The following is a 288,358-nucleotide window of genomic DNA, read 5'->3' on the forward strand; positions in this document are numbered from 1 at the left end:
TGTTTACTTGAAATAAAATTCTAATTAAAGTATTAAAAAGTAACGTGTATAATTTTCAAGCTTAAGATGGCAAGGTATGAATTGTAGTGTATAAATAATTATAGTTATGTATATTTGACTATTCAGATAGTATATCCTTATAGTAATATATTTAAATACTGTATTAAAAGTTGGAAGAGGGGATCCCTGGGTGGCTCAGCGGTTTAGCACCACCTTTAGCCCAGGGCATGATCCTGGAGTCCCAGGATCAAGTCCCAAATTGGGCTCCTTGCATGGAGTCTGCTTCTCCCTCTGACTGTGTCTCTGCCTGTGTGTGTGTGTGTGTATATATGTCTCATGAATAAATAAAATCTGTAAAAAAATAAAAGTTGAAAGAACTGGGAAGCCTGGGTGGCTCAGTTGGCTAAGTGTCTCCCTTTGGATCAGGTCATGATCCCAGAGTCCTGGGGTCAAGACCTGTGTCCGACTCACTGCTCAGTGGGAAGTCTGCCTTCTTCTCCCTCTGCCCCACCCCCTGCCCTGCTCGTGCTGGCTCACTCTCTCTCTCGAATAAGTAAAATCTTTAAAAAAAAAAAAAAAAAATTGAAAGACCCAAGGCTGTCCTCTCTCAAAATCAGTGGTAAAATCACGTTACTAGTTTCTTATGTTATCTTTCCCAAAATATTCTAGGAGCATATATGTGTAAGCACCTGCTGCCACATCTCACCCCCAGATGTTATCTACTATTCCTATATTTTTCTACTTAGCAATGTAACTTGAACATCATTCCAAACAGCTCATAGCTATTTCTTGTTCTTTATAATAGCTGCATAATACTCCATTTAACTCCATTCCTCTTAATAAACATTTGGATTGTTTCAACATATTAGCTATTAGAAATCATATCTTTGTACATTCACCTCTGTGTATATCCATGGGCTATTTGTTAGGATGAGGATTTTTAGAATTAAGTGGATACAGAGTTAATGTTTTTGAAGAGATTACTCTTCAAAACAAGATTGTACAAATTTATATATATTTTGAGGTGTTTTCTTTGTTGGGCTAGGTCAATGTGCTATTAGTGTTTTTATGAAATGTAATTGTGAGAAAAGACATAATTGACATAGAACTTTCATAACAATTTATTAGCAATCCAAAGAATCATCTGCCATGAATCAATCCTATTTCTCTATTAACTAAAGTAATTAAAAGAATGGGATGTGAAGACATGAGTTCAAGTCCTAGCTTTGGCACTTAAGATCTGTGTGATTTTGAGCAGGTTATTTGGTCCTTTTAAGCCTTGATATGTCTTTGCAAAAGGGGGCAATAATAGTGCCTACCTAACAGAATTAGGAAGATTAGTGTACAGAATGACTATTGAAGAGACTGACAGGAGTACATGCTTGATAACTCAGTGGATGACCTGAGTGATTAACACACAACAAGAGCATTATCTATGTCTATTTGAAAAAACAAAAAGACAAAAGACAAAAAGATATCAAATAATGAACTAATTATTTTCTCAGAGTCTTTCAATTCAGAAGAATATAGCATCTTCATCTGAACCCCTCACAGTCATGAATGTGAATTTCTGGGAAGAATTTAGTATGGAACACAATTCATTTAGAATCAGACTCAAACTCAGAAAACATGAAGTTCTAATTGAAGAACTTCAGAGGTGCCTGGTTGGCTCAGTCAGCTAACTGTCTAAGTCTTGATTTTGGCTCAGGTCATGATCTCAAGGTTATGAGATCAAGCCCTACACTGGGCTGGGTGTGAAGTCTACTTAAGCTTCTCTCTTTCTTCTCCTCTTCCCACCCAAGAAAAAAATTTGTAAAGAAAAATAAACAAGAGAACCTCAATAATAGGGAGATTTGGGTTTATGAGATTGCAATATAATCCAAATTTCTCTAATCTCAGAACAAGCAAATTTCTAAGATAGCATTATAATAATGATGGCTGGTAATTTATAAACACTCTTAACTTGAGAATGGCTATAAAGAACCAAGTGTAAAACTTCAATGTTGCAGCTGATTTCAAGCATTCCTTTTAATGGATTTTATGTACTAAAAGTATGATCACCTCAAATCTCTATAAATAGGAAATTGAAACATGTTCACTTTGATACATCAAAAAATATTAAAATAGGCACCGCAAAATGTACTTGTGGTTAAAGGTCAAATTTATTAGAAGATTAAGAGATGTATTATACCTGGACTATAAATACTGCACAGCTGACTTTATTCACAGTCAAGCACAGAGATATAGTCAGTGCCAACCTATTTTGTGGATACTCTTGTTCTTTTGTTCCAAGAAAAATTTGCACCGTAAGACTTGGACTTGGGTTTTGGAACCTTCCTCTCTTCAATGTCATAGCTCCACCCTACAAAACAAAAACAAACCCAGAGAAACACAATTAGAGATATCTCAAGAGCACAGCAAGTAGAAGCTAACTTTCATAAATTTAATGTTCATTTATTATGAAGAGTATGTGTCAGCACATCTGAAATATACTTAGTAATGTTTTCCCTTATAATCCTGTGACAAGAGAGTCCAAAATATTGCCTGAAGATGATTTATTGTATCTCAAAACTGTCACCCATCATGTGACTTCTCCTTGCTCAATATTTCTTGTTCAATTACTTATGCTTATGTATTTATGTAAAATTTTCAATTTCTCTATGTGGTATAATATGCATCCTCTTTAATAACTGCAGTGCGGAGCATTGGGCAATATAATCTGTTTCACTGTTTTCTAAAAGCTCATGTTTTCACAACAGTTTGGATCTCACTCAAAGCAATACAGGAAAGTGTACATGGTTATATACATATCTATGTACATAAATAATGGATTCGGAGCATTAAAAGATTACTTGGTCTAGCTCTTTGGACTTTGGCAGGCTACTGATTAAATTCAAGAACTTTTTCAGGATTTGTATCAAGGGCTATCTATTTAGAATCCCATGGAAATACTTGATAACGCAAATTCTTTGTCCTGATCAAAGGCTCGCTGGATCTAACACTTTTTTTAAAAAAATTTATTTATGATAGTCACACAGAGACAGAGAGAGGCAGAGACACAGGCAGAGGGAGAAGCAGGCTCCATGCACCGGGAGCCCGATGTGGGACTCGATCCCGGGTCTCTAGGATCGTGCCCTGGGCCAAAGGCAGGCGCTAAACCGCTGTGCCACCCGGGGATCCCAGGCTCGCTGGATCTAATTTCTGGTAGGGGCTTGAGAATCTGTACTTCAACTATTGATCCTAGTTTTTTATGCATAGAAGTTGAGAATTACTGGCCTAAACGATCTATTCTCTTCTGAGAGTCTTTGTATCTTCTCTCCAAAGCCCTTCTCATTGTTTTATGATTTTGAAAAGTAGATTTATTCATGTCCATGTCTTCTGCTTTAGTAGTTACTCAGTTCTTCTAAGTTATGGAGAACAACCCTTCAACATCCTCCTCTTTGAAAATCATTCTATTCCCTAGTGCGAGCAACCTCCGTAACTTTTACTTTTCTTCATAAGATTCATTTTCCATTCCTGTAGTTTATCATTCTATCTGAGGATTTTCTTCAAATAACTCATCTTGAAACACTTGATTCATTACTGAATCATGCAGTCATGTAAAAATGTCCACCAAACTCAGTATTTTATATGTCTAATTAAGTAAACTTGATCTTGTGAGTCATTCTAAGTTCTAGTGCCTCTTGGTCAGTATAGTATTTGCTGCCACAAAAACTTACATTTTAATAGCTCCCTACAATGCAATTTTGCCACCAAAGTGAAGCCTGTGAAAATCAAAGCATATTGCTACTGTTGCTTATTTTAGTGTCCAAAAAGAGAAAATAATTAATAATTCCATTGCCAAAACTCCATCTTCAAAGAAAATCCATGTGCTATAAGGAAATTGAGGCAGGAAAGCAAATGAAACAAATGGTTTAAAAATACAAACAAAACATCAGAATCCAGGAGAGAAAATATTGATTCAATTTACTTGCTTAAACACAGCCTTACTTTCATGGAGTAAAGTTTTGAGTACTTTCTAATCCATTAAAACAGAAAAAAATTAAAAAGCTGTCTCTTACTTTAGGAGGACCTGAACTTGTAAGTACATTAATAAGTGGCAAATAGCCATTTCAAAAACTTTACTAATGGGCCTAAGAAAGTACCTACTTCATAGGTTGTCATGAGGATTAAACAAGCTTGTTCATGTGAATGCTTAGAAAACACCTGGCCCTTAATCATTTATTGGGTTCTATGAAAAAGGTACTTATCTAAAACCTTTATATGAACTAATATTATTTCCTTTATATAACTAAGGAAACTGAGGCACAGAGTGGTTAGGTAACTAGCACAAGCTCACTTGGCTAGGAAGGGACAGAATCAGGACTTATAAACAAAGACAATCTGGGGCGTCCAGGTGGCTCAGTTGGTTAAGCATCTGCCTTTGGCTCAGAGTCCTGGGATCAAACCCCACATGATGCTCTCTGCTTGGTGGGGAGTCTGCTTCTCCCTCTCCTCTGTCTGCAGCTTCCCCTGCTTGGGTGTTCGTTCTCTCTCTCTCTCTCTCTCTGTCAAATAAATAAATAAATACAAATCTTATTTTAAAAAAAGACAATCTGATTCCAGAGCTTCTGCCTTAACTAATATTGTGTCTCATGTGGTTTACAGCAAGCACTTGATAAATAAGCTATTCTTTCTGTCTCAAATTTGATTTGCAACTTTCTAGCAACACATCTATATGAAGTGAAGCATTAATGTGAATAAAATTTCCATCACATTGGAACCCATTACTTTTGAATTAACTACAGAAAGGAATTTTGGTAAGCAAATTAATATTGTGAACTGAACATGATAACTTTAACATTATAAACTTCTCAAGCACCTCCTACATTAACCAGCAAATGATGCTGTTAATTATTAAAAAAAACTCAATTAAATAAAGCAGGTATAACAATATTTACTGAGCATTTGCTATTCATTTAATAAATATTATTAATTGCATACTGTATGTCAGGGACTGCTGAGACACCAGAGGTAAAGCTGTGAATAAATCCCCAAACTACTTCAAGTTAGCAGAAGAGAAACTGATAAGTAAATGCATAGTATATTAGGTGTTAATATAGTAATATCTATGATTAAAAATACATATTTTATGCTAATGAGCACTACAGAGAAAACACCTTAGAGTGGGTACACAGGGAAACCCACCCTCCTTGAGAAGGTCACATTTGTCTGAACACCTGAAGGAGGTCAAACAGCTGTGTGGATGTCTGGGAAAAGAGCTTGAGGCAGGAACATATCTAGCATTCTATGTTGTTAAGTCTTCTGCTAAGTGCTTTAAATGTATTTTTACAGAATTTTAAAAGATCATAGGTTGCCTGGTTTATAAAGTAGGCATTATATATACTCCAATTTTATATCTAATTACTAAGGAAAAATAAAGCACAGAGAAGGTAAATAAGCAGCCTAAAGCCACACAGCTAAGTGGCAAAGTCAGTGTTTTAACTGAGGTCGACTTTAAAATTATGGACCGAATCACATCATAAATAGTTTAAACTGCATTTCTTTAAATGCATCTTGTAATTGTAATTTTTATCTATTTCACCCATTTCCTTTCAATCTTTGTGATTTTTAACCCACCCCCCACCCCAGTTTTTATAAATGTGTCTCAAGAATGCCTGGAAAGTAAGTCTATGTTCATCATATGTCCTCCCACTCCCAATCCAGTTGTGGAGGAAGGAAAAGGTTTCTAGTGCATATGCTACGTTCTGTTATAATGATTGTTGGTAAGTTATCCAAGGCCTCCATGATCTCTTCTTGCCAAATGATGGGTGAGAGAATCTATGCTCCCTTCCTACCCCTGCTTCCCAATATATACTCTGCAGCCCAATAAAGACATTATAAGAGGAACTGAAGAAAAAATGAGGAAACACTTGGACATATTTAGGAATTGGTATTATACACAAATACATACCTGATACTCTCTCATTTACATGGTTAATCTTTCAACCACTGGGGAGAAAAATTTTTTTTTACTGCATCAGAATGCAGATGTAGCTCTATTATCTGTTTTGTTCATGGAGTTTCAAAATGCTGTCAGTGTCACTGCAATGTGAGATGACTGGGATTTTGTACACATAAAAGAACAACTGGTTTGGGTTTTCTCCTTTAACAAAGGAGTGACCTGGCTCTTGGGAATTGTGAGCCAGATTATAGTTGCTGTTGATGGTGCTAACAATAAATAGAAGTATCATTATAGGGACTGGAATGTGGATGGGCAAAGCACCTTGGAAAAACAAAAACACACGTGGAAGAAACTAACATTTGCTAAGAATACCCATCTCTATATTATTATTGCTCTACCACAGCCACCATGATTATTAGGATGTAGAGGGGGGAAAACCCTTTTTCTCGCATTTTTCTGATAGAAACAACTTTGTTCCCAAAGCTGCACAACCAGCTAATACACTTCTCTGATTAAGTAAAAGAAGGGTATGAGGAAATCTAATGATAACTCACAAGAGACTGAAACTCAAGTCAGAGTCTACATAAATCTCCATTTGGATTTTCTATCACCGAGAAAACTTTTCTACTATGTAGGACTGATGCTAGGATGAAAATCTGCTCTTTTGAGGGGGGGTGGGGGGGTCCTCTATTACAAATCAGACCACATTTCCAAGCATTCTTCTCCAAAGTATTTACCTTACAATGTGTAGATAAATTATTTTATTGGTCCCACTATACTTCATACTACATACAATCTTTCCCAAGTTATTTTTTCTAATATTGTGGCAATATACCAGCTACTGGAACAAGCAGTGAACTTTAGCTAAAAACACAAAATAACCATAAGAATAACAACACTTGAAAGGACTGTAAACATTTGTACTTAATGGATAAGTTACATGAATTATGCTTATTTTCTACTTCCTATTTGGAAGTTGTTCTTAAAAAGAACATAACCTGGAAGAAACATAAAAATTTAAGAATGGAATTTTATATGTAAAGTGTTAAGCTTCTATAAGCAATTTCTTTTCAACACTAAGAGTTTTTTTAAAAAACTCAAGTTTCTGTATTAGATCATGGAAGTGAAAACACTTGCATTCTCTGAAGAATGCTTATACAAAATCAAGGTGTAGTGTATGGCAGTGGTCCCAATATGTTGTTCTATTAGGACACTGAAAACCAGTCCTTACTCTTCCCAGCTGTGCAACAGAAGAAGATCAAAGCAACTGAGTCCAAAGCAGCTGCCCCAGGGATGGAGTAAGCTCCTAGGGCTGCCGTCACTTCCCACTGAGGAGAGCAGCCATATGGCACGGATTAACCACAAATCCAACCACCAGCACCTAAATGATGAGAAGCTGACTCCCTTTGCTGTTTCACACACTGGAATGCTTTCACAAAAATATTTTGATCTTTAAGCCCTAGTATCAGAGAAGTACCTCTGGCAAATACTGTAGTAAACTTAAAATGTGACCTGTAATATCTTATGCTCAATTTCATTTTTGGAAATATGCCCATTTATTTTGTTGATCTCCAGGCTGTGGTTGAGTTATTCTACTTCCTACAATATGAATGTTTGGTGAAATCTTTCAAATGCACCTCCATAAAAAAGCCCCAAACTCAAAAATCAGAGACCAAAAAACAACCACAAAAGGCCTCTGAACAAAACGAGACCATGAAAATTAACTTGTGAGTTCTATGTATGAGACAGAAAATTGATTCCATTCACTTTTATATACAGAACCATTTTATTTATGGTTCAGTAATGCAAAAATAGAGAAATATTCATTAGTGCTTTTATTGCTTGTGAAATATGTTACTTCTGGTAACCTTGGTTCAAGTCCTATAAAAGGTCTTTCTCCTGTAATAATCTAATCTCAAATCCTGATAGTTCAGAAGTGAATAGTTTAATAGTTTTTCCTACTCTCCTTCTGTGTACAAAGCAAGAAGCACTACATAATTTGGCACAAAATGACATAACTGGGAGTCACTGCTAACAGAGGCATAGGATAAGAATAGAAAATGCTTTGGGAAGCCAAAGCAAGATATATTGATACTTGAAAGGTTTTGTATCCATATTATGCCTCCGTAAAAGCACAGCATAAACTTTTAAAATATAATTTAAAGAGGGGGGAGAGGGCTGTGATAGCCTTTGAGGGATTTCACTTTACAAGTCTTGGGCCAGAGCAGCCCAGGTGGCTCAGCGGTTTAGCGCTGCCTTTGGCCCAGGGCCTGATCCTGGAGACTTGGGATCGAGTCCCAAGTCAGGCTCCCTGCATGGAGCCTGCTTCTCTCTCTGCCTCTCTCTCTGTGTGTCTCTCGTGAATAAATAAAATCTTTAAAAAAAGAAAACACTAAATTAAAAAATAAAATAAAATAAAAGTCTTGGGCAGCCTGGGTGGCTGAGTGGTTTAGCACCACCTTCAGCCCAGGGTGTGATCCTGGAGACCCCAGTCCCACGTCGGGCTCCCTGCATGGAGCCTGCTTCTCCCTCTGACTGTGTCTCTGCCTCTCTCGGTGTCTCTCATGAATAAATAAATAAAATCCTTTAAATGAGTGAGTGAATGAATGATAAGTCTGTCTACTTTGAAATTCCCAAGTACCTAATATTTGGCAAGGGAAGAGGTTCACATTAATTTGCAAGCATCTTAGATCTTCTTTTAGAAAATACTATGGAGAAATAACAGGGGTTGGGATACATTTGCAAAGTAACTCTTTCCACAAAAATTATATAAAATTATTTAAACAAGCAAATAAGGTGAAAATGTGAGGCACCTGAAATATTTATTAGATTAGTAACATTCTACACCTGCCACAGCTGCAACACCTCAAAAATAAACCCACCTTTGATGTGATAGTCAATGGCCCCCTTAAATTTTATCTTTTCAAATAATATAGTTGCTATACAGTATTATTTTTATTTTCAAAGCAGTAATTGGAACCACATTATTCAGAATTTGCCACAAAATAAACTGGTCGGTGTTCCAAAAGTACATGTGAAAATCAGTCATTAGAAATTGAAACATATTTTTTCTAGAGAAAGAAACTATACAACAGTGGTACATGTCCAAAAATCACTCTCAGAGATTTTGATGTAATTGGTTTGGGTGTAGTCTGTGCATAGGGATTTCCAAATCCCATTTAACCCATAATATACTAGGAACCTCACTAAGCCACCACGTATAACCTTATCTCCATGAGAAATATTATTTTAGACCTCCAACAGGAAATGTAAATCTAAATCTCTCTCCCCACCCCAACATTGTCTGTCTGTTTCTCAGGAAGCTTAGCAGTTCAGGAGTCAAGCTGAACATTTTCCTGGCCACAAGAGAGTACCTGGGACTGGGGATTGAGAAGAAAGAACTACGAAGGAGAAAACTGGGGCTTCAACAAAAAATTATGCAGTGTCTATAGCATGCCAGATCTTAGCCCTGATTGTGGTCCTTGAGTTATATTGAAACCTTATAAGATGTAGGTACAAATAATCCTCATAATTTGTGGATTCTGTATTTGTGAATTTGCCTGTTTACTAAAATTTACTTGTAAACTCCAAATCAATATTCATAATGCTTCCATGGTCATTAGTAACATGCACAGAGCGATGAAAATTTGAGTCACCCAACATATCACTTCCTAGTTGAGGTCAAGCAAGGTAATGCTCTGCACCTTCTTGTTTCAGATCTCATACTGTAAACGAGTGTCTTTTTCCATGGTCTATTTACAGCTACGTTTTTTGCTTTTTTGTGCTTCTTGATGATTTTGCTGTTTAAAACGGTGCCACAAGTGTAGTGCTCTGGAGCTTTTTAGTGTTCCCAAGTGTAAGAAAGGCTCAGATATATCAATATGTATGCTAGATAAACTTCATTCAGGCATAAGTTACAGTGCTGCTAGCTATGAATTCAATGTTCATGAAATCAATAATATGTATTAAATAGGTGTTTTTAAACATTTAAACATTGGAGATGCCTGGGTGGCTCAGCGGTTGAGCGTCTGTGGCTCAGGGCATGATCCCAGGATCCCGGGATCAAGTCCCACATTGGGCTTCCTGCATGGAGCCTGCTTCTCCCCTCTGCCTGTCTCTACCTCTCTGCTGACTCCCTGTTTTTTTTTCTTAACTTTGCTCTCTACTAACTTTGGGAATTGGTTTTATGGTCTAATCATTTGATAATTCCCTTAAATGAATTAATGGTTTCAGAGATCTCTTGTCTAAATAGGGTGAAAAAAAAGACAGAAAATCTGGTCTGTTGGACTTTGTAGTCTATTTGAGCTCAAACAAATGAAGAATTTGTATTCACTAAGAGAACAGCTGTTTAGTATGGATTACTGAATTTCCTAATTCTGTTACCTGTGACTGAAAGTTTAGAACTAAAGTTATAAGCTGTGTGACTGACTACTGACTGGTCTGTCTATATGTGTTAATTCAGAAGGGTCTTTACCTCTCATTATAAGTATGGGTAATGTTTTTCCACCTCTACATGTTATTAATGAATTAGATTACAAAATCTCTTAAAGGGGCTCTGTTCTGAATGGCTTATAGAAAAAAATAATTCCTAAAATTCTTAGAAAACAAGGAAATTAAACTTCTAAATAGTCTTAATGTGGTAGCTCAATAAGGCATTCAACTCTTGATTTTGGCTCAGGCCATGATCTCAGGGTCATGAGACTGAGCCCCAGTGGCCTCCACATTCAGTGGTGAGTCTGCTTGAGATTCTCTCCCTCTGTATCCTGCCAGCCCCTGCTGGGACTCCCCAACTTCCCTCCCCTTCCCCCGCCTCAAAAAAGTAATCTGAGAGACAGAGAGAAAGAGAGGGAGGCAGAGGGAGAGGAAGACTTCCCACAGAGCATAGAGCTCAACGTGGGACTTGATCCCAGGGCCCTGGAATCACGACCAGTGCTAAAGGTAGATGCTCAACCGACAAAGCCATCCAGGTGGCCCTCAAAAAAGTATTCTTAAACATCTAAGGAATTCGAGTTCAGGGCAGCCTGGGTGGCTTAGTGGTTTAGTGTCACCTTTGGCTCCCCAACGTGATCCTGGAGACCCAGGATCGAGTCCCACATGAGGCTACCTGCATGGAGCCTGCTTCTCCTTCTGCCTGTGTCTCTCATGAATAAATAAATAAAATCTTAAAAAAAAAGAAGAAATAATAATAATAATAATTATTATTATTATTCAAATTCAGATAACATAGATGAGTCTCGGGGTGCCTGGCTGGCTTAGTCAGAAGAGCAGGCAACTCTTGATCTGAGGGTTGTGAGTTTGAGACCACACTGGGTGTATAGATTACTTAAATGAATAAATAAAAACTTAAATAAAAACTTAAGTCTTTTAAAAATACATATAGCTGATCTTTGGGAAATAAGACAAATTTAACAATTTTGATTTAATAAAAGCAGCTATGTTTATTTAATAAAAGCAGCTGTTTTCTTTATTAGTGTTAAATATAACACAAGCACAGAACTTTATTCTGTTTCAATATGTTCTTTCTAAACTTATTTTAAATTTACTGATCAAATAAGCTTGCATTACTTCTGTTTAATGTTTATAATCCTAAAAAATATAAATTTGCATTTATCCAAAATCATTCATTATTCTGGTAATTTTAACAGTAATTATGTTTCATAGTATGTCACTTTGAAAAATAATTTCCAAGATCTTTGGATAACTTAAAACCTTAGATGATGTTAATGGATATTTATTAAATACCTAGATCATTTCTAAGAATACTGAACTACCGATTACTAAGCAAAAATTTAAGTTTATATACTTTTGCTTCTTGATTTTATATGGTACAGAGAGGTTGGGTTTGTTAATGGACGCGTTCATTTTTGCCATTTAGAGAAGTTCCACTATAAAGAGTGCATGTGGTTGTAGAAAGTTATGTGAATTTAAAAGTTTTGCTAGTTTACTTAAATATTAGTGTGTAACAGTTTTCAATGATCTCTGTTTCCTCTATGAAATCAGAGTAACTTTGGTTAAAAGATATAATTAACATACGAAATTTTATTAGGAGCAATAGTGGCAAAGAGGTATAACTTCATATGCAAGGTAATGAGATGTGTTTCTGTTCTTCAACAGAAAAAAAACAGTATAGAGAGGTCCCTTTCAGGCAACTGACCTGAATGATGGAAACTTGATCAAGAGAAAAGGACCCAGCGTGACCACCAGCTCATGATAAACAGGCTCACTAAGCTACCCACCTCAAAATAGCCAAAGGCCCTAACTGACCAATTACAACTAGGCACAGTTCCTAAGATTACCAAAAATTCCATACTCTTTCACTCTGCCCAATAACTGTGGTCCCTCACCACCTCCTCATCTCAGTCTTTCCTTTGCGGTCTTGTCCACAGCTTCCTTGCAGTGTATTCAATAAACCTCTATCTCTTTTGTTCTGCCTTGGGTGAATTCTTTCACCTCCTGCACTATCACAGCCACCCTTATTAGTCAGGTCACCCCATAGTTAAGTCCTAAAGCTAATGTTCAGAATGAGAAAGAGAATGGTGAAGGACAAAACCTGAAAGGATGCTGAAAGTTATGTAAGATTTGTAAAAAGAAAGTTGTGTTTGGCTTACGGTATGTCTAAAAAGTCTGAAAAGCTATGAAATGTGTTAAAATGTTAGCAAAGTTTGCTCAGTTTGGGTGCGCTTATTTCATTAGTTCACTGTTTACTGCCTCTATCTACAACACGAAGGGTTATTCTTTTGGTCTAATCTGCCTAGATTTCAAAGTTTCTGCGGCTTACCAGAATAACTTTAAATGCTTTATGCTGACTTTAGGTCCTTGATGACGTCCGTAAGAGCTCAGGATCTTTACAGTCATGTTACCTTTTATGTCTGTAAGTTTTATCATCCCTTTGAAATGAGCAGTCAAGTACTGTTTGTCCAGCACCCACGATCCTATTCCTATCCTAAGTGTGCAAATCTACTGACATTTTTAAATTTTTGCCTTCCCAAAATAACAGCCTAAATGTAAAATAAGATTCAGATTATCTTTGTACCTAAGAAACTATTTTCATGATTCCCCAGAGGGCCTCTGGAATATCACAAAGATGTATTCTTTCAACCTTGTGAAAAGAGAGATACTGGAAATAATTGGGTTTATTCGACATGATACTATTTACGAGTGGTACTATAAGAGTTATCAAGTCAGAAGATGCTTAACCCTCCTGAGGTTAAATCTATATGGGTAAAATGTTAATAGAAATATTTCAGAAATTTATGATATATGCTAAATATAGATTCTCAGTGCCCAATAGTCCATTATGTTTTATTTATCAGACACAATTTCACTTATCTTTAAAAACATTAACTTGGTTGCATCTTCCATAGTTTGGATCTCAGATCATAGAGGCCAGTATATGCAAATTGGGAATCCAGATCACTTATCAATGGAGTTTTATTAATATGCAAATATTTAGGATCTACCCCAGACTTACTGAATCTCTTTAATTGATTTTCTTGACATATTTTTGGTATATTCTTACTATATGTTTGACACATTCAGGGTATATTATATCTTAGGATTATTTCTCTGTAAATATTATGTTCATGTATTTTTATAAATTAGATGCACATTCACTGTTTTCTTTGAAAACAGGCTTTATGGTTTAGCACCGTCTTCAGCCCAGGGCCTGATCCCGGAGACCCGGGATCAAGTCCCATGTCAGGCTCCCAGCATGGAGCCTGCTTCTCCCTCTGCCTGTGTCTGTGCCTGCCTCTCTCTCTCTCTCTCTCTCTCTCTCTCTCTCTGTCTCTCTGTCTCTCATGAATAAATTTTAAAAAATTTAAAAAAAAAACAGGCTTTAATACTGATTACAGATATTTTGTCTATAACATTTTTGGTATGACTTTAAGTTGCATTATTCTTATTTTGAATGCTTATATTTCAATATTTCATTTCTGAAATTTACCAGTAATGTTAATTACAGCCATCTTAAGTTTTTTATCACTTAGGAATAGATTTTTTTGTTTTATCCTGATGCTATCCTGAAATCCATTACAGGCCAGAGTGCTTTGTCTTCAACAAAGAGCCTCAGAGTTCCATGGAAGACTTAGGTATTCTTGGGTATAGGCTTCTGATGCCGTAAATAATTGTAAGACCATACCAGTAGACTGAGTCAGGATTTCCAGAACTCTAGCTGAGGAGCAGACAAATTTATGACACAGTGAAGCCAGAGTTAATGATACAGGACTGAATGCATTGATGAAGGCTGAATATAGTTTTTGTTTGGAATATTTCTGATATTGTTTCAATGTTCTATTTTCTGGGCAGTTAAGGAAGTCCTTTCCCTTTTCTCCTGGGGTATCTATAATTTAATAGACAGTGTTTTGTAAATTAAAATTTGAGTCATGTGTAAATGATATTAGTTTCCCTGCATGATCCCTACAGAACTGGTTAACTCTTGTTGAATATTCTTATATTCATGGCAATATAGTTATTGGCACATTTTCAATATGTCCTCCTTTTTATTAGAAAATAAGTGTAATCAATGGCTATGCAATGAAGGCCTTACCTAGATTGACATATTTGACAATGCTACTCATTTAATCAGATATGATCACATACTTTTAAGGAACTAAAGTTGACAAAAATCCTTCTAGGAAAGTGGCCTGGCACCAGGCTAACAAATTAAAAATTCCTCAAGGTAGGAAGGAACCTTATTTTGAGGACTTTCATATTTCCCTGAGAAGGGAGGGAAAATTTGCCCAAAGTAATAGGTATCACAGAAGAAATCTGGTGGCAAGTTATTGGTTGTGAAAAGCCTAACCTGAGATTCCTTATGAAAAATTTCAGCAAAGCAAACTTAAGAAAGCTTATATGGTGAAGAGCAGCAGAACTGCGGCCTCCCAAAATGCCTTTCTGGCATACGGATTTGGAGCTGGTTATTTAAAAAAAAAAAAAAAAAAAGTAAACACAGGAAAATCTCTGAAAATGAAGAAATTGCCCTTTTGTGAGGGACATTTACATTTATAAGGGAAATCTCCATTTGTTAAGGTATCTCCCATTCTGTATTAGGAAGTAGAGGATGACTAAAACTCTGGAAATTCATCAATGGAGAAGCCTCGGAATTAAATCTGCCTAACAGTTATACCCTTGTTTATGGTGCATTGCCTCCCAAGACTCACTCTCCCCAGCATTCTCTCCCCAGATCTATTGTCTTTACCTGGAGATTTTATTTAGGTGGTGGTAAAGGTCATTCTGGAGTTACACAGTTTTCCCGGGTGTACAGGAGGTATACATGTAACTAAACCTGTTTTTTTTCTCTGTTAATCTTCCAATTATGAGGGCAGAGGTCTCAGCCAAGACCTATAAAGTTAAATGGAAAATTATTTTTCCTCCTCTACAATCGCAAATTATTCATTCTTGCTATACCTAAATAATCAGGCCAAATATTGGCCCAATATTTTGTGATCATAAATCTTTGGGATTTTCTTTTTAACAAAGCGGAAGGGTAGAAACAAATTCTGTTTCTATAGAAAACTGCATTATCTATAGTATGCCTTTCCCTTCCAGGTTATCAGATTTCAGTTTAATTCCTAGTCTTTCAGCTATTTTATTTCTTTTTAAGTTGTATGACTGATAGATATGCAAATTATGTCCTGTGTCCTACTGGTAGTGATTTAATTAACTGCCCTTCCCCCACAAAACGTCCATCTGTCTCCATTTGCATTCCTTTTTTCCACATACATTTGTGCTGTTTTGACTTTTACTTTGAACTAGTTATAACATCTACCTAGTTCCTTTATATCACATGAATAAAATAAATTCTTTAACATGAATTTTTATATCTGTAGGAGTCCTGATTCTTACTTTTTGAAACAAAGGTGTCTTTTTTTTTTTTTTTTTTTTTTTTTTTTTCAAAGGTGTCTTTTTAACAAATGAGTGAATGTTAGCTTGAGACCCTTGTTAGTAGGTTTTAAGTTAGGTGGAAGTCCAGACTTTGTTGATGGGTCTACTTCTGGGATAATTGTAAATCCTGGGTTGCAGCTCCAATTACCTCCATATTTTCCTCAATCCAGGGCTTGACCTGTCTGCTTCCTCCCCTGCTTCTACCTTCTATTACTTCAGAGGCGGGTTTTCTTCCCCAATAGATCCACTGTGGACAGAATGCAGTTTCACAGTTTATCCTCTATCCTCCTACTCCTGAAAGAAACCCTCCTCTATTTTGAGAATTTCAAAGAGTTTTTACAGCTAACAACAATGAGAAAAACACAGGGGGTAAAATGACCTACCAAAGGAAAGTCACAAAGTTTCAAATCAGATCAAACGGGGAAAAGGCCATTTCTGGTTTCATTAGCATGTAAATGGTAGGAGACCCTAGCCTTCTACCACTGACATTTTTCCACGACCATCTTCTCCGGCTCTCCTAGATGCAGCTTCCTTCTCCTCCCCGCCCTCACCCTCAACCCTATAAGGAAACACTAGGAAAGACAAAAGCCACAATGGGTGAGAAAGGTAGGTCTTTTCAGTATACAAAGAACTAAAGTGAGGTTCATCTACATTTCAGAGGAAACCCCAGATACTCTTTTCTCTTTTTACAAAGAAAGGTTATCTTTGAAGAGTTCCTCTGGAATATTTGCTGAGCTCAAAGAGAGACCTTCAGGAGGAGGCCCTGGGGTTAAAGCCAAAAGACACAGGGGTATTTATATTTTCTTTACTTAGTGTGTATGGGGGAGGTTGAGAAGTAAGATTTGGAGGAGTGGAAGGTAGGGAGCAGGGAGAAAAGCCACAGGGAGGGCATTCAGTCTTTTCTCCTTTCCCATACCCTAGTTTCACAGAATTAGCCCTCTGTAGAAGCGAGATATGGTGAGAAGAGAGACCTAAGCAAAACAGAAGCAGGGGGGTAGTTACAGGAGTTATTAATAGCAGGAAGAAGAGAACTTCTTTTAGTCTCAGAAATTATATATTCTTACATAAAATTCTTATATAAAAAGATGAACCTGCACAGTACCTTATATGGTTAAGAAATGAAAAACGGGTGATTAATGGGATCTTGTGGTATAATATAGGTCTCTTTTAGCTATTTTATTTCATTATTATATTACGTGTAACATAAGAGTTTCCATTTATCCTTGATTCATACTGAGTAAGAGTAAAGAATAGAACTATATTTCTCAAAATACAAAATGTGAAGTTTTCAAAGTTGGATAAGGTTTTCTTATTTATGATATTCACTATAGAATATGTATTAGTGATTCAGAATATGTATACAATGTATATTCTGTACATTGCTAATAAGTACTATAGATCAGTGCTATCCAATAAACATAATGTGAAACACAAATACTTTTAAATTTTCTTTTCTTTTCTTTTCTTTTCTTAAGTTCATTTAAGTAATCTCTATACCCAATGTGGGGCTGGAACTCCTGAGCCCAAGATCAAGAGCTGCACAGTCTTCTGACTGAACCAGCCAGGTGCCTCAATTTAATTTTAAATTTTCTTTTTTTTTTTTTCTTTTTTTTTTCCATTTTTTATTTATTTATGATAGTCACAGAGAGAGAGAGAGTGGCAGAGACACAGGCGGAGGGAGAAGCAGGCTCCATGCACCGGGAGCCTGATATGGGATTTGATCCCGGGTCTCCAGGATCGCGCCCTGGGCCAAAGGCAGGCGCCAAACCGCTGCGCCACCCAGGGATCCCTAATTTTAAATTTTCTAATAGCCACTTAAAAAAAAATGACTAAGGAAGTATGTAACATTTATTTTAATTATATTTTCTTAGCCCAATATATATCCAAAATGTTATCACTTAAATATGTAACCAATGTAAAAACTTAAGTTTTTTTTATACCAAGTCTTTTAAATCTAATGTATATTTTACACTTATTGCACATTTCAATTTGAACTAGACACATTTCAAGTGCTAAACAATCTCATGTGGCTACCGTATTGGACAGTGCTGACTTAACTGATGTAGGAAACAAAGGTAAAAGAAAAAAATTAAATTTCCTTACTGTCTACAGCCCATTGAAAGTCCTTGAAATAGGCAGAATGACCTTCCTCAGAGAGCTTAGCTGCCTTGATGGTGACACTTTGCTAAGCGCAAAAGGCAATCTTATCCCCATCCCCAGGATCCTGTAAGTCTTCTTTAATATATAAATATTTCTTTGAAAACTTCCTTTATCTCTACCCCCCCAAGATACTTAGCAAACATATGGCCCACTGACATACATCTGAAAGGTCTCAAGACTGAGTTTTTACCAAACAGTAATAAATGACCTTTTCCTAATAGCTAGCCCCCTCAGGATCCTGGAAACCTTGTTTCCAAAATACTCTGGAGGCTTGTGCTGTCCCTTACCCCTTCCCAACCTGAAAGTATATAATCAGTCACCCAGCACAACCTCAGAGCTTTGGGTCCTGTCCCTGTGGGTCCTGTTCCCGTGCTTTTAATAAAACCACCTTTTTACATCGAAGAAGCCTTGTTCCTCATTGTACTGATTCTCAAATAGTCCCTGAGTATACAAACTATCTTTTCCTTGAGGCAGTTTTACCCTAAATTCCTATTTCTTGACACTACTAAAAGGCAAACATTTAATACTCCTAAATGCATAAACTTTGCCAGGTTTTTTCATTATCAACACAGAATCATCTATATTCAACAAAAACACATTTTCCCTCTAGAGCATAAAATGGATAAGGTACTGGGCTAGAAAGTAAAGAAATAAAACTGGATGAGTTGGCCCATGAGCTTAATTTCCTTAAACCTGTAGTTTTTGAGTATTATCTAATCCAACTTTTCATTTCAAAGAGGAAGGAATAATGTTTATCAAAGGTTAAGTATAGTGAAACAAGACTTGTTCAAGATCTCCTGTATAGCAAGCAGACAGTTATGGAATGAGAATCCTAGTTACTAATCTCAATCCAGTAGTTGTTACATATTAGTGCTTCTAAATTCTTTCTAATGCTTTCATTAACCAGGACATTGGTTCATCCAACCTTCAATAGCATTACCTTATAAAAAAAAAATTATGTGGAGGGAGAGTGGATCCTTTTGTATGTCCCCACCACTATTCACCTACCCAAGAGAGGCAAATCCAAATGTGATAAGATGTGGGTAATTTGGAAAAGATCTTCAATCCCATGATTCTGTACCATTTCAATGATTTGCTTAGACTTGCTGCCTCAATAACTAGAGAAACAGGACTATCTATATAAAGTCTCTTTACATAAAATGATTTATATTGCTGACTTAAATGAGGCAGCTCACAAGTATTATAGTGAATTCAAGGGTGGAATAATCAGCTTCAAATTCCTTTTGCAGAGAAATGTATTTTACAAAGTCCGTAATTTTACCACGTATCGCATGTCCATTAAATAGGTTTTGTGCGACGTGTTGGAGACAAGGCAGTGGTTAAGATGGATATGATTGATTCCTACTACACTGTAGGTTAAAATTCCTGATCCACTGTTAGCCTGCAGTATTATATGACACTACCCACTAAGCTTTTTCAAGTTATACTGTTTATTGACTTTGATAACGTTCCTCAATTTTCTTGCCCAGGGAGCAGAAATCAGAGTGGGAAAGTACCTGATTTCAACAGCAGCAGAGACTAGTTCACACCTGCAATTCACATGGCAACTGTAGTCATGTAGTCCTGGTGACCACTTAGACATTAACCAGAGATTTAACAGTTTAATTAGATTTCCTATTATTAAACTCACATTGCAGACCTCAAATGAATAATTTTCAAGGTGTCAGACATGAAATATGGTAGGCTGCAAAGATGGAAAACATTAATAGAACTGTTTTTGATAAGCTATATTAGTTTAATTAAAAAGCAATTTAATTTAAATCAAAATAATATTTTAAAGACTATGATCACTTTGAGAATAATTATATAATCAAGAAATTTAGAAACTGCCAAGAACATGTTTTAATAAGAAGCTTTACTTACTAAATTTGTTTTCAGATTTTGAAAAGTCTACTACAAAGAATAGGATAAACTTTTAAATGATTGTAACTTAACTATGTTCTAAACACTTATTAACTGCTTCAATCCTTATAACAATGCCCATTGTACGTAGGAGAAAATGGAAGTGCAAAGGCATACAAATACTAAAAGAGCAACATGGATCTAAACTCAGGCAGTTTGGCTTCACACTCTTAATCATAAGCTATGTAACACTAAATACTAAAAGGCAAGTATTTTAGATAACAAGCTTTATATAGTACTTTCACATTTATATGTCAAATATGTTACATAACACTAATAATATTTTACATTTACATATTGCCTTAAATTAACAGCTTACTTAAATAGACATTATCTCATTCAAATAGATAACTTAGATTCAAATTCACCTGATCATTTAGAATAGAAGAATACATTAGGTAAAAATACATACTAGTGCTTGTAAATCCAACAGAAATACAGCAGAAATGTCAGATGGAGAGAGGTAAGGGTCAGAACTAATAATTGTCAAGTATCTGTCATGTATGAGATACTGGGCTAGGTACACTATGAGTTAAGCATCATGACTTCAAAGGAAAAACGTCCATTATGAAATTAACCCAAAATCATGTAGCTTCCAAATGGCATAATAAGGATCAGAATTCAGACTGGACTGACTCCAAAGCCTCTCTTCACTACCATGTTGCATGGCTTAATAGATAATGAGAAAAAAAAACTTTTGCATTTTTGTTTTAGGAACACCAATATAAACAATAGTTTTAGGTGGCTACCTCAAAAACTAATACCCTCTTAGGCTGCATTAATCTAATTGCAGAGTTGAGATTATGCTTGGTACTATACCCATCATATCTAGAAAAGCAGCCCACAGACATTTAGGCTTACATGAAGTTTTACAGAGAATAAGGGAGCAATAACTATTTTCCAAATAATCGAAGAGCCATTAGGTGGCATTACAGATTATAGATGGTGATTTTTGTCTCAGAGTAAGAATAATAAACAGGTATCAAAACTAGGATAGGCTGCCTGCCTTATGAGATGTTCAACTAGAGTTTATAAACTAAATGTTAGTGATTTTTGCAGAGGGAGTCCTAAATAAGGAGTAGAAGTAGTTTTACTCCCTGCCTCTATTTCAAATTAGATCATTTTGGCTCTTACAGGTTATGTGGGCATTCCATTTTAGACTTTTTTTTGGAGGGAGGAGATGTTCTGATGGTATTAAAAAAAAAAACTAAAAACCATTGGATTAGATATACTACAAAACTTCTCTCAACTCAAATTCTATATCCCTGACTGGTTTTGATTAAGGCCAAGAATATAAAATCATATCTTGATTTTATTTGTCAAAGCAAAACAAAAACAGACCAAACATACCATTTTTTTCTGCAAAGGCAGCTGCATCTTCTTTAGTACTGAAGGTTAAAACCATGTTGGACAAAGGGTCAGCCCTGTAAGAAACAATTTTTTTTCCAGGATTTAGCATTAAATTTGCTTTAAAAAACAAAACAAAACAAAACAAAAAAACACTATGTTTAAAATACAGTAAATGTTTAGAAAATAAATGGTACAATATCAGATAAGTATACTATTGAAGGAATATCTTATTTTAAAACTGTTAACTCCTTGAATATCTTTTCCTATGTTAAACTGAGATTTTCTTTTTCTTTTTAAAGATTTTATTTATTTATTCATGAGAGACACAGAAACGGGCAGAGACCTAGGCAGAGGGAGAAGCAGGATCCATGCAGGAAGCCTGATGTGGTATTTCGATCCTGGGACTCTGGGATCACACCCTGAATCCAAGGCAGACGCTCAACCGCTGGGCCATCCAGGCGTCCCAAACTGAGATTTTCTACACTATACGTCAAAGTTAAAAATCATTTATTCACCTCTTCAGGAAAAAATAATAGAATTGAAAATTTAAAATCCCAACAAAATTCTCAATTTGACCTTATAAATTCAATATCAAGAAATTTATTGGTGAGTGCAATTGTCAGTACTATCATTACCCTAAAAAATAGATGGCAACAACACCCACTCTTCTAAATGAACCTTCCAGCATTACAGACAATAATTAAGCATATGACCAGATGAAAAATTAAAGCTCCAAGAATTAACATCTGATTGAGTTCTTCAATACAGGATAATGATAATGTTTACAAGTCTACAAGGAAAACTTCTTGGGTGCCTGAGTGGCTCAGTTGGTTAAGTGTCTGCCTTTGGCTCAGGTAATGATCCCAGAGTCCTGGGATGGAGCTCCACCTCAGGCTCGCTCCAAGAGGAGCCTGCTTCTCCCTCTCCCTGCTGCTCCCCCTGCTTGTTCACGTATACGCACTCTTTCAGTGTCAAATAAATAAAATTATTTTTTAAGAACCCAAGTTTATATAGAAACTTCACAAAATACATAAAATATATTATTTCAGAAATACCACTTTTATCAGTACATTTATAAAAAGGTAGAACACTGTTTGCTCCAAAAGTTTATTATAAATCTCTCAAAGGCAAATACAGCATTCTGTGAAACATCATTTAGAAATGTGGAAGTAAAAAAGTAAAGATTTAGAAAGTAATGTGGATAATGGGAAGATATGAGATACACATAGGGAGAGAATTTATGGGAAGTAGCCCCTCACTGGAATTAAAATCCATAAATTATTGCTGCTGAAGTTCTAGTCCTCTACTATGGCTCCTTTGAGATCCTCATAATGATAGGTATTCTTACCATGTCCTCTCCCCCACCTTGTAAGGAAAAAATGCTTTACACATTGGTTAGCTATATTAGTATCAATAACAAGTAATTGATTGACCTCTCCTTTATGCACAAATGGTTTCTCAGTTGATATTTTGGATAAAATATACTGAGAACAAAAATGGCAACATAAATATGATTCAGTAATTTTTTAAAAAGATTTATTTATGATAGAGAGAGAGAAAGAGCAGGAGAGGCAGAGGAAGAAGGAGAATCTCCAGCAGACTCCCCACTGAGCACAGAGCCCAACACAGGGCTCAATCCCACAGCCTGGAGATCACAGCCTGAGCCAAAACCAAGAGTCAGACACTTATCTGCGCCACTTAGAAGCCTCTGATCCAGTAATTTGATAAGCACTGACATTCATGTTAGCTTCATTGAGAATAGGAAACAAAACAAAAACTGTAGAAAAAAATTAGGAGCCAAAAGCTCCATTTTCTGCAAAGGTGGTATTGCCATTATTATTCTCCTCATTTTATTCAGGAAGAATTACATACATAGGTTGAACAGTAACAATGTGCATCAATAAGCCAACATTTTTCCAGCACTCTGTTTCTATCCTTTTCATCCTCCATCGCCTACATTTTGAAGTTCTTTTCTAAGTATGTTGCCACTACCAGTGTTCACCCTTTCTTATCCTTTCCCCAAACTACCATACTTTCCTAACTAATCTTTCTTCTCCCTCCTTGACTCCAATCTACCCTTGATCATGTTGTCAGCTTAATTTTCCTAGTTTGACTCTCAAATTCACTGTCCAACTAGAAAACTTAAAATAGTTTCCTCTGTTTACCACATGAATTTCAAAATCTCCTACACTTTAGCATTCCAGCACTTTCTCCAATATGATCAGAACCCATTTTCTAGTCTTCTTTTGAATTATGCCCCTTGGAGGTAACCAACTAGTCAAACAGATTGCTAAGTGTTCCTCTAAATGTAGCCTATATGTTCCCACCAGCTCAATCTGTTCCTCCCACTAGAAATATAGAGGAAGACCAATATACAGCATAGAGAAGTCCATCCCAAACATCTCTCATGGTTTACAATGAATATCAGTCTTTTCTATGAAGTATTTTCTTTTATATCCAACTTCCTCCAACTATAAATAACCTCTTTTCCATCTTTACTAAATATAATTTGTACTTATGTTTTTAAACTTTACATGCTCAATCCCCAATTACTGAGGTTCCAATTTTGGTAATGGCAGATTTACCTACCATTAAAATAAGATTCATCTGCCTAACAATTACATAATAAGCTACGGAAAAAACAAAAAAAAATCCAACTGTCTGAAGGGAAGAGCGTGACCAAATGCAAGAATGAAAATGGAAAGGATTAGACCTTTGAAAGAAGGGAACCACAATGGATTAGATTCAAATTGACTGAGTTTTCCCCCTAAAGGTACTCTCTGGTACAGACATTAAAACCCATCTAGAACTCAAGCAGAAAGCCATAGTCTTATGAGCGCAAGGAATCTGAGGACGGGAGTTTTTAGGATTGCCAGAGCAGCTGCAAAGTTGGGGAGGAAAGAGTGAAAAGGAGGAATTTGCAGAGGAGGGAACTTCTGCAAACAAATGGGCAGGGCTCTAAAACAATAGCTGAGAAGGCTGAAAGAATTAACCAGAGATTTCAGCAGCTGTTTCCTTGCTACAGGGAAGACTGAGTTTGGAGTCCCAAAGAGTTAGAAAGACTTGGTTAAGTACTTTGTGCTTTCCACCAAGACCTGCCTTTTTATTATTATTTTTCAAATTTTAAGTAGGCTCCATGCTGGGCATGGAGCTTAACCTGGGGCTTGAACTCATACCCTGAGATCAAGACCTGAGCTGATATTAAGAATCAGACACTTAACCAACTGGGCCACCTATGCATTCCTATACCTTTTTATTTTTTAACACTATGTTTCTAGGACTATGACTACAGAGTAAAACTGAAACAGACCCACCCTACAAAGCATAAAATATACCCTCTACAAATTCAAGGTAATCTATTTGTAATTTAACTGTCTGCTGGAACAAAACTCATCACATTACCAGTGTCATTAAGTGGATAGCCATAAGGATAGAGAATTTAGAGAATTATACTTTTTTTTCTTTTCCTTTTTCAGAATGAAACTTAATAAAAATTGGCTTGATCAGGATTAATTAGCATATTAATAAAGTCATAGGTTCACCTGATGTACAAGAATCTTCACTTTAGTATTATGCATAATAACTCCAACTGAAAATTGTTGTTCAAAAGACAGCAAGCCTGGGGGCACCTGGGTGGTTCAGTAGTTGAGTGTCTGCCTTCGGGTCAGGTTGTGATCCCAGGGTCCTGGGATTGAGCCTGCTTCTCCTGCTACCTATGTCTCTGCCTCTCTCTGCCTCTCTCCTGAATAAATAAATAAAATCTTAAAAAAAAAAAAAAAAAAAAAGACAACAGGACTAAAATGGAGTCACTTGTACTTAGCCCCATATCAGCAAATAAGGACTTAACACCTATCTTAACTGCAATTTCAATTTCTCTCAGGAATGAAGTCTTAAACTAGTCAAGCTGGAATACCAATCAGAGGCAAGGTAATCTGTTCTTTCCTTGTCCTTGTCCTTTTTTGCCCATAAGTCTTTCATTTTGTAAAGCTTTCAGAAGCTTCTATTTGCTAGATGGAATGCTGCTGGATTCATGAATCACTGAATTAAGCCAATTTGATCTTTAAATTTACTCAGCTGAATTTTGTTTTTAACCAATTTAGTGGCAGCTGTGGGATCTGAAGCAAATTTCTGATGGCATTCAGATACAATAAGCAACAGGTGTGGTACCCACAAACCCTTGAATTCTTGGTCTTTTTCATCATTTCCAAGAGCCATGGGTAAGTTTCTCTTGATTCTGGGCTCCACTCTCTCTGCACAATCCCAATCTAACTGGTTTACAAGCCAGTTCCATGCTGGAATTCTGGCTTAACTGGTGGAAACCCCCAGTTCTTGATTCTGTCCCAAGACCCATGTGGGAACTGTTAGTGGCAGCTGCAGTTTCCCGCTGATGTGGAGCCTCCAGTCCCCATCTGTTGGTGTCAGCTAGTTTAATCCTTTCCCCAGTCCAAGGTTCCATGGTGGAAATCACTGGTGGTACACACAAGACTATCTCATGGCCAAGACACAGTAACATCTCTTGGTTATTGCCAATATACTACGATATACATGTTTGTTTGTCTTGTGTTGGGTAAAGGCTAATGCTAATGGGGAGTTTGGAAGCGAAGAAGCTGCAAAAATTGGTAGGAACATGTTGAGCACTTAAAAGCTGTTAGAGCATCCACCAACTAACTCAAAGATCCCCACGTTAGTATAAATTGGCTGCAGAATGGATAAGATTGACACTATATCACTGCCAACCTCAAAATATCTGTGTGATGAGGTACGCTGCAAAATATCACAAAATCCCCAGTGTAGCAGCACATCCCTTTTAGGTACACGTTTGGCTCTGAGAGATCCAAAGATTTAGCTTTAAAAAGAAAAAAAAAAAAGAAAGAAAGAAAAAGAGATCCATAAATTCTAAAAAGTTAAGCATGCCACCTTCTGGCACACCTGCATATTTAGTCTAAAAACTATGGTCTCAGAAGTTCTATAGCTTGGCGAAATATCTACAAAAATGTCAAAATTTTATTAGAGACAACCTAGAATTACAATGGCCATTATGGAAAACGTTCCAATTAGATGAGATCATTCATTTAAGAAATGCACTTGAAAACAAGGGTTCCTGAACTGAACAAACAGAATGGGATACATATTTTAATTGGTATTCAGAAGATTGCAAAATGTATCAAGATTCCAAAATTACTTCATTAAAAATATGAAGCAAAAGGCTAATGAAAAATTAAAGACACAAGAGGTACTTTAAAAAGATATAAAACCAGAATGATTCCTATTGCTCCCCTCTAATCTTCCTTTACCTTAGTATTCAACATTCTACTGATCTATCTAAACTGCCTTTCCACCCTGAAAAGACTATTCAAAGGTTACCTTTTATGATAAAATCATTCTTTCACTCCTTGATCAAAGACCAAACTAAAAACCATAAAGAACTTCCTAAACCCAAGGATGATCCACAAAAGTTTTCTGAAGAATTTATTCGAGTCATTATGAGGACTTATGACCCCAGGCTGCCAGATCTTGTGCGTATGCTGGTGGGACCTGGGGAAGCCCAAACAGGATACAAAGCAGGATGGTGTAACTCCAAGGATGATATCCCAGATCCTTAACCTTCAACCTGGTTCCCTTGTGGACAAGAAAAGGCTCACAGAACAGCCCACTGATTTTTTTTTTTAAGATTTTATTTATTTATTCATGAGAGAGAGAGAGAGAGAGAGAGAGAGAGAGAGAGAAAGAGAAAGGCAGAGACACAGGCAGAGGGAGAAGCAGGCTCCATACAGGGAGCCTGACATGGGACTCCATCCTGGGTCTCCAGGATCAGGCTGAAGGCAGCACTAAACCTCTGAGCCACCGGAGCTGCCCCCACTGATCTTTAAAAGACATTCCTAGAGTCTTCCCTGTTCACATTGGTAAATTATTCAAAAGTGCAAACAAAAGAAAGATGAATCTACCGCAGACTTTAAACTCACTTGGAAGCTCTCTTCCTGTAGCATTCTGGGCTCTATACAATAATTGAGGTCACCCAATTTGCTCTAGCTGTCCTATTTGTAAATGGATTATCTCTTGAGATTAGTGGATTGACAAAAAAGCAGAAAACAGGATGGGAGACAACTGACTGAACCTGTAATCATAGCTGAGCACTTTGAAAGGACTTGGGAACAGCACCACGAACAGAAGTCTGCCAACCTACTAGCCTTACAACCACAACAGCTCCAAGGCCAGGCACCTAAAATAATGTCCAGGTCCCCCATATCACACCCTCCTAGGGGTCCACAATCAAAACAATGGCCCAAGTGTTGATGGTTCATTTGCAATCAACCAGGACACTAGAAAAAAGTATTCTCAAAGGTTCTATGCAAATCTGTCAACATCAGCTCAAGTGAAGCAGATGTTTCCTCCAGAAACATTAGTAAAAAAATTTTTAAATATATATTTTTTAAGATTTTATTTATTTATTCATGAGAGATACAGAGAGAGAGGCAGAGACACAGGCAGAGAGAGAGAAGCAGGCTCCATGCAGGGAACCCAACATGGGACTCGATGCCAGGTCTCCAGGATCACGCCCTAGGCTGAAGGCAGGCGCCAAACTGCTAAGCCACCCAGGCGTCCCCAGAAACATTAGTAAAATCTTTAGCCAACTGAGCAGATAATCTTAATTTATTTTATCTACTAGAAAAACAACTTAGATTCAACTTCTTTTATAACTAGTGAGTTATATATTACTACTGTACCTGATTCATGGCAGTAATTTTAAAATAGAAGTTATAAGTTCTCTATTACATCTCTCTGTAGATCTGTGTTGCAGATAAGTTATTTTTTTTATCTCTAGACGGTATTGGTAAAATTAATTTGTAAAAGAGTTCTATTTAATTGGCTTAAGGAAAATTAAGCACTTATATGAATTAAGGTATTCCTAAAATTCTCAGATAGACAATAGAAACTAATCCAACTGTTACTCAGATTCATGAGATCTGGGAAAATATTCAGCATCAAAGCTAACTTAAGTTTGTTGGTTTAATTAAAATAGTTCTTTAGAATTATCAATAGTGAATTTAATGCAGACATACAACTTTTATTCTACTTGGGCTTAACAGTCAAGTATGTTCACATTATCTCTGTTATGGAACTTGTCAGGAAAAAAAATAATATGATGAATTTTCACAAGTGATCTAAACATAATTTTTGAAAATGAGTGAATTAAGATTTATTTATTTTCGAAAGAGCACACATGTGCCAGAGAGGGAGGAGGAGCAGATGGAGAAGGAGAGAAAGAGAGGGGGGGGGGGAGAAAATTTCAAGCAGACTCCTCACTAAATGTGGAGCCTGACTTGAGGCTCGATCTCATGACCCTAAGACTAAGATCATGACCAGAGCCAAACTAACAGTCAGACACTTAACTGACCAGGCTACCCAGGTACCCTAAGAACAAATGAATTAAAATAGTCTTAAGCAAGATAAAAAGTTTTAAATTAATTTTTAGAATAGTTTCCCCAGATTTTTTTTTTTAAGATTTTATTTATTTATTCATGAAAGACACAAAAGGAGAGAGGCAGAGACAGGCAGAGGAAGAGAAGTAGGCTCCTTGCAGGGAACGTGATACAGGACTTGATCCCAGAACCCCAGGATCACGACCTGAGCCAAAAGTAGACGCTCAACCACCGAGCCACCCAAGTGCCCCTCCCCAAATCATTTTTTAACCCGGGACCTTAAAGTTGTGTTAAATTAAGTGATGGAAGATCATTAAATCTCTAGATCATTTACAAATAATATAAAAACTGAAACATTACTGAATATACATTTATCTACTTTTGGCTTCCTTTTACTAAGGAATTAAAAGTATTTGGATCTATTAGTAAACATGCTTTGTGCCTGAGAAAATTATTATGAGAAAACAAGCATTTCCAGAAATAACAAAAAGTTTAAGTCTGCCAATCCACAGAATGCTAAAGACAATTCATTACTGTTTACTTCTTAATTTTCATTAAAAATTAAAATTTTTAGGGGCACTTGTTTGGCTCAATCAATAGAGCATGCAACTCTTGATCTCAGGGTCATGAATCCAAGCTCCACATGGAGTATGGAGACTACTCAGGTTTTTTTTTATTATTTTTTTTTAAGGTTCTAGGGTTAAAAATTCTAACATATATAATTAAAGCCACTAAGGTTTATGGAAAAGGAATTTTTGGACAGGAATATTAAGCATGGTCAAGACTGGCTAAGACCAGAATGACTTTAAGTGAATGTGTTTTATAGTAAGCTAGTGCAGGAGTGCCTGGGTGGCCCAGTCCATTAAGCACCTGACTCTTGATTTTGGCTCACGATCTCAGAGTTTTGAGATCTAGCCCTACATTAGGCTCCATGCTGAGTATGAAGCCTGCTTAAAATCCTCTCTCTCTCCCCCATGCTCCTCCCCAAATCACATGATGATAGATAGACAGATGATAGATAGATAGATAGATAGATAGATAGATAGATAGATAGATAAAGGGAACTAGTGCAAAACCAGAATATGGTTTTCACTCTGTTAAAAGAACAAAGTTTTCTTGGACTATTTGGTCTGCTTTTGATGAGAAACTAAAAGATTCTTTTTCCTTTACCTTTTTATATAATCTGCCTAGAAAACAAAGATTTTATCTGGTCAAAATAATTTCCTGTGTTTCATGTTTTTATCACATCTTTAATTACTTAAGAAAACTGAATCTTGGGCAGCCCAGGTGGCTTGGTGGTTTGGTGCTGCCTTCAGCCCAGGGCGTGATCCTGGAGACCCGGGATCAAGTCCCACATCAGGCTCCCTGCACAGAGCCTGCTTCTCCCTCTGCCTGTGTCTCTGCCTCTCTCTGTAACTGTGTCTCCCATGAATAAATAAATTAAATCTTAAAAAAAAAACAAAAACAAAAACAAAAAAAATGAATCTTCCCCATTGAAAGAACTAAGGTTATTATTTTGCAATGATCTAACTTTTTCTATTTGCCTTCCAAGTCTTTAACTGTCGCTACAGTTAATTGGATAACTACTGTTTCACAGTAACCTATGATCCCACCTGACCAAGTGTTTTCCAATCTGTGATTTTTTTGATCAACTTCCCAAAAATCATAGTATTTCTGACCTTAAACTAATTTTAGTATTTTTCTAGGGGGTTCCTGGAAAATTGGAAAAGGTTTGTATTCTCTCCTTATAAAAAGGGAGATGTTAAACTAATTAGGCCTACTTGAAATGTTAAATGAGGAGAAGCATTGTCAAATAGTATTAAGCCTTCTTTATGTTGTTTTTATACAGGCATGTATTATAGGTGTCCTAAAAAATTATATGAAATTCCTAGAAATCTGATGCCCTGGTATAATGTTATATCATTCATAATTCTACTTATCTTAAAATGATGTGACACACACACACACACACACAAATTTCCTTGTCTATTCCATTTTAAGGGACTCTTGTCAGACCTTTAACCACAGTTAAGTCTTTTAAGGCTTCTGTCACTCAGAGATGTTGTTTTACTCTGATGCTTAAGTGTTCCTGCAAAAGTACTACACATTCATGGAAAGGATTTTGACAAGTACAGGTTTTTTTTTTTTTTTTTAAGTTTTTTTTTTTTTTAAGTAATCACAATACCCAACATGGGGCTCAAACTTACAACTCCAAGATCAACAGGTACATGTTCTACAGACTGAGCCATGCCAGGTGCCCTGCCAATGACAGGTTTCTGATAACTAAAATCATACAACTGAACTGGAAATTCCTATTTCTAGAACTATTAGAAAAAACTGGATTCAAGAATTAATAACATGGTTGGCTCAGTTCAGTAGAACATGTGACTCTTTTAAAAAAAATTATTTATTTATTTATTCATGAGAGACACAGAAAGAGAGAGAGAGAGAGAGAGAGAGAGAGAGGCACAGACACAGACAGAGGGAGAAGCAGGCCCCATGCAGGGAGCCCGACATGGGACTCGATCCCAGGTCTGCAGGATCACACCCTGGGCTGAAGGCAGGCGCTAAACCGCTGAGCCACCTGGGCTGCCCGAACATGTGACTCTTAAAGGCCATGAACCCCATGTTGGACACAGAGCCTACTTAAAAAAAATAAAGAATAACATAGGACTGAATGAGGAAAATTATAATTTTTATCACTTCTTGTTTGAAATACTGCTGGTTCTTTAATGTTTTGCTTTTCCAGATTTGGCAATTTGGTAAAGTATACCTTTTTAAATAACAATGAAATACTAAAGTATTCTTTTTTTTTTAAGCAGGCTCCACACCCAATGGGACTTGAACAAATGACCCTGGAATCAAGAATTGGCTGCTTAACCAAATGAGCCACCCAGGCACGCCAGGAGTATTCTTTTCAAGTAATATAGTTAGTTATTTACATAACTTCAATAAAAGTCTGTTCTCCTTATAACATAACTGAAAGTACTGGTTATGGGACGCCTAGGTGGCTCAGCAGTTGGGCATCTGCCTTCAGCTCAGGGCATGTGATCCTGGAGTCCTGGGATCAAGTCCCACATCGGCTCCCTGCATGGAACCTACTTCTCCCTCTGCCTATGTCTCTTTCTCTGTGTGTGTGTGTCTCTCATGAATAAATAAATAAAAATAAAATAAATAAAAAAAGGAAATACTAGTTATGTCACCAAGGCTTTAACTGGAGGTTTTACAAGTAAAATTTGATGGCCAGTCTTTCAGAGGCTTTTGAGAGTCCAAAGATTCCTTAATAAAAATTTCAGCAAAGCAGTCTTCAGAAAGTGCTTATATGGTCAGTCACTGTTCTCACTGCACTTATATACACTTATATAAACAATCAGGCCAAGTTTACTGTAAACAAATGAGTTTTACGGTGATTATCTTTGGTTTTTTTTTTTAAAGAGTGGAGTTACTTGTAGAGAATAAGATGTTTGTACCTTTTAAATGTCAGATTCTGGCCCTATTAACTATTTTTGAGGTTTTGTTACATGCCTGCATGTATCCTGAATTTTTCTAGTTTCCTCATATATCTGGCTACAACTCTCAGAACTAGTTTTTCTTTTTCTTTTTTTTTTTAAGATTTTATTTATTCGTTCATAAGACAGACAGGAGGCAGAGGGAGAGGGATAAGCAGGACCCTGGGACCACGATTCATACACTTAACCGATTGAGGCACCCTGGTGCCCCTAAACTAATATTTTCAATTCTCTCCCACCTTTGGGATCACTAAGACTGCCCTTCAATCTCCTTGGAAAGGTCTCTACCAGTTCCCCCTCACCACCTAGATGGCAGCCAAACTCCAAGGACTAGAAGAACCCCAAGCACATATTTCACAGCTTGAAAAGCCTTCGCCTATCTAGTCCTGTGAAAATGTTGGATACCTTCAAATTAAACTGAAGAAGAGAAGTATGTAACATTGATGTATGCTACTCCCTCCCAAGACACCAGATCAAGACCATACTTTAGCCAATATCCTCTTTATCATAAAAAAACTCTGATCGATATACTAAAGACCCCTCAGTCCATTTTCCTGTCTTTTACTAACCTTAAAACTTGGGGAACTTTGCATCCAGGCTCTATATAAAGAAAAGGACACGAGGCAAGGGTAACCAGAATAAAACCACAAGTGCAGTCTACAAACCATTAAAATATACTGGCTTCCATTGCTGATGCCTTTCCAGTCCAGAGCCACAGATTAAAATGGGAATTACTGGGAGGCATTCAGGATTCACTTCCTTTGGCAGGACTCTACTTTCCCTGGTCAACACCACCTGCTATGGATTACCACTTCTGAGGAAGTTGAAACTCAGTTACATAAGATCACTGAGAAAGCCACTTGGCAAAAAAAGGTGAGTCCCTCCAGGGAGTCTTTCTTTGACTTAATTGATTTTGATTGGTTTGGGTCTTAGAGAGTCCTCAGTTCTAAAGTCCAATCCAAACACTGGGAATTATCTCACTTATTATAATCATACTAGTTTTCCCTGGCATGCTGTATTCTCTCAAAGGCTTTAAATGCATGTTTGTAGCCTCTACCCACTAAGCAAATGATCTCCCTAAGACTGAAACATCAAAAAAGAAAAGAATAACCAGCTTAAAAATATGAACCTGAAGCTGGGGTCTGTCAAAGAGATCAAGACCTGTGAAGACACACAAAGGATCAACAAAAGCTGTGAGAACTTTAAAAAGTGGTAGCTGGGAACAATGCTAATGCCTTAAATTTTAATCATATCTCTCAGTTAAGCTGAGAGTCTAATCCAAAAGGTGAGGGGTTGGTGGGGGTGGGGGGCAAGGATTGTTGAAAAAATAAAAATAGGCCCAAAAATGGGGTCACTTGTGCTAAGCCTCACATCAACAAAGAAAGATTTCATACCTAACCTAACTGTAGTTTCAACCTTTCCCAGGAATGTAATCTTAAACTAGTCAATCCTTGAATTTCCTAGTCAACAATAATGAGGTAATCCTCCCAATAGGCCTCTTCTGTCCCCAAAGAAAGATGAGGTAATCCATGCTTTCCTTATCTCTTGCCCCTTCTGCCTATAAAAGTCTTCCATTGGGATACATGGGTGGCTCAGCAGTTGAAAAGTCTGCCTTTGGCTCAGGGCGTGATCCCGGAGTTCCGGGATGGATGGAGTCCCACATTGGACTCCTGCAGGGAGCCTGCTCCTAACTCTGCCTATATGTCTCCCTCTCTGTGTCTCTCATGAATAAATAAATAAATAAATAAATCTTTAAAAATAAATAAATAAAAGTCTTCCATGTTGGAGGCACCTGGTTGGCTCAGTCAGTAGAGAATGTGACTGACTCTTGATCGTGAGACTGTGAGTCCAAGCCCCATGCCAAGCCCCATGCCAAGTGTAGAGACTACCTGAAAATAAAATTTTAAAAACAGAAAAAAACAACTTTTCCATTTTGTATAGTTCTTTAGAGCTCCTATTAACTAGATGGGATGCTGTCTGATTCATAAATTGCTAAATAAGGCCAATTTGATGGTTAAATTTATTAACAAAACTACCCAAGTACCATCAATAAATAGTGCAATGGATATGAGTCTTACATATAGAGAAAAAACATTAAAATCTCATGTAACTTAAAGAGTAATCATGACATTTCAGGGGCACCTGGGTAATCAGTCGGTTCAGCATCTGTCTTCGGCTGGGATCATGATCCCAGTAGTCCTAGAACTGAGCCCTGCATTAGGCTCCTTGCTCAAGGGAGTCTGTTTCTCCCTCTTCCTCTACTCCTACCTCTGCTTCAGCTCCTTCTCTCTCTCAAATACAATCTTGAGTAAAAAAAAAAAAAAAAGGAGTAATCATGACATTTCAAATACTGAGTATGGAAACCTAAAACACTCTTTACATATTATTTTACAAATAAGATATAATTCTATATATTTTGTTAATATATTTATTTATTTCAGAGAGAATACAAGAAGCATGAGTGGAGGGAGAGGGAGAAGCAGACTCCCTGCTGAACAGGGAGCTTTAATGTGAGGCTCAATCCCAGGACCCTAAGATCATGACCCTAAGACCATGATCATGAAGGCAGACTCTTCACTGACTCAGCCACCTAGGTACCCCTATAATTCTATTTAAATTGCAACATGGCAAATGCTTTAAAAACTCTCCAGGTACTTTGATAAAAGAAGATGTTAAATGTCATACTTTTCTAAAATTGGATATAATTTAAATGGATAACCACCTTCAGCTGGAGACTGAACACATAAAATGTTCTAGAGTCTCAATTAGACTGATAATTTTTTGGGACACCTGGGTGGCTCAGTGGTTGAGCATCTGCCTTCAGCTCAGGGCGTGATCCCAGGATCTGGGATCTGGGATCGCGTCCCACTTTGGGCTCCCTGTGGGGAGCCTGCTTCTCCCTCTGCCTATGCGTCTGCCTCTCTCTGTCTCATGAATAAATAAATCTTTAAAAAAAAAAAAAAAGACTGATAATTTTCTAGCTTATCTGGCTATTTTCTCTAGTAGCAGCAGCTTATATTGAACTAGGGGTAGTTCTGCTATTTAACACAGATATTCTATGGTGTTCTACAAAGAACACAGTTCTGCTATTTTATTCCACCACAGATATTTAGGTCACTGACTTACTTCACTGGTGCCACAGAATTTATAACCACTTTGTTCCAATGCACTGTAAATCTGTTAATCACAAGATCACAGGAACTTACAAGTTTCCCTCAAAATAGCTAATTTCTAAACTCGTCTCCTTACAAACAATGACAAAAAATAATTTAAAAATAAACAAAAGTGTTATTAAATTATTAACACTATTCACACATCGTATCTTAAACTAATATACAACATTTGAGAACATACTAACAGTGCTCACATTATCAGCCATTTCATCCAATAAATACTCCGAAAAGACTGGTTCTAGGATTTATTGTGCTGGGCCACACATACATAAATACTAAATATATGTGGCTATCATTGAACACGATATCTACATAAATGGTCTCTCAAAAAGTACTATCAAAGGATACTGTACATGAAAAAGTTTACAATTCAATATATTTACAAGGAAAATCTACACAGAAAGAGGGCAGAAAACAATATTCAAATTAAACCAAAGTACTCACGTTGATGCCCAACCCATCAAAGGATTTTCCCATCGCTCCCTGGTATCAAACTCCATCTTCCATTTCTTTGTGTTATTTACTCCAGACTGCATGTTATTGCGAGCAGGAACAAAGATCCTGACTTTTCTAGTTTTGATATGCTCTTCTGGAACACCAGTTAAAGTAGTAATATCCTACAGAAAAATAAGCAAACACATTTCTAACAGCTCATATACACTCTGATGTACTTTTGCTGCTTTGTATACCCATATAACCCTATTCAGATTTCCCAACTGGGGTTTTTAGCTTTCTGATTTCACTAACTCTAGTATTTACCCTGTATATTGCTATTTTGACATCTGAAAAAGATATATTGGGAGTAGTTAGGGTACAGTAGAAAAGGGTTCATGAAAAAAAAAAATTTAGGTGCCTTCTGTCCAACAAAACATTGGTAATTTCTGAAGTGTTTGCTGGTAGATGAACCTGTCATCAGTAGACTCTTATTTCATGAGCTAGTATAACTAGTAAGAGAGAAAAATTGTGAATGGAGTAAGGAAATATAAAAGATTGATAACTTTTAAATAGAAAAAAGTCCATTACCAGTGATTTCTGTGTCAAACTGCTTACAAGGCATTTCTTTAGAGAAAGGCCTAAGCCTTTTGGCAAACAAAATCAATTAACAACTTTAGATACTACCATTTTATCTCTCTTTGGTGAAATCTACTGAGAAGAAAATGATACATCAAATCTACTCTGCAAAAGTAACGAAAAAAAGTTACCATTGTTTTCATTTCACCTTTCTGCAAAAATTATGTAACTTTCTCTTTTTTAAAAAAAATTTTATCTAGTAACAAATGCTCAACTGATAAATGCATATAATTCTGATACCCCAAGTTTAGACCTATTTCTCAAATATGGTACAATCAGGACACAAAATAGTAAAGTAATTCAGAATTTAAGTCTCCATTCAGTAATAGTAGAAACACTATATTTGATCAAAGTAAGATCATATCAGGGTTAACCATATTCTTATAAATGAAGCATTATCATATCATGGTTCACTTACTAAGGTAAATTTTAAATAACTGGTTAAAAACAACAGAGTAAACATGAAAATGATACCAAACTTGTGAAAACCAGAAAATTTTGTGAATTTCAATTTAATTGTAATAAATCCACTAAAGACAAATGTGTATTTAATTTATAGTTCCACTCTAAACAATATTATGGACCAAATAATTGTGTTAACACTTGGTGCTGCAATAGGTACTGGGCAAATACTAAATATATTTCTGACTGCACTGGCCTTCCTACTCAGACTAAAAAAATTGTTTAGGGGCACCTGGGTAGCTCAGTCCATTGAGTGGCTGCCTTCGGCACTGGGCAAAGGTCAAGATCTCAGGATGCTGGGATTGAGCCCTATGTCAGGAATCCCTGCTCAGTGGGGAGTCTGCTTCTCTCTCACTCTCTCTCTACCCCTCCCCCTGCTATGCTCAGGCTCTCTTTCTCATAAATAAATAAATAAATAAATAAATAGATAGATAGATAGATAGATAGATAGATAGTTTACTGTTATTTTAGCTGGCAACCAATCTTCTGCTTGACACAATATCTTTCTACTTACACCAATAACTAGGTGTGGTTACTTTGTCACAGCTTGTCTGGAGAAACTACCAAAATAACCCATATAAATATTTATTATACAAATACGCACTTCTAGTACATACCTACATTTTTAAAGTTTCTTTGTATACAGGATAAAAGCAAAATATGCACAACTGGCTCATAATTTTTAAACATATAACTAAGTTTTATTTGATCATTTTTAATTGTCAAGTTCAATTTCAAAGAAATTTCAAGTATGATGACATCTGATGACTTAAAGAGCTTAAAGAAACTCCTGGGAAGTCCTCAATAATTTGTCATATTAACTTATTTAATATTATATATTGATGTTAAATATATATTTATTTTATATATTTTTTTCAGCTAGAGCTGAAGTGGGATATAAACAAACAATGCACATGTATTATAAAATTACAGGATAAAGTATCATTTCCAAATTCCACAGCAAACCCTCCAATATGAGTTGAGTCCATAAACACTGGATCGATAAGTTAGCTACTTTTTAAGACTTACAGGAAAGGAAGCTATTAAACTCTTAACACTAATTAATTAGCTCAGGAAGATGAGATGACAGGAAACATTACCTTCTCTTTATAATCTTCTATATTGTGAGGTATATACACTAAAGTAATTTTTTAAACTTTTAAAAAAGGAAATAGCATTTCTTGATTTGTACTATTAGAATAGGAAAACGATTTTTTCTTTAGGATGGAAAATCTCTCTTAAGTGGCTATAAAATGTTACTGAGCTCTTTTTATTTTGAACAACCATGAGTGCCTCCATAGCTTCTCAAAGTATAGCATTTTTTAAATTGATATTCCCCAGTTTAAAGTTGATATTCCTCAATTTAAAGTTGGCACTGGCACAAATAAGTTACTGAATTTTGAAGACCAAGTTGTCCTAACACAGAATCCGTTTTTGCCGGCAAAAGACATGTAAGGTACTGCAGCCCAGTTGAGCTGCTGCCAAAGACGAGGATGAAAAGGCTTGGCATCGCTCACATACTTGACACCTAAAGGGCACAGAAGCTCTAAAATTCCTAGTCCCTGTAGGCACACTCTTAGTCTAGACAAACTGATTTCTCACACTTTTAAAATGCATTACGACACTATTGTTATCATTTCATCCACACAGCTTCAGCAAGTGACAGAAGAACCTGTCCTTTAAGCCACATTTCAATGGGCTAAAAGCTCCCACTCCAAGATTCCATTAAAACAATGTAATACTTGAAAAGAACTATGAGGCACTATATTGAAATCTTTACTTGTGTCTTGAATTCTTTGCTCTCCCTCAAAATAAATAAATAAAAACATCTGCAAACTAAACTACCAAAGACAAAAAACCAAAAACCAAAGACATCAACTCTAGACTTCTACTCTGGTATTGCAATTTGGATCACCTGTGGTTTAAAAACAAAACAAAACGCTGCTTATAAAAGATATGTTTTGAAGATGTCAATATTGCCTTTTATAGATTTCTCATTTTACTGGTAAAATATTTATAAATAGCAATTCATGATATTCTATGACCACAGAAAAGCTAAATCACATTTGATAGGAAGTCTTAAAGATTTTACCTGAAGAAACTCAAGACTCACTAGGTAATAATTATCTATAAATTTTAATACATCAAGTTACCCTTTGGATAATACACACTAATTTACTGAATTTCAAAACTTTTAAAGAGGAGTAAGCATAAAACCTATATTCCGATTATTAAAGAATGTCATTATCTTAAGTTTCACAATCATAGGTATAATAATGTGATTTTTAAGAAGCAATAATTAGTGATTTGTAGATTGAAAGGCATTCAAATATCTGCTACTGAAAAGATGCATATCATAATTCCAAAGTTCCACTCTTTCAGTATCATCTCTTCTACAATTTTAAATTCTGGAAGAGCGTACAGCTGACCTTCTATTTCATAAGTCTAGTTCAATGGAAGAGGAATTTTAAAAATCATTAAGAAAGTATATGCCAGCATATGTAAATAAACTTTATTCTTTCAAACACCGATTTCCATTATAAAATATTAGTTTTCCATATAAAAACTGTATGATTCGGTTATCAACTGTCCCCATTTATGTTGTGTGAATTCAACTTTTTTTTTTTTTTTTAACAAAGGAAGCAGGGAACAAGCAATGGGAAGTTGGTGTCAAAATGCAGAAAAACCTCCCAGCAAGCTTCTTGCAACCACCCAGGATTTAGAGTCTTGCTGGTCGCTCTCTTTTCAATACCAGAATTTCACACATTTCAATGACTATTATGACTTCAAAGAATCAAATTTTCATCATTGTCCGTCATCTGCCGGTTGATTTGTATAAAGGAGTTCTTCTGCATGCACTCCAAACAAAAGCCTCCTTACTTTTGTGGCTATATATCAAGTTTAAAAGTTTTGTTTGTGACAGTTGTGTCTTTGGTAAATTAGGGTAACACTGAAGGAGTGCAGCTGCTCTGCAGGAACCTCCTTTTTGGCACCATTTCACTTAAATAAAAACTGAATAATTAGCTTCTGCCTTTATTAAACCACAAAAATGCCACTGGCCTTAGTAATTACTTCCAGTTGCCCCACCCACTTAACCTTAATAGTTTACACTTGTCATAAAGAGAAATAAATGAAAAAGGTTTTCACCACTTTGGGGAATTTTTGATCTCCCCGTACATCCATAAGAGCCAAAATTTTAACCAGGCTTTTTGATAATAAGTTCACTAAAACACACTGTTGAAAAGTTTTAATAAAGCACATACTGTAACATTAAGTACAAATATTGTTACAGAAACTTGTTCTACTGCAAACTTTTAGTTACCAATTATGTATTTAAATTTATTCCAGGGCTAACACTGATCTAAATTTGAAGACTGCGTTTATATTCTACTTCAACCATGAGAGATGTTAAAAAGAAAACAATTTTAGATCTGTAATAAAAACTTCCTTTCAAGTACCCCACAGATACTTAGCACGAGAAATTCATGAAATGATCTCATAAATAATGAAGGGCATTTTATAAAATAAATTTTACACTTTGAAAAATATAAAGAGTTGACAGCATAACCAACAAATGTATTTAGTTATACGGAAGAACTTGAAGCACTTCTAAAAAAAAAATCAGTGGCCATAAAAATTAAGATACAAATAAAAACTGCAAAAGTGCACTGATGTGGGAATCCAACCAGGTGATGAAACAGTGTTGGAATGTAACATTACATTTTGCATACTGGGTAAGGCTATCATGGAACCAGAAGTTTTAAATAAAATGTTAAGATAGAAATAGTAACATGGAAATGACTGCAAATCATAAAACAAGTAAAAAAACTAAGAATTAGAGACATTTCTCAATCTCAAACCATTTTCATTACTCCCAGATCCTTCTGAGCAGGAGCAATGGTTAAAGGCAAAGGGCTGAGTCCCAAATGTGGGCAAACGAATAAGCTTTTCTTAATTTGCTATCTATAAAATCAACATAATGAGGTAAAATGACAACTAACATACGTAAAATGCATACCTCAGACAACAAAAAGAATATATCTCATTTACTCAACATATTTTTCAGCACCTACTATGTATTAGTTATTGGACACAATGCTCAAAACAGTACATGCATCGTCTCTATTCTCATGAAAATTAATATGAACTTTTTAAAAAGGACAGGGTGAATAAATAGTAAGAAGCTGGTGTTAAGATGCAGAGAATCTCCCACCTTCCTTGAAAACTTTGTAATCAAAATACAACAAAGGGTTTTGTAATTAGAGTCAGTAAATTGCTACAAGTCTGGAGAAGAGAAAAATATAGCTTTTTCAAAGAGCTGAATGTCCCATTTGTTGGATACATCAAAAACACTGAGTCAAATATACATTAAATTGGTTTTACAAAGTATGAAAACACATACTAGTAAGCCTATGACACTCATGTAATTGAAAGAATAAGATATAATTTGCCTTTGTTTCAACTCAAAATCAAAGATCCTACTATGCCAAGGTAGTTATGCCAGGGGCTGCAGAGCATATAAAGACAAAACTTTGGGACACCTGGGTGACTCAGTGGTTGAGCATCTGCCTTCAGCTCAGGGCGTGTTCCCAGAGTGGTGGATAGAGTCTCTCACTAGGCTCCCCACAGGGAGACTCCTTCTCCCTCTGCCTGTCTCTGCCTCTGTGTCTCTCATGAATAAATAAAATCTTAAAAAAAAAAAAAAAAAAGACAAAATTTTATTCCTAAGTTTACAATTTGTACACCCATAGTGGGAGTAATGTGTGGGAGAAATAACTAAATAATCATATCGTGAAATACAATATTGGGTAACAGCAAGGAAGTAGAATTCAGATAAATCTGGAGGAAACGAAGCCAGCTCCACCATTTGTTACATGTGCAATACTGACAAGCTATTTCACCTTTCTGTATTTCCGTTTCCTCCTTTAAACTGTATCACAGTACCTGTGTCATAGCACTGTTTGGAAGGATTAAATAAGGTTTTAAAGGTGAAAGAGTATCAGAAAATACATGATGATGAGGGACAAAGAAGATGATTCCTTCAGGATACTTATGATTTTAATGAGACTGGTAAACACTGTAACAGTATTAAAGAGAAATTTATAAAAATATATCCATATGCCTAACACCCTAGCAACTGTTTTAAGTGTTTTTACCTACCAATAATTATCCATATACATATCCACTTTACATAGTTATACCAATAATATTTTGCACTGATTATTTTTAAGTATCATATCACTACATTTTTTGACATATAGTTACCCAGTGTTCATATTTGTTTTAATGGCCTCATTAAAAATCTATTAAGTTGATATGTCACACTGTCTTAGCAATTTTGTCAGGGAGCCCTCTTGTTTAACTATAGATGCCAATAGTTAACCAGAAATAGACAAGACTGCTTAACTCAAGTTCTAACTAAAACCCATTGTGCTTATTTCTTATTGCACTTCCTTCAGGCATTGACAAAGACATTTTGCAATGACTGGAACATTCCAACACCAGACCAGAAAAGCCCAGATAGTAATGGAATGCCTAGAAGACCATACCCCACGTATCCCCTTCTCAGCCCATATGGGATCATGGTCTAAACACATATGGACTGCCACCCATGATCATACACTCTGCTTGCTTTCTTATATGGAACCCCCACCCTCCTCAAACTCTCCCAATAAAACTCTAGGTATCCATTTTGCCAGCAGAGAAGTAGGTTGTAAAGGCTTGTGCCTGCCACTTGCAAACGCTGCTGGCACCTGAATTAAATTTCTCTTTCTCTTTTCCAAATCCTTGTCTCTCGAGTTATTGGCTTCTGTCGCAACAAGTTTGTTCAGCAATAGTGTTGGCAAACACAGCTAGAAGCTATGCTTCAGATTTGTCCAGGCCCCTCAGGAATCCCTGGGATGGAGCAGTTGGCTAACACAGTGCACGGGGATTCACTCATTTATTTCCTCAGTTAGTGGCTATGACAGACTGATCAGCAACAATTTCTCATTGTTGAAAAATCAAATTGTTTCATTATTATTGCCTTTCAAATACACTGCAATGAAAATCCCAGTAAGCTGATTCCTTTAACTGTCATGGAGGGTAGAACTGACAAAATCAAAGGTTATAAGAATTTTCAGGGTCCCTGAAATGTTATCAAATTGCTTCCCAATACTGTGGTCAAATTTTATATTGCCACCAACAAGATAGGCCAACTTCCATTTATTCTTTAAAGGCATAGAAACACAAGTATATATTAATTGGCTTGAATTTATTTAGTGTGTATTCTTCCACATGGAACTATAAAGGAGAGGATGAGTTTGGTGTTTGACTTGTAAAAACATATCAAAAAATTAACAAAATTTCTTCAAAATTGACCCAAGTGATATTATGTTACTTTATAAGAGCAGCTACCAGAAGAAACCAGCATGAGATGGTAACACTCACCTAAAATCTAACTACCTAAAATGTAATTCTGAAACACCATACAAATATGCAATCTCTTTGTAATTGTAGGGACCAAGGGCAGGACATCTCGAGACAGGACAACTTGGCATGAACATTACTTTGATTTAAAAACAATCAAAACCCAGCAGATTTAGGAAAATCTCTTTACTTCCCCCCTTAACTGCCTGCTTGTACCAGAAAAAGAGCTATTAACAGAGTCCTCTTTACTAAAAAACTTATGTATATAATAAGGCAATTTTTTTTTAACACCTCTTCTTACTTTCCCACTAATGGCCCATTGTAGCTTCAGACTCCTACCCTCTCCTTAGCTCAGATAAGCATCACATTGCTCAATTGTGTTTGGAATTCCATGTCTATGTGAATTGCCATATGTACACTATTAAATTTGGTTTTCTCCTGTTAATCTGTCTCGTGTCAACTTGATTCTTAGTTCATCCTGAAGGACCCTGAAGGGCAGAATAAATTCTTCTTCCCCAACATAATGGTGTGGGGATGGCAAAAATTTTCAGATCAGTACTGTACACAGTCTATTTTGTAGTGCATGATTTGACATACCGGGTAGCTAGATCAAGTCTGCTAAGCAGCTATTTCATGACAGAATAGTACGATTTTTTTTTTTTCAGAATGCTACAATTTAAAAAAAAATGATACAGAAATAAACTTCTCCCCCCCCCCAAATCAGGAAAATCCATTGGAACACATCAATCAGTTTTACAGGGAAACACTTGAAACAATCTTTATTTTCTATAAACTTCGAAACAAGTGAAAGTTACTACAAAAGTCATGCTTCACAAATAAATGATCAATATTGCCTCAGTGAAAACCAAGATGCTTCACTGAAGCATTCTTAAGTTATTAAGCTAACAATTTTTTAACTTAACAAGAAGAAAGTTATAATAATAATGATCAACTTTTTAAGAATTAAAAAGACTTAATTTTTGCTTTTTAATCCAATGCTTCCAAAGGTTTTGGATTTTTAAATCACTAAGTCATGTAGCTATACAAGACATGTGAGAGCTTTTTCAGAAACTGAAAAGGACAAGAGTGTAGCCACAAAGCACTTGGAAGTCACATATTACAGTTTATAAAGATCCAATTTGTATTTTTTAATCAAATAGTCCTCCACATACCCTGGTAATAAATTAAAAGGCTGCCATACATTAAAAATTATTACAAAAGTCACAGCAGTAAAGAAATAAACAGGAAATAACTGTTGATTAATATTAAGGCAAAGGAATAGAAGGTAAATAAACTTCTTAAAATCAAGAGATGGTTTAAGCAATAAATGAAATTAAATCTGGAAAGGAAGCTGGAAATAATAAAAAATAATGGATCCAAAGCTAAATGCTTCTGGTTTAATAAAGCAATATTCAAGAGGCAGTGATATGAAAGTCAAACTACATTGTGAGGAGGCACATAAACTATATAAGACAATTTCTTGTTAATTTAATGTAAGAATAAAAGTGAAAGTACCCAAGAGAAGTCTCCTTTTTGCCTTAGGAAATGACAGTTAACTGAAAATATTAGTGACAACAGGGGACCCCTAAGCAAGTAAATATATACATGTACATATGCATGCATGTGCATACATATCCATTCATACCTTAAACATTGTATTATAACTCAAAAAGCATACATGTACATCCTTTTAATAAAATAATACAGGGCCAGTACTTAACAGGTATAGGTCCAGTGAGTAAATTCCAAATGTCATTTCTTCCACTAGCCACCAAGAAAATATGTCATATAGTTTTGGCTTCTTAAACATGAAGTTAGAATATAAAAACATCTGTGAAACACGCTGGGTCCAAAATTTGTTTAGAATTTTGTGATTTCTTTACACTACAATCTTTTATAATTGTTTCACCTCCACTTAATTCGACAGAAATTGTTTATTAGAAATTCATCAGTATTGTCTTTTCAAAGTATTCAACAGAACTGTCACAAAAAGAACTTTGTCCCCTATATAGCAATCAGATCATAGTATTCAATTAAATTATGTAATTACAATTTCAAGTAAAACTGGCATAAAAATCTGTGGAAACAAACACAACTGAGTCTTAGTAAGCATATGACTCAATTACAAAGAGCTGAAGTCTGGAAGTATACTAAAATGAAACCTAAATTAAGCCATAGTATGTAGTGTGTTCGGGTGTCAGAAAGTATGTTTTAAAGAAAGAACTGAATCAGTAACTGAGCAAATTGTTAAAGGTAGGTTAAAAAAAAAAAGGTAAAAGATTCATTAACAAAGCCATTATTGTATAAGAACTGTCACAATGTAGAAAGTACATGGACTTTTACTGCCACCTATGATGGAGTAATTGTTACCAGACTTCCTCTTGCCATATAAAACTGGGAAAATTATTTTAAGCAACTATTTTCAGGTACTGGACAACTAGATAGTAGGCAGAATCATACTGTAATCCCTGGAAAAAGAATTCTTGATGTAGCCCTTAACTGTCTCAGCTTTATGCCTGGAAGTACAGTGCAGACCACTGGGAAGCCCAAGCAGAACACAGGAGTTCTCAAAGCAGAGTAGGTAGGGATCAGTTTAGGGATGGTGAGGTAACAAACATTTGTGAAGCAGAGTTCTAAAGAGGAGCAATGAGGCAAAATAAATAAAAGGCAACCGAATTAGAAATAAAGAAGTAGAATCATCTCTGTTCACAGATTTATAGGATTCCATATACACTCACAAAAACTGTTAGAACTAATGAACAAGTTCAGCAAAGTGGCAGGACAAAAAAACAACACAGAAAACATAGTTGTGTTTCTAAATGCTACCAATAAACAATATGAAAAGAAAATTAAGATAATAATTCCATTTACAATAATATCAAAAAGAATAAAATGCCTGGGAATAAACTTAACCAAAAAGGTGAAAGACATGTACGCTGAAAACTACACAACACTGCTTAAAGAAATTAAAGACGACAAAAATAAATGGAAAGACATGCTATGTTCATGGATTGAAGTCTTAATATTATCAAGATGATAGTAATACCCAAATCAATGTACAGACTCTATCAAAATCTCAGTGATATTTTCTACAGAAACAGAAAAATTCAACACAAAATTCATATGGACTTTTTGCTTCAAAACAATCTTGAAAAAAAGTTGGAAGATGCAAATGTTTTGATTTCAACTTATTACAAAGCTATAGTTCTTGAAATAATATAGTACTTGAAATAATACTGGTATAAGTATGGATAAAGGCCAATGTAATAGCCCCAAAATAAACTCTTGCATATACGGTCAACTGATTTTCTTTTCTTTTTAAATATTCTTTTTTTTTTTAAGATTTTATTTATTTATTCATGATAGAGAGACAGAGAGAGAGAGAGAGAGAGAGAGAGAGAGAGAGAGAGGGGGGCAGAGACACAGGCAGAGGGAGAAGCCGGCTCCATGCCGGGAGCCTGACGCGGGACTTGATCCCAAGACTCCAGGATCGCGCCCTGGACCAAAGGCAGGCGCCAAACCGCTGAGCCACCCAGGGATCCCCAGGTCAACTGATTTTCAACAAGAGTATCAAGACCGGTCTACTTCAAGGTTTATTAATAGTGAAGAAAGAACGCTAAAGCAGAAAGGGGACTTCAGGTACCTTCTAGAGTGTGAGACCCAGTGCCTCTCTCCCACTCTCCTGAAGACTTTTGTCTCCTTTGACAAATATTGTATGACTGTGCTCATAAGAGGAACCAATGATAGGCAAATTCATAGAGACAGAAGGTATAATAAAGTTACCAGAGATGTGGTGAAGTGGGTAATGGGGAGTAAATGGGGTAACCCATTTAATGAGTTCTGTTTGGAAACATGAAAAAGTTCTGGTAATGGATACTGAGGATGTCTGAGGATGTCTGAAAGACAAGGTCTTTCAAAAGCAGAGGCAAAATGAAGGCATTTCCAGATACACAAGTGTTGAGAGATTCTATCCCAATAGACCTGCACTACAAGAAGTGTTCAAATGAAGTTCTTCAGGCTGAAAGAAATACCAAAGATATAGAAATCTATATCTATATGGAGGAATGAAAAATACAAAAAATGGCAAATGAGCTTAAGGCCACTGAATCATACACTTAAAAATGGCTAAAATGGTGAATTTTGTGTTATGCATATTTACCACAATTAAAAAAAAAAGAAAATGGAATGGCATCTTTAAAGTGTTAAAATAAAAACCTTCAACCTATATCCAGTGAGAAAGTCCATAACATTCAATGTCTCCTTACCCCACAAATTCATGTCTTCAAAGCTTAATTCCAAACATGATGGTATTTGGAGACATGATGGGCCTTTGGGAAGTAATTTGGTTTAGATGAGTTATGATGTAGGGTCCTTATAATGAGACTAATGCCCATATAAGAAACACCTGAGCACGTGTTTGCTCATGCCTACCCACACACTCACATTCACTCTCATTCTCTCTCTTGTTCTCTCTCCCTCCCTCTCACTATGCCATGTGAGGACAAGGTAAAAAGGCAGCCATCTACAAGCCTTGGAGTTTGTCCTAACCAGAAACCAACCATGCTGGCATTTGGATCTAGACTTCTAGCCTCCAAAACTGAGAAAATAAATTTCTGTTATATATATACCCCTCAGTCTATGGTATTTTGTTATGGCAGCCTGAGCTAAGACAAGGTCTTTCAAAAGCAGAGGCAAAATGAAGGCATTTCCAGATACACAAGTGTTGAGAGATTCTATCCCAATAGACCTGCACTACAAGAAGTGTTCAAATGAAGTTCTTCAGGCTGAAAGAAATACCAAAGATATAGAAATCTATATCTATATGGAGGAATGAAAAATACAAAAAATGGCAAATTAGTGAGTAAATATAAAAGACTTTTCTCCTTGTTTTGTAGTTTCTTTAAAAATAACTGACTGTGGGATCCCTGGGTGGCTCAGTGGTTTAGCGCCTGCCTTTGGCCCCGGGCGTGATCCTGGAGTCCCCAAATCAAGTCCCACATCAAGCTCCCTGCATGGAGCCTGCTTCTGCCTCTGCCTATGTCTCTGCCTCTCTCTCTCTCTCTCTCTCTCTAAGTCTCTCATGAATAAATAAATAAAATCTTTAAAAAAGTAAATAACTGTCTAAAGCAGTATTAATAATTTACTATGAGGTTTACAACATTTTTGGAAGTAAAATATGTCAACATTAACACAAAGGACTAGTGTAACAGATGGAAGCAGTGTTTCAAGGTTATGTTACATGTAAAGTGATATATTACTAGTTTATGGCAGAATGTAAAAACTTAAGAATGCATACTATAAATCCCTAAAGGAACCACTAAAAAAAAAAAAAAAAAAAAAAAGAGGTACAGATAAACATTGACAGAGTTGACAGAGGAGATAAAGAAACGTTTCTAAAAATGTATTTAATCCAAAATTATGAAGGCAAAAGGGTAGAGGGTGAAAATCAGATGGGAATTAAAAGGCAGATTATACTTTAACAGAAATATACTATATTAACAAAAATGAAGGATAAAAAAATGAAGGATAAAAATTATATTATCAACTCAACAGATGCAAAAAAGCATTTCACAAAATTTAACATTGATTTATGATAAAAATTCTTTTTTTTAAAGATTTTATTTATTTATTCATGAGAGACAGTGATAGAGGCAGAGACACAGGCAGAGGGAGAAGCAGGCTCCATGAAGGGAGCCCGACGTGGGACTCGATCCTGGGTCTCCAGGATCACACCCTGGGCTGAAGGTGGTGCTAAACCGCTGAGCCGCCCAGGCTGCCCTATGATAAAAATTCTTAACAAAGTTAAGTGTAGAGGGAATATATCTCAACATAATAAAAGCCACATGACAAGCCCAAAGCTAACATCATACTCAATGGTGGAAAGCTGAAAGCTTTTCCTTTAAGATCAGAAACAAGACAAGTATGCCCACTCTTGCCACTTCTGTTCAACATAGTATTGGAAGTCCTAGCCAGAGCAATTAGGCAAGAAAAAGATATAAAAGACATCCAATTAAGAAAGCAAGAAGTAAAATGGTCACTATTCTCAGTTGACATACTATTACATATACAGAAAACTAAATACTCTACCAAAAAACTGTTAGGGGCACCTGGGTGGCTCAGTTAGTTAAGGATCTGCCTTCAGCTCAGGTCATGATCCTGAGGTCCTGGGATCAAGCCCCATGTTGGATTTTCTCTCTCCATCAAGTAAATAAATAAAATCTTAAAAAAAAAAAAAAAAAACCTGTTAGAATTAAAAGTGAACTTAATACAATTGCAGGGAACAAAAGTTATATAAAAAAAACCTGGTGCATTTCTACACACTAGCAATAAACCATAAGAAAGAGAAATTGAGAAAACAATCTCATTTCAAATAGCATCCAAAAAGGGTATCTGGGTGGCTCAGTCAGTTGAGCATCTGACTCTTGATTTCAGCTCAGGTCATAATCTCAGGATCATGAAATTGATCCCTGTGTTGGGCTCTAGCTCAGTGCAGAGTCTCCTTGTCCATTTCCCTCTGCTCCTCCCAGTGCCTGTGCTCTCTCTCTCTCAACTAAATAAATAAATAAATAAATAAATAAATAAACAAACAAACAAACAAACAAACAAATAAATAATAAAGTCTTAAAATAAAAAGTATGGGGACGCCTGGGTGGCTCAGGGAGTGATCCTGGAGTCCCAGGATCAAGTGCCCCATCAGGCTTCCTGCATGGTGCCTGCTTCTCCCTCTGCCTAGGTCTCTGCCTCTCTCTGTCTCTTTCATGAATAAATAAATAAAATCTTAAAAAAAAAATAGCAAGAAAAGAACATATCTAGGGGTACCTGGGTGGCTCAGCCAGTTAAGGATCTGCCTTCAGCTCAGGTAACAATCCTGAGGTCCTGAGATCAAGCCCCATGTATGCTCCCTGCTCATCAGGGAGCTGCTTCTCCTCCCTTGGTCCCTCCACACCCCCATGTTTGGGCACGCACACTCTCTCTCTCAAATAAATAAATAATCATTAAAAAAGAAAATTCCCAGGAATAAATTTAACCAATTATATAAACCTATATACTGGAAACTATATGATATTGATAGAAGAAAATGATGAAGACATAAAAAAATGGAAAGATAGTCCATGCTCATGGATTAGAAAAATATTGTTAGAATGTCCACAGAACCCAAAGCAATCCACAGATTCAACACAATTCCTATCAATATTCCAATGGGGATTTTCTTAAATGGAACACAGTCCTAAAAAGGACCCCAAATAGCCAACCATTCTTGAGAAAGAACAAAGCTGGAGGAATCATACATCCTGATTTTTAACTATATTGCAAAGCTACAGTTGGCATAAAAGTTCACATAGAGATCAACGGCACAGAGTAGAGAGCTCAGAAATAAACCCCTTATGGTCAATTAATTTACAACTAAGGAGTGAAAAATACAAATGGAGAAAGGACAGTTTCTTCAATAAAGGCATTTGGGAAAACTGAACAACCCATGAAAAAGAATGAAATTAACTACTATCTTATACCATATACAAAATTCTGAAAATGTATTAAAAAATAGAATGTAACACTTGAAACCATAAAACTTTAAGAAGAAAACACAGACAGGGGTGCCTGAGTGGCTCAATCAGTTGAGTGTCTGCTTTTGGCTTGGGTCATGACCTCAGGATTCTGGGATCAAGTCCCACATCAGGCACCCTGCTCAGTGGGGAACCTGCTTCTCCCTTTCCCTCTGCCTGCAGCTCTCCCTGCTTGCATTCTGCCAAATAAATACATTAAATCTTAAAAAGAAGGAGAAGAGGAGGAGGAGGAGGAAGAAGGGTTGGAGGAAGAGGAGGAAACACAGACAATAAACTCCCTGACATCAGTCTAAGCAATGACTTTTCAGATTTGACACTGAAATCAAAGGCAAGAAAAGCAAAAATAAATAATTGGACTAATCAAATGATAAAGCTTCTACACAGCAAAAAAACACCAACAAAATGAAAAGGCAACCTATTGAACAAGAGAAAATGTTTGCAAATCATGTATCTGATAAGGGGTCATGATATATCCAAAATATATAAAGAATGCATACAACTCAAAAGCCAAAAAAAAAACAAAACAAAACAAAACAAAAAAACCCAAACCAATCTTGATTTAAAAATTGGCAGAAAGGGGTGCCTGTGTGGCTCAGTCTGTTGGGCGACTGACTCTTGGTTTTGGCTCAGATCATGATTTCAAGGTCTTGAGATCAAGCCCTGTGACAGGCTCAGTGCTTGGTGTGAAGTCTGCTTAAGTTTCTCTCTCCCTCTCTCTCTGCCCCTCCCTCTGTCCTTGCATGCTGTCTCTTAAATAAATGTCTTTTTTAAAAAATTGGCATAAGATCTGAATAGATATTTTTCCAAAAGGTACATGAAAAGATGCTCAACATCATTAGCCAGCAGGGATTTTAAATACAAATGAAAATGACAGGACACCTGAGTGGCTCAGTGGCTGAGAGTCTGCCCTCAGTTCAGGCGTGATCCTGGGTCCAGGGATCGAGTCCTGCATCCGGCTCCCTGAAGAGAGCCTGCTTCTCCCTATGCCTATGTCACTGCCTCTTTCTCTCTGTGTCTCTCATGAATAAGTATATAAAATCTTAAAAAAAAAAATCAAAATGACAATGACATATTGCTATACACTTGTTAAAGTGGCTACTATAAAAAAGACAGGAAATAACCAGTGATGGCAGGTATGTGGAGAAAAGGGAACCCCTTTGTGCATTGTTGATGGAAATATACACTTGTGCAGTCGCTATAGAAAACAGTATGAAGGGTCCTCAAAAAGTTAAAAATAAAACTACCATATTATCCAGCAATTCTACTTCTGGATATTTATCTGCAGAAAACAACAACACTAACACAAAAAGATACATGCACTCCCATGTTCACTGTAGCATTATTTACAATAGCCAAAATATAAAAACAATGAAATGTCAATGAATAGATGAATGGATAAAGAATTCATGGTGTGTGTGTGTACATAAATGGAATATTATTCAGCCATAGAAAAGAATGAGACTTTCCCATTAATAACAATATGGATGGACCTCACAGAAACTGTGCTAAGTGAAATAAGCCAGAGAAAGACAAATACTGCATGATTTTTTTTATGTGTGGAATCTTAACAACAATAACAAAACAAAACACCAAGTCCACAGATAGAGAACAGATTGGTGGTTGCCAGACATGAGGACTAGAGTGAAAGAAATGGGTAAACTTGACCCCCACCCCCCAAAAAAAGAAAGAAAGAAAAGAGAACTCACATGGGGATTAAAGGTCAGAGATTGTCAAACCAGGTAAAATAAAAGAGCCAAACTTTATTTATTTATTTTTAAAGATTTTAATTATTTGAGAGAGAGGACACAAGCAGGGGGAGCAGCAGGCAGAGGGGGAGTGAGAATCAGGCTCCCCACTGAGCAGGGAGCCCAATATGGGACTCAATTCCAGGCCTCTGGGATCATGACCCAAGCCGAAGGCAGACGCTTAACCGACAGAGCCACCCAGGCGCCCCTACATGTGCAAGAGACAAACTTTAAATATAAGCTCACAAATAGGTTTAAAGTAAAAGGGTTAAAATATGCACCATGCAAAACTATGAAAACAGGAGCAACTATATTAATATCACCAAACAGACTTCAGAATAGGGATTAGCACCAGGAAAAGGAGGACAGTACAGAGGGATAAAAATATCAATTCATCAAGCACACATAACACTCTTCAATATTTACGTATCTAATAGTAGAGCTTCAAAGTAAGTGAAGCAAATAAGTGACCAACATAAGAAACAGACAAATTACAGTTTGAGATGTTAACACTACTCTCAGTAACTGACAGAAGATACAGACAAAATTATTAGGAAAGATGAAGAAAATCTGAACACTATTAACCCCAACTTAAAACTGAATTAAAATTTATAGAACACCAAACTCCAAAACTAGAAAATGCACATTCTTTCCAGGTATATATGGAACATTCATGAAGACAGGCCACATTCTGAGCCATTAAAAAAATAGTCTCAAAATTTTTCAGAACTGAATTCATAGTGTGTTTTTGACTACAATAAAGTTAAGTTAAATTAGAAACCAATATAAATGTAGTTCACCAAAGAGAAGTACTATAGACATTTTAAAAGATGATCACCTGCATTGTTCTGGAAAGACGTTGTAACAAGAAAGAATATAGACTGACACATAAGATAGGGAGAATGTTTCTTTCTTTTTCTTTTTTTTTAAGATTTTTATTTATTTATTCATGAGAGGCAGAGAGAGAGGCAGAGACACAGGCAGAGGGAGAGAAGCAGGCTCCATGCAGGGAGCCCGACGTGGGACTCGATTCCAGGTCTCTAGGATCATGCCCGGAGTGGAAGGCAGATGCTAAACCGCTGAGCCACCCAGGGATCCCAGGGAGAATGTTTCATAACTTCCTCAGATACATTCTTTATACCATAAACTCTGTTAAAATGTATTATAATAGTAACAGCAGTACTGTTATGCATTTTATATACATTTATGATAGAAATCTCATCCAGAAATCGATAGTACAATGACAGCTAACTTCATAATGTTGATCTTCAAGATGTACTAAACTTTGAAGCACTTTCAATGCATTTAAGTATTATGTGTTTTTGGTGTTCTCTACTTCTTAGACATATTAGGTAGAATCTGTTATACCCATATGCCAGAGTCTGAAAGGTATCCATAGATGCTAGGACCACGTATGCTAGGACTATGAATGCTAGGAAAAAAAGCACAGGCTATGAAGAGCCATATCCCTAAAATTATACAGAGTTAATAGGTAAAAACCTCAAAAGTATTCAGTATCAATTACCTTTAGGTATCAAAAATATTTGAAATATTGATGCTAACCCCTTTGATTTAATAATCCCACTCAAAGAATCAATCCTAAAATAATGATGTTATCAAAGCCTACACTTAGGTACAAAGTTGTTCATTCTAGCACTGTGTATAATGCGAAAAATTTTAAATAATGGGAAGTATAACAATAGATGTTATTATGGTATAGCCATACAATGAAAGAGTACATATCCATATATCCATTTACAATTATGCTTTTGAATAATTTTAAAGATATTCACAATATAATGTCAAATGAAATGAAAAAATAGGATATCAAACTATAAAGCATGATTTGTGTTATATATAAATATGTTGGATGTTGGTGTGTTCAAATATTCATATAAAAACGGAGTAATATCACTAAGACTGAAATTAAAGATGATTTTAATTTTCTTTGTATTTTTACATTCTAAGTTAATATTTCTACAATGTACTTATTTTACTGTTAAAATCAGTAAAGTTTTTAAAATTATATGACTGTAACAACTGAATATAACATATAATAAGATGAATAAGGACTTCAGGAACTTCTTTGGAATAATAGTTTAAAATTCCCATTAAAAACAGGTTATAAGCAGGGCACCTAGGTGGCTCAGTCAGTTGAGCGTCTGCCCTCAGCTCAGATCATGATCTAAGATGGAGCCCCATGTCAAGCTCCCTGGTCAGTGGGAAGCCTACTTTTCCCTCTGCCTCTCCCCGAGTTCATGCTCATTCTCTGATCTTTTCTTAAAAAAAAGTTTATAGGGGGATCCCTGGGTGGCTAAGTGGTTTAGCACCTGCCTCTGGCCCAGGGCATGATCCTGGAGTCTAGGGATTGAGTCCCACATCAGGATCCCGCAAGGAGCCTGTTTCTCCCTCTGCCTGTGTCTCTGCCTCTCTCTCTCTGTCTCTCATGAATAAATAAAAAGGCTCTTTAATAAAAGTTTATAAATGACTAACAAACCTTCTCACTGAGGGGTGCCTGGGTGGCTCAGTCGATTGTGCCTTTGGCTTACAGAGCCCCACTAGTCTGATGGACTCTATGCTCAGCAGGGAGCCTGCTCCTCCCTCTCCCTCTGCCTCCTGCTCCCCCTGCTTGGGCTCTCTCTGTCAAATAAATAAATGAAATCTTTAAAAAAGAAAAAAAATTCTCATTGAAACAAAACTATATATCAATACATCTATACAACTGATTGTCAGAAACTATATAATGAGATAGTTACATCAAAGATGATTTAGTAAAATGCCACAGGCTGTTAGAAGGCAAGTTACATAACAAAAATAATTAAATACACACACATACATACACAAAGAACACAATGATGTATTAACATAAGACCACTGTAACTGAGGTCAATATTTTGCTCCAAAATCCCCTAGCACTCAAGTGTCTGAGTAGAAATGTGACTCAGAATAGTAGTCTTCTCAAGACTTCAGATTCAGTTATGTATCACAATCGTAATTTCAGTTTGCTTCTCTTCATACAAACAACTCCACATAGGGGGAAAAAAGGAAGGAAAAGAGCTTTTATTGAATGATGAAATAAATAAGATATTGTATCTCCTCTTGTTTAAAGTAGATATTCTCAATTAACTTCCAAAACAAATCTGAAGGGGATCCCTGGGTGGCGCAGCGGTTTGGCACCTGCCTTTGGCCCAGGGTGGGATCCTGGAGACCCGGGATCGAGTCCCACGTCAGGCTCCCTGCATGGAGCCTGCTTCTCTCTCTGCCTGTGTCTCTGCCTCTCTCTCTCTCTCTCTCTCTCTCTCTCTCTCTGTCTATCATGAATAAATAAATAAAATCTTGAAAAAATAAAAAAATTAAAATAAAAAACAAAACAAATCTGAAAAGGTGTTTTTATTTTGTAAGATGAGGACACAAAGTTAAATAACTTGCTCAAAGTCTTACAATTAAAAGAACGGATTTGAAGATCTAGTGCAGTCCACAGTCTTTCCAGTGTCTCAAAGCCTCTTACTAGAGTGAAAATTTCAAAAATATAATGTACAAATCATGACATTCTTTTTCCAGTCAGTAAATGTCTTCAAAATCCTATACATTCTCAAAGAGAAAAATAAGGCAATGAGAAAAGAAAGAGAAAAATAGGCTCTACCTATTAGAGGGTAGGGCCGTCTCTGTCTCTTCTCTCTAGATCTCCCAGTATTTTGGGGAGAAGAAAGAAGTATGAAGAAAGACAAGAGTAAGAAATGCGGAAGAAACTAGAGAAAGGGAGAAGAATAAGAAGAGTAGAAGAGACTTAAGAGACATAATTGAGTGGAAAAAGGAAAAGAAAGATAATGTCCAAAGCCTATTTCTTTATAGCCAATTGCTGAAAGGGGAAACTGAGAGGGGCAAAGGAGAAACACAGTCAGAAAGCCAGAAAGATGGCTGTCAGCTTCAGAGACAGCAAAAATGAACAGTGTCACAAAGACAGGGAACTAGCTATATAAATACTAGAGAGAGAGACAAATCTCAAAAAGCAGAGAGAAAGAAAAAGAAAGGAATGGCAAAGAGAGAGAGAAGTAGAGTCAAAATTAAGACAAAGACAACTGTCACCACTGGCCCACACCACTAGCTGAAGCAAGGTACAGAAGCTTAAATGTATTTGGGGCTTTGTCAGCACCTACTTGGTGGACAGCAGCTCAGTTAATTTATCTTCCTCACAGTGATGACAGATCTCTACTTTTTTCCCCTTTTGATGGAGGAAGGGGGGTGTGTGTGGAAGGGCCATAGAGTGGAGAATTAGAGGAAGTAGATAAATTTATTATTTCAGGTCCCAATATGATCTTTAACAAAAAGCATTTCAAATTGAGAAGAGTTTTTTAATAGGAAGAATCACTGAATTGTTATACCATATGTAAAAATCTAAAATACAAAAGCAAAAATCAGGATCCATTTTTAAATGGCTGTTAAAAATTCAATCACTTGTAGAAAACTTTATGTAGGAAAACTTCATGAAAACTATAAAAATTATCTCATGAATGTCAAAAAAAGACATAGGAGTAAATAAAAATGGCAACAAGTAAACCACTTCTTTGAACTTATCTGAAGTGCTCTTTAACCATCAATAGCTAAGTAATTCTTAAGCTTTTTTGATCGGTAAATCAGATCAAATCACTTTCCTACTTAAAACCCTAAATTCAAACTTCTAACCATCAACCTAAAAACTGTATCTGATTCAATCCCTGACTACCTCTTTGACCTCATTTTGTTTAATCTCCCCCCCTCCTCCCATTATGTCACAGCTTTCCTTCTCCTGACTACTACCAGCTGGCTTACACTTTGGAACATTAGCTTCTTCCTCTGACTGGTATGTGCTTGGATTCTCACATTGCTGACTTCTCACTTCAGATCTTAATTCAAATATCATACCTTTTCAAAGTGGCTTGTCTTGATTGCCCTATAAATAACCTCCATTCTACCCAAACCCCGTAGCTACTCTCTATCCCATCACTTTGCTCTTTCCTATGATATTCATTAATCTATGGAAATATCTTAATTATTTATGAAGTTGGTATACGCTTACATGTGAGAATATAAACTTTAAGGGTAACAATGTTGTTCCATATTTACAGCTATATGCTCAAATAATACATACAGGTGCTCAGTTATGGTACATATGTATATATACATATGTATACACACACATATATGCTAAAAAAATGGAATACACAAATGAAAAAGTACGGTAAGATTTTACGCTATAAATAAGAGACAAGTAAAAAAAAAAAATCCCTTATAGGATCTTCAAAACTACAGGCTGTCATAGTTGAATATTCCTAGCCCTAGGGGCACCTGGGTGGTTCAGTTGGTTAAGCACCCAACTTCTGATTTCAGCTCAAGTCATGATCTCAGGTTATGAGATTGAGCCCTGTGTGGGGCTCTGTGCTGGGGGTGTAGGCTATGTAGGATTCTCTCTCTCCCTCACCTATTGCCTCTCCCCCACCTTCCTCTCTTAAAAAAAATTTTTTTAATATAAATAAAGAAATAAAAAGAAAACTCCTAGCCCTAGAGTAGCTTTAATTTCTAAACACTCTAGGCACAGGCTACATCAGCCATATATGAATGGTTAATACATTATGATGCTTACTAAACTAGGAACCTTATTTTAATAAGGTTTTAATTTCTTGGATGTCAAATCTCGAACTAATCAATTATGTCTAAAAATCTTTTTGACAGATTTTAATTAAAACAATGTATGCTTAGTGGTCATTGTAATAGATGCAAATCTGTATACTAATCAGATCCTCAGTTCTTGAAATTACATTAGTGTTCTCAGCCCAACATATGTCCTATGTGTTGCTTAAAGAAAGCCAAGATCAAAATTTTTATATCTATTTGGTGGAGGCATTAAGACTTAAAAAACTCACTCAATTACTAATACGCAAAATACTCAAAGCTGAAAGAAGTATTAAACATGAAACAGGAATGGAACAAAAAGCCTATTCATACATTCTTGAAAAGTATGCCTTATTGAAGAAGCAGAGTTTTGTGAAGACAGTACACTGCATATAGTAAGGGTTCCATATCACTATCCATTTTTTAACTTCCTCATCTTGTAAAACATGAATGATATTTGCAAGCTTGCCAGTGGTATTTTAAACAGAATCAGCATAGACTAAGTCATATAAAATTAAAAGGCCTGAATGAAGAAACAGAATCAAAGTTTGCTAGTCTCGAATTCTGAGGTCTGCATTTTCCTTTCCTTTGCTCTAATTCTATTCCCTGAGATACATGAGATAAAGAAAAAAAAGTAACTGTCACCAGAAGATGTTACTCCCATTTTCTTTACTTTCTCTGACCTCTGCATTTGTTAGGTACTTACTATAATATGATGAACATCAGGCTTTCACAAGTCTGAAGCAGATATTTGGATGTATTCTTGAGTTTTGAAATTATCTGGGTAAATTGGCCAATTAAAAAAGCAGTAACTCTAAAAACAAAATACTCTACTACCAAATAAGCAACAATTAAAAAACTCACCTGTACTCACAGTATAAAACATCATGTACCAACATATTCTGATATAAACACTGATGATTTTTTTCAATTATATTCAGTCAAATGAATAAATTAAACAAGCAATTTCCAAACAGATAACATACAGTTTCTGTACCTTGAATTCATTAAAGAAAAACAGATAATGTATTTTCACATATAAATTGTATAATCTCTAAAATATGACCCAAAAATTTTTAATCAAAATCCAAACAAGTAAAATATTATTAATTCTACTTTATTGAGAGCCAAAGCTCCTACATAATAACATGCAAGAATTTTAAATTCATGAAAGCAAGTGTCAAGTACTACACACAATTTCCATACACAGCAGGTAGTAAAGCAAGAAAAGAACTGACACAGTTACTCTCCTTAAAAGAGACATACAATGGAGAACTGTTATACAGCGCTAGCATACTACAGATCTATGCATTAAAGATGTTGTGGCTATTAACAGTTTAAACCTTTACTGTATTTTGCTAATTGGTACATAGAACTTTAAAGCTTTTGAAAGATAAAACATTCCAGTCAGTTCAATTCTCCAGCATTGTTCAAGTATTCCAAGTAGGAACAAAGAGGAAAATAAATCTGCTTTAATTGCTGAAGAATCACAGATAATAGAGATGGCTGAATACTGTAGAGGAAAGATCTTTTGTTCCTTGAACAATTTTAATATAGAAAGATCATTCTCTATTTTAAATTAAATGGTTCCTGTCTGCATATAAAAATTACTATTAACATCCATTTCCTCTGTAAGTACATAAGTACAAGTTTTATATAACTTGATAATATGTGAAAATAACTTATTTTAATTGGGAGTGTGTTTCAGGCAACAAAGTTATGTAATTAGTGTGATTTTATTAAAATAACTATATAAAAACGATCTGACTTGTTTTAATCACTATTAAATGTACAAGTTAACTGAAGTTGTTTTAAAATTGATGTTACTAATGAGTAGAAATATTTCTATTTTAAATGATCATTTTACTCTATTTAGATAAATCTTCAATAATTTAAGAGTATGTTTCATCTGTAAACATAAAAACAGGCTATTTTAATATTAGTTCATAGGCTTAGGTATATATATGAGATAGGAATATTAAATGCAATTTAATAACCTTCTAAGACATATAAGCAACCACTTATGTGATTAATATTATTGGTACAAAATACATTTACGGATTAATCTATCCCAAATGTGTAGGAAGAACATTTCTTCTGAACCATACCAAATCTTAACATTTTTTTATTACTTCAGTTTTTGATATTTTCCAAAATCAGTTATCTCTTCCCTTTCCCTCCTCTTCCCTCCTCTCCCCTCCATCTCTCCCTCTCTCCCCCTCTATTTCTTTCTCTCTCCGTTTCACACACACTCACACAAAATAGTGCTTGAAAAAAGGCCAATTAAAGAATGGCCATGTTACTATAAAATTTACATTTCCAAAATCATTAGTCATTACTTCTTAGAATTTTAAGTAATAGTATCGCTACAATTTTAATAGGCTATTCAACAATTTTCTTCAGTAGCTAATGGGTAGTGAAAACCACAGAGAGAAGTACATTGTAAAAAAAACTAGTTGTTTTTAAAACATAAAACTATATTGCAAACTAACATTTATATTTAGTAATGCTTTTTCTCTTTTTATTTTAATAGTCTCATCTAAATACAAGAATATAAATAAGCATCTGTAGGCTGAAAAACACGAAGAAACATTATTCCATATTTAGTGAAAGTCTTAAAGAAAAAAAAAACCCACATGCTAAACTGCCACCATAGAAGGTTCTCAAAGACTGCTATTCTTTGATGTAAAATGAAATACTACTTAGTGAATAAAACATAAAAAACTCCTGTCTACCCTTCAAAGAGACATATCCTTTGACCCAGTGCTCCAGACTAAAGCCTTGAAATTTTTGCACAAGAATGCTGCATGAGGAAAGTCCAGACAAAACAGACACTTGAGATGCTAGAAGGCTGTATAACCCCAACTGCAGACACTAGTCCTTCCAATAATCTAGCAGAGATAGCGCTACCATGCACCAAAAGTAATCTCACCAAAAGAAAACTGACCCCCCACCCCCACCAAAAAAGCAAGCAGTCAAAGCAAATCTAAGCCTTTAACTTAAGTTTTTATCTTTTCGTGCTGGTCACCTCTTAATGATTGATTTTTATTTCAAGTTTGCAGATTTATAAAAAGTTTTCATCTGTAAACTTCTAATATGTTAGGAAGTAAAAACAACATAAAACAAGTACTTGTGTAGTAAACATAACTGTTTTATTTCTGAAGGCTTGCAAACATTCATTTTTATAAATTTCTTAGAGCAAAATCAAGCAATGAAAAAATTTTAAACCTATTAAAGTGACAAAAAAATTCTGTTCAATAACTTGCTGCTGGCAGACATTCTAAAACAGCAACATTATCACTCAGTTGACTGAGCATGCTACCAATACCATGTACTTAATCAAATAGCAGTTACACGTAACAAATTATCAGCAAGTAACAAAGCTTTAACTGGTGCTGTTATTGCTCTTTGGAAGAAACTGTCAAGTAGTAAAATAACAAATTGGTAATATCCAAAACACTCTATTTTACATGCATACCTTATTTTTAAAGAAAATAAATACAGACTACTTAAAATGTCCAAAATATTAGGATTTTATATTAATAGTGTATATTGTAATTTCTCAAGAAAAAGCTTAGAAATGATACCAATCCTCCCAGCTCCAATGACTGGAGTTGTATTACAGACTGCTAAATGTTTCCTTTTTCCTATGCGTTATTTGTGTTGAGGATGCAGGGATAACTAACCATAATTCCTTTGTAAGATTTTAAAAAGGTAGTGCTTAACAGGTTTTAAACAAAATAACTAAGCACCTAAAATAAAACAAGCCATTCAAATTTACATGTGTCTGGCACACATAAGTGCCCAATAAATATTTACTGACTAAATAAATGAAAAATGAAGAAAAGATGGCAGCCAACATAATTTTACAGATTATCCTAAGGTACAAACTCATCTCACATGTTTTATTAATAAATTAAAACAATTCTTACATATTATGAGTATTTTTCTGCTTCTGTATTAAAATTTTAATTATAGCAGTAGATAGGTAATAAAGGTAACTGCGACAAACAGGAATTGGTATTTAAAAGAGGTAATAAAGATGATTAAAAACAAAAAACCCCCAATCAAAAACATACCTTTTAATGTTTAGTTTAAAGTTTAATGTATGCCTTAGTTGTTTTGTGGGGAAGCACCTACACAAAATCTTTAAAAGAGTATCGAAAATTTAATTTCTTTTTGTAGTCCAAGTGACTACAGAAAGACAACATGTTCATGAGACTTGCATTTTCATCAAAAGTATTGAAAGGAGATGGAGGTGAGGTGGCATAAAAGAAGGAAAGTTACTCTCTTAATAAAACACAAAGGCAAAAACATTCTTCACCTAATCTCTATGGCAAAGCAGCTCCTCCAACAAAAACTAAGGGCCAAAAAACCATTAGTAAGCTTTCCTTATCACTTTTAGGAAGCATCTCATATTTGGAAATAATAATGGTGCAACCCATGAAAAGAAATTTTTTAACACTGTGCTTGTACATGAATTGACAAGATTATTTTAAAATGCTGTCATCTCTTTTGATATTTAAAATTTTACTAGTTCATTTATTAGTAAATGAAAAAGACGGTTTATGAACAAGAGAAGACATGCTTATGATCGACCAATTAGAAATTTACTATGTGCTCTGACATAAAATTTATTATTAACTGTAATTCAGGAATTACAGTTTTATTCTCTGAAGATTTGTTCTCCAATATGTCAATTCTGTATATAGTTCTAAAATTAGAGAATAGATTCTTTACAATAGAAAATGCCAGGCAGATTTACCCCTCTAAATTCCATGTCTTAAAAAGAAACCAGAAAACATGCTGTCAATATACAATTGATGCCCAGAATAAAACATTTTATTAAATTCTGCCTATCAGATGTGATAGGAAAAAAAAAAAAAAAAAAGCTTCACTTGATTAACATGCTGTTTGAGCTAATCTAAGAATAACAGTTAAAAATAAAAACAGCATATATTTAAGAAGAAATAAAACTGACTTGATAACAATACAAATAAAAAAAGATCTGAGGTTTTAACTATTCATGAAATCCACATTAAGGATGAAGTATGAAAACCTAAATTTTAAATTGCTTTATTAGAATTGCTGAGATTAAAAGAAATAGAGGTAATAATCCCTGCCATACCCTGCACCACACACCTAGAGTAACTTAAGAAATCCTGGCAACAACATTTAAAAGGGATTCAGTCAAACTAGAAATTAATCAAGAGGATGAATTAACTGGAACTCATGTGAAATGAATCAAAGCCCTGGGGATGTTTAACCCAGAAAAGAGAAAACTTAGGATAATGATTAACAAACATTTTATTAGTCTCAGGATTTGTTTATAAGCTTAAAAATTATTAAGTCCCAATGAGGTTTTAATTATATGAGACACCTATAGATTTTTACCATAAAAGAAATTAAAATAAAGAAAAATGTAAATATATACTTAATTTAAAATAAATTGATTATATATCTACATAAATAACATTATAATGAAAAATATATTTTCAAAAACCAGTAAGAGTGCCACTGATTTGCATTTTTGAAAATCTCTAATAATCTAGCTTAGTAAAAGACAGCTGAATTCTAACATATTTCTGAATTCAAACTGTTGCACTAAATTGTCTTGGTTTCAAGAAATGAAGAAAATAAATGTAATGAGAAAAGGGAGCGATTTTTTCATAGTCTTAATTTTTTTTCAAGATTTTATTTATTTATTCATAGACAGAGAGAGAGAGAGGCAGAGACACAGGGAGAGGGAGAAGCAGGCTCCATGCAGGGAGCCCGATGTGGGACTTGATCCCGGGTCTCCAGGATCACAACCCAGGCTGCAGGCGGCGCCAAACCGCTGCGCCACCAGGGCTGCCCAGTCTTAATTATTTTTATGCTCAGTTACATTAAATTCATTGCTCTTAATAAATAAATAAATAAATAAATAAATAAATAAATAAATAAATATAAATTCATTGCTCTTTCTTGCACTTTAAATGACACTTTTACCCATGCATGATTTTATTTTATTTTTTTAACCCATGCATGATTTTAAAATATCATATATTGGTCTATGGAAAATACTATTTCATAGAGGTATGCAGATCTTACAATTATTAGCACGTTTCATGATACGTTCGTTAAAAATCATGTTTGTTAATACCACCACTGTGCTCACTTCGGTAGCACATATACTATAAAATCGTTAATACTACCACCAATCCTATTAGAACAGTCTTTAAGTATTGAAAAGATGTCAAGCTTGATCAGATCAGTGGTAAAATCAAGTTCTACAAAAATTCTAATTTTCACTTGAAAGTTTGCAGTTTATCATTGGCAACATTTCCTTGAAGTTCGTTTTTGAGAAAATGTCTGCCATGTAGTAAGAACTGAAAAACCATCATTTGTCTGTCATCTGTTACTGTTTTTTCACTTAAAAGGTGTTTCATGAAAAACGTGGCTAGGTTGTTTGCAACAACTCAACCATACAGATGCTTTGCCTTGAGACAATTGTGGTACTTTAGCAAGAGTGTTTTATGGGTGTGACTTCTGTTTCTTTACACAGAACATAAAAAGATGTTTATGCAACACTGAAATTTTTTAAACTAATAATTTTTGCTGATTTATCAAGGACATTAAGTGAAACCAGAGTTTTTTTAAATCTCAAATGCAAGAAAGTGAAATACAAAATAACTAGTAGCACAGATGTACTACAGCTGCTTTTGTACCTTAAATGTCAATGTAAACACATCCTTGTATAATTTTTAGAAGTCTGATCTGTGGACTCTTATGAGGATCTTAGGCCAATCCCCACCTCCACCCTGCTCAGATCACCCTTTGAGAACCACTGAGTTAGGATGACCAAAGAGCTGTTCTCAAATACACAGGAGGCTGTCACGTAGAAAATGGCATGTCCTATATAGTAAGGCAGACCTTGAACCAATGGATATTAGTTATAAAAAAGCAGATAATCACCAAATTAGGAAACAATCTTTACCCCTTTGAAAAAACTGATGTAATTTATAAACAAAAAAATCTATCCTTTAAAGTTTACAGTTCTTTGTTTTAAACAAATGAACACAAATAAAAGATTTTGAAGAAAGAATCAACACCATAATCCCGATATAGAACAGTTACATTACCCCCACCCAAATTTCTTAATGACCTTTTTAGTATACTCTGCTTCCACATCCAGTCTTGACAAACAGTGATCAATTTTCTGTCTCTAGAGTTTTGCCTGTTCTAAAATGTCAAATAAATGGAATCACATAGTATAGTAGCCTGTGAGTCTGGCTTCTTTTACTTAACATAATGCACTAGAGATTCATCCAGATTTGTTACTAATTGGTGAGTAAAAGTCTATTATATAGATGTACTGAAGTATAAGTTGTGGTACTTCCAGTTACTGAGATGATGAATAAAGCTATTAAAAACATTTGTAGGGATCCCTGGGTGGCGCAGCGGTTTAGCGCCTGCCTTTGGCCCAGGGCGCGATCCTGGAGACCCGGGATCGAATCCCACGTCAGGCGCCCGGTGCATGGAGCCTGCTTCTCCCTCTGCCTATGTCTCTGCCTCTCTCTGTGTGTGACTATCATACTAAATAAATAAATAAATAAAACATTTGTATGCAGGATTCTGTGTGAACATAAGATTTCATTTCACTTGAATAAATATTGAGAAGTGAGACTGCTAGGTTAAATGGTAAGCATATATTTGACTCTGTAAGAAACTACCACACTGTTTTCCAAAATTACTGTGCCATTTTGCATTCTCACCAGCACTACATGAGAGTTCCAGTAGGTCTGCATCCTTAATAGCACTTGGTCAATTTTTTTAAGCCATTCAGATAAATGGGTAGTGGTATCTCAGTGTAGTTTTATTATTCATTTCCATTATTACTAATGATGTTGAGCATCTTTTCGTATGTTCATTTGCCATCTGAATATATTCTGGGTAAAATGTTCATTTTTGAGTTAGTATCATATTATTTGGTTATAAATGTTGATTTTCTGGATACAACTCCTTTATCAGATATGTGTTTTATAACCTCCCAATCTGTGCCTTGTCTTTTCATCCTTTTAACAATCTCTTTCAAAGAGCAGAAATTTTTGACTGTAAGGAAACCCAACTTTATAATTCTTTTTAAAAGTAGGCTCCATACCTAGCATGGAGACCAATGTGGGCCTTGAACTCATGACCTTGATATCAAGACCTGAGCTGTGATCAAGGGTCGGATGCTTAACCGACTGAGCCACCCAGGTGGCCCCCAACTTTACAGGTTTTTTAAAAATGGATTATGCAGGGACGCCTGGGTGGCTCAGTGGTTGAGCATCTGACTTTGGCTCAGGATGTGATCCCGAAGTCCTGGGATTGAGTCCCACATCAGGCTCTCTGCATGGAGCCTGCTTCTCCATCTTCCTGTGTCTCTGCCTCTCTCTGTCTCTCATGAATAAATAAATAAATAAATTATTTTTAAAAAAACAAAAGAAGATTATGCTTTGTTTTGTAGCTATAAAACACATCTAACCCAAGGTTATAGTCTCTCCTACATTCTCTTCTAGAAGTTTTATAATTTTTAGTTTTACATTTAGAACTATGAGTTTACATTTAAAACTTTGAGTTAATTTTTGCATATGGTACAAAATATGGTTGGCGGTTTTTGTTTTGTTTTGCATTTGGATATACAATTGTTCCACCTTCTTTTGTTGGGAAAACTATTTTTATCTCAGAAATAGCTTTCTAATAATTATGGCTGATTAGTAATATAAAAAGTAGCCTTGGGGATCCCTGGGTGGCTCAGCAGTTCAGCACCTACCTTTAGCCCAGGGCATGGAGCCTAGCCTGCTTCTCCCTCTGCCTATGTCTTTGCCTCTCTCTCTCTGTGTGTCTATCATGAATAAATAAATAAAATCTTAAAAAAAAAAAAAAGTAGCCTCAAAGAAATGAGAACCAGTTAACTGGAAGTTTTTTAAATGGAAGTTTGAGAACGAGTTGTTCACTACAATAAAAAAGGACAGAAGATGAAAATGATCTTCCCAAAGCTCGTGCTTTGAAGTTCCCCAAGAAAACTGTCTTGGAGAAGGCTTACAGGTCTTCATGTTCCTAACCCTTACCTCCAGCAGTTCAGCTTTTATCTAATTAATTATTTACTGGATTTCCCCATAAAATTTCTCTTGAATAAAAGATTGAAAAATCTTTTAAATGAAAAATGACTGGATCCAGTAATATAACTATGTAACATCTAAAGTTATCCACTGGTTTTAAATTCCTGGGATTCATTTTCCAATAACCACAAAAATTTATCCCCAATTAAGTTTAGTCCACATGCTTAAGCCCTGGGCTATATAACAGGTATCACCTATATTAATTTTAATGCATTATGTAAGAATATCTAACAGAAATCATGATAATGGCCAATTCCCTTACCCTACAATTAAGACTCCAGTTTTTATTCAAATCCAGGTACAAATATATCTTTAAAAGGGGGAGGGGGCGTTGGGGTGGCTCAGTGGTTGAGTGTCTGTCTTTGGCTCAGGTCATAATCCCAGGATCCTGGGATCAAGTCCCACTCAGGCACTCCAAAAGGGAGCCTGCTTATCTTTCTGCCTATGTCTCTGCCTCTCTCTGTGTGTCACTCATGAATAAATAAATAATCTTTTTAAGAAATTTCAGGTACAAATATAATACTGATCTAGTGTTGAGTAGTTAATTAAAATGGTATACTTAGCTAATAAATTGGTTTCCATAAAATACTGATATTAAAATTCTGTTTCCATATCTTCTAAAATACTTATATTTACTTCACATTTTGTTGATATACAGTAGATCCCACACTCTTGTAGCACTTCATCCATGGTTTCTCTTTCTGTAGTTTCAGTTACCCACAGTCAACCACAGTAAGGAAGCTAATGATTCTCTTTCTAACATATTTGTCTGGAGGTCAGTAGTAGCCTAACATTACATCACAATGCCTACACCATTCACCTCACTTCATCTGATCACGTAGGCGTTTTATCATCTCACAACATCACAAGAAGGATTAAGCACAATCCAGTAAGGTATTTTGTTTTTTTTTTTTCTTTTTTTTTTTTTTAATTTTTATTTATTTATGATAGTCACAGAGAGAGAGAGAGAGGCAGAGACACAGGCGGAGGGAGAAGCAGGCTCCATGCACCGGGAGCCCGACGTGGGATTCGATCCCGGGTCTCCAGGATCGCGCCCTGGGCCAAAGGCAGGCGCCAAACCGCTGCGCCACCCAGGGATCCCCAGTAAGGTATTTTGAAGAGAGACCACATTCACATAAATTTTATTAGAGTATAGTTACAATTGTTCTATTTTATCAGTGTTGTTAATCTCTTACTGTGCTTAAATTGTAAATTAAACTTTATCATAGGTCTGTATGCATAGATAAAACATAGTATATATAGGGTTTGTACTATCCATGGCTTTAGGCATCCACTGGGGAGTCTTGGAACATATTCCCTGTGGACTGGGGGAAGACTACCATACATTTTTAGAATAATTTTTGTTCAAAATGCAAATATAATCAAGTCCAACTGCTCAATATTTCTAGAAGTACTCTTTGGGCACTTGCCATTATGCTATCAACTGAACCTTTCATCCAGTAGTGTATGGAAACAAGACCTGAAACTCCCTATCAACATTATGTTACCTATTTGATTATTTAATACTTGTATTTTAATATAAATCTAAATGAGGGATGCCTGGGTGGCTCAGTTGTTGAGAGTCTACCTTCAGATCAGGACGTGATCCCAGAGTCCTTGGATCGAGTCCCACATCCAGCTCCCCGGAGGGAGCCTGCTTCTCCCTCTGCCTATGTCTCTGCCTTTCTTTGTGTGTCTCTCACAAAAGAATAAATAAAATATTTTTTTTTAAATTTTAATGAAAAATCTTAAGTGAATGGCTAAAATTCATGTCTGAAAATTACCTATGGGATTCAGTTATCTGTTTAAATATTATTTCAACTACGAAAAATTTATAAGTAAGACTTGAATTGATTTCAGCTGGAATAGACATGTTAACTAATACACTTCAAAAAAAGAAATAACAAAGCTGGGAAAATTTATACAGGGCAACAAAATTTGTTGGAAGCATGTAACTGATTTACTGAGATAAAAACTCAAAGCAGACTGTATACCTCTCTGATATGATTAAAAGCATCTTGTTTAGAGGAACAGATTGCTACCTCACTTATTATTCTTCAAACTAGAAAGGAGAGAACTTAGAAGCATTACTAATAAACTCTATAAAATTTGAAAATCTTATAAAGAGTAAACCCCACAATATTAGATATGGGGTTTAAAAGATGGTCACTGAAGGGATGTCTGGGTGGTTCATCGGTTGAGCATCTGCCTTCAAGCTCAGGGCATGATCCCAGGGAGCCTGCTTCTCGCTCTGCCTATGTCTCTGCCTCTCTCTCTCTCTGTCTCTCTTATGAATAAATAAATAAAAATCTTAAAAAAAAAAAAAAGATGGTCATTGGAAAAATTAAAATAGTACCCTCATTAATTAATGAACACGTCATATGTAAATCATCCTCCTCTTACACACATACATGTCTCATTTCCTTTATACTTGACTAAGCAAGTGATGTTTGATTATTATTTGAAGAAGAAGTAGAACGCCCCTAGATAAGAGCTAAGGATTAGTGAAAAGCATCTAGGCAGAGAGAACTGGAATGTGAATACCCTGAACGAGAGAAAGGAACAGCAAGTTCCAGGACTGGTGTGGCTGGAGCAGAGTGTATAAAACACAGTGGTACAAGGTAAACTTAGAGAGGAAGGCAAGACTTAAATCATACAAGACCTCAAAAACCATATAAGGATTTTTTTTCCCATGTAAGGATTTTAATGCTTACTTTTAGGTCAGTAAGAAAACCAATGGATCTTACACAAGTGACAAAACTAGCATTTAAAGACTATTCTGTTTATCCTTTGGAAAATGAATTAAAGGAAGATTAAAGTATCTGTAGAGAACAATTTAAAAAATTCTGCAGCAATTTACAAGAAAGATGATGGTAGCCTAGACTAGGATGATGGCAAGGTCAGCAAGTAGATCTAAGAGGAGATAGCTTAAAAGATAAAACTAACCAGCCTTAAGCAGAAGATCGGAGTTTTCCAAACTACTTCTCCATTGTCTATCTGTTTACTTATCTATTTATGTATCTGTTTATATCTTTAGCGGTATAAATGATGTTTAGAGCTTTAAGTGTGATCTATTATTTAAATTATGCTTACAGAGTCGACACTGAGTGATAAAAGAAATGTACAAATGGAAGAAGAGAAGAAACACACTTACACACTTGATAATGGTAAACCAGATAAAAATGAAAAGCATGATTACACTATTACACATTTTTACAAGTCTAAGACTATAAAATTTACACTATTTTCCAATATAAGCATAAATAATAAGTTGCATCTAATACCACACATAGAAAAATTTTTTATGTGACAGTAAACATAATTCTAATTCTATCTGCTACTGATTAACAGAGTATTATTTATTTGTTGCTAGTTCTAATCTCTCATGCATAATTTAGTAATAAATGTAATGTGTGTGTGTACACATATATTTACATACAATAAAAACAACCATAAAATAATTGGTTCCAAAAAACCCAATATACTTAAGTTTACATACTACCTGGTGTTTTATAACTTAACTAAACAGGCGTGTAACGAGAAAATTAAAAACTACACATATTCACTTACATTTATATTCTTGTTCAATTCATATTCATTAATTTTAAATGTTGTGATTGCTACTTATAAACACCACAAAAATGAAGCCCTTTTTAACTTTAATATCTGCAAATGAGTTAATATCTGTGTATAATGCTTAACACAAATTATCTTTTTGTAATAAGTATTTCCTCTTAAAATTTATATACAGTATAGATATTCAAATTCACATCATTTTCCGGTAAGAACCAGAACACCATTCTGAAAAGCTATTGTACAAAAATAACCCTGAAGGCAGAATCATAGCAGTGTATAATAGAAAATTCTTACCAATTTTTCATCAACTGTTATGAGTTGCGTGTCTCGAGCTTGGTCCTGTGCCAACCTCCATGTGGAAGTGCTTAATGACCTGCAGTGCAAGACTTTAAGTTAAAAAATGATCCATGCAATGAGAAAAGAGAGGCAGACAAATCTTACACAAATGAGCTACTTTAACAATATCTGTCTTATAAAACAAAAAGAATAGAAAGAAAGAGAAGAGGGCACAAAAATCCTTTCTCTCCCCAATTAGTTCTGTCTGCTGAGTTTTTGGCAGACTCACTTAGGAGTTCACAACAGGCTGCACTTTATGTCAGTCTATAGGCTCTCTGTCACAGAAAGGCCATCAGTAACAACTACCATACTCCATGAGTGTACAGTAGCTAGTTTGTCACTATCAGGAAAAAAAATTCAAAGCTATTATCACTCCCTCTGGAAGGCTGATTCCTAAATGATCATATCAGAAAGAAAAAGAAAAAAAATCATATTCTTAATGGCTGAAAGTAAATATTGTTAGAATTTAATTATATAATGTTAACAAATGAAGTTTCTTCACTCTAATTTCAAAAAAAAATTAGTTTAAATAGAAATGATTTATATGATAATGTTAACTAATGTTATTAGTTTAGTCCTGTATCTCATTCACAGAATTAAAGAAAGTCTAAATAGTTAAAAGAAATATTAAGTCAGAAATAAAACGGGCACCAAATCTAGTTCCTTTGTATTAACATCCTCTGACCCTTGCCCCAAAGAAATTACTTAAAACTACCATCTTTTGGGATCCCTGGGTGGCGCAGCAGTTTAGCGCCTGCCTTTGGCCCAGGGCGCGATCCTGGAGACCCGGGATCGAATCCCACGTCGGGCTCCCGGTGCATGGAGCCTGCTTCTCCCTCTGCCTGTGTCTCTGCCTCTCTCTCTATCTCTCTGTGACTATCATAAATAAATACAAAAAAAAAAAAAAATTAAAAAAAAAAAACTACCATCTTTTTTTTCCCGTCATATACACACTGTACTTTATACTAATGAATGCCATGCTGTCATTGTTAAATTTAGCATTTTACATTTTCAAAAATACTAAGCCATCCTATACAGATTTCTCCTTCAAAATTTAGCTTATACAATCAAGACTCAGGTTTCAAAACTGACAGAATATACAGTATTAAGTTCTTCTTTATTTCTTTTAAATTTTTTATTTATCTGAGAAAGAGCAAAGAAGCAAGCATGAGCAGGAGGGGAAGGGCAGAGGGAGAGCAATCCCAGGACCCTGGGATCAGGACCTGAGACAAAGGCAGCTGCTTAACCAACTGAGCCACGGAGATACCCCAAGTTGTTTCTTTTTTAAATGAAGTATAACTACCATCATAATTCTGACACAACATAAACACTAATACCTAATGCAAACCATCATGCCTTCAAGAGCTAAGGTGTACACAGCTTTATAGAAAATCTACCTACTAATAGCATAATTTAAAGATAACAATCCAAAAGGCCTTTTTGCTTTATGAACATATATTTTTTAAATGCCAGTTATTTCCAAAAATTAATACTTTATTACTTTAAATACTTTGCTCAAATCTGTACATTCAATGCAATCCCTATGAAAATACCATCAACTTAATTCAGAGTTGGAACAAATAAATCCTAAAATTTGTATGGAACCAGAAAAGAACCCAAATAGCCAAAGGATAGTTTAAAAAGAAAACTAAAACTGGTGGCATCACAATTCTGGATTTTAAGCTCTATTACAAAGCTGTAATCATCAAAACAGTATGGTACTGGCACAAAAACAGATACATAGAACAATGGAACAGAACAGAGAACCCAGAAATGGGCCCTCAACTCTATGGTGACTAATCTTTGACAAAGCAGGAAAGAATACCCAATGGAAAAAAGACAGTCTCCTCAACAAATGGTATTGGGAAAACTGGACAGCTACACGCAGAAGAATGAACTGAACCATTTCCTCATACCATACACAAAAATGGACTCAAAATTGATGAAAGACCTAAATGTGAGACAGGAATCCATCAAATTCCTAAAAGAGAACAGAGGCAGCAACCCCTTTGACCTCAGCCACAGCAACTTCTTGCTAGACACATCTCCAAAGGCAAAGGAAACAAAGGTAAAAATGAATTATTGGAACGTCATCAAGATAAAAAGCTTTTTGCACAGCCAAGGAAACAGTCAATAAAACCAAAAAAGGCAACCTACAGAATAGGAAAAGATGTTTGCAAATGACACATTAGATAAGGGGCTGGTATCCAAAATCTATAAAGGACTTATCAAACCCAACACTCAAAGAATAAATAATCCAATCAAGAAATGGGCAGAAGAAAAAAAAAAAAAAAAGAAAAAAAAGAAATGGGCAGAAGACATGAACAGACATATCTCCAAAGAAGACATACAAATGACCAACAGACACATGAAAACATGCTCAATATTATCACTCAGCATCAGAGAACTACAAATCAAAACCACAATGAGATACCACCGCACACTGATCAGAATGTCTAAAATTAATAAGTTAGGAAATGGCAGATGTTGGGGAGGATGTGGAGAAAGGGGAACCCTCTTACACTGCTGGTGGGAAAGCAAGCTGGTGCAGCCACTCTGAAAAATAGTATGGAGGTTCCTCAAAAAGTTGAAAATAGAGCTATCCTATGACCCAGCAATTGCACTACTAGGTATTTACCCCAAAGATATAAATGTAGTGATCCAAAGAAGCATCTGCACCTCAATATCTATAGCAGCAATGTTCACAATAGCCCAACTATGGAAAGAGCCTAGATGTGTCTCAACAGGTGAATGGATAAAGAAGATGTGGTGCATATATATAAAATAGACTACTATTCAGCTGTCGAAAGAAAGAAAGAAAGAAAGAAAGAAAGAAAGAAAGAAAGAAAGAAAGAAAGAAAGAAAATCCTGCCATTTTCAAGGATGTGGATGGAACTAGAAGATATTATGCTAAGTGAAATAAGTCAATCAGAGAAAGACAATTATCAGATGATCTCACTCATATGTGGAATTTAAGAAACAAACAGGATCATAGGGGAAGAAGGAAAAACAAAACAAGATGAAATCAGAGACAGGCAAACCATAAGAGACTCTCAATCATAGGAAACAAACTGAGGGTCATTGGAGGGGAGGAGTTGGGAGAATGGAGCAACTGGGTGATGAACACAGACAAGGGCATATGACATAATGAGTATTGGGTATTATATAAGCCTGATGAATCACTGACCTCTACCTCTGAAACCAATAATCCATTATATCTTAATTAATTGGATTTAAATAAAATTTTGTTTTAAAATATCCTGCTCAGAAATACATATACACAGGGACACCTGGGTGGCTCAGTGGTTGAGTGTCTGCCTTAGGCTCAAGTCATGATCTTTGAGTCTCAGCATCAAGTCCTGCATTGGACTCCCCACAGGGAACCTGCTTCTGACTCTGCCTATGTCTCTGCCTCTCTGTGTCTCTCATGAATAAGTAAATTTAAAAATCTAAAAAAAACAAAAAAAAAAATTACATTTACACATCTACATGGAAATTATTTTAATTGATACAGTTAAAATACATGTTATGTAAAGTAGTATGATTAACACTCTTAAAAATCAATTTACTCTGGAAATCATTAAGATCAACAACATGACAATAAAACATTCTGAATACTCTTAACCAAATTCATATACTGTAAGGGAAAAAAATGACGCAATAATAAGGGAACTCAGGAGAACTTAAAATATTGGAAATATTATAAAATGTAGCTACATTTCAAGAAAATGAGGCTGCAAAGCTCCTCTAATGAAGAGAAGTGCTAAATCAAAATAGTGTAAATTATTCTACATAGATTAAAACTCTATGGTAATAACAAAGATTAAAATTCTATAATCCATGAACTGTGTAATTTTGGATTATACAGTGAATTTGATTTAAACAATTTTCTTGGGGATCCCTGAGCGGCTCAGTGGTTTAGCACCTGCCTTCAACCCAGGGAGCACTCCTGGAGTCCCAGGATCAAGTCCTGCATCCGGCTCCCTGCTTCTCCCTCTGCCTGTGTCTCTGCCTCTCTCTCTCTCTCTGTGTCTCTCATGAATAAATAAATAATCTTTTAAAAAATATATAATAAAAAATAAATAATTTTCTCTTAAATTGTGTAATAAAATCTTATTGTATATTAAGTCATAACCTAAAGCAAAATTTTAAAAGCATAAAGATCTATTTTTTAAATTTTAGATTAATCTCCAACTAATCATAATAATGAAGTTATATATCACTTTCTGAAAACAGATAATAACTTTTACAAACAAATACACAGATGAAAAATCATATCTTTATCAGGCTGTATATAAAAAACAATTAAAAAGTGGCTATAGGGTACCTGGATAGCTCAGTAGGTTCAGTGCCTGCCTTTCGCTCAGGTCATGGTCCCAGGATCCTAGGATTGAGGCCCACGAAGGGCTCTCTGCTTCTTCCTCTGCCCTTCCCCCTGTTCATTCTCTCTCATTCTCTTTCTCCCAAATAAATAATTAAATAAAAATCTTTTTTTTAAAAAAGTGACAAAAGACATTAAGTAATCCTACCAGAAAGAATTAAAAATGACAAAACTTTTGATAAGTTTTCTTACTTTTGATAAGAAAACACTTTTTTTTTAAATGATTTTATTTACCCATTTGAGAGAGAGAAAGAGCCAGCCAGGCAGAGGGGAGAGGCAGAGGGAGAATGAGAAGCAGACTCCTCCCTGAGCAGGGAGCTCAACGTGGGGCTCGATCCCAGGACCCAGAAATCATGACCTGAGCCAAAGGCAGATGTTTAACCAATCTGAGCCACCCTGGTGCCCCCCAAAAAACCTTAAAGATAAACCAGACTGCAAAGAAATCATAAACAGGAATTTTTATTATTTGAAACTATATTCATATCATTTATTACAGAAAATTTTGCCTAAGAACACACACGTAATATGTGCATATGTATACGTGCATGTATGTGTCATTAGGTCTTATTAGGTCATGTGCTATGTAGCTGCTCCCTAAACGTAGAAACAGTAATTATTTTTAAAAAATCAAATCTCGGATATGGAGAAGGATTTTCCTCCAATTATAAATAGTTAAGGTAGGAACAAAGATCTAGAGTCAATTATAAACACAGTATTTAATTAATTATACCTATAAAATATAAGCTACAGTTATTTTTAGTTTTTTATTTTTATTTTTTTTCAGATCTGAGCTTTTAAAAGATTTTATTTATTTATTCATGAGAGATACAGAGAGAGAGAGAGGCAGAGACACAGGTAGAGGGAGAAGCAGGCTCCATGGAGGGAGCCTGAGGTGGGACTCGATCCCAGGTCTCCAGGATCAGGCCCTGGGCTGAAGGCGGCGCTAAACCGCTGAGCCACCTGGGCTGCCCCTACAGTTATTTTTAGATTAGATGCAAAATATAGCAAATATCTATTTGTGGATTAGCCTTTAAAGAATGTTACATCAGTAAATTGCTAGGCAGGAAATAAAGTGTTTTTTAATAATATAAGAGTATAAAAACATTAAACCAGAAATAAAACCTAAAAAGTATAAAAGAAAAAAATGACAAAATATAAAAACTTCTAAACCAATGATACTATAAAAGAAGACAAAAGATAACAAAGAAGAAGAAAATATCTACAATATAAAATAGTAAAAAATCCAAAACAGGTTAAAAAGCTCCTAGAAATCAGTAAGTAGGGAGAATTCTTTTTTTTTTTTTTTAAGTAATCTCTATGCTCAGTGTAGCGTTAGAACTCGTGACCCCAAGATCAAGATTCACATTGCTCTACTGACTACATCAGCCAGGTGCCCCAGAAGGAATACATCTTAAATTTCAAGAGGGAGTCACTTGACAAAAAATCAAATAGCCTAATTAAAAATGGGAAAAGGATGGAAAAGGACTTGAATGGCATTTATCCAAAGATCTATAGTCAACAAGCACACAAAGAGATACTCAACATTACTAATCATTAGGAAAATGTAAATCAAAACCACAATGAGATACAAATTCATACCCATTTGGATGGTTATCAAAAAAATAAGTGTTGCTGGGATATAAAGAACTAGAACACGGCGCATCGCTGATGGGAATGTAAAATCGTGCAGTTGCTATGGAAAGCAGTATGGCAGTTCCTAAAAAAATTAAACCAAGAATTACCACATGATTCAGCAATTCCACTTCTGGATATATACTCAAAAGAATTAAAAGCAGGGACTCAAATAGGTATTTGTACACCAATGTTCCTAATAGCACAATTCACTAAATAGCCAAAGGCAAAAACTGCCAATATATTAATAATCTTATGTTATTGGGTAATGTATCACAAAACTAAAAAGTATACACGTAGAAATGATAAGTAATCATTAGTAAACAGGTAGTAATTTTAACTTTGCTATCACCTATTTTTGAGAAATTAGAAGTTTTATTTGCCTCATGAACTTGCCTTTCTGTGTACCTGTTTTTTAAGTGGCCATTTCACATTTTCAGGTTTCTTAAGAATCAACTTTAATTCTCAGCCCAAAGGATAAACTCTCAGGGCTGTGACTGTTATTACCAAATACTGTTATTATACTGAGCGTGTCATTTATTATATTTAGTTTTCCTGTACAAGTTTCCCATAAGAAAAGGAGATATCCTGGAAATGGAAAACAAGAGGTCTTATTTCTAACTCTGGTTTTAGTACCTACTATTTCTGTTTATGAGCAAATCACTTAACCTTTCTGCACCTCAATTTGATTCTGTGTAAATTTATAAAATAAGGACTTGCTCTGAAGTTTGTGCTAGTGGTTTCTGTGATTCTTATAAGTGGAAAGAGTATAGTTCTACTTTGTTTCAATAATCCCTTATGGAAATGCTAGGTAATAAATAACTCATAATAATCTGTTTTTCTTTAAAACTCTAAGGAGTTAAAACTTTCAAAAATATATATACCACATTTGTTTATCCATTCACCTGTTGATGGATATTAAGGTTGTTTCTGGTAATGACATTCATATGCAGATTTTTGTGGGGATGTAAGTTTGCAACTCATTTAGGTAACTACCTAGGGAGGCAACTGCTAAACTGTATGTTATAACCAAGGTTAGCTTTAAGAAACTGCCAAACTGTATTCCAAAGTGGCTATACCATTTGTGTTCCTACCAGCATGAATGAGAGTCATTGTTGTTCCACATGCTTGTCAGTATTTGGCGTTGTCGGTTTTTTGGATTTTAGCCATTCCACTAGGTGTGTAGTGGCATCTCACATTGTTTGAGTTTTCAATTCCCAATGAAATAGGATGTGGAAGACCTTTTCATATGCTTATTGCCATCTGTATATCTTTTTTGGTGAGGTGTCTGTTCAGATCTTTTGCCTATTTTTTTAAACTGGGTTGTTTTCTTATTGTTGAATATGAAGAGTGCTTTGTATATTGTAGATACAGGTTCTTCATCAGATATGTGTTTTGCAAATATATTCTATCAGTCTATGCTTGTCTTTTCATTGTCTTAAAGTATCTTCCATAGAGCAGAAGCTTTTAATTTTAGTGAAGTCCAACTCATCTATATTTTCTTTCATGGATTTTGCTTCTGGTGTTGTATCTAAAAACTCAGAAGCAAACCAAGGTAGCTAGAGTTTTATGTTATTTTCTAGAAGCTTGATAGTTTTGCTTCTTACATTTAGGTCTATGATCCATTTTGAGTTAATTTTTGTGAAAGGTGTAAAGTCAGTGTGTTAAGTTCGTTTTTCTCCATGTGGATATATTCTAGTTCCACTTGGTGAAAAAAATTATCTTTTCACCATTGGATTGCCTTTGCTCCTATCTCAAAGATCAATTGACTGTATTTGAGTAATCTATTTCTGGGCTATTGTTCATGTTCTATTGATCTACTTGTTTATTCTTCTGCCAATGCCACTCTATCTTGGTTACTGATAAGTGTAGTGAGAAGGAAATCAGTGTTTAATCCTCTAACTTTGTTATTTTTTTACAGTATTATGTTGACTATTCTGGGTCTTTTGTCTTTCCATATGAATTTAGAATTGCCTTGCCAATACCTATGAAATAACTTGCTAGAATTTTTATTTGGAAGTGCTGGATCTGCAGACCAAGTTGGGGAGAATTGACATTTTACTAATATTGAGTCTTCCTATCCACGAACATGGAATGTACCTTCATTTATTTATTTTGTGATTTATCAGTTTCCTAGTTTTTTTCATATACATCTTATATATATGTTGTTACATTTACCTTCATATATTTATTTCTTTATTGGTGCTAATGCGAATGATACTGCATTTTTCTTTAAAGATTTTATTTATTTATTTGAGAGAGAGTGTGTGAGCAAGCATGAGCAGGGAAGGGGCAGATGCAGAGGGAGAAGATTTCCCACTGAGCAAGGAGCATGATGTGGGCCTCAGTCCCAAGACCCTGAGATCATGACCTGAGCCTAAGCAAAGGCTTAACCAATTGAGCCACCCAGGTGCCTCTGGTATTGCATTTAAGATATTATTTCTTTATTCATGAGAGATAGGTAGAAAGACAGACAGAGAGAGAGAGAGAGAGAGAGAGGCAGAGACATAGGCAGAGGGAGAATCAGGCTCGATCCTGAACCTCGGGATCACCTCCGAGCCAAAGGCAGACGCTCAACTGCTGAGCCACCCAGGCGTCCCTAATATTGCATTTTTAATATCAAATTCCAATTAGTCCTTGATGGTGATACAAGAAAGCAATTGGTTTTGGATATTAACATATCTCACAAATTGCTATTATAATTACTTTTTAGCTCTAGATTGTTTTTTGTTAATTCTTTGGGATTTTTCCTTACAGTGTTGTCATCTGCAAGCTAGGACAGTGTTATATTTTCTTTCCCGATATATTTAGTTATCATTTCACCCTCTTGCCTTATTACCACTAGCAAGACTTCTAGTACAATGTTAAATAGGATTAGCAAGAGGGGATATCTGCCTTTTCCCAGTCTCAGGAGTAGTTACTCATCATTAAGTATGTTTGTTGTAGATTTCATGTATATGTTCTTTATCAGTTTTTGGAAGCTCCCCTCTATTCTTAAGTTTGCTGAGAGTTTTTAGTATGTTGGGTATTGGATTTTGTCTTTTATGTGACAATGTGATCAAGTGATTTTTTTTTTTAGATTGTTGATGTACTGGATATTAATTGATTTTCAGATATTGATCCAGCCTTGCATATCTGGAATACATCCTACTTGGTTGCATTGTATAAATATTTTTATTTTGTTGAGGATTTCTGCATCTGTGTTCATAAGAGATAATGGTCTATAGTTCCCCCCTCCCCCGCCACCCTTTTTTTCCTGGAGTTGGTAGTTAAGATAATGCTGGTTTCATCAAATGAGTTAAGACATGTTCCCTTCTGGAAGAGAGTGTAGAAAATTATTATCATTTCTTTTTAAATATTTGGCAGAAGCACTGTCTGAGCCTGGTGCTTTCTTCTTCTTCTTCTTTTTTTTTTTTTGGAAGGTCATTAATTACTGATTCAATTTCCTTAATAGCTGTAGGCCTATCCAGATTATTTCTCTTTCCATCAGTTGTGGTAGTTTGTGTTTTTCAAATAATTAGTTTATTTCTTCTTAAGTTATCATATTTGTGGGCACAGAGGTATTTATAATACTTCTTTATTATCTCTTGAATGCCTAGGTGTCAACAATGACTTGCTTTTGTTTCTGATATTGGTAATTTTTTGTCTTTTTTTTTTAAGATTTTATTTATTTATTCATGAGAGACAGAGAGAGAAAGGGGCAGAGACACAAGCAGAGGGAGAAGCAGGCTCCATGGAGAGAGCCTGATGCGGGACTTGATCCTGGGACTCTAGGATCACGCCCTGAACCAAAGGCAGGCACTAAACCGAGCAGAGACAGGCTCCAGGAGAAGGCAGGAGAAGCAGGCTCCAGGCAGGGAGCCTGATGCAGGACTTGATCCTGGGACTCTAGGATCACGCCCTGAACCAAAGGCAGGCACTAAACCGCTGAGCCACCTAGGGATCCCCTTTGTCTTTTTTTTTCTTGGTTAGCCTGACCAGAGATTTATCACTTCTCCGATCTTTTCAAAGAACAGGTTATGGTTTTGTTGATTTTTATCCATTTTAACAGTTCTATCAATTTACCAATTTCCTGTTTACAAAGTCATTAATTTCTGCAATAACTTTTATTTTTTTTCCTCTGCTTGACTTATATTGATTTATATTGCACTTTCCTATAGTCTCCATTGGCAGAATCTTGGATTATTGAATTTACACTTTGTCTTTTCTGATGTATATATTAAGTGCTAAGTTTTAAACACTGCATTTGCTGCATCAGATTTTGAAAAGCTGTATTTTCATTTTCATTTAGTTCAAAATATTTTAAAATTTCTCTGAGACTTCTTCTGACACATAATTTATTTAGAAGCATGATGTTTAATCTCCAAATAACTGGGGATTTTCCAGTTTTCTGTTACCGGTTTCCAGTTTAATTCCATTGTTGACTGAAAGTATACTCTGTGTGATTTCTATTCTTTTAAATTTGTTAGGGTGTGTTTTATGGCTGAGAATGTGACTAACTTGGTGAATGTTCAATGTGAGTTTAGAAGGATGTATATGCTGCTGTTGGGTGATGTATTCTGTAAATGTCACTTAAACCATGCGCAACTGATAAATTGAACACCACATCTGAGGCTAATAATGTACTGTATGTTGGCTAATTGAATTTAAATTTTAAAAAAAGTAAAAAATGCCAACTAAATCTACTTGACTGATGTGCTCCTCATTTCAACTGTATCCTTACTGATATTCTGCTGGATGGCTCTGTCAGTTACTATTAGTATAGATTATTTGAAAATAAAATCTTTTTCTTTTTTTTTGAAGAAGAGTGTTGAAGTCTCCTAATGATAATAAATGAATTTGTTTCTCCTTGTAGCTCTTTTGGGTTTTGCCCCACATTTATGACATTCTTTTGTTGGTCCTACATATCTTAAGTGTTGCTGATATCTTCTTGGAGAACTGACCCCTTTCTAATGATGTAATACCCCCTCTTTATTCCTGATAATTTTTTAAAAGTGATCTCTACACCCACCGTGGGGCTCAAACTCATGACTCTGAGATTAAGAAAAAAAAAAAAGAGTCAAAGAGTCAGATACCCTACCAACTAGCCAACCAGGAGCCCCATTCCTGATAATCTAGTTTATCTGAGATTAATATTGCTATGGCAGTAACATTTGATTACTGTTAGCATGGCATATCTTTCTCCATCTCTTCACTTTTAATCTGTCCATGTCTTTATATTTAATATGGTTTTCTCTTAGGTAACATATAGTTGGGTCTTGTTCTCTTTTTAAATCCACTCTGACACAGTTTCTCTTTCAATTGGTATATTATTGAGACTATTCCTAAAGTGATTATTGATATAGCTGGAATTAATGTCTAGCATGTATAGCTCCTCTGCTTTCTTTCTCTTTTTTAGGTGATTTCTGCCTTGGTTTCTAAGAGTCCTTTATATATTCTATATATTAGTGTTTAAACTGCTGTATATGTTGTACTTTTTATGATATTTCCTTCAGCTTGTAGTACACTTGTTCAGAAGTTATTTTTCTTTCACAGTTTGTGGGTATCTTGCCTTGTGTCTTGGTTAAGAAAACTTTTCCATCCGAATGCTATTTTAAAAACTCTTATATTTTATTCCAGTAATTTATACATAACACAGTGTGTGTGTGTGTGTGTGTGTGTGTGTATGAATCCATTTGGAATTCTTTAATAGATGGTAGAACTATTTTATTGCAGGATTCAAACATTTTTCTTCCATGAAAGGCTAGCCAATCATTTCATTATTATTTATTAAATAGTCCATCCTTTCGCCACTAATTTAAAATTGCACTTTTATTATATAATAGACTTACAAATCTACATGATCTGTTTTTGTATTCTGATCTGTACTGTTTATTTGATCTGTGTGCCTGTGCTAATACCATATTTTAATTATTGTAGCATATTAGTAGGCAAGGCAAATCTTGCCTTTTAGTTTTCAAAATATTCTTGGTTATTTTTGTAAATTTTTTCTTCCCAATGAGAATTATCTAATTTTATAAAAATTCTGTTAGAATTTTTTATATTTAACTTGTAGATTAGGGACGTGTGGGTGGCTCAGTCGGTTGAGCATCTGACTTTAGCTCAGATCATGATCCCAGGGGTCCTGGGATCAAGCCCCGCATCACAGGCTCTGTGCTCAGTGGGGAGTGTGCTTCCATCTGCCTCTCCCTCTCCCCCAGCTTGTGCTCTTTCTTTCAAATAAATAAATAAAGTCTTAAAAAATAAAATCTTAATAATTGACATCTTGAGGTGCCTGGGTGTCTCAGATGGTCAAGCATCTGCCATGGTCCCAGGATCCTGGGACTGAGCTGTGCATTGGGCTCTTTGCTTATCCTAGAGCCTGCTTCTCCCTCTCCCTCTGCCTGCCACTACCCCTGCTTGTGCTCTCTCTGTCAAATAAATAAATAAAATCTTAAAAGAAAATTGACATCTTACAGTAAATTTGCTTCCAATTATTTACAAGACATTGTAAAGTGCAGCAACTCACTTCCTTTAAGGCATTCCAAACCAGAAGAGTTATTTTTTATTGGCCACTATACCTCAATGATTTGACCTTCCTAAACATGTACTTTTCATATATTCATTGTATTTTGTAATATAATTACTATCATCACCATGACATCTATATTTCTTATTTCTTTTATTTTTACTCATTTAGGTTTATTTTGCTAACTTGTTGTTACAAACTTGGGTAGATTTGTTTCTCCTTTCCTTTTTCATTTTCCATCGCGCCCTCCAATTTCTTCATTATCACCCTCCAAAACCTTGATCACATTCTCCTTCTTTTACTCCTCAATTTCATTCCAAGGTCTGTTATGTAATAAGCATAATTACCCTTATCCCTCTTGCACAAATCTTTCCTTCATCTGTTGGATGACACTCAAAGGATTAGTTTAAGTTTTTGGCTTGAGTTGTGTTCAGAGGACAACTGCTATTAGTCTGTGCTGCAAGTTCCATCTGGCTCAGAAGAATGGGAAAAAGGATACCTACGCAAGAGATTGTTAATTTTTATGCACCTGACAAGGGGAACAGTTTAAGATAACATTAAGTATGTAGGTAAAGATTAGAAATTTTGTGATAAATCTGAATTAGAAACAAGGAACTTATTTGTGACTAGATTATAAGCTATTTTCACTGTTATTTCCACTGAATACCAGAGCATTTGTAATATCCTTGCCTTTCCTTTCACTACACATATTTTCACATTGAAATGGTCCTTTGAACCCCTCATCTTTATTTTTTCCATTAACAATTACTTCTTTCTTGCTTCTGCATGGTGAGTACAGTATAATGACAGTTTAAGTTTTCTCTATTGATTAAAGATCTTGAATCTTTAAAAACAAAAAAAAGGGGGGGACGCCTGGGTGACTTAGTGGTGGAACGTCTGCCTTTGGCCCAGGGTGTGATCCTGGAGACCCAGGATCGAGTCCCACATCGGGCTTCCTGCATGAAGCTTGCTTCTCTCTCTGCCTGTGTCTCTGACTCACTCTCTCTGTGTCTCTCGTGAATAAATAAATAAAATCTTAAAAAAAAAAAAATCTTGAAGACTTCAAGAGCATTAGCTTGAAGGTGATTGACCCAAATGCCAAAGTATTTTAAGTCTGAGATCATTATTGTGACATGGAGAGTATATATATGTTTTTATTGTAATTTTCAGTTAGAACTCTTAGAAATATTTTCTTGTGGTTTAACACTTCTTAATGGAACGGAATACTTTCTGGTTTAATGTGAATTTGGATTAATTCAATTTGCAATAAATTGACAACAGAGGTAGTAGGTTTAATCAAAAGGTTGAGGATTAATTAATTCCATAATAATTTCTATAGGATTAGGAATTTTACTTTTACCTAGAAGTTGATCAGTTCATTTCTGGTCTTTTAAAGTTATTGGTTCAATTTTAATGTTTACAAAACCATCTTCAGTTATTTGTACAGATGTTTTTATTATCTATAGTTGGATACAAACTACTCTAATACTCAGTTGCTTAAAACAACAAGTCATTTGTTTTGCTCACAAATCTGCATTTTAGGCAAGAGTTTGGCAGGGAAGTTTGTCTCTGCTCCATGTCGTATCTGCTGGGATGGCTCAACTTGGGCTAGAGGATCATTTACATGGCTGGCAAAGTGATGTTACTGATGTCTCCACATCTGGGTCTCTCTGTGGGGTACCTTGGACTTCTTCACAGTATGGTGGGTGGATTCCAATGGTGAATATCCCAAGAAGCAATGTTCTAAGAGACAGAAAATGGAAACTGCAGTTTTTTAAGGCCTGAGCCTGGAAATACACATAGCCTCAGTTTTGTATCATATTGATCAAGTAGTCACAGGGCTCAGATTCTAGGAATAGGGAACCTGCAGCTGTTGAATGAAGGGAGGAGTGTCAAATTTGGGGCCATGTTTTCAATTTGCTACATGGGATATGAAGGATGGGAATTTTATTCTCCTTAGTTGATAAAGTTAGTTTGCTTCAAAGGGAGAATAGTGTTAGTACTTTGAATCAGTACTGTTTATTCTTATTCAGATACTATTTTCTTTTTTTTTTAAGATTTTATTTATTTGACAGAATACAAGCAGAGAGAGTGTCAAGCAAAGAGAAAGGGAGAAGCAAGGTCCCTGCTGAGCAGTGAGCCCCACAACATGGAGCTTGATCCCAGGACTCTGGGATTATGACCTGAGCTGAAGGCAGATGCTTGACCCACTGAGCCACCCAGGTGCCCCTCACATACTATTTTCCATTGCTGATGGTTTCTTTTTATCTTTTCCCCATTAAGACTTTTTGAAGATTATATTTTGAGGTAATAAAAACAGTATTTGCAAGGTGTATATGATGAAGTTAGAAAACTCCAAAGAAATCAAAGATCCTATAAATACATAGAGATAGGAAGACAATATTGTTAATGTCAGTTCTTTCCAACTTAATAAGCAGATTCAACACAATCTCTTTCATTAAGTGGAACTAGAATATCCACATGGAGAAAAACGAACTTAACACACTGACTTTACACCTTTCACAAAAATTAACTCAAAATGGATCATAGACCTAAATGTAAGAAGCAAAACTATCAAGCTTCTAGAAAATAACATAAAACTCTAGCTACCTTGGTTTGCTTCTGAGTTTTTAGATACAACACCAGAAGCAAAATCCATGAAAGAAAATATAGATGAGTTGGACTTCACTAAAATTAAAAGCTTCTGCTCTATGGAAGATACTTTAAGACAATGAAAAGACAAGCATAGACTGATAGAATATATTTGCAAAACACATATCTGATGAAGAACCTGTATCTACAATATACAAAGCACTCTTCATATTCAACAATAAGAAAACAACCCAGTTTAAAAAAACAGGCAAAAGATCTGAACAGACACCTCACCAAAAAAGATATACAGATGGCAAATAAGCATATGAAAAGGTCTTCCACATCCTATTTCATTGGGAATTGAAAACTCAAACAATGTGAGATGCCACTACACACCTAGTGGAATGGCTAAAATCCAAAAAACCGACAACGCCAAATACTGACAAGCATGTGGAACAACAATGACTCTCATTCATGCTGGTAGGAACACAAATGGTATAGCCACTTTGGAATACAGTTTGGCAGTTTCTTACCATGGTCTTAACATACAATCCAGCAATTGTGCTACCAGGATTTACCTAACTGAACTAAAAGCAAATGTTCACACAAAGATCTGTACAAGAATATTTATCATAGCTTTATTTATAATTGCCCCAAATTGGAAGCAAACAAGATGTCCTTCTATAGGTGAATTGATAAACTATGGTAGAGCCATATAACGAAATATAATCCTGTGAGAAAAAGAAATTGGGGCAGCCCGGGTGGCTCAGCAGTTTAGTGCCACCTTCGGCCAAGGGTGTGATCCTGGAGACCCGGGATCGAGTCCCACATCAGGCTCCTTCACGGAGCCTGCCTCTCCCTCTGCCTGTGTCTCTGCCTCTCCCTCCTTTCCTCTCTCTCTCTCTCTGTGTCTCTCATGAATAAATAAATAAAATCTTTTTATAAAAGAAGAAAAAAGGAAATTTGCTAGAGAAAAGTATTTGCAAATTACAATAATCTGACAAGGGATATCCAGAATATATAGAGTATTGCTAAAATTCAACAATGAAACAACTAACCCAATTCAAAAATGAGCAGAGGACTTGAACAGACATTTCTCAAAGGCCAATAAACACTTGAACACTGTTCAACACATCACTAGTTATCAAGGAAATGCAAATAAAACTAAAAGACACAACATGATACTCATTAGAATGACTAAGGAAGGGAGGCAGGGAGAGGGAAGAGAGAAAATGCTAGCAAGGATGTGGAGAAAATGGAATCACAGGCAAGAGTGCAAAATGGTATAAATACTATGGAAAACAGTATAGCAATTCATTAAAAAATTAACAATTACCATATGATCCAGCAATTCTACTTCTGGGTACATACCCTGAAGGACTGAGAACATATAGCAGCATTATTCACAGTAGCCAAAAGGAGGAAGAAACCCACAGATGTGATGGATTAAAAATAATTAGTATATACATACAACAAAGTACTATTCAGCCTTAAGAAGGATGGAAATTCTGACACATGCTACAACACAGATGAACCTTAAAGAAATGATAGGTGATATAAGTCAGTAACAAAAAGACAAACTGTATGATTCCACTCACAGGAAGTACCTCGAGTACTGAAATTCATGAAAACAAAAAGTACAATGGTGTTTGCCAGGCATTGAGGGGAGAGAAGAATAAAGAGTTATTATTTAATAGGTAGAGAATTTCAGTTTTAGAAGATGAAAAAAACATTCTGGAGATGTATGGTGGTACTACACTTAAAAATGGTTAAAATTGTAAATTGTGTATTATGTATATTTTACACTTTTAAAGAAAGATTATGCCTTGTAAAGAAACTGTTGACCCTGTTTACAACCACTAATAGAGGAATACACACATGCAAGTTTGTCAAAGCCAAAGATTTATAACTGCCTAGAAAACGGCTTCTTTAGGCATGTAGAAGCATATCTATATACATAATCAATCATCTCTTCACAAATTTTTCAAAGATCAAATTGAAGTTGTTGAACTTTAATATAATCACTCTCTGTACTGCCTCAGGTACTATATTTTCCAAAAAAAATCTATAGTGCATGTCTGTATAACACTAAATAAGTCATACTTCACTAACATACTTAATACCAATTACCACCCTAATGATTTTTCAGACCATTCCTTTAGCACCATTATTTAGCACATTTTATATAATAGTTGATACTTTTTATGTTATCAATAGTTGTTAAAAGCAAAATCTCTTCAATATATTTATGAAGTTGTAAAAAACAAAACACAAGGAAAAGCAAGCCCAGATGAAAGAACTGACTGGTCTGTTAAGTAACTACTAGACATATTCAATTATCTACCTTGTTATAACCTTCAGCATCAAGATCCTTAATTCATCATAGTAGTATTACTTCAGAGGTACTATCTTTAAAAAAAAAAAGATTCTACTAATCAACTACACAAAATTCTCTATGTTCCTCATAAGACTATATTATGTGTTAATCACTACAGTTGTGCCGAGTAGTCTAGTTCTCATTCCAAACATATGGTAAGATTATACCTCACTGCCATCTCTAACGTTTGGTGTGGGCATGTGACTTAGTTCAGGCAATGAAAGAAAAAGAAGTGACACTATCTAGTAGCTTTAAAAATCAGTGCATAAATGCCTCTTTTCCCCTGTCAGAGAAACCAACAGTGGTTAGTCTGGGTCCCCAAGTGAGGACAAATAGTGGAGGAACAGAGCTTCTGGCTATCCCACTAGGGACATGAATCATGAACAAGAAATAAATCTTTGTTAGTTTAAGCCACAGATATTTTTGGATTTAGTATCTTGACTGATACAGCTTGATAAGCAATTCTCTATTCATGTATTTCTCTAGGGAATGCCATATGAGAACTTAAGTTATAGGATGTCTGTTTCACATTGACTGAGGTTGGGAGTATTACATATTGAGAGTTTACCATTTTCAAGTGAATCAAGATGTCACTTTTAAAAAGCCCATTTCTGGTCTTTAAAAGCAACATGATTTTTTTCTTATAGCTCCAAAGCTTAAAGGGGTCAAAAGCTGTAAGATGATTTGCTTCATGTCAGCTTTAATGCTACTGTTTCATCTTAGACAGATTACCTAATTTAAAAAAAAGTTATGAATTTTATCCTCATTTATCTTCACTTAGAAGTATTCCAACTTGTTGCTTATTTTGTTCAGCTTAGGAATCTTTTGGTTTAAAACCTCTGCTATAAAACAATTGGGATTATGTCTATATTAAAAATATTTTTAAAAGATAATAAACAATAAATTTGATCACAGATAATGTGCTGAAATTATAAGACATGAAAACCAAACAGATTAGTATTCATCATCCAGCAATATTCCATCAAAGAGAACAGCTAGTTGGTAGGTGCTGCTCACTCTTCAATTCAAAGATGAAGTATCTGTCCCTTAGCAAACCTGGTACCCTGGGTCATACAATTTCTTACAGGCTGATGATTACATGGTTAAGAATAATTACAAATACGTTCAGAAGAAAAAAATCACTAACATCAATATTTTTTAAACTTCCTGAAACAACTTAGAAAACTGTCATATAGTGACTTCAAAATCAGTCAGACCCATGTTAAAATTCCAGATCTGCAGCTTAAGAGGAATATGATCTTGAACAAACTACTTCACAACTCTGCACTTCAATTTCCTCATCTGCAAAAATAAGGATAATAATACCTCACAGAATGACCCGCAGAATTAAACAGCATGTTAAGTAACTGGCATGGAGTGCCTGCTGAGAAAGAAATGTTCGATTCTTTCCCTCTAGTAACATTACCAGCTTATTTAGGAGTAAAAGAGGAAAGGCAACCCTACAAAAGATGAACAAACACATCTTTTCAAGAATTACTCTAAAAAACATAAACTAAGTTTTCTTTTTCTGTCCAATTAACCATAAACTTCTACCAAATCCACTGATTCTGTCCTTATTCCCTCCCACCTTCACTAATAAAACACTTACTTGATCTCCCTGACTCTAGTCTTACCCTTTTTTTTTTTCTAGTCTTATCCTTAAAGGCATCTTCCACCTCACCAAGTAATTATACCCAATCATTCCACTCCTTTGCTTAAAATCCTTCATTGCCTAGTGGTAATTTATCTCAAAATATGGAAGTACTGGGGTGCCTGGGTGTCTCAGTCATTAAGCGTTTGTCTTCGGTTCAGGTCATGATTCCAGAGTCCTGGGACTGAGCCAGCATTAGGGTCCCTGCTCAGCAGGGAGTCTGCTTCTCCTGCTCCCTCTGCTATTTCTCCCCACTTGTGTACTTGTGTTCTCTGATTCTGTCAAATAAATAAATAAAAATCTTTAAAAAATATATATGGAAGTGTTTAGGGATGGAGTACCATGACTTTTATAATTTACTTTCAAGTAGCTTAGGTAGAAAAGAATATATATGTTTGTGTATTTTGCTTATAAATAAATAAATATATATATCTCCATTTTGCTTACCTATATACATATAATACATAAAAGCAAAATGAGCAAAAAACACACCAAAGTATTAACAATCATAAATCTAGGTGGTGGGTTTATGAATTCAATATAGTCTAACGTTTTGTATATGTGAAAATTGTAATAAAAAGTTGAAAAATCGAGGGATGCCTGGCTGGTTCAGTCAGTGGAGTGTGCAACTCTTGATCTCAGGGTCTTAAGTTCAAGTTCCATGTTGGGTATAGAGATTATTTAAAATAAGAACTTCTTAAAAAGTTGAAAAACTGAAAGGAAAATGGAAAAAATATTAGCCAATTATTTATATTACATTAAATAATATAAATGCTTTATTTATAGAAAAATGGAAAGGAGTAAAGTATTTGCTTAAGTAGTTGCTTGAATATGCACAAACTCCAAACATAAGAAACTAGTAACAGTTCATTTCTTGGAGGGTGAGGAGAGCCGTGGTAAATGAGCAAATGAAACAGAGAAGAAAAAGCCTCCTAAAATTTACTTTATATATACAGAATTCTCTGACTGCATTATCTCTTCAAAATATTACATTGAAAAGTAATGTTGACCATATTTTTACTCACTGCATGTGGTTACTGTGAGTATTAAATGAGACAATGTATATAAAGCTTTAGTAAGTGCTTGGCATTTGGTCAAGATTCAATAAATGTTATCTAGTCCAGCTGTTGAAGTAAGAAAAAATAAATCTTCAGTATTAATAGTCCCATCTCATACTTACAAGTTAATTTTAATCTACACCCTCAATAGTTAGTTGTGCTCTCCAGAGGTGATTGCTTATTTGATGTGGTCTGAAATGGTAGGGTTTGGAGCCAACAACCAAGAAAGAATTCTTGAGATGTCTTCTGTGCAAAAAATGTGTATAAGATTTTATTTATGAGAGAAAGAAAAAAGAAAGAGAGAGAACAAGTGGGGGGAGGGGCAAAGGAACAAGCAAGCTCCCAGTTGAGCATGGAGCAGATATGGTGCTTGACTCCAGGACCCCAATATCATGACCTGAGCTGAAGTCAGATGCTTAACTCACTGAGCCACCCAGGCACCTCAAAAGGTGTTTTATAATTTCAGTACCATGGGGACAGGATCCATGGGCAGAAAGAGCTGCACTGAGGTCATATGGAGCAGCCGATTATATACTTTTAAGTTCAGAGGGGGTCAGGGATTGCATTAAGTCTCTAAAGAATTTTGGAAGCAAGGTTTCCAGTACTTTGAATAGGCTAGCTATTGTTAGGAAAAGATCATTTATTACTGTTTAGTAAAAACTCAGTCATGAGACCCTTCAGAAGTGTATCAGTGGGCTATATGCTTGGAGGATGATTACCAACCAGTATCCTGGGGAACAGAGATAAAGGAAATTTCCAAAGGAATTATTTTATATATTAAAGAAGACTTAAGGATTCAAGGGGGTGGGGATAAGATTGCCTCTTGCCCTTAGCAAAGTATTAACACTGAGGCAGCTGAGTCCCTAGAGGAAGGTCATTCGGTCTGTTTCAAGGACTTGTCAATTGTAAGTAGTAAGGAAATTTCATTTTTCTTTTGCCTTTGTTTCTCACATAACCTATGGACCTGAATTCCAAACATCACTATCAAATTTTGTACCAAAAGATTTTTCTGACTGGTGTAAAGCAAGATTGAAATTATTTTTCCTTGATAAAATGAATGATATTTGAAATATATGATTGCTAGGAAAACGGTAAGGGCACCACAATTTAGCAAGCTCAGCAGCCTAGACTTTTAGAACACTCAAGGTCATTTGGACCTAGATCTCCCACTTCAAATAATGCACTGTTTGGATATGTGGGTGGCTTGGTCAGTTAAGCATCTGACTTCCACTCAGGTCACGATGTCAGGGTCCTAGAATCGAGCCCAGCATCCCTGCTTGTCCCTCCACCCCCTCACTGCCCCCCATCCCCCGCTCATGTTTGCGCACGTGCTCTCTCTCTTACACACACTAATAAATAAATAAAATCTTTTCAAAAAAGAACACACAGTTGTTTGACATAACCATTCTTGCTGTCAGACTATTGCTATTATATATCTTTAGTCAACCAAGTATCTCATCATAGGGCCTGTGAACCACCTCTTCATGAAGAAACATGCTACCTGACTTGACAGCAGCACACCATTCTGCTAAAACACACACAAAAAAACACAGACCCAGAATGGAGTCATTTATGCTGGGCCAAGTCACCAAACTGGGGCTTAATATCCAACTAATTGCACTTTTAACCTCCCCCAGAAATGTGGTTTTAAATAGTCAGTCTGGAATTTACTGGCCAGCACCAATGAGGTAATACAGGCCTCTCTCCATCCCCCAAAGGAAGATGAGATAATCAACCTAATAAGACGCCCCACTCCCCCTACCTAAAAGGTGACCTACTGGAGAGAATCCTTTGTTCTGTTTATAACTTCTTTGTCTTGCTTTTAGAAACGTTTCCCTTCTGTACCCTAATTCATGAATTAGGCAGCATGCATCCTTCTACTTGCTAGATGGCATGCTGCCTAATTCATGAATCAATTAATAAAGCCAAATAGATTTTTTAAATTTACTTGGTTAAATTTTTGTTTTAAAGATTTTATTTACACAGAGAGAGAGGCAGAGACACAGGCAGAGGGAGAAGCAGGCTCCCCACAGGAAGCCTGATGCAGAAGGCGATCCCACAACCCAGGGACCATGACTGGAGCCAAAGGTGGATGCTCAACCGCTGAGCCACTCAGGTATCCCTAAGTTTTTGTTCTTTAATAATTCCTATCATCAGAAGTTGTTACCATCTACCCTTAGTGAGCCAAGGTATAGCCTCACAGAGTTACTGAAAAGATTAAGTCAGGTATAAATGATAATAAGCACTTAGTGATCTATTAAGGCATCTTTTTAATGTATAGCATAGTGATCTATTCCAAGTAACATTATTAGCCATCATTACTATTACTTTAGAGAAACTAAAGCTGTTAAATTAACAATTCCTTTGAGAAGTTTTAAGTTTTGCAGGCGCCTGAACGGCTCAGTCAGTGAGCATCTGACTCTTGATTTTGGTTCAGGCTGTGACCTCTGGGTTGTGAGATCCAGCCCTACATAGGCTCTCCACTCACCGCAGAGTCTGCTTGTCCTTCACCCTCTACTCTTCCCCCTCCCCATGCCTGCACATGCATGCTCTCTCGCTCTCTCTCAAAAAAATAAAGAACTTTTAAGTTTGTATTAGATTAACCCTAAAATTCATATCAATTCTAAGACAAGGATTCTCCCTTAGGCTTGAGCATGATCCCAGTCCTGAGATTTACCCCACGTTAGGCTCCTTACTCAGTGGGGAGCCTGCTTCTCCCTCTCCCTCTGCCACTCCCCATGCTTGCACTTGCTCTCCCTGTCAAATAAATAAATAAATAAAAACTTAAAAAATTGTTTTCAGATTAAAAATAACTAAATAAGGGTGGTTGGGTGACTGAGTTGTTTGGGCATCTGCCTTCAGCTCAGGTCATGATCCCTGTGTCCCAGGATAGAGCCTCACATTAGGTTCCCTGCTCAGGAAGGAGTCTGCTTCTCCCTCTCCTTCTGCCTCCCCCTTCACGCGCACGCACACGTGCACTCTTTCTCTCTTAAATAAATAAATAAATAAATAAATAAATAAATAAATAAATAAATAAATAAATAAATAAATAATATATTTTTGAAGATAACCAAGTAACAATTCATTTCCCAAAACAGCTATAGTAGATATTTGCTACCTGTGTCCTTAGAGCAGTCCTTTTTTGAAATCAGGCAAAAATCAAATAAAGATTTAGTAATAAATTACTGTAAATAAAGATAAGTTGTTAACAAAAGAAAAACTGAAAATATTCTGTACCTGTTTAGCCAAGCAGTGCCACTCTGAAATACCGTATTAGTTTTAGAATAATGCATGTCTGGAGCACCTGGATGGCTCAGTTAAGCAGCTTTCTTTTGGCTAAGGTCCTAATCCTGGGGTCCTGGGACTGAGTCTCATGTTGGGCTCCCTGATCAGTGGGGAGGCTGCTTCTCCCTCGCCCTCTGCCCCTCTTCATTCTAGCTCTCCTCTTCTCCCTCTCCAAAAAAATAAATAAAACCTCAATAAAAATTAAAACAATACATGTTTGTATAAAGTTAACACATCTATTAATCTGTTTTAAAAATTTCAAATAGGGGTGCTAGAGTGACTCAGTAGGTTTAAGCGTTTGCCTTCTACTCAGGTCCCGACCCCAGGATCCTAAAATCAATCCCTCATGGGGCTCCCTGCTCAGTCGGGAGCTTACTTCTGCTTCTCCCCTCTGCTACTCCCCCTGCTTGTGCTCCCTCACTGTCAATAAATAAATAAAATCTTTTTTAAAAAATGAAAAAAGTCGGGATCCCTGGGTGGCGCAGCGGTTTGGCGCCTGCCTTTGGCCCAGGGCGTGATCCTGGAGACAGGGGATCAATTCCCACGTCGGGCTCCCAGTGCATGGAGCCTGCTTCTCCCTCTGCCTGTGTCTCTGCCTCTCTCTCTCTCCGTGTGTGACTATCATAAATAAAAAAAATAAAAAAAATAAAAAATTTAAAAAAAAATGAAAAAAGTCAAATAGAATCTAAAACAACCAAAAATGTAAAATATGATCTAGACTTATCTTTTCATACACAGAAGACAACAAAATATATATGCACAAAAGCACAAAAGGCCACATAAAACCAAAGCCACACACACACAAAACTTGATAGTGGTTAGCTTATTAATAAATAAAAAAGGCTGCTTATTATTCAACTAGTCATTTTATGGCCTTCATACCACTTAAAAAAAAAAAAAAAAAAAAACGGGTAGCCCGGGTGGAGCAGTGGTTTAGTGCCGCCTACAGCTCACGGTGTGATCCTGGAGACCCGAGATCAAGTCCCATATCAGGCTCCTTGCATGGAGAGACTGCTTCTCCCTCTGCCTGTGTCTCTGCCTCTGTGTGTGTGTGTGTGTGTGTGTGTGTCTCATGAATAAAATCTCTAAAAAAAAAAAAATCACTATAAAATTTATCTAAATCCAGTCAGTGAAACTGTAGACTGATAATCCTGACCAAAGTAATTAAAAATCCCACCAACTTAAAAAAATTAATAAAATAAAATAAAGTAAAAATAAAAATCCCACCAACTGGAGAAAATACTTAGCTAACACCTAAGTCTATGATGTTTAAATAAATGTTGTCATATGTACAATATTTTTTAAAGATTTTATTTATTTATTCATGTGAGACGGGGTGGGGCAGACACATAGGCAGAGGAAGAAGCAGGCTCCCCACAAGGGAGTCGGAGGTGAGACTCGATCTCCGGACTCCAGGATCATGCCCTGAGCCCAAGGGCATGCTTAACTGCTGAGCCACCCAGGCATCCCTGTACATACAATTTGATTTCCATCACAAAACTAATATAATCAATAAGAAAATGAGATTCAGGGGCCCTGGGAGGCTCAGTTGGTTGAGCATATGCCTTTAGCTCCAGTCACGATCCTGGCGTCCTGGAATCGAGCCCCACATTGGGCTTCCTGGCTCAGAGGGAAGTTTGCTTCTCCCTCTCCCTCTCTCTCCTCCTTCCTGCTCATGTTCTGTCTCTCAAATGAATAAATATTTTTTAAAAGAAAGAAAATGAAAAAAAGAAAAAGAAAATGAGACATGAAAGCAGTACTTTTTCCACTGACTTTTCATAATTACTTCAACCTTTTAAAAACACTCACCTAAAGAAAAAAAAAATTCACCTAGGTGGCTCAGTTAGTTAAGCCTCTGACTTTGACTCAAGTCATGATCTCAGGGTCCTGGGATCTAGCCCTGTATCTTAGTTTCCTGCTCAGGAGGAATCTGCTTCTCTCCCTCGGCTCTTCCCCCTCCCTCTGCTTCTGCACTTTTGTGTACTCTCTCCTCTCTCTCAAATAAATAAATAAAATCTTAAAAAAAAAAAATTCACCTAAAGAGGATTTTAAGTATAACTGACATAAGCTGTGTATTAGTTCCAAGTGTACAACACAGATTCAATATTTGCATGTATTGTGAAATGACCATAGTTAACATCATCTTACAGAGTTCCAAATTTTTTTCTTGTGATGAGAACTTTTAAGACCCACTCTTTTAGCAGCTTTCAAATATGCAATAGTGTTATTAACTGTAGTGCCTATGCTGTATCTTAAAAAGATGCCTTAACTTAAAAATAATTTAGGTTATGTTGATGAATACCCAGGCAATGAAATATTCTTTGAAGAAAATTCTAAAAGATCTGGCAACAGCTATAATACTTCAACTACAAAATAGTGTATCTATGTTCAATAAGCCTGGTTAAACTTTGTTGACTGTTTATATTTAAGAAATGTCTATCAAGATTCTAATTCCTACTCTCAATTAATCAAAAATCTATTGAGAGGCAGCAAGGTGGTGCAGTCAGGTGGAACATCAGACTCGTAGCTTCTGCTCAGGGCAAGATCTGGGGGTTGTGAGATCCAGCCCCACCCTGAGCTCATGCTCAATGAGATTTAAGATTCTCTCTTTCTCTCACTGCCTGTGCCTTCTGCTTGTGTGCATATGCACTCTCTCTCAAATAAATAAATAAATAAATAAATAAATAAATAAATAAATATTTTTTTTAAAAAAAGATCTATATGAACATCTACTATGTCAAGGTGCCTGGCTGATTCAGTCTGTAGAGCATGCAACTCTTGATCCTAGGGTTGTTAGCTCAAGTCCCATGTTGGATACAGAGGCTACTTAAAAAAATAAAATAAAATCTGTTAAAAAAAAAAAAAAAGGAAGAAAGAAACATCTACTATGTCTTATGCACAATGCTAGACTCAGTAGCTGGTTTTAAAGATTTTACAAGGGAAAGGCATAACTATAAACAACATCAATGTTACTGCTTTGAATGTTAATGGTAATTCCTATTGATAATGGTATATTTAAGGTGCTTTTCTGTTTATGGAAAAACAACTGTCTCGGGGAGTGGGAAGCATGGTAGGATATGGAAAGACTGTTAAGGAAAACTTCTTTAACAATTTTGCCTGGACTGTCCAGATACTATTGTTTTTACTGAGATTTCAATGCTGCAGGACTGAGAAGATTAAAAAAAATGTTTAACATATTATTTGATCCATTCATATTTAGTGCCTATTATATATGACACAGTCTTGGCAAACATGCTCACAATTTATTTTAAAATTACGTATAGTACTACAAAACCAGTAGTTTAAATTTTGGCGTGAATTCTTTCCCCCAAAATGTTTATTTTTCCACCACTGCTTTTTTTTTTTTTTTTTTAATTAATTTATTTATTTATTTATGATAGTCACAGAGAGAGAGAGAGGCAGAGACACAGGCAGAGGGAGAAGCGGGCTCCATGCACCGGGAGCCCGATGTGGGATTCGATCCCGGGTCTCCAGGATCGCGCCCTGGGCCAAAGGCAGGCGCCAAACCGCTGCGCCACCCAGGGATCCCCTCCACCACTACTTCTTATTTTACCTCCCCCCAACTCCCTCTCTCTCAATGAATTAAATAATAAAATTTAACAATATCTACAATATTCCAAAATGCCTTAACCTCTGATAGATTCCATTTTTTAATTCATTTTATTTCCAAAATAAATAGCACTGAACAAATTTTACTAAGTAAAATCACGTGGTTTCTTTAATGTGGCCTTAACAACAGAATGTGTAATTCTCAACCTTAAAAGTCAGGGTATTTTCTCTATATCAAGCATTCTGCCATTACAAAACCTATCGTATAATAGTTATGCGGCTACTTATTACAGAAAAAAAATTCTACTGAAATTACTTAAATTTGCAATACATGCTCATCTTTTCTATTCTTTCTTTGATGAAAAATTTTGGAGCCCTAGTAATAATCCAAATCATACAAAAATCTGTCTTTCTGACAAAATTCCACTTACACATTTTAGTAAATGTTGCCTTAAGATAAAGTCTGCAATACTATTATTTATATGAAAAAAAAGCATAATTAAATTAATAATTAGTCATTAAACTGTAAATCATTTTTCAGTAATCCATAACATAACTGCCCATGATAGTTACATTTAAAAACTTAAATGGTTGCTTTATAAGGAAAACAAAAATCTAAAATGCTATCCTGCTTTAGAAAATGCTGCTATGGGGGCAGCCTGGGTGGCTCAGCGGTTTAAGTGCCTGCCTTCCACCCAGGGTGTGATCGTGGAGTCCCGGGATTGAGTCCCACATCAGGTTCCCTGCATGGAGTCTGCTCCTCCCTCTGCCTGTGTCTCTGCCTCTCTCTCTCTCTCTCTATCATGAATGAATAAATTTAAAAATCTTAAAAAAAAAAAAAAAAAAAAAAAGAAAATGCTGCTATGATGGGAATCCCTGGGTGGCTCAGCGGTTTAGTGCCTGCTTAAGCACCTGCCTTTGGCTCAGGGCATGATCCTGGAGTCCCAGGATCGAGTCCCGCATCGGGCTCCCTGCATGGAGCCTGCTTCTCCTTCTGCCTGTGTCTCTGCCTCTCTCTCTCTCTCTCTCTCTCTCTCTCTCTGTCTCTCACGAATAAATAAAATCTTAAAAAAGAAAAAGAAAATGCTATGAAATATTTTTATATGTTCATACTATTCCATAATCAAATGAGCCCACAGATCTTAAGTGTATCTGTTCTTTGCTAAGGACTATGTTATGCTGTGAAAACAAAGGTGAGGAAGAAATAGTTCCTGCTCTCAAAGAACTTAAGTCTAGTGGAAACAGAGACAAGAAAATAAGCAATCACAATGGAGCATAACAAGAACTAGTAAAGGTAAAAGTTAACACCAGAGGATTCTAAAACCTTAAGATTAGTATTATAGTCTAAACTTGTAAATTCACATAATGCTCCTCATAGAAAGTGATGTTTAAAGTGCCACCTAAAGGTTGAATAGGACTTCAATAGGCAAAGCATGCTGAGGTAGGGTCAGTGCAAGGAGGACAGAGCAGAAAGAAGAAACAATGTAGGCAGGCAGAACCTTAATTGCAGGAGGGAAGAGAGAGAAAGATGGGGAAAGAGAGGGGTGAGGAGAGACAGGAAGAGGGGGACCAGAAGCAGGGAGGTGGGGGGGGGGGGGGAGAGCATGAGCAGTCAGGGATTACAAGTAGTTTAGAATCACTAAAATATAGTTGTGTATGACTGGGCCAGAGTGGAAATGGTGAGAGGATGAATGCCAAGGAATGAATAAAAAATGTGAACAGGGAATATGAAGGACTCTGGCATGCTGAGAAGTAGGGACTTTATCCTACAGGCAACATGGAGAAAAAATTAAGACTGATGACATGGAAACCAGTTAGGAGGCAGGATGATACTAACTATGGCTACAGTAAGGATGGAAATTGAATGAGCTAGTAAAATGAATACTAGGATTGAATGACTAATTGAGAAGAAGCCTAGGAGAGGGAAGAGACAAGAATGATAGATAGATTTCTGGCTAGATAACTGGCAAGTTATTGGTGACAGTAACTAAGGAAGTGGTGGAGGAAATGCTGATCATCAAATTGTTCCAGATATTCTGTGATTTAGAGGCCTGTGGAAAATCCAAGTGGAGACACCCTGATTAGATCTAAGGGTCCGGAAGTCTAGAAATTCAGAAAAAAGATGCAGAATCACATCTTAATGGAAAGTAGGTCCTAAAGCCAGTGTGTTAGGCAAGAACTACAAAGAGTAAAAATTATCTTCAGAAATCCTGTAGGAAGCCTCCCACTAGTAAAGATACACCATCTCTTTTTTTATTTCAAGTTTTTCTATTAAATTCTAGTTAATTAACATTTTTGGTAAAATTGTTTTCAGATACAGAGTTGAGTGATTCATCACTTATATATAACACCCAGTTATCATCACAAAGGATATACCATCTCTTCATAAGCCAGTCCTCTAGCACTAGAACAACTCTATTCCTTAGTTGAGTACTAAATAATAACTAAGTAGAATAGTGAAAGAATTACGTTGAATTTTTAAATGTTTTTAAAACATTTCCTAACCTTTAGTTGTGTACTTTTTTGAGTGAAAAGTATATATGATGCAAATGAACTACATTTAGCCTTTAGTGTAAAGAGATGGTAACTGAAGTCATAGTAGATAACAAGATACAAGGAGAGCATATTAGTTTTCTACTGCCTCTGTAACAAATTACCATAAAGTTGGTGGATTAAAACATCAATTTATTCTCTTATAGTTCTAGAGCTCAGAAGTCCAAAATAAGTCTCACAGGTTAATAATGTGTCAAGCAAGACTAGGCCAAACTCAATCCTACCTGCAAAGTCCCTTTTGCCATCTAAGGGAATATTCACAGGTTCTGAGGATTAGGACATGGATGTATCTGGGAAGAAGGGACAACTATTCAGCCTATCACAGAGTGTATGCAAAGAATAAAGGCATTAGTTATTCTCTAGTTCTTAAATTGGATGATGTGCACACATGAATTCACTTTGCCATTACACTTCCTAAAATATGTTACATATATTCAAGTGTATATAAAATATTATACAGTATAAAACATTTTTAAAAGAATAAAGAGCTATTAAATCAAATGAGAAATACTGACAGTTCAAGGAATAGGCAAAAGATTCTGGGACACTCAAAGGTAACTGAGGAGGAGGAAAGCCAAAGTATAAGTCAAAGGAAGTATCTTTCAATAATGAGAAAGTCATCTCTTTGGATTGCAAAGGTCACATAAGATAAGGATTGAGAAGAGCTTATTAATTTAGCAACAGGGTCACTGTCGACCTTGATGAAAGCTATTTACGTGGAATGGTGGATGCCAAAAATAGATTGCATTGAGCTGAAGAGTGCAGGGGAGGTCACAATCTGGAAAAAGCCAGGTGCAGATAATTCTTTTATACACTCATGAGTAAAATATGTAAATAAACAAACAAAATCCAGGTTGCTCTCATAATCCAGGAAGAACTAGAATCTATGAAAGATTTATGAAAGGAAAAAAGAAGGTAAGGAAGAAAAAAAAGAACAAAAAGGAAAAGAAAAACACCACAAAAGAAAGAATAGGGGCGCCTGGATTGTTCAGTGGGTTAAGCATCTACCTCCAGCTCAGGTAATGATCCCAGGGTCCTAGGATGGAGCCCCACATCAGGCTCCTGGCTCAGCTGGTTGTCTGCCTCTCCCTCTCCCCCTCTCCTCCCGCCACTCATGCTCTCTCTCACTCACTCAAATAAGTAAATAAATAGGGGGATCCCTGGGTGGCTCAATGGTTTAATGCCTGCCTTCAGCCCAGGGTGTGATCCTGGAGTCCTGGATGGAGTCTGCTTCTCCCTCTGCCTGTGTTTCTGCCTCTCTCTCTCTCTCTGTGTCTCTCATGAATGAATAAATAAATAAATAAACTTTTAAAAATAAATAAATAAATAAATAAATAAATAAATAAAATCTTTTTTAAAAAAGAATAATAATGATGTTGATAACATTATTGTTATAATTTATCAGGCACTTAGCATACACCAGGCACTGCTGTACGGACTTTATATACTTTATGAAAGAGAGATTATGATGTCCATTTGTAAAACAGAAAACAGGCACAAGGTAGGCAAAGAGCTAGAAAGTGGCATAGGCAGGACTCAACTATAGGTGGAACTGACTCCAAAACATGTTCCTAACTATACTAGACTGAAATGTTTGACTGGACTGATACATGAAGTGAACTACAAAAATTCAAGTATGAGGCTAAGAATATAGCCTGGCAGCACGGTTAATATTAGGAGTTAATATGTCTATCTCTGGAAAGCAGTTTTTCCTGCAGTTTAGGTCAAGAACACTAGTAAGAGTTTATTAAGGGGACTGGCCAAATTAACAGTTTGAGCTTGAAGTCGAAAGACTGAATTTGAAACCAAAGTAAAAATCTGAGCCCTAACGAGGGGTCACTTACAAGCAGTAACTAAGACATACTTAAACCATGAACTTCAATCAGCAACAGAATAATCATGTTTTAAGTCTCAAAGGAAGAGGAAACCAAAATTTGTAAAATAACCTCAGATGCATGTTATAGCCATTCTAAACCAACTATGCACTAAACTCGTATGCTGAAACACATTAATAAGATGGAAGACTAAGCTACCACCGTATGAACAGTCAGAGATGACAGTGGGACAGGAACAAGAGGCTAGGGCAGCCCAGGTGGCTCAGCGGTTTAGTGCCGCCTTCAGCCCAGGACGTAATCCTGGAGATCCGGGATCGAGTCCCACGTCAGGCTCCCTGCATGGAGCCTGCTTCTCCCTCTGCCCCCTCTCTCTCTGTGTCTCTCATGAATAAATAAATAAATAATCTTAAAAAAAAAAAAAAGGAACAAGAGCCTAAAATGCAGCTGTAGGAAAAAAAGTTTTAATTATCTTTGAATCATTCAGGCAGTACCAGTAAAGAGAAAATATATGCTCAACCCAGAGAATCAGATCATAAATTACCAGCCACCAGCCTTACCTATCAACATTCTCAAATCCAAAGGAAAATCTGTAAGTTGATCTCTAATTGTCAACCTTGGATGTCATCTACCTAGTACATAGCAGAGCAGTATTCTGCCGTCGTGAATTTCTTAAACATGAAATTTACAGAAGAAACCATCTCTTTCTTAGAGAACTTATATTATTTTTTAGTTAAGTGAGTTGTAAGACCTAAGTTTCCCAATCCTTTGTCATGTCCCTCAGAGTAATGGTGAATGAGCATATTCCAATAAATGTGAATTATTTACAAGCCTGGGAATAAACTATAATTGTCAAGAAATCATCTAAACTGATATCATTCATTTTCATGATATGGAATAACATACCTAAATCAATTACCTCAGTGCCTAAGTGCTCAATAAATAATAGCTATTAGAATTCTTATTGTTAGCACCCTCCCTCCCAAAAATCAGTTATAGAGACCCTTGAGTTATAAGGAAGCCTATAACCAACACCTTCCGTGCTCATGTCACAGCCTCTTGGCCTCTTTTTCATTTGCTACAGCTATAGAAACTCAGGATTCAGGTTATCAACCAACATTCCTTGTCGAGTGAACATTATGACTCAGATCTTCAGGAGCACAAGTATAGCTCAAAGTACATTAGAGTTAATAATACTTTCAACCACAGGTGAATGACAACTGTGGATAAATGTTCAAGCGTTCTATCTTTCAAATAGACAATACTGAGGGACATTCTGTATTTTCTCAGGAAGTTCCAGGGGAACTGAGCCTCTATCGCTTACAGAAGCAACTTCAGTATCACACTTTATTCTTCCTTCCCTGTTTCCTAAACTCCTCATTTTTAGTTCCTATGTCAACTCAAATAAATCACCTATACTCATAACTCTGCCTCAGACTCGACTTTAAGAAATGGCAATCTGGGGATCCCTGGGTAGCTCAGCGGTTTAGTGCCTGCCTTCGGCCCAGGGCATGATCCTGGAGTCTCAGATCGAGTCCTGCATCAGGCTCCCTGCAGAGAGCCTGCTTCTCCTTCTGCCTGTGTCTCTGCCTCTTTGTCTCTCTGTGTCTCTCAGGAATAAATAAATAATATCTTAAAAAAAAAAAAAAAGACAAGGCCGATCCATAAGACCCAAGAAACGACCATCTAGCCTGTGCTTGAATACTTATATCCTACACATTCATCTCCAAAGCAAATGTTCCAAAAAACATCAAGGCAGATGTTCCCAGTAAAAGCCTGTAAAAATGCAGTCCTTTGGAAGTAGAAAAAATTACAAATATTTCTGAATGAATGAGTAAACCCAGCAAGCAAAATTCCAGAGTTCCTTAAGGAAAAAGGTAAAAAGGAGAACCTGGGTTACCTCAGTCTGTGAAGTGTCTGACTTGGGCTTAGATTACGATCTCAGGATTCAGGGATCGAGCCCCACATCAAGCTCCATACTCACTGAGGAGTCTGTTTCTCCCTTTCTTCTCCTCCCCCTGCTCCTGCACTTTCTCTTTCTCATATAAATATATAAAATCATTAAAAAAAAAAAAAGGTAAGAAGCCAGCCTACACAATATATACACACATTATTTGTTCCCTAAAGATCCCTAAAGATATCTCAATATAAAATATTCCTGTTCTTAATTTTTGTTCAGGAGGCCTAGCTTTCATTACACCTAATTTCCAATGTCATATATATATATATACACACATATATATATAGGTGTATATATACATATATATATATACACACACACATACACACACACACACACACATACAAGTAGAATTACAAAGAATGACAATATCATAGTAAACCCTTAGGCTATTTACTCTCACTAATTATTTCTCCTAACATTTTTGTTTTATTTTTTAAATGATTTTTATTTTTTAATTATTTATTTATTTATTCATGAGAAACAGAGAGAGAGAGAGAGAGAGAGAGAGAGAGAGGCAGAGACACAGGCAGAGGAAGAAGCAGGCTCCATGCAGGGAGCCCAACGTGGGACTTGATCCCAGGTCTCCAGGATCATGGCCCAGGCCTAAGGCAGGTGCTAAACCACTGAGCCACCCAGGCTGCCCTTATTTCATTTCTTTTTTAAGATTTTATTATTTATTTGAGAGAGAGAACAAGCAGGAGGGGCAAAGGAAGATGGAGAAGCAGATTACGCACAGAGCAGGAGGCCAGACACAATGGCAGGCTCTGATCCCAGGACCTTGGGATCACGATCTGAGCTGAAGGCAGATGCTTAACTGACTGAGCCACCAGGTGCCTCTCCCCAACATTTTAAAAACTTGGTACCAAAGAAAAGGATGTTCTGTCCCTCCCTGCAGTATGTGCACGCTCTCCCTCTCTCTAAAATAAATCTTGGGGCATCTGGATGGCTCAGTCAGTTAAGCACCTGCCTTTGGCTCAGGTCATGATCCCAGGGTCCTGGGATTGACCCCGCATCAGACTCCTTGTTCAGCAGGGGCCCCACTGCTTCTTCTACCTCTGTCTGCAGCTCCCCCTGTTCGTGTGCTCTTTTAATCTGTCAAATAATTAAAATCTTTTAAAATAAAATAAAATATTTAATAACAACAACAAAAAAAGGAAAACAAACAGCCCAATTAAAAAATGGGTAAAAGGGATCCCTGGGTGGCGCAGCGGTTTGGCGCCTGCCTTTGGCCCAGGGTGCGATCCTGGAGACCCCGGATCGAATCCCACTTCGGGCTCCCGGTGCATGGAGCCTGCTTCTCCCTCTGCCTATGTCTCTGCCTCTCTCTCTCTGTGACTATCATAAGTAAAAAAAATAAATAAATAAATGGGTAAAAAATACGAACACTTTCCCAAAATTCGATATCATTAGCCATTAGGGAAATAAATATAAACCACAATGAGTTAGCTATCACAGAAATACAAATCAAAACCACTAGATACCACTTCACCAGATGATTATAATAAAATAGTAACAAGCGTTAGCAAGGTTGTGAAGATGCTGGAACTCTCATTCCCTGCTGGTGGGAATATAAAATGGTGCAGCCACTTTGGAAAGAGTCCAGCAGTTGTCAAAAGGCAAAACAGAAAATACAACATTATCCAACAATTCAACATTTCTGTATATTCCCAAAAGAATAGAAACATGTCTACACAAAGCTTGTATAAGCATGTTTTATAGGTCATTATTCATAATAGCCAAAAGCAGAAACAACCCCAATGTCCATCAACTAAGGGATAAATAAAATGTGGTATGTCCATACAACAGAAAATTATTTAACAATAAAAAGGAATAAAGCACTGATACATGCTACAATTTGAAAACATTACGCTAAGTAAAAGAAGCCAGTCACAAAAGATCATATGTGATTCCATTTATAGGAAATGTCCAGAGTTGGCAAATCTACAGAGACAGAAAGTAGATCAGTGATTGCCTAGGGCTGGGAGAAAGGAAGAAACAGGAAGTAATAGCTAGTGGGCATAGAATTTCTTTTTGGGATAATAAAAATGTTCTAAAATTGATAATGAATGGTTGCACAACTCTGTGAATATACTAAAAACCATCAAATTTTACTTTATGTGAATTTTATGGCCTATAAATTCTATCTCAATAAAGTGTTATTTAAAAATCACAATGAAGGGATGCTTGGGTGGCTCAAACATCTTATTTTGTAATGGGGTGAGCACTGGGTGTTATACTATATATTGTGTATACTATGTACTATATATATATATATATACATATACACACACACTAGGGTGTTATACTATATATTGTATATACTATGTACTATATATATATATACACACACATATTATATATAAATTCAAAGTGAATTTAAATTAAAATTAAAAATCAAATAAATAGGGCAGCCCGGTGGCACAGTGGTTTAGTGCCGCCTGCAGCCCGGGGTGTGATCCTGGAGACCCGGGATCGAGTCCCACGTCGGGCTCCTGCATGGAGCCTGCTTCTCCCTCTGCCTGTGTCTCTGCCTCTCTCTCTGTGTGTCTCTCATGAATAAATAAAAATCTTTTTTAAAAAAAGTCAAATAAATAAACAAACATCGACTTCGGTTCAGGTCATACCTAGGGGTCCTGGGATCAAGCTCATGGGAGACTCCACGCTCAGTGGGGAGTCTGCTTGTCTCTCTGTCAGTACCCCACCCCATTGTTTGTGCTCTCTCTCCCTCGAATAACTAAATAAAATCTTTTTAAAAACATAAAAAATAAAACCCACAATGAAGTATCATTATACATCTACTAAAATGGCTAAACTAAAAAACACTGACAATATCAATGTCAATGAGGAGGCAAAGCAACAAAACTTTCATACATTGCTGATAGAAGAGCAAAATGGTACAACCACTCTGAAAAACGTTTTAGCAATACCTTGTAAAGTTAAATATATACCAATGACCCAGGATTCTCCCTCCTGGGTAGCTACTCTAGAGAAATGAAATCATGTTCACATAAACTCCTATACACAAATGTTTATTGATTTGACAGTTTATTTATAACTGTCAAAACCCAGAAATAATCCAAAAGCCCTTCAAGGAGTGAATGGATAGATTATGGGACACATCCACACAATAAAATATGTACTACTTAGCAATAAAAAATGATAACTAATGATAAACACAACAACTTGGATAAATCTCATGCTGAGTGAAAGAAACTAATCTTCACAAGACTATATACTGAATGGCTCCATTTATATTACAGTCTCAAAATTACAAAACCATGGAGATGAAGAAAAGATAACTTACTGCCAGGGATTTTAAGAGTAGGGAGGGATAACATGAGGGAGTCTTTTGGGGTAATGAAGTCTTTTGGTACCCTGTACCCTGAATATTGTGGTGATTACACAAATCTATACATGACATGTATTAAATTCTAAAAACTGTTCCCCGAAAGGAAAAAGTGAATTTTTCTTTATAATTTTAAAGATAAAAATTTTTTAAATTCCAACTTAAGAGTCAACTTTTTTTCATTAATTCAATTTTAGCTAAGTTATCAACTCTGATAATCTCATTTAGTTAATAGTACAGTATATAGCTCAAAGAACAATACTGGCAAAATGGAACCCATCCTCAGGAGTACCAAGAGGTAGAAAAGCATTAGGAAATCTGGTGATAAATTAATAAAGGGTAAAAAAAGAAAAAAACAGATATGTTAAGCCTGGAGCACAGACTCCAGGGGAGAATGGGTAATGACAAAGGTTTTCAATTATCGATCTGCAAGGCTAACATGTGCATGGGGGTTAGAATTTTTCTATATAGTATTAAAGGGAAACATCATTTACCAATGAATTTAAAAGTACAGATGGTTTTCTAGGGCTACCAAAAATTCAGCATTTATTCCTCAATTGTTAGATAATAAAGAAACAGGAATTTCTAGAAATTTTTGCATTAAACAAAAGGTCAGGCAGGATGATGATCCTACAGTTTTATCCCAACTCAAACACTGTATGAATCTATGGACTATAACTTCTAGAGTTAACCTAGCAAAGTAGAAAGCAATGAACATCTAAAAAGGTAATCCTTCCTGTCAAAATATCACCTGTCATTGAATAAAGGTAAAAATTATAGAGCACTTTGAGTTCCAAATTTTTAAGAAGACTAAATAAATATAAAATCTTAACAAAAGCCATATTGAGAGCTATTTTATTTCCCCAAATCTGATTTGTCCTAAGAATAATAAAATTAAATTCAAATTACTAATGCCTAATTAAATATAATTTCATTAAACTTAAAAGACAAAAGTTACAAATATAAATTTCATGCAAATTTCTATAAGTGTAGTGAAGAAATCTCCTGAAAAAGAAGTGCTCTTTCCACACAAAAAGTGGTAGTCCTCAAAAGAGCCAAAACATCTGCATTCACTTTAAAGCTCATCAAGACAGACTGACATTTTTAGGAGAAGCATATGGCTTGCTGAACAGTCATCTAGAACAGGATCTTTTGTCTAGTAAACCCTATTCAAGGACCATTTACTTATGTATGGAGTGGCTGAATAAAGGAAAGAACATATTTTCGAGTCCTAGAAGACACAAAGAAATAAACTCTTCATCTAGCTTTGTTAAGGATATAGCAAAACATATCACAAAAGCAGCCACATCTTTACTCTCAGAGACTACGCTCTCAACGTCTGAAACAATTCTATGAAAACACTGAAACAAAAGAACTCTAGAAAAGTATGCAACTTTCTTAGAGAACTATATCTAGCCAAAGACCACCTCCCTAAAAAAAGGCATTTCCATTTTAAAGGATAAAACACTTTCTTCTTAAAACTTCGAAGGGCAGAGTTCAACAGCTGCGCTATATTAAACCTGAGCCCTTCCAAAAGGAAGAACAAGAGTCTCTAGAGAGCAAGTAACATGGCCTGCTTTCTCCAAAATTATCAAAATGCCTGCTCTGCCTCAAAGGAAAATTTCTCCAAGAAAAAGCCTCCATACAGTGTATCGGAGAAAAGCATAAAACTTAATTTAGATTAGGGAAATATGCAAAAATGGAATTTTTCTTTGTTTCTGGAAATCTCCACCAACCCCCCCCCACCCCCAAGGAAAAATGCGTTTTGTAAGTCTTTAAGATATAGCATGGAAACTATTTTAAAACTCACCAACAGTAGTTTCCAGCCCTAGCTTCCCATCAAAATCACCACAGAGCTAAGCCTCAACCTAAATTTACTGAACTACTATATATTGGGGCCAAGGCATTTGAATTTTTTATGCACACACAGGGGATTTTGATGCACACCAAGGGTTTAAAAACCACTAAACTGATCATAATGCCATAAAAGAAAAAATGAAGTCTAATGAATAAAGACAAAAATAAAAAGGTCATATTTGACAACTAACTAGTTCTAAAGAACCCAAAATTGTATTCACCTATCCAAATAACAGAATGAAAATTTGAAATAAAAATTCTAAAGCGCACTCATGCCACTACTTAAAAGACAAAAGACAAAATAGTTTGCTAAAATATCCAAATTTTTAGATGAAAGTCGTTGTGAAGAATTTGGCCACTCCATAATTCAGGTATCATAAGGTTCCACCAGGGTCTTTGGATACTGCAAACTAAAAAAGAAAAGTTATAATAAGAGCTCATGTATTGTATGTAATTATCTGCCAACCTTAAAGTTCAAGGTTTTAATCACAACAATATAAATTTCAACCATCATCCCAGCTTCATTAAGCCTACTTTATTTTACACAAAATCCTAACAGTTTACTGGCTTGGTATTCAAACTCATGATAAATGAAAAAGGGTAGTGAAACTGCTAAAGAGAAGCAAACCAATCAAAAAAGGACACAAAAACACTATTAAAAAGCAGACAAAAGAACTCATAAAGTATAGCAAACACTTGATAGTTTTTAAAGGCATCAGCATACAATAACTTTCTCCTAATGATCACTGGAGTAAGAAATATATGTTCTGTTTACCTTGCTTAACACATATCACACGCATTTTGTTTAACAGGGTAAGAAAGTATAATAAGCAAGTCACATATACAAAGTTTCTCACCAAAAAATAATTACAAAACCTAAAGGAAAAGAATAAAACAAAAAAAGTAGCTCTCATTGTATAAAAGGCACAGTGAAAGTGCCTTCACAGTGGAAGTGAAAGTAAAGAGCATCAGATAGTTTCTCAAATAAACACATTTGCTAAAAGAAAAACAGAGAAAACACTCAGGTTTTAATTTACTATTATCAGGGATCCCTGGGTGGCGCAGTGGTTTGGCGCCTGCCTTTGGCCCAGGGCGCGATCCTGGAGACCCGGGATCGAATCCCACATCGGGCTCCCGGTGCATGGAGCCTGCTTCTCCCTCCACCTGTGTCTCTGCCTCTCTCTCTCTGTGTGTGACTATCATAAAAAAAAAATAAAAAAAAAAAAATTTACTATTATCAGACCTATATTTCTCACTACTGAAGTCAACATGTTCCTTTAGACTGCCTAAACCAGACTATTTCCTAGTAATGCACATTTTAAAATCTGTTTCCTCATCTGCTATGTTTCCTCATCTGAAAAATAAGAACCTTGGTTCATAGGATTACTGTGAGGAATAAATAAGATAACACAGGTAAAGTACTGGCGCAGTGGCTAATATACAGTGAGACATAAATGTCAGCTATTAGTAATTTGTGCTCAGAACAAATCCCATAAAAATGATTCTCAATTTTCATCAAGGTATATATTTTTTAGAAGCTTTTCCATTTGAAATTGTTTTATTCTATATTCACCCCATCCCAGAAAACATGTATTACAAGGGAACCAAACTGTTCCTTCTTTCTCCATTAAGTCCAGTGTAACATTAACTTTTTAAAATTTCATGTGAAGTGGCTTACAGAATGCAAATTTAATAATCACATTTAGTTACTCTTATTCCTAAAAAGTACTCATGTTCCATGAATATCCTTTCCCAAATAAATTCATTTCCACTTCTTTTTAAAAATTTGAATACAGGGACTCCTGGGTGGCTCGGTGGTTGGACACCTGCCTTTTTATTTACCCATTCATGAGAGACACAGAGAGACAGGCAGAGACATAGAGAGAGAAGCAAGCTCCCTGTGGGGAGCCTGATGTGGAACTGGATCCGGGGATTCCGAGATCATGCCGAGCCAAAAGCAGATGCTCAACCACTGAGCCACCCATACGTCCCTATGTGATAAACATTTACCTGTTGTTATTTGTGAGCCATTACATGGGCACCATGAAAGATACAAAAATAGGTATAAAAAAAAAAATTTCCAGCTCTCCTAAAGCCTGTGGCCTCACTCAATACTGCTAAAAACTGCTCATTTACAAGTATGTATGTATGTATGTGTGTACGTGTAAAAAGGGGTTAGTATAGGTTGTTTATGTTGAGGCAACCAACAACCCAAACCTCTTTGTAACTTACAACAAACACTTTATATTTTATATAACCTGTAAGAATCAGCTTCTAGCTTTGCTCCATGTGATATTCATTTCAGGATCTAAGCTAAAAGAAAAAAAAATCCCACCTAAAATGTCCATCTCATAGGCAGAGGGAAAAGGGACATGGCAAAACATGGGACAGCTCTAAAGCTTCCGCTTGACATGGCATATTATTGCCAGTAATATTTCATTGGCCCAAAGAAATCGATTAGCTAATGAGGTAGAGATGTATAATCCTGTCACAGAGAACACAAGCAAATATTTTAAATAATATCATCTACCACAATATCTATCATGAAGATTAAAGAAAAAAAAATATTCAGATATTGGAACCAATAATAAAAGTAGTGTTTATTTAGGCAAGGTTTACTATGTGCCACTATTACTATTCTAATATTTATTAGTATTAAAATATTTAACTCTCCTAAGAAGAATTTAACAAAGATGTCTACTACTGAAGAAAACAGACCAACTATGGATATTTCTTAATGAGGAAAATAAGCAAAACAACGAAACCTATTAGAAGGTATTTTCGGGGTGCCTGGGTGGCTCAGTTGGTTAAGCGTCCAACTCTTGATCTCACTCAGGTCCTGATCTCAGGGTCATGAGTTCAAGCCACACCTTGGGCTCCATACAGGGTATGGAGCCTACTTTAAAAAAAAAAAAAAAAAGACATTTTAGAGATATTTCAAGCTCACTAAACTTGGCTTTGATATGTTTCAGAGACAACAAAAGTAGCTGCCCTTCAGAGAGGAATTTATCCAGCTTATCTGAAGTAGAAAGAAGCCAACACCTGGTTTTATTTTTATTTCTTTAAAGATTTTATTTATTTACTCATGAGAGACATAGAGAGAAAGAGAGAGGCAGAGACACAGGCAGAGGGAGAAGCAAGCTCCATGCAGGGAGCCCGACATGGGACTCGATCCTGGGTCTCCAGGATCACACCCTGAGCTGAAGTCAGCGCTAAACCGCTGAGCCACCCGGGCTGCCCATGGTTTTAAATATCCTAAATGTTTCTCCAAATTGAGCTGAGACAGTTTCCCAGCAAGGTGTAATATACACAGAATTCTGGTCAACCTTAGGACTGTCAACTTTACCACATCTTACTGGAGGTTCCTGGAGACTCATAATTTCATACTGGCTTATCTAATGCTGGAAAAGGAAATAGGGAGACACAACACAGCCCCAGATAGGAGCACAAAATAAGCCTCACAAAAAAGATCCATCCATACACTTAGTTCCCACAACAGTCATTAATACCCTACGCAGACCCTAAGGAACTGTGCTTGAGGTAAACACGAGACTCAGTTCAAAATGAGAAGTGATAAAACAGGGCTAGATAAGTATCTGTAAATAGGTTAAAGAAAACAAAAACTACTGTATCAAGCATGGAGTCCAAAGTATTGCTATTTGAAACAGAGCACCAGTTTATCGAGCTTTTAGATTAAAATCCTAAATTGTTAGCCTTACTGTGGACAATTCCATAGAAAAGTCAGGGAAAGTAAGAATACATGTAGGCTATTTATCCAGGTTTCCCCCCCTTCTCATTCAATCCAGAGAAATGAGAAGCATGTGGAAACTGAGACACTCTAGAGCATGAGCTCAGTAACTAGATCAAGCGAATCATCTACACTATTTTTTTTTTAAGATTTTTATTTATTCATTCATGAGAGACAGAGGCAGAGACACAGGCAGAGGGAGAAGCAGGCCCCAAGCAGGGAGCCCAACGTGGGACTCGATCCCGGGTCTCCAGGATCACGCCCTGGGCTGAAGGCGGCGCTAAACCACTGAGCCCCATCTACACTGTTTAAATAATTTTTTTTTAATTTTTATTTATCTATGATAGTCACAGAGAGAGAGAGAGAGGCAGAGACATAGGCAGAGGGAGAAGCAGGCTCCATGCACCGGGAGCCCAACATGGGATTCGATCCCGGGTCTCCAGGATCGCGCCCTGGGCCAAAGGCAGGCGCCAAACCACTGCGCCACCCAGGGATCCCTGTTTTAATAATTTTTAACCCTTATGTATGTTGGGTTTTTTGGTTTGCTCTTATTTTTTACTGATATACTATAGTTAATTTCATACAAGTTAATGTAACTGCTTCTTTCCTTCTACTGATAATTCTTTTCTTCAGTTATTTTTTTTGTTCACTACTCCCCTTCTTACCAAATGCCGGATTCTATCTTCCTCATTTTACTCAAGTGATCTGAAATGTTACATTGCTTGCAAATGTTTTATAAGCATTACAATAAAATGAATTTTAGATTTAGATTATCCCATTAATTGGTGCTTTCCTTTTAAAAAAAAAAAAAATAAAGGTTGTATTTTATTTGACAGAGAAAGCACAAGCAAGGAGAGTGGCAGGGAGAGTGAGAAGCAGTTTCTCTGCTGATCAAGGAACCAGACACACGGCTTGATGCGCAGCTGCATCCTAGCTAGGACCCTGGGATCATGACCTGAGCAGAAACCAGACGCCTAACCCACTGAGCCACCCAGGCACCCAAAATGGCTCGCATTCCACCCACAAACTTTTCAGATCATTACTTTCAAATCATAATGGAAAGAGAAAAATTAAGAATGAAAAGTCAGGGACGCCTGGGTGGCTCAGTGGTTGAGCGTCTGCCTTTGGCTGGGGCCATGATCCCAGGATCCTGCGATCGCATCCTTCATCAGGCTCCCCATGGGGAGCTTGCTTCTTCTCCCTCTGCCTATGTGTCTGCCTCTGTCTGTCTCTCATTATAAATAAACTTTAAAATTTCCAAAATGCAGTACCTTAAGTTCAACTACAACAACAGCTGACAAAATGGCTGTGACCTAAGCTTAGATATACAGTCTTGTCTTCAATTAGCCACGCACCAGTGGATCCTTCACATTTATTTTGAGTTCTAGGGCTACTGTGAATACATTATTAGTTGGGAGTGCAAAATTTATCTCCATAACGTCTAGGAGAACAAGAACTAACCTGGATCACCTCTCTTAACAGCCTGACTCAAACCAGCGGGGCATTTTACTTAGAGGAGCGCTTAGCCGTCTTCAAGTTCCCCACATGTAGAATGGTTGACTACAAACTTGTTTACCTTTCCTCAATCTTAGCATCCTTATGTTTGAACGACTACACTATGTGTATATCTACTACTGCCTTCAATGCTTCAATGCTTTTCGTAAGCCACCCACCCTACACACCCAGAACACCCTCTTCTCCCCACCTCCCCAACACCCACCATTTAAACCCCTAAAAAAAAATCCTCTCCAGTTAACTCTCCTTCTAATTCTTTGCAATCCCTTTATATTTTAATATAATTAGCATTTGACTAGATCAATTCCCAACCACTCCCAACTGTCCATACAGTCTTTCCAGGTCATTCTAAGCACTTAGGGTAGTCTCTCCAGAGCCTGCATAAGGATATTCAATATACACACCCTGGTTTCTAATAAGCAGCGAAAACAGCGATAAAACATTATTCTTTGCAGACAAAAATACTAGAGTGTGTGTGTGCGTGTGTGCGCTGCTGCTGCTGCTGCTGCTGTGTCAGTAACAAAGTCAGGAAAATTCGGAACAGGGAAACCGAGAATGAAGTGATGCAGTCGAAATAAAACCACCATCACAAAAAAAAAAAAAAACACAACGCTGCAAAGCAGAACGGTAACAGCAACAATCCCTGAATCACGGTGGAGCTTTTAATAAGATTCTGGAGAGGAAACACCCCGACATCACCACCAGCCTTTTAAAGATTACCTTCCAAAGATTACTGCCAGGGACAGGTCCACTAACCATCAATTCCGGCCAAGCGGTCTGAGGAATAAAACAATCTTTCTGCACAGAGACCCGCTAATACCACCTAAAGCCGAGGAGGGGAGAGAGGGGAGAGAGGGATGGGCCTTCCCACAAGGAGCGGAGGGATGGGCCCACAGGTGAAAAACGGAGGAGCGCGCAGAGCAGGCGGAATGAGGAGGAAGACTCCTCCCCTCCTCTGGGGGCGAGGGCTCGGCCCACAGCCCCGGAGACAACCCCACCCCGCAGACCCTCTCTCACAGCTACAGGCCGGGAGCTTCCACGAGGCCATGCGTCCTCCGCCGCCGTCCCCGCACTCACGCCCCCACTCGCCGGGCCAGCGCCCCTGAAGCGCGGCTAATCCCAAACCCGCCTGCCCTCTCCGGACCAAGGGGTCAGCGGAGAACGCCTTCCCCGAGGCCTTCTCCCGGACCCAGTCAGCAGAGACCTCCGCAAAAGTGGGAAGACCCCAGAAGCTGGAAGAAGAAGAAGCCTCACAATCCCGTTACCTGGTAGGAACCCTGGAAACGGAAACGGCGGCTGCAGCCGCGGCCCTTTTCCCCCACAGCATTCGCCTCAGCGCCGCTGACATTGAGACCGCCGCCATCTTGCTGCAGGCTAACGCCAGGACGGGTCTCCGGAAGGGACAAACTTCCTTCGATCTCAAGCCTCTGCAACTGCCGCGTCCTAGGGTGTCCTTTTTTTTTTTTTTTTTTTTTGTCTACTTACTTCATTTCTGTTGGGCGCTTCGTTAAATACTGCAGTTTAGAACTGAGGTGAAAGGTTTGATTGAAAGAAATAAGAAGGCAAAAGGATGGGAGAAAATGCAGTAGTGCATTAAGTGTAAATACCACTTCCATAGAGTGGAATCCTTGTTTGTTGTTAGGACTGGTTATTTGATGAACACACACCCCCAAAAAACTGGAAAATTTAAACACCTGCAACTCATAATTTTTTCAAAGGACTGAGCATAGAGGGCTCTCCGGGTTCTTGAGAACCTAAAGTAATACTTTTCCAAAGTGTTGCCAGATTCAGTATGTAAGCCCTCAGGAAAGGACTGTATTCAGTTTGATGTTCTCTAGTTGTAAAGATCATATTTTCCACTTTGGACATATGGCCTGGCAAAGGGTTATTTTTTTGACGTGTGGGTGTATATGAAAAACGAATGGAACACAATCTTTGATATCCTTGTCTTCCCAGTGAATTCTGAATTTGCTATCATCATCTAAACACACCAAGAATATTATTAATGCTTCATACATATAATGCAAAAATGATCTTCTGAGACCAGTGTTGGAAACATCTTTGAATTGTAGGCTACTGACCTTAAAAACAATGATTAACAGAGTTCTTTTTTAAATTTTTTTTTTTTTTTTTTTTTTTTAATGATAGTCACAGAGAGAGAGAGAGAGGCAGAGACACAGGCGGAGGGAGAAGCAGGCTCCATGCACCGGGAGCCCGACGTGGGATTCGATCCCGGGTCTCCAGGATCGCGCCCTGGGCCAAAGGCAGGCGCCAAACCGCTGCGCCACCCAGGGATCCCCAACAGAGTTCTTTTTTTTTTTAATTCTACTTTTCTTTTTTTTTTCTTTTTATTTATTTATGATAGTCACACAGAGAGAGAGAGAGAGAGAGGGGCAGAGACACAGGCAGAGGGAGAAGCAGGCTCCATGCACCGGCAGCCCAACGTGGGATTCGATCCCGGGTCTCCAGGATCACGCCCTGGGCCAAAGGCAGGCACCAAACCGCTGCGCCACCCAGGGATCCCCAGAGTTCTTTAAAATACAAAAGTTAGGGGATCCCTGGGTGGCTCAGTGGTTTAGCACGTGCCTTTGGCCCAGGGCGTGATCCTGGAGTCCCAGGGATCTGAGTCCCACATCAGGCTCCCTGCATGGGGCCTGCTTCTCCCTCTGCCTGTGTCTCTGCCTCTTTCTCTCTCTGTGTGTGAATAAATATATAAAATCTTTACCAAAAAGAAATAAATTAATAAAAATAAATAAATAAAATACAAAAGTTAGTTTTATGGAGTTTGTTTTTAAAGAGATTTTTTTAAAAAAAAGAGAATGCTTCTGCATTTATTTATTTATTTATTTATTTTAAAATTAAGCACTTGAAAACATAACCTTTATTAAAAGAATAGGATTAGCAGGAGGCTGGAGAATAACTTGGTTCTGCATTATGGCCAGTTAAAAGAAAACGCAATACATATGGAAAGGGGGGAAAGAGATTCAGCACCCTAATACCTAGCACCTAGGTCTAAAGAGAAAACCATGTCCAGGGAAAGAGGAAATGCACAAAAAGATGAAAGAAGGCAAGGGAGAGATGTCTCGGAGGGAGTTCTAAAGTTTTTATCTTGAAATAATTAGAGATTTCACAGGAAGTTACCAAAATAGTACAGAAAAGTTTTGTGTACTTGTCACCCAGTTCCTTCCATTGATTACATCTTATGTAATTATAGTACATATTAAAGCCAGGAAACTGACATTGATATAAATGTTTGGATAGTCCTATTATCATTCTATCACATGTGGCAATTCGTGAAAACACTACCACAGTCAAGGTACAGAACTATTTCATCACCACAAAGATCTCCAGGGGCTACCTTTTTGTAGTAACATACAGGGGACTAACTCTTGGCCACCATTACAGTTGACTCTTAAACAATGCAGGGATTCAGGAGACCTGCATAGTCAAAAATCCGTACAATTTTTGACTCCCCAAAACATAACTGCTAATAGCCTACTATTGACTAGAAGCTTTACCAATAACACAGTCGATTAATACGTATTTTGTGTGTTATATGTATTTTATACTGTATTTTTATAATAAAGTAAACTGGAAAAAAGAAAATGTTATTAAGAATTCCTTGTGAGGGATGCCTGAGTGGTTCAGTTGGTTAAGCATCTGACATAGGCTAGGTCAGGATCTCAGGGTCCGGGGATCCAGCCCAGCTTTGGGCTCCCTGCTCAGCAAGGAGTCCACTGCTCCCTCTTCCTCTGCCCCCACCCTAGCACTAGGACTGGAGTGCGTATGTGCGCTCTCTCTCTCTTTCAAATAAATTAAATCTTTAAAAATATTTGTGAGTTCCAGCCCTATGGTCGGTATAGAATATACTTTAAAAAAAGAAAGTTTCTGTTAAAAAAGAGAGGAAAGAAAGAAAGAAAGAAAGAAAGAAAGAAAGAAAGAAAGAAAGAAAGAAAGAAAGAAAAAGAAAAAAAGAAAAATCATAAGGAAGAGAAAATATATGTATAGTACTATACTATATTTACTGAAAAAAAAATCCGTGTATAAGTGGACCTGCATAGTTCAAACCCATGTTGTTCAAGATTCAACGATGTTGTTTCCATTCGTGTAATTTTGACATTTGAAGAATGTTATATAAACTGACTCATGCATTGTATGACTTTTTGAGATTAGCTTCTTATACTCAGCATAATGTCCTTGAAAACCATTCAAGTTAATGCATGTATCAACAGTGCATTCCTTTTTATTGCCGAGTAGCATTCCTGGTGTATTAGGATCCTCCAGAAAAGCAAAACCAATAAGATATATGTATGTACAAACTTATTTTTTTTTTAACTATTCACCTATTACAAAATATTTTGGTTGTTTCCTGGTTTCGGCTATTACAAATAAAACTGTTGGGAACATTCGTGGCTTTTTGTGTAGACATAAATTTTAATTTCTCTGGGATAAATATCCAAAAGCACAATGCTGGGTCATGTGACACATGTATGGTTTTTTGTTTTGCTTTGTTTTGTTTTGTTTTTTGTTTTTTTGGTTTGTTTTTTTTTTTTTTTCAGAAACTGCTTAGGGGAAACTGGATGGCCCAGTAGTTGAGCATCTTGCCTTCCTTTCAGTTTGTTATCCTGGGATCTGGGGATAGAGTCCTGCATCAGGCTCCCCCCCCCCCCCCCAGCATGAAGACTGTTTCTCCGTCTGCCTATGTCCCTGCCTCTCATGAATAAACAAATAAAATATTAAAAAAAAAAAAGAAACTACTTAACTATTTTTCAAAGTAGCTATACCATTTTACATTCCTATCAGCAATATATGAGATACATTTTCTCCTTTTCCTCATCAGCATTTGATATTTCACTGTTCTTTATTTTAGCTCATCAACATTAATAATAGGTGTGTCATGATATCTCATCATGACCTTAATTTACATTCCCCTAATGGCTCATATTATCAAATGTCTTTTCATGTGCTTATTTGCCATCTGTATATTCTATGCAGTTAAATATTTCATTCTTTTGCTCATTTTCTAATTGCATTATTTGTTTTTTACTGTTACAATTTGAGAGGTCTTTATATATTCCAGATATGAGTCCTTTATCAGATATGTGGTTTGCAAATATTTTCTCCTATTCCATAGTTTGTCTTTTCATCCTCTTAACAGAGTCTTTTGTTCAGTAAATATATTAAATTCCGATGAAGTCTAGATTGGTCATTTTTATTTTTTTATTTTTTAAGATGTTATTTATTCATTTGAGAGAGCATGTATATGTGCTTGGGGGGGGGGGGGCGATACAGGCAGAGAGATAGAGGGAGCAGACTCCATGCTGAGCAGGGAGCCCGATGCGGACCCCATCCTGGTACTCCAGGATCATCACCTGAGCCGAAGGCAGATGCTCAACCAACTGAGCCACCTAGACGCTCCTAGATTGGTCATTTTTAAATTCATGGTTTGTACTTTTAGTGTCATGTCTAAGTACTAGTCACCAACCCTATGTCCTAAGCATTTTCTCCTATGTTTTCTTCTAAAATTTTTTTAGTTTTACTTTTTACAGTTAAGTCTATCGTCTTTTTAAAGTTATGTCTTTAGTTAATAAAGTGTGAGGTTTAGGACAAGGTTGAATTTTTTACCTGTAGGTATCCAGTTGCTCCAGCACTCTTTTTAAAAAGACTTTCTTCCATTGAATTGCTTTTGTACCTTTATCAAAAAATCAATTTGGCCATAGTATTTCTGGGTTCTCTATTTCAGGGGGAATTTTAAGCCCTCGGATGGTATTAATGTTGGGTTAAATTTTAATAGAGGTGCCTTCTTTATTAAGGAACTTATGAGGGACACCTGGGTGGCTCAGCGGTTGAGTGTCTGCCTTTGGCTCAGGGCGTGATCCACAGTCTCAGGATCAAGTCCCACATCAGGCTCCCCGCCTGGAGCCTGTTTCTCCCTCTGCCTACATCTCTTCCTTTCTCTCTCTGGGTCTTTCATGAATAAAAAAATAAAATCTTAAAAAAAAAAAAAAAGAAGCAACTTATGATCTGTCCCTGTGTTCATCAGGGCAACTTACTGTAGCCTTGTTCCTAGCCCCATTGGCTAAACTCAACCTCTCCACCTACCACCTATTCCAGTCCCTTCCTTTTGTGAATTTGGAATTTGAGGGAAGACTTCACTGGTCTGTTTGCCTTTCTACACACCCTTTGATCCAAAATCAGCATTGCCAACAATATACTCCTGTAGGATCTCTGGTTCTCTTGACATTCTGCGGGATTCCCTCAGCTACCCATAACTGCAGTCCTTGGTGATCTCACATATAGGATATATGCCTAAGAACGAAACAGGAATAACTTGTTTTGTGCCTTTATTTATTTAATTTTTTACAATTTCATCTAACTATAGACTCTACCACAAAGCTTAATAAAATGTCTAGGTCTAAATACCAGTTTAACATTTCAATAGGAGTATTAATATTGACTTTACTTTTTGCTTATATTTTATGTATGGTGACCATAAACCTCCTTCTGAACAGCTTATCATTGCTAAACAAAACAAAATTTTTTAAAAAGACTTTATTATTTATTTGAGAGAGAGAGAGAATGCTTGCATGAGCAGAGAGATGGGCAGAGGGAGAGAGAGAAGCAGACTCTCAGCTGGGCAGGAAACTTTCCCCCCTTGATCCTAGTACCCCAGGATTATGACCTGAGTGGAAGGCAGCCACTTAACTGACTGAGCCACCCAGGTGCCCCAACAAAACAGCAATTTAAGACACTTGTTTTACTACTAATTAGTACTCACTATCTAACGTTATCTGACTCATCAGTAGTTTGGCATAGCTTTTAATTCACTGAGGATCTTTTTTTTTTTTTTTTTTAATTCACTGAGTTAATTTAAACCACTTTAACCACATTTCCAAATGACATTCTGAGGAACAATAATTGTAAGAGACATTAACAGGTACTCCTAAAAATTGCTTCCATAATACTAATGCTTCAAGGAATAATTGTTCTCATTCTGCAATAAATATTGATTGAATAAAATAATTTTAATTTAATTTACAAAACTTAGTAAACTATATAATTTTAAGCCTTATTTCTACCTGGAGATCTACACTGGGTCCTACGAGGTTACCACATTCATTCTGGCCTCCAGTTTACACTCTGTCCTGGAAACAAACACATGATCATGTCACCTGTATGAATCCCTCCAATGGCTTATCATTGCTCTCAGAATAAAAACACTTCTCCTGAACTGACAAGTTCTACATGGTTTGTCCCTCATGTGTCTCTCTAGACCATTGACTGTCTTTTGGTCCTGCTCCAGGGCCTTTTGCAAACTGTTGCCTACTAAAGTGCTCTTCCTGCCTCTTCTCTAGTCATCCTCCTTGTTCAGATCATAGCTAGAGACTCCTTTGGTAGAAACGGTAGGTATCCTATAAACATTTCCCATCTTCATCTTCCTTGCTGACAGAGCCTGACTCCTGCTATAGAGGCTAAAAAATGTAGGATAATTGCTTTCCCATGAGCTTTTGCAGCCAGAACACGGGCATGCCAAGGCCAAGGGCATCTGAAATCCCTTGTGGGTAAAAAAAAGCTTCTGAAAAAAGGAGATACACAAAGAGAAATGCCTCCTTTCCTGCCTTTGAATGCAATTGTATGAAGACATAGAGCTGTGGCATCCCCTCAGCATTAGGGAGTAAGCATATGAACCTACCCAACCAGAAAGGATGAAATAGCAGAGAGGGAAAGAGCCTAGGGTTTTAATGGCATTACTGAGCTTCTGAATAAACCTTGATCAAAATACCTCCTCCTTCTTGTTATAAGAAATAAGTGACTTGAACTGTTTAAGTCTCCATCGGCTAGATATCCTGCAGTGGAAAACATGTTTATTGATCCTCTTACACAAGGAAAATTTCTCTGACTTCCCTGACCACACCAATTCCTCTTTTGGTAGACACACCTAGCTCCATGTCTTTCTCCTTGGAGCACCCTCCATGCTATTTTAATGCAATGTAATCATCACTTTCTCCAGAATGTAAAGTAATTTCTCTGTGGACAGGGATCATATCCATTTTTGCTGATCATTTCCCATACCTAGCCTAGGCCCTGCCACATAATAGGCCCCAAAGAAGGTACAGAATAAATGAATTAGTGAATGAAGGAATGAATAAATGAAGCTAACTAGAACTGTAAAAATGTGGATAATGGGGAGGGCCTTTTCTTTTTGTTATTTTTTCTTAGATAAAGCTTGTAAAATTACTTTTCATGTGGCTGTCCTCTCACAAATCTTATTGGTTTCTAATATTTCATCTTTGATCAAATGTCATTTCCTGAAGACTGGGTTGGGATGTCGGGGGTAGAGGCCTCATGTTGCTGGCAAGAGACCTGAAACCATAAATCTACCTTTTACTAGACTTGCATTAAAAAAAAAAAAAAGTTTAATAACCCCTTTCATTTCCTTATTTCTCACATTTCAAATACAGGATATAGGCCTGAAATGAAAGAGAAATAATTTGCTGTGTGCATTTATTTTATTTTTCTACAATGTCACCTAAGCTATACATTCTACCGCTAGGATTAATAGATCCTAGGTCTAAATACCATTTTATTATTTCAAATAGGAGTATTAAAACGTGAGTCGATTTTACTTTTTGCTTGCATTTCAAGCATGGTGGCCAAAAGAAACATTTAGTTTAGACTTTCTGATGGCATGTGAAATTTACAGTGGATCTGAAGTTGTCTGGTTTTAATTTTTTCCCCTTGCACATGGGTCTTCAATAAAGCATCCAGAAGAAAATAAATTAAAACCAGACATTTGTATCAGAGTTTTCGCATGCAATCGCTACAGACATGCAAAATTCCACCATCACTTATTGGCTACAAACTAATATTTTAAATCACATCTTATTTTTCAGTGCTAATTTAATTGAAAACCTTGAATTAATACCTTATCATCTTAGAAAATTATCATGACATCTGGCAGGGCTGCTGAGGCTTTGGCAACAAATGAAATAATTTCTACCTAGAGTGAAGAACTGCCGCTTGAAATTACTTTTGAAAAAACAAAGGGTACAAACAATCAAAATTCCTAAGAACTCAAGGAATTTTTGTACATAATTTTGATCACATGTCCCATCACAAACTGGACTTCCAATCCTAAATTTTCAACTGCTTATAGCTCATTCTCGAACTTAAAATGTAGAAATCCAAACTACTTATATTCTTTCCCTTTCTCTTACCCAAAGCATATCTGTTCCTCTCATCCAGTATTGCCTATCTTGGCCAGATACCACCATCTTTCTTCCAATATATGATGTTATCAACTGTAAAATGCATCATTATTTTCTGTACTATTAACTACAGAAAAATAGAGCAAGTAAGCCATGACACACTACCAATTATACATACTGATTTCAGAAAGGTAAAGTGTGGGGAAATGCACATTTTAGATGCAAAGAAATATAGAACTATAAACGTGAAGACTCAGATTGGAAAGTCAAGATCTCTGTAATGAGCAAATAATGAGGTAGAAGGAGCCTGAATACTCCAGCCATCCTTCAATTCTGTAAGAACTGCCAACCCGTTATTCTACCATCATTTCCCTATTCTTCACTCCCTCCCTTAATGAAGACTCTCCCCTCTTCTCCAAATTAAATTCCCTGGCCAGTAATCATGATTATTTTCTTGCTTACACTCACAACTCCCTTGTCTTTCTCTCAGTTTTTTGTACTCAGCAAAACTGAGTCCAATTCTCTTTCCATCCTGCACCTACATCCATGCAGCTGATCATGACTGGGGAAAAGCATCAAACCATACCAGTTTGCTGTTTGCCTCACTTGACCACAAACCTCAAACTGACCCTTAACACTATTTGGCAATCATATTAAACTTTCCTATATTCTTATAATCATACATTTTTAACCTCATTCATCTTCACATTTTATTAAATGACTCTTTCACACCTTCACTCTCCTCAAATGTCTGTTACATCTTCTCCCATCCTCACTTTTTAAAAATATTCCTTTAATTTTTAAATTTTTTATTATTCTTTAAAGTTTTATTTATTCATTTGGAGGAGGAGGAACAAAGGAAGAAAGAGAGAGAAAATCTCAAGCAGAGTCTGCTCTGAGTGCAAAGCCCCATGTGGGGCTCAATCTCATGCTGTGAGATCATCCCCCTAGCTGAAATCTAAAGAGTTGGATGCTCAACCTACTAAGCCACCCGGGTGCCCCAATTTTTTTATTTTTTTATAAATAATCTCTATGTCCAAAGTGAGATTCAAACTCATGACAAGATCAAGAGTTGCATGCTTTACCAGCTGAACCAACCAGGCATCCTTATCCTTACTTCTTGCCGATGACTTTCCTACTTCACTGGGAAAATTTTATTATTTTTAAAAATTTATTTATTTATTTTAGTAATCTCTACTAAATCTCTACACCCAGCATGGGGGCTCTTCTGACTGTGCCAGTCAGGCACTCCTATTTCTCCCATTTTAAAAAATAAAACTGACCTTGACTCAATTTTATCCCACTAACTACTGCCCCATTTCTTTGCAGCAATAATCTTCTAAGGGTTGTCTGTATACACTATCTCCATTTTCCCATTCTCTCTTCAACCTACATAGGCATGCTTTCTCTCCCACCTCTGCAGTGACACTGCTCTTTCAAGGTCACTAATGTCCTTCACGTTGCTAAAGCCAAGGATCAAATCTCAGACTTCACCATCTTTGACTTATCATTTGATACAATTAATGACTCAGTCCTTAATACTCCTTAATACACTCCTTTCACTTGGTTTTCAGGACACCATACTGTCTTGGTTTTCCTCCTACTTCATTTGCATGCTCCTCCTCACATTCCAGTGCTGGTTCCTCCTTCTTTCCCAAACTTAATATTGGAGTATCCCAGGACTCAACCCTCAGTCTTCTTTCCATCAACCTTAACAATCTCATTCAGGGGACGCATGGGTGGCTCAGCGGTTGAGGTTTGCCTTTGGCTCAGGTCGTGATCCCGTGGTCCTGGGCTCCAGTCTCCCATCAGGCTCCCTGCTGCCTCTCTTTCTCTCTGCCTCTCTCTCTGTGTCTCTCTCTCTTTTTTTCTCTCTCTCTCCCTCTCTCTGTCTCTCATGAATAAATAAATAAAATCTTAAAAAAAAAAAAAAGTCATCTACCAACGGCTCCCAAACCTTTATCTCCAGCTCAGTGTTTTCTCATGAATTGAAGACTTGTATTTCCACTTATTTACTTAATTTCCTCACTTGGATACTCAACAGATATCACAAACTTAACATGTCCAAAACTCCTAAATTCCTGATCTCTCCCAAATTTGTTCAACCGACAGCCTTTCTGTCTTAATTTTATCATTGCAGCTATTCAAGCTAAAAATTTTAGAGTCACCCCTCCCTCTCAGGAATGCTAGTTCTGAAACATGTTGGGATGTGTCTGAAAAATGATTCCATACGATGGAGTGGCCACAAAGTCCCTATATATAAGACTCAACAACAGGCAGTTAAAGATCTAAAAACAGCTACCAGAGACTGCTTTGATGACTCTCAACCATCAGCACTGAGAGATGTCCAGGTGAGCATAGGGAAAAATTTTTATTCAGTTATTAGAAGAACTCATTCAGTTAACTCCTCACTACCATGCTTAAAAACTTCTGGCCAAAAAAAAAAAAACAAAAACAAAAAAAACACTTCCGGCTACTTTGTATATCCCTGGTTAGATATTCACAACATATTGGAGTCTTCCTTAATTCCTCTCTTTTTCTCTCACCTGAATAAGTTCCTTGAAGGCTCTACCTTCAAAGTATAACTATAGTATGACCACTTCTCATACCTCTATTGCTAGCTCACAGGTCCAAGCTACCATCACCTCTTGCCTAGGATGCTGCTAGTATCTTTTAATATATCTCTCTTCTTGATGAAAACAAGTTTCATGCAGAGGTTGCACCCAGATGAAGCTGATAGTAACATACTAACTTGGTGCCTACCAATATGAACCAAAAAGACAAGTTTTATGTCCCCCAATGCCATCAACATATATATGCAAGTTACAATGGTGGAATTGTGACAGATAACTGCATTAAACACTCCTAGTCAGGAAAGGAAAAGATTAGAGATACACGGCTATCAATACAATACACTTGGCAACTTTGAAGTTTTGTTGAGCAAACATTTTGAAGGTCCTTACCTTGATTACACTCTGATTCTTTTCTCTAGTAGAAAGTCCCTTATTCATTGTTCTCTGTGTTTTCTAGACCCTTGCCCTCTGGGAAGTACTTCATTGTCCAACATGCTCCATAGATACTCCTGCAATATGCCCTTCTTGGGAGCTGCCCACTTGTTACTGCTTGCTCCTAATGTGCAAGTTTGGGCTTGAAATTATGTCAATAGTTCAATTCCTTCAAAATTGCAGTACATTTCTGATTGATGTACTTTTTCCTCAGTTTCATGTGTGGGTAGCCACACCTAAAAGTCCTTCCTAGGCATAACTTTCAAGCCTCATTGATTTTTTGCTTCCTTGCTTCTTCTAATAAATCATCTTCCAGTTAAATGCAACTACCGAGTGACCCTCACTGATTTCTTGTGGAGCAGAGATGAGATGTCCTCATGGAGCTGTTTCCCAATTATACAATTGCTAGCAGATAAATGGTTGTGTTTTAATCTACCAAATTGGGGGTTGTTCATGATACAACGATAGATAATATATTATGTCACACCATTACGTTTTCTTTTAACTGGCCAGTTACCTTCGGGGCACCTAGACTTTGAGTAGGAACGCCATACCTGTATTCTGATTTTTGCCTCAGAAGAAGTCATAGTAACACTATTAATATTTAGGCAGAAACAACAGGTGTGAACTATCCTGAGCAAACCAGAACATAGCAGATGTTTTATAGCTCTTTGTTGCCAAAACCTTTATTTTCCTTCAGTCTTCTTTCCTTCTCTATAGGGTGTAGAAGTAGCTGACTTTTGGAATTTTTTCAGGAACTAGATTTCTGGACTCGATCCTCTTTCATTTCTGTTTGCAAACGGTGATTCTTTTCTGAGCACATTGGTTTCCTGCGATAGCTTGCTGATAGCTTTCCCATTCACTTCTACCAGCATCACAGAGGTTATAGGGTCTTCCTTCAAGCTATCGCTGGAGACAGTTTTGCCATGTGTTTTACTTCTTGATAACATGATTCTGTTTCTAGCCTCTGATTCCAGTCTCCTCATTGCTTGATGTTCGACTACTAAGCCAACGTCACACATTTTCACTTGTTATTTTTGGCAGAATCCCGCATCAATAAGGAATGTTCAATAGTTCAAAAATATTATTTCTCACTCACATAAAGCCCCAAATAAGTATTCCTGGTTGGGGGGAGGAAGAAGTTCTCCCCTAAGCTAGTTCTATCTTGTGGCTCTGCCCTTTATACGGTAAGTTTTCAGTCACCATGTTCTGAGTCAGGCTGGCAGATGGAGAAACGGCCTTAAAAGATCATATGCAGGAGACTTTTATGGGGCAGCCCTGGAAGTGAAGCACATCCTATTAGCTGAGTACATCCTATTAGCTGAAACTCAGTCACATAATTATACCTCACTGCAAGGAAGGCAGAAAGGGTTGTATGGTTGTATAGTGTAGCTGTGTGCATGGGGTGGGGGCGGGGAGGAGGAGAAGAAGAAGAAGAAGAAGAAGAAGAAGAAGAAGAAGAAGAAGAAGAAGAAGAAGAAGAAAAAGAAGAAGAAACTTTTCTGAAAAACCAGCCAATCTCTGCTACAATAGGTCACAGAAGTAACAAGATATTCTCAGTTTGCAGTAATTCACTCATTAGGAAAAAAGGCGAATTTATGGATAATATAAATGTCCGTAATCTAAAAGCATTGTGCATTGAATTTTGATTTCTTCATTTCCTCTCTACATTTGAATATGTATGTGACTGGTATTCTTGGAAGACCCCTCTCACCAAATAATATGCAAAATATAGATCTCATTCCTGTAAGGCTGATTGGTTTCATAATTTTCTCACCCCTCAGCAGCTCTTCCTTTGGTAACACTGGCAGACTAATCTAAATTGGATCACCTTTTGAATCTTCTTTGAAGCTAAATGTTCTATTCCAATAAACTTCCCTATTAGTTTGCAGGGAACATAAAATAAAAATAAGACATAATAAAAAAAGAAGTAGCTAGTCAGCGTAGAATCAGAAATCATCTAGTCTACTTCGTTTAATTTTCAAAGGATTGTTTTGTGCTTATTCTACTATATTATGGGTGCTGGCAGTTAATAAGCACAAAAAGAATATATTCAAGATATGCAAAGGAAATCAGTGCTGGGTAATAAAGAGTTCACTATACCAAAAAAAAAAAAAAAAAAATACTACAAACATTTCTATAGTTAATTCAGTTTTGAAAACTTGCTTCCAAAGTGCGATTGTCACTGTTCTATGAAGAATTTTTAAAAATGAAGAACATGACAAAGCTGTCAACAGTTTTTCCAAACAGATTAGACTTGTCTTTTTAAACTCTTAAAACATAATCATGAGAGAAGCTAGCAATTTTGTTTGCTGAGCCTTCTTTTTTCTCATTGCTCAGAGTTTCACTAAGACTGTACCTCTTTTCAGGCATTAAAGAATTGAGTAAGAGTCAATAGATTATATTACCAAAAGGAATATTAATTTCTGGAAGACATCAAGATTCCAAAGCTTGCCTTGAAATCATCAGTTAGTCACGTGGCCCAATTGCAACAATTGAGGAAAGCAGGATGGAGCTATCCCATGCCACTAAAAGGCTTAGCATACTAATGGCCCTTTGACACTACCAGCCATTCAGAAATCAGACTTTGTCATGCTGAAGAATAGACCACTCACCCCCAACAGGAAGCATTGGAGAGGCAAACGTGACAGTAATTCCCTGTCAGATGAAACTGAGGTATTGTTTTGGATTCCATCATATGTGAAAAGAATTACCCAGTCATAAATTTAAAATATTCTTTCTTTACCTGTTAGCCACTCCTTGTTAGAGTTAAGTATCTGTGATGAGTTAAGGTTAACAATTTTGAAAATCTAGGTGTTTTTGAACAGGTTGTGAAAATCAGGATTTGGCTACCTGCTATATTTTGGTAATCAAAATATTGCTAAAGATTACAACTGTCTAAGAAAAACTGATCAAGATTCAAGTGTTTTCTACCTTTCCTTAGCTAATAGGAGACAGAAGACCGTGTGAAAAAATAAGGCAAAGTGAGAAATAATCTGCTTTAGAGTTATTTTTCTCTGTATTTATGCAGCTTTAAATGACCTTGTATTAACATGCAACAAAACACTAGAAACAATTCAGTGGAAAGCCAGCATAAAAACCCAGTAATGGTCCATGGAAACTTGGGGAGGTGGGGAACTCACACATTAACACATCAAAACTAATTTGAAGAGGATTTAATTGATCCATGGGCTGTCAAAAGAAGACTTCAGCTCGTAAATTACAAGTGGTTGTCTGCTCATTACCTTTTTTCTTTTAAAAATAGAATAGATATAATCTAGTGTTTTGTCTGTTTATATTTATTTATTATTTTCCACTTCTGTATTCAGTACCTTATTTTGTCTAATTATCTTGTGTTTGAATCATTTTTCAAAGGGGGAAATATTTATTTCAGGGAGATTATCTCTTGTTCCATGAAAGAGGAAAAAACAGGTTCAAATCAGGGAGACTTCATCAAAGAGAGTTGTAATCCCTATTGTGTCTGTGTATTCTTCCCATCGGTTTAGAGAATGTGATAAATATCTCTTTGAATCAAGCACTGGCATTTACTTTTTCAGGCTCCAACAATTTAAATGTGATGCAAAACTAGGATATTCAGATACAGTAATTTACTACACTGAGTTGCTTTTCGGTTTTGAAACACTACTTGTGTTCTTTTTTAAATGTCCTTTTTCGCTGGAAGTAGATTAATTTTTTTCTGTAATTTTAATTTTGTAACTATTTTTTAGGGGAAAAGAAAAATAAAACAATATCATTCTTTGTGATCCAACACATTTCACTGAACCCAAGAAATGAATAATTGCAAAAGAAAAAGAAGCTTTTTAAAGTTTCATTTAGCTCTGAAAACCTTCCCCAGATCCTCAGCTCCAGCTCTTGCAAAAAGATACGTTATTTCAGTTTTCGAACACTGTTGAATAGCAATATAGAATTTATTTTTCTTCCCTACTCAGTCACCAAAATTTTTTTAAATATTAATTTTTAAATTGTAACTTGGTTGTCCTGATCCTCTTGCGAGGTTTCCACATGGTTTTAATTTAATGTTCCTCAGTTGGTATCTTCATTACTCCATGCTCCTCTCTTATTGAAGTATACTGAGTAATTATATATTTCTTTTCTAAACAAAAAGAGTGATAAAAGTCATGAACAGATTTGAAATTTTTAAATGTTTTATTGAAAGTTTTTCTTTTCTTAATTTCAAAGACTGTAAAGCAGTTTTCTTAAGGGAGAAAAAATGTGTATTTTAAAGGATAACATTATTATCTGAGAGAATAGATACAAGTTATAAATTTTGTTTTGTTGTCCTGGAAGAGAAGAAAAAAACCACCTTATTTTAAAACTAAATTTGAGGGGATCCCTGAGTGGCTCAGCGGTTTTTGGCCTTCGGCCCAGGGCGTGATCCTTGAGTCCAGGGATCGAGTCCCACGTTGGGCTCCCTGCATGGAGCCTGTTTCTCCCTCTGCCTGTGTCTCTGCCTCTCTCTGTGTGTGTGTGTCTTTCATGAATAAATAAATGAAATCTTTAAATAAATAAATAAATACAACTAAATTTGATATTCTGGTGATTTATGAAATCTGGGGCTTATTCATTTCCTACTAAGCAACCGTAAACATTTAAAATTTCACAAAATATTTGTAATAAAGGTATAATATGGGGCACCTGGGTGGCTCAGTTGGTTAGGTGTCTGCCTCCAGCTCAGGCCATGATCCCAGAGTCCTGAGATCAAGCCTCACATGGGCTCCCTACTCATCAGAAAGCCTACTTCTCCCTTTCCCTCTTCCTGCTGCTTCCTCTGCTTGTGATTTCTCTCTCTCTCTCCCCTCTGTCAAATAAATAAATAAAATCTTAAAAAAAATAAAGATAATATTGTCAGAATACCCATTAGATTACGACATACACAGTCTTTTGAAATAAAAAATTTATTTCAGCTTTATCCTTGATTTTTTTGATGTGCTGAAGTAAGTTCTTAGTAATTGTGTTTTGCTGACCTTACCAGTCCATAACTGACCTTTAAAAATACTACTTTCTTTTTTAGGACTTGAATATACAAAAGAACTAGTAAAATGAACAACATTTTAAAAACTAAGATCGAGGGATGCCTGGGTGGCTCAGCGGTTGGGTGCCTGCCTTTGCTCAGGTCGTGATACCGGGATCCGGGATCAAGTCCTGCATCCGGCTCCCTGCATGGAGCCTGCTTCTCCCTCAGCCTGTGTCTCTGCCTGTGTCTCTGCCTGTGTCTCAGCCTGTGTCTCTCATGAATAAATAAATAAATCTTAAAAAAAAAAAAAAAAACTATGACTGAATGCATTCTATGACATTCTATCATGTGTTTTCCTTTCCTGTGATTTCCATCAGGTGCCCAGGCACCCTGTACAAAGCTGGAGCCTCATTTCACAAGAGTAACTCCTCTCAGTGACAAGGATTCTTCTGAGTACTTCACTTTCTTTTTTTTTTTTTTTTTAACTTTATTTATTTATGATAGAGAGAGAGAGGCAGAGACACAGGCAGAGGGAGAAGCAGGCTCCATGCACTGGGAGCCCGATGTGGGATTCGATCCCGGGTCTCCAGGATCGCGCCCTGGGCCAAAGACAGGCGCTAAACCACTGCGCCACCCAGGGATCCCTGAGTACTTCACTTTCAATATGACTTTCTTCTCTGCTGGGATGGTTTTCCCCACTCCCTCAACCGATCAGGCACTAAACCCACAAGGAAAATGTGGCCAGTCTCTTCTTGGAGCGTCAATTTTACTCTAGGATAAATATAATGAAACCTCTTTGGCATTAAATTTATTGAGATATGATGGAATACAATACAAAACTCTCATAATGTTCTAGATCAAACATAAGACTCTAGAGAAACTTCAAGATTGTGAGAGAGCCTTCCAGGTTCTTCATTCTGCAGCTAGGGTGCTTAAGCAGAAAAGTGTGAGAAACACTGAATTAACACTCAGTAAGGTGCAACCTCCCCCCCCCCCCCCCCCCCCCCCCCCCCGGCTTTACAGTTCTTATATATACACCATTATCTTCAATGAGTTGTTTTTGTTTTTGTTTTTTAGATTTTATTTATTTATTCATGAGAGACACAGAGAGAGAGAGAGAAGCAGAGACACAGGCAGAGGGAGAAGCAGGCTCCACACAGGGAGCCCGGGACTCCAGGATCACGCTCTGGGCCGAAGGCAGGCACCAAACTGCTGAGTCACCCAGGGATCCCATGCAATGAGTTTTCTTTATCCAAATTCTTCTATCTCTAAAACAAACCCAGTGCTCTGAAGCTAGGATTTCTGAACAAGAGAAGACCTGGAATAGTGAGCAAATTCTACTGAAATCTAAATTGAGTGATGAATGGTATTTCAAGGATATTGCATTACTGGGTCACATGTAGGGAAGTAATATTGTTATTATTGTTATTTATTTGTTTGTTTTTTTGTTTTTAGCTTTTATTTATTTATTCATAAGAGACAGAGAGAGAGAGGCAGAGACATAGGCAGAGGGAGAAGCAGGCTCCCTGAGAGAACCCTGATGAGGGACTCGATTCCAGGACCCTGGGATCATGACTTGAGCCAAAGTCAGATACTCAACCACTGAGCCACCCAGGCACCCCTCTTGTTTTTCCTTTTAAAAAAATGAAAATGTTTTCATACTTCTAAATATATATATTTATTGGGATGCCTGGGTGGCAGTAAAGAACTAGTAAAATGAACAACATTTTAAAAACTAATATCGAGGGATGCCTGGGTGGCTCATCCGTTGGGCGCCTGCCTTTGGCCCAGGGCGTGATCCTGGAGTCCCGGGATAGAGTTCCACATCGGGCTCCCTGCATGGAACCTGCTTCTCTCTCTGTCTCTCTGCCTCTCTCTCTCTCTCTCTCTCTGTCTCTCATGAATAAATAAATAAAATCTTAAAGAAAAAAATATATATATTTATTTATTTAGAAAAAACTAAACAATATCAAGAAAGAAAAAGAAGGAACTAAAATTCACCCTGGGCCTTATCACACTGAGATTAATGTTGTTCATTGAACAAAATATTTATTCAATGCTCACTGTATGACAGAGGTGTCTTTCTATACGCACACACACACAGAATTTTACATAAATAGAGATATACCGTGCTGTTCTAGTACTTCCTTTTTATAACAAAAAATAGTCACAGACAACAAATATCTCTATATCCTCATTTTTAATAGTTGTCTAGTAATTCTTTATGCAGTGCTGGACTATTTACTTACCCATCGCTTTTATGGCTTTTCTTAATTTCTAATCCCCACACCAATCTTTTGAGACTGAAGCTTTCTCAAGTTTACTCCAAAAATAAATATTTCTGCCATTTATGAATTTTTGACTGAAGAATGCAAAAGACAGGCCTTGTATATATATATATATATATATATATATATATATATATATATGAGTTTATATATTCATATATCAATATATGTCTGCAATATGTATATATGCTTGACATATGTATGTACTTATTTTTGCCATATTTATTTTTAAGTATTTAAAATTATCCTCTCCACAGGTTATGAAAAGAAAACAAATATCTTTACCAATTCCATCCAAATAATAGGTTGCCTGCAAAGCAAACCAACATAAGTCCTCTACTTACAACACAATTATTTCCTTTGAAAGATGTCTTTCCAAACTGTAACCACTGTCTTGAGGATGAATCCACCTAACTGGATCTTAATTCTCAGAAAAAATGCACAACTTCAGCATTGTCTTCCTTGGTTTTTCTCGACCCTTTCTTTGTGCTTCATCTTCTCATGGAGTTAGTCACCCAAACTGAATTTCCTCTGGGGAAACTGTATGCACATTTTCTGCATAATCTCTTGAGGTTAAAGGCTTTGAGGATCTTGGTACATAATGGAAGAGGAGAGTCCTTTGACTACAATTGTCTTAATCCTTAAGATGTTTTGTGTGTAGTGAATGGGGAAGCCATCATTTCTTCTAAGGCTTCCTGAGACAGAATCTGCAAGATATTTGCTTCTTGGTGATTTTATTGAGTAATGAATTGAATGGATGAAGTTAATAATTACTAGATAAGCACATGCTAAACAAGTTCTCTGTAACTATATTTTAAGGTTAATTGGTGCCCTCAGGTTATATCTAATTATATGTGACAACATTTCATAATGAAAAAGACATTTGTCTTGTTGAACTAACTGATTTCTTTAGTTGAGGATGCAGGTTGAACACATTACTCCTGGCTAGATTTGGCGTATTAAAAAAAATTTCTTATTGTAGGGGAATTTTATTTTTTTCATTCTATTTTACACAGAGATAGTCTTTTGCTTAATAATTATTTTGTTTTCAATATCTTGATCTTAAATCAGAGTTCATACAAGAGTCTGTTATAAATGGAATCATAAAATAATTTCATGCTGTATGTAGCTAGATTTAACAGAATCAAAGGAACAGTCTCTCCTTTGTTTCTTTAATTGTTCCCAAAAGAAAATTCATAGACTCACATCTCTCCTCCAGTTACTTAACCTGCAGAATATTGTCAAATATAATTGATATATTTAAGAACTTGGAAGCCCAGTGGAAATATTGGATTTCTCTCTCTAGAATGCTTTTTTTTAAAAAAAGAGACTTTTATATTTTTCTAGAGTGCAACTGCTGTCTTTAGGTAATAAAATGAACAAGGTGATTCCTGAGTTTGCTTTAGCCTCATAACAGGGTGATCTAGCAGACCATACCAGCTTTGCTTATTTTCTTTTTTTTTAAGATTTTATTTATTTATTCATGAGAGAGAGAGAGAGAGAGGCAGAGATACAGGCAGAGGGAGAAGCAGGCCTCATGCAGGGAGCCCAATGTGGGACTTGATCCCAGGACTCCAGGATCAGGCCTTGGGCCAAAGGCAGGCGCTAAATGGCTGAGCCACTCAGGGATCCCCTGCTTATCTTTCTCTTATTTTTTATTTTCTCTAGAGATAGATAAACCCCAGCACATTAAACAGGGGATTACTAAAAAATCCCAGAAGTTTGATTTCCAGAGTCTATTTTTTTATTATGTCTTGCTTTGGTTGTGGAAATATAGATAAATAGGATTTGAAATATTTTGGAAAGTAATTCTCAAATCTTCTATGACTAGTCATGTATTCCTTCATTGTGACTCAAACTCCAATCTACATTTTGTAGGATTAAACTTGAAAATAAATTTAAATGACTATTAAACTAATGCATGCTTATCATAAAATATTTTAAAGGCATAGATCAGTATGAATAACTATGTCCATAATACTACCATCCAGAGATACCATGATGGGCATTTTGATGCATTTTTTCCTAGTCTCTTCTCTGTATGCATATACATTTTTATGCATATATATGTGACTCTTCTGTTTGTCCATATTTAAATGTATTTGTCTAAGATAGATTCCTAGATGTGAGGTTACTGGATAAGAGAATTATTTTTTTTTAAGATTTTATTTTTAAGTAACCTTTCAACCTAATGTAAGGCTTGAACTCACAACTCCGAGATCAAGAGTCATATGTTTTAATGACTGGGCCAGCCAGGTACCCAAAGAATGGATATTTTTGGTCTTAAGTGGTCTTAAGTCCTATCACATTGTTCTGAACAGATTTGTAACAATTTATAGCTTCACCAGCTGTGGATGTGTATGCCTCTGTTGTTTTTTTGGGGGGGGTCATTTGCCTATATTGAATATTCATTCTCACTAAAGCTAATTTGATAGGTATAGTGTGTGGCCCCTCAAAAACATAAATCTAGGGATGCCTGGGTGGCTCAGCAGATGAGAGTTTGCCTTCAGCTCAGGTCATGATCCTGGGATCCAGGATTGAGTCCCATATTGGGCTCCCTGTGGGGAGCCTGCTTCTCCCTCTGCCTGTGTCTCTTATGAGAAAATAAATAAATCACTTTTAAAAAAAGATTAAAAAGACCATAAATCTATACCTTAATATGGAGAGTCTGTGAATATTACCTTAGGAGGCAAAAGACAGGATTAAATTGAAGATTTTGAGAAGAGGATTTATCCTGGATTATCTAGGTGGGCCTTAGGTGCAATCACATGTATTTTTTTTAAAGATTGTATTTACTTGTTTATTTATTTTATTTTAAAAATATTTTATTTGAGAGAGAAACAGAAAAAGAGGGCTTGACCATAAGCACAAGTATGAGGGAGGGGCAGGGGGAAGAGGGAGAAGCAGACACCCCTCGGAGCAGAGAGCTTGACAATGTGGGCTTGATCCTAGGATCCTAACATCATGACCTGAGCCCAAGGCAGAGGCTTAACCACTGAGCTACCCAAGTGCCCCGACATATATTTTCATAAGGGAGGGGCAGAGGAAGTTTTGAGGCAGACATGCAGAGAAGACAATGCAGACAGAAGCAGAGATTGGAGTGTTGGGGACAAAAATCCAGGGATGCTATGCCAGCAGTCTCCAGATGATGGAAGATGTAAGGAACAGATTTTTCCTGAAGGTCTCAGGGGAATGTGCCTTTCCCAACACCTTGATTTTGAACTTCTGCCCTACAGAATTGTGAGAGAATAAACTTCTATTTTTTTTTTAAGATTTTATTTATTTATTCATGAGAGACACACACACAGAGAGAGAGAGAGAGAGGCAGAGACACAGGGAGAGGGAGAAGCAGGCTCGGAGCCTGACGTGGGACTTGATTCTGGGTCTCCAGGATCAGGCCCCGGGCTGAAGGTGGCGCTAAATGGCTCTTCTATTGTTTTAAGCTACCAGGCTGTGGCGATTCATTATAGCAGCCACAGGGAAGGAATAAAACAGGTAAAAATCATATTTCGGTGTTGCTTTTATCTACATTTCCCACACCAGAGACATGGTTATTTTATTTTAAAAATTTTTATGTGCTTGCTTTGGCAAAACAAATACTAAAATGTTTATTTATTTATTTATTTATTTATTTATTTATTTATTTATTCGTTCAGAGAGAGCGAAGAGAGAGGCAGAGACACAGGCAGAGAGAGAAGCAGGCTCCATGCAGGAAGCCCAATGCGGGACTCGATCCTGGATCTCCAAGATCACACCCTGGGCTGCAGGCGGCGCTAAACTGCTGCGCCACCAGGGCTACCCTATTATTTTATTTTTTAAAATCTTTTCAATTAAAAAAAGTTTTAAAGATTTTATTTATTTATTCATGAGAGACACACACAGAGAGGCAGAGACATAGGTAAACGGAAAAGTAGGCTCCCTGCAGGGTGCCTAATGTGGGACTTGATCCCAGGACCCTGGACCATGACCTGAGCAAAAGTAGATGCTCAACCACTGAGCCACCCAGGCGCCCATTTAAAAAAATTTTAAGTAATCTCTACACCCAACATGAGGCTCAAACTCATGACCCCAAGAAAGAGTCTCATGCTCTACTGGCTGAACCAGCCAGGTGCCCCAAGACATGGCTATTTCAAATTTTGTTTACTTGGGGACCCCCGGTGGCTCAGCGGTTTAGCGCTGCCTTCAGCCTGGGGTGTGATCCTGGAGACCCGGGACTGAGTCCCACGTAGGGCTCCCTGCAAGAAGCCTGCTTCTCCCTCTGCCTGCGTTTCTGCCTCTCTCTCTCTCCCTCTCTCTCTGTGTGTCTCTCATGAATAAATAAATAAAATATTTAAAAAAAAAGACTGTGAAGAAGGAGGAGATGAGGAAAATGAAAAACTGTCCATGACTGTACCATTTATTGAGATAGAAAATATAGAGGAGGAGAAGCAGGTTTGGAGAGAAAGTAATGAATTCAGTTAGAATGGCTTAAGGTGCCTGTGAGACATCCATGTTAACGTGTCTAGTGGGCTGCTGGCTGCAAAGCTAGAGTTCAGGACAGAGATCTTGGCTAAAGCCATACATTTGTAGGTCATCAGCATTTTGAAGCTATCCACAGGTATGAGACTTTTCTAGAGGGAGTGTTCAGGATACAAAACAAACAAGGCCTGGGATAGGACCCTGTAGAACTACATAAGAGAGGTGTTCAGAGAAAGAGAATCTTAAGAAGCTGAGAAAGTAATAGAGGCACATCAGAGAAGAACAGTTTTTAAGGGCAAAATGACCAACAGCATTAGGCTGACAGAGGCCAGCTTGGAGCACCTCCAGAATCTCCCTTAGCTTTCAGACTGAGACTCCGCTCAGCTGATGATGGAGCAGCATGATAAGAGCATCAAGTCAGTCCAGTTGTTTCTGCCCAGTACACAGCTTTTTTAAAGGAGCAATTTTTGCCCTAGAGCTTCCTGTTGAATTGACTGAGAATTTTTCAGGTTTGCATCACTATCTGAGTGCCTTCTATGCCCCCATCCGGCTCTCTCTCACTTTCAGAATTTGCAGACACTATTCCCAAATATACCTCTTAGACTCCTCACTCTGTCCACCTTTGACACATGATTTTGCAAACATTTCCATGGAATTAGAGGAATTAGAGGAAGCTGAAGAATAAATGCATTGTGGAGTTAAAGACCTTTGATGGTGAAGAGGAGGAGATAGCAATTGGAGGGGGGCTCAAGCCAATAGGGACTTCATATTAAGACAAGATGGGCATGCCCTATTTCAATCTGCTAATTTGTCCCAAGATCCCTGAGAAAAGTGAAAGGATGGAATCCTGAGCATAGCTGGAGGGATTCAGCTGAGAAAGGAGAAACCTTATTCCATCATGAGAGTAAGGAAGAAAGGAAAGATGGGCAGTGAAATTTGCAGCTGCTGTAGTGGGTGAGATCATCTGCTGAGGAGACGGGCCCAGGGGATAGAATATTCAAGAACATTCAAGGACAGCTTAGAGGGTTCATTGTAGCGATCTACAAGATGGTTAATGGTGAAGTGCTAGAAGCATTCCAATTTCCACAAGGTCTAACTAAACTGATGGGAGTATTCATGAACACCACTTGTATCAGCTACGGTTCCCAGCAAGAGACAGACAACCCACTCAAGTTGCAATATCAAGAGGAGAAGGTAACAAAGGGAATTTTTTTTTAAAGATTTTATTTATTTTTTTTAAGATTTATTTATTCATTCAGAGAGAGCGAGAGAGAGAGAGGCAGAGACACAGGCAGAGGGAGAAGCAGGCTCCATGCAGGAAGCCCAAAGTGGGACTTGATCCCTGGTCTCCAGGATCACATCCCGGGCGGCAGGCGACGCTAAACCACTGCGCCACCGGGGCTGCCCAACAAAGGGAATGTTTATAAAGGTTTGGGCGGCATATAAAGGAAACAAGAAGGTAAAGGTTACCCCCAAGACTGGTAACCCAGGGCACTGCCATAAGTGCCAGGACTAAAGTGGGGGAAAGAGGAAACAGCTACTGGAACTCAGAGGCTGAGAGAGCTGCACAGAGAGGCTGGATTTTAGGAGCAGGGACCTTTGATAGGACAGGAGACACAGCCCTTCGTAGGGATCCACAAGTCGGGAGTTGAGGGAATAAACACTTAGACCTCACTTTCCTTAATCCCTTCCATCTGTTTCTTGACCACTCCCAACCATAAGCCAGAGAGCTTACAGGAATCTGTATTGTGGTTTCCAACAGATCAGCCTCCTCAGGGCAGATCAGGGTGGAGAAGGGTGAATCTGGAGGATTATGATATGTCCTGTATTAAAATGTACCATAAAACTACCAATAAAAAAAAGTGTGTTACTAGCTCACAAATAGGCTTATAGAAAATGCTGGTGAGCCTAGAAATAGGACAAAGTATGTATATGTGTATTTATTATACAGTAAATATCAGTGAAACAAATCAGTGAAACAAAAGATGAATTATTCACCAAATTATATTTTAACAGTTGGCTAGTGATTTAGGAAAGATGTTAGGGGCGCCTGGGTGGCTTACTTGGTTAAGCATCCAACTCTTGATCTCAGCTCAGGTCTTGATCTCAGGGTTGTAGGTTCAAGCCCCATGTTGGACTCCATGTTGGGTGAGGAGCCTACTTTAAAAAAAAAAAAAAGATAAGTTAAATCTCTACTTTTAAATCCCTATAAACCTAAAGATAAATCAATAATTTAAATGTAAAAGAACTTGAAGAAGAAGATGAGGGGTTAAAAGAAAAAAATACTTGAAGAAAATATTAGTGTATATATTTATATTTCATTGTTCACATGTTGTCACAGAAATAGTGCATTAGATTTATGATAAAGAATAGTATAAACAAGCTAAAGGATGAATAAAAAACTAGGAAAAATTCACAACTCAGGTTAAAAGATTAATAGCCATTATGTACGAATGAAAAAATTTATATATAAAAAAAAGCTCAAAAATAGCAATGGTAGGTTTTAACAAGCCAATGATACATGAAAAAAAAAAAACACACAATTGGTGGGGCACCTGGATGGCTCAGTAGGTTGAGCACCTGACTCTTGATTTCAGCTCAGGTCATGATCCCAGGGTTACATGATACTAAGTTCCCATCAGGCTCCTGTGCTCAGTGAGGAGTCTGTTTAAGACTCTCTCTCCTTCTCACTCTGGTCCTCCCCCCAAACACCATGTGATAAGTAAATAAGTAAATAAATCTTTAAAAAAATGAAAAACCCCACAATTGGTAAATAAAAATGAAAATACACTCAATTATATTAATAATCAAAGACATGTAACTAAAAATAATTGTAAATATAATTTCCACATCTATAAAGTTTTAAAATGTTAAAACAACCCATTACTGGGAAGCAAAAGGCAACATACTCTCTAATTCACTACAAATATATAAATTGTATTGACAACTTTCTTTTAAGGCAAATTGACACTGTTTATCAAAATACAAAATGTATATCACCTTTGACACACCAGTCTCACTTCTAGAGTTTATTCCAAGGGGTAATTTAGACAAGTGCGAAATGATATAGCTCATTCTGAATGAGTTCGTTGAATGCTCATTTCTGGCTTTGTTTTTGCTTGTTACTTTGTTTTTGTTTTTAGCTTCCTCCCAATCCATTAATTTGAAACTGGATGAGAAGATTAGGGTACAATTCTACAGTGGAATACTCTGTGGCCATTAAAATTAATACATTTTTATTTAATTCATGTGAAAATATCTGTATCAGACACAGAGATACAAGACACAAGAGATATCTGTATCAGCTCTCTGTATCTGAGATCCATGAGATGCTGTCTATGAAAAAGGAACCACATATAGAATAATGCCATTTATTTAAAATTGATTATTGGGGCACTGGGTGGCTCAGTTAGTTAAGTGGCTGCCTTCAGCTCAGGTCATGATCTTAGGGTCCTGGGATCCAGCCCCACATCAGGCTTCCTGTTCATCGGGAAGCCTGTTTCTACCTCTCCCTCTGCCACTCCGCCTGCTTGTTCTCTCTTTCTGTCAAATAAATATTCTTTAAAGTAAAATTGATTACTAAGCATACAAATCTGGAATCATAATATCTGTAAAGATAGCCACAAAATTGTTAGCAGCAGTCATCATTTAGGTAGTTGGTACTTTGGGTGCTTTTTCTTATTTGGCTTTTTCTATCCTCTGAATTTTTTTAATGAATAGGTGTGATTTTACCATATATATCTATATAGATATTGCTATGGTTATTTTTAATTTTTAAAAATATTTTATTTATTTATTTGAGAGAGAGAGTGAGTGAGTGAGAGGATAAGCACCAGCAGAGGGAGTGGCAGAGAGAGAGGAAGAAGCAGACTCCTCTCTGAGCAGGGAGCCCAATTTGGGCTTGATCCTAGGATCTGGAATTATGACTTGAGAGGAAGGCAGCCACTTAACTGACCAAGCCACCCAGTTGCCCTACTATAGTTATGCTTAACATATAATAAAGGAATGAAATAGCTTATGGGAAGACTAGAAGCAATTGTTATGTAAAGAATACAAAGGGATGCCTGGGTGGCTCAGGGATCAAGCATCTGCCTTTGGCTCAAGGCGTGATCATGGGGTCCCGGAGGGCTCCCTGAGTCCCACGTTGGGCTCCCTGCGGAGAGCCTTCTTCTCCCTCTATGTCTCTGCCTCTCTGTGTTGCTCATGAATAAATAAATAAAATCTTAAAAAAAAAAGAATACAGAATTTCAGGGAAATATTGACAGTCCAGGTAAAATGGAAATCATGCATCTATGTCACCAATGTTAGTAATGATATGGTATTCTACAGTAGAGCTTAGTGTCTCTACAGTCTATCTTCTGAAAATTCTCCTTTGAGGGGTGCCTGGCTGATTCAGTCAAAAAGGCATATAATCTTGATCTTGGGGTCATGAGTTTGAGCCCCATGTTGTGTATAGAGATTACTTGAAAAAAAAAACTTAAAAAATTCTCCTTTGAATATCAGGAACTGATCTCAGGAACTCAGATTACAGAGTTTTACTATAAAGAGTGTGGAGAACATGATGGATGGAAATTAAACATTAGACAGGAAGAGGAAAGAAAACAGTTTATGTGATGGGAGAAAAGGAGACAGATTTGGAAGGAATTCAACTAGAGAGACAAGCATAATTGGATCCTTAAAGAGAGATTTGGTGAATCATTATTCTGGCCCTAAAGGAAGGTGTAGCAAGATGACAGAAACTCAGATAGCTTGAGGAAAAATCTAAGAACCTCCAGGCATGTAGTCTGACTCATTGCTTTATCTATCATAGCTTTGGAATGGTAAATCAGCAAAGTCCTGAGATATTATCCATAGCATGTGACCTTTATATGCTAATTAGCGGTAGGAGAGATGCTCAAGGATTTTAAGATTTGTACACTCAATTCCAAAGTGGGTGTGTTGGGGGAGGCTCCCCACATCACCAAACAAGCAATTCCCAGACACAGCTGCATGCCCTACAGTAATTCAACTCAATTCTCATTCTATCTACCCAGAGATTAGTGTCAGATTCCACAGGTCAAAGGTTCAGTCCTACAAGACTGTCCTATTCCAATTCTCTCTCTTACTCCCAACTTATGCCCAATTCAGATGCCACTTGAAAGTCGAAGTTGTTACCTGTGCTTCTGACCAAATGACTATGCATCAGAGATTACCATGACCCCCTCCTTGGGTATACTTAATTTGCTAGAGCGGTTCACAAAACTCAGAGAAACGTTTTACTTACTAGATTACCCTTGAGTTAGGTAAAGGATATAGTCCAGCCAGATAGAAGAGATGTATAGAGCAAGATATGAGGAAGGGCTGAGCTTTCATGCCCTCTCCAAGCATGCCACTGTCAACCTGGAAACACTTCAAATCCTGTCCCTTTGGCTTTTTATGGAGACTTCATTACATAAGCACAATTGATTAACTCATTGGTCATTGATGACTGATTCAATCTCCCACTCCTCTCACCAGAGTGATGGGGGTGGATAGAAAGTTCCAATGCTCTAATCACAGGGCTGGTACTCCCAGCAATCCATCCCTATTCTTACGTGAGGTTAAGAAGTTACCTCATTATCATAACAAGAGATATCTGTATCAGCTCTCATCACAGGAAATTCCAAGGGTTTTAGAACCTTTGTGTCAGAAATGGGGACAAAGATCAAATGTAGATGTCTTTTTTTTTTTTTAAAGATTTTATTTATTTATTCATGATAGACATAGGGGGAGAAAGAGGCAGAGACACAGGCAGAGGGAGAAGCGGTCTCCATGCAGGGAGCCTGATGTGGGACTCCATCCGGGGACTCTAGGATCATACCCTGAGCCAAAGGCAGGCGCTAAACCACTGAGCCACCCAGGCGTCCCCACACACAAGTTTTTAATATTAAACACTTCAGAAACAACAGCCCTGTAATAAGTCAGTGCTATTCAAAGCAGCGCTCAAGGAAATATGCTTCTAGCACTCAGGGGAGTCATTTTAGTCCTTCAGACACATTGTTAAGATAATAAAGATATCTAAATAAGGTTATAGCTTCAATTCTGATTTTGGATGACTTTACACAACCTTAAACTTATCATTTGTTTTTAATCATAACCCTTTAACATTGGTTAGGCACATGGCTTTTTCTCTTGTTCCCCTATCTTGAGAACTTTGATATTGATATACTGTCATTTAAATCGTCTTTATGCTGTTAGTTTTTGTGTGTGTGCTGAAAGAATAGTTCTTTGACCAGAAAGTCTCCCCCCCGTTGCCCCTCCCACCTCCCAGAATGACTTTTATACCTTTGCTGAAGAATTCAGTTTAAAGGGCATTGTACCTAGTCCAAGAATGAGATTACTTTAGTAATTATGATTCTACTTCTCAGAGGCTTCAAGGAATGACTTAAGCTCAACAATTTATTTATTTATTTATTTATTTATTTATTTATTTATTTATTTATTTTTTAAGATTCAGTTAATGTATTTATTAGAGAGAGAGAGAATGAGCATGTGAGAAGCAGAGGGAGAGGGAGAGGGAGAGGGACAAGCAGAGTCCCCACTGAGTGTGAAGCCTGACTCAGGGCTCAATCCCCTGAGATCATGACCCAAGTCAGAATCAAGAGCCTGTTGCTCGGTTGCTCAACCCACTGAGCCATGCAGACTCCCCAAGTGTGAGTAATTTCTTTATGTGGGTCCAGCTATGGGAAATGATATGGTTTAGTGGATTAGGCAGGTATATGGCAATTTTTTGGTGTGAAAAATTTTATATACAGAAATCTATGTAATGATGAATTAAGCTAAAATTACGCACAGCTATTCATTCCACAAATATTTATTGAGAGTTTACCATGTGCCAGACACTGTTTTAGGTGTTGGGTGAGCTGTGGTGAACAAGACAGACATTGTTTTTAAACTTGGAGTTTAGACTCTAATAGATACTAATATATTGAATAAAATGGTTGAGATGAACTTAATCTCACTTAAGGGTGACCAGAGATTTGCTGGCGCATGCAATATTTCTTAGACTAATGGCAAGTAAAACATTTATTTAGTTTCCATTTTCATATTCCATTTGAAAGGAAATCAAATTTTGGGTTAGGTATATTACATTCCATAATGCTACATCCCATAATATTTAGCTTCACAACAAAGGAACCATAAAATCTCAAGTTCGTGGCTGGTTTGGTGTTTAAAGTACAGGCTGATGGCTTGAAGTTTTGTTTAGATTTCTTTTCAGTCTGAATAATGTTTTATTAATAGTCACTTTTTTTTTTTAAGCTGTCAAAATTAGTCTGGGGGAAGTGCACACTCTCTTTTTATATCTCCTTCACACATTGCTCAAAACATCAGAAAAATGTTTAAGTATTGAGAAAATATGAGGGTTTTTGTTGTTTGCTTTAAGTCTTGATTCTTCGACTAATACCCTTGGAGAACTTAAGTACTTTTTTTTTTTAAGATTTTATTTATTTATTCATTAGAGACACAAAGAGAAGCAGAGATTATAGGCAGGGAGAAACAGGCTCCTTGCAGGGAGCCCGATGTGAGACTCAGTCCCAGAACTCCAGGATCATGCCCTGAGCCAAAGTCAGACGCTCAACCGCTGAGCCACCCAGGAGTCCCTGGAGAACATAAGTATTAAGACTAGGCTCAACTTTGAGATTGAGGAAAGGTGTTATGTGCATACAGCAAATAGATAACATGTATTTCATAAAAACATTGCTAGTTGTGTGATCTTTTTTTACAGTTTATAGTCCAGATAAAACTCTGTAGATATGACCTTCATTTGAATCTGAAGCATGTTGCAAATCAGCATAGAGAAGAGAAGCTCAAATAAATGTAAACATTTGTAATTTTAAAAATAAAAATACCCCTGTTTGCAAAAAAAACAGCCATTGCTTTGAAGTTGTTTTTTTTTTTTAAATAGTGTTCTGTGTAGAATCAAATCATGGAAAAATGAAGAAACCAAATGGAATGAGCATTAGTAAGTGTACAGTAAAAAAATAAACATCAACTAATTGTCTTTGTGAAAGGGGATCTGAATCTAATAAGCAATGCTCCCCAGTCATTGGAAATGAAATGGTGAAAGTTATAATCAAGTTGTGGAAAGAAAACGCAAATGATGATAAGGAGAATTTATTAAAAAGCGATTACTCTCTAATATATTTATCTTGATTCCACATTCTCTAAAGAGAACACCAGAGAAGTTCTAGAGCATGGTTGGCATTGGGAAGCAGCAATCTCTGTGCAAGGAGAACACAAGAAAGATGCAATGTTTCCTCAGATAACCATAAGTATAGCCAACAATGGTTGCACATGCATTGAAGCCAGCTCCCAGAATTTACCTCCCCTAGCCCAAGTCTAAATCACTTTCATCTTTAACTTAGATGGTTCTCTAACTGTCCTCCTCCACCTACCTATTCATGTCTCTCCACTTTCTTCCTCCTCCTCCCCAATCCTACTTCCTCAATTCTGCAGACAGTAGAATTTTTAAAAAATTTAAAAAATCTGTTGATCTCTTTGCTCTGCTCAAATTCTTTAATGACTTCCAATTGCTCTTTGGATAGAAATTTAAGTCCTATAAATTTCTGCACGATCTGGCTCTTGCTCACCTCTTCAGCTTCATTTCCTACCTGTCTTTGCCTCTCTCACTGAATTTCATTTTTTTTTAAAGTGTTTTTTTTTTTTTAATTTTTATTTATTTATGATAGTCACAGAGAGAGAGAGAGAGAGGCAGAGACATAGGCAGAGGGAGAAGCAGGCTCCATGCACCGGGAGCCCGATGTGGGATTCGATCCCGGGTCTCCAGGATCGTGCCCTGGGCCAAAGGCAGGCGCCAAACCTCTGCGCCACCCAGGGATCCCTCTCACTGAATTTCAAATTCAATGTCCTATTTGCTGTTTCTCAAATAAACCAAACTCTTTGATCCCTCAGAGTATTAGCACAAGCTGATTCTGTCCATCTGGGAAAATCTTAATCACCACTTCCATCCCAACGCAGGCCATCACTGTCTGCTAGTTCCTCCTCAAGCTCCTTGTCTCAGTGTAGGTTAGGATATATGTTATTACAGTATCCTATACTTTGCCTTTATACATATTCCTTGTATAAGTAAAATTACTCAAACCAATAGTAATTTTTTTTTTTAAAGATTTTATTTATTTATTCATGAGAGACACAGAGAGAGAGAGAGAGGCAGAGACACAGGCAGAGGGAGAAGCAGGCTCCATGCAGGGAGCCTGACGTGGGACTCGATCCCAGGTCTCCAGGATCATGCCCTAGGCTGAAGGCGGCACTAAACCGCTGAGCCACCGGGGCTGCCCAAACCAATAGTAATTTTAGTAAAAATGTGCTAGATTGTTTATTGTCTCTCTCACTAGAGTTTAAGCTCTACCTTGTTTATTACTGCATACTACATGCCTGGCATTGTGCCTCATGGCTGGTGCTTGATAATTATCTCTGGAATAAATAGGTTGTAGTGTAAGACATAACAGGGCTAGTGGAAAACCTTGTCGTTGCCTTGTCCATTTTTACCCTGAATCAAGAATCTCAGCTTTTTGTTTTATCTAAAAACATTAAATCACCAGAGAGGGCTGTCTGGCTGACTCAGTTAGAGAATGTGACTCTTGATCTTGGGGTCTTGAGTTGAAGTCCCATGCTGGGTGTAGAACTTACTTTAAAAAAAAAAAAAATCACTGAAGAAAGTGAATGATACAGATTTTGCTGAATACTTTTTTAGTGCTGAAGAAGAGAAAGATCATGTACCACACAGTAATGCTTAACTGAAAAATTCCTATTAGACAATTCCATTCTTTCTCTCAAAGTTCCTTTTTAGCTTGTTGTCTTACCTTTGACCTTCCAAGCAGCCTGTACAGCTTCCTGGACTCTTAGCCTTCACTGCTCTGATTTTACCATGTCAATGACGATCTTTCTCTGTTTCTTTTCTTTTCTTTTTTTTTTTTTCTCTGTTTCTTTTCTAAGGTGGAATATTGTAGCTTCCATCCTTGTATTAGTTTGCTAGAACTGCCATAACGAAGTACCATGAACAGGGTGCTTTAAAGAAGAGAAATGTACTGTTTTATAGTTTCTAGAGGCTAGAACTTCAAGATCAAAGTATTGGCAGGACTGGTTTCTTCTCTGGACTGTCAAAGAAAATCTGTTCCAGTCTTGTCTAACCTCTGTGGTTATGATGGCAATCTTAGGCATTCCATGGCTTGTAGAAGAATCATCCTGACTTCAACTTTCATCCTTATATGGCCTTCTCCCTATATGCATCTGCATCCTAATTTTACTTTTTATTTTTTAAGATTTTATTTATTTATTCGTGAGAGACACACACAAAGAGAGACAGAGATACAGGCAGAGGGAGAAGCAGGCTCCATACAGGGAGCCTGATGTGGGACTCGATCCTGGATCCCCAAGATCAGGCATTGGGCTGAAGGTAGCACTAAACTGCTGAGCCACCCGGGCTGCCCCAAATTTTCCTTTTTTTTTTTTTTTTAAATGATTTTATTATTTATTTATTCATGAGAGAGACAGAGAGAGAGAGGGAGGCACAGACAGAGGGAGAAGCGGGCTCCATGCAGGGAGCCTGACATGGGACTCGATCCCGGGACCCCAGGATCATGCCCTGGGCCAAAGGTGGCACTAAACCACTGAGCCACCTGTGCTTTCCAAATTTTCCTTTTTATAAGGACTCCAGTAACATTGGTTAGAGTCCACCCTAAATGGCCTCGTCTTAACTAATTACATTCACAATGGCCATATTTCCAAGTAAGTTCACATTCTAAGGTATTGGAAGAAGGACTTCAATGCATCAATTTTTAGAGGGCACAATTCAACCCATAACAATCCTCCTACTCCTCATCCCTTTCCATAAAGGAAAAGCTCTCAGGCTCCATCTTCCTTATTTAAAAGGTTGGAGGGAATTATTGGTAAGGGAAATTGTTAGTAGCAAATACATTTTATGTTCAAAATAATTTCCTCTTACAAGGGACTGAAAAACTAAAAAGTCAGTCAATCTTTTCTATAGATTTATCTTCCAAAAGTATGGACCATGTGACATCATTCTTTTGCTCAAAGATTGAGGGTAGGTGACATCTTGTCTCCCTTGGTAACCATTGCATCTCTAGTAACTGGCTTCCTGCCGGTCACATAGTCGGTGTTCATAGATATTTTTTAATGCAATTAAATAAATTTTTTTTTTAAAGATTTTATTTATCCATTCATGAGACACACACACACACAGAGAGAGAGAGAGAGGCAGAGACACAGGCAGAGGGAGAAGCAGGCTCCATGCAGGGAGCCTGTTGTGGAACTCAATCCCAGGATTCCAGGATCATATCCTGGGCTGAAGGCAGGGGCTAAACCGCTGAGCCACTCAGGGATCCCCCAATTAAAGAACTTTAATGACTGTTTTTCACTTTCAGAACAAAAACCAAATTCATCAGTCTAACCCACAGTAATCTGACTACAACTTATCTTCGTAGCTGATCTACTACTCTACTCCGTTATTATTATTTTTTCAACCATATACCTTTAGCTGTAAAAACCGTTCTGCTATGGTTCTGAGTACACTCTCCACTTTCACTCCATTCTTTTTTTTTTTTTCCACCTACATCCTTTAATTCAAACTTTTCCTTTTGCCTGGAATGTGTTTCTATCTTCTAGCTAGCCAGCCTTTAAGGCCCAGCTCAGACAGTCCCACCTCTTCTGATAAATCTTTTTTCCTCTAGGCAGAATTAATCTCTTTATCAGATAGCCTCATAGCACTTTGTATACTTCTGACAACAGATCTCATGGTAGGATTATTTAGAATTGTGTCTATCTCCCAAGTAGATTAGAATTCTTGTAGGATGAAGGACGTGTCCTATTCATGTTATTATCTTTCACAAAGCCAGAAACACTCTTTGTACTATAGGTATCAATCAATACGATTTTAATTAATGAGTTTTATTTTTTTAAGTAAGCCCTTTGCCCAACATGGGACTTGAGCTCATGACTCCAAGATCAAGAGTTGCAAGCTCTACTGACTAAGCCAGCCAGGCACCCCATAATTAGTGAGTTTTAAATTATTAGACTTGGGCAGCCCAGGTGGCTCAGTGGTTTAATGCCGCCTTCAGCCCAGGGCCTGATCCTGGAGTCCCAGGACCGAGTTCTACATGGGACTCCCTGCATGGAGTCTGCTTCTCCCTCTGCCTGTGTCTCTGTGTCTCAGTATTTCTCTCTCTGTCATAAATAAATAAAATCTTAAAATAAAAAAAAATAAATTATTAGACTTGTTCTCATGCTATTTCATTTTTTTTCCACTATAAGAACACTTTTGGAATAATATTTTTTGGACTTCCCTGACAAACTCCAGAAGGACAAAAAAAAATTACTATAAATTCAATAATATTTTAAAATAAATTTGTGTTATATTTATCACCAAAGCATCTACAGACATAGGAAAAAGTAAGTGTTCATATTTTAATGTTTGGTATGTATGTGGATTTGTGGACTCTTTCCAAACTCAGAAGCTTACAAGTTGCAAATACTTTTCTAGGAAATAAAGGCCCACTGAAGCTTTTCGGTTGGGTAATGACAAAGTTAAATCACCCCAAAATGAGATACATGTTTTTCAAAATAATCTGTTGTGCACTCATATCTTTTTTGTCATCCAATGAATATTTTCAGTATACAGGAGGTACCAGGTAGTACCACCAGAGATGAGGAGAGGTGGTTGGATTCTGGATATATTTTGAAAGTAGAAGTAGTAGAAGCAGTCCATAGGATTATGGACAGATTAGATGGAGTGTATGAAGGAAAAGAGTCGGTGATAACTCCAAGGCTTTTGACTGGAGCAATTGGAAGAACAGAGTTGCTGTTTGCTGGAATACAGAAGACTGTTGGGGGGAGGTTTGGGGATGGGGCTAATCAGGAATTTGGTTTTGAATATATTCAATTTGAAATAAATATGAGTCAAGAGAAGATGTATGTAAGTATATGCTAATGTGGGTATCTCTTCAATGAATATAAAAAAAATTTGAAGTGTGTTAGAGCTGTCTCACACCAGCTCCTAAGAGCTGATCATTACATTTTTTAGGCATTTTTGAGCCAGTTAAGAATTAATAAGCTACTGGGGCACCTGGCTGGCAGACGACTCTTGACATTGGGGCTGTAAATTCCAGCCACACATTGGGTGTAGAGATTACTTAAAAATATAATCTTTTAGGACACCTGGGTGGCTCAGTGGTTGAGCATCTGCCTTTGGCTCAGGTCATGAACCCAGAGTTCCGGGATCAAGTCCCACATTGGGCTTCCTGCATGGAGCTTGCTTCTCCCTCTGCCTGTGTCTCTGCCTCTCTCTCTCATGAATAAATAAATAAATAAATCTTAAAAAAATCTTTAAAAAAAATAACAAGCTTTTATTAAAAATTAAGCTATATGAATGTATAAAGTGTATTAAAGAAATTATAGGGCAGCCCAGGTGGCTCAGTGGTTTAGCGCTGCCTTCAGCCCAGGGTGTGATCCTGGAGACCCAGGATCAGGTCTCACATCTGGCTCCCTGCATGGAACCTGCTTCTCCCTCTGCCTGTGTCTCTGCACACCCCCCCCCACCCCGTGCCTCTCATGAATAAATAAATAAAATCTTAAAAAAAAGAAATTATACTAAGACAAATGTAATATATATATATTCCCTTTGCCTCGAATGTGTCATACACACACACATATTTGTGTGTGTATGTGTGTGTTTGTGTGTATTATAGGCTCTATGCTCAGTATGGAGCCTAATATGGGGCTTGAACTCATGACCCTGAGATCAAGCCCTGAGCTGAGATCAAGAGTCAGACACTTAACAAACTGAGCCACCTAGTAGTCACACCAAAAGTTTTAAAACTCATCACTTCTTAATTATTTAAATGTTGTCTGTGATGATGAGGTTAAATCTTTTGTATTTATTCAGTGCAGGTATTATAGAATGGTGTGCATCTCTTTTCAATTCTGGTTCAGGTGATATCACATTGGTAGCTTGAAATTAACTATGATAGGATAATTACCAAATGCCACAAACCAGGTTTTTTTTCTCTCTGGAAAGCTGATTGTTAAATCATGCCTACCAGCACAATACTGAAAAATCCTCAGTGGAAATAAATTGTCTCTTAACTCTCATATATCCTTATTACATCATCATCATCACATTCGCTTTTATTTTTCCTGCTATATACGTGAAAACAAAGCAACAAATCAGGAAGGTGGACAGAAGATAAAGGGTGGGTGAGTAGCTAGTATAGTGTATACCAAGCAAAAAGGGTCTTATAAAATAGACCAATTTTGGTACATCTATGCAGCTTACCACTTTGTCTTAAAAATAAAATAAAATAAAATAAAATAAAATAAAATAAAATAAAATAAAATGCCAGTTCCACACCGATGGGGAAAAGTCTATAAGATTTAAAAAGTAAACAAAATAAAGTACACAATGGAATTTACAGTATGATACTGTTTATGCAAAACAAAACAAAAAATACAGGTACATGCTTGTTTATGCAGTGAATATTTCTGAAAAATATACAGGAAAGTGATAATTTTAGCTGCATCAGAGGAGGGGAAATTGTTGACCAGGGTACAGGAGTGGGAAAGAAACATACTTTCCTTAAGTATCTTTTTGTTCCCTTTGAATTTCATAGCAGGGGTATACATTTCCTATTCAAATCAAACAAAAATACTTATAAAAAAGTACTTAAATGGTTTTAAGAACATGATGTATAAATAACTCAACCTAAGGTGGGAAGAGGAGTAAGTTTTTCCACGTTAAATTTGTATGAATTTTGCTTTTTCAAATTCAATTATGATTCCTTAACATGATTCTGTTAATATGATATGCATCTTCTAAATGTAAATGCTAATTTTTTGGTTAACAATTTAACCTATAAACTTAAGGCTTCATTAAGCCCAAAGCATGTTTAAGTTTGCTTACTATAAGAAACTGTATGTGTTAGAATATTTGTTACATAAAATTATAGTCACTCACTTAAAGTAATAAATATATTTATCTTAGGAATTTGAATATATTTACCTTCTTTTGATAATGAACACATTGAATATGATCTTACTGGTCTTATAATTATCCTCTCCATCATATAAATAGGATACGTTCCTTTGTTAATTATAAAATGTAGCAGATTCTGAGTCTAGACTTTTCTCTCAGTTTTGCAAAGAAATAACAGTGCTTATAGCAGACTCATTATTAAAAACACAAAAGAAAAACTTGTGCTTTCAGGCAAATCAGTACTGTAGTCCTGGAGACGAGTCTGAACGGAGGGTGGTGGAATAGATTGCTTTAGCCCCAAAACTGGAGTGTGCTAATATAACACGTGAAGAGGTTGCATGAAACCTTCGTTTTGGTTGTCAGTGGAAGCTGCCGGTCTTTGCTGCTTAGTTTCAATCGGAGAGCCTGGAACTGCTGTGTTCACTAAATTAAGTACAAAAAGATAAATGCGCACATTCAGGTATGTTGGGTAAGGAACCAAAGTTTAGAAGCAAGGTCAGCAAAAGCAGTTTTGTTTTTTCTTTTTTAAACTGTGTGATATGAGGAAGATCGAACTGAGAAGCAGTTTTACCAGGCTGTGGTAGAGAAATTGTTCTTTTCTTCAATGTTTTTTCGCTGCTTTTTCTGTATGAATTAAGGATTGATCAACCAAATATCAGGTCTGAACAGGAAGTCTTAAATGGCGCCTGTGTCAGTCAGGGTTCTGACAGGAAGAGAGTATTCACCCCAAATGGTTTGTCTGAACCTACATTCAGGACAGGACAACTACTCACTGTGGTGTGGGGAGAAGTAAGAGAGTAAGCAAGCTCTGTGAGGCACCTGGAACAGCAACAACAGAAAGCCCTTACTTTCCCCCATAGAGGAAGGGACAGGGGAAGAAGTAGAGTACTGGGCCTCAGAGAGACCTGGGAATGTGTACATACAGCTGCCCTGCTTCTCCTGGTTGGTCATGGAGGAAAAGTGGATACAGCCAGAGAGTGGTGCTGAAGCAGGGAAGGAGCAGGGAATAAATACCCTACATCTCTCTCCTCCCATCCTCTGCTCCCTTCTCGCTGGCCTGGCTAACCTGAGAGGAAAACTAGCCCCCAGAGGGTGAATGGAAGATGCAATCCACACAGTCCAACCTTCCAGGAAACAGAGCAGGAGAGAGGAGGATGAAGAGTGGACAGGGAGTGGAAGTGCAATAGAATATAAAGTAATCTCTGTGCCCAATGTGGAGCTCAAATTCTCTACTCCAGGATCAAGGGTCATAGGCTCTACTGACTGAGCCAGCCAGGCAACTCATATGGGATCTCTATGTGAATTGAGGTAGGGTTTTGAGGAAAGATTCTCTCTGGATATCTGTTCATTATATATGCATATGCATCGTTGCCATAGGATGTTGCATATCATATGTGGAGATATATAATTAATATTCTACATAAACAGCCAAGTGCTTGCATAAATTTTCAAGTTTTTTCGCCCAGAGGAATTGAATGATCAAATTAAAAGCCGGAAAAAAAAAAAAAAGCACATCCAACTTTAACTAAAGAATAAGAATCTGAGTAAGATTGGAGGATTTTGTGAAGATCATATAAAGGAGAAAAACAGTTAACTCTTCCCTTTTTCCACATTCTGGAAGGGAAAGCTGCAATTCAAAACTGTAATTTGTGAAAAATAATTTAAATGAAGGAAAATTAGCATTTAGATAAGGTCTCATTTTCTACTTAGTTTCTTTTTAAATTTTTTCTACTTAGTTTCTAATGGAGAGTTAAAGCATATTTCTTTTGGCTGTGAAAATTTGCCTTTTTTTTTTTTTAAAGATTTTATTTATTTATTCATGAGAGACACAGAGAGAAGCAGAGACATAGGCAGAGGGAGAAGCAGGCTCCCCTTGGGGGACTCCATCCCAGGACCTCAGGATCAAGTCCTGAGCCAAAGGCAGATGCTCAACCGCTGAGCCACCCATGTGCCCCTGTGAAATATTTTCTTAAGGAATAACTCGCTCTTATCAGAAAGAATGGGTATGTATAAATACATTTGCCAAAAAAACTTGCAAACTTTTTATTTCCAAGATGGAGTATAACAAGTAAAACTAAAATACTACAACAGATTGGGGCACCTGGGTGGCTCAGTTGGTTAAGCATCTGCTTATGGCTCAGGTCATCCCAGGGTCCTGGGATTTAGCCCTGCATCAAGCCCTGCATCAAACCCCACACTGAGCCTGCTTCTACCTCTCCCTTTGCCTGCTGCTTTCCTTGCTTGTGACCTCTCTGTCATATAAATAAATAAAATATTTTAAAAAAATTACAATTGATTAAATTGTTCAATACTAACAATTATTTTTTCCAGCATCACTTTCATCCAAAAGGGAGAAAAATTAACTTCTGTCCTGATAGAAATTGGCAGCACACCAATAAAAACATGTGATAACATAATTAATTGCTTTAAGGCTGCTGGACTGTGTTAGTAGCCAGGTGGAGCCAAAATTATTCTGTCTTGTTAAAGTTTTTTTTTTTTTTCCTTAAGATTTTATTTACTTGAGAAAGAGATAGATCATGAGCAGGGGGAGAGGGAGAGGCAGACTCCCGCTGAGCAGGGAGCTCATTTAGGGCTCAAATCCCAGGACTCTGGGATCATAACCTGCGCAGAAAGCAGACACTTAACCGACTAAGCCAGCCAGGTGCCCCCTTGAATAAAGTTTTAATATGAATTTGGTTGTTATTCTTTAAATTGTATGCTAAATACTTTCAGCACCAAGCAGTATGTGATAGGACTGGAATTTCTATTGTTTTCCTAGTCTGAGAATTTTCTTAGGAATGTTAAAAGAAACGTATGTTGGTAAATTAAAAATTTTTTTTTTCACAGAATTCTGACTCCTTTCCCCACCTTCTCTGTGTTAATGTGGCTACTATAGTCATAAAACTGGGTATAAAAGTATGGCATGTTTTTAATCCACGAAAAGATTTAGGTTTTTTCCTACTGAAGCTCAAAGAACTAAATTTTCTACAACTCTAATTTTGATGCTTGGCTTATGTTTACCACCTTCAAAACTGGTATTTAAGGCTAAAGAATTGTAGAGTAAATATGGGTACACTAGAACGTGTTGAAATGTGGTGATGTCTCTTATAAACTGTTGTAAAACTGAAACAATTTTCAAGTGGGACTATGAAGTTCTTCTACTTAAATTATCTGGGTAATTAAAAAAGTAACAGCTTTTCTATGGATAAAATTCATATACATTCAATGTATCCATTTAAAGTATACAATTTGGGGAATTTGGGGCGCCTGGGTGGCTCAGTCAGTTAAGCGGCAACCTTTGGCTCAGGTCATATCTCTAAATCCTGCGATTGAGCGGGGAAGTCTGCTTCTCCTTTTCCCTTTGCCCCTGCCCCCTTCCTGTGCTCTGTGGGGCTCTCTTTCTCTCTCTCAAATGAATAAATACAATCTTAAGAAAAATAATAAAGTGTACATGGTGTTTATATATTCACAGAGCTTTGCAACCAGCACTACAATCAATTTTAGAACATATTCAGCTTCTGAAAAAGAAATCTTATACCCCTCAGCAGTAACCCTAATCCCCCCATTTAAAAAAAAAAGATTTTATTTATTCATTCATGATAAACACAGAGGGAGAGAGAGAGACAGAGAGAGAGAGAGGGAGAGGGAGAGGCAGGCTCCATGCAGGGAGCCCGATGTGGGACTCGATCCCAGGACTCCAGGATCATGCCCTGGGCAGAAGGCAGGTGCTGAACAGCTGAGCCACCTAGGGATTCCCCCTAACCCCCCCATTTTTAACCCATTCTCTCAGTCCCTGGCAGCCACTAATCTTTCTGTCTCCAGATTTATCTCTTCTGGATATCATAGCAAAAAATTACTTTGGCAAACTTTTAAAGGTGCATTATTTCTCTGACAAATTCTGAATTTTATATTGATTTAATATATATTTCTTATTGATTTATTATCCATTGATATACATTTGTCTATATTTTCCTCCTCATTAACTACTGAAGCTTTGTATTAATTTAATAGTCAGGTCATATATAAGATTTTTAAAAAATATTTTATTTATTTATTTGAGGGAGACAGAGAGAAAACACCAGTGGAGGAGAGGGTGCAGAGGCAGGGGCAAGGGGCAGAGGGAAAAGAAGAGGGAGAAGCAGACTCCCTACCGAGCAGGGAGCCTGATACAGGCTGATCTCCGGACCCTGAAATCATGACCTGAGCAGAAGTCAGACGCCCAGCCAACTGAGCAACCCAGGCACCCCACATATATGATTTTTGAAAAGCTTACAGTTGATCTGAAAACGGCTATCATAAAATATAAATAGATGACACTTGTGGTTTTCGTTGAGATGCAATATTGGCCCATAAAATCTAGACCCCCTTAAGGAGAATTTTAAGCAGGTATATCAATAAGTCAAATAAAACAGCTTTTATAATGTTACTTTAGCCCATATTCATTTTGTCTGCTCCCACTGGAGCTATATAGGTGAAGACAAATATTTATCTTGATCTGGCCTTTTTTCTTTTGTCACCAGGATCTTTGGCCCATGTCATCAGCACTGGAGATCTCACTTTGCTAATGTCGGAGAATTCTTACATTTTCACTAGCCTTTGCTTGAGGGTGAGTTGGGAGTCCTCCGGGAGGTGTTGTAAGCGCTAGCTCCTGCACGGTTCCACCAGAGGCTGAAGGTCAGGAAGCTTTCACTTGCAAAGCATTCCGCCTTTTGTCAACTATTGTTTGTTATTTGGGAAATTGCTTCTGTCGGTTTGCTTCATGTTGTCATTCTCTCCTTTATTTCTCTGCCCTTCCCACGTTCCTCTACCTTGGGCTGGGCTATGCAGCATGTTTGGGGGCTGCCATCCTATGGGATGGAGCATTCTACTGGTAGTAGATTGTGCATGGCTTCCTCATTGAGTGCTTCTGAGAAAATACTCTTGAACTGATATTGTTGAATTCTATAGTTTCCTTCTGGCTTGTAGTTCTATTTTTAACCACTTAATGCCTAGCTTTTGTTTAGATTAGCTGGTTGTATCTACCTACTGTTGTGGCTGCCAGGATCTTTGGGACACCCTCTCTACCTTATACTTCTCTATGCTCATTTCTACCTTCCCAATTTAGAACTTAACTCTTATATTTCCCATCTTTTTTTACTAGGACTTAGGGACTTAGTTTTGCCAATCAGATATACTCCCATAAGATTTTGATTTGGAATCTATCTGAGGAAAGAAGAGGGATGAAGGACTTCTCTTTGTTGGGAGCAGTAGGTTTTCTGGGTCTACTGTACTGTAGAGGTACAATTTCCTGATCTTAGAAGAGGAAGCATAAGCTCCACTTAATACCAGGCTGGTCATAGAGTTCTTTCTTTCTTTCTTTTTTTTCTTTTGGTCATAGAGTTCTGCATTCACTAGCATAGGAATTGCAGTGAAAACCACGACGATACTGAAATACTGTGGAAGGTACAGAAGACTGTGTTGCTTGAAAAGCTAGGGAGTGGAGACTGGAACTCTTGGCCCACAAAAGGCAGTCAGAGCATTTAGTTGTGTGAAGCATACAGATGTGTGAAGCAAGCCAGGTGAAGGGTAACAGGGAAATGGGAAGTGCAGTGAACTAGGGAAAGCATACCCTAACCAGAGGGGAGATTTGCCACCCGCTGTCTGCTCTGCTCCTGGTAATTGTACCTGTGTGGTGTCAGGCTTCCTGATTTTCCAAGAAAAAGTAGAAATCTAGATTTCTTTTTTTTTAAGATTTTATTTATTTATTCATGAGCAACAGAGAGAGAGAGAGAGAGAGAGAGGCAGAGACACAGGCAGAGGGAGAAGCAGGCTCCACGCAGGAAGCCCAATGTGGGACTCGATCCCGGGACCCCAGGATCACGCCCTGAGCTGAAGGCAGATGTTTAACCCATGAGCCACAACAGGAGTCCCAAAATCTAGATTGTTTTTTTTTTTTTTTTGGTGGAATTTCCCAAGTTTTAAACATTCTCAACTAGTTCAGAATTATTTTCCAGGTTTGTGTGATCCATAAAATATCAGTCAGATTTAGTCCACAGGTTGCCAGCTTTTGATCTCTGTTCTTGGTGAGAGAGAGCACAGGCTCATAAAGAAGCCCCACAAGAATGGTGAGATAGGAAGGTGTGGAAATACAAAAGCCAGAGGAGGGGCAACTGGGTGGCTCAGTGGTTGAGGGTCTGCCTCGGGCTCAGGTTGTGATCCTGGGTCCTGGGATTGAGTCCCGCATGGGACTCCCTGCCTGGAGCCTGCTTCTCCCTCTGCCTGCGTCTCTGCCTCTCTCTCTCTCTCTCTCTCTCTCTCTGTTGCTCATGAATAAATAAATAAAATCTTAAAAAAAAAAAAAAAAGCCAGGAGAATTGACAAGAGTAGAGTCTGGTTAACAGTGTACAAATCCAAGAGAAGCCTGTTAGATAAGGATAGAATAATGTCCATTGTGTCCATTGTATTGGGAGCTTGGAAGTCATCGATAACATTTGTCAAACTCTTCAGCTGACTAACAGAAGAAGAGACCAAATTGCAGAGGGTTGATGAATAAGGGGGAGGTGAGGCAGTGGAGAGGCAGCGGAAACCCATCGAAGATCATTCTGTAGGTTGTTTCTAGTGGGAGACACAAGAAGGCTTTTTTTTTTTTTGAAAGCCCAGCCAAGGCTGAAGTTTTTTTTACATACATTTTTGTACATGTACGTGCATCTTTGAAATGAATTATATTATTATTATTATTATTATTATATTATTTCAATTTTCTATCATTTTAATTAATTAATTACTTTTAAAGAAACTCTATGCCCAGTGTGGGGCTTGAATTCGTAGGTATAGGTGTGGAGAAGGTAGATTTCACTGAGCCACAGTTAGGATTTTGGCCAGAGAGTGTATGTAATTGGACAGAAATTCACAGAACCACACAGTTCTGATGAGAGAATCATTGCAGTGTTTGAAGGAGGAAACACTATGAGACTTTAGAGGAGCAGAATGGCAGGACATTGAAGGAGAGGCCCTTCTAGTCTTGGTTCAAGCTATGAACCTTGGGACATTGTTTCAAGCCTGTATGTCGATTACATGTGGTTGTTTGGATCTCCCTGTTTTTGGAAGAGGTGGGCCAGATGAGTAGCTGTTTTTGCCTTCTGGCACATGGATGAAACTCAACCACTACTTTAAGAAGATGATGCAGAACTCCTAGATGTTGCCAGCAGGTGCCAGGGAAGGGAAGTGGACCCAATGTCAATTTAAAGGAGGACCAAGGGACGCCTGGGTGGCTCAGTGGTTGAGCATCTGTCTTTGACTCAGGGAGTGATCCGGGTCTGGGGATTGAGTCCCGCGTCAGGCTCCCTGTGAGGAGCCTGCCGGCTTCTCTCTCTGCCTGTGTCTCTGCTTCTCTCTGTCTCTTATGAATAAATAAATAAAATCTTAAAAAAAAAAATAAAGGAGGACCAAGTCTGGAACGTCACTACTATTCATTCAAAATTTAAATCTCTAGGAGCACCTGGCTGGCTTAGTTGGTAGAGCATGCAACTCTTGATCTTGAGATTGTGAGTTCAAGCCCCATTTTGGGCATGGAGATTACTTAAAAAGAAAAAATTCAAGTCTCTTCTTGATAAACTTCTCAATTCATCTGGCTGAAGGGATGGTGAAGGCAAGTCCACAACCCCTAGCCAGCCCAGCTTAAGCCTCCTGGGAAAGATCTCACTTAATATAGTGAAAGATGAGGGCAGCCCCGGTGGCTCAGTGGTTTAGCGCCGCCTTCAGCCCAGGGCCTGATCCTGGAGACCCTGGATCGAGTCCCACGTCGGGCTCCTTGCATGGAGCCTGCTTCTCCCTCTGCCTGTGTCTCTGCCTCTCTCTCTATGTCTCTCATGAATAAATAAATAAAATCTTAAATATATATATATATATATATATATATACACATATATATATATATAGTGAAAGATGAGAATATTAGGGAAAATGTGCCTTGTGCTATCTTCAGATAAGTACATTTATCACCAGGAGGCACACTGGCAACATGAGGCCACATTATGTGTGAGAATCATGGCCAGATGAGGCTGGGGGAATAGGGCTGAACGTGGCTTCCCTGGACCTCTGCCAGAGACCCATTACACATGTTTTTTCTTTTCTTTTCTTTTCTTTTCTTTTCTTTTCTTTTCTTTTCTTTTCTTTTTTTTCTTTTCTTTTCTTTTCTTTCTTTTCTTTTTTTTTTTCTTCTTTTCTTTTTCTTTTCTTTCTTTTCTTTTTTTTTTAAGATTTTATTTATTTATTCATGAGAGACACACACACACACAGAGGCAGGGACACAGGCAGAGCGAGAAGCAGGCTCCATGAAGAGAGCCCAACATGGGACTCGATCCCGGATCTCCAGGATTAAGTCCTGGGCTGAAGGCAGCACTAAACCGCTGAGCCACCCAGACTGCCCTCTTCTTTCTTTCTTTTCTTTTTTTAAGATTTTATTTATTTATTTTAGAGAGAGAGAGTGAGCACAGAGGGAGAGGGAGAGGGAAAAGCAGACTCCCTGCTGAACAGGGAGCCCAACAGGGGGCTGGATCCCAGGCCCCTGGGATCATAACCTGAGCCTAAGGCAGATACTTAACCAACTGAGCCACCTAGGTGCTGCTATAAATGAGTTTTCTGACTGTCTTTGGAGCATCAACAAGCCAGGGCTTATTTGGAATTTGAAATAATTCGAGGGCAGTAGTTCTCAAACTTTAGCATGATTAAGAATCACCTGAAGAAGTTGTGAAAATGTAGACTCTTGGACTCTATCCTCAGTGAGTTTGGTTCAGTGGTTCTGGGGTAGTGCTCCGGAACTCATATTTGTAACAAGTTCCTGAGTAATGTTGCTGCTGCTGGTCCAGGCATTACACCACTCATGTAGCACCAATTATGTTTGGGAATTTTATTGACTGGGTTTTGGTTGGTTCCACATATCCAATGAGTAAATTGTCCATTTTGATGACTTCTCCTGGGTTTCTCATCCTGTAGAAGACTCTGCCTTAGGAATTCTAGGTATTGTTGGCCTTTTAAGTAATCCAATGCTTCAGGTACCTGTTGTCATTGGGACATAAACCCATAGTAATCTCAAGAAAGTATAGAGACTGGCCTTTATGGGATTTATCGTGATCATGATATAGTCCCATCAATTTTTTTTTTTTTTGGGTGCTGAAAAAGATAGCAATCTATCAAGATTTCTTCTTCAAACTAGAAAAAATACAAAGCATCCTCTTCCTCACCAAGACTGTAACTTTTCTTCTAACTTTTTACTTGCCTCAAATTATTGAGAAAAGCTTATACGCATTCTTTAGCCACAGCCCTGAGTCCTTAGGAAATTAATACAAGAGACTTTAGGTGGGAGTGTTTCTGGCTTCCAACACTACCAGTTGGTTCCTGGGCCATATTCTTAAAATAGAAAAATGACCAATTACAGCTCTGCCAGGACTACATTTGGTGTAATCCAAAGAATATGTTTTTAAGTGTCTGAAGGACTCAGCCACAGGAATCTTGATGGTACCAGCCAAGATATCTGAGGTCCAGGGATGGCAAAACCCAGGGACCATTCAGTACTCATGGGGGGATTCCAGCTAAATAGAAGCTGGGATTGGGACATGTCTGGGCAGGTCTGCTGAATATGCAGGGCAGGCATGCCTGGAGTCTATTTACATGACAACTTTTGGCTGAAGAATGACTGTATGCTGATCTGAATGGAAATTGGAGTGGGAATAACAGAAATGTGTCTGTTTTAGGACCCAGGTTTTGATAAATGTTCTTAAATAAATGAGTTTATTAATGAAATAATAGGTCATCTTTTTGTTTCTTGGGATCACACAATTTATGTTAAGATTCTTGACAGTTTGAAAATAGCTTGTTACTATCTTTAGGAATCTGTAGTCCTCATGTAGGAAATCATATCAAAATGAAAGAAGATTTATTTAATTTAGTTGACTACCTGGGATTATATTGGGTGTGTGAGAAAAGGACAAAGGACATATTTTGTGGCTTTGGGAATATTGGTGGATTCGTGAATTTTTAAAATTTCCATAGGAAATAATGTATTTAAACATTATTTTGAACTGTGTACTCTTGCAACAATACTGGAATTTGTGAATTGTGTCAAATATTAACATGGATAAAATACTTCTAAACTACATTTACCTTCCTTTTAAAAACTGTTCACAATTGTGCTTCTGGTCTTGATTGGTGCCATTCCTCATTCATTACATTTTCAAGATAGAGTTTGGTTGATGAGCCACAATTCCACTTTTGTTTTTCTTTAATTAATAACAATTATTACTATCTTAGGGGACACTCATTTTTTATGTGCCAGGCACCCATCTAAGCTTTTACACTTCTTAACTCTTTTAAGCCCCATGGCATTATTAAGGGGAGACACTTTCATTATCCTGACTACATACATGGGGAAACTGAGGCACATAGAGATTAAGTTACTTGTCCAAAAAATATATAGCAAGCAGTGAAGAAAATCATGGATTTAGGGCAGTTGCAGTGTTTTAACATAGTTGCTAATCTCTCTAAATTTTAAGATGATTTTAGAAAAGAAAAGGCTGTGTCTCAGTTTGGGTATGGTTTAGGTGCCATGAACTCTCTCATTGCCAATTTTGATTCTTTAAGTAGTCTTGGTAAAGTCAATGGAATTATTTTCCAGAGACTTATGGTCAAATAAATAAATTTTTATTTATTTTATTTTATTTTATTATTTTTAAAAAAGATTTTATTTTATTTATTCATGACAGACACAGAGAGAGAAAGGCAGAGACACAGGCAGAGGGAGAAGCAGGCTCCACGTAGGGAGCCCGACGTGGGACTTGGATCCCAGGTCTCCAGGATCACGCCCCTGGCTGAAGGCGGCGCTAAACCGCTGGGCCACTGGGGTTGCCCATAAATAAATTTTTAAATGACTCTGATGCTTCCGTTGCTTTCCTAGAAAATGGGAAAAGCAGTCTACTGGGTACCTCTCCTTGAGAAGGACTTTTTTAGGTTTTTAAACTTTTTATTTGGATATAATTTCAAACTTCCAATTAAGTTGCAAAAATAAAGATAGCATTAGAAATACCCATATACCTTTTACTCAAATTCACTTATTGTTAACATTTTACTCTAATTTTTTTATCATTTGTATGCTTCCTTGAAATACATATGGTGAAAGAACTATAAAGTTATATTTTTTCTTTCCAAATCCTTTAAGGGTAAGTTATATATGCTTTGGTCCTTCCCCATAATACCTTAGCATATATTTCCTAAGTATAGGGGTAGTCTCTTTTGTGACCACATTACAATAATGAATTTCAGTAAATTTAACATTGATTTAATAATTTATGGACAGTATTCCAATTTGTCAACTGGCCCTCTAGTGTTATTTATAGCATTTTCCTCCTTGGGTCCAGAATGCAGTCTAAGGTCAATTACCTTTTACCATTTAGCTGTCACATTTGAGAATAATTTGTTATGCCAGATTTTATTTTTGCCATATCTAGAAGCCATACCCATGCAAGTATATAATCTTAATTTAGGTGGGCATCTGATGAAAATTAGATTTCTGATAGATTTTTTTCATTATTACTTAATATCTTACAATTCCTAATGATGATTAGGATGTAGTCGTCTTAATCAGAAACTAGTTTTAATTAGTTAACTAGTTACTAACAACTATTTCCATTATATTATATGCCTAAGTGAATTCGACCTTTTTTTTTTTAAAGATTTATTTATTTATTCATGATAGACACAGAGAGAGAGAGAGACAGAGGCAGAGACAGAGACACACAGGCAGAGGGAGAAGCAGGCTCCATGCCGGGAGCCCGAAGCAGGACTCGATCCTGGGGCTCCAGGATCGTACCTTGGGCCAAAGGCAGGCGCCAAACCGCTGAGTCACCCAGGGATCCCCAAATTAGACTTTTTTTTAAAAGATTTTATTTATTCGTGAGAGAGAGAGAGAGAGAGAGAGAGAGGCAGAGACACAGGCAGAGGGAGAAGCAGGCTCCATGAAGGGAGCCTGACGTGGGACTCGATACCAGGACTCCAGAATCACGCCCTGGGCCAAAGGCAGGCTCTAAACCACTGAGCCACCCGGGCTGCCCTTTTTAAAGATTTTTTGAAACATAGTTGAACTTCTAACAATTGCCTAATGATATTAATCTAATTTTAACTTTAGAAAAGACTTCAATTTTTTGCATCTAATTAATCAAGTACAGGATTACTGGAAAAATAGGGAACTCCAAGAAGAAAACTGAGATACTGTCTAGTGTGTAAGAGAAATGATTGATGCTAACAAATATAACATAAAAATTTTAAACAAATAATCAGGATGTTGTTTAGAGGCAAGCTGCTGATTTTATCACTCCCCCTTGCTAAGACACACATTGGTCGCTGTTAAATCTGACGTTTTTACTCTGATCGTCAATGGCAGCTTTAAAATGTCTGTAGCATCCCAGGACAAAGTAACAAATCAACTCCAGGAAGGGCTGTGAAACAGTATCTGCTGGCTCTTTCCTTTCCCAAGAGCCCATCCCTAGTGGCAGGCCAGTAGCTTCTGGGCACTGGAGAAGTTATGACCCTTGTCCTCCCCAGGGTTGATGGCAGCCTGTTTGTCTTCTGCAACTCCCTTTCACCTTTCTCTGGGAAGCTGGGGGTGAAGGCTAACAAACCCTACAGGTTCCCAATCATGATTTAAACTGCCTACCCAAGAGGCCCCTCTGCCTTCACCAAATTTGGTGGCCACAGTTGGGAGCCAAGAGTCCCCTAAAATCATTTTTAATAGTTAAGAGTAAAGAGGGTTTTCAGAAAAGGGACAAAATTTTACAAAGATCTTAGGTCATGGTTTTTGAAAAAAAGATTGTATCTATTGGTTGAGCAATGTTGGCAATATTGACTGTTTTTTGCTCTTCCGTCCCACAGGCCCAGACCTCACTTCTTTGCCTCTTGCATTCCTTTGATATTTTTAATACACTTAGGCAATGAATTAGCACTCAATAAATTGAAAATTCGTATCATCTAGTTACATATTACTATGTATTGCAGGGACCACCAACTGGTGTCCCCCCAATGTCAGACTTAGGCTCAAGTAGTGGGACTTGGCTGTCTTAATGTAACCCGCAAAATATTGACACACATTCTCGAGTGTCATTACATAATCCCGATAAACCGTGGAGGTCACTGTGGCAATCCACCTCTGCCCCATCCTCACCCCAAGTCCTTAGAATTCCAACCCTGTAATGCCTATTTCTGTAGTTGATATTCCGATTTCTAGAATGTGCTTGTCAAGTACTAGTCTATTTTCACTTCTCCTTATGATGTGCTTTGTTTTTTAGAGATCTAAGATCCATTTTATTTAGATGAAGGAAGATAAAGGGTTCTCCTGGCTCTGGAGATGAGCTTACAAAAGGACAGCTAAGATGATGGTGTTTGTAGGTATGCAGTCGCTCCTGCAAACGGGTTGCTGGACCTTACATCCCTATATTTTTCAGACTCCACTGAAGTGATTTGTAGTTTACTTTCGAGTTGCTATTGTCCTGGCTCACTCTACTTTTCAGCAAATGTATCACATACACTTTAACTTGAAAGCCCAAACAGCTTCTTTCACATCACCAACAATTGAGACCATTGGCTTTTTAAAATTTTTTTATTTTTTCACTCATCATTTATTTACAAATACACATTATAACTTTTATATACATTGCACATTTACATGGTAGAAAAGTACAAAACTATATATTTAAATGAATTTATATTTAACTTGCCATGTTTGAAAATATAAAATTGCATCAGAAAAAAGTATTATGAAAAGCAAGAAACTTGAACTGATAAAGCTTTGATATAACTTTTAGTGACACATTGTTTGAAAAAGAACTAATTTAAGAGGTACAGCAGACTAGCTTAAAGGAAACACCTAACAATAGGTTGAATGTATAGCATTCCCTTCCGTCAGCCTCCAGATACCCACATCACTCAATTTCTTTGGATTTGTAACATCTCAAAAGTACATTATGAGAATTCTAACATTACTATCACCCTGTCTCTCACAAATCACAAGAGAACTGGACTAGGAGTTTCCTCAAAGGTGTATCCCCTGTACCTTCTATTTGAGTCAGTTATAACGCCTTTTGGTCAGTCAAGATTCCTTGTAAACAAAACCCGAGGGATCATGTATGTACAGAACAGGCAGCAGAGAATCCAATAAATAAACATGACAGAAACTGACATGCAAGTTTGTTAAAGTGGAAAAAGAGTCTAACGACGGTGAGATGGGAGGGAGACAGATGAGTGAGCAAATAGTAAGGAATGGACTTAAATGGTTTACAAGGAAAAAAAAAAAGCTTTTACTTTACAAGCAAGAGACCTCACAATAAATAACAACTGCTCTTCCTTTCACGAATAAATTTCTTCAAAAACAAGGTGTACAGTCAACCAGACATTTTATGTATAAATTATAAAACATGACACAGTATAAATAAATGTCTACAAGTCTCAACTATGGGCCTCATCCAGTAGACCTCACAATGACTGCCTCTCCGTGTCCAATGAGTAACAAGGTGGCCTGGGAGAGAGCTCTAGGACAAAAGTCCTTTATGTATAGTTTCCCCCCCAAATAAATAAGCGTACACTTATTTACAAGTATGGACAATATATTTTTTTTTCTTTTTTCTTTCTTTCTTTTTCTTTTTCCTTTTTTTTTTTTTTTTTGCCAAAGGCTATGTCAACACTGAACATTGGTGGAGGGTTTACCACTCTAGAATGGAAGATATAGGAAAGCTGTAGTCCTGGTCTTCATCTTCCTCTTCTTCCTCGGTATCTTCCGAAATGGCTAGATGGGGGAATACAGGGGAGCTGTTGTTTAAATACGGACAACAACAGCGCAGAAGCAGCTCAGTGTATGTTTTCAAAGCCCTCTGATACAGCCATATTACAGCGTTGCATTTTTATGTGACTTGCAGTGAGATGCTTTGTTTTTGGCATCTGCTGTTATGCAATAAGTTTAAAAAAATTTTTTTGTTTTAAACATAATCTATGAAGTCAAAAACTGCAGAAAGTTCTGAAGAATCAATGGCTCAGGTTTTACGGGCAGATTCCTGAAATTAGATAAAAAGCGCTCTTGTGTTCTAGGTATAACTGCTTTGGGTCCTTAATTCAGAGTTAGTAGAGGCAACTGCGAAAAGCAGCAGCCCATGTGTGATAATATAAAGCTGTCTTTGAAAAAGAAAAAAAAAACAAAACTTCTGAAGCAGTTAGTTTAGATTCAAGTGTTAATAAAGCAAACGGCAAAGCACATAACTAAAGCAAAATAATTAGGGGCAAATGACTAGGAGTGGGTTTTTAGAGGCAAGCCCGTTGATGATCCTTGGACAAGTCCTAAAGTCAGGAAACATTCCAGGGAGTTTTTCTGTGGACCACTGAATTGCTGGTGAAATTTAGCAGTTACCTAATTTAAGGAGAAATGGGCTTATATTGGAAGGTTTTCGTGCTTTTCATGTCTCCATTCCCTAGGGCTTGCCTGGGGAAGCCTCAAATTGCAGCAAGGTTAAAATTGCACTTACAGTTGCAAGATCCGGAGTGCTTTACTTCCAGCAGCACACCTGAGGAGCAAGCAGCTTCCTTCATGGCACACTCGCTGGCATACGTGGCATTGTCACTGGCACAGACGGGCTCCTCAGACTTACTCTCAGGGCACAGCTCATCACAGAGGGAACACCGGCCTCTGCCAACCTTGAAATCCCACAAACACTTTTTTCCACCGGTGCACTGGATATCTTCACAGGACTTTGCTTCTAGGATATAATATGCCTGTGATAAGTAAATTGATTTCCCCTTTTCCCCGTATCTCCCTTTCCTTAGTCCCATCAATAAATACAAATACACAATTTATTACTCACTAATAGGATAGTGGAGATATCATGCAAAAATGCTTGATAATAAAATCGAAACTCAAACACACACGTTTCCTGCATATCCTATTGGTGCATGAAAATAGTATTTTGGGGGAACGGATTATCACAGGATCCTTGAGTTAAATATGTATTTGATTATTTCCCACAAGTGGAATCTTTTGAAAGCTAAAGCATTCCATCAGTTATTAGAATCTGGTAACAGATTTTAGGAGCTGTTAAGCAATTATTTCTTGCTTCCAGCAAGTCTAGCACCTAAAATATGTGTAAAATCGAGTGAGTTCTAAGTTTCCTAAGACAGAAAATTGTTTCCTGTTTCTTGCTGGCATTTCAACATATATGCCAATGCTTCTGGAAGATAACGGTTTCCTTGAGGAATGCCGTGTTTACAACAGTTTCCCCAAACTGGACAGTATGTAGGTCTCCCTTTGGGTAAACGATGCATTAGGAGAGGCTTGGGGTTTATTTACTGATTAACTCCGCAGTTTTAACACTACACCTAGCCTTTCTGATCCTGTTTCCATTTTTCCTTCCTTAATCCAGAATACCTACTGATACACTTTCCCTCATAGGCTAATCCAATCGATCTGCCCAATAGGCAGGTGGCCTTTCTCAGGTGACAGGCACTGGGGTAAGTCACTCCGTCATTCCCACAGAGATACTGTTCAGAGGAGGTGGGTTCTGGGCACATCCGGTTACACGTCACACAGTAGGCATTATTAGTCTGGTCCACCACACATGTGGAACTGCCTGGACAGAACACATCCCGACAGGTCTCTGAAATAAAGAGGGAAACCGTGTCAAAAACAGGCACTTCCTGGCCCTTAGGCAATGAGCATTTGGTATTGCCAAGGAAATCCGAAAAGGGAAGGACCCAGCTTTTCAAAAAGCAGTTTGGGAACCTTGTGGTTTTCAAGAGAAAAATCTATGACTCTAGGTTGACCCCCTCAGTGTTCTGAAGAAGCCTTCAGAATGTATATATATAAAGGACTACTTTATTTTGCATCATTATCATCGTAATTATTAGGCTCTTATAGTGGGGCTGTACCATCCCCCAGGGGTCTTCCAGAAGGTCCACCTCCAGCAGAAAGCGGGAGGAGGGGAGCCAGGTAGGACCTACTTTTACATTTGCCCTGGTACTGGACTTCCAGCTCCGGCTGCTCTTTACATCTGGCCTTGAGGAGCGCACATTCGTTACGGTAGGTTTTCCCGTCCAGCCCGCAGACTGGGCCCTTCCAGGTGATGTTGGAACAGTCTGGGGCACAGACACAGCGGGGTTTGTTCTTCTTGTTCATTCGGCATTTTTTCCCGGGGCCACAGTCCACGTTTTCGCAGGTCTCTACGAGGTGGAAAGGGGCATGGATCAAAACCTGGGCCAGGCAGTCTGCAGGTCAGCCAGGAGGGTGGTGGAGACCTTGTACAGCCGGGTGGCCAGGAGTTCGCACCAGAGGGGGCCGGTTCTCTCCTAGAAGTTGAGGAGGGGGTGGGGGCCGTGGTCTGCACCCTATACCCGAAATCTGCCATCGAGTGGGATTCAGCACCATACTTGGCTACTAAGTCCAGGAAACTTTGGCAACTGTGTTTAGCCGGAAGATGTGTAAACAGGTGAGATTCAACCCGAAAGGCTAACCAGGGCTGGGGATGGGGGGTTAGGGTGGGGGAACAAGATAGAGGGAACCCAGGGACAGAGCTCGGCGGGGCCCAAACCCCAGCAGGGCAATGGGGAAGGTGAGGATAAGACGCCCTCTACTGAGGGCCTGCACACTGGGGAGGCAGAGTCCTACCTTTGCAGGGGATGCAGTTGGGGGCGCCCCCGTTGAAAATCATCCACTTGAAGAGCGTGTTGTCATTTACATCCTCCTCGGTCCACGAGGTGCTCAGGCGGCCGGTGCTGCAGCACTCTTCCTTGCTCAGTTCTGTTTTATATAGGACCTGGCAGCGGCCGTTCTTTGCTTGGCGGAGCCAGCAATTCCCAGCTGCGAGGAGACAGGGGTGGGAGGTGGGTGAGCGAGAGGCGGGGGTGGGTGGGGGGTGGCGGGGAGTGAGAGGAGGGAGGCGGCGGGCTGGGGAGGGAAGGAGACCCAGCGGGGATGGGGAGGGAGTGACTGTGGAGGAGTAGAGAGAGACGGCAGAGAAAAGCAGAAAATAAATCGAAGGGAGTGAAGAGGTGGGGAAAGGGGGGGGGGGGGGAGGCGGCTGCAGAGGTGGGAGGTGGGTGAGGGGGAAGCGGGGCGCGAGCCAGGAGCCAGAGCGCCCCAGCCCCTATCAATGTCAGTTACCAGTGACCCAGACACAACACGTGCAGCTTGCATTGACTTTTACTAGACTGTTTACTTTTATTCGTCCCATTTCATAACCTGCAGCGACTCGAAGAGCAGATTAAAGAACCTGACAAAAACAGGATGCGACGGATGTTTTTACATGTCGGTTTCACGTAGGCGGCACGGGTATTATTTGTGACAGGGGTTAAGAAAGTAGGAGAACTTGAGAGAGGAGGAGAAAGAACGAGGAGAGACCCACACCGACACGCACAACAGGAACACATCAAGGAAAAAGCAAAAAAAAAAAAAAAAAAAAAGAGGCACTTGGGAAAAATGAAAGCAAAAAAAAAAAAAAAAAAGAGCCAGCGGGCCCTGCCCGGAGCTGCCCCGCGCGGCCTCGGGGCGCAGCCCGCCCGCCGGCCCGTTTTGCAATCCGCCAGACCCGGAGGACGCCCGCGGCCACCGCGAGCTTTCGAAATCTCCGAGGGCTGCTTTCGCCGGCGCCCACGTCCGCGGCACCCAGGCAGCGCCTCGCCCCGAAAGGCGGGCAACTCAGCCGCGCGGTGCCGGCGGCGAGGGGGCAGTGCCCCGGGGGACAGTTTACAACGCGCTCAGGACGCTAACGCCAGGGCCAGGAAGGCTCCAGGTCGGCCTCGAGCACAGTGTAGGGGGGCTGGGGGCGGGGGGGGGGGAGGCAAAGGGGGAGGCTTCCTGCTCTTCCACGTACACCTATCTCCTACCTACCGAGAAACCTTTGCAAGTTCATTTTCCCTCCTTCCTCCCCCTTTCCACGTTCGGATTTTGGTCAGGAAGACTTCTTATGAATCATCTATATAATCTGCACGATAATTGGCCGGCAAGCTGCCAGTATTATTATTACTAGTATTAATTATTATTTAAAAAAATCGTGCCAAAAGACTAATTGGAATACACCTAATTTACAAAGAAGAGACCAAACTTTAGTCATTTGCTCTTTATGCATCTCAGGATTTAGAGAAGTTGTGAGCTCCTCGCTCTTCTACCTAAAGTTAGTCGGAGGAATGAGGCACAGAGGAAAAAAAAAATGTAAACTACTCAAAACACTCCAGGGGGAAAAAAAAAAATCTTTTTTTTTTTTTTTTTTTTTTTGCGGGGTTTGGAGGGGGGTGGTTGGGGGGTTGGAAGAAGCATCCACTAGGCAGAAAGCTACTCTTCCCTCTAAAATTTTCAGCATCCACATCTCCAAGTTTGGGCAAAGTTGCTGAAACCACGTCCCCCCCGGCCACCAAAGACATTTCAGGATCTCCCCCACCCCCCCCCCGCCGCCGCCATCCCCCGGTCATTTTTGAAAGTATCCGAAAGATGTAGGAGGGGAAGAGGGGTCCATGGCAATGGACCCACTGAAACCTCCAGGCTACTGATGCTTGTCCCCTTCTCCAGAGCCAACGCCGGGGAGATAACATCTCAACTCATTATGCCCAGAACTTGGAGCATCTGACCCTAACTACTGAGCGAGGCTCGGGCTTACTCCCTTTTCCTTTTAAAGGATAACCGCGCTCCGAACTCGGCTGGCGGTCCCAAAGTGTCACCGCCTCCAGCCCTCGCGCTCCGCTCCATCCCGGAGTCGCTAAGTTGGTCCAACAGCTCCCGAGAGCTGCGGTGCGGAGAGCAGCCCCGGCGCCCCCGACAGAAAAGTACGCAGCCCCGGCCGCAGCCGAGCCTCCCCTCGCGGCGCATCCCCCCTCGCTTACCCTGGGCGCTGCGGTCCTCCATGAGCTGGCACAGCAGCAGCAGCAGGAGGCAGAGCCCGCCGGGCGGGTGCCGGGGACCGACCATCCTGCGGGCAGGCGCGGGGCGCGGGGCGAGGAGCGCGGCGGCGCGGGCAGCGGGCGCGGCGGGGCGCGGCGGCGGGTGGCTCCGGCGAGCGGCGCGCGTCGCAGAGGCGAGCGGCGGAGGCGCAGCGATCCCGGCGCAGCCCCGCGCTCGCCGCCGGCCGCCCGCGCGATTCAATGGACGTCAGAAGCCGGGCGCAGCCGCGCTTTAAATCTAGACGGGGGTCTCCGCGGTTTGCGGTGGGCGGTCTCCCAGTGTGTGGGGCAGCGGGAGGGCGGCCGCGAGCTGGGGTGTGCGCGGCTCCTTGGGGGCGGGGAGCTTTTAAAAGTTCAGTGTGAATCAGGTGACATTTCCCACCTTCTGGAAACCCTTCCCAATTATCTGTCGGAGGTGCCCGAAATCAAAGCGGCAGGAGGGGAATCGCCGAGTTCTTATTTGCGTAGGAGGGAGAGGGAGAGGGAGGGGGAAGGCGCAGGGGCGGGGGGTGGGGAGCGGGGGAGAACACCCACTTCAAGTCCTGCAGCCGCCGCTCGCAGCGACGCCGGCGCGCCCGGGGCGGCGGGTGTGTGCGTGCGTGAGTGTGAGTGTGAGCGAGTGTGAGCGAGCGGGAGGGGGGCGCGCCGGGGCGCTGGGGGCGGCGGGCGGCGCAGGGGGAGCCCGGGAGTTGGTCTCCGCTCCGCCGCTCCGGGAGGACTTTGCAAACGCCCCGAGAGCCCGGGGCCGCTGAGACCGCCGCCTGCTCGCGGTCGGGTCGGGGCGGAGCGCGGGGCCCCCGGCCGGCGGGGCGCAGCGGGGGCGCAGCGGGGGCGCAGTCGGGGCGCAGCGCACGCTCTTAGGCCCCCGCGGCCCGGGCGCGCGCCCCGCGGGGTTTTGTGTCTGGGTCGGGGCTGGCCCGACTCTGCGGCCACCCCCGGCCCGGGCGCCTTCCACCTCGGCTGGGAGGGGCCGAGACGCGGCCCTGGGTCTCGACGAGTCCGGAGCAAAAGAAAAAAAAAATGTTGAGCACCCCAGGCCCGGCCCCCCCCCCCCCCCCCCCCCGGCACAGTCTCGCCCTCTCCCTTTCTTTTCTCCCCTTTCACTTCGCGGCGTCTGGAGTCGGAGCCCCGAGCGGGGGCGCCGACGTAGGCGGTCTGCACCCCCACCCCCACCCCCACCCCCACCCCCACCCTCCCCGGCGCGGAGACTCCCCAGTTTCTGTCCTGTGTGCCTCTGTCTGTCTCTCCCAGTCTCCTTCTCGGCTCTGTCTTCTCTTTCTCCCTCTTTTCTCTCTCTTTCTCGGTTCGCGGAATAAAAAAGATTGCAACATCGATAATGAACTTCTGTAGCCTCAGTTTATTAAGCACAGTGCCTGGCATTCTTCGCTGAAAGTTGGCGGGTCTCTCATTTATAACATTTTTGGCACCGCTGAATGAAACCGAGGAGGCGATATTTCCTTTTATATAAAACGATTACTTCACGGAAAATGCTATATTGTTTATTCCAAAGCTGCCTTTTACATTGCCATTCTTTTCGCTTCTGGAGCCCGAAGGACAACAGACAGCGAAGTATGCAGACAAAATTCTTGGACATTCGCAGGTCACTGGGATTTGCTCTACGGATTTCAAATCCGCCCCTCTTCGCCCTCCCTCAAGCCTCCCCCCGTGCCAGACCGCCACCCCCCCAGTCCTCCTCTCGCCCTCCCCCCCCACCTTCCAGCAGCCCCCCCCCCCCTCCACAACTGCAAATAACTCAGTGATAACAGATTTTTTTCCACCAACTGCAGGAGATAGTGCTAATCTTTTAATAAAAGATCCCATTACAATGGGATCTGTCTGGACAGACTATAATAGATCCCGAAATACAGCCGTGCTAATATTAGAAGACAGTTGTTTGGGTGCCTCTCAGACGGGCCCAAGCCCCCCTTTGAAAGTGGGCATGAATCACAAAGCCCCGCGGCCGCCGCACCTGCACCGCGCGCATTCGGTGCAGCAGGCTGGTAAAAACGGGTGACCTCGCCGCTGCTTTTCGCTTTATAATTACCGTCCTGAGGACGGGAGAGGAGGGGTGCCGGCGGCCCGGGGGTGGAGGGCTGGCTTGTTGGTGACTTCAGACGGCTCTGGGGGCTCCACGTCCTCCTTAGTTTTTTTTTCAGATTTATCTTCTCTCTCTCTCCTCTCTCTTCCCTCTTCTCTCTCTCCCTCTCGTCTGCCCACCCTTTCCCTTTTCTGTTTCCCTCCCCTACCCCGAGTCTGCTCAAACTCTCCCCCCTTCTCCCTCCCCTCTTTCTTTTCCCGTCTTCCTTTCTCTCTTCCCTCCAACGCAGCATTAATGTAGGGTTGTTTAGTGCCCTCTAATGGCAGACGACATTAACAATTAATAGCAAACTGTCCCCTTTGCAGGAGCCGCCACTCAATGGCAGAGTTCCAAAGTTGAATTTATTTCTTCTTTATTCAGGGAGGTGGACAGGGTGCTTATATAGTAAAGTGCTGGAGGGAAAGTATGTTTTCTCCCTTTCAGGTCTTCTTTTCCCCCCAAGGAGAACAGTCAAAAGAAAGGGGAAAGCTAACAGTTATTGTTATTTGACTTATGTGTGTAAAAAACTTGTCTTTTAATAGCAGCAAAGAGACACAGTTTTGTGTTAGCTGGGTTTGTCAAACCATGTATCTAGGACTGGAAAATAAATTAGATATTCTGAATAGGTAAAACATTTTAGATGGTAGATGGCTGGATCTTATGGCAGTGCTACCAAATAGCCATTAACGCATTTTAAGACCCACACATAATCCTATGAATTTATATTTGTCCCTGTTTAAGGACACTTATTGGTCCTGAATCCACTGTAGTCCCTCAAAACTTGGAAAATGTGATTATAATTAGAGTTTTCACCCTAGGACCATACAAAACACTTAAATTTTACTCATGCTTGGTCATATATGAAGTCATCTTGCTTAGAGGAAAGTAGGGTCACGTTTTAATCCGTGGTTTATTTTCCCAGTACTTCTGGGAATATGATTTTAAAGATCATAAATTCTTCATATTTTATAACATATACCAATGAAAGTAGTGATGTAACTTGCATGTATTATTAGATTTAGCTTGTTCCATTACATGTGCATATGTACAGTATGTTGACATAAAAAGAGCATACAGATAGATACAGTGACTTTTGGGGGGAGAATCTATGTGGATAAATAAAAACAATAGAGTCAGTTTTGCTGGGTTAATAAATATTCAAAATTTTTATCAAAAATATTTGGTTTATCTGAGTAGTTAATATAGAGAGATAACTGGTGTCATAAACACTTTCTAAACTAACTTAATCCAAGGTGTGTCTACACAATTCTGTATGGTGGGTAAAAAGTAAAAATTCTGTTTCTATTTGATTTTTTGTCTACATAATGCCAAATACTCAGACTGATCATTTGACTAAATCAACTGCATTGACTAATTGCTTTGGCATCATGTAATTGTCTAGGTTGGCCAAAGCAGACGCAGTAGCTCTCCTTGTAAAAAAAAAAAAAAAAAAAAAAAAAATGCCACCTCTCATAGGAGTGCCCCAGTACCAGGGGCAGACCCATACAGGATTACTTCTCGCCCTAGAGAGGGTGGCCCTGCAGGTCAGGGTTGAGGTCACTGGCAAACACATTGTGGAAAACACAAATGCTGTGTTGCTTTTACCCTTGTGAATAAGCAGCTTGGTGTTTGTTTAATGATACAAGCTCATCCTGTTTTTCAGCTGCACCTTGGATAGTATTGATCTGTTTGGGAGAATGTCTGCTCTGAATCGGCACAGATCAGTCATTAGGACTCTTGTTGGCCTGGGTTATCTTCTGGCCAATTCAAGGAAATGAGACATAGGTCAATATTGGGCCTCCTGTGAGCATCAGCAAGAGATCCATCCGATTTCTGTGGTATGAAATGGTATCACACCTGTTCAATACCATCACAGAAAAACAGCTGCTATATATATATATATATTTTTTTTTTTTTTACTGCTTTATCTCCTGTAAATGTTAAATATTGGGTTTGTGGATATCTAAATGTCAAGAGGACATTTTAAAATAAAAATGCCCTCTTTCATTTTTGTTGTATGCCCTCTAAGTTTGACTTCTTATTTTTTTCCTTTCTGCTCTGCCAAAAAAGTAAATGTAAATTATGAGAAACACAATAGGACCACTTTGTAACTGACTTTCTGGGCAGCACACAAAAAGACTGCTGTTCTCTGATTGTTTTTTTGTCAGCTTCAAAAGCTGTCTTCCTTCTGAAGTTTATAAATTTAAAATATTAGAGTTTAGCAAATGATTCAATCTAGTTTCCAAGATAGCTATTTGAAATCATATGAAATTGCTGTTTGAGACCAGGACGGACCTGGTTGAATTTCAGTCTCTTAAAAAAAACAAAACAAAACAAAAAAACAAAAACAGAGAATATGGAAGGGGGTGAGATAAAGTTATGCATGGAAAATTTGAAAGTCATGAACTGAGTAGCTTTTACTTTTTTGCCTGAAAATTAAGTGTTCAACTTTTTTGAAGTTAGGTGTTTTGCAAAATGGATATTAAGATTTCAAATGCAGACAAACAATCGTATAGAATTTAAGCACTTGATATAAAGGCTGAATGATTTTAAAATCAGATTTTGTTCTTCTAGGTACAAAAACAGCTACTTAATGCGTCATGGTCTCTGGATTGTGCAACTTCTTAGGCTAGAATGAGGATTTGAAGTGGGGTTGGGGGGTAATAGTTCTGTATTGGCTGAATTGTTGCAGAACTAAAAAGTTAAGAAATGTGAGTACATAGAAGCAATGTTTATTCAAGATGATGTCCAAATCAATTAAGTTTTTAAAAAAGTCATTAGAATGTATGTTTTTTTGTATAGTAGTGAGAAAACAATTGATTACCTGGACTTTTCTCTTTTCGGTGTTGCTTTGATGTTATGTAGAGCCAGTCAATCATGGGCAGCCCTTTCTTTCTGATATTACTTGTTTCTGTATAACATTTTTTAAAAAGCATTTTTTTTTTCAAAGTAATCTCTACACCCAGCATGGGGCTTGAACTCACAACCCTGAGATCAAGAGTTGCAAGCTCCACTGACTGAGCCAGCCAGGCATGGTTCTATACATTTTTATTGTCTTATTCTCCCCTCCAATTTTAGAAATATTTTGGGTTTCCAGCAGTCATCTAAGATATGTGGCACATAGTCACTTAAACTAGTTCTATCAGCATATTCAAGTTTATTGTAATTAAGTCGTTAAAATAAACTTTAAAGAAAAGTAAAGATTTCAAATTGTACCTCTGGATAGGAATCATATATTGGATTGATAGAAACTTCTAAATAGCTAACTGTATTTTAGGTTTCATTTGACAATACAAATGATTAATATATTTAGATGTGAGTGAAAGTATCAGTGTGTGATGTTTAGTACTTTTAAACCTTATTTCATTTATACTTTCTACTGCATGAAAAGTGCAAGGTGAGCAAATTAGTATTTGCCGTTTTGTTTTCCTGCTTTATGATTGAAACATCAAAGTCAGAGCCACTTTCCTGATTATTCAATGGCTGAAGGTGAGTTCGCATGCTGTAGCTACTTTTGTATATTTTGGTTTCTGTTACCTCATTTTAGCTTTCATAGAGTGGCAGTGGTTTGCACATTTAATAATTGGTTCTTTTCTAAGTGCTTGCCTATTCAATATTGCAGTCAGCAGTTGATGTGATCGCTGTCTGATCATCCATGGTGTCATTTGTAGTTTTTTTTTTTTTAATTTTTATTTATTTATGATAGTCACACAGAGAGAGAGAGAGAGGCAGAGAGAAAAGCAGGCTCCATGCACGGGGAGCCCGACGCGGGATTCGATCCGGGGTCTCCAGGATCACACCCTGGGCCAAAGGCAGGCGCTAAACCGCTGCACCACCCAGGGATCCCTTGTACTTATTTTTTATTCGACCTGAATCCTGTCTCATTTCTAATGTCTGATTTGCTCCAAAAGTAAAATATTATATTTATGATAGGTCCAGAGTTCATGAGGCATTATACATGACTTTAGACATCCTATTGCGTCTTTTTTTTTTTTTAAATGCCTTTCCGATTTATTTATGATAGTCACACAGAGAGAGAGAGAGAGAGAGAGAGAGGCAGAGACTCAGGCAGAGGGAGAAGCAGGCTCCATGCACCGGGAGCCGATGTGGGATTCGATCCCTGGTCTCCAGGATCGCGCCCTGGGCCAAAGGCAGGCGCCAAACCGTTGCGCCACCCAGGGATCCCCTATTGCGTCTTTATATACATTTTTATTTGGTCATCTTTCCTCAAAGGGGAATTAATTCCAAATTCATTTTGCCTTTTGCCTTTGCACCTTTGTCAAAAAACAAACAACCCTTATATGTGGACCTATTTCTGGGTCCTTTTTTTTTTTTTTTTAAAGATTTTATTTATTTATCTACAAGAGACACGGAGAAAGGTAGAGACATAGGCAGAGGGAGGAGAAGCAGGCTCCATGCAGGAAGCCTGATGCAGAACTCGACTCCAGAACTCCAGGATCATGACCTGAGATGAAAGCAGATGCTCAACTGCTGAGCCACCTAGGCCTCCCAATTTCTGGGTTCTTCATTCTGTTCCACTGATATATTTATTGATCTTATACCAGTATCATATTATCTGGATTACTGTGACTTTATAGTAAGTAATGAAGTCAGATGGTGTAATTCCTCCAACTTCATTCTTTTTCAAGATTGCTTTGGATATTCTAGTTACATTTTCAAATATATTTTAGAATCTACTGTTGAATTCTACAAAAAGAAAAAAAGGTTGATGGGATTATGGCCACGATATGTTAATTTGGGGAGAATTGAAATTTTACAATATTGAGTCTTCAAAGCCATGAATATGGTATATCTTTCCATTTACTTACGTTTTCTTTAATTTCTCTCAACTGTGATTTGTAGATCCATTTTGTATTTTGACTGTCACTGAAAAACATGCTGAAGGGTAATAAATGCAGTTTTCAACTCTTTGTCTCAAAATAACTCGATGAGTTACAAAGATTTTCTGTGCAGGCTTATGCTTGTCTTCATACTTCCTAAGGTTGATTGTCTGTGGAGAGTCAAAAGACAGTATTCAGTACGCTTTCCAGGAGTGGTGTTCTTACTCATTAAAATCTGTTGCATGCATTCTTTTGATGTTTCTCTTAGATTATAGTCAGTTCTTTAAATGAGTAATTTCTGTCATGATGAGATTTACACTCAGTGAGTGTTAAAAATGATCTTCTAATGGTGAGTATTTTGTTGAATATTATTTCATTATTTTTATGTGAATAGATTCCTATTAAAAACTGAAAACATCATTATGCTTAAGTTTTAAGCAGTGGAAACACGCAGTTCCCATTGTGTCAACATTTGGGTGGCAGTTGCTTTCTGCCTTTATTCTGTATTGGAGAGTTATGGCATCTTTTCATTTGTCATTGCTCTCCCTGATTCATTCATCCTCCTCATAACGTCTCATTTTCCATTCACCAGAAGAAGTAGTACTATAACCTAAAATTGTACTTTTTGCAGCATGTATTGGCTTATTTTTTTTTTCATGTAAATGTTACATTCAAAAGTAAACTATACTTTGTATTGTTTATCCAACCGTACTATTAAATATTTAACAATGGGTTGAGGTCAAATGGTGATGACACAACATGTGGAAATACGGGACAGATGATGCATTAAGTGTTGAAATAAATTATTTCAACACATGGCGAGACTTGCTATTTTTTTAGATTAGAATAGGAATATATATATTATGAAGATTAGTAAAGGAATGACTTAAAGGCAGTCTTGGTCAAGTCTTGTGTGTTTAATCTCCCACGAATAGCCAGTCTTTAGCAACAGAAAATTGTTAGTATATAAAGGAGATTCATTTAGTTGGTTCTCCAATACATTAGATAAATGATTCTTCTGAACTAGTCTCAGTGAATTTTCCTTGCAAATAAGAATATGAGAACCATCAACAGGAACCATGTGTTAATGGCTCACGAGCTGGGCAGATGGAAATATAGTGTAGAAGAACCATTTAGTTGAGATCATTTTGACCTCAAGACTTCTAATCTTTGCTTTAGCAGAAAACATTGCTTTGGCCAGCCAGATGACACAACCATCACACTGTCAACATTTTCATTTTTGCCAGAGCACCAGATTTCCTGAAGAAATGTTTAGGCAATGATTCCTAGCTTTTCCTTTTTTTTTTTTTTTTTTTTTGGACGTCAGGCTTTTAATACCAGAAAACAAACCATAGACCAAGGGGGTGGTTCTAGTTCAGACTGATTTTTTTTTTTTAATGATTAGCATTTATTTTACTTTGAGCTGCTGAAACATTAGTTGTTTTACATTTTTGCTTCATAGAAGCATCTACTATTTAGAAATTAACTATTTTATATGCTTTCTAGCTTATGTTGATTCCAACTTGAGGGGGCCTTCTTGGTCAATTGGTATTGACTTTGCAGAATTTATTAGTTTTCCTTAATTTTCTCTGGTCAGTGTTTCTCTAAGTTCTTCAATTTTCCTCAATTTGTCCCTCAAGAAAGTCAGAGCATCATCACCTAATTATGTAGTATTTTGTATCTTCTCAATGGCCCAGAAATGCGTTTTCCTTTTTGTTGACTTTCAGCCCTTCCTGCATCTTCATCCTCCTTTGATTATTTACTTTCTGTCCAATGGGTGGGTTTGTAGGTCCAGGCGCCACGGGCTACAGTCTTCATGCAGGAGCCACAGTGCCAGATGTCCACTGCTTGCCTTTTCATCTTGGTTTTGCCACAGAAGGAGCAGGTATACTTGGCATGCTGGCTAATCTTAATCTTCTTCACCATTTTCCTGAGGGAGGTCCCATAACGGGTCCCGTATTTACCCACGATTCCAACCTTCTTGGTGCATTTGGCCAAGTCGCTGCCCAACCAGGTCTGAGCCCAGAGAGGAAGCCTAGCTTTTTCTTATTTGCGGTTCCTTTAAGAAGCTATTGAAAGATATGAACAGTGTACAGACACTCCCCAGAATAGTGTACAGACACAAACACATATATACCCACACAAAATTTTGCATCCATTTTTAAGGAGGCCATAAACATTTGAAAATCCATGCATAGATCCTCTAGGGTTCCATGAACTCTAGATCACAACCCCTGATTTTGAAAGATCTAACTGCTAGATGGGCTGATTGTTCTGCCAGTACACTGTGATCGGTCTACTTGCTTTTCAAGAACCATTCAGATCCCAGTGTGTCCTCTTTGAAATAATTCCATATAGTAGAGTGTCTTACAAAATTAACCAATGTCACCATTACAGCAACTGTCTTGAGAGAGTTCAAAGCACACATCCCCCAATATGTATCTACCTATTATTTTGTTCTTTAATAATGATGTATTGAGTATCTATCCCATGCCAGGCACATGCAATATACCATCTCATTTTTTTTTAACAATCTTTTCAGATAGATATTATTTTTTTCAACATCGTGCTATGAGATTCATTCATACTGCTGCATGTCATAGTTTATACTTTTTAATTAAATGAATATATCACCATTTATTCATTGTGTTCTTGAAGTTCACTTGAGTTGATTCTGGTTTTGACTATTATGCTAATGTTGATATAAATATTCCTGTACTCTGTTTTGGTGCATATATAAACACTGAGGAATATACTGTTAGGTCTATGCCTAGGAGTGGATTGATGAGTTAGAGGTTCACCCATGTTGTTGTGGGCCAGTGGTTTATTCCCTTTTATTGCTGAACAGTATTTCATTTTTTGTGAATATATTGCAATTTTTTTTATTTTTACAAATTAAAATATTTTATTTATTTAATCATGAGATACACAGAGAGGCAGATACATAGGCAGAGGAAGAAGTAGTCTCCCTGCAGGGAGCCTAATGTGGGACTGCATCCCAGGACCCCAGGACCTGAGCCAAAGGCAGACGCTTAACCACTGAACCACCCAGGCGCCCCTGCAATTTGTTTATTTGTTCAACTGCTGATGGATGTTTGAGCCATTCCCAGTTTGGGACCATTGCAAATAAAACTGTATGAATATTCATCTTTTTGTGAATATATGTTGTGAAATATTCATTTCTCTTGGGTGGCTATGGAATATCTAGGAATAGAATTGCTGGATCATACAGTAAGCATGTATTTAACTTTATAAGAAACTGTAAAATGTTTTCCAAAGTAGTTCTACCATTTTAAACTTACCAGCAAAGTAGGAAGATTTCAGTAGCTGCTCATCCTTACCAACATTTATAGTGTCAGTTTTCCCAGTTTTAAGCACTAGAGTGAGGAAAATGATATATCATTGTGGTTTTAATTTGAATTTCCCTAAATGACTAGTTATGTTGAGTATTTTTTATGTGTTTATCAGCTGCTTATACAGGTTCTTTTGTGAAATGTCTGCTCAAATATTTTGCCCGTATATTTTATACCAGATAGATATTATTATCATTGTTTCCTAGATCCCTCCACAAAACATAAAACAAGGCTGAGTCAGGAAAACTGTATAGCCCAGCATTTAGGAAGGGGATTTACTTTAGGATTTCCAAGGAGTAATGAGCAAAAGAAACAGCATTGTAGTTACTATTATATTCTAAACAACTTAACATGCTTTTACAGATAATTTTTTTTCTGCTTAGGTTACTCATAAAATCTGTATTTAAAGCACACAAAATATGCTAGCAAAAATGCCTATAGTCTTTCTGTGGCTTAGTTTCCAATATAATTTTAACACTTATTTGTTTATTTATAAAGATTTTATTTATTTATTTGAAAGAGAGAGTAAGAAAGAGAGAGTGTGTGTGCAGGAGTGTGTGTGTGTGGGGGAGGGGCAAAGGGAGATGGAGAAGCAGACTCCACACTGAGCGTGGAGCCTGATGTAAGGCTTGATCCGAGGACCTGCAGATCATGACCTGAGCCAAAGGCAGATGCTTAACTGACTGAACCACCCAGGTGCCCCTTAACACATATTTATTAAATATCTATTATATTCTCCAGACCCTGTGATGGGGATAGAGGAGCAAATGACAATCTAGTTGTAGTTTCCTCCGAATTTTTGAAATGACAGAAAAGCAAATTTTTTTATTATAAATTTATTTTTTATTGGTGTTCAATTTGCCAATATACAGAATAACACCCAGTCCTCATCCCATCAAGTGCCCCGCTCAGTGCCCGGCCACCCAGTCAGAGAAGCAAATATTAAATCAGTATGTACAATAAATTGTGGTGAAGATGGCCAGGGAAAGTGTCCCTGATGAAATGACATTTAGCTAAGACCTTACATTTGAGGAGGGGTTGGTCAGGAGAAGGTGCTGCTTGAGGAAGATGGTAGAATAGTGTTTGTGAAGTTCAAGAGGCAAGAGAAGAATCATTTGAGGAACCAAAAGAAGTCTGGTAATTACCAAAGCACATACTTCGAGAGGAAGAGTGGAAATTGAGAAGATGGAAGAAGTTGATGGTGCCGATTATAATAAGTTCTCATAAAAACCTTGGGTTTAAAAACAAAATAAAACACAACAAAACCTTGGGTTTATTGGTTTTCCAAATGAAAACCATGGGAATATTTTAAGTAGGGAGTGGCATGAGGCGTTTTTTTACTTAGACATGTTCTCTCTGCCTGAGCTAGAGATAGATTTAGAAGGCAGTAACTCTGGTGAAAGGCTACCTTTTGGAATACCATCCCAGTAGCCGAACTCTATCAGGGGATGAAATAAGGATGGATACATGAGATGATTAAAGGTAGAATTGATAGGTTCTTTTGATTGACTAAATGTGGGAGACAAAAGAAGGAGACAAGGATGACTCTTGGGTTTCCAGTATGAATAAATGAGTGGGTGGTGGTATCATTTCTTGAGATAGATAATAAGGGAGGAAGGGCAAGTTTCTATTTGGGACTGTGTTTAAGGAGCCTATTGGATTCAAGAAATTTTGAATGCTCTAAATTGCCAGTTTTTTTTTTTAAAAGAGATTTTATTTATTTATTTGACAAAGACAGAGAGAGCACAAGTAGGAGGGGGTGGCAGGCAGAGGGAGGGGGAGAAGGAAGCCTGATTTGGGGCTTGATCCCACCACCCTGGGATTATGACCTGAGCGGAAGGCAGATGCTTAACTAACTGAGTCCACCCAGACACCCACCAGTTTTATCTTTATGAATAAATCTATTATGGTTAACACAGGTTAGTTTTCCTTTTTCACCCTGGAAACAGCCAGATATACCTAGATATGAGTAATTACAACCAAGAATACAAAGACTTTGAGACTAACCAACCAAACAAACGAATGAGAATGGGTGGTTGTTTTATAGACCAATATCCAAGAAAATACATGTTCCTCTTTGCACTTTTTATTTATTTAATTAAAAACATTTTTAAAGATTCCTTTCTTTATTTATTCATGAGAGACACAGCAAGAGAGAGAGAGAGAGAGAGAGAGAGAGGCAGAGACACAGGCAGAGGGAGAAGCAGGCTCCATGCAGGGAGCCCAATGTGGGTGGGACTCGATCCCGGATCACACCCTGAGCCAAAGACAGATGCTCAACTGCTGAGCCACCCAGGCATCCAACTTGGCATTTTTTAAGCACTAACTTTATTTTTTAAAAAAGATTTACTTATTTATTCATGAGACACACACACACACACACACATACACACACACAGAGTGACAGAGAGAGAGAGAGAGAGAGAGGCAGAGACATAGGCAGAGGGAGAAGCAGGCTCCCCACAGGGAACCCAATGTGAGACTTGGTCCTGGATCCTGGAATCACTCCCTGAGCCAAAGACAGACACTCAACTGCTGAGCCACCCAGGGGTCCCTTAAGCACTAACGGGTAGCAGCAACTCAAGATATAAAACTTACATGAGGAGGAGAGCAATGGGGACCAAGTACTCTCTCAAGGCATACAACTGTGTGGAATCTTTGTCTTGTGTAAAGTGACCTCGGTCTATCTTGGGTCCAGGGCCTGGAGTGGAGATGGAGAGTTTGGAAGATGAGAAATCTATCTCAAGCTACCCCTGACATTTATTCATACATTAAACAGTATTTGTTTTGTGTATAGAATTAATTGAATATAATTGAGTACCAATTGATAGTAAAATCATTAAATGGGTGATTGTGGGGGAATTGACATTTACATGGTGCCAAAGAAACCAGATGATTTCCCAGTTTAAGAGGGATACCAAAACATAATGGAGGGATCTGACCCAAATCCACTGGTAAATTTTTGTATTGCCAAGATAGGGCAACCAGCTATAGGTGTGTTCTGTTGTAATAGAATGCAAAGAAATAACATCACCCATGATGAACTATAGCCAAAAATGTGTAAATCAAATGTAATCAAGCTGTGGGTTCTAATTTCTCATTTTTGGGAAATTCAGGAGAAAGAGGAACTCCATCTCAGGGAAATGATCAAATTCTGAAAGTGGGTCATTCTACCAAACAACTGACCTGGTTTCATCAATGATGGAAGCCTATGGATAAATACTCCCCCTTTTTCTCCCAGATAGATAGTCTTGAGAAAAAGTTTCAGGTTATTCTGTGGGGTTTAGCAACTAGTCCCTGTAAAGGTGATAATGTCAGCTTGATAATACACACAATTTAGTGGCTTGTAGTATATTCACAAAATTGTGCAAACATCACCATCATCTAATTCCCAAATGTTTTAATTACTCTAAAAAGAAACCCTGTATGCATTATCAGTAACTCTTGTTCCTCTTTTCCCCTAGCCCTTGGCAACAAGGATTTTACTTACTGTCTCTATGGTTTTGCCTATTCTAGACATTTCATGTGAATGGAATCATACAATATATAGCCTCTTGTACCTGGATTCTTTTACTTAGCATAATGTTTTTAAGGTTCATCCATATTTTAGCCTGTATTGGTACTACACTCCTTTTATATGGCTGAATAATACGTCATTGTGTGGACATGCCATATTTTGCTTATCTATTCATCAGTTGATAGACATTTGGGTTGTTTCTACTTTTTTGCTGTTATGAGTAATACTGCTATGAACACACTCATACAAGTTTTGTGTGACACATGTTTTCATTTATCTTGAATTTATATATCTTAGAGTGGAATTATCAGATCATATGATATCATTCATTATGCTTATCTTTTTGGGATACTACCAAATTTGTTTTCCAAGCAGCATTTTGGAAACTGTTCATACCATTTTGTCTTCCACTAGCAATGTGCAAATGTTCCTTTTTCTCCACATTCTCCCCAACACTTGTTATTAACTTTCTTTTTGATTATAGCCATCTTTTAAAAATTTTTTTATTTTTTATTTTTTTATTTTTTTAATAAATTTATTTTTTATTGGTGTTCAATTTGATTATAGCCATCTTAATAGGTATGAAGTGATATTTAGTTTTTTTCCCCAAAATAATAAATTCTATTTGAAGCTAAAGTTATATAAAGAGACCTTAGAATGAGGAAACAGATGACAGCAACCTAATAAATTTCCTAGTAAAACAATTCAAATGCACAACAGTGAACTTTGGTACTGGTGATTGTAGTTGAGGAAAGTAGCTTATAGAACTTGCAGCACAGCATAAACAATCCATTTCAGGAAGAAACACATTTTTCAGGTAGAGTGAGAAGCTGTGAGATTACAAAAAAGCAGTCCCTATCAATACAGAAAGGTCCAAGTCTTGCAACTAAAGCACCAGGAGAGGATGAGTGGGTGGGGTGGGAGGGAGAGACTTCCCAAGCTGAACGGCATTTAGTTTTGTGTCTAGGGCATAATTTCTTGTGTCCTGCTGGAAAGCCTCTTTGTGGCTTTGATTTACATTTTCTAATTCAGTTTTTTTTATCTTTAAAATATTTTATTTATTTATTTGAGAGAGCGAGAGAGAGCACGAGTGGGGGCAGAGGCAGAGAGAGAGAGAGAATGAGAAGCAGACTCCTTGCTGAGCAGGAGCCCCCAGGGAGCCAGATTCTGGGCTCCATCTCAGGATCCTGGATCACAACTTGAGCCCAAGGCAGCTGCTTAACCAACTGAGCCACCCAGGCACCCCTTCTAATTCAGTTTTAACATACCTTAGTTTAATTTACTATTTTGTAATTAAAAAAAACATTTTATTTATTTATTCATGAGAGACACAAAGAGAGAGAGAGAGAGAGAGAGAGGCAGGCAGAGGGATAAGCAGGCTCCATGCAGGGAGCCCAATGCAGGATTCGATCCTGGAATCCCAGGATCATGCCATGAGTGGAAGGCAGGCGCTCAGCCATTGGAGCCACCCAGGCGTCCCTGCTTTGTAATTTTTAACTTAAATTTTTATTTTATAATTTTCTTGGTGCCATGAAAATCTTGATTCCTTATATGATTAATAAATCATTTATTTTCCTTGTCTTATGTTTCAACATCTTACTTTTTTATGTTATAAAAGATGTTAAAACCTTTTAAAAAATGTTTTCTTTTAGGATTTGTTCTTAGATTTTGGCCTTCTTTGTGGAGAGAAAGTTCTTTTTCACCAGGCTAGATTTGGAAAAGAGAAAGGAGAATTTACTGAAGCAGAAACATAGGAGAAGGGTAATGGTATATCTTGGTGGTATTAAGGAAAACACAAAACCTTTTCTTTTTCCCTGAGTACAAAGAATTATGTTTTACTGCCGAACATGTGGAAATATAGTAAAGGGGAAAATTGAAATCATGTGTTTCCTACCACCCAGAGATAGTGATTATTAATGCTTTGGTGTATATGCATACAAAGTTTTTCCAAGTATAAAAGCAATAATTCAGAGGATCACCAATACCAGTCCAATCAGGCAGGCAGAACCTTGCCAACAAAGACCTAGGTATTCTAGAAATATTTCTAATATTTCAAGATTCTTGCTAACATGCAGGGTCTAGCTCTGGGAGGGGAGTAGACAGGGTTCAGGGAAGGTTCTTAGCCTACAGACTGAGTTTTGAGCAGGGTTCCAGATCTGTCTATCAATGAAGCAGGTATAGAGGACAGGATGGAAGGCTCCTGGGTCCAAGGGAACTGGTTTATTGCCAAGCCCTATAAGAATAGTAGGGTTATAGCTTCTGTGGGCATCTTTTTCCTGATAGGGCTGTCTCAGGAAAGCAGATAGACTTGACCTCTATAGATGGAACTCATCAGAAGTTCCAAACTTGGGTTTGGAAGAGAAAGACAGGCAAACCAAAACAAGGACTAACATTGTGCAGGTTGAAAATGAGTCTTATTTCTAATTATATTATACATTTTCTGGAGAAAAATATTTAAAAGTATGTTTTAACATGGTGACTTTTTTTCCCCTCTGAAGCTATTAGTGGGCTTAGTTGAATGTTTAAAGGAGAGTATCATAGAGATGTGCTCACAGAGTATGTTAATGACTATTTTTAATGGTAGAAGCAGAAAATTGCATTGTGTTATGGGAAGCAATTAGAGATATTTGAGGAATGTGTGTTCTCGTTGCCCTTACAATAGCTAAATAGCTTTTAGGTTTCAGTCAAAGTGTTCCCCGCCCCGCCCCCCCCCCCCCCCCCCCCGAAAGTTCTAATAAGATGCAAACTATACATCAGTGGAGAGCCTGGTCCAGTCGTGGGTGTTCAATAAATATTAAACACCAACAACAATCGCTGAAGTTTCCTATGTTATGTCTGCTCCAGAAAGGATTTCTTTAGCAGAACTATGGATTAAGGATAGCCTGGGGCTGCAAGAAAGAGAGACATAGAAACTTTGCCCACAGCCCAATCCCACACACCAATGTGTCAGAACAAAAGATCAGTATATGGCAGTAACCTCTGCGGTCCTCTGGGCACACTGAGCTGCCTTTTCTTGCTATTGGCCTTTTATGAATAAGGAGTTGAATCAGCCTGTGATAAGGCAACTGAGAAGTGCTGGCATTTTGAAAGGGATAACCTGTGAATATGGTCCTGGGTTTTACTTACATATTTACATCTCCTCAGGTCTAACTGCAACTTGAGAAGAAGCTGGGAATAAGGAGATAAGTATTCTTTGGCCCAAATGAAGGGCAGAAGTCAGTCCCCCCTCTGATCTGCAGTCTGGATCTCATATCTGAGAGTTGAATCTCTATTGCATGCAGGACAAGTGCAGATTGTGCAACAGAGGGCCCCTGTGTGCATCTGACAGGAGAAGTTTGTTCCGAGTGTCATAGTGTTGCTTTCATCTTGATAGACCAGCACAGTCTGGGTGAAATGGTTGGGGGAGGGTGCTGGGGAAAGGAGAAATGCTCAGGTAGCTGAACAATGAGAGCTTACATGCTACATGGCCAGAAATGAAAGGGAGCACACAGATGGCTCAGTGAAACTACTGGTTAGCTAAGGCAACTGAGAAAGTGGAGTGGGGAATTCAGAAAAAAGAACATTTGTGAAGGCTGAAAATAATCAAAGGGCTCAGAAACATGTACTGGAAAAGTGATGGGAAATACAGTTATATGTCCATTAGCCACAGCACCATCACCATCAATCATCTTTAGTCTATGATGAAAATTCAAAACTCAAGAGAGACCTGTCTTGACTTGTGTCTATACTTCACGTTGGAGTATTTATTTTTGTCCTCAGTATTAGAAGACGCTGCCACTGATGGCATTACTATTCGGTGCAAAGCTGCTCCATTAATGACACACAGTCCCATCTTGTCTAAGTACACATGTAGACAGTCTGTCTATCAACGTTGGTGGCTTTCCCTCTTCACCTCCAGGGCTGCACGAAATCTCAGTTAACAAAAGCTCCTCTACGTGTCAAGTATGTAGCATCATCGATCTGTTGCCTGCTATGGTTCCCAGGAGTCAGAGGATATTCTGCATCACTAACTGTTGTGCTTCTGCACATTCTTCCCACTTCTCTTTTGTTGACCCTGCTTCTAATCAAGCTTCTTTGGCTTGCAGTGGGTGCAGCCGCTGATGTTCAGGGGCAGAGAGTCATTGAGCAACAGCTTAGAGCCTGACGGAGTGACTACATTCTGGATCATTGTTTTTGGTACTCCTATGTTTCCACTGACGTTAATTATGGTCTGTGGGTGAGGGCTGTGGAGATTGGCGGGGGAAACAAGTACGAGCCCAAGCTACCGTCATTCTTCCTCATTTTGAGAGATGCTTACAATGCACAGGTTTAATTTAGTTGACTGGTGCCATGCCTTGGTCTTTTTGAAGTGATGTCCACAGAAAGAAGTTTTTTTGAAGGTGTTCCCCCCCCCCCTTTTTAAGCTACCATGCATCTCTGAACAAGTTGCCTAGGAGGTGGTATTTGCATTTAGTTCTCCCGGTGGATTTCTGGAAGTTTCCCTGTGAGGATGGCAATATTATCTCAGGCTTTGGATTACATTTTTCACACTGATATGATTTTGTATCATCTAGGACAAAATTCCATGGAATTGAATGTTTTTTTCTTGCATGTTGGGTTTAGAAGTACAGCCACTGAATATATAGAAGTTCCTGAATGCACCAATGTTTTATGATACTGCCTTCTGTGCTGGCTTGATATTTAAGAGGATGCTGGGCATAGTCTGATTCTGGCTTTTAGAAGCATGGTTTTGTCTAGCACACTGCACAAATAGATGTACCCAAATTCAACTGGTGGTGGAGAGCAGATTTCATAGCTGGTGTAAAGTCTGCCACCAAATCTAACATGCTGGCTTCATTATTATTTTAGGAGTTTAGGGAAATTTTCTTGTCAAGATACCTACTTGTTAAGAATCTGGTGTAAGAATATGAGTTAGGCTAACAAAATACATTGAACCAATAGTATCAAAGATGTGGAAGTAAAGTAGGTCAGGGTTAAGTTTAAGAATTAAAGTTCTGTGCTTTTTGATGATAATGTCTGATGCCACAAAACTTGGTCCTCTTGCTGCACTGACGAAAAGAGCATGTCTCTAAAACAGGTGTGACATTTAGACACTTTTTTAAAAAAGAGTTATTTATTTGAGAGAGAGAATGTGAGAAAGCGCATTCACAGCAAGGGGGAGGGCCAGAGGGAGAAGCAGACTCCCCGCTGAGCAGGGAGTCTGACATGGCACTTGATCCTGGGACTCTGAAATCGTGACCTGGGCAAAGACAGAGGCTTAACCAACTGAGCCACCCAAGTGCCCCTAGACACCTGTTTTCTTTACCATTTTCCATATTCTGCTTTTATTGAAACTGTTCTTTTCCATAGAGGTTTACATGGCTTGGTCGAAATAAAAATAAAAGAGATGAATAGAAATAGGAAGATCTCTATTATTTATTAAGTAGAGTGGTTTATATGATATGGGCATAAAAATTAGAAAAATATATATTGGATAAATATGAAACATTTAATATATATATATATAAATGAGATGTATTATACATTATTACAATAATAATAAATTACAATATTAGGGGGTTAAAGAGGGATTTGCCTTCCTACTTTCAAGTATTACTTGGATTTTTGTAATCAATTTGTTAATTTTGTAAAGAAAAATACATATGTTTATCAATTATCTTTGGCTATCTTTGAGGAGAATCCCTAGTTCTCTATAAAGTGAAGCAACATTTTTTAATAGTTGCTCAGGTGTCCAAGGATAAAAGATATTTTCAGACAGACTCTTGGTCAGAAGAGAGAACCTTGAGTATTGGGGGTTTATCAATCTTGAGAGATATAATTGAAGAGAATAAATATTAAAAATTAAAGTATTTAAATAAAAAATGAAGGTTGCCCCTGGTCATAAATATGTGGCTATTCATTTTATTATATACAGCTAGCGTGACTGATGCTTTTGACCCACAAGGAGACAAAAGAAGAGATAGATGTGATCTCATCCCGTAAGGATTATCTAATTAAGGCAGAGAGTATAGACCTGAACAGCAATCAACTAATCCCAAAGCAACCTAAAACCAAGTGCAGAACAATGTGGTGAGCATGCTATACATAATTTAAAAGAATTCAAGATAGGAAAACACTCAGCTTAGTTAGTCATGGCCATTTTGTGTCCAAGAAAGGATCATTTGAAATCAACAGCTCTAATTCAGGAATCCCTGGGTGGCGCAGTGGTTTGGCACCTGCCTTTGGCCCAGGGCCTGATCCTGGAGACCCGGGATTGAGTCCCACGTCGGGCTCCCGGTGCATGGAGCCTGCTTCTCCCTCTGCCTGTGTCTCTGCCTCTCTCTCTCTCTCTCTCTCTGTGACTATCATAAATAAATAAAAAATTAAAAAAAAATCTAATTCAAAAAATAAATATTAGGATGAATAAGTCATACTTAGTGTTCCTCAGAAGATTATAATTTTTATAATCCTTAGAGATAAAATGCAACTGGAGGATGGAGGAATCTATAGTTAATTTTTCTGAAGACATCGAAGTGTCATAACATACGGAAAAGACCTCAAAAGATGGGAATTACTTTATTACAAGAAGCATGGCTAGATGAATATGCCAGGCAAAAGCACAATAAGCAGCATCAATGTACGAAGGGTATAAGATTCTGGGGCAGGCTGTTGACTGGAGTTTGGGAAGATTAAAAGGTGCAGGTCCCAGAATAACATATTAAGACACTTAGACTCTATCCTACAGATAATATAAAGTCATTGAAGGCCATAAAACACGAGTAGGTCTGAAACAGTTACTATGAAATATATACAAAAAATTGTAATTCAGAAATTAAAACAACAGTTCTGGTCTGCACAGGCGCAGTCCTGCTTCAGGGTACAAGATGCGTGAGCTGCTTCTCTGACCGAGCAGAAGCTGCCACCAGGCTGCTGGGAACGAGGCAGCCTACCTCCTTGGTCCGGAGTTCCCAGCCCCGCAAATCTGAGGGCCTGACTGTGACCTGCTCAAGCGTGGTCACATTCTTCTTTTTCTTCTTCTTCTTGTTCTTCTTCTTCTTGTTCTTCTTCTTGTTCTTCTTGTTCTTCTTCTTGTTCTTCTTCTTCAAGATTTGATTATTTATTTATTTATTTATTTATTTATTTATTTATTTATTTATTCATGAGAGACACAGAGAGAGGCAGAGACATGGGCATAGGAGAAGCAGGCTCCCTGCAGGGAGCCCGATGTGGGACTCAATCCCAGGACTCCAGGATTAGGCCCTGGGCTGAAGGCAGCGCTAAACCGCTGAGCCACCCGGTCACCTTCTATATAGACTGGCCAACGTGTCAAAAGGGCATTCAAAGTCTGCCCCCACTGTCTTCAGAGGACCCTGAGGGTTCCCAGACCTTTGTCATACCCCCTGTCATCCTACGAGGCTCAAAGAGAGCTTAATGCCGTTTCTGAAATCTCTTCCAAGAAAGTAAAATGAGCCAGCTCTGTCACTGCTCCTCCATCATCTCAGACAGACATTCTGAGTCTGAAGATACCTTGAGTCCCTGTGAGACACCCACAGGGTGTCTGGGAGCAGAATCTCAACCCCCAAACAGCCGGCAGATGAGCTGTCCAAGCCCTCAAACACAGAAGAGGAGCCTGCGACCCCTGGGCTTGAGGCTCTGCCCACCGAGGTGGTGCTGATGGAGAAGCTGGGTCCCTCCAGAGGCAGGTCACTAGGGCGTTGTCTATGAGGGTACACTCCGTTTACAGGCGGGCAGGTGCTTGGCCTGGGCCGACCCATCTCCGAGCCAGGGCAAGGAGAGGGGAACCCCTTTTTGAGAATGGGAGTGCAAGCCATAGTCCAGCTGCAGACCTGCCTCTGGATAGCTTTCGCTTAGACTCTGACAGCAAGTCTATCCATCTACAGGGATAATGAAGGTGCAATTTGTGTAACATAAAATGCAGTATTTTAAAGTGTACATTCAATGGGTTTTAGTATATTCCTGATATTGTGTAACCATCACCAGTGTCTAAAACTGGAGCATTTCCATTACCCCAAAAGGAAACCCTGTACCTTTTAGCAGTCACTTCCTAGTCTTCCTTCTCTCCAGCCCCTGGCAACCACTAATCTAATTTCTGTTTCTATGGATTTGCCTATTCTGGGCATTTTATATAAATGGAATCATACAATTAAAAATAAAGCAAAACAAAGCATAAAAATAGAAAAAACCCTCCACTTCAGAAAGAAAGCCTAAGAAATAAGCTCGTAGCTTCTCAAACAGGTGCTATTGACATTTCAGGCATGCCTATTTAACTAATCACACCACAGATGATTCTGACCAAAAGATATTACAATGTACACAGTTTTTGGCACACTAAATCCTTTCCCATATAGCACTGAAATAATGTCTGAAAAATAATAGTTTTATTTATAGTCACAGCTTTTTGCTTCATGTTGTACAAAAAAGAAAATCCCCAAAGCAATATCAAAAGGAAAACAAAAGGTTTGAGGCACAAGAAAATCACAGTTTTACTTAAAAGCTGTTCTTAGTTTCTAACTACTATTACTGTTACTACTACCAATTGCTACTTACCTTTTATTGAGTTCCTGCTATGGGATATATATATATATATATATTTATATATATATATTTATATATATATATAAAATATTTAAAAATATTTTATTCTAGAGAGCATACTTAACATGTTAAGATCTACCTTCTTAACAAATGTTTAAGTGCACAATATATGATAGTTGACTAAAAGTACAATGTTGTACAGCAGACCTCTACAGCTTATTTATAGTGCTTTATGAAACTTTATGGTTGTTGATTAGTAGCTCTCTATATCCTCCTCCTGCCTCCCTAACAGCTCTTGGCAAACACCCTCTGCTCTTTGATTCTATGTATTTGACTATTTTTGATAACTTATATAAATGGATTCATGTAGTATGCGTCTTTTTGTGGCTTATTATATTACACTTAGTATAATATTGTCAAAGTTCATGTTGTATATTGCAGAATTTCCTTTTTTTAAAAGGCTGAATAGTATTCCATTGTATGTATTGTATGTGTATACTATAGTTTTATACTATAGTTTCTTTATTCGTTCACATCTGATGGACAGTTAGGTTGTTTCTACATCTTGGCTATTGTGAATAGTGCTGCAAAGTACATAAGAGTGCTAGTATCTCTTTGAGATCCTGATTTCATTTTTTTGGGATAAATACTCAGAAGTGGGATTACTGGATCATATGGTGGTTCTATTTTTAATTTGTCTTAAAGATTTTATTTATTCATGAGAAACACACACACACACACACACACACACAGAGGCAGAGACACATGTAGAGGGAGAAGCAGGCTCCATGCAGGGAGCCTGATGTGGGACTTGATCCTGGGTCTCCAGGATCACACCCTGGGCTGAAGGTGGCACTAAACCACTGAGTCACCGGGCTGCCCTCTGTTTTTAATTTTTGATGAACTTCTATACTGTTTTCCATAGTGGCTGCATCATTTGTGCATTTCTACCAACAGTGTACAAGGGTTCTAATTTCTTCACATTCTGACCAATACTTGTTATCTTTTGTTTTTTGATAATAGTCAACCTGACAGGAGTGATATGACATCCCATTATGGTTTTGAATTGCATTTTCCTGATCATTAGTGACATTGAGCATTTTGTCATATACCTATTGGCTATTTGTATGTCATCTTTTTTTAAAATTTAAATTCAATTTGCCAACATTTAGTACATTATTAGTTTTGATGTAGTTTTCAATAATTCATCAGTTGCATATAACAGCCAGTGCTCATCATATCACATGCTCTCCTTAATGCCTGTCATCCAGTTACCCCATCCCCCCACCTATCTCCCTTTAAGCAACCCTCCATTTGTTTCCCAGAGTTAAGATCTCTCATGGTTTGTCTTCCTCTCTGATTTTTTTTCTATTCAGTTTCCCCTCCTTCCCTTATGGTCCCTTGCACTATTTCTTATATCCCCCATATAAGTAAAACCATATGATAATTGTCTTTCTCTGATTGACTTATTTCCCTTAGCATAATACCCTCCAGTTCCATCCACGTTGATGTAAATAGTGGGTATTCATCCTTTCTGATGGCTGAGTAATAGTCTATTATATATATCCATATCTCTATATCTATCTATCATCTATCTATCTATCTATCTATCTATCTATCTATCTATCTATCTATCATCACATCTTCTTTAACCATTTATCTGTTGACATCTTGGCTCCTTCCATAGTTTGGTCTTCTTTTTTAAAAACGTGTTTTATTTTTAAGTAATCTCTGTACCCAGTGTGGGGCTCGAACTCACAACCCTGAGATGGGGAGTCCCATACTCCACCAACTGAGCCAACCAGGTGCCAGAAGTTGTGTCTTCTTTGGACAAATAATGATGCAAGCTCTTAGTCCATTTTTAAATTGTATTATTAGTTTTTTTTAAATTATTGAGTTGTAAAAGGTCCTTATATATTTTGGATATTAACCCCTTATCAGACAGATGGTTTGCAAACATTTTATCCTAACTTATAGGTTGCTTTTTACTCTATTGATTGTTTCCTTTGCTGTGTAGAAGTGTTTGATATAGTCCCACATGTTTATTTACTTATTTATTTTTGTTGCCAGTGCTTTGGGTGTCAAATCATTGCCAAGATCAATGTCATAAAGCTTTTCCCTTATGCTTTTTTTCTAGGAGTTCTACAGTTTCAGGTCTTACATTTAAGTTTTTATTTTGAGTTGATTTTTGTGTATGGTATAAGACAAGAATCCAATTTCATTCTTTTGCATGTGGATATCTAGTTTTCCCAATACCATTTGTTGAAAGATTGTTCTTTCACTATTATATATTTTTGGCACTCTTGTTGAATATCAGTTGACAGTATATGCATGGATTTACTTCTGGGTTCTCTTTTTCTATTATATGGGTCTATATGTCTGTTTTTATGACAGTACCATTGCTATACTTTATGTTTTGAAATCAGGAAGTGTGATACCTCCACCTTTGTTGTTTTTTCTCAGGATGGATTTGGCTATTTGTGGTCTTTTGTGGTTCCATATGAGTTGTAGAATTGTTTTTCCTATTTCTGTAAAAACTGACTTTGGGATTTTGATAGGAATTGCATGGATCACTTTGGATAGTTTGGACATTTTAACAATATTAAGGTAAGTAAAGTAAGCCCATATATTATTCTAAATGCATTACCTATAGGAATATTCAAAAATTTTTTCTAATTCTAAGTTTTGCTTTTTTTTTAAAAGTAGGCTTTTTTTTTTCTTTTCTAAAGTGGAGTCCAACATGGGGCTGAACTCACACCCTGAGATCAAGACCTGAGCTGAGATCAAAAGTTGGAACTTAACCAACTGAGCCATTCAGGTGTCACACTAACTTTTGTTTTTTAAATGAACTGTTTATTTTAGAATAGTTAAGATTTACAGAAAATCCTTGAAGATAGTACAGAATGTTCCATACACCTGACACTTAATTTCCCCTATTATTTACATTTTACATTATTAAGGTACATTTGTCACAATTAATGAATCAATATTGGTTTATTATTATTTTTTTTTAAATTTTTATTTATTTATGATAGTCACACATTGAGAGAGAGAGAGAGAGAGAGAGAGAGAGAGGCAGAGACATAGGCAGAGGGAGAAGCAGGCTCCATGCACCGGGAGCCCGACATGGGATTCGATCCTGAGGCTCCAGGATCGCGCCCTGGGCCAAAGGCAGGCGCTAAACCGCTGTGCCACCCAGGGATCCCCTGGTACATTATTATTAACAGAAGTCCATACTTTTTTTTTTTCACATTTCCTTAGTTTTTCATCTAATTTCTTTTTTCTTTTCTAGGACCCATCCAGGATACCACATTTCCTTTAGTCATCATATTTCCTTAGGCTACTCTTGCTGTGATGGCTTATGATAGTGTTCTTAATTATCACAATAATTCCATGTGGTAAGACTATAGGTTGCTTATTTTTTTACAGGTGAGAAAACTGAGGCTAGGAAATGGAAAAGGAAGTCAACCCTGGAAATCTGGGCCAGAGCCCCCACTCTCAACCAGCGTACTGCCCTGCTTCTAATATTGGCTATTGGATACAAGGTAAATCAATGTACTACAACACACCTGAGCCATGATATAAGGAAACATGTGATAAATGCTTTAGAGCCTCCAAAGGTAAAGGTTACTTCTGGTTTGTAGGAGCTTAGTGAAATTTGAGAAAGATTTTATTTTATTATTATTTTTTCATTTTTATTTATTTATTTTTAATAATAAATTTATTTTTTATTGGTGTTCAATTTTGCCAACATACAGAATAACACCCAGTGCTCATCCCATCACGTGCCCCCCTCAGTGCCCGCCACCCAGTCACCCCCACGCCCGGCCCTCCTCCCCTTCTACCTCCCCTAGTTTGTTTCCCAGAGTTAGGAGTCTTCCATGTTCTGTCTCCCTTTCTGATAGTTCCTACCCATTTCTTCTCCCTTCCCCTCTATTCCCTTTCACTATTATTTATATTCCCCAAATGAATGAGACCATATAATGTTTGTCCTTCTCCGATTGACTTATTCACTCAGCATAATACCCTCCAGTTCCATCCACGTTGAAGCAAATGGTGGGTATTTGTCGTTTCTAATGGCTGAGTAATATTCCATTGTATACATAGACCACATCTTCTTTATCCATTCATCTTTCGATGGACACCGAGGCTCCTTCCCCAGTTTGGCTATTGTGGACATTGCTGCAATAAACATCGGGGTGCAGGTGTCCTGGCGTTTCATTGCATCTGTATCTTTGGGGTAAATCCCCAGTAGTGCAATTGCTGGATCGTAGGGCAGATCTATTTTTAACTCTTTGAAGAACCTCCACACAGTTTTCCAGAGTGGCTGCACCAGTTCACATTCCCACCAACAGAGTAAGAGGGTTCCCTTTTTTGAGAAAGATTTTAACAATGAGATGAAGTTTGAGCTGGGCCCTAAAGATTGGTAGGAGTAATTGTATAATACTTTATAGTTCTTTTTAAATATATTAGAATACCTGTCCCAATTCATTTTTATAACATCTTCAAGGATAAATGATTGGTTTTGTCCTGGAGCGAATGGCTTGAAGACAAGAAGTTTTAGGTCTTGGTTTGGTAAACTTTCAATATCTAAACAAAGTCATAGAATTTTATTTTACTTGCAAAAGGACAAAACATTTTAAAAATAGGTTTTTTAACCTATGAACATTTAGTCTTAGAATTAGTTTGATCACATTCCCCAAATCCCAACCAATTAAAGATGATGATGAGGTCAATTTTGTTTGATTAATTCATTGTTGATTCTTTTACACCATTCTGGCACCTAGAAAGTATTGAATAAATATTTGTTGAATGAGTGAATGAACCCTGATTCAATTCAGAGAAATGTTAAAGATTTCTTGATAATAGACTTAGCAGATGGAGGCTAGTTAGGGTTTCCCTTCTCAGATAAAAACACTGTTAGAGAATTCTCAGCATCTTTTAGGACTTGTACATGTTCAGACTCTTTGGAATCTCTATAAAGGAGAAACAGAGAAGATCTAGAGAGTGCCCTTTTGCTCTTCCCACCAACTTTTCCATCACCCCGAACCCTACCCCTCTGAATTTGTAAAAATTCGTTCTTGGAATGTTCTAAGAATATGTTCTATTAATGTTTATAACTCTTCTAGAAGGTAAGAGGAAAGTCTTAGTATATGAAGTTTATGTATTTGAAATGAACTCTAGTCAGCAATTATTTTTAAATGACAATTAGTAGCTTTTGTATTAATAAACTATGTTCACCTGGGGCAACAATTAGGTGATTCATAATTGGTTTTATAAAGTAAACTTTTTAAAAAGGTCCATTTTGGTTCAGAGGAGAACGTGATATATTTGTCATATATTTGATCTTTAGAGTTTGGAGAAAATTACTAAAATTTTCAAATTTGATATCAATGACAGGGAGGATTGAAAATATGTCCTTTGGAATTATGACCTTTTCCCCTTTGCCATCTTCCCCCAAACAAGAGGATATGTTTTAAAAAAGAAAAACTAGCCAGTTGGACGTAGTCCTGGCAGATTGAATCTAACCTTGCATGAACCTGGAAAACTGCCCTCTAGTGGGACTTACTGAAATTTAGGCCTAGAGGGTTCCAATAGAGTTTTGTCTTGGGGTCAAGGGTTGGATAAAGTTCTCTCTCTCTCTCTTTTTTAAAAAACATATTTTATTTATTTATTCATGAGAGAGAGATAGAGAGAGAGAGAGAGAGAGAGAGGTAGAGACACAGGCCGAGGGAGAAGCAGGCTCCATGCAGGGAGCCGGATGTGGGACTTGATCTTGAGGCCCCAGGACCACAGCCCAGGGAAAAGGCTGTGCTAAACTGCTGAGCCACCTGAGCTGCCCATGCGTAAAGTTCTCTGTCTTTTCTCAGATCTAAAGCAGTGATAGAAATGGCAGCTTAAAGTAGAAAGAGTAAAGATCAAATATGATCCATAGAATATGCATTTAAACATTTTATTATTCTTTTTGTTTATCAGCTCATGTTTTAGTAAAACCTGTATTTTCCAAGTGGTTATAAATATGTAAAAAAGATACTATAACTCAAAATAAAATTAATAAAATTGAAAAAGGTGTAGGTAGGCTAATTTTATGAAGAATAGAGGCATGCATGGTCATTTACTACGTGGTAACTGGTTTTGATGTTTGATTTTGACTGTGACTTTGAGAAAAATGGTAACACCTTTATTTTATTTTAAAATTTTATTTATTTATTCCTGAGACACACACACACACACACACACACACACAGACAGAGACAGAGACACAGGCAGAGGGAGAAGCAGGCTCCATGCAGGGAGCCTGACATGGGACTCAATTCTGGGACTCCAGGATTACCCCTGAGCTGAAGGCGGCGCTAAACTGCTGAGCCAACCGGGCTGCCCAACACCTTTAAATTTAAACTTAAATTCTGTTTTTTGTACAATTATGTTCCTATGTGGATACCTTGGAAATATTCAGGCAATTCAATGGATCTGTCCTGACAATCAAGGCAGAAATATGTATTAGCACCATAAGAGAGAAACTCTGAGTGTCAACCTAATGGGCAGGGAGTAGTTGTCTCTTACAGGGTTTGATTTGACCCCTATTTGTTTATAAGATGAAGGATGTTGAAAGGGAGAGCACTGAATATCTTTCAAATATTCATTCTCTAGCCAGCAATTAGAGATGCATAACTTCAGTTCTACATATCTCCAGTCAAGAATTCTTTGTCAACCTACCTCTGGGAAACAAACAAGGGGTGGTGGAAAGGGAGGTGGGTGGGTGGGAGGGTTGGGGTAACTGGGTGATGTGCACTGAGGGGGGCACTTGACAGGGTGAGCACTGGGTGTTATTCTATATGTTGGCAAGTTGAACTCCAATAAAAAAAAATACCCCCCCCAAAAAAAAGAAAAATAATATTGTTAAATAATTTCACTGGAAAAAAAAAGAATTCTTTGTCAAAACCTAGGCCATTATCAATGAATACTTTAATTCCCAACAAACACCCAAGTACAGTGATCAGCATCAGAATCACCTGGAAGGTCTGTTAAAAACAGTGACTTAGGGGCCTGGCCCTAGACTAGTTTGGGCAGAATCTCAGGGTGGAGAGATGAATGAGCCATAGCGATTCTTATATCCACTGAAGTTCTGGAATCCCTGAAGTGATATATTGAGAGCCCCTTGAGAGCAAAGTTCATTAGAATACAGGATAGGTACCTGAGAAGGAGGAAAGACTCTGCCAAGATGAAGGGAAGAGGAGAGATGGGGTAAATGGGAGATAGCAAAGGTGAACTTCAGCCTTTTCATGATTCTGTTCAGGATCCGTCCCCAGAAGAGTTAGTGTTATTCTGGTTAGTGATTCTATGACTAATTTCCCTCATCAAGAAAACGAGAGACATGAAAAACTTTTGGAAATGGCAGTGGTAGCCCATTAGAATGCATTGAAAAACAAAGAATTCTCAGAGATAAACTTAACTGAGCCCCAAGGGGTAGAGGCTTTTCATTTGTGCTAGCTCCAGTGACATGTGGTGTAGATCCAGATATGTCCTGTGTCTTGTGATTACAGTCTTTCTTTTGAAAACAGTTGCTGACAATCTGTCACTCCTTTGTTAAAGCTCAGCCCGTTTGAAAATGCGGGGTATCAGCTGCTGTTGCTGTAGGTCCATTTCTGTTTTCCAGCAGGTGGGTGTGTCTGTTTCTTTCCTTTCATCTCCATCCAGGCTTTCTTCTTTCAGGCACTTTCCGGTTTGTCAAGCCAAGTATGCCTGTCATGTTGGAACCCAGCCCTGGGACACTCACCAACTTCTCTTTGTGTTAGTATCTCCCTTGACTATGTTTCCACTCTTCCTTATCTTCCTAAAGCCTACCAATCCATTTGTATGGTCACCTACATGTCCTATTCTCCTTATTGTGGGTGCTCAAAAACCACCAGTTTCCCTGCTGGCCTCACCTCTGTGTTTTCACTTCTTTTAGACTACGCCAAGCACAGGCCCCATAACCAAGGTGTTCAATACACAGCAGCTATTATTATTCATATTATTTTTGTATGAAAATGTTCCATGTTACTATTGCTCATAATGTTTTTCTTTCTTTGTACTTGTGTGGATTTTCTTGGATTTGGGGTTCCAAGAGAGATGGGAGACTAGGAAATACAGCTCTTACTCATGTGACCCAAGAATAAGGGGACTGTGAGCAGGAAGGAGAGCTGTGATCTATAAACATGCTATTCACTGCCTACTCAGAAAGGGGTTTCTCTCAGGATCAGGCCCTTGGTGACTTTTACCTGAGTGTTGAAGTGGTTTCCTCTTTAAGCACAAGCCATCTCCAGAGGAATTTGCTTGCTGGAAGACACATGGTTCCTTCAGTTACACTTTTTTGAGTGAAAGCTTTGAAGTTCTACTTGGACCAGCTCAGAATGTCCTAGGTAAGTCCTACCTGGTGGGGCAATGGAGCCTCTACCATATTATGGGTTTTTGCTATGTCCTGGCTCTGATGGTAACATAATTCTCCAGCTTCCTGATATGCTATTCAATTGCTGCTGATTTCTGCTATTCTGCACAAGAATTCTCTAGATTGAGGAGCCTATAGATAATGATGTCCCTGGCTTATTAATTTGAGATCTCTAGGAATGAGCTTCCGGTACAATCTATTCTTTCTTTCCTTTTCAACTTCGAAACTACAACATGAAAAACATAAATACTTATACCTAGGATTCTTTGATTGGTGTCTCCCTGTAAGCCACAGGTTCTCACACATTTTCTACTCCAAGGGTTCTCAAAGTGTTACCACGCAGGGGAGCTTTTTCCATGGAATTCTGCTATGTCCTATTCTTTCACACTCTCTCTATTAAAGGTTACTAATTCCCATTAGTAATAGCCTTTAAGAATGTTGGGAAGGAGCACAGACTGATTAGGACTCTTTGATAGAGTGAGAAAAATATTTCTTATTTTTCTAGTTTTATTGGTATAATTGACATATAACATTGTATAAGCTTAAGGTATACAGCATGGGCAGCCCCAGTGGCCCAGCGGTTTAGCGCTACCTGCAGCCCGGGGTGTGATCCTGGAGACCCGGGATTGAGTCCCACGTCGGGCTCCCTGTATGGAGCCTACTTTTCCCTCTGCCTGTGTCTCTGTCTCTCTGTCTGAATTTGATGCTTGTATATATTGTGAAATTATTGTCAGAGTAAGGTTAGTTAACACCTCCATTACCTCACATAATTACTTTTGTGTGTGTGTATAGTAATAACATTTAAAATTTAGTCTCTTAGCAACTTTTAGGTATATAATACAGTATTTTTAACTATAGTCATCATGCTGTACATTAAATCCCCAGAACTTATTCATTTTATAACTGGGAGTTTGTACCCTTTGATGAACATCTCACTATTTCTCTACCCCCATCTCCTGATAACCACCAGTAGAAACTCTCTGTTTGATGACTTTGGCTTTTTAAAAATGCCATATATAGGTGATATATAGTATTTTTTTCTCTGTCTGACTTATTTCTCTTAGCATAATGCCCTCGAGGTTTATCCATGTTGTTGCAAATGGCAAGATATCCTTTTTTCCTTGTGGCTCAATAATATTCTATTGCATGTATATATACCACATTGTCTATATCTATTAATCTGCAGACACTTAGGTTGTTTCCAGGTCTTGGCTATTGTAAGTAATGCTGCAGTAAACATGGGAGTGCAGCTATCTCTTCAAGATTTTGATTTCGGGATACCTGAGTGGCTCAGTGGTTGACCGTCTGCCTTTGGCCCGGGACGTGATCATGGAGTCCCGGGATCGAGTCCCACATCAGGGCTCCCTGCATGGAGACTGCCTCTCTCTCTGCCTGTGTCTCTGCCTCTCTCTTTGTGTCTCTCATGAACAACAACAAAAAATCCTGGTTTCGTTTCCTTTGGATATATAGTCAGATGTGTTATTGCAGAATCATATGATAGTTCTGTTTTTAATTTTTTGAGGAACCTTCATACTGTTTTCTGTAGTGGCTACACCAATTTATGTTTCCACCAACAGTGCGCAGGATGCCTTTTCCTTCACATCTTTTAAGTATTGTTACCTATGTTTTTAGTGTTAGCTGTACTAGCAGGTACGAAGTGACATCTCCTTATGGTTTTGATTTGCATTTCCCTTATGATTAATGATGTTGAGCATCTTTTCATGTATTTTTTGGCCATTTGTATGTGTTCATTGGAAAAATGCCTCTTCAGGTTCCCTGCCTGTTTTTAAATTGGACTGTTTGGTTTTTTTTGCTGAAGAGTTGTATAAGTTCCTTATATATTTTGGATATTAAAGCCTTATCAAATAAATGGTTTGCAAATATTTTCTCCCATTTCATAGGCTATCTTTTCACTTTGTTGATTGTTTCTTTTCCTGTGTAGAAGGTTTTCAGTTTGATGTAGTCCCACTTGTTGAAATAAACCCATTCATACCTTGGAGATATTGCAGGTTTGGCTCCAGACCACTCCCAATAAAGTGAATTCTGCAGTAAAGTGAGTCAACTGAATTTTTTGGTTTCCCAGTGCATATAAAAGTTATGTTTACGTATACTATAGTCTATTAGGTGTGTAATAGCATTACATCTAAAAATGTGTATATCTTAATGAAAAAATACTTTATTGCTAAAGAATGCTAACCATCATCTGAACTTTCAGGGAGTCTTAATTTTATTGTTGATTAGAAGGTGTTGCCATAATATGGATGGCTGCTGACTGATCATGGTGGTGGTTGCTGAAGGTTGGGGTGGCCATGGCAATTACTTAAAATAAGAAGTTTAACTCATTGACTGACTCTCTCTTTTATGAATTAATTCTCTGTAGCATGTGATGCTGTTGATAACATTTCATCTACATTAGAACTTTCAAAATTGAGGTCAATCCTCAAATCCTGTCATTGATTTATCAACTAAGTTTATGCTCTGAATCCTTTGTTGTAATTTGAACAGTCTTAACCAGGAGTAGATTCCATCTGAAGAAACCACTTTTGGGGCATCTGGGTGGCTCAATTGGTAAAGCATCTTCAGCTCACATCATGATTTCAGGGTCTTGGGATTGAGCTTCATATCAGGCTCCATGCTCAGGGGTAGTCTGCTTGTCCCTCTCTCCCTCTCCCTACTCATGTTCTCTCTCTCTCTCTCTCTCCCTCAAGTAAATAAATAAAATCTAAAAAAAAAAAAAAAAAAAAAAAAAAAAAAGAAACCGCTTTCTTTGCTTATTCATGAGAATAAACTTCTCATCTCTGAAAATTTTATCATGAGGCTGGGAAAACTGGATTATCACATGCAGAAGAATGAAATTGGATCTCTATGTTACACAACTCACAACAATTAACTTGAAATGGATTAAAGACTTAAAGCATAAGATCGGAAACCATTAAAACTTCTAGAAAAAATACAGGAAAAAGTTCCTTGACATTGGTCTTGGTGGTGATATTTTGGATGTAATATCAAAAGCACAGGTGAAAAAGAGTGAAAATAAGTAAGAAAAATACTTCTTGAGCTTTAAGTTATCTGTCAGAGTAGACTATATAGGCCTTTTCTTTCTATTCTAATTCCTCCTCAACCATTACAGTTAAGCAGATAAAAATATATCTGAAAGCCAATCAACCAACCTACAAACAAACAAACAAATCCAACCTCTCTCCCAAATCTCTGAAACTGTCCCAAAGTCAATCTTTCCCCCACCCCTTTCCTGATCTTCCAGATTCGATTCACCCTTTTGGACTATGTTTCTTTTGAACTTGCTTTTTACATCAACTTACCCATCACTGACAGCTCTGCCCTTGTTTTTAGCCACCCCTCAAACATCACTCTCCCGAGAACCCTCAAACAATTATTGTTTGTGCTTCATTTGATGCTATTGCTTAGATGTGTGTGTGTGTGTGTTTAATTAGTAAGACTGTTTACTTTTTTTTTTTAAAGATTTTATTTATTAATTCATGAAAGACACAGAGAGAAAGAGAGGCAGAGACATAGGCAGAGGCAGAAGCAGGTTCCATGCAGGAAGCCCGATGTGGGACTGATCCCAGGACTCCAGGATCAAGCCCTGAGCCAAAGGCAGATGCTCAACTGCTGAGCCATCCAGGCATCCTAGGATTGTTTGCTTCTTGAAGGTACTGTAGTTTATACCCCCTAGAGAAGCTAGGATACTGACTTTCAAAAAAGCAGCAACTCAATAAAAGTGTATTGATTGGTAACTGATTTTTTGCCTTAGTTAATACTTTATAATTTTCCTGCTTGCCCAGTCCTGCTTCTAGCCAACATGGGATTATGTATGGCACCTGGAGACAAAAATGACTTGGAGAACTGAAACCTAGGGATAATCCTATAAGCTCATTTAGAACAAAGGTTTAATTATCCCCCTATCAACTGAGCCTTTTATCTGAGCTGAGTTGCAATAAGGAACAAATTGGTGAGTTCCATTTGCTCTGCTTTCTTTGGCTGCTGTGAATAGCATAAGGAACACAAGTCAGAGTAAAGAAGCAAAGAATCTATACAAGACAGGTAGATTTTATTAGTCATGTTGGCCAAAGAGCAACACATGTTAAGTGTATTATTGAAAACATGCTTGACCTTTCTGTGTGGAAAAACAAGCATTGGACAATTTGTTTCATGATAGACTAGGAGTAGTCTGGGATTGTTACTTTCTAGTCCCTAATTTTCCTCATTTATAAAACCAAAGGCTAAGTGGTACCGTCCCTGGAAATGGAGGTGGCCAAGTGCCAACACGGGGAATAGAAATAAGAAAGGGGATGTGCTTTTTCACTGCTGCCGAATGGGTGGACTTTCTCCTTCCTCCTGTGTCCTCACTACCTTCTACCTTCTCAGGGTCAATAGCCAGAGGAAGCTTGTGACCGGTGGAAAGCCTATGGCATGCTAAAGGGATATTAATTCTACCTCCTAGAAACCTCTTCAGTCCATCTACCTCTTTCTTCCTCCACCATGACCTCCCTAGCAGTGGATTTATATTCAACATATTTAATAGCTAGTGCAGTACAAGATTCTGACCTTTCATAATGAAAGTTGGTTATAAACCACCAAAATAATCATACTGGTCAGTTCTTTTATTTGGAATCTAAGGTCCATTTGCCTCTGGCCTCGACCCTGTAAGGGCCTCCTAAGAGAACACTACAGTGCACCATAATCCACTGCAAAATAACCAGAGTGATCCTGTTCAAGTGAAAATCTTATTTAGTGATCTCCTTACTCTTATTTCCTAAAACTCTTCCATGGCCGTCCAAAGCTCTTAAGATAATGGCAACCTCCTTAACATGGTCTTTAAAGCCTCACGTAATTTGTCACCTGTCTGCCTGTAATATAATTGATAGCCTGTTTTCCACACAAAGCTGTAAGCTCCATGAGAGTAGGGACCATATTTGTTTTTTTCCCACAAGTGGTTCCCTAGTGACTACTTAGTATAGTGCCTGACACAAAGTAGGAGCTCATTAAATATTCTTTGAATGAATAAATAAATCATGAAATAGTCCAACTTTTCCAACATGTATTTTCATATCTAGTCCAGGATTTTTATTGTATATACATGTGAATGTTTTTAATAAATAGTTTTACAGAGGATACTTACTCCTATTTCTTATATTGTTGAACTACAACAGTATTTTCCTAGTGGCAGATGTCAGACACCTGGGTGCTATCCTAGGCTTCCTCTTTTGTCCTACCCCCAACTAAATTGTCCTGTGGCACTATAGTTCTTATTTCTGAAAGATTCTCCCAATTTTCCCCTTCTCTTCAGCCCTTGGCTTTGCTCTGGTTCAGGTCTCATCATTTCTTGCAGTTACTTCCAACCTGATCTACCTACTTTTTTTTTTTATTCCTCTTTAGTCTGTCTTCTGCAAACCTGCCAGGGTAATTTTCTAAAACTGATTTAGTCATGTCTTCTTTGGCCTTAAATTCTTCAAGGTACCTATCCTATAAAGGATCAAGTTATAGCACAACACATAAAAATTTTCATAATTTGGGACTCCTCTACTATGGTTTGAGATCTTATTCATTTAATAGCTCTTGAACACCTACTATGCACCAGGGGATCTCTTGGAAATATGGTGAATAAGATTGTACTTTCTTTGCCTTTATTGATAACACTGTCTAATGATAGGTTCACTCCTTAGAACAACCATACAGAGCTAATATTTGTGGTTCCCCAAACCTACCACATTCTCATATTTCTTGTGACTAGAATGCCCCTTCTGTTCCTCACTTCTACTCACATCTATCTGACAAACTCCTATATATTTTTCAGGGCTTAATTTAGAAACCATTTTCTTGGGACACTTTGTCTGATCTCCTCTTGTCCCCCAGGGAGGATTTACTGTTCTTTAATTGTCCATCCTCTATCAGAGTACTAGTTACACTGTTTGTGTTTCTTTATTTTTCTGCACACTAATCTATAAATGCCATATCTCATGATATTTTATCTTAGTCATCATCTTTCCAGAGAATAGAAGAGTATCTTAAGTGGTAAGCAGGTATCCAATAGTTTTTTTTTTTTTTTTATTTTATTTATTCATGAGAGACACAGAAAGAGGGAGGCAGAGACATAAGCAGAGACAAGCAGGCTCTATGCAGGGAGCCTGATGCAGGACTCGATCCTGGGACTCTAGGCTCTGGCCCTGAGCTGAAGGCAGATGTGTTTAACTGCTGAGCCATTCAGGCATCCCTTAATAGTTTGTTGACTGAGAAAATGTTTCCTTGGAATGTGGGACCCAAGAAGATATGGTTTATATTATGGGTCCTGTGCCAAACAGTTTCAAGATGCTAAGAAATAATAATTTATTGATGTATTTTATTTATTTATTTAAAGATTCTATTCATTTATTGAGAGAGAGGACACAAGCAGGGGGAGTGGCAGGGGGAGAGGGAGAAGCAGGCTCCCCACCAATCCGGAAGCTTGATGCAAGGCTTGATCCTAGACCCTGGGATCATGACCCAAGCCAAAGGCAGATGCTTACCCAACTGAGCCAGTATATTTTAAAATGTAGGGATCCATTTTATTCAATATTCTTTGTTTCTTTAAAAAATATTTATTTATTTATTTATTTATTTATTTATTTATTTATTTATTTAAGAGAGAGAGAGGAGAGGGGCAAGGGGCAGAGGGAGAAGCAGGCTCCCCATGGAGCAGGGAGCCTGATTCAAGACTTGATCCCAGGACCCCAGGATCACATCCTGAGCTGAAGCCAGACACTTTGCCAACTGAGCCAACCAGGTGCTCCCAATATTCTTTGTTTAAATGGAATCCAATTATAAACTGACCCTTTATAATGCTTACTGTAAGCTATGATAATTAGCTTGTATAACTTGAATGATACACATAAAACTATAACAACAGATCTCAGTAGTAAAAATTTTTGTTTGACTCGTTCCCACTTTGATTTATGATGGACTTTGGCATGGTCTGGTAAGGTAAATGTTGATATTATCCCTCTTGGAATTTGCCAGATTTTATTCCCACTGATGGAGATAGACATTTTAGCAATTCATTTTCAAGCTGGGTCTGTCAGCCATCTCTTTTTCCTCAGGACACCTATTTTATTCCATTTTTTGGTTATCTTTAAGCATAAAGTCAACATTAACTACCTTCTGTGATAGCAGAACCAGGTTAGAGCTCTCCAGGGTATGAGGATTCCAGTGGAGTACTAGGGATTAATCTTGTCAGTACACAAGTATTTATTAAGCATGTGGTCTGTGCCCATCTCATAGTAAGGTACAATAAATTATTTCTGTTCTATTCTCCACTGTATTTCCAATGTCTAGTAAATGCTTGATGAATATTTTTTTTAATGAATAAAATTTTGAAAATATGGATTCTGTTTATGGAGGGGTTGGGAAGAAGAATAGGGAGAGAACTATTCAGTACATTCCTGCTATGTGCCAGGCTCTATGTTCACACTTGCCACACATTGTAAGTTTTACAAGAGCCCTTTGAGGTGGATGTGCTTATTTTTTTTTTTTTTTTTACATTTGTCCCTTGTGTTCCCTGTTGCAGAGCTAAGGAGTAAAATATGAATCATAGAAACAGTATTGTATTCTTAGTTCTGTACATAAACTGCCTCTATTGACAGACTTTAGCTCTTCCAAAGTCCCCCATCACCAGTTATTATGGAAAATGAGGGCATCCCCTATGTAATTATGAAAATTGTCTTGTATTTGCCACTGCCCTTCCTTTTGCCACATTGTGTCTATCATTTTCTTTTCCTCCCCAATCTGCTGTGGATATTTCTACCTGCAGATGTTTCCTGGGGTTGGGCTGTGCAATATTCTATGGCCTTGAGGCTGTTCCATTGTCACATAATGACCTGTCTGCATATGCCAACAGTGTCATCTTGGAGAAAAACAACTAAGTGTCCAGATTATCTCTCTCCAGCAGAGGAGAAAACATCTGGAGGAAAGAGCTGTTGTGGAACAAGACACTCATCTGATGTGCTCTTACATGGGGTGTGGAAATCAGGGGCATGGAAATTGCTGCTATGCTACTGGAGGAGGGAGTGTAGCTGGAGCTTCAGGATAGAGTCCACTGTCTGACTCAGTCTACCTGAAAATAAAGTTTATTGTTAAAATAAGTCTTTCAGCCCCTTGGGAGTAGAAGAGAGGTTAGAGAGATTTGAAAACTGATAGAAAATGTCCTTGGGGGAGCAAGTAGTATATTCTTATTTGTAGATAACCACCAAGGTCTAACTAGGTGAAAGACATGATAAGAACAAAAAAATTAGCCTGGCAGATACTGTTAACCTTTTCCTCTTTCTCTATCTATGAAGGAAGAAGAGGTTTCTGTTTTTGTTTTTGCTTCAACAGTCCCAGGAACTGGGGTTTGTTCTGATCAATGTCTGGGGTATGTTATTTAAAGGAGCTCCCAAAGTCTAAATTGATATCCAAGACACAGGGCAGAGAACTATTCAGGAAGAAAAATAGATTGAAATGTAAGGGATGCTGAGAGAAATAAAGCAGTAGTATGGACTAGAGTTTTAAGGGTAGAGAAGATAAGTGGGAGAGAGAGAGAGAAGAACGATTACTGAGCAGCTTTTATGAAGACTTAAGAGATAACAATGAAAAAGAGGATCTTGAGGGTATATGCTTTCTCTTTGAAAAATCTTAGTAAAAATTTAAGGTGTTTCTAAGTGTATCTCTGAGTTTTGAGTCGGACTTCTGTTTCTGTTAGATACAGCACTGGTCTAAGACTGGCCATGAGAATGGTTCAACTTTGTTTTACCATCTAATGGGGAGCCGTTATGAAGCCATGAAACCATTGGCAAACAGTGATGGAATGTGAGGTGCAGACAGCATTTCCAGAGACCAGACAAAGCAGGAATTAATTTGCACTGTGGTTGTTGGTGAAGGTTTCAAAGAGTTTAATGGAATGTAGCTGGAGTCAGATCTCAAAAATACATAGGATTTGCATAAATGGAGAGAAGAAAGATTTTGGCGGGTGGAAATTTGCCTACATAAAGGCATGAAGTATGAATGAACATTGTATCTAAGAGGGGCTAGTCACAAGTTTAGCCTAAGAGGAAGAGAAGCAAGAGTGATGAGTAGTAACTGGGAATTAGAATGTATCAGTAAAGTGGGGTCAGGTTATAGAGGGGTTTAGAGACTGCACCAAGGAGGCTATGAAATTTACAAAGAATAGAGTGTATTCTGTAGAGTGATGAAAACTAGAGTTTAAAAAAGAGTCATCTGGAGGAAGTGATTGAAATGGAAGGAGCCTGGAGACTTTTTGTTTTAAATCCGTATGTGTGAGGCATTTAGGGTTTGGAATTGGTGGAGAGGAAACGTTGAAAGGACAAATCATAGGACTTGCAACTAATTAGATATTCAGGACAGATGTGAGATCAGATTTAAATATTCTAATTTTTCTGGTCTAGAGGTTTTGGATAATTATGGCTTCATTCTTTCACATATCAACTTATTTTTCACTCATTCAATGAGTATATATTGATATGTAATATATTTTTCATACTGGAATACAGTGAAAAAAACACTGAAAAGACATTGAAAACTTCCTGATTTTTTGGAGCTAACTTTCAAGAGAGGGAGACACAGAGAATAAAAATGTAAAAAGTAAAACATATAGCATATGAGCTGATGGTAAGTTCTTTAAAGAAAAAATGAAGCAGGGAGGGGGAATGAGTTGTGGATAGGTAAAAAAGTTTATAGTGATAAACAATTGAAGTGGGGGATTTGGATAAAGAACTAGTTGTCAGGAAAATATGGGATTTGGACATATCCATGGTGTTACTTTCTGAGAAATGTGGGCAAATAATTCTTACGGGATATTAGGATTGGGAATGTATATTTGGGAGTCACCAGCATAGCTGTAGTAAGTGAAGTTCTCATTTAATCCTTAAAGAAGCAGGAATTGATGGAAGCCTGAGATCTTAACCCTGAATGCTGCCCATATTTTGGGAGAATTTCTTGGGAAAATGAAGACAACTCAAAGAGGAGCAGTATTCATGATGTCACCAGAGTTAGAAAGAAAGTCAGGAAAAGAAGAGAACTTTATCCTTAAGGATGTTTTTCTGTTCTTATATAGGTTATAACTGAAAGGTTAAAAGTTTGTCAATAATGTCTTCCTATACCCACAATCTTAATCATCCTCTAATAATGTCTTGAGACAGTTTCTACAAGAATCTGGAAGCTTGCTTATTGAAAGGGCGAAGAGCCCCTTTGTTGCCCAGAAATGAAGAACCAAAATAAGATTTATTTTTCTCTTAACACCAAATGAACCATTAAAATTACAGTTCCCCAAATAATGAGTACCTTATGGGTCTTTCAGACCTGTAGAAGTGTTTATTTCACAGCTAATGCATCCATTACTTTGTATTAAACTATAGTGTCCTTCTATGTGTCAGCCCCTGATCTTCAGGTTCATACTCTAGCACAAACACCACTAATGTGGCAGGGCATGAAGGCCCTTTATACAGGGAAAATCTAGTAAGCAAATATAATACATGAAAGAAAAAGTAAACAAATAAGTGACTAATACTGTGGTCTGAAGGGAATGGTTTACCAATTAGGCAATGGCTCCTCATCATTTTACAAGGTAATGTTACTAATCCCTTCCTACAAAGTTAAGTCTCCTAATGTACCTGACATTTGTTTCTTTCACATAAGAATCTTTTTATTTTTAATTTAAAAGGTTACTAAGGTAGACAGATGGAGGAAAGAATGCCCTGAAACTCTGAGGGATTGAATTATGAGTCTTAGTCTGTGAATTGTAAAGGCATCCTCTTCTGACACTCTTGTGTGAACTTGTAGGCTGGTATGATAAACAATGGTGAAGCAACAACAACATAATTCAGGAGACTTTAAATGATTGTGACCTACATCTCATATTACAAAAACTTAAATATCAATGATCTCTTGTAAATTAGTATGTATTTGCGTGAAAATTTAATAAGAAAGAAATGAATACCATTTAATATTGGTCAAAAGTCCCTGAGACACTAATTTAAAAAGTTAATTTACTACCTCTTTGTTGTATTTGTTAACTTATAGGGAAATGATGGCAATGATTGCAACAAGAATTTCTTCTCTTATAATAATGCCCCATGAAATCCTTAGAGGCTAAACATATTTGTTTCCATCCTTAAGTTACACAGACCATCTTTCAGTACTGGAAAGAAGCAAGCAATCATCCTTAGTTTTGATGCTCATGAATTATGACTCACGCCCTGTTTGGGAACCTGGAATACGTGAATAGTATCCTTGACTTGCAAGCTCAGGTTTTGCTATTGGAAGGAAATGCTTCCATTCCCACATTCTCTCTGCTCTCTCTCTCTCTCTCTTTTTTTTAAATAAAGTTCAGAACTAAAAGGAGTAAACATTTTTTAGAAAATATTTTATTTATTTAATAAATGGCTGTCATGAGACACACACACACACACTCACACACACACACACACAGAGAGAGAGAGAGAGAGAGAGAGAGAGAGAGGCAGAGACACAGGCAGAGGGAGAAGCAGGCTCCATGCAGGGAGCCTGATGTGGGACTCGCTCCTGGGTCTCCAGGATCACGCCCTGGGCTGAAGGCAGGTGCTAAACCGCTGAGCCACCCAAGGATCCCAGGAGTAAACATTTTTAGTTTGAATATTTTTTTATTTTTCCTTTTCTGTAGATATTAAGCATAATATCGCTATTCATGATCTGATAATGACAAATGTTTGAAGACAATGTGATGTCATTTATTTTAGTTGCCTGTTTTTTGTCAGACTAGGTATTTCTCTTACTTAAAGTTGATTCACTTTTGTATTTATTGTTTCCTTTGTTGGGAAAAAGGAGTGCTTACTTTTATAAGATATTTATTAAAAATTAACATATACCAATTCAATATCATTCTCAGTACCATATTTAAAATAGCTTAAATATTGTTTTAGATGTAGAGTTCTGTAAAGTCAAGGAAACAGTAGTTAAATTGATTTTCATAATCCCTCCATAGGATCATCTGGAATATATTAAACATATCTTCCCTTTACCTTACCATAAAATCTACGGGGAAATAACTATTTTTACAAAAGTGAATCATTCTTATTTGGTTACTGAAATTGAGGGCACATTCAGATTTCTTTCTTTGTTAAACTAACTCCAAAGATGCTTTACTACATGGTTTAGTCTGGCCAAATAAAAAGAGAAATTGAGACCAAGATTCAAGAAAAGTATGTGTAGTGTACAATATCTGTGTTGGGATATGCTTTGAAAGACTGAAAAAAACTTTACATATATTTTAACATATCACATATCTTTACATATTATTAACATCTTAAAAAGCTGGACATAAAATGAAATGTGTAAAAGCCAACATTATGTCATGAGGAGCAGAAAAGAGAAGAAGCAGACATTATAACTTTCTTATATGCTTTATACCAAAATTCTTAAAAAAAAAAGAAACCAACCAAGAATGTGGCTTGCAGCCATAGGTGTAAAATAGATTATAAATTAATTTGGAAGCAGGTGTTTCCATGGTTGTGGGAAGAACAATGCCAAATGAACATTTCCATAGCATTAACAGAGCAGACTGTGGTTATGCTTACAACAGGCAAGAAAGAGAAATAAGATCATAATGCTGGAACATATTCCTCACTTTCTGAAACAAAACCTGGAGCCATAAATGCTGCAGCTGGAAGAGTTTTGTAGGAGTTTTGATCTTGGTGGGCGAATTCGGCATTAACATCTTTAACTCAGATGCATAGCTTGCAGTAAAATCCATATCCACAAGTTATTTTCTATTCCCAACTGTGAAGTTTCTGTTCTTTCTTTTTCTTTTAAAAGGAAATAAACAAAGACCAAAAATTATTGTATTTGTTAAACTTCAATTTATCATTTCTTGGAGCAAGTAAAGTTGCAAAACAAATTCTCAAGCTAGCCATATACATAGTTATGGTATTATTATACTTTATACTCACTGGCACAGAATCCCATTCCATTAGTGAGCTGTGTTGAAGAACAACAATGTCTATGCTTTCATGGGTGATATTTTCCTCTGATAAGAGTTGTGTTTCTACTTGATTATAGATTTCATATACTAGTTTTCCTACACCCAATTCTAGTAATTCTCCTCCCCCATCTTATTTTCATTTTAGGGTGAGGAAAAAAAATCTAACATAAGACTCATTTGTCATTTTATTCCCTGGCTGCCTCTGAATGACAACTGTGATATCTTTTCTATTCTATTCTCCATAGAACTTAGACATATTATCCAATACATATACACAAATTAAAATGAAAAAGTTACCTGGCCCTCCTAATAGCCATTTGCTTGATTATTAATGAGATTGTAATATAGTACAGTTGACTTCATAATTAAAATATGTAAATACATACACATTTAATATAAAACATATTTGAATATATGTATATAAATACTAAAGATGTAAAGAAATAAATACAAACAGTTGATCTTATTATGTTTTAGTCATAGCTTCAATCTCTGCTTGTATTTTTATTAACTTAGAACTACTAGGCAAAAAATAAATAAATGAATCACGTATCAAACAATTATTTCTTACCATCCTCCTCAAATTGAGTAATCATCTACTGAATTGCCTGGTTATTTAGGTTTGGTTGAATCATATGGCATTGTTATTTCCACAGGAGAAACACAATTGAATATTATCAGTGTCATATGGTTCAGTCTAATAGATTCAGTTTCAGTCAGCAGTCACGTATTTCCCTCGGCTGCTTCTAACTAAAAATATTTGTATCAGAAATCTTTCTTCTGTGCACTTCCATTGTAGGGATTCAGCTTTCCCCCACTAATTTACCATGTGTTCTTGTTTTTTCTTCAAAGAGTCCACTTTTTCTGCCTTCATGTTCTTTTTCCTTTCTTCTATTGTTTCTGGGAGAGAGAGAGACAGACGGAGAGAGGGAGAGAGGGTGAGAGAGACAGAGAGAGAGAGAGAGAGAGAGAGGAGGACTAGAGAAAGATGGGGTGTGATCTTTCCCCATGAAACAGTTCCCAAATCCTCCTAAAGGTTCTAAACTCAAAAAATGGGTGTGAGTAGATTTTTGTAGAAACCAGTAAACATACTGGGCTTCCTGCCTAGACTGATGTGTGGGAGTATAGAGGCAGAGCCCAAAGAAACCAGTCTGGAGCACTCAAAAGAATCACGAGGAGGATTTTGCCTTTCACAGTCCTATAGAATTTGGGTTTTTCCAAGTTTAAACACAACTCCAAGTTCCCTATTTGATATATGTTCATTTTGGAGTCCTGTTCAGTATCATTGGCATTAAGGGGCAGACCTGAACCAACAGCACAGCCTTAGAATGACTTCTAAACTGTAGGGTGTATTGTACACGGAGATTAGGGGTTTGTTGGATTGGCTAAAAATCCTGATGATTTTGGAAGTTCCATGTAAATTTAGAGTAAAGTGCAGTAACCATTCTGAGATAAGCAATATAGCCTTTGGGGAAAACTGCACTATTTAATATTGGCTACTTCATAAAGGAGCCAGGTATATGCTGAATTGTAAACAATATGGGTGGTAACTTTTGTCAGTATAAGGGACATAAGAACATACTTAGGACTTCCTGGTATGCAGTGTGGTTTTGTGAATTAAGAGAAGAGACATTTTGTGGTAAACTCCAACCAACAGGAAAAACCACTGCTCTTTCAGAAATCAAATTCAGGAAATATGAAAGAAGCCAAAGAGGTGACTACTCCAGCACTATGAGCAAAGGTGCTCATATGAACACTTAACATTTTTTGTATGTTGCTGAGGTCCTAGAAGAAAGAGCTGCAGAAGGTAGGGGGCCCACTTAGCAATATCCCCTCCAGTATGGGTCTGACTCTGAGGGTAAAGAAAATGTGGCATAGGGTTTAGATTGGGAGTTTCACCCCCTTCCTGGGGCTCCCTTACGCCTGGTGCTGTTGACTGTATTAATGATAGTGCTGCATTCATAGACTTCTCTCTGATTCTTTGGAGACCTGTGCTGCCAGAAAGGACTTTGTGTGTTGGGCTGAGTGTGAGAGACCCTTCAAGTAAATAAAGAGGCAAAGCCAGAAGAGGATTCCAACAGAATTGTTAGAGATTGGATTTCTCTATGGCCATTGGAGAAGAATGGGGAATATTACGGCTGTAGGGTGAGGAAGGTCTGCGGTATGGAGGAGAACTGCAAGCTAGGTAATCCACATGCTGCATTTTCTCCTTACCTTTTTCTGTGGGGGAGAACTTGGTAAAAGCTGTCCAGCCTGCTAATATTCCCCTTTTCTCCTTCACTTAGAAGAAATTTTAATAAGATGCAGAAAATTACATTCACTGGAGTTCACTTAGTTGGATAAATGCTTATGAAAGTACTTGGGGTATAGAATAAGATTCCAAGGATATGGATGGAACTCTTTTGAGCTAGACAGCAAAGAATTTGCTTACTTCTTGGAAGGGAGGAAAGGAGAGACTGGTACTGGTGATCCCACTCAAATAATGGTGGGTCACAACTCTATAATGCAATCTTTCTTTGTGACTTTAAATTTGTAATCAAGGTAATAAATTCAAGAAATACTTGAGCATGAGTGAATTTTTAGTGGAAGCCAATAAAGAGACTCCATGTGGAGTCCTGGGAGTGTAGGGATGGGAGAGCATGAAATCAGAGAGAAGGATGTGAAACTTGGACATCACCCAGAGAATTCTGCACTCTCATAGGCTGTATAATTGGCAGCCAAGTTTAACCAGATCCGTGATGGATGTGTGTGTGTGTGTGTGTGTGTGTGTGGTCACCTAGCTGCATAAAGGAGTCATGTCTTCCTGGAATCTTCCTGCTCCAGGACTGTATGTTTCCATGACAACACTTGATACACTGTATTGTAATTACAATCCTTCCGACTTTTTTCCTCCCAGACACAGGCATTTCTAATCCACTGAGCTATCACTGTTCTCCCTTTCAAAGGCTCCCTTGTCTCTCTGTTTCCATAGAAAGTGCATGTAGAGGAGGCAAAATTCTTTCAAATAATTTTAACCTTGTCCCTATCAGATGGATCTAATAAGACCAGAAAAAAAAAAAAAAAAGGGATCAGGGAATCCCCTTGTAAATCCTATGTGACTGCCATACTCATTTTTGCCTTCATATATTGTTTATCCTAGCCGGCCTAAATGCTTTTATTCTGTTCAAATCTTATCTATCCTTCAAGGCCTACCTAAAGGTACAACTCCTGAACTTCTCTTTAATCTTTCTAGTCCTTGCTGATCTCCTTTCTAGCATTAATCTTATCTCTCTAATTCTACTGCACTCCTCTTTGAGGATGAGGCATATTTTATACTTCTGAAACCTCCATAGTGCCTAGCACAATGCTGAGTGCATAGTACGAAATTCATTTAAACATGTGTTGCTAGCTATGTGCAAATATTATCTATTGATTAGAAATGTAAGCCCCTAGGGGGCAGGGCCTAGGTGTTTTTTGTTTGTTTGTTTTTGTTGTTTTACACAAAGTTTCATATATTTTCATTTATTTAACTATTTTGAACAATGAGGACCATGAAAGCACTAGAAACCTCATTAAAATTCTCAGTGGGATGCATGCTTGCTCTGATAACTTATGATGGATATGAAATAGCAATGAGCTATTCTGTAGGAGTATTCCTAGTGGTCAGGAGAACAATTATTATAATTATTACCTACTAAGATTTTAACTGATTTTCCTTTGTGCAAATATTTCTGTAAAACTTCTTAAAGGACCCAGTATTTTGACTTTGAATTCATCTGCATTGAATAATGAATTATTATTACTAAAGGAGAGATAAGAGCAAAGTATAAGTAGAAAATTAGCAACCATTATAAGATTGGAAAATGGAATTAGTCCAGAGTGTCTTTACTCAAAGATCTCATACCTTCCTTAAAGCCTTATGTTATTAATAATAATAATAAAAAACTTTGTCAGCTACTTGGATCCAGAGAGCATTCCAAGACCAACAGAAATGGTTTCATGGAGCCAAGTGTTCAGGGTTTGCATAATTGCTAACACTGTACTTCTCAACTTTCATAAGACAAACCCATCTTCAAAATTTATTTATGAGATGAATAATTGAGCCTGAAAATTTGATTCTGACATTTCCTGTCCCTATTGTGGACCTCTGAACAGTTGTCTTAATCACGTTTTTAGTGGTGTCCAAGAATGACATTCTTCTGATGACTTTTAAGCAGAAACCACATAAATTTTTTTAGCATTAAGCGATAGACTCAATTTTGGTAACCATTTCCTTTGGGGCATGCAGTTGAGCCTCTTTCACTTGTGGAGTAGGTCCTACTGAAAGGGAGCAATCACACCCTTCCCCCAATCTTCCTTCATGCCATCAATACGTAGAAGATTTGACTTCATGAAAAGCCTTTCTGTATCATAGACAAAGGATATTCTTTTTCATCCCTGTAAAAGTTATCTTTCCCAGGGAATCACATAGAGAAGGGTTGGGTAAGGCAGGAATGAACTGACTCATTGATATATCTCCCATGAACTCTCTGGATTGCTTTAGAGGGATGAAATTGAGCAGTTGAACCACTGTCTAAATTCCAAGGCAGGGAACTGGCTTAAGGACAACAAACACAGTTCAGGCCTACATAAAATAGAGGGCTTTTTAGGGGATCAGAAAAAACCTGTTTTGCACAGGTGCTACTCTAATTGTGATCCAGAGCTATGGAGAATTTCACAGTATGCTGCAATTCCTGCATTGTGACCACAGCTGCTATAATTCAAGCTCCTCCCCACCCTGTGTGGTGGTCTTGCATTGTTACATAGGTCCATAATAGGATGCACATAGAAACACAAAGGAAGATATCAAGGCCTGGGCCTGATTCCAGTGAGGGGGTAGCTTTACTCCCACAGTTAGGTTTTGTTTAATAGGGCTTTGGAGAGGCAAATGTACACATAGAAAATTTCTTCCAATATACAGAACCACTTGTTTTAGCAGTTACCAAATAAAGATTGCACTTGCTTTTATTTTAAGTTAAAGTAGAGGTCAAATGAAAGAAAAAGAACTCTGGTATTCCAGAGACTGACACCTAGGCCAAAAGGATATAAGTTTCTGTTAATAGTGCTTTTTGGTATTCTCACCCTTAAAAGGTGGTTGGGTCCTGATTGTTAGTAGATCGTTTGTACACAAAATGTCATATTACTATTATTGATTCTGGGGGTAAGAGTAGAAAATGTCCAATTATTTTCTTTAATGAGTTCACTTGATTGAACGTGGGTCATTTAGTGGTCTGCATTTAAAGTGGTGGTTGTTGGGGCACATGGGTGGCTCAGTTGGTTAAGCATCTGACTTTGGCCAGGTCATGATCTCAAGGCCCTGTGATCGAGCCCCACGTCAAGCCCACATCGGGCTCTGCACTCAGCTAGGAGTCTGCTTGTCCCTGTGTCCCTCCCTCTACTTGTGCTCTCTCTCTCTCTCTAAAATAAATACATAAAATCTTAAGAAAAAATAAAAGCAACTGGTGGTTGTGAATGTCCTTGGGTGTTGTCATCTCGTATGGTGTTGGCACAATATTATAACACATAGGGCTTAGTAGAGTAGACCTTTTTTTTTTTTAAGTTTTATTTACTTGAGAGAGAGAGAGAGAATATGAGCAGGGACGGGGGTGGGCAAAGGGAGAGAGAAAAGCAAACTCCCTGCTGAGCAGGGATCTGTACACGGGGCTGGATCCTAGCACCCCAAGATCACCACCCAAGCTGAAGGCAGATGCTCAACTGGCTGAGCCACCTGGGCACACCCTGCATTGTTGTTGTTGTTGTTGTTGTTGTTGTTTTCAAGACTTATTTATTTATTTGAGAGAGAGAGAGAGCAATGTAATGGTGGTGGTGGTGGTAGGGGCAGAAGGAAAGGGAAAGAGAAACTTTAGCAGACTCTGTGCTTAGCACAGAGGCTGACTTGGGCTCGATTTGACAACCCTGAGAAAAGGGCCTAAGCCAAAATAAAGAGTTGGACGCTTAACTGGCTGTGCCACCCAAGCACCTGATAGAGTAGACCACTGTTTAAGATTGTATGTTTGGTTTGCTATACTTTCTGGGATGAGGAAATAAAGGACTTCATCTCTGTGAAATTAATCTTTAAAAAAAATCAACAAATAACTTTTTTTAGTTATTCAGAACTCCTTTTTGAACTAACAGTGTGATTGCTTTTTAATTTTGAAAATTTTGTCACCTTAGCCTAAGTGACAGATCTTTACTCTTAAGCTATTTGGGGGCATTCCTACCTCCCCAACTTTCTATAGGACTTTTCTTTTGTCTCTCAACTCTATGTAAATTCTTTACTGTCATTTTTTCACATAGCTATATTTCAGTGCGTTTTCCTTCCTGTACCCATAACACCATATATATTGTATTGATAAGGGGATTGTAAATTATTTAAAGGTTAGGGACTGTGGCATACTTGTCTTCGTATCTCTATTAATCTGAATGCATTTATTAACTCAAAGATTATCCCCCGTCTCTTACTTCTTTCACAAACCTTTGTTTCTTTTTAAAATATACTCTCCTTTTGTCATCCTACTAAGAGATATACTTTGTTAGTAACTTTAACCCAGTGGTCCTCAACATTAGGATTATATGGAAAACTTCAAAAAAGTGCTGATTCCTGGTTCCCCTCCCCAGGAATTCTGATTTGATTGGTCTGTAGTGTGGCCTGGGCTGTAAGGTTTTAAAGGAGCTTTCTACATGATTCTAATATCCAGTCAAAGTAAAGGGCCACTGCTCTAGTGTCCTGTCAACTTCAGACATGAGTTTGAGTTTGCACTGTGTTTAGCAATTTAATTTTGCAATGATCTTTACTTATGATGATGATGATAATTATGATAACAATGATGATGAGGACCATAACTACTAAAAGTTATTGAGCACTTCCTATATGTCACGCAGTTAACACTTTATAATTTATTTTACTTTCCCAAAAATAGTAAGAGGTAAGATATGCTATTACTCCCAATTTAAAGAAGAAGGAATTTAGACATAGTGAGGTTAAGTAAATTGTATCAAGTCACATAGCTGATAAATGACAGAGATGAGATTTGTACCCAGGCAGGCTAACTTCAGAGCCCACATCCCCAGCTGCAACAGTATGCTATGGTCTGTCACACCTTCTTGGAACAGTGACCTTGATTAATGGCGTTTTCCAATTACCAGAAAAAAATTGCTAGTCAGTCATATAAATTTCCCATGTTGCCTTCATCTATATATAGCTCTGCAATGAGCAGTATGATGAGGAGGAAATTTCTTTTTCTTTTCTTTTCTTTCTTTCTTTCTTTTCTTTCTTTCTTTCTTTCTTTCTTTTCTTTCTTTCTTTCTTCTTTCTCTTTCTTCTTTCTTTCTTTCTTTCTTTCTTCTTCTTTTTTTTTTTTTTGGATTTTATTTATTTATGAGAGACAGAGAGAGGGAAAGAGAGAGTGAGAGGCAGAGACACAGGCAGAGGGAGAAGCAGGCTCCATGCAGGAGCCCGACGTGGGACTCAATCCTGGGTCTCCAGGATCACGCCCTGGGCTGAAGGCGGTGCTAAACTGCTGAGCCACCTGGGCTGCCCAAGAAATTTCTTCTAAAAAATGAATACACAGATCAAGATATATAAGAAAACATGCCACAGAACCAGGGATCTCAATCATGGCACTTTTGACCAGTAGCAACCCCTTTCTGGTTGTGACAATCAAAAATATTTCCAGACATTGCCAAATGTCTCTCTCATCGAGCCCTCATCAAGAATCACCACTCTAATCAAACAGCTTTCAAGCCAGTAATAGTAATTAAACTTAAAGTAGTAAGATGTTTTGATTGATAGTGACACTTTTTTCAAAACAAACATATCATAGTTTATTTATTCAAATGAGTGTTTCTACCCAAGTAATCAACTTGGAACTCTTATTTATCCAACAAGATATTTAGAGCCAAGTCTGGTCAGCAAGGTATGTTGATGAAGAGGAACTGTAGATTTTGCAACTCTAACAACATAGTCTCTCTTGTATGACTCATAAACTGTCTTTGACAGCCATCAAACAGGAAGAGTTCAAACTAATGTTCTGATTAGTGATGTTCTTTGCAAGAGCCCTTCCAGAGTTTCTCCTCTAAAGTATAATACTAGGAATGCCTGGGTGGCTCAGTGTTTGAGTGTCTGCCTTTTGCTCAGATCCTGGAGTCTGGGGATTGAGTCCCACATCCGGCTTCCTACATGGAGCCTACTTTTCCCTCTGCCTATGTCTCTGCCTCTCTCTCTGTGTCTTTCATGAATAAATAAATGAAATCTTAAAAAAAAAACAAAACACGACAAAACCATAGCTGCTTTAGTCTTGTATAAGGCTCTCTGGAGGTGGTGCCTTGAGCCTCTGTGTTTTGTTTTGAAAACCTTCTCAAGACATCTTAATGCATAGACATGTTAGTGAATCAATTTAATAAGACATAAACTTGGTTGAGTAAAGGTAGCCTGCAATCCATGTTTTCCATGACTCATAAAGCAATAGTGGGGCCAGGTCAGGCTTCTGAGCAGGGGAGTAACCTTCTGTAGTTTTGGAGATACCAAGATGATAATATTGATTTAATATTAGAGAATTCAAAAGGGGTTAAATAACCTATCTTAGTTTATCTAGCCAGTAATGGCAAAGCTAAGGAATAATTCTCTAGTTTTTTTATTTTAGTTCAGGGGCAGACCAGAGAAAGAATTAAGAAATTTGTTGGACAGCTGGAGTGGAAGAGAAGTTAGAATAATTTGGAAAGCATCTGTATGTTGAGAGGACATTAAAGAGCAGGAGGGAAGAAAACTGAACACCTGCCATATGCTAGTTTGTATCTCATTTAATCTTACCAATATCCCAACAGAGTAGTAGTGGCACATCAAGGGAGCTGAGGCTCAGAGTGGTCAATAATATGCCCAATGTCACATGGACTGAAAGTGAAACTTAAATCTGTGTTTGCTGGCTCCAGAGTTGATGCTCTTTTTACTACCTCATCTGGTCTTTTATCTGAGGCAGTGGTTCTTTACTCCGCACGTTTCCCCCCTCAGGGACAGCTGGCAAGGTCTGGAGATGTTTTGGGTTGTCACAATTTCAGGGTAGGGTGGGACTGCTACTGGTATCTAGTGAGTACAGGCCAGATACACTGTTCGACAATGCACAGAACAGCCATAAAGAATTATCCAGCTCAAAATGGTGCTAGTGTTGAAGTCAAGAAACCTTGACCTAGAAGTATGGTTGTAGCTCAGGAAGTTGGAAATGAAAGGCAACTTTATGAGTGAGATCATGAGATGGCTCCAAACATTCATGTATTAGTTAGGTGTCCAGTTAAATCAAGCTGTGCTTCATCTCCTTCCACTTGAGAGGTATTTGGGGCTGATATGTTGCTGTCTACATTGTAAATGTGGAAACTGACCTTCTCATGCCTTACTGTGCTTCTCTACACAAGCTTTCCTTTAAGATCTCAGATGGATTTACCACAAGAATAGCCTTTGTGCCAGTTTCTAACCACCTGTTAAGATGAGGAGGCTTTTGACTCCCTATTTTTCTTTCTTTTTTCCTCTTGGTTTATTATTACTATTATTATTTTTCTTTTTTATGGCCCATTGAGTTCTTGGCAGATCTGTTAGACATTTGCTCCAAGTTTCTCATTTTGGGCCCTTTGTTTGAGGGAGAGGTCCTTGTTTACCAGGACCCAAGTGGAAACGTCTAGAGGCCACAATAAGGCAGCCATTTTTAGTCACTTTCCACCTGGGCTGAATATGAGCCAGAAGATAAGAGGCAAAACATATCCCATTATCAGGCCCCTAAGCCATTGACTGCCCTGATTTCTCTCACGGATATTCTTGTTTCAGTGCCAGTAAGCCCACATACTCTGTTTGTGGTGGCTTGGAGCCAAAATCCAGGTGTGATATTCCAAAGCATTCTTGTAGAGGAGTTTTCAGCTGGTATTTTGTTTACCTGCATTTTTGGCTAGTCTCAATCCTTTGGGAGCCAAAAGCTTACAGAACTGTAACATTTCTAGCTCTTACCATACCTGTCTATAAAATATGCATGAATACAGACTTTACACAATGTGTTTGTAGCCTTTGGTGACCCCTTCCTTGCCTTTATCTTTTTTCAGGAAATTCCAAGAGGCTATGGAAACACCTCCTATCTAGTTCCTGCTTATTGGAAATCTGGTACCCTCATAAAGTGCTCTGAGCCCCCGGCAGGAAAAAAAAGCATCTTATAAAGTCAAAGGCTATTATTTTTGGGATTACTTCCTATTTTTTAGTAGAAGATCCTTCTCAAATGTTCATGTTAAGATAGCACTGGAGGAAAATTATAACAAAATATAACAGCCATAAATAAATTTTACCACTCTATTCATTCTAGGAAGAGAACTAAAAATAACTAGATTTGGATTTCAGTGTGTTTGGCTTTGAGATCACAGTCATTTCCTAAACCCTCTTCTTTGGGGCCTTTGTGTTGTTCCTATCATTTGGGGGCTTGGATGTGTGTGTTCTGGCTGGATCTGTGACTTCCTCCTGCTCTTACCTCTGCTACTGCTCTAGGCCTTTATCTCTGATGTCTGCCTTGGCCTCTGGTTTGCAGGGCAGTAGGGCAGGTAGAGGGCACAGGTCAGTAGACAAAAACAGTGGTAGAGGGTCTGCAGACAAGTTCTGTTCTTATTACTTATTATTGTTGACATGCAGAGTCTTTCAATCTTTTTTCTGTCATCTGTTAAATGGGTATAATGCTGTCTGGCTTCTTCACTGTACACATGAATTAAGAGGACTTTACCTTATTTACTAAATCAATACAATGCCTGGTGCCTAGTAGCCACACAATAACTATGTGTTGAATGAATGGATAAGCATCATATAAAAGTCTCTAATTCTAAATTAATTTAAAGTACTGCTTTTTGGGGGAGGATGTTGCACTTTAAACTACTCTGTTTTTAGCATACAGAAGATAAAATATTTTGACATTATTTCTGCCCTAACTTGCTCCTGGCCTCGGGCATGCAACTATCAGAAGAGCATAAGGAATGAGATTATCATAGACCTTTTGATATCAGTAGTGAGGGGCCTTTCAGAGCCTCAGTGTGATTTTAGTGGAAAATGCTTATTACTATTTATTATGTACTTTTCATGTATAGAATCTTCATCTAGATTTTTTTTTCCATCTCAATTTTTAAGATTTATGTGAAGAAGAGAATTAGATACAGGATGTAGGGTCTAACTTAGTCCACTGCATTGTATATTTCCTGGAGACTTTGAAGCAAGGAGAACCCTGGCCTTGGCCCTGCAGTTCAGGTGGAGTGAACCCATCTACAGTCTATGCCTGTCTCTTGATTCATAAGCATGATATATGCACCTTTGGGCTTGCGCATATGTACACAGACACACACACACACACACACACACACACAATCAGGACGGCGGCAGCTCATTTGATGGCTAACCTTGATGCTGAAAAGTGCAACTTAAATATTAATACTGAGGGGGACAAGTGAGGACCAGAAATAGCCTCATGGAAATTCAAGTCAGATTTTTATAACAAATGTGTCAGGTTTTGCACCTGAGTTTGTGAAAAAACCTTTTGGATATTAGAAACTTTTAGATATTTGGGTTATGGAAAAAGTATTATGGACTAGTGTTTCAAAAACACAATTAGGGCAGCCCCAGTGGCCCAGTGGTTTAGCGCCTCCTTCAGCCCAGGGCGTGATCCTGGAGACCTGGGATCGAGTCCCACGTGGGACTCCCTGCATGGAGCCTGCTTCTCCCTCTGCCTGTGTCTCTGCCTCTCTCTCTCTCTCTGTCTATGGGTCTGTCATGAGTAAATAAATAAAATCTTTAAAAAACACAGACACACAATTAGCTTTATTTTTTGGAATTCTGTTGAGACAGAAACTTTGTTTTATCCAGAACTTTGTGGAGGGACTTGCTTAGAGTTTTTTTTTCCTACATAGAAAGTCTATAGCATTTTGCTCACAGTTATTTGAAAATAAGTTCAATGTATTTCCTGGTGCCGGCTGTTAAAATGGCCTGGATTCCACTAGAGGGCAGTTGGTCCTTGTCTCAGTGGACTTTATGGTTACCAGATCTGGTCATCACCTAATTAGTTAAGTTTGGCCATTGACAACCACTCATTTCTGTTTCTATTCGGCACTTCTCTGTCCCACTTGACATCACCCACACATCTTTAGGTCAGTGATTTCCATGCTTCCATTTCCAGCCTACACTGCTTTTCTGAGTTCCTGCTAGTATCTCTAGTTGGTTGTTTTAAAGATCACTCATTCAATCTGGACAGGTTGAGGATTGACCTCAAGAACTCCATTGCCTGTTCTCCACATCCAATTCTCTTCTTCTTGTGTTTCTTGGCTCAGGGAAAGCCACCACTATCTATTTGCTTATGTAAGCCTTGGAACCTAGACTTGCTTCATCCTTGACCCTCCCTTTTCCTATATAATTACTTACTGAATCCTTTCTGTTTTACTTTCCAAATATTTCTCATGGTTTGTCTACTTTTCTGTCTCCTAGCTACCACCTTCTTTTACTTGGCTATCAGCACCTAACTGGTCTCCTAGTTCTAGGCATGCCTCTCTCCTTTTTTCCAAAATTTTTTTTTACCTCTGCTCCTCCTGCTCCCAACTTTAGACCTTTCAATCACTCTCGTTTTCCTTCTGCACAACTTGTAAGTCTCTATCCACTATGAAATACTGTTTTTTAAGTGTATGAAAATCCAATGTGGAAGAAGGTAGTAAGATCTAAAGTCTTCATAATGTGGATTGACTATCATTTATTTACTATTCCTCTATTAGTGGGCATTAAGGTTTCTACTTTTTTTTTTTTTTCAATTACAAACCCTGCTTTATTGGATCTCCTATTTTTGTGCACATATTGAGTTTTTCTCCTGTATGGAGTCCTGAGAGTGGAATTGCTAGATCAAAGAATTTGCACATTTTACACTTTGATAGATGTTGTCAAATTAAATCAATATATACTATTTGAGAATGCTTGTTTCCACTTTTCAAGACCTAATATTTAAATAATTATTTCAATTAAATACCATTTGATGGATGAAAAATATTTAATTATTGTTTTGGTTTGTATTTCCCGGAATAAAACATGGAGGAGAATCTATGTGTTTAGTGGAGGTCTGTCTATCTCTCTCATATCTTTTGCCCATTTTTAAAGACTTTTTTTAATTTAGAAAAGCTTTTCATAGTCATTTGTTTAGACAATAAGCATTAACAACCACTGGCATTATGTAGGCATAATTCAGCTAGGTACTGGGATTTCAGAGAATACAATACATATATAATACACAATGCCTACTCTTTTAAGGATGGTGTGGTTGGTGGGAATGAAGACTTATAGAGAAAATAAATGTCATAAGATGTTACAACTGTCATGTTAGATGAATTGCCTGCTTAAGAATATTGGGTTGTGGGCAGCCCAGGTGGCTCAGCGGTTTAGTGCCGCCTACAGCCCAGGGTGTGATCCTGGAGACCCGGGATCGAGTCCCATGTTGGGCTCCCTGCATGGAGCCTGCTTCTCCCTCTGCCTGTGTCTCTATTCCTCTCTCTCTCTCTCTCTCTCTGTGTCTCTCATTAATAAATAAATAAAATCTTAAAAAAATATTGGGTTGTGTGGTACTTGTTTAACAGTCATGGCATAACATTTCATCTCTCTAGTAGCTTATTGCTCTATCCTTAAATGTAACTTTTTATATATTTAAATCAGTAATTACTACTTATGCTACTAGTTCTGAAGGCTATAGAACTAAGAATAAAGACTCTGAAGTAATTTAGTGTGTCGATATAAAATGACTTAAAAAAAAGATTTTATTCATTTATTCATGAGAGACACACACAGAGAGAGGCAGAGACACAGCAGGGAGAAGCAGGCTCCATGCAGGAAGCCTGATGTGGGACTTGATCCTGAGACTCCAGGATCATGCCCTGAGCTAAAGGCAGATGCTCAACAGCTAAGCCAACCAGGTGACCCTCTTGATGAAAGAAATTGAGGGGCGCCTGGGTGTCTCAGTTGGTTAAGCATCTGCCTTTGGCTCAGGTCATGATCCCAGAGTCCTGGGATGGAGCCCCACATTGGGGCTTCTCTCCCTCTCCCTCTGCTGATCCCCCTGCTTGTGCTGTCTCATGTGCACTGTATCTCTCAAATAAATAAATAAAATCTTTAAAAAGAAAAGAAAGAAATTTAAAGGACATAAACAAAAGGAAAGACCTTCCATGCATAGGTATTGGAAGAACAAATATTGTCAAAATGTGTATACTACCCAAAGTAATCTACAGATTTAATACAATCTCTATCAAAATACCAACATCATTTTTCACAGAACTAGAACAAACAATCCTAAAATTTTTATGGAATCACAAAAGACCCCCAAATAGCTGAAGAATCTTGAAAAAGAAAAACAAAACTGGAGATATCACAATTCCAAACTTCAAGTTATATTACAAAGCTGTAGTAAACAAAACAGTATGGTGCTGGCACAAAAAAAGATAAATAGATCAGTAGGATAGAATAGAAAGCCTAGAAATAAACCCACAACTATATGGTCGATTTATCTTTGACAAAGCAGGAATGAATATACAATGAGAAAAGACAATCTCTTCAGCAAATGGTATTGGGAAGACGGGACAACTATATGCAAAAGAATAAAACTGGACCACTTACCTATACCATACAAAAAAACTCAAAATGGATTAAGGACCTAAATGTGAGACCTGAAACCATAAAAATCCTAGAAGAGAGCATAGGCAGTAATTTCTCAAACACCAGCTGTAACAACATTTTTCTTGATATATCTCCTAAGGCAATGGAAACAAGAGTAAAAATAAACTACTAGGACTACATCAAAATAAAAGGTTGCACAGCAAATGAAACAACCAACAAAACTAAAAAAGTAAAAATAAACTACTAGGACTACATGAAAATAAAAAGCTTCTGCACAGCAAATGAAACAACCAAAAAAACTAAAAAGGTATGGGGGAAGATATTTGCAAGTGACATATCTGATAAAAGTTAGTATCCAAAATATATATATAGAACTTATACAACTCAACACCAAATAAATAAATAAATAAATAAATAAATAAATAAATAAATAATCTGATTAAAAACGGGCAAAAGACATGAATGGATGTTTATTCAAAGAAGACATACAGATGGCCAACAAACCAACATGAGAAGATGCTCAGCATCACTCATCAGGGAAATGCATATCAAAACCAGAATGAGATATCACCTCCCACCTGTCAGAATGGCTAAAATAAAAAACTCAAGAAACAAGTGTTGGCAAAGATGTGGAGAAAAAGGAACGCTCTTGCCTGTTGGTAGGAATGCAAACTTATACAGCCACTGTGGAAGATAGTATGGAGGTTCTGCAAAAAATTAAAAAAAGAACTATGATCCAGCATCACACTACTGGGTATTTACCCAAAGAACTTGAAAACACTAATTTGAAGGGATGTATGCACCCCTATGTTTATTGCAGCATTATTTACAGTAGCCAAATTATGGAAGCAGCCCAAGTGTCCATTGATAGATGAATGGATAAAGAAGGTTATGGTATATATATACATAATGGAATATTATTCAGCCATAAAAAGAAGGAAATCCAGGGGTGCCTGGGTGGCTCAGTTAAGTGTCTGATTCTTGATTTTGGCTCAGGTCATGATCTCATGTCATGATCTCTGTACTGTGCATGGAGCCTGCTTAAGAGTCTCTAGTCCTCCCCCTCTGCCCCTCCCCCATAACTCACATGCACACACTCTCTCTAAAAAAAAAAATGAAAATTTGCCATTTGTAATGACATGAATGGAGCTAGAGAGATAATGCTAAGGGAAATAAGTCAGTCAGAGAAACACAAATACCATATGATTTCACTCATGTGGAATTTAAGAAAAAAAGTAAAGAAATAAAGAAAAAAGAGAGAGAAACCAAGAAACAGACTCTTAACTGTAGAGAACAAACAGATGATTACTAGAGGGGTGCTGGGTGTGAGATGGTGAAGTAAATGAAGAAGATTAAGAACACAATTCTTCTTTTTAAGCATAATCTGAGTTTAACAGACTAGATAAGAGGTGTGGAGTGGGCAGGATTATTGGTCAGGTTAGCACAGAAAAGATCATGATGCCTTCCTCTAGGCTCTATAACTGTGCTAAGAACCCTCAAAGTGGCAAGGGGCAAGGAGGGTGTCAGAAGTATTATAAAACTGTGAAATGTGATAGTATATGCAATAGTTTATAAACCATGAGATGTAAGTCATAGATATAATTTTTTGGTAAAAATATAAATCCCAACCATGGGCATAGAATTTCAATTATAGAATGGGTTTATAATCAACAATCTGGTTGGAAAAGAACATGGTTTAAAGTTGTGTTTGCATAGCAAACACCTTGTTTTTGTTTAAATTGTGTGTGGGTTGGTAGGAAAGGAAGCAATGTAGATTATGAGTTGCTACAATACCACATGTATCTCCGGAGATATTCCATGGCACCACTGCTGAACCTCACAAATATTTTGTCAAGATAGACATTGAAGGGCACCTGGGTGGCTCAGTGGGTTAAGCCTCTGACTCTTAATCTTAGTTCAGGTCTTGATTTCAGTGTGGTGAGTTCAAGCCCCACTTTGGGCTCCATGCTGGGCATGGAACCTATGTTAAAAAAAAAAAAAAAAGATGGACATTGAAAACAGAGATAAACTCTGACCTCCATTTTGTGGAGGGATTTACCATTACCAAGTCAGACTGAGTGTGGTGCTGTGGAGGATGGGCTGAGAGGGAGATAAAAGTCCCAGACATATGTTTTTTCTCACTTGAGGATTCTGGTAGGGACTACTGGTGAGATAAGGCCCCCCTCAGATACAAAATTTGCTACCTGGCAGGAAAACTATATTACCTGAGCCTGTAGAGGAGGTCTTCCCTTAAATTAATTTAACGTTTCTATAGCATGGAGGATCTGGAGTAGTTTTAAGGGAGCATTCATCATTCCTTATCTCCCTAGCTAGATCCCCTAGCTTGGGAAGGTATTTTTCTCACATTCTCCAGAGTTCAAAGAGCTTACTGAACAACAGACACTCAATATTTATTCTTCAATATTATTCTATTATATGCCACACCAGAGCACATTTGTTTTCACAACATTTAATTAGATTTCCCGGAAATGGAGAAGCCATTGGCTTTTTTATGGATTTACTATCAGTCTGAAACCCAAGAACCTTTCCAATATTTTAATACAAACCAGTCATACTGACTTAAATTAAAGGAATGTGTTCAAAGTAGGAATAACACTGATAAAAGAGGCTTTTGATATGTTCCGGATAGCACCCAGCCTCACAGGATGACATTTTGGTGAACGTGAGTAAGACCTGGTATCAAAGGGAGATTTTTCTTTCCTGAAATATTTAAAGCATAGTTTGCTTTTCACTTGGCAGAACAACAATAACAACAACAAAAGAAACCACGTGGTCATTTTTCACTTTGCGAAGCATTCTTTACAGATGCCTGTCTAGTTGTTCTTGGATGGCTTCAGGGCACTGACACCGCATTCATCTTTTGAAAGTTCTCCACCAGGTCCAAGTGGCTGTTGTTGATCCCAGGAATGGGTGAGGCACATCATGCCTTCCAAAGGTTCAGCATTTTATTTGACTATAATGTAGCATGCTCATGAACTTATTTGGCTGAAGATTCTGTCTTTCACTGTATCTAGAACCTTGTAAGACAACAACATTCTATGTTTCTAATGTAAATTTAGCAGCAGTACCTAGTGCAGTGCCTAGCACATAATAGATGCCGAATGAATACTCCAAGACAGAATGGTCTAGCCATTATCTGCAAACCTAGAAATGTGCTGAAATTCTTGTATAGATATCTACAACAGCCTCCTCTCCTAAAACATCACCCTAAACTCTGCTCTATTGCTATTTGGGACTAGATAATTCTTTGTAGTGGGGGGCTGTCTTGTGCATTGTTGGAGGTTTAGCAGCATCCCTGGCCTCTACCCACTAGATGCCAGTAGCATTCCTCAGTTTTGAAAACCAAAAATGTTTTCAGACATTGACAAATGTCCCTTGGGGGGCAAAAGTCACTCCCAGTTGCAAATCACTGCCCTAAACTAAGCCTGATTGTGTGAAACAGATCTAGCTCTAGGCATGAGTTGAGTCAGCAGTTGTAAATAATGAAATATGATATGAGCACCCTGGAAATGCTCTTTTGACCAATAATACCTCTCCTGCCCACAGCATCCTCTAGGAAAGCTGATCATAAGCGCTGTAGTTGGGATAGTTCCAGAAAGTTAAGAGCAAATGACTGAGCAATCAGCTAGGGAAATGGTTCGTTTTTGATGAAAAAAAAAAAAGAAAAGGACAGTCACTCAGGAGTCATGCAATCACTTGTGGAAAGCTGGTGTCCAAGAGGTAATGTGGTATACTGTGGAACAAAAATGGAAAGTGAATCAGGAGACTTGCATTTTAATCCTGGCTACTGACCAGCTGTGTCTTGTAGGGAACCTCTCTTCATTTGTTTGATAACAAGGGGCTGAACTAAGTGACCCATAAGGGTCTTCTTAACCCTCATGTGTGAAAAATTATGGATTTGTTTATCTAATGAATAGTCTGTTGTTAACCTATTTTTATAGAGGAGGAGCCAGGCTTTGGAGGAATGTAATGCAGGAATCAGAGAGGTAGAGATTAGAAGTATGGGAAGATAAGTAACAGGGTTTGGGGAATGACAAAGTCTAAGATAAGGGTAATGGAACTTGTGGTAAAGGGAAATCAGAATGTACAAGGAAAACACAAAAGCCATTTAATTTTGCTGTTCTGTGTATGAGTGTGTGTGTGTGCGTCTGTGCACATGTGTGCACGCAGGTTGGCGGGGGTGCTGAGTCGGCCACAGCCAGCAAGCTAGCTTTCCTTATGGCTCCTTAGGGAAGAGAGATTACTCAGGAGAACAGTCTCTTTTGCCAAATATGAAAACCACCATCATAGGTTACTGAAAGCAATGGGCACTATTGTGTGTGTATGGAAGTTCTCACTGGAACATTCAGTGGATTCAACTACATTACCTTATTTTGCAGATGTACATGTCAAAACAGCCCATAAATATTATGTCTTATGGAAACCAATGTCATGATTCATTGACTAAAAAAAGTAAAATGGCCTGAAAGATTCTGATATTCAATAACACAGAACTGAGGGTACAACAAACCTGGCTGGAATTTGAATGTTTGAAGAGTTTTTCAGCCATTTTGAGTTTGATAAAAGAGCAAGCTCATTTTATGAAGCAGTCTTAACCTTACTTTCTAAATATCATGCGTATTTGAAAGGAAATTCAATCCATATGTTTTTGATTAATTTTACTTAAATCATCAAAATATTATTTCTTAAGGGTTGTTTGATGTCTAAGAAGTATTTAAGCCCTTTGAATAATTTTTAAAATATATATATTTTTTCTCTTTAAAACAGGAAATCACTTTTTAAAGAGTTTAGATGGGTTTGGACACAAATGAGATTCAGACTTGAATCTTGACCCTGTAAGATTAGGGAAAGTTTGAAACTTGCCAAAATAGACTCTCCCATTCCTCCCTAAAAATCAGTACCTTCTGATATTATATTGTCAGCAGAAATATTTTGGGCATTGTCCAACAAAGTAAAATATTTTGTTATAGTTTTCTCTCAGTCATAGGGTTCGTAACCTCAGTAAACTTTGATTCCCCTCTCCCTCCTTTGTATTGGTCTTTGTATCAGGTAAGTCACTAAGTTCTCTAGCTTCTTTCAATCTGTCTCTTTCTCTTGATTTTCATTGCCTTCACCCCTTTCAGGTTTTTGTCACATCAGACCTACATCATGGCATTTACCATCTGGCTTGTGCCTCTCCCTTTCTAGTCTCTCCCAGCACTGCAAATGTATATGTTTTTGCCTTTTAATCCTCACCAAAATCCTCACTAAGTCCTTACTAAAATCATCACTCTCCCACTAAAGAATCTCCAGTGGTTCCTAAAGCCCATGAATCCTTTAGTTTTCATTTGCTGGCTCTGGCATACCTTTTCAAATGTATCAACCTTTGCTGACCAATGGAATATCCCTTCTCAGAGTAGTTTGAGATAACTCAAACTACACGTGTACTTAGGTCTGAGATGCCCTTCCCCCTCTTCTTCCTGCTCTTTCAGTGAGAACTAACCTTGGTCTCACCTCTTTTCTGATGACTAGTGCCAATGCTATCACTCTATTTATTTATTTATTTTTATTATTTTATTTTATTTTTTTTTAAGATTTTATTTATTTATTCATGATAGTCACAGAAAGAGAGAGAGAGAGGCTGAGACACAGGCAGAGGGAGAAGCAGGCTCCATGCAGGGAGCCCTATGTGGGATTCGATCCCGGGTCTCCAGGACCGCGCCCTGGGCCAAAGGCAGGCGCCAAACCACTGCGCCACCCAGGGATCCCTATTTATTTATTTTTAAAGAGATTTTATTTATCTATTCATGAGAGACACACAGAGAAAGAGAGAGAGAGAGAGACGGGCACAGACACAGGTAGAGGGAGAAGCAGGCTCCATGCAGGGAGCCCTATGTGGGATTCGATCCCGGGTCTCCAGATCGCGCCCTGGGCCAAAGGCAGGCGCCAATCCGCTGTGCCACCCAGGGATCCCCCTATCACTGTCTTTAGAGTTCTTGTATCACTCTCTTTTAAGCCTCTTGTCTCTCTGAGTTTGCGCCTGATCTTATGCTGCTGTAGAGAATCCTTTCACTTCATGATGTTTATGTCTTGCCTCTTTATCTGGACTGGAGACTGAGTTCTAAAGCATTGGTTCTCCAAGTGTAGTCCCTGGACCATAGCATCAGCATCATCTGAGAATTTGTCAGAACTATAATTTTTTAGGTCTCACCCCAGAGTTGCTAAGTCAGAAATTCCAGGTCAGGGGTTCAGCACTCTGTGAATAAGTCTTCCAGATGATTTAGATGCATGCTCACATCGAGAACCACTGTTGTAAAGAAAAGGACAAATCTTATGCTTCTTTGTATCTTCCACAATGCCAGGGCAAAGCTGAAATGTAGAAGTTATTAAAATTCTAGATAACTTGAATTTTAAGACAAATGCTCAACAACATGCAAAGAAGAGTGTTAAAACACTTTCAAAAGTTTGTTATAAAAAAAGTTTGTTATGAAATTTTAAGAAATAAAAAGCTACTATTTCTTACTGATTGTCATGCAAGATTATATAGATTGCAAGTTTATTAGTAATTCTCATAAGGAGAATTTCTTCATTTTTTCCCTTTTCTTAAGGATTTTAGTGTTGTTCAGTACTGAGTAGTCAGATGATAGAATTCAGCACATTATGTTTCTAACATTCTTGAAACTCTAAATCTGTAGTTTATGGATGATTTTTTTTTTTTTTTTTGGAGGTTGTGTGCTTGGTGGCCATATGTGAGCATGGAGAATAATTTCCTTCTATTTCTTATTAAAATCCTTTATGATAGCTTAGAACTCTCATGCAGTAATGAATGTGCTACAGAATAAAAAAATAATGATATGCAGAGAAATCAACCCTTTGTGTATATCTATACACCAAAAGGGGAAAAGTGAATTTAACTCATTATTTTTTGAGAAATATAAATATTGCATTCTTCTCTACCCTCCTCTAATCAAATTTTACACATCACCAGAGTTTACAGGCTTCAGTGCTGAGGTTAGCTTTAACCCTGTTATATATTTTCTTTACTCCCCAGGAAAGCTGTATAGTCAGTGATGAACCCTATAAAGTCCCTGGGTCTGGCAGGTCTGCCAATTGAGCAAGCTTATAGTTGCCTTGAGCCAACTGACAGTACCCGTACATATGAGCCCAGGAAGATGACAGAGGAACCATGGGTCTACCTTAAGTACAATTGGTAACACCCCATAAGCCTGTTTTTCGATTAGGGGCAACAAATTAGTCAGTACAGTCTTGGAGGAAGAGTTTGTGCTTTGGAGTCAGACAAACCTGAGTTTGAAGTCCAGTTCTCTGTCTCTAATTAGCCATGCTTCTTACTGGTTTCTCTTTTGGAATGAGGTTTCCAATATGTATCCTGCAGGGTTGTTGAAAGAGGACGGCTAATATATGCAAAGTACATGATCTAAGTTAGATGTAGTCAGTAAATGTTGGTCTCTAATAATTACTGTTTGTAATTCTTTTAATTTCAAAGACATAACTTGAATGAAGTCATCCCCTGTTGGGCTTTTTTAATTTCAGAGAGTTCTGCTTCTAATTCTAATTCAACACAAGTTGAACAATTTTTCTATTGTTTTCTCTCTTCTTTATTGAAGCTGCACCTCTTGAGTTTCTGGAAAGCAGGTGGGTAGCTACATTAGTACTATCATTTACTGAGAAATCAAGTCTGTCTGGATCTTCCTTCTTTCATTGAACTAGTATTTATTGGATGCTTACTCTCTGCCAGAATGAGGATGCACAAGTGTGCACTGAGTATGGGATCAGAGCATGGTCTGCTTAATTTCAGCCAATAGTCATTTCAGAGAGCTGAAATGCAAACTTGTGACTAGAATTACCATATTGTTCATACTTCCCTACAATCTCAGATTTGGAGTTGTGGAAGCTGGTATATGCCTGCATGGTGAGATTTAATGCAAGGACTTAATACAAGAACATTTCCACCATTGACTAGTAGCATGAGAACCACTGTTGTTCAGGAAGAAACCTGATGTTTCCTCCACTAGAGTTAGTGCTTAGTCAAGGCCTTGGCTCTTTTATTCTCTGATGAAGAAGAATATAAGTTAGAAGTAATACTTTTTCCTTGTAGCATTCTCTGAACACATTAACAAAAATTATCTGATCAGCAAAGCTATGCTTAGTAAAGAATAGAGAATTAAGAGGATAAATGTACTGAGCATTTTCTTTGGAGGCCATCTGGAGAGGACTGTCAGGGCCAGTACAGGCAGGCCTGAGTGGAAGGTCTTGGGCAATTAGGGCCTGCGGTAACTTCCAAGATGGCTGCCAGTGATTCTTGCTTCCTGTTAGTTGCACTCTTATGTTGTCTCTATGACTTTGAATGAGGGTTGCTTTTGTGAACCAGTAGAATACTGTGGAAGTGACTCCCAAAACTAGGTCACAAGACATTGAGGCTTCTGCATTAATCACTAAATGAATCATTCTGGGGAAAGCCAGCTGCTGCATTGTGAGGTCACTCAAGCAGTCCTTCACAGAGTTTCTTATGGTGAGGAACTGAGGTGTTCTGCCAACAATCAGCACTAATTTGCCAGGTATCTGAATGAGCCACATTGGAAGTGGATTTTCCAGCCTTACTGAAGCCTTCAGGAGACTATAACCCATGTTGATCTTGACTTCAACATCATGAAAGACCTGAAGGTAGAACTACTCAGCCAAACCACATCCAAATTCCTGGCCTACAGAAACTGCATGAGATAATAAACATGTGCTGTTTTAAGACGCTAGGTTTGGGGTAATCTGTTCAACAGCAAGAGATAACTAATACAGAGCCCAGCATATGGTGCTAGATTCCTGGAGAAAAGAGCAAAGTTAAGGAAGCATGTATTCAAAGGGAAGATTAGAGATACCAAAGACAGATACTTTTCTTACACTTTATAAAGGGGATAGAGATGGGGCTGGGAATGTTGGTGGGTGAGAGGAAGAAAATTTAGCATGCAATTCCCAGAGTATGTGAAAGAAAGAAAAAAGGCAAAAAGGATGGATGTTAGTTTAGGAAGGACTCCTGAATGAAAAATTTGGAAATGCTTCTATATTTCAACACTAGGGAGGTTTTGAAAATTGATTTTTATTTGAGCATTATTTGGATTTCATCAAACAGTAGAGTCATAGTAATATAGGTAAAAGAAGTCTCCAGAGATTCTTTAGGCCTTCTCCTCCTTCTCCAAGATTCTAGTTAAAGACCAAAGACAATCTGACCTTTTAAGTCAACATGCCAATGAAAGCAGCAGTTTCCAAGGCTTGGCAAAAGGTTTCATATTTAAACAAAAAGAGGCTCTTTCTAAAATTATCTCCAACTATATGAAACTATGAGTCACTTTTATACCTCTAGAAATAACTTAAATGACATATATGAGCATTTAGGTAAGAAGCTTTGTATTAGAGATTAAATTTTTTTAAACAAATTGCTTTCTTTTCACATGGTTTTATAACTATGAACGTCTTATATGTTTTTAGTTGGGGAAAAGAATGGGTTTCTTTGGAAAGGGGCAAGGCAGGAAATCAGTAATGATTCATACCACTTTTTCACATGCTTCTCTGACGAGTTTTAATCACAAATCTGTGTCCACTTGTATAACAAAAACATTAAAAGAGGGTGTTTTAAACTGCTTCTTTTTATTAACCATGTATTTGGTCTTGTAAATAATACACGCAAGGACATCCTTGTTACGTCAGTTGGAAAACAGTGATTAACTACCTAAGCTGTATAACTAGGAGACAAGGATATCTTGCAATTTTATATGTACTTCTTAAATAGCTATGTGTTTTCTCTTGTGCTATTTAATTTGATTTAGGTACTTTAAATTTTAGAATTCCTTTAATTGATTTTGAATGTTAATGATCATTTCTATCTTACTCTACATTTGATGGCAATTTTTAGGACTCTAAAGATAATTTTCTATGCCACAATAGTCTTTTGAAAGAAGGGCACATTTATTTGAAATAAATACACTGTTATTTTTAAGCTCCCTTGATACGGTTTTACTTTGGCTTTCACTTAAGTCTAATTCCTTTTCCCCTTTGTTTCTATTGGGATGAGATAATCTTAGGTCTGTAGAGTCTTGTGTTGGAAATGACTATGACTACACAGACATAGCATAATATTTAGTAGGAAGAAGAGAAAGAGAAATATCATTAGTAATGTTCATTAACCATTTGAAAATACTTAAGTCCTACATAACCAGAGAGGAAAATGCCTCTTAACATATTTATTATTAATTTGGGTGGCTGAAACATAGTATGTGCACAAAATTATGAACCTAAATTGAATAGGAAGAGAGGAATGGAATTTAAAAATTATGACAAGTGGGAGAAATGGTTAAGGAGGCTAGATGCATTAACAATGGCAGTAATATAGGACATTTATGAATAAGAAAATTACTTCGAGGTAGACAGCTCAACAGATGAGTAGGGTAGCATGTGAATATAGTACATACTTCAGTAGGAGCCTATGGAGTTGAGCAGGGATTAGAGATCTTTTTCTCTAAATATTTTAAGCTTGGGGGCCATAAAGTCTTTGTCATAACCGTTCAACTTGGCAGCTGTAGTTGAAAGCTGCCATGGATAACATGTAAATGAATGGATGTGAACGAGTTCCAATAAAACTTTATCAGCCTGAGGGCTGTAGTTTATCAATTCTATTCTATAGTATATAATTTTTATTATTAATTTTTTTGTAAATCAAGAAATTGCATAATGTTTGCAGCAGCTTCTGGGAATCTAAATAATGCTAAATGCTTAAAAATGTATATGGAAGAGTCAAGGGACACTGGAAACTGCAGAGATTTTGTGGGTAGGAATAGAGTTGACTCCAGTTGACACCACATTGAGTACATCTGCTGCAAATACCAGGGAACCACTTGGGAGAAAAATCAGTGTCTGTGACCCATTCTGTTTTCATTTTAGTGAATATTTCAGCACATAGCCTGTGCTGAGGACCTACATAGATGCCCTTTATATTGGCATTGTTAGGAGCCTTCCAGGTCTGATAGCCAGCATGTCTCCCAGTAATCAGGAGAGATGATGTTCAGTTCTATTTTAGTTTACACAAACAAACAAGCAAACAAACAAACACAAAACATCTCCTTTTGATGGCTTGTAATACTCTTAAATGTCCTGAGATAGAAGATGGAGCCCTTGACACTTGGAGGGGTGATGGTGGAGAAGAGAAATCTGCATTTATACTGAGATGTGATTAAAACAGGGCTAACTTAAACCTCCTACCCCTTATCAAGTGGAAGAGGAGTAAGATACAGCCTCTATAATATTCTTTGACTTCATAATTCAATTCCATTGTAGGACTCTATACTAAGAAAAATCTTAGAAAGACTGCTAAAGATTTATATATAATATTTTAATTTTAGTTTCATTTATTAAACCAAAAATGTAACGAGGTTAAATATCCAACAGCAGGAAAACAGGTAAATACATTATGCTACATATGAGACAAAATAATATATCCTTTTTTTTTTAATTAATTTTTATTGGTGTTCAATTTACCAACATACAGAAAAACACCCAGTGCTCATCCCATCAAGTGTCCACCTCAGTGCCCGTCACCCATTCCCCTCCAACACCCGCCCTCCTCCCCAATATATCCTTTTTTAAAAATAAAGATTTATTTATTCATTTTGAGAGAGAGAGAAGAGTACAAGTGGGGGGAAGGGCAGGAGAGACTCTTCCAAGTAGACTCCTTACTGAGTGAGGAGCTCTGTTCCACAACCCATGAGATCATGACCTAAGCTGAAACCAAGAGTTGAATGCTCAACTGAGTGAGCCACCCAGGCATCCCTAATATGTTGTCTTTTAAAACTGTTTGTTGAAGACAATTTTATGATAGGCAAATTCTTAATATGATTTTAAGTGAATAAAGAAGAAGACATACGATCCTAATTTTAAAACTTTTAATTCCAGTATAGTATAACAGTTTTACATAAATTTCAGGTGTACAATATAGTGATTCGGTGATTCAATACTTAAAGTAGTCATCAACTTAGGTTCATGAGTGACAAGAGCTGAATTCCCCTGTTGACCTGAGTACTCATTTAGAACTGTCACTTAAGGGAAAAAATGCATATCTATGGTGTTCATCTATCATGGCTGTGCCTAATAGAAAAATAAGTCCATGTGAAACACCCACTGGGGATTGCTAGAAACATTTGGTTGGGAGCAGATATGATGTGTTTTATGGGAACCCAAAGATGTTCATAAATAAATAGGAATATAAACTAAAATTTATAAAATTAAAATTTTAGTTATTATTTATGTTACCATGTTTGCATCCACATGTTGAGGTCTCAGGAAGCTTGGGCTAACACGTATTTTAAAAATTTTATACTTTAGCATATATTATATTTCTTAATTGGGAGAGGTAGTGAAAAAGACAAACATATACATGAAAAATTGGAAAATATAAGTAAATTAAAAAATAAGGAGCAAAGAAAGCATAGAAATATAGAAAAGTATACACAGTATAGAAGGTAGAGACCTAGTAAAGATACGAGGCACCTAAGCCACTGTGTCTTACAAAGTTCCTGAAAACTGAGTGTAAATTAATTCTGATTTTACTATCAACCAGGTGATTAGTTAAATGATTAACACACCAATTTCTGATATGTGCAAATGTTTCCTTTGGCAATTAGTTCTGAAAGAAATTTCTCAATGGATTTTCATATAGGAAGCAATGTCCTTAGCAATATCCGCAAGAAAATACCAGAAAGAGTTTCACAGTGCTGCCTCTAGGTTAACTAAAAGGATATTGAATCAAAACAGATCTTAGGCAGAGAAAATCAAGAGAGTTGGAGGTGCACCTTGACAACAGAACATGGGAGATGATGGCCCCACTTGATCCGGGAATTAAACCTATATCTAGAGAAATGGTTGGAATCTATGTCCTTCAAATTGTCTTCATTAATATCCTTGCTTTACAGGAGGCTTTTTTTTTTTTTTTTTTACATGTTGAGCAGCAGGTTATTTTTAGGAACTTTCCTAGAAACTGCTGTAAACTCTCATTTTTTTTCCATTTGCCCACATAACTGCTAGAAAACATTAGCTCTCCTTCTCTATAGTCTTTTCAGTCTTGCGAGATTACCTCTTATTGACAGAATTTAATCCAGAGCCATAGTTGAAAAGGATTTTGGGAAATTTATATCTGGGCATTTCCCTTGTGATAGTAAGAACATAGAGGAGGAAGCTATAATGTGAAATGGATAACAGACCATCTAGAACACTGCAAAATATTAGGTGGCAGATCTCCAATGGCAAGTCAACAAATAGAAAAGCAAACCAAATTGCCAACAATAGGTAGTTATTATTTTTTTTTAAGATTTTATTTATTTATTCATGAGAGAGAAAGAGAGAGAGAGAGAGAGGCAGAGACACAGGCAGTGAGAGAAGCAGGCTCCATGCACAGAACCTAACGCGGGACTCGATCCTGCATCTCCAGGATCATGCCCTGGGCCAAAGGCAGGCGCCAAACCGCTGAGCCACCCAGGGATCCCTTATTTGTTTTAAAATCACCTTTAAAACAAAATTGTATGTAGGGATGCCTGGGTGGCTCAGTGGTTGAGCATCTGCCTTTGGCTCAGGGCATGATCCTGGGGTCCTGGGATCGAGTCCTACATTGGGCTCCCCATGGGGAGCCTGCTTCTCCCTCTGCCTGTGTCTCTGCCTCTCTCATGAATAAATAAATAAAATCTTAAAAAAATTAAATGTAGAAATATTTGTATGTAAATGCAAAGGAAAAAAATACACACCAGTATGAGAATAAAAGTTTGGGAGTAGAATTTTATAGGACCAAAAGAGACTTGTACATTATGTTATCTGAAATTCATGCATATATGGTCAATTAATTTATAGCAAAGGAGCCAAGAATATATAATGAAGGAAGGACAGTCTGTTCAGTAAACTGTGTTGGAAAAATTGGACAGCCACAAGCAAAAAAGTGAAACTAGACCACTATCTTATACCATACACAAAAATTAACTCAAAATGAATAAAGACTTGAACATAAGATGTGAAACCATAAAACTCCTAGAAGAAAATGTAGGCAGTAAGCTCCTTGACATAGGTTTTGGTGATGATTTTGTTTTGTTTTGTTTTTGTTTTTTAAAGACTTCATTTATTTATTTATTCAATGAGAGACAGAGAGAGAGAGAGAGAGAGAGAGAGAGAGGCAGAGACACAGGCAGAGAGAGAAGCTGGCTCCATGCAGGAAGTACGATGTGGGACTCAATCCCAGGACTCCAGGATCATGCCCTGAGCCAAAGGCAGATGCTGAGCTGCTGAGCCACGCATGTGTCCCGATTTTTTAATCTGATACCAAAAGCAAAAGCAACAGAAGCAAGAATAAACAAGTAGGACTAGGTCAAACTAAAAAGCTTTTGCACAATAAAGGAAGCCATAAACAAAATGAAAAAGCAAAAAAAAAAAAAGAAAAAGTAACCTATTGAATGGGAGAAAATATAAATCATGTATCAGATAAGGGGCTGATACCCAAAATATATAAAGAATTAATGCAACTCAATAGCAAAAATCAAATAATCTCAATAAAAAATGGGCACAAGACAAACTGTGGAAGGAGCCTCGGTGTCCATTGAAAGATGAATGGATAAAGAAGATGTGGTCTATGTATACAATGGAATATTACTCAGCCATTAGAAACGACAAATACCCACCATTTGCTTCAATGTGGATGAAACTGGAGGGTATTATGCTGAGTGAAGTCAGTCAATCAGAGAAGGACAAATATTATATGTTCTCATTCATTTGGGGAATATAAATAATAGTGAAAGGGAATATAAGGGAAGGGAGAAGAAATGTGTGGGAACTATCAGAAAGGGAGACAGAACATAAAGACTCTTAACTCTGTGAAACGAACTGGGGGTGATGGAAGGGGAGGAGGGCGGGGGGCGGGGGTGGATGGGTGATGGGCACTGAGGGGGACACTTGACGGGATGAGCACTGGGTGTTATTCTGTATGTTGGCAAATTGAACACCAATAAAAAATAAATTTATTATAAAAAATAAAATATTGTGCTACTGTTCTCATATAAAAAAAAAGGACACAAGAGCTGAATAGACTAAAGAAGACATACAAATGGCCAACAGGTACATAAAAATATGCTCTACATCATGAATCACCAGGGAAATGCAAATCAAAATCACAATGAGATATCACTTCACACCTGTTAGAATGGTTGTTACCAAATAGACTAGAAATAATGTGGATGTGGAGAAAACAGAACTCTTGTGCACTATTGGTGAGAATGTAAACTGATGCAGCCATTATGAAAGCAGTATGGAGGTTCTTCAAAAAATTAAAAATAGAAATATCATATGATTCAGAAATTCCATTTCTAGGTATTTATCTGAAGAAAACAACTCAAAAAGATATATGCATCTCATGTTCATTGTAATATTATTTACAATAGCCAAGATATGGAAACAGGCTATGTCTATTGATGGAGGCATGAATAAAAAATGTAGTATGTATTTATACATGCATACATATATGCATATACACAATGGAATATTATTCAGCCATTAAAAATATTGAAATCTGACCATTTGTGACAGCATGGATGGAACTTGAGGGCATTAGGCTAACTGCAATAAGTTAGAGAAAGACAAATGCCATATGATTGTTCTTATATGTGTAATCTAAATCACGACAATAACAAGAGACAAACTCATGAAGAACAGATTGAAGATTGCCAGAGGTGGGGAGCTGGGGGAAATGCGTGGAGTTTTTGCTTTTTAATGACTTTTTAAAGTTTATTTATTTTTTTTCAGTAATCTCTATGCCTAACATGGGGCTTGAATTCACAATCCTCAGATCAAGAGTTGCCAGTCAAGTGCCCATTTTTCAGTTTAAATAAATTTAATAATAATAATAAAAAAGAAGATTAATTTCTTATTCTACATATCTCACCATACAACAAGCATCAAACTCATGGTTCACTCACAAGCTTTTAAAATGTCAGATGCCAAACAGGACATTTATGATTAAGAATCTGGATCTGGAGTTGTCTACTCAAAACTTGAGTTGGAACCAATAACAGCTGATGTCTGAAAGAAACAAAATTGAGTCAACTAAAGAGAATAACTAATCCCGTGGATTTAGGCCTTAGAACCTTGGGATAGGTAATACATCTGGCTCAGAATAATTCATACAGATGAATTTTCTAGTTGTGATATGCCATTCTTATCATTTCAGTTACTGTCCTTTGTCTTTGGAAGACGGGTAACATTCAGTCAGTTGATTTAAATTTATTTGGTGCTCATTATGCTGGTTGTGATTATCCTGTTATATTTACTGAATCTTGAGAGAGGACTATATATATTTGTTCATGTTAAAAGAAGGGTCCCTATAGCTACATGTGGGGCCCCAGGTACATTAGAGCAGTCAGGTAATATATCTCTTTCAATATATTTCATTTAAAATTGTAATACCTGGAACATTCAGTTAAAAATGTTTTTTTTTTTTTTTTTATGACTTGTTAATTTTAGCTATTCTCACTGGTGTAAAGTGGTATCTCATTGTGGTTTTGATTTGTATTTCCCTGAGGACAAGTGATGTGGAGCATTTTTTCATGTGCTCAGCCATAAGAAAGGATGAATACCTACCATTTACATCAACTTGGTTGGAACTGGAGGGTGTTATGCTAAGTGAAGTAAGTCAGTCGGAGAAAAAAGCTTATCATATGATTTCACTCATATGTGGAATATAGAAATAGTGTAAGGGACCATAAGGGAAAGAGGGGGAAACTGAGTAGGGAAAAATTATGGATGAAGACAAACTATGAAAGACTTGTGACTCTGGGAAACAAATGGAGGGTTGCTGAAGGGGAGGTGGTTGGGGGAATGGGGTAACTGGATGACGGGCATTAAGGAAGGCACATGATGTGATGAGCACTGGGTATTATAGTATATGTTGGCAAATTGAATTTAAATAAAAATAAATGAAATATATTTTTAAAATATGAAATTTTGTGTATTCTATAATTAAAAAGAAAAAATAAATGGAACTATCCTGGGTTAAGTAGTACCTTAACATCGTAATAGCTTAAACTACTAATTTCTATGATAGGATATTCTGTGATTACTCTGAAGTCAATGAATGGCAGAAAACTTTAGTTCAATTTTTGCATTAGCACTATATGATATGACTTTGGAAAAGTAATTTCATTTCCTTTTTCTTTTTTTTAGGATTTATCTATTTATTTGATTTTAGAGAGAGAGAGAGAGCATGAAGTTCAGAGGGAGAGGGAGAGAATCTTGAGCAGATTCCATGCTGAATATGGAGCCTGACTCAGGGCTTAATCCCATGACACTGAGATCATGACCTGAGCTGAAATAGAGTCGGACGCTTAACCAAATAAACCACCCATGCACCCTTAATGATTTGATTTTCTTAGAACTCTGTTTTCCCAGTTGCAAAATAAGGGATTGGATTAGGGAATTTCTAAGATCCCTCTCAGCATGGATAGCCTATAATTCTAGGATTTGTTAGAGAGAAATATTAGAAGAATGGAATAGTTCTAGGTGTGTGAGAGGAAAAGGCACAATATTTCTGGTCTTTGGGAAGCAAGAGGAAGTGCCCCAAATTGCTAAGGATTCAGAAATTTAACCTGTGGGCAATTGAAGGTAACTTTTGCATACAGTAAAGTTTTGCTGAAGTTCATCTATCTTTCTTTCTTTCTTTCTTTCTTTCTTTCTTTCTTTCTTTCTTTCTTTCTTTCTTTCGATTGTATTCATTTGTTCATGAGAGATGCACAGTGAGAGGCAGAGACCTAGGCAGAGGGAGAATCAGGCTCTCCTCAGGGAGCCTGATGTGGGACTCAATCCCCAAAGCTGGGATTACACCCTGAGCTGAAGGCAGACACGCAACCGCTGAGCTACCCAGGTGTCCCATGAAGTTCAGCTTTCTTTCTATAAGACACTTGAAGTTACCCAGAGATATTTATTCTTATGTCTATGAACAGGGATTATATTCAGATAGTTTGTAACAAAATTACTCTATGTGCTATCTTTGGAGGGCATCCTTTCTGATTGTTTGGGTCAATTCTTGTATGGATTGTTGAATATTAATCCTAGCCATACATCATACTTATACATCTAAAGAGGTATAGTCCTTTCTTGTTTCCATTAGGAAGAACCTAGATGTAGAGTCTTAAGGTTTTACCATTTTCTGCTATTAGGGGATCAAATTTTGCAAGCAGTTTATGTCAGAGCTGAAGATCCACCTCTCAGGAATGAAAGACTGAAAATGAAGGTGAATATCTTTCCAGTAAAAGTGAAACTAGACTTCTTATTTATACAATCCAAGGAGAGTAAATACATAAGGGCCAAACATATCAGTTGAAAGAAGTCTATTAGTAAAAAAGCATATTAGCAAAATTAGATGTAATGATCTAAGTTTTTTGTTATCTTTGTAATAATGATATACTTTCATACCATTTCTTGGGCAGTATTATTAACTTTTGACATTTACTAAGTATCATTTATGTCCTCAGTACTGCATGCTATATAACAAGAGTCTTTTAGAGATGGTATTATAAAAAAATTCTAAGAAACATACTTACAAAGACTGATAACCCATGCACTGGGGCCAAAAAGGGATTTTGTATGTTCACGATAGGAATAGTCAATATAATTAAGATGTTAATTTTTCTCAGATTGATTTAGAAAGTCAACTCAAACCCCCAGTCAAAAATATCAGCAGACTCTTTTCTTCCTCCTTTCCTTTCCTTTCCTTTCCTTTCCTTTCCTTTCCTTTCCTTTCCTTTCCTTTCCTTTCCTTTCCTTTTCTCTTGGAAAAACTGATTCTAAACTTTATGTGGAAACGCAAAGGATCTAGAGGACAAAAATGGAAGACATACAACCATCTAATTTCAAAACTTATGATGAAACTGCAGTAACCAAGATAGTGTGGTATTAGTTTAGTGTAAAGATAGACAAATAAATAAGTGGTACAGAATAGAAAGTTCACAAATACACACCATGCATATGTGGCTAATTGATTTTCAGAAAAGGTATTAAAACAACTCAATGAGGAAAAAATGATCTTACTTCACATTATATACAAAAATTAACTCAAGATAGATCACAGACCTAAAGAGCTAAAAGTAGAAAATTGCTAAACAAGAACCTGTGAGGGCAACCCTGGGGGCGCAGCGATTTAGCGTCGCCTGCAGCCGGGGGCGTGATACTGGGGACCAGGGATCGAGTCCCACATCGGGCTCCCTGCATGGAGCCTGCTTCTCCCTCTGCCTGTGTCTCTGCCTCTCTCTCTCTCTCTCTCTCTCTCTCTCTCTGTGTCTCTCATGAATAAATAAAAAATAAAATCTTAAAAAAAAGAACATGTGAGAAAATCTTACAAAACAATTCAAATGGTGAGCTTTTTGAGGCTAGTGACCCACTCCATCATTAATCATTTATCATTTATCTCTTTTTCCTCAGTACCTAGCACAGTGTCCAGCCATAGGAAGTATCCAAGGAACGCTGGAACTCAGACCTAGATTTGTTCTTGTATTTCACATCCTTGGTGTATTCTCTCAGGGTTATACTGCACTAGTGGAGAACTGGGAGCTGCATAAGCCTCAGCCCTCAAAGGAATTTGCTCACAGCACTTCTGAAATGAAAGAAGGGGGTTTCCCAGTCTTGGCCCATAGTTGATATCTCCTCAGTTCCTAACTGATCCTACTCTAGATTGGACCTGGTAATGCAACCTCGTTGGCCACCCAGGTTGAGACTCTGAGAAAATACAGTGAACTAGAGTGCTGAGGGTTATCAGTGAAAAGATGGTTCATCCCTGGGTAATAGTTGTTCCACAGGATTATAGTGAAGGGCACTTAAATTACCATAAACAAGTAAAATATTTATTTTTAAAGAATGCACAGGAAGGACATGATGCTATTTCTTAAGAAGGGGAGACTTTGTTCATTTCCTGTTCTCTGAATTAGAGATGTCTAATTTTTTTTACTCATAACTTAAACAGGTCCTAGAAATACTGTAATTGAGAACTTTTTTGTCTTTCCTCCTTTTAAGTCTCACCATTATGCTAGCTATTTTCTAAGCACTAGTGGCATCTTCATTTAAAACTTTAACTAGGGACACCTGGGTTACTCAGTGGTTTAGCATCTGCCTTCCGCTCAAGGAGTGAGCCCAGGGTACTAGGATCAAATCTGTCCCGCATGGAGCTCCCTGTGGGGAGCCTGCTTCTCCCTCTGCCTGTGTCTCTGCCTCTCTCTCTGAAATAAAATCTTAAAAAAAAAAATAAACCTTTAACTAATCTAGTCTGCATTGGAGTTAACACTAGATCTGAGTCCTCCTGGGGAACTGCTGTCATTTAGCAATAGAAGTCCTATTTTTCAACAGGAATATATGGACCATGGTTTCTCACCATGCTCAGAAAAGCATAAAGAAAAAAAAAGCATAAAGAACTCACCTTGTCCATTTTTGAACTTCAGATCCATATGCCTTCTTAGTAGTATCCTAAGCTTCACATCTTTTTTCTTGATAGAGTTTCATTCCCTTCCCTTGTGGTTTATACATTATTTTGTCTTATAGGAGGAGATGCTTTACTTGCAAGCATACCTTTTCTTCATGTATCACCAAATGAGTACTGCTAGATAAACTACCTTTAATTCAGGTCAAGGTTTACTCTTAAAACTAGAGGGCTTCATCCAGAAGAGGCCCTATTCCAGGATCTAGAGTTATTTTGAACACTCTCCACCATACCTTGGCACTTGGCTAAGTCTACTCCATATGCTTTAATGGTTATATATGAAAATCATTTGAGCAAGATCTATGATAATTATTAGATTGTTATATTTGAAGAATCCCTGATAACTAAGTAATTTATTCCTTTCTCCAAAATGACTGCATTTATCTGCTTGGATGTCGTATAAACATTAATTTAATTTTGAGAGTAAATTAGCAAAGGATTATCTTCAGACAGCTAGAGGGCTGCATGTGTGTTTGTGTGTATATATATATATATATTTATATATATATATATGCATAAAGCATAAGAACCAGAATAAGATTTTATTTGTATTTTTTGTTATTGGTCCCCAGGAATAGAGGGTCTTATGAATTATAATTCTTATGAATTTTACCTCAAGGGAAAGTTACACAATTATGATTAAAATGTGGCATTCAGAGAGGTCTATGTTAAGCATTCCTCAGCTTTATCAGGGATACCCTGAATAGCACAGTGGCAGGAGTAATTTTTTTAAACTATGTCAGCCTGCAAGGGTTCTACCATTTACTTTTTGATATAAACAGATTCTGTCCAGCACTTACCAACAACTTGACCTACATTTTGAAGTACAACAAAAAATTTCAGTGAAAAATAGAAACCAAGAGTTCTTGATTTAAAGCTAGAAATATTTAAGACAGGGAGTGTTTATAGGTACTTCTTTCTGTTTATCATCTTAAAATAGATGCAGTACCAATGAAGGTTCTAGGATTTTATTTTGGCCCACATTTAAAATGTTCTGAGTAAATGCATGTGGTTTACTTTCGCAATGTTTACAGGCACAGTCAAATAGCATTTAATGTCTAGGGTTAACCTCAAAATATTATCTGTTTTACTGAAGTAGAGTGTCGTATCCTGAGCAGGGCAGGACAGTAGATGCATTTATTCTGTGAAATTTTTTCAAAGCCAGTTCCATGAACTCTACTGAAACTCCAGTCCTTAGTTCAGTCAGTGATAATTATTTATAGTAAATGGTATTTATTATTCTCTTATGTTTGGACTTTGGGTAGAGGACAGATACTGTTGAATACATTGAAAGGGTTTCAGGAAAATAAAGAAGGAAATTTCTTTTCCTTTTAATAATGCAGCACTTGTAGGAATGTAGGCTATATGCTTTAGGCCAATGATCAGTTATGCCTAGTTATAGACAGTGATGATTTTGTTGGGCCAATTGTCTGTTATCTCAAGAATAGGGAAATATGCCTGGGCGGAGGGCTGCTGGGGATGTTTCTCTAACCTTTCCTCAAAGTAGGAAGCTATTGGGTGTTGCCTGGTACTACCTCCAACTCTGAGGAGACCTTACTTTTTCATAAAGATATGGAGCCTTTCTTCATAGGATTCAAATTCTATTATGATGTTCTTTAGTAAAAAATTACAGAAAACCTCAGAGTGTCTGCTGGCTCAGTTGGTAGAACATGAGACTCTTGATCTTGGGGTTGTGAGTTCGAGTCTCATGTTGCATTAGGAGATTACTTAAAAAAATAACAGAAAATCTCCTTTTATGTAAGCCCTTTCTTGTTGACTAGGGACAGTTTCTCATCTTCCTCTATTCCTTTTAACTTTGAAATATATAGGGACTCTATTTTCCCTTTATTTTTTAATTAAAAAAAGATTTTATTTATTTATTTGTCAGAGAGAGAGAGAGAGAGAGAGAGATCGAGAACGCACAAGCAGGGGGAACAGCAGGCAGAGGGAGAACAGGCTCCCTGCTGAGGAAAGAGCCCCATGTAGGGCTTGATCCCAGGACCCTGGGATCCTGAACTGCTGGGATCCTAACCTGAGCCAAAAGCAGGTGCTTAGCCGACTGATTCCACCCAGGAATCCCTTTTATTTTGACTTTAAACTAGAAGGAAGTAGAGATAGAGTAACAGAAGAACAAATTTCTAAATAACAGAGAAGAAGCTTCTTTTATAAGGCTGAATTTAAAACAATCCCCTGAGTTTTTGGCTAGGGCATTTTTGGGCTGCCTGAACATATTTACCAGTCCACTTGCTATGAACAAAGTCACCAGTATGCGTTTATAGATGGATCTATTTCCTTGTTGTTTGTGTCATCAGGCCATGAGAGCTCTTTTAGCTTAGTTACTTAAAGTCAACGCACAAAAACAAATTCTCATAAAATCGTCTGGAAAAAATTAGAGAACCCATAGCTGATTAAACATCTTATTAGATTAATCTATAAGAATTTAGATACATGTAATTATACATGTTAATTTGTATAAGGATTAGTGTTTATAGCATTAAATAAATACTGACCCACCCAAGTGCAAAGCAAATCAGTTTGAGAGCAAATTAAATGTTTTTTGGAGATGTTTTCAGACATACCTCAGAATCTTCTGCTTGGTAACTTTTGCTTAAATGTGTGTATGGTGGTTATTTTATATGTCAACTCGACTGGGCTAAAGGATGCCCAGATAACTGGTAAAACATTATTTCTTATGTGTCTGTGAGGGTATGTTTTTAGAAGAGGTTAGCATTTCAGTTGGTAGGTTGAATAAAGAAGATTGCCTGCACCGAAGTGGATGTGCATCCTCTAATACATTAAAGGCTTGCATAGAACAAGCCAATAGAGGAAGGGTAAATGTGCTCTCTGCTTAAGCTGGGATATCCATCTTCTCCTAACCATGGGCATCAGCACTTCTGGTTATCAGGCCTTCAGATAGGGACTGAATTATACCACTGGCTTTCCTGGTTCTTCAGTTTGTAGATAGCAGATTATGGGTCTTCTCAACTTTCATTATTGTGTGAGCCAATTTCTATAATAAATCTCTATATCTATATCTAATCTATCTTACTAGTTCTGGTGTGTGTATGTGTGTGTGTTTTCAAGATTTTTTTTATTTATTCACGAGAGACGCAGAGAGAGAGAGAGAGAGAGAGAGAGAGATGCAGAGACACAGGCAGAGAGAGGCAGAGAGAGAAGCAGGCTCCATGCAGGGATCTGATGCAGGACTTGATCCTGGGACTCTAGGATTATGCCCTGGGCCAAAGGCAGATGCTCAACCACTGAGCCAACAGCCTTCCCTGTTTTCTGTTTTTTAGAATCCGGATATAGCACATAAGATATAAACAAAATCACTCAACCTTAAATCCTCATTTTAGGGATGTTTACTGGTTTATTTTCATTGTTTTTTTGAAAAGGTAAAGTATCTTACAGTGAAGTAAGACATACTCTGTGACTTTAGAAATTATTTATACATTTATTGGAAATATATCTAATTGAAACAACGTAAAAGTTCAACACTAAGGCATTGGTTATATAAATTAAGATGATTAATATAATATTAAGTTGTTTAATAAATATAAATATAATTAAAATAGTATTGCCAATAAATATTTACTAATACAGAAATATCTTCATAAAATATTGCTAAACTTAAAAAGTTCACTTAAAACAAATAAGCATATATATTGTAACACTCAAAAGAGGTAAATTTACATACATAAGAAAAGTTCTAGAATAGCATTATCCTATTGAAATATATTACAAGTCACAAATGCATTTAAAGTTTTCTAGTAGCCACATTAAGACAAGTGGAAAGAAATAATTGAAATTAATTTTAATAATATATATTAATGGACAAAATATATATTTTTAATAATAAATTTATTTTTTATTGGTGTTCAATTTGCCAACATACAGAATAACACCCAGTGCTCATCCCATCAAGTGCCCCCCTCAGTGCCCGTCACCCATTCACCTCCACCCCCCTCCCTCCTCCACTTCCACCACCCCTAGTTCATTTCCCAGAGTTAGGAGTCTTCATGTTCTGTCTCCCTTTCTGATATTCCCTCCCATTTCTTCTATCTTCCCTTCTATTCCCTTTCACTATTATTTATATTCCCCAAATGAATGAGAACATATAATGTTTGTCCTCCGACTGACTTATCACTCAGCATAATACCCTCCAGTTCCATCCATGTTGAAGCAAATGGTGGGTATTTGTCATTTCTAATGGCTGAGTAATATTCCATTGTATACATAAACCACATCTTCTTTATTCATTCATCTTTCGATGGACACCGAGGCTCCTTCCACAGTTTGGCTATTGTGGCCATTGCTGCTAGAAACATCGGGGTGCAGGTGTCCCGGCGTTTCATTGCATCTGTATCTTTGGGGTAAATCCCCAGCAGTGCAATTGCTGGGTCGTAGGGCAGGTCTATTTTCAATGGAACAGAATAGAGAATCCAGAAGTAGACCCTCAACTTTATGGTCAACTAATATTCGATAAAGGAGGAAACACTATCCACTGGAAGAAAGACAGTCTCTTCAATAAATGGTGCTGGGAAAACTGGACATCCACATGCAGGAGAATGAAACTAGACCGCTCTCTTGCACCATACACAAAGATAAACTCAAAATGGATGAAAGATCTAAATGTGAGACAAGATTCCATCAAAATCCTAGAGGAGAACACAGGCAACACCCTTTTTGAACTTGGCCACAGTAACTTCTTGCAAGATACATCCACGAAGGCAAAAGAAACAAAAATAAAGAACTATTGGGACTTCATCAAGATAAGAAGCTTTTGCACAGCAAAGGATACAGTCAACAAAACTAAAAGACAACCTACAGAATGGGAGAAGATATTTGCAAATGACATATCAGATAAAGGGCTAGTATCCAAGATCTATAAAGAACTTATTAAACTCAACAGCAAAGAAACAAACAATCCAATCATGAAATGGGCAAAAGACATGAAGAGAAATCTCACAGAGGAAGACATAGACATGGCCAACACACACATGAGAAAATGCTCTGCATCACTTGCCATCAGGGAAATACAAATCAAAACCACAATGAGATACCACCTCGCACCAGTGAGAATGGGGAAAATTAACAAGGCAGGAAACCACAAATGTTGGAGAGGATGCGGAGAAAAGGGAACCCTCTTACACTGTTGGTGGGAATGTGAACTGGTGCAGCCACTCTGGAAAACTGCGTGGAGGTTCCTCAAAGAGTTAATAATGGACAAAATATTAACTAACAAAATTATTAATGATATTTGATATATTTTTGTATATGAGAATATTTCACATGTTTTTGAAATTCACTGGGTATTTTACCATTAGAGCACATTTCAGTTTGGACTAGGTATATTTCACATGTTCAGTAGTGTCATGTGGCTAGTGGCTACCATCCTGAACTATGTAAAACTAGAACAACATGCATCAAAAATTAATAGTGGCTGTCTATAGATGGTAGAATTATGAATTTATCTTTTCCTTACTTATATTTTCTAGTTTTTACAATAAACATCTATTACTTTTATAATAAGGTTAAAAAATCCATGTTTAAATAAGTGTTTCATAAAGTGTGGTGAAACTCCCATTTGCTTATACCTCCAAGAAGTCCTCTAATGGAGGAAGATATAATAATCTGTGTTTACAAGACAGTTGAAGTTTATGAATTGAGACTCAAATCAGTACTATACGTAGTCAGGGGACTGTATATATGTGTGCATGTACTTACATATATGTGTGTGTGCATGTGTGTGAATGAAGATGGTGTGTGAATAGCTTTCTGTGAATCCTAACAATTCCCACAGTCATGCGTTGTGGCAATTCCCATAGGATGCATGGTGGCCCTGAGGCATGAGCAACATAGCCTTTTTTTTTTTTTAGCCTTTCATTGAGGATCATTAACCTGAAGTGATAGTCCTTAACATCAGTCAGTTCCATTTTTCTTCACTGGAGTATCTTCATATTTGTTAGCCCAGAATGACCCACTGTACTAAACACAAAATCAGGCTAGATAGTTCTTGGGTTGAGTTCTAGAGGTTAAACATGAATATTTCAGAGCAGTTGGGGCCAGTTTCCCATCAAAAGTAACCTCTTGGGAATTTGGAGTACTCAAGTATTAGCCAAGTTAGGGTCTAGTTCAATATTCCTCTGAAATGACACACTGGAATTATTCTGTCAGAGGGAGCTATGGAATGTACCCTACCACGTGATCAGAAAGCCCTGAACTGTAAACAGTGAAACTTTTAGAATGCCAAATGGAGTCATATGGAGATCAGTGACACTTTATATGCTATCGTCTTAGTGGCCTCATAACAAACACTGTATTCATTAAAATTGCACTTGAGGTACCTTGACCTATGTCAATGATGGGCTAAAATATTGGACTAAATAATTTCTAATTCATTTGGCTTTTATTATACTAAAGTTAATCATAAAAAACTCATATGGTATTAATGCCTGTGTCATAAGTCCTTTATCAAATTTCTACCCACAATTCATTATTAATTTTTCAGGAGATTCCAGATGTTCTGGGGATGGAGTTATGGCAAACATGAACTGGTTCCCCAAGGTTATGCTTAGAGCAGTTTGAGCCAATCTGACAACCTCATGTGCCTTTAAGTATAAAGCACCTGCCAAGCCACATGTGCACCAGACCTCTGGAATTCCCTGGCATTGTTTTCCTGAGCAGGAGGCTAGGGTAGTGGGGTACTCATGAAAGCACTCAGTATTTATTTCTTTCTTTTTGTTTTAAAAATAGAACATTTCTACAAAATAAGCCTCATCTCTGGTTTCCAAACCATAAAATTCTGAAGCAAGGTCTTTTAGGAAGTCACTGTATTTCTGAATGAAACTTCATCACTAAGTCCCATCATCCTTTTCTTTTTTTTTTAAATTAAATTCAATTTGCCAACATATAGTATAACACCCAGTGCTCATCCCATCAAGTGCTCTCCTTAGTGCCTGTCACCCAGTCACCCCATCCGCCCCCCACCTCTCCTTCTGCAACCCTTTATTTCCCAGAGTTATGAGTCTCTTGTGGTTTGTCTTCCTCTCTAATTTTTCCTCCACTCAGTTTCCCTCCTTTCTTTCATAGTTCCTTTCATTATTTCTTTAATATTTTATTTATTCATGAGAGAGAGAGAGAGAGAGAGAGAGACAGAGACAGAGAGACAGAGAGACAGAGAGGCTGAGGGAGAAGTGGGCTCCGTGCAGGGAGCCCAACGTGGACCCGATCCCGGGTCTCCAGGATCATACCCTGGCTGAAGGCAGCGCTAAACCGCTGAGCCACCCAGGCCACCCCGCTTTCACTATTTCTTATATTCCACATGAGTGAAACCATATGATGGTTGTCCTTCTCTGATTGACTTATTTCACTCAGCATAATACGCTCCAGTTTCCATCCATGTTGAAGCAAATGATGGATATTCATCCTTTCTGTCTCATCATCCTTTTCAACTGTTGCAACTCTCTGCAGAGAGTCTGATGATCCTTAGCAAAACCATTTTACTTAGTGAAGATACTAACGTAAAATTAAGGAGATACAATACCTTTATTTGGGCTACAGGAATTAATTGGCATTTTATAGTCCCCTCCACCCCCTTTTTTTGACTTAATGGCACAGTAGCTATGACACTTAACTGCTCTGTTCCCTGTAATAGAGAACAGGGGAATGGAAAAATTAGTCTCTCTTCTCTTCAAGTATAGTCACAGAAAACTTATAACCTATCAAGCCTAGGACTTGGAAAAGATAATTGGGTGATCCTTATGTACTAAAGATTTTGAAACTACTTCATATCAACTTAGGTAGGCCAACTGCTTTAATAAATAGGCCCCAAAGTGTATAATAGCTCAAATTATAATACAAATTCATTTCTTGCCCATGCAAGTGTTGGGTAGGGAATAGGTGGGCAGTATCCTTCCTCCACACAGTCATTCAGAAGTCCAGGACAATGGAGGCCTTGCCAATTTCAGTATGCAGATGATCCAGGTTTCCCACTAGGGGAACAGGGCAGAGAGGAAAATGCATAGGAGAATTTTATGGACTGGAATTGGACATGGCATGTAACATTTCCACTCACTTTTCATAAGTTAGTATTCATTTATATAGTCTCACCTAACTGCAAGGGAGACTAGGAAATGTAGTCCCTGGCTGGGAATCAATTTTCTTTTCTTTTTTCTTTTTTTTTTTAAATTAAGATTGTATGTACTAATTTGAGAAAGAGATAGAGAGAGTGCAAGCAGAGGGGAGAGGGAGAAGCAGGCTCCCGGCTGAGCAGAGGACCCCATCTGGGTGGGGCTGGATTCCAGGACCCCGGGATTATAACCTAAACCAAAGGGAGACACTTAACCAATTGAGCCACCCAGGTGCTCCTGGGAATCAATTTTCAAATAATCTTTACACTATGGATGAGGGGCCATAAATTTTTGTTTGACAATTAGTTAGCTATCACTGTTTAATGATCTGCCCTTTTCCTTTTGAGAAATTTAGGCAGATGAAAAATTAAAGCTAACAGATTAAAGAGAACAGATCATTTTCCCCAGGAATAGTCTTAATGATGGAACCTTCACCTCAGCTGTACACTGTCTCCATGAAACTTGAGTAGAGGAGATTGAAGAAGAAAGGAGATGGGAGGAAAGAAGGAGAGAAACACTGAAGGGAAAAGATGGAAAAGATAGTAAAAAAATATGATGAGGTGATAAGAAGATAAGATTGTACTACATTGGATATTCTTGGGGATTAAAAAGAGTTTCCAGCATTTTACATCTCTCTTATTTCTTTATTGTGCCATAAGACAATTTTAGGTAAGCTGGGCCTGGGCTCTGGGTTCTAGTAATAGTGGGTTAGTTGTTTTTATCACTACACTAATGAAAAGATAACGCATTTGCAAATGATTTGCAAACTACACAGGATTATCTGATTGTAATTATGATGGGTTTTAGCATTAGACATAATACACATTTTTAAAGGTTATATTGCTGGGCTAAATGAGAAAATCACAATTTACTGATTGCAATTCCATTTTACTAAATAATGTATTGATGTGTAAAAATTCATATAGGTAAAGACATACATCCTCATTGTGTAGCTTGATGGATTTTCACAAAATGAATGTCAAGAAACATAACATTACCAGCATCCAGAAAATCCTCCTGTGCCTATTCCTTGTCATTATACTCTCCTTCTCCAGAGATACCTTAACTTTCTATAATTCGAGTTATATAGTATGGATTTTTTGTGACACAATTTATATTGTTGCATATGGCAGTAACTTGTTAATTATATGTATATTCTCTCTCTCTCTCTATAATGTATATTCTCTCTCTCTATATATATGTATGTAATATAGTCATATATATTCAAGAGCATTTTTTTTTTGTTTCCAGTTTTCAGCTATTATGAATAACTCTGCTAGGAACATCTTTGTACATGTCCTGTTGTCTGCAGAGGTACACATTTCTATTCAGTATTTACCTAATAATGAAATTTATATCTCATTGAATAGGCAGATATTCTCTTTCAGTAGATACAGCTAAGCACGTTTTCAAAGTGGCTATAATAATTCACCTTCCCAGTAGCAGTGTATTCAAGTTCCAGTTTTTCCACATCCTAGCCAGCACTTATTGTTAATCTTCTACTTCCAGTCGCTCTGATGGATATATAATGGTTTCAGATTTTCTGGTGATTAATGAACTCAAGAGCCCTTTCCTATGTTTATTAGTCATTTGGGTAACTTCTTTTGTGAAGTGCCTGCTTATGTCTTTTGTCAATTAAAAAAATGTTACTGTTTTTTTTTAAACAGTAAAAAAATGTTTTTCTTATTGCTTTGTAGGAATATGTCATCTGTTCTGGGTATGAGACCTTGGACAGATGTCTACATGCACATATCTTCTTTCATTATTTGGTTCATTCTTTTAAATAGGTCTTTAAATATACAAAAATTACTAATTCCACCATCATTTTCTTTAAGAATAATGCCTTTTTGTGTAATGTTTAGGAAATCTTAGGGTGCCTGGGTGGCTCAGTTGGTTAAGCATCTGATTCTTGATTTTGGCTCAGGTCTTGATCTCAGAGTTGTGCAATTGAGCCCCATGTCAGGCTCTGCACTGGGCGTGGAGCCTGCTTAAGATTCTCTCTCTCTCTCTCCTTCTGCTCATGTATACTCTCTCTCTACTGAAAAAAATCATATTACTTTAATAATGTATAGAGTATACTTTTTTTTAAAGGACTTTCATTGTGCCACCTTTCATATGTAAATACACAATCAAATTAGAATTGATGTTTTAATATAGTATGAGGAAAGTTCAAGCTTAATGTATTTTGAGTCAACTGGATATCCAATTGACCTAACATTATATATTGAAAAGACTCTTTTTTCAACACTTGTAGTAGTGCCGTGTTGTCTTGCTCAGATTCCCGTTTACCAGGTGGTGCATCCATGCTGTCAGATGCTGTGTCAACAGTTCATGGCTGATCCTCAGATAACTGATCCTTTCTTAAAAAAAGATTTTATTTATTTATTCATGAGAGACACACAGAAAAAGGCAGAGATATAGGCAGAGGGAGAAACAGGTTCCCTGCAGGGAGCCTGATGCAGGACTGGATCCAGGACCCTGGGATTACAACCTGAGCCAAAAGCAGATGCTCAACCACTGAGCCACCTGGGGGGGGGGGGGGGGCCCAACTGGTCGTCTTTTAATGGGAACCATCTACCCCTGGCAGTTACATCTCCACTGAGGATGTTCCTGAGCCAGTGAATGATGAATGTAGGAGCATAAAAGCCTGGCTTTTTTCCTTGGGAAGGGTTAACCTGTGTTGGGTTTATGCTTCTGAGCCTCATCCTGTGGATTAAACTATAGCTAGCTTTCATCAAAGACTGCACCTTTGCGTGGCTCCTTCTCCTTTCCTAATTCTGCCTAATTCTCTCCCCATAGAATTTTTTTTCCGAAGGGCATTGTCTCAATAAATTATGTATACTACAAACCCGGAACGAGACAAAGGCAGAATCGAAGCCCGGCACAGGCAGTGGACGCGGTCCCACCGAGAGCTGAAGATGGCAGTGAACGTACACTCAACGTCCTTCACCAGTGATAACCTAAGTCAACATGATATGCTGGCCTGGATCAATGAGTCTCTGCAGCTGAATCTGACAAAGATTGAACAGTTGTGCTCAGGGGCTGCCTATTGTCAGCTTATGGACATGCTATTCCCTGGCTCCATTGCCTTGAAGAAAGTGAAATTCCAGGCTAAACTAGAGCGTGAATACATCCAGAACTTCAAAATACTACAAGCAGGTTTTAAGAGAATGGGTGTTGGCAAAATAATTCCTGTTGACAAATTAGTAAAAGGAAGTTTCAGGACAATTTTGAATTTGTTCAGTGGTTCAATAAATTTTTTGATGCAAACTATGATGGAAAAGACTATGACCCTGTAGCTGCCAAACAAGGTCAGGAAACTGCAGTGGCTCCCTCCCTTGTTGCTCCAGCTCTGAACAAACCGTAGAAAACTCTCAGCTCTAGCAGTGCAGCTCCACAGAGGCCTATTGCAACACACAGAACTACTGCAACCCCTAAGGCTGGCCCGGGTGTGGTGCAAAAGAATCCTGGTGTGGGCAACGGGGATGATGAAGCAGCTGAATTGAGGCAGCAAGTCAATGTATTGAAACTTACCGTCGAAGACTTGGAGAAAGAGAGAGATTTCTACTTTGGAAAGCTAAGAAACATTGAATTGATTTGCCAGGAGAAAGAAGGGGAAAACAACCCTGTATTGCAGAGGATCGTGGACATTCTCTATTCCACAGATAAGGGCTTTGTGATATCTGATGAAGGGGGCCCACAGGAGGAACAAGAAGAGTATTAACAGCCTGGACCAGCAGAGCAACATCTGAATTCTTCACTCCAAATCATGTGCTTAACTGTAAAATATCCCCTTTTATTATTCTTAGAGGACTCACTGGTTTCTTTTCATGAGCAAACAGTACCTCTTCTTAAAGTGCACTTTGCAGAAGTTTCACCCCTTTTCCAATGAGTTTGAGATATGAGCTTTTACCCTGTAGCAGAGCAGTATTAACATCTAGTTGGGTCACCTGGGGAACAGAGAGGCCGACCATGGGGCTCACTGTGTGGATGCTGGTAACACTCACTGCTGGAGAAGGTGATTTTATGTCATACACTGAGGTGGAGTCCTCAGTAGAGAAATGTAAAGACTGATTTGAATTTCAAGCTAATGTGAAATCTTGGCAGAGAACGTTTTAATAAATAAATGCCTTAAGAGTATTTTAAAAAAATAAATAAATTATGTATACTACAAACCCTATTTCAGGCTCTGTTTCTAGGGAACTTAACCTAATACCTTTGTTTCTAGAAGTGGGACGTACACTCTAAGAATGGGATCCCAGGTTGGATCATTTTCTGTCAGTATAATAGAAATGCCTCATCATCAGTTACAATAATCTATTATGATATGTGGTAGAAGTACAACTGTTGAAACTTCTACCTGTGGTGAATGGGAATGTGTATAGGGGAAGAATTTGCACTGGCTTGTTCAGTATCTCTGGCATTTGGAAGATAGCAGAGAAAGAATATAAGAATTGTGAAATTGGGTGGGTATTGTTGATTGCCATTGAAAAGAGAAAATCATAGGCTCAGGACAATCCATCACCAATTTCATGCTAAGTGTGAGAGTTAGGGGACAGCTTACATAGCTTTCAAAGTGATCTCATTTTTCTACTAGTGAGGGAGAGATGGAGATGAAGATCAGGCATAGAACCTCATTTTTAAGAGTGGCAGAACTTTGGAAAAGGCTGAATTCTCAGCCTAGCCAAATCTATGCTAAATATAAGTGCCTGATAGGGGATCCCTAGGTGGCTCAGTGGTTGAGCACCTGCCTTCAGCCCAGAGCGTGATCCTGGAGTCCCGGGATCAAGTCCCGAGATCAAGTCCTGGGATCGAGTCCCACATCGGGCTCCCTCCAGGGAGCCTGCTTCTCCCTCTGCCTGTGTCTTTGCTTCTCTCTCTCTCTCTGTGTGTGTGTCTCTCATGAATAAATAAATAAAATCTTAAAGAAAAGATAAGTGCCTGATAAAGAGTGAAACCTTAAGACCTGATATGATTGATGTTATCTAGGTACATAAACTTGAGCATGCAGATTCTCTTGTGCTCTCTATGTTTACAGATGTGGCATCAACTTTCGACTGTAGGAAAACAGAGTCTCCCTTTCTTGAAGATTGTGAGGCAGGCAGCAATATTATGTTGGTTCACCTCTGGATCTGCCCTTACTTAACCTTCCGACTATTAGGTCAATACAAGGATTAAATTTTATCATGATCTAGTTATGTACTGGGAAAACTATGGAGGGAGTGATTATTATATTAGTATTTACCGGAAATCCTAGTTAATGCAGCAGGGCAATAAATAAGTGATAAATAAATGAATGAATAAATGAATAAATGATCTCTTTTACAGATCAGAAAAGAAAAAATAAAACTGTCTTTGTTCATATATAATATGATAGTCTATGCAGGAAATCCCAAAGAATTGGTAACAAATACTATAAAAACTATAAGTAATTAAATCAAGGTCATAGAAAATAAGGTTAATATGTAAGAATCAACTTCTTTCCTGTATATTAGCAATGAACATTTGAAACTTGAAGTTAAAACAACACATTTTTTTATTATAACAAAAATTTAATATTTTGGTATAAATCTAAAAATATATTCAAGGTCTATAGGTGGAAAGCTACAAAACCCTGATGAAATAAATCAAAGAAGATCTAAATAAATGTTGAGATATTCCATGTTCATTGATAGAGAGACATAATATTGTTAAGTCAGTTCTTTTAAGCTTGATCTATAGATTCAATGGAATTCCAATCAAGATCCCAGCAAGTTATCTTGTTGGTATTGAAAAAAATATGAAATTTATATGGAAAGACAAAAGACCCAGAGTAACCAACACAGTATGGAAGAAGAACAAAGTCTAAAGACTGACAATACTTGACTTAAAACTTACAATAAAGCTCTAGTAATTAAGATAGCATAGTATCAGCAAAGAATGGACAAATAGATCAATGGAACAGAATAGATAGCCCAGAAAAAGACTCCCACAAATATTGTCAACTGGTCTTTTATGAAGGATCAAAGGCAATTCAGAAGAGAAAGGATAGTTTTTTTCAGCAGATGATGCTGAAACTACTGGACATTCACATGCAAAACAAGTCTAGGCATAGACCTTATACCATTTATAAAAATTAACTCAAAATGTATCATAGATCTAAATGTAAAATGCAAAACTATTAAGCTTCTAGAGGATAAAAGAGAATCTAGGTGACCCTGGGTTTGATGATGACTTTTTAGATATATAACCCAAAGCATGACACATGAAAGAAAAATTTAGTTAAGTTGGACTATACTAAAACTAAAAATTTCTTTATGAAAGATACTGTTAAGAGAATGAAAAGAAAAGCTACAGATGGGGAAAATATTTTCAGAACACGTATCTGCAAAAAGACTTGAATCTAGTATAAATATATATATATGTGTGTGTGTGTGTGTGTGTGTGTGTGTGTATGGAACTCTTCAAACTCTACAAGAAGATAACAACTAAATTTAAAAATGGGCCTAAGATCTGAAAGCCCCTACTAAAAAAATATTACAGATAGCAAATAAGTATATGAAAAGATGCTTAACATTATGTCATTAGGGAATTGTAAATTAAAACAGCAAGGAGATAGCACCATACTACTAGATATCTATTAATATGGTGAGCTAAACATTGTCTTGCCATATGATCCAGCTATTACACTCCTAGATGTTTGCCCAAGTGAATTGAAAACTTATGTCCACACAAAAACCTGCACATTGAATGTTTATAGCAATTCGATTTATATCTATCCAAAACTGCAAGCTGCCAAGATGTCCTTCAGTAGGTGAATAGATGAACAAACCATAGTACAACATTTCCTACTCAGTGATAGAGAAGAATGAGCTACTAAGCTATGAAAAGACACGGATGCATCTTAAATGCATATTGCTAAGTGAAAGAAGCTGGTCTGAAAGGGTTGCATGCTGTATGGTTTAATTATGTGACTTGTTTATACAGATGATAAACAGTTTAGTAGTTTCCAGGAGTTTAGGGGTGGGGTTGAATAGGGGAAGTAAGTCTTTTTGAGATCATGAAACTATGTTCTGTGATGCTCTGGAGATGGATATATGACATGTATTTGTTAAAACTCATAGAACTGGGCAGCCCTGGTGGCTCTGTGGTTTAGCGCGGCCTTCAGCCCAGGGCATGATCCTGGAGACCCAGGATTGAGTCCCACGTCAGGCTCCCTGCTTGGAACCTGCTTCTCCCTCTGCCTCTCTCTCTCTCTCTGTGTCTCTCATGAATAAATAAATAAAATCTTTAAAAAAAACTCATAGAACTTTATAGCACAAAGAGTGGAACAATGTGTATAATAAAAAAAAATCATTTAGAAAATGGAAGATCCCAGATGTAATAAGAACGTAACACACCAATCTAATTGCTTTATAAATATATGAAACAGTTTCACTATAGGGGTAGGGGTGGTGGTGGTGAAACAGTGCTGACCTGAGTAACTTTGGAAATAAGTGGAGTGTCTGCAAAAGGAACTGTACTGAGGTATTCTACTCTAGTTGATAAAATTGTTTCTCACAGGGGTACAGGTTAACAATTCTGAAATTACTATATATGCATACTAGAATTGAACAAATAAGCAAACAGATGGCCGATGGTGGGAGCTAGGTGTGTCACTGTTGGAGGTTACAGGTAAGCAAGGAGATGAGGTTAGTATGATCTGTGGGGTAATGATCTAGAGTTGGAAACATTAGTGTGACCTCATGTTTAGCCTAATATAGACAAAGATGGTGACATATAGAAATATTTATAGGTATATATATATATACATACATATACATATATATAAATACAGGTTTTATTTTCTTGCTTTTTTCAGTTGCATCATTTCCTAGAAGCAATGATGTCTCAGTACCAATGAGTGCATCTATCATCCAGATGTTGTACTGGAGAATGTAAAGGGTGAAGAGAAGTAAAAGGCACCTTGCAGAAATGGCTGGCTCTAGGACTGGGACAAAGACTGTATACAATAAATCTGAAGTATAATATAGTACTAGAAAGTAATGAAGATCTCAAATTTAAAAACTCTCCCACAATGCAAAGGATATGTTATGTCAAAGGGACATAAAAACAAACTGAAAGAGCTCCCAATGACCAAAATTGGAACAATTTGGGTAGCAAAATAAAGAAAGTAGTAATGGATTATAACACAAAGTGTAAAATAAGTAGTCATTAGTACACATTGATATAAATTATTGTATACATAAATAAATGGGAGAAGGGACAAATTTCTCATGCAGAAAAATTCAAATAATTTATGTATATACTTTATTGTCAAGGAGATGAAAGATAACTCCTCATCCCTTATATGTGGGCTGCACACAATGACTTCCTTCTAAAAGTACAATATACAAAGGAGGGAAAATAGCATCTTTAGTTGAGCATCCTAACAATCACTACCTCAGGCAAGTGATCAGGGTTAACATCAACAGTGAAAGTCATGTAGGTAGTATGTACCATCAGTAGGATGTGATGAGAGTGTCACTTTGCCTCTGGTTTTCCTCTCCAAAACCCGTAATATCCATCTGATCATAAGAGAAACATCAGACAAATCTCTACTTGACAAACATTCTACAAAATACTTTACCAGTACTCCTCAAAACTGTCAAGGTAACCAAAACCAAAAGTCTCAGAAACTGTTACAGCCTTGGGAGACCTGATGAATGAGTGAATGTAATGTGGTGTCCTAGAACAGAAAAAGGACAGTAAGTATAAACTAAGGAAATCTGAGTAGTATGGACTTTAGCCAATACAGTGTTTTGTGTTGGTCTCAGCTTATTGTTAGTTAAAAAGAGAACTATAGGAGACTTCTGGGTGGCTCAGCGGTTGAGCATCTGCCTTCAACTCAGGGCGTGATCCTGGAGTCCCAGGATCGAGTCCCACATCGGGCTCCCTGCATGGAGACTGCTTCTCCCTCTGCCTGTGTCTCTGCCTCTCTCTATCTCTCTCTGTGTATCTCATGAATAAATAAATAAAATCTTAAAAAAAAAAACAAAAACAAACTCAATGCTCATCACAAGTGCCCTCCTTAGTAACCATCACTCATTTAGCCCATCCATTCCCCACTTCCCTTCCATCAACCCTCAGTTTGTTGTCTGTAAAGAGTCTCTTACGGTTTTCTTTCCTCTCTCTCTCTGTTTTCCCCTTCCCCTATGGTCATTTGTCCTGTTTCTTAAATTCCACATATGAGTGAAGTCATATGGTATTTGTTTTTCTGACTGACTTATTTCACTTAGCATAATATACTCTAGCTCCTTCCACATTATTACAAATGGCCATGTGGTATATAAATATACCATATCTTCTTTATCCATTCATCATTGGATGGATACTTCGACTCGCTCCATAGTTTGGCTATTTATTTAAAAATATTTTATTTATTTGAGAGAGAGAGCACACACACACAAGTAGTAGGGGAGGGGCAAAGGCAGAAGCCGCCTTCCCACTGAGTGCAGAACCAGATGGATGTGGAGCTCCATCCCAGGATTCTAAGATCATGACTTGAGCTGAAGTTGGACACTTAACTGACTGAGCCACCAGGTGCCCCTTAAGATTTTATTTTTAAGAACTCTCTACACCCATGTGGGGCCCAAACTCACATCCCCAAGATCAAAAGTCACATAGTTTGGCTATTGTTGATAATGTTGCTATAAACATTGGGGTACGGGCACCTGGGTGGTTCAGTGGTTGAGTGTCTGCCTTTGGCTCGGATTGTAATTCCGCAGTCCCCGGATTGAGTCCTGTATCGAGCTCCCTGCAGGGATCCTGCTTCTCCCTCTGCCTCTCTCTCTCATGAATAAATAAATAAAATTAAAAAAAATACATTAGGGTACATAAGTTCCTTTGAATTAGTTTTTTTGTATCCTTTGGGTAAATACCTAGTATTTACCTAGTAGGGCAATTGCAGGATCATAGGGCAATTCTTTTTTTTTTAACTTTTTTGGGAACTGCCAAACTATTTTCCAGAGTGGCTGCACTGGTTTGCATTCCTACAAACAGTGTAACAAGGTTTCCCTTTCTTTGCATCCTCACCAACATCTCTTGTTTCCTTTGTTGTTAATTTTAGCCTTTCTGATGGGTGTGTGGTGGTATCTCACCATGGTTTTGATTTGTATTAACTCAATGATGAGTGATGAGCATCTTTTCATGTGTCTGTTAGCCATTGGGATGTCTTTTGGAAAAATGTTTGTTCATGTCTTCTGTCCATTTCCTAACTGGATTATTTGTTTTTTGAGTGTTGAGTTTAGTAAGTTCTTTATATATTTTGGATACTAACCCTTTATCAGATATGTCATTTGCAAGTATCTTCTCCCATTCCATAGGTTATCTTTTAGTTTTGCTGATTGTTTCCTTTGCTGTGCAGAAGCTTTTTATCTTGATGAAGTCCCAATAGTTCATTTTTGCTTTTGTTTCCCTTGCCTCTGGAGACTTGTCTAATAAGAAGTTGCTGTGGCTGTGTTTTCCTTTAGGATTTTGATGGTATCCTGTCTCACACTTAGGTCTTTCAACCACTTTGAATTTATTTTTGTGTATGGTGTTAGAAAGTGGTCCATTTTCATTCTTCTGCATGTGGCTACCCAATTTTCACAACACAATTTATTGAAGAGACTGTCCTTTTTCCACTGGATATTCTTCCCTGCTTTGTTGAAGATTAGATGACCCAATACTTGTGGGTCCATTTCTGGTTCTCTGTTCTGTTCCATTGATCTATGTGTCTGTTTTTGTACCAGTACCATACTGTCTTGATGACTGCAGCTTTGTAATACAGCTTGAAGTCTGGAATCATGATGTCTCTAGCTTTGCTTTACTTTTTCAAGATTGCTTTGGCTATTTGGTTTCTTTTTGTGGTTCCATACGAATTTTAGGATTGTTTGTTCTAGCTGTGAAAATGTCGATGGCATTTTGCTAGGGATTGCATTAAATGTTTAGATTGCTTTGCATAGTATAGACATTTTAATGATGTTTGTTCTTCCAATCCATGAGCTTTTACATTTTACATTTACAATACTTTTACATTTCTCTGTGTCCTCTTCAATTTCTTTCATAAGAGTTCTATAGTTTCCAGAGTATGTAGATCTTTAACCTTTTAGTTAGGTTTATTCCTAGGTATCTTATTAGTTTTGGTGCAATTGCAAATGGGATGGATACCTTGATTTCTTTTTCTCCTGGTTTGTTATTGGTGTATAGACATGCAACGAAGTTTTGCACATTGATTTTATATCCTGCAACTTTGCTGAATTCATGTATGAGTTCTAACAGTTTTTTGGTAGAGTGTTTCAAGTTTTCTACATAGAGTATCATGTCTTCTGCAAAGAGTGAAAGTTTGACTTCTTCCTTGCCAATTGGATGCCTTTTATTTCATTTTGTTGTCTGATCTGAAGCTAAGACTTCCAGTACTATGTTAAATAGTAATGGTAAGAGTGGACATCCTTGTCTTGTTCCTGACCATAGGGAAAAGGCTCTCAATTTTTCCCCATTGAGGATGATATTAGCTGTGGGTCTTTCACATATGGCCTTTACGATATTGAGGTATGTTCCTTCTATCCCTATACTGCGGAGGGTTTTTATCAAGAAAGGATGCTGTATTTGGTCAAATGCTTTTTCTGCCTCTACTGATCATATGGTTCTTATCCTCTCTTTTATTAATGTGGTATATCATGCTGATTGATTTGTATGTGTTGAACCACCCCTGCAGTTTAGGAATAAATCCCACTTGATCATGGTGAATAATTCTTTTAATGTACTGTTGAATTTGATTTGCTAGTATTTTATTGAAAATTTTTACATCCATGTTCATTAGGGAAATTGGCCTATAATCTACTTTGTAGTGAGAGCTTTGTCTGGTTTTGGAATGAAGGTAATGCTGGCCTTGTAGAAGGAGTTTGGAAGTTTTCCTTCCATTTCTATTTTTTTGGAACAGTTTGAAGAGAATAGGCAATAACTCTTTTTTAATGTCTAGTAGAATTCCCCTGGGAATCTGTCTGGCCCCGGATTTTTGTTTGTTGGGAGATTTTTGATTAGTGATTCAATTTATTTGCTAGTTGTGGGTCTGTTCCAATTTTCTATTTCTCTGTTTTTATTTTTGGTAGTTTGTAGGTTTCTAGGAATGTGTCCATTTCTTCCAGGTTGCCCAGTTTGTTGGCATATAATTTTTCATAGTATTCTCCTATAATTGTTTGTATTTCTGTGATATTGGTTGTGATCTCTTCTCATTCATTTTTAAAATCTATTTGGATTCTTTCTCTTTTCTTTTTGATAAGTTTGGCTAGGGTTATTAATTTATTAATTCTTTCAAAACCAGCTCTTAGTTTCATTAATCTGTTCTACTATTTTTTTTTGTTTCTATATCATTTATTTCTGCTCTAATATTTATTATTTCCCTTCTGCTGGCTTTTGGCATTATTTGCTGGTTCTTTTCTAGCTCCTTTAGGTTTAAGATTAAGTTGTATATTTGAGACTTTTCTTGCTTTTTGAGGAAGGCCTGTATTGTTATACACTTCCCTCTTGGGGCCACCTTTGCTGCATCCCAAATGTTTTGAACTGTTGTATTTTCATTTTCATTTGCTTCCATTTATTTTTAAAATTCTTCTTTAATTTCCTGGTTCACCCATTCATTCTTTTTTAGGATGTTCTTTAACCTCCATGTATTTGTGGTCCTTCTAAATTTTTTTCTTATTTTCTTTTAAAGATTTTCTTTATTTATTTGAAAGAGAGAACAGAGGGAAAAGGAGGGTCCCCCTGAACAGGAAGCCCAATGCAGGGCTCAATCCCAGGACCTTGGGATCATGACCTGAGCTAAAGGCAGATGCTTAACTGACTAAGCCATTTAGGCACAACCTCCCCCGATTTTTTTCTTGTGATTGAATTCAAGTTTCATAGTATTGTGGTCTGAAAAAATGCATGGTATGATCTCAGTCATTTTGTACTAGTTGAGTCCTGATTTGTGACCCAGTATGTAATCTGTTCTGAGGAATTTAACATGTGCTCGTGAAAGGAATGTGTATTCTGTTGCTTTAGGATGAAATGCCCTGAATATAGGTTAAGTCTATCTGGTCCAGTGTGTCATTCAAAGTCATTATTTCCTTATTGATTTTCTGCTTAGATGATCTGTCCATTGCTATAAGTGGGGCGTAAAAGTCCCCTACTATTAATGTATTATTACCAATGTGTTTCTTTATATTTATTATTAATTGATATGTAGATTGCATGCTTCCAAATTGGGGGCATAAGTATTTATAATTGTTAGATCTCCTTGATGGATAGATGCCTTAATTATGTTATAATGCCCTTCTTTATCTCCTATTACAGTCTTTATTTTGAAATCTAGTTTGTCTGATATAAGGATGGCTACTCTGGCTTTCTTTTGATATCTATTAGCATGATAGATGGTTCTTCATCCCTTCACTTTCAATCTGCAGATGTCTTTAGGTCTAAAATTAGTCTCTTGGTAGCATATAGATGGGTCTTGTTTTTTTAATCCATTAAAAACCCTTTGTCTTTTGACTGGAGCACTTAGTCCATTTACATTCAGAGTGATTGTTGAAAGATACGAATTTAGTGTCATTGTATTACCTGTAGAGTTGGTGTTTCTGGTGATGTTCTCTGGTCCTTTCTAGTCTTTGTTGCTTTTGGTGTTTTTTTTTTTTTTTTTTTTTTATCCCTCCAGTCAAAGAGTCCCTCTTAAAATTTCTTGCAGGGCTGGTTTAGTGGTAATGAACTCCTTTAATTTTTGTTTGTCTGGGAAACTCTTTATCTCTTCTTCTTTTGTGAATAACAGCCTTGAAGGATAAAGAATTCTTGGCTGCATATTCTTCCCATTCAGCACATTGAGTATTTCCTTCCAGTTCTTTCTGGCTTACCAAGTTTTGGTGGACAGATCTGCTGCAAATCTGATCTGTCTTCCCTTGTAAGTTAAGGCTTTTTTTTTTTTTTTTTTAACCTTTTTGCTTTCAGAATTCTTTCCTTGTCTGTCTATTTTATGAATTTGACTATGATATGCCTTGGTTTTGGTCAGCTTTTGTTGAATTTAATGGGAGTTCTCTGTGCTTCTTGGACTTTGATGTCTAGGACCTTTCTCAGAATAAGGAGGTTTTCGGCTATAATTCTTTTGAGTAAACCTTCTGCCCCTTTTTTTCTGTCTTCATCTTCTGGGATTCCTATGATACAAATGTTATCACTTTTTAAAAAGTCAATGAGTTCCCTAAGTCTAGGGAAGTCTAGGGTTCATGGTCCATTACCTTTCTTTTCCCTCTTCTTTTCAGCTTCATTATTTTCTATAATTTTATCTTTATATTAGTGATTCACTCCTGTGATTCATCCATTCTAATTTTTATGTCCTCCACTTGGGATTGCATCTCAGCTACAGCATTTTAAATTTCAGCCAGACTAGATTTTAGTTCTTTTAACTCTGCAGTAAGGGATTCTCTAGTGTCTTCTATGCTTTTTTCAAGCCCCACTAGTATCCTTATAACTGTTGTTTTAAATTCTAGTTCAGACATCTTACTTGTATCTGTATTGATTAAAATCCCTGGCTGTGAGTGCTATCTCCTGTTCATTCTCCGCCCCCCACCCCCATTCTTTCTTTTGGATTGAATTTCTCCATTTTGTCATTTTGTCCAGAAAATAAAAGAAGAAAGAAAAAGCAAAAGCAAAACAAAAACAGCAACAAAAAACTAGATCCTGGGTGTGTTTTGGTCTGCTTGTTAAAAGAATCTAGATCCCCAAATAAGAAAGAAAAATAAAACAAAATACAATGAAAGTAAACAAACAGAGAAATATGTATATATAAAGTATATATGTAGAAATAAAAGTTAAAGGGGGTACCTGGGTGGTGCAGTCAGTTAAGCATCTGAATCTTGGTTTTGGCCCAGGTCATGATCTTAGGGTTGTGAGATGGAGCCTGGCTTTGAGCTCCCTGCTTAGCATGGAGTCTGCTCAAGACTCTCTCTCCCTCTCCCTCTACCCCTCCCCCTGCATGTGCTCTCGCTTTCCCTAAAATAAATAAGACTTTAATAAAAAAGAAAAAACTTAAAAATTAATAAAAAAGAATTGAAAAGAATAGGAAAATAAATTTAAAAATAAAAGTACAAAGGAAGCTAGATACTATTTTCCTCTAGAGCTGAAGCTTTGTAACCCTCTATGAATAGTAAACTTTGTGCTAGTGAGCTCTTTGTGCCAGTATCCCAGGAAAGGGGCCTGTTGTGCTGATTCTCAGGTGGCCTTGTCCTAGTAGAAATGCACCTCCATGGTGCAGAAGTGGGACTAGGTGTAAGCAGCTCCAGACTCCACTGATAGGCACTATTTTGCTCCCTGAAGATTTTCAGATCTAGTGGGCAAGATGAATACGGTGATGCCCCTCCCTCTAGCCCTGGAGCTCAAAGTTTGTACCCCCCACACTTCGGTGAGCCCTCACAGGAGAGTAATTAATGACTGTTGTCTCCAACAGAACCTTGTGTTCATCCAGCCTATGTCTGAGTTTTTTATCTCAGGTGTGCAGCTGCATTTCAGAACTTCAAATTTTGGGGACTCCTTCCTCACAGATGCATACTGGTGCTCCCAGGAAAGGTCTTGCCACACTTCTGCCATTTGCTGGACTGTCCCAGGAAAGCAGCTACATGATCACACCATGGTTCACAGTTTGTGGCAGCACAGAGCAGAAAGCCAGTACTTAGACTCACTGTTTTCCTCAGACTTCCACTCTCCTATGCCTCAGAACAGTGCAGCACTTAAGCACCACTCATTCTTCTTGTGATCCAGGGGATCCTCAGACCATGGTGTCACACCTGGAAGTCTGTCCTGCTTTGCCACCTAAGCACCTTTAAGCCAGGCACTTCCCCCACTGTAGTAGACTTCTAAAAGTTCTGAGTGTGTGCTCTGCTGCTTATAGTATTTTGCGGTAGTGTCAGAAAGCTGGTTCTCTCCCCTCTCCAATCCACAGCTATATCTCCCTGAATTCAAGTCTCTGCACCTCTTACTTTCCAAAAGGTGTTCATTTTTCTACTTGTAGACTTGCAATTTTTTTTTCTCTCAGACCTCTGATTGATTTCTCTGGTGTTCAGAATGATTTGATATCTATTTAGCTGTATTTGCGGGATGAGACATCTTAGGGTCCCTCTAATTCTCTGCCATCCTAACTCCTCCCTGTATCTACTTTAAATATTTTACATTCGATGATAACTTCAGCTTTTCCATGGGGGCATTGGCAGCACTAAGTTATTGATTTTAGATATTTTTTCTTTTGAGAGCATTTAATGCTCTAGATTTCCTTCTAAATTTTGAAAATTTGTATTTTTGGTTCCATTTAGTGTGATATTTTATTGAGATTTCTTCTTTAAGCCATGTGTTATTTAAAAGCATGTTGCCCAATTTCCAAATATTTGGGCATTTTCCAGCCATCTTTCTGTTGTAGATTTCTACTGCATCCATTGAGGTCTGAGAACATACTTTGTATGATTTTTATTCTTTTTAACATGTTAAGGTGTATTTAATAGCTAAGAATGTGATCTATCTTGGTGAACATTGCATGCAAGCTTGGAAAGAATGTATTTTGCTGTTATTGGATGGAATGGTCTATAAATGTCAATTAGATCCAGCTGATTGATGGCGCTGTTGCATTCAAATATGTTCTTACAGAGTTTCTGCCTGCTTGCAGTCAATTACTGACAGAGAGGTATTAAAGTCTCTAACTATAATAGTGGATTTGTTGGCTTTTCCTTGCCATTTTTTTTCCTTGCCATTTTATAAGTTTTTGTTGAATGTGTTTTGACACTGTTGTTAGGTATATACATGTTTGGGACTGTTATATCTGTGTGTGTGTGTGTGTGTGTGTGTGTGTGTGTGTGTCGGTGAGGACTTTCTGGGTCATATGGCAATTATATGTTTAACTTTTTGAAAAATCACCAAACTGTTTTCCATAGTGGCTGTTATGTTTTCTTGGAGAATTGACCCCTTTTTATTAGAAATGACTCGTCTTTATCCCTAATAATTTTCCTTGTTCTATAGTCAACTTTATCTGAAGCTACTATAGCTTTCTTTGATTAGTGTTAGTATGGTTTTCTCTATGCCTTTACTTTTCACTTATCTGAGTCTTTATATTTGTCATGAATTTTGTGTGGCAACATATAGTTGGATCTTGTATTTTTGCTTTAAATCTACTTTGACAATTGTAATCTTAGTTGGCATATCAATATCATTCACATTTAAAGTGACTACTGATATAGTTGAATTAATATCTACTGTGTTGGCAACTGTTTTTTATTTTTTTCATTTGTTCTTTGTTCCTCCCTCCCCCAATTTAAAATGGTCATCTTATATATGATTCTCTTTTATCTCTTCTTTTAGTAAATCTACTGTGCTTCTTTAAAAAAAATTTAGTTGTTGCCTTAGAGTTTGTAATATATATATTTAATCTAAGTCTACTTTCAAAGAATATGTGTAGTGCAGGTAACCTATAACTGTGTTCCAAATTTCCTTCTCTAGTTCTCTGTGACATAGTGAGCATCCATTTTACTTACCAATATGCTGTAATTACCTAATTGATTTTGCTATTATTAATTTAGACAGCTACATTTTAGGCTAATTAAGAATAAAAATAACTTTCACTTATTTTATTTTACTTTCACTTATTCCTTCACTGATGCTCTTCTTTTCCTTATGTATCCTACTTTCTGAACTCTGTAACTCCTTTCTGCCTGAAGAACTGATTTTTTAAAAAAATTATTTATTTATTGATGAGAGACACAAAGAGAGGCAAGAAACATAGAGAGAGAAGCAGACTCCCTACAGGAACCTGAGCCAAAGGTAGATACTTAACCACTAAGCTACCCAGACACCCCATGAAGAACTGCTTTTAACATTTCTTTTAGTGAGGTGTGTCGTTGATGAATTCCCTTAGTTTTTATTTTTTTTGAGAGAATATTTCTCTTTCACTTTTTAAATAATTAAAATTTATTTTTTACTTTTTATATTTTAAAGTTTTTATTTTAATTCCAGTTAGTTGATATACAGTGTTATATTAGTTTCAGGTGTCTCCTTCACTCTTGAAGAATAACTTTGCTGGATATAGAATTCTACCTTGGTCATTATTTTTCTCAACACTAAACATTTTACTCCACTCTTTTGTTAGCAAAATTTATAATGGAAGCCTATTGTAATTCTTATTCTTGTTCCTCTATAGATAATGTGTTTTTCCCCTTTGGCTTTTTAAAACATTTTCTCTTTGTCTTTAGTTTTCTGCAGTTTGACTATGATAGCCTAGGAGTATATATGTGCACACATGTCAATTGATGTTTTCTGAGATTTCTAGATCTGTGGTTTGATGTATGTCATAATTTGGAAAATTCTCAGCCATTTTTACTTTGAGTATTTCTTCTTTTTCTTTTCGTGTTCCAATTTTGCCTATGTGACCTCTTTTGCAAATTGGCCCACAGTTCTTGGACTTTCAGTTCTATTTTCTTTTCTTTTTTTTTTTTTTCAGTTCTATTTTCTTATTCTCTCTTCTATTTGTGTTTCAGTTTGTGAAAATTCTAATGATAGATCTTCAAGCTCATTGAGTTTTTCCTTGATCATGTTAAGTCAATTGATAAGCCCATCAAAGGCATTCTTTTTTTTTTTTTTTAATTAATTTTTATTGGTGTTCAATTTACCAACATACAGAAAAACACCCAGTGCTCATCCCGTCAAGTGTCCACCTCAGTGCCCGTCACCCATTCCCCTCCAACACCCGCCCTCCTCCCCCCTTCCACCACCCCTAGTTCGTTTCCCCGAGTTAGGAGTCTTTATGTTCTGTCTCCCTTCCTGATATTTCCCAACATTTCTTCTCCCTTAAAGGCATTCTTTAATTCTGTTAGAATGTTTTTTAAATCTTGTTTTATTTAAATTCAATTAATTAATATATCATATATTATTGTTTTTTACTTCTAGCATTATTTTGATTATTTTTTAGAGTTTCCTTCTTTCTGCATACATTACCCATTTCTTCTTGCATGTTGTCTAATTTTCCACTTAGAGTCCTTAACATATTACTCATAGTTACTTTAAATTACTTATCTGATAATTCCAAAATCTGTGTCATATTTAAATGTAGTGCTGATGTTTGGTTTGTCTTTATAGACTGTGTTTTTTCTTGCCTTCTAACATGACTTATTCTTGAAATCTAGGTATGAAGCATTGGATAATAGGAATTGAAGCTTTTAGTGTGAGGTTTTATGTTAATGTGGCTAGGAGTTATGTTTCCTGTAATTATAGGGGTATGTTTCCTGTAATTATAGGTGCCAGAGCCTTCAAATTCTCTTACTGGTTTTGATTTTGTCTCCCCTGTTGTCTTTAGTGTTCCCCAAGAACTTCCCTTAGACTCCCTAGATAAAGTCTGAATCTTGCAGCTATTTAAGCTGAATCCATTGTTATTCTGGAGCCTGTTGGGTGGTGGTAAGGTGTGAGGGAGAAGTAGAATTTTATAATTTTGCGATTAAATCTCATTATTTTAGTGCATCCACGTCCCTGGGCTGTGACCTTTACACATTTTTTTTTCCACTGCTATAGCTCCCCCAAATGTCCTTTCCTGACTGCAGTGTCTATTTCCTGGAAGCCATGACCTGGGCTGACTATTTATTTTTCCAACTTAGGAGAGACATGAAGGCTGGATTGGGCCAATATTAGGAGGAATTCCATTCCCCTGGGTGGGAAAGTCTTTTCCCATGAGAGTAGACCTGTGTTATGGAGAAGGCTCTGAGCATATTTCACAATGGTTAATCTTTCCCTCACCCCACCTGTCAGATTTATTTGGGATCCTCACTGTGGTACCTCTAAGACTGAGGCTTTCAGGAGTCTTTAAGTTTTAAGGTAATCTACACTCATCCTCTAGCAATTTATTAAATTTTCCATTTAATTGTTCCCACTAGTTTATGGCTCCAGTGAACATATTATCGCTATGACTCTCATGATTCTTCTCTCTGGACAGATTTTACTGTTTTGGTATTTTGCCCTGCACTTTAGTTCTCTGATAAGTGTTGATTTTCAAGATTTTTGTGTGTTGGAGTTGAAACTCTAAGTTGTCTAATGACATTTAAAATAATTGTTGATACAACTGAATTAAGGCCTACCAGTTGATTGTTTTATGTTTGCCCCTCTGTTTCTATTTATTTATTTTTTAATTTTATTATAAAAAATTTTATTTATTTATTTGAGAGAGAAGGCTAAGAGAGAAAGACAGAGAGACAGAGCTTGAACGGGGAGTGGGGGACAGAGAGAGAGAATTGCAGGCAGACTCCACACTAAGCATTGAGCCCCATGTGCAGTTCAATCTTATGACCCTGAGATCATAACCTGAGCTAAAATCAAGAGTCAGAGTCTTAACTGAGTCCCCCCTGTGCCTCTGTTTCTTTCCTTTCTTTTTCTTTCTTTCTTTCTTTCTTTCTTTCTTTCTTTCTTTCTTTCTTTCTTTCTTTCTTCTTCTTTCTCTTTTTTTCTTTCTTTCTTCTTTTTTTAAAGATTTTATTTATTTATTCATGAAAGACACAGAGAGGCAGAGACACAGGCAGAGGGAGAAGCAGGCTCCATGCAAGGAGCCGGACCTGGGACTCAATCCCAGGTCTCCAGGATCACACCCCCAGCTGAAGGCAGCGCTAAACTGCTGGGCCACCCGGGCTGCCTCTCTGTTTCTTTTTAATAGGCTTTATTTTTTTAGAGCAGTTTTAGATTCACAGCAAACTTGAGCTGAAGGAACAGAGATTTCTCAAATATCCCTGGTCCTTGTACAAGGATTGCCTCTCCTATTCTCAACATCCTCCACCAGAATAGTACATTGTTTAGAATTGATGAATCAACATGGATACATTATCACCCAAAATTCAAAGTTTACATTAAGGTTCACTCTTGGTGTTTTGACAAATGTATAATGACATATATCTATAATTATATTATTCACACCACTATGTATTCATACAGAATAGTTTGACCACCCTAAAAATCCTCCCTGATTTGCTTCTCTGTTTATTTTTCAATACCCACCTTTTAAACCTTCAATTGGATTAGATATTTTTAGAATTATATTTTTAATTTATTGTATTGACTTTTATCCATACTTTGCATTTTTTTAGTGGATTATAATACACATCCTTAAATTTTTATAGTCATCTTTGATGCAATTTTTAGGTAATGATATAGTTTCATTGCACTTATGTAGATCCATTTACTGTCCCCTCAGGTCGGCTGGGAATTGTTTCTTAGTTGTCTTTCTTCTGAAAATATCCTTATGTTATCTTCATATTTGAAGGATACTTGGCTAGATAGAGAAATCTTGGCTGAGAGTTCTTTTGCTTTGAAATATTTAAATATTTCAAAGATCTCGTTCTGTTACCTTTTGTCTCTCACAGTTTTGAATGAGAAGTAGGAGTAATACCTGAATTTTCTAAGGCTGCTTTTAATATTTTCTCTTTACATTTGATTTTTAGCTCTTTGACTCTGATGTGCTGATTCTTGGATTCTTTGCATTTGTCCTATTAGAATTAACTTTTCTTAAATCTGTGAACTATGCCTCTCACCAAATTTGAGAAGTTCTCAACTACTTTTTTTCTAATACTTTTTTTTTTACCCCATTCCCACTCTCATTGCTTGTGCTTCTATTGATATGATTCTGTGATTTAATTTTTCTTCTTTAGCTTACTGATGTGATAAATTATATTAATTGGTTTTCAAAGCTTGAGCCAGCTTGGCATACTTGGATAAATTTCACTTGCTTGTGGTATATAGTTCTTCAGACTCATTATCTTCAGTTGTACTAACACTATATTCTATGTCTTTATTCTTTTGTTAAGCCAATCCTATGTATTTTAATTTTAAATATTTTATTTTTTCAGTCCTAGCATTTCTATTTTGTAAATTTTTATAGTTTCTTTTTTTTAATTGAAGCAGTCATTTTTGTTTTTTATTTTTGTCCCAAGATTTTATTATTTATTTATTTATTTATTTATTTATTTATTTATTAATACATTTATTTTTTATTGGTGTTCAATTTGCCAACATACAGAATAACACCCAGTGCTCATCCCGTCAAGTGCCCCCCTCAGTGCCCATCACCCATTCACTCCCACCCCGCACCCTCCTCACCTTCCACCACCCCTAGTTCGTTTCCCAGAGTTAGGAGTCTTTATGTTCTGTCTCCCTTTCTGATATTTCCCACACATTTCTTCTCCCTTCTCTTATATTCCCTTTCACTATTATTTATATTCCTCAAATGAATGAGAACATACAATGTTTGTCCATCTCCGATTGACTTACTTTACTCAGCATAATACCTTCCAGTTCCATCCACGTTGAAGCAAATGGTGGGTATTTGTCATTGCTAATAGCTGAGTAATAATCCATTGTATACATAAACCACATCTTCTTTATCCATTCATCTTTCGATGGACACCGAGGCTCCTTCCACAGTTTGGCAATTGTGGCCATTGCTGCTAGAAACATCAGGCTGCAGGTGTCCTGGCGTTTCATTGCATCTGTATCTTTGGGGTAAATCCCTAACAGTGCAATTGCTGGGTCATAGGGCAGATCTATTTTTTTTTAATTAATTTTTATTGGTGTTCAATTTACCAACATACAAAAAAACACCCAGTGCTCATCCTGTCAAGTGTCCACCTCAGTGCCCGTCACCCATTCCCCTCCAACACCCGCCCTCCTCCCCTTCCACCACCCCTAGTTCATTTCCCCGAGATAGGAGTCTTTATGTTCTGTCTCCCTTCCTGATATTTCCCAACATTTCTTTTCCTTTCCTTTATATTCCCTTTCACTATTATTCATATTCCCCAAATGAATGAGAACATACACTGTTTGTCCTTCTCCGATTGACTTATTTCACTCAGCATAATACCCTCCAGTTCCATCCACGTTGAAGCAAATGGTGGGTATTTGTCGTTTCTAATTGCTGAGTAATATTCCATTGTATACATAGACCACATCTTCTTTATCCATTCATCTTTCGATGGACACCGAGGCTCCTTCCACAGTTTGGCTATTGTGGCCATTGCTGCTAGAAACATTGGGGTGCAGGTGTCCTGACATTTCATTGCATCTGAATCTTTGGGGTAAATCCCCAACAGTGCAATTGCTGGGTCGTAGGGCAGGTCTATTTTTAACTCTTTGAGGAACCTCCACACAGTTTTCCAGAGTGGCTGCACCAGTTCACATTCCCACCAACAGTGTAAGAGGGTTCCCTTTTCTCCGCATCCTCTCCAACATTTGTGGTTTCCTGCCTTGTTAATTTTCCCCATTCTCACTGGTGCGAGGTGGTATCTCATTGTGGTTTTGATTTGTATTTCCCTGATGGCAAGTGATGCAGAGCATTTTCTCATGTGCGTGTTGGCCATGTCTATGTCTTCCTCTGTGAGATTTCTCTTCATGTCTTTTGCCCATTTCATGATTGGATTGTTTGTTTCTTTGCTGTTGAGTTTAGTAAATTCTTTATAGATCTTGGAAACTAGCCCTTTATCTGATACGTCATTTGCTAATATCTTCTCCCATTCTGTAGGTTGTCTTTTAGTTTTGCTGACTGTATCCTTTGCTGTGCAAAAGCTTCTTATCTTGATGAAGTCCCAATAGTTCATTTTTGCTTTTGTTTCTTTTGCCTTCATGGATGTATCTTGCAAGAAGTTACTGTGGCCAAGTTCAAAAAGGGTGTTGCCTGTGTTCTCCTCTAGGATTTTGATGGAATCTTGTCTCACATTTAGATCTTTCATCCATTTTGAGTTTATCTTTGTGTATGGTGAAAGAGAGTGGTCTAGTTTCATTGTTCTGCATGTGGATGTCCAATTTTCCCAGCACCATTTATTGAAGAGACTTTCTTCCAGTGGATAGTCTTTCTTCCTTTATCGAATATAGTTGACCATAAAGTTGAGGGTCCACTTCTGGGTTCTCTATTCTGTTCCATTGATCTATGTGTCTGTTTTTGTGCCAGTACCACATTGTCTTGATGACCACAGCTTTGTAGTACAACCTGAAATCTGGCATTGTGATGCCCCCAGCTATGGTTTTCTTTTTTAAAATTCCCCTTGCTATTCGGGGTCTTTTCTGATTCCACACAAATCTTAAAATAATTTGTTCTAAGTCTCTGAAGAAAGTCCATGGTATTTTGATAGGGATTGCATTAAACGGGTAAATTGCCCTGGGTAACATTGACATTTTAAGAATATTAATTCTTCCAATCCATGAGCATGGAATATTTTTCCATCTCTTTGTGTCTTCCTCAATCTCTTTCAGAAGTATTCTATACTTTTTAGGCTATAGATCCTTTACCTCTTTGGTTAGGTTTATTTCTAGGTATCTTATGCTTTTGGGTGCAATTGTAAATGGGATTGACTCCTTAATTTCTCTTTATTCAGTCTCATTGTTAGCGTATAGAAATGCCACTGACTTCTGGGCATTGATTTTGTATCCTGCCACGCTGCCAAATTGCTGTATGAGTTCTAGCAATCTTGGAGTGGAGGCTTTTGTGTTTTCTATGTAGAGTATCATGTCATTGGTGAAGAGGGAGAGTTTGACTTCTTTTTTGCCAATTTGAATGACTTTAATGTCTTTTTGTTGTCTGATTGCTGAGGCTAGGACTTCCAGTGCTATGTTGAATAGCAGTGGTGAGAGTGGACATCCCTGTCTTGTTCCTGATCTTAGGGAAAGGCTCCCAGTGCTTCCCCACTGAGAATTATATTTGCTGTGGGCTTTTTGTAGATGGCTTTTAAGATGTCGAGGAATGTTCCCTCTATCCCTACACTCTGAAGGGTTTTGATCAGGAATGGATGCTGTATTTTGTCAAATGCTTTCTCTGCATCTAATGAGAGTATCATATGGTTCTTGGTTTTTCTCTTGCTGATATGATGAGTCACATTGATTGTTTTACGAGTGTTGAACCAGCCTTGTGTCCCGGGAATAAATCCTACTTGGTCATGGTGAATAATTTTCTTAATGTATTGTTGGATCCTATTGGCTAGTATCTTGGTGAGAATTTTTGCATCCATGTTCATCAGGGATATTGGTCTATAATTCTCCTTTTGGGTGGGGTCTTTGTCTGGTTTTGGAATTAAGGTGATGCTGGCCTCATAGAATGAATTTGGAAGTACTCCATCTCTTTCTATCTTTCCAAACAGCTTGAGTTGAATAGGTATGGTTTCTTCTTTAAACATTTGATAGAATTTCCCTGGGAAGCCATCTGGCCCTGGACTCTTGTGTCTTGGGAGGTTTTTGATGACTGCTTCAATTTCCTCCCTGGTTATTGGCCTGTTCAGGTTTTCTATTTCTTCCTGCTCCAGTTTTGGTAGTTTGTGGCTTTCCAGGAATGCGTCCATTTCTTCTAGATTGCCTAATTTATTGGCGTATAGCTGTTCATAATATGTTTTAAAAATCATTTGTATTTCCTTGGTGTTGGTAGTGATCTCTCCTTTCTCATTCATGATTTTATTAATTTGAGTCTTCTCTCTCTTCTTTTTAATAAGGCTGGCTAATGGTTTATCTATCTTATTAATTCTTTCAAAGAACCAACTCCTGGTTCTGTTGATCTGTTCCACAGTTCTTCTGGTCTCAATTTCATTGAGTTCTGCTCAAATCTTTATTAACTCTCTTCTTCTGCTGGGTGTAGGATCTATTTGCTGTTTTTTCTCTAGCTCCTTTATGTGTAAAGTTAGCTTCTGTATTTAAGTTCTTTCCAGTTTTTGAATGGATGCTTGTATTGCGATGTATTTCCCCCTTAGAACTGCTTTGGCTGCATCCCAAAGATTTTGAATGGTTGTATCTTCATTCTCATTAGTTTCCATGAATTGTTTTAATTCTTCCTTAATTTCCTGGTTGACCTTTTCATCTTTTAGCAGGATGGTCCTTAACCTCCACGTGTTTGAGGTCCTTCCAAACTTCTTGTTGTGATTTAGTTCTAATTTCAAGGCATTATGGTCTGAGAATATGCAGGGGACGATCCCAATCTTTTGGTATCGGTTCAGACCTGATTTGTGACCCAGTATGTGGTCTATTCTGGAGAAAGTTCCATGTGCACTTGAGAAGAATGTGTATTCAGTTGAGTTTGGATGTAAAGTTTCGTAGATATCTGTGAAATCCATCTGGTCCAGGGTATCATTTAAAACTCTCGTTTCTTTGGAGATGTTGTGTTTAGCAGACCTATTGAGTGTAGAAAGCACTCGATTGAAGTCACCAAGTATAAGTGTATTATTATCTAAGTATATCTTAACTTTGGTTATTAATCGATTGATATATTTGGCAGCTCCCACATTCAGGGCATATATATTGAGGATTGTTAAGTCCTCTTGTTGGATAGATCCTTTGAGTATGAGATAGTGTCCCTCTTCATCTCTCACTATAGTTTTCAGGGTAAATTTTAGTTTATCTGATATAAGGATGGCTACCCTTGCTTTCTTTTGAGGACCATTTGAATGGTAAATGGTTCTCCAACCTTTTATTTTCAGGCTGTTGGTGTCCTTCTGTCTAAAACGAGTCTCTTGTAGACAGCAAATAGATGGGTCCTGCTTTTTTATCCAGTCGGACACCCTGCGCCTTTTGATGGGGTCATTAAGCCTGTTCATGTTCACAGTTACTATCGAAAGGTATGAGTTTAGTGTCATCATGATATCTATTCAGTCCTTGTTTTTGTGGATTGTTCCACTGGACTTCTTCTTAAAGGGGAATTTTAAGAGTCCTCCTTAAAATTTCTTGCAGAGCTGGTTTGGAGGTCACATATTCTTTCAGTTCCTACCTGTCTTGGAAGCTCTTTATCTCTAATTCCATTCTGAATGAGAGCCTTGCTGGATAAAATATTCTTGGTTGCATGTTTTTCTCATTTAGGTCCCTGAATATATCCTGCCAGCCCTTTCTGGCCTGCCAGGTCTCTGTGGAGAGGTCTGCTGTTACCTTAATACTCCTCCCCCCAAGATTTTATTTATTCATTCATGAGAGACACAGAGAGTGAGGCAGAGACATAGGCAGAGAGAGAAGCAGGCTCCCTGCTGGGAGCCCAATGCGGGGAATCGGGACTCTGGATTCAGGACTCTATCCCAGAACTCCAGGATCACGCCCTGAGCAGAAGGCAGACGCTCAACTACTGAGCCACCCAAAAGTCCCTCTTTTTTTTTTTTTTAAGAATTTTATTTTATTTTAATTTATTAATTTTTTTT

General features: G+C 37.6%; 2 protein-coding genes and 1 pseudogene across 4 annotated transcripts; 1 reads left to right on the forward strand and 2 right to left on the reverse strand.

Annotated features, from left to right (window-relative positions):
- Positions 1-2,143: 2,143 nt before the first annotated feature.
- NDUFS4 (NADH:ubiquinone oxidoreductase subunit S4) lies at positions 2,144-116,600 on the reverse strand. The gene is made up of 5 exons (XM_026017033.2): positions 116,454-116,600; positions 71,279-71,357; positions 35,810-35,982; positions 21,263-21,336; positions 2,144-2,362 (listed from the first exon to the last, which is right to left on the reverse strand). The coding sequence occupies exons 1-5, from the start codon at positions 116,549-116,551 to the stop codon at positions 2,259-2,261; spliced, it is 528 nt and encodes a 175-aa protein (XP_025872818.1). The 5' UTR covers positions 116,552-116,600; the 3' UTR covers positions 2,144-2,258.
- A 52,135-nt stretch (positions 116,601-168,735) lies between these two features.
- Positions 168,736-174,275, reverse strand: FST (follistatin). 3 transcript variants are annotated; one of them, XM_026017016.2, is made up of 6 exons: positions 174,024-174,275; positions 171,817-172,008; positions 171,153-171,371; positions 170,585-170,809; positions 169,685-169,915; positions 168,736-168,954 (listed from the first exon to the last, which is right to left on the reverse strand). In XM_026017016.2, exons 1-6 carry the CDS (start codon positions 174,106-174,108, stop codon positions 168,872-168,874), a joined length of 1,035 nt encoding a protein of 344 aa, XP_025872801.1. In that variant the 5' UTR covers positions 174,109-174,275; the 3' UTR covers positions 168,736-168,871. The 3 variants fall into 3 exon arrangements, with proteins under 3 accessions (XP_025872801.1, XP_025872802.1, XP_025872803.1); XM_026017017.2 differs by having other exon boundaries at positions 169,685-169,912; positions 174,024-174,254; XM_026017018.2 differs by lacking the exon at positions 168,736-168,954 and adding an exon at positions 169,085-169,219 and having other exon boundaries at positions 174,024-174,254.
- Positions 174,276-264,097: 89,822 nt separating this feature from the next.
- Positions 264,098-265,087, forward strand: LOC112933769 (microtubule-associated protein RP/EB family member 1 pseudogene; annotated as a pseudogene).
- Positions 265,088-288,358: the final 23,271 nt, after the last annotated feature.

The sequence above is a fragment of the Vulpes vulpes genome, chromosome 4 (genome assembly GCF_048418805.1).
Source record: "Vulpes vulpes isolate BD-2025 chromosome 4, VulVul3, whole genome shotgun sequence".
NCBI lineage: Eukaryota > Metazoa > Chordata > Mammalia > Carnivora > Canidae > Vulpes > Vulpes vulpes.

Bases quoted from the DNA above. Each gene is read 5' to 3' on its own strand.
- NDUFS4 (XM_026017033.2), bottom strand. From the start codon at position 116,551: ATGGCGGCGGTCTCAATGTCAGCGGCGCTGAGGCGAATGCTGTGGGGG. The intron at 71,358-116,453 runs GTAACGGGATTG...CTTGCACTGCAG, and splicing joins GTTTCCAGGGTTCCTACCAG to GTCATTAAGCACTTCCACAT. The intron at 21,337-35,809 runs GTGAGTACTTTG...TGTTTCTTACAG, and splicing joins TTGATGGGTTGGGCATCAAC to GGCTGACCCTTTGTCCAACA.
- FST (XM_026017016.2), bottom strand. From the start codon at position 174,108: ATGGTCGGTCCCCGGCACCCGCCCGGCGGGCTCTGCCTCCTGCTGCTG. The intron at 172,009-174,023 runs GTAAGCGAGGGG...GTCTCCTCGCAG, and splicing joins GGAGGACCGCAGCGCCCAGG to CTGGGAATTGCTGGCTCCGC. The intron at 168,955-169,684 runs GTAAGTGCAATT...TCCCCCATCTAG, and splicing joins GCACTCCGGATCTTGCAACT to CCATTTCGGAAGATACCGAG.